This window comes from Cyanistes caeruleus, chromosome 6 (genome assembly GCF_971803275.1).
Source record: "Cyanistes caeruleus chromosome 6, bCyaCae1.hap1.1, whole genome shotgun sequence".
NCBI classification, from domain to species: Eukaryota; Metazoa; Chordata; class Aves; order Passeriformes; family Paridae; genus Cyanistes; species Cyanistes caeruleus.
In genome coordinates this window covers 1,472,032-1,747,476 of record NC_141706.1, presented here as the reverse complement: position 1 = coordinate 1,747,476, position 275,445 = coordinate 1,472,032, and the positions used below count along the sequence as shown (strand labels likewise).

The 275,445-nt window shown below is 40.2% G+C and overlaps 4 protein-coding genes and 1 long non-coding RNA gene across 40 annotated transcripts; 2 read left to right on the top strand and 3 right to left on the bottom strand.

The window, feature by feature from the left end:
* The first annotated feature begins 50,951 nt into the window (after positions 1 to 50,951).
* On the top strand, positions 50,952 to 59,929 carry OLFML1 (olfactomedin like 1). The gene is made up of 3 exons (XM_023929149.2): positions 50,952 to 51,505; positions 53,352 to 53,640; positions 57,535 to 59,929. The coding sequence occupies exons 1-3, from the start codon at positions 51,380 to 51,382 to the stop codon at positions 58,311 to 58,313; spliced, it is 1,194 nt and encodes a 397-aa protein (XP_023784917.2). The 5' UTR covers positions 50,952 to 51,379; the 3' UTR covers positions 58,314 to 59,929.
* A 14,287-nt stretch (positions 59,930 to 74,216) lies between these two features.
* Positions 74,217 to 173,789, top strand: PPFIBP2 (PPFIB scaffold protein 2). Of its 29 annotated transcripts, XM_086893763.1 has the most exons (30): positions 74,230 to 74,535; positions 93,136 to 93,233; positions 107,549 to 107,763; positions 128,948 to 129,037; positions 133,902 to 134,015; positions 141,995 to 142,126; positions 146,527 to 146,706; positions 148,079 to 148,171; positions 151,491 to 151,599; positions 153,749 to 153,781; positions 155,476 to 155,537; positions 156,045 to 156,120; positions 156,757 to 156,854; positions 157,065 to 157,129; positions 157,376 to 157,444; positions 157,881 to 157,941; positions 159,501 to 159,542; positions 161,409 to 161,556; positions 162,846 to 162,878; positions 163,489 to 163,627; positions 164,253 to 164,381; positions 164,860 to 165,010; positions 165,172 to 165,283; positions 166,461 to 166,549; positions 167,208 to 167,330; positions 168,152 to 168,274; positions 169,060 to 169,248; positions 169,642 to 169,812; positions 171,362 to 171,427; positions 172,068 to 173,789. In XM_086893763.1, exons 2-30 carry the CDS (start codon positions 93,167 to 93,169, stop codon positions 172,137 to 172,139), a joined length of 3,051 nt encoding a protein of 1,016 aa, XP_086749889.1. In that variant the 5' UTR covers positions 74,230 to 74,535; positions 93,136 to 93,166; the 3' UTR covers positions 172,140 to 173,789. The 29 variants fall into 29 exon arrangements, with proteins under 29 accessions (XP_086749890.1, XP_086749892.1, XP_086749893.1 ...); XM_086893764.1 differs by lacking the exon at positions 146,527 to 146,706 and having other exon boundaries at positions 74,217 to 74,535; XM_086893762.1 differs by lacking the exon at positions 153,749 to 153,781 and having other exon boundaries at positions 74,411 to 74,535.
* CYB5R2 (cytochrome b5 reductase 2) lies at positions 173,419 to 180,676 on the bottom strand. The gene is made up of 9 exons (XM_086893796.1): positions 180,542 to 180,676; positions 180,280 to 180,426; positions 179,583 to 179,655; positions 178,427 to 178,533; positions 177,298 to 177,427; positions 176,469 to 176,552; positions 175,868 to 175,953; positions 175,208 to 175,307; positions 173,419 to 174,264 (listed from the first exon to the last, which is right to left on the bottom strand). The coding sequence occupies exons 1-9, from the start codon at positions 180,554 to 180,556 to the stop codon at positions 174,092 to 174,094; spliced, it is 915 nt and encodes a 304-aa protein (XP_086749922.1). The 5' UTR covers positions 180,557 to 180,676; the 3' UTR covers positions 173,419 to 174,091.
* A 730-nt stretch (positions 180,677 to 181,406) lies between these two features.
* On the bottom strand, positions 181,407 to 202,226 carry LOC147652362 (uncharacterized). 2 transcript variants are annotated; one of them, XR_015288254.1, is made up of 7 exons: positions 201,802 to 202,226; positions 190,103 to 190,257; positions 188,130 to 188,274; positions 187,171 to 187,379; positions 185,032 to 185,246; positions 184,743 to 184,805; positions 181,407 to 183,001 (listed from the first exon to the last, which is right to left on the bottom strand). It is a non-coding gene; the product is annotated as an uncharacterized LOC147652362 (long non-coding RNA). The 2 variants fall into 2 exon arrangements; XR_015288253.1 differs by having other exon boundaries at positions 181,407 to 182,998.
* A 2,847-nt stretch (positions 202,227 to 205,073) lies between these two features.
* Positions 205,074 to 238,959, bottom strand: FAR1 (fatty acyl-CoA reductase 1). Of its 7 annotated transcripts, none has more exons than XM_086893789.1 (13): positions 238,845 to 238,959; positions 236,475 to 236,657; positions 227,989 to 228,183; positions 224,314 to 224,489; positions 222,806 to 222,985; positions 220,934 to 221,111; positions 220,352 to 220,396; positions 220,128 to 220,246; positions 219,601 to 219,668; positions 217,912 to 218,083; positions 211,340 to 211,469; positions 209,962 to 210,089; positions 205,074 to 208,006 (listed from the first exon to the last, which is right to left on the bottom strand). In XM_086893789.1, the coding sequence occupies exons 3-13, from the start codon at positions 228,175 to 228,177 to the stop codon at positions 207,844 to 207,846; spliced, it is 1,548 nt and encodes a 515-aa protein (XP_086749915.1). In that variant the 5' UTR covers positions 228,178 to 228,183; positions 236,475 to 236,657; positions 238,845 to 238,959; the 3' UTR covers positions 205,074 to 207,843. The 7 variants fall into 7 exon arrangements, with proteins under 7 accessions (XP_086749915.1, XP_086749916.1, XP_086749918.1 ...); XM_086893790.1 differs by having other exon boundaries at positions 236,475 to 236,852; positions 238,845 to 238,941; XM_086893792.1 differs by having other exon boundaries at positions 236,475 to 236,806; positions 238,845 to 238,910.
* Positions 238,960 to 275,445: the final 36,486 nt, after the last annotated feature.

Genomic DNA, 275,445 nt, shown 5'->3' with positions numbered 1-275,445 from the left:
GTATTTTCTCCTCAGGTAACAGCCAGAACTGTAGGGACATAAGGGCTGCCTGCAGAAGGTGAGGACATGATGGAATTAAGTTACCAGTTTTCAATTTAATGATTTAATAGTAATGGCCGGGCCTGAAACACTTTTGAGGAATGCTGCAAAATCCAAGGTGACAGCAAATCACAAAATCAATAGCTACTCATGTCTCCTCCTAAAGACATCAAACATTTGGTGTCTTCAGTGTTTGAATAAGCACCTTAATAAAATGTTTGAGGCCATAACACAGCCTGAGATGTCAGAACATCCTGACACCTGTCTAATGCAATGTTCAGCCACACGGAGAGCAAACAGACAAGGGAGAGAACTGTGTTTATAAAAGGAGTTACCAGAAGATTCAGGGGAGCAGACAAAACTATCCAGCTATCCCAAATAACAACAGTTAATTGAGAAATATCTTCTGGAAGTTTTATTTAAACCAAAGGCACAGCAAACTCTAATGTTGCTGTCATTTAAGTGAAAGGATCTCTAAAGAAAGGAGATTTGCATTTACAGCTCTGTATTAATTCCCTTTCTCCTTTGGCACCTGCTGTGAGCTGTTTCAAGAGGGGTAATTACTTGTGACAAAGAAAAAAGAAAATAATAAAGGAAGCTGTAAATCATTATTTGTTTTGGCTGCTGAGTAAACCCCACATTTCAGGGTTTAAGACAAGTCAGCAGCACTTCAGTGTGCTGTGCTCAGAGTTAAGGACTCCTGGCTCCTCACAGAAGTGAAACTTCTCAGAGTAAGGCATTATCCTGTTCCAAAACTGCCTCCAGTCTCTTACCCACACTCTGCTGTTCCAGGAGTGTTTCCCCCAGAGCTGACAAGCCTCAGTTTCTCTCAGTGGGCTCTGTTTGCTGGCAGATGCAGGGAGCAGCTCCTCTGGGTGCCTGAGCTCCCTCCAGGGCCAAACCTCCAAAGCAGGAAACAATTGTCTAATTGTCTTTTTTTTTTCTGTTTTTTTGGGGTTTTTTTGCGTGCTTCTTTTCCAAATATATAAAATAAATATCCAGTAAACATCCAAATAAAACCTGAACTTGCTGAGGCAGAAGGTTCAACACAAAACATTAAAAAAAAAGAGAATAATTCCACCCAAGGCACTCATGCTCCATGACAGAGACCCCAGATAGAAATTATTGTATCTACATAGAATATCTCCAACACTCTTCCAGCAGTTCATGTGTGATACCACATCACCTCAGTTTAATTCACCTTTCTGCCTCCAGTGTTCCAGCAGTGGTTTTGTGTTTGTTTTGAATTTCCTGGTGAGTACCAAGAGTGTGCTGCAGACTGTGCCCAAAATAGCATCTGGTTTGTAATTACTGTCTGGAACCTAAATTGCAAAAACCTGTTGCTCCATGAAAAGATATAATTATTGAAAGGATCTTTTATGCATGGTTTGTCTGCATGCTCAACCATCAATTAAATCATTACCATCTAATCCTGCTCATAAATAGAATTGCACAGATTCCCAAATTCCTGAACCTACAAAAAATTTGTTTCCAAGTGAAAAATTACCACTTTTATTGAGCAACTAAAGAAAAGCATAATTCCTCTGGAGATTGGAGCTCCAAGCAGAGCCTTTTATCTCTTTTCTTCATGGAGGGCTATACAATCAACAAGTCATTAATTGAGGGGTGAAATCAAGTCTGGTTTATTCACTGCAGGTACGTGGGATAAAAGTTAATTGATCCCAAACCTATTTTGTGGATACCAACCTCCACCTTCCATCACAACTTCAGTCTGGCAGCACAGCCTGTTTGCTCTAGAGTTTTACCCAAACATCCCAATTTTGACTTTCACTAGTATATTATTTTTTTCCTGCAAGCAGAGAAACACATCAGACACTCATAAAACTTCTGAGCTTTCTTCAGCCTGATCTGCTTACCAAAGGAGCAGGACAGTGCAGGGGGTGCATAAACACACATTTTTGTGCTGCCCAGGGCTGTGTGTTAAGCAAAATCAAAGGAGTGGTGTGTATTTCATGGGCTTAAAAAAAAAAAAAATAGAAATGTTTCTTATCCTCTTGATCTCCTTCCACCTCCTGACACAATTCCTGTGCCAAGTGTGACAGAGCCGTGCCAGGGATGCTCTGCAGGGAGTCAGCGAAGAACTCAGCGTTCCCTTTTGGGGATCTGGTGGAAAGAGGAGCAGAGGGAATGCAGGAGGCACTTACCCTTCCCTGATGGATCCTTCCTATTCAGCACTGCCTCCAAGCTGATGGACAAGCTGTGTGAGACCTCGATTTTCCAGTGTTTTCCCTTATGCTGCAGTGCCTTAAGGACAGCTCATGTCTGCCACAAACACTTCCTTTCCTCCAATATAAAGATTTTTTCATCCCTCTGCTGGTGTTACAGGAATTCTGAGTATCATGGATGTAAAGGCCCCATTTCCCCATCCCCAGCAGGGCTTGGGGCTTTGCAGCATTTCCTTTCATCTGTCTGTAACTATAAATCACAGCCTGGGTAATCCTACCAACAAATCCTCCTTAATGTTCTATGTTTTAATTAGGAGAGCCATAAACACGTTTTCCAGCCAAATATGTCATTTCATCCTGGTGTGGTGAGTGGCGGGCATCACTCCCGATTATGCAGAGGATACTGAGCAAACCCAGCCAAGGAAAATGACCTTCTTCTATCATGAATCCTCACATCATTCACTGTGTCTCTGGGAAAAGCCCTGTAGAGGCTTTAGAAAGATAAAGGTTTGGGTTTTACTGAACTGGATGAATGAATTCCAGTATCACTTTAGACAAAAGAATGCAATCTGATATGAGAATTTTGCCTTCAGTCCTTGACATTTCCTTCTGCACTGCCTGCTCTGGGCATTCCTCTTCCATGCCTTGGTTTGTGTTCTGGAAATAAAAGCATTTCCCTTAAGCCAAGGAAATGAAAAACACAGGACATACCCTGGGAAATGCTAAGAAATGTACAGTGTAGATCTATTTCTCATCTCCAAAATAATCTTACTTTATACATCCTCTTAAAAGTAATTTCCTCCTTCCTCTGCCTTCCTGTAGCTCCTTTGGCTGCACTTACATAGAAGGTTTTCCCTGGGTGTTTATATTTTTCATTAGAAGTGTATTTCTCCTTCAGACACATAGAATTTATTCAAAACGTGTCCCTCTAATCATATCTTCTCTAGAAAAAATATATTTTAAAGGATCAGCTACTTATTTCATCTTCTCAGCAAGGAGCATCACTGCCCTAATGCAGCAGGAAATGTCCCCCAGAATGTCACCTTTAGTTGTTATTATTAATTATTTATTTATATTTATTTATTTATATTTTACTTTATTTATTATTATTAGGATGAATTTTGTGTGCAAATGTGAATATTGATATAAATCCACATGGCTGGGTTTGAAGCTCTAAGCCCTGAACATAACCAGGGAAATTAAGATCATGGAGAGATCACTTCCAAGTGGCACAGAGTCTGTTTCTACCCCTTCCTACCCCTGGAACTGGACTTTGGATGCAGTTCAAGACTAAGTTTAGTTCCAGGTCCAAGCCTATCTGTGAAATTTCCTAGGTGTTTGTTCTGCCTCACAGCTGATGGCCAAAACTTCAGCTGGAATCCCATCAGATGGTTTTGTTTCTGCAAAGATGATGAAGAGGACAGGGTGCCTGGAATGGTAAAGAAAGTCTGGAGTATTTGAGTGAGAGTTTATTTTAGGTCTAATTTAAAAAAATGCTATTTTTGCCTTTTTAATCTAAATTACTCTTGAACGTATTCAGAGAAAACAGAGATATTTCCAATAGCCCTTCATTATGTTTTCCCAATTGTAAATAAGCCACTATAAAATGCCAAAAAAAACATGTGAAAATGGAACATTTACATAACATGGTAAACATCATTTAAGAAGTTAGAATCTTCAAAATTTTGTGCAAGTATGATTATCTAAATTACTGACAATGCCAAAGAACAATAATGAAAGAAATCCTTAAAGTACTTGGAAACCTATAAAACTAAATACAATGCTTTTTTTAGAGAATTTGTGTCAATTTATAGTATTTTCTGCATAATTATTCTGTAATTATTTGAGCAAGACCTGCCAGTGCACAGTCAGGAACATCCAGGACTTTTTCCTCTCTCTTTTATTTGCAGCAGACATCTGTTCAGCTGAAGGCCAAGGCTTTTTCTCTCTTTTCTTCATTTTTTATATAAAATATAACTGGGTATCCAGGCCTTCTTCAGACACTGATTTTCCACTGATTCAGTTTTGATAAGTTGATTAAACCCTTGTCTCCTCCCAGATCTAATCCTGTTGCAAATCTCACATAAATATATCAATAGCACTGAAAGACTCAAAACTTTGGATTTGGGCACCTAAATTCCATCCAAAAGCTTTGGTAATGCCTTTAAATGCACTCTGGTTTTTAGTGGCACAAAACATCACATTTTTTTTTGGTCAGTGTTACATCTTCAGAATTTTTTCTTGCAGTCAAGGTGGAACCAAGACACTGGGTGAGCAGGTCAGCTTTCATTTTGTTTCTGAGAAAGCATCTGGGGAATTCAGAATGTTCAGGATGACAGAGTAAGTGAACCCATCCATATTAATTATGTTTAGGCTTCAAGAGATTTTTCATATGGCCTTCATATGATCTATGGTTTTTGAATTTGTGACTTCTAATAAACTTCATCATTTCTTTTATTTATATTTATGATTTCCTGTGGTTTTGGGGGTCTGGTGGAGCTCACCTGGCAGATTCCACAGTGCTCTCAGGCAGTGCTGTAACCTTGGCACAGCCACAGATTTGAAATGGAGACAATTAGAGCCCTTCTTTCAGCTTTAATGTTTGGAGACCTTCTGGCCATCTGCTGAGAAACCACAAAGTGCTGCTGGCTCCATCCAATCCCTGAGGGAAGCTTTCCATTCGGTTTCTGGAAGGCCCCTAGTCCAGACTAACCTGGAGTCTCTATCTTTCCAAGTGCTGCTGCTCCCTCATTGCAGAAAAATTCCTGTAACAGCTTTACATTGTGATTTAAGCAGAGTTTGCATGGCACAGTCCTTCCTTTTGCATATAATCTAACCCAGGAAGGCATTAGTGCAGTCCCTCAGTGACTCATTAAAAATATTTTAATCAAGTTCTAGTGCACTTGCCATGCAAAGAATGACTGCACGATGCTATCTCATTAAAAACAAAACAAAATCAAAAAAATCAACAACAAAATCCCAAATTAGGATAAAAAAAAAAGTTTTAAATAGGGCTCCAAAGTCTTGAAAGAATAATCTATTGTACCCTTATTTAATTCAGGCACCACCAGGTGCTTTCTGGCCTGTTCTTGTGTTTAATAACACTGCTGGGAATATTGCCATTGACTACAATGAGGAAAAATAATACCTGGTTTAATATATGCTTCAGCTTATAAAATAATAACAGGTTGCTCAACATGGTTCTGCTGAACCTGTTCATTTATTTTCATACCTAAAATACAAGGACCAGAACACACAGAAAATTAACAAAAGAGGGCAGTGCTTCTTGTTCAGTATTAAAAAAAATAAATCTCTTTTAAGGATGTTATTAACTTGTGTAAATCATCCTTTTTTGGATGGACATATCACAGTCATGGATGTCAGAAATGTAGAATTGGCTGGGTGGTAGCAAAATGTTCATGATTCCTGTCAGGACCATTATGAACCACGGGGAATTTCTGCCACCTCACAGTTTTAACCTTTCAACATCTCTATTAGAATCAGGGAATCATGTAATTTATAGAATTATAGGATTATAGGATTACAGAATGGTTTTTGTTGGAAGGGGCCTGAAAGATCATCCAGCCCCCCTGCCATGGCTTCTCTGGGCAACCAGGGCCTCCCCACCCTCAGAGGAAAGAATTTCTCCCCAATATCCCATCTCACCCTGCCCTCTGGCAGTTTAAAGCCATTACTGCTGGAGCCCCTCATCCTGACCCTTCTCCATCAGAAGGCCCCAGGTGAGGAGGCTGAATTTCCTCCAGAAGAATTCCTTTCAAAGCAAAATGACCAGGTTTTACTGATCCAGAGAGCCTCTATTTTTGGTGCCTAGCTGGGAATACATCTAGGGGAAGAGACAAATGTAATTTACAGCAGGAGCTTAGAGCAGGTCCCCCTGTGACATCAGAATGTAAACACTCAAGGTTACTCATTACTTCTGGAAATCTTGTCCCATCTAAGTGCAACAAATTCAGGGGCATGATTGCAAACAGCTCCCATTGCTCTAGACACTTGAAATCTATTTATCTGTCTGTCTATATTAGCTATAAACAGCTTTTATTTGATGTATTTCCCAGTTATTCAAGGGATCAGGAGCAAAAGTCAGCGTTGAGCCTCTCCACCATAAATACACCCCCAGCTTTCAGCCTTGTTTATTTTTACAAGTGGTTTATTTTAAATATGAGTTTGTTTTTCTTTTAAGGGATTTTATTTTGTTCCAGTGTATTTTCTCCTCACATCAAATTCAGAGTGGTCTTCCACTTAACTTATCTTTCCTGCGTTGCTGACAGTCCTTCTGAGCTTGAACAACATTATCAGAGAAGTAATCAATGTTCTGCTGGAGCTGAGGGGATTCAGCAGATACTCTGAAACCACATCACTCAGAAGCTCCTGCCTGCCATTTGGGATAAATGTCTGTGTTTGAGGAAAGAATATATCACATAATCCATGCCCATGATTCTTCATCATATGGAGAAAGTTCTACTTCAAATAAAGAATCAGAAAGCAAAGCAGCAAGAGGGCTGTAAAGAAGAAAAAAGTAGACAACAGCAAGAGAGAGGGAGAGGAGAGGGAAAATGTGATGGGAAAAAATGAGACAGGACTGGAATTAAAGGCAATGATGTAGAAAAAAATCCTGACAGCTTTAATGGGTTGTCAAAGAAGATCTGCAAAGGCTCCAAAACAAATGAAACAAAAAAAGCAGAGCCATATACATAGATATAAAAATGAAAATGGAGCAGTGTCTCATCTGTTATTCCAGGATGACAAAATTAAACTACTCTAATAAACTAAAATTGCTGTTTGTGAAATGCTGCTTTAGTTTATGGCATATACAGCCTGTACTTGTTCTAAAGATTAACCTGCATCCAAATCTCCAGTCTGTTTGTCCTGGAAAATTCCCTTAGCTTCCATGGTCTCTGATGCTAAGAAACCATAATGCCATGGTTTCCATTATCCTGGATGCAATCAAATTCATTATTTGCTTGGTTTAACAAGAATACATGCAATTAATGTGTGTGCACGTGAGTGCCTTCCTCCCGGGCTGGTAAACAGGAGGAACAAGTTTTCTTCATATTCCCAGTTTAATCAATATATCTACAACAGCAAAGGAGAACATTTCAGGAGTGAAAAGTGCAAATCATGCAGTGAGGACTCTGCTGTGGCCCCTAAGCCCTGACCTACATCAGGATGTTGTGGCACCTTCAAAGGAATGTGGGATCAATTGGATCTTCTGATTCTCCACTTCATCTCCAGGCACATCAGGAGAAATATGCTTCTTTCTTTACCTGAAAGGGAGAATGGAAAATATCAGCTTTTATGTGTCTCTGTGGTACAGAATAAACAACCCCAGGTAGGTTTAAATTAGCAGATGGTATTTGTGACTAGGGGAAAAAACAATCTTTCTAGAGAAAAGTAGCTTTAAAAAAAAAACATGATTAAATAAAGTTTAAATGGGAATTAATGTATGCATTAAATGACTGATGCCACGCTAAAAATCTTCCACTATTAGCCCTGTATGCATATTTGTATTCACACACATAATATTGAGAAAAAGTGTACTAAGGAAGCTGTTTTTCCAAAGTAATTGTCACCAGTGAAAAGTGCCAAAAATACAGCCACTGCTTTTTGCAATCTGTTTCTCTGAGTTCTGTGTTTCTTTTCCTGCTATTTTTTAAAATGAATGCCTTTTTATGGAAACCAGATTTTTTTTTCATTTATTTTTTTTTCATTTATTTTTTTTTTTCCTTATGAGTTAATCTATTCCTGCAGCTCCCTCGCTGCCTTTGGTTGCAGTCCCTGGAATTTCTGCACCCATGAATGGTGTGGGATAATGGCTGGAATATTGAAGGTCCTCCAGGGGTTCTGTTCCCAAGCTAAGACCCAAATGTTGCCACATAATTACATTTCTTCCATAAACCTCCTCTTAAACCTAACATCAACACATCTCTTCGAGGCTATTTGTCAATTAATGGAAATCATAGAAATTAACTTATCATTTTAGTTCCTGGACAAAAGGGATGGAAAACTAAAAAAGTGCTGGGGAAAAGAAACTGAAACCCTTTGTTCCCCATTTTCTGCATTTTCCTGTCATCATCTTTCACAACCCTCCCACAGTTCCTGCCCCAAAGTTTGGTGCTGTTTCCTTGCAATCCACAGAAGCTTTTGCTTAGGAAAAAAGGTTATATCCCTATTTCTTATAATTCTGATTTGTTCAATATCTCTGACTGGAATCTCTTCATATTTACAATATACAATAATTCATTATTTGCCAATGATCATTCCTTTTTGTACCTTGCATACTTATATTTAAGTTGATATCTCAATTCTTAATTTGAAATCCCTGATCAAATATTTCTCAGGAAAGAGAGATTTCCATCAGCTACTCAACTTCTTTTTGTTTCAGGTTGAGCCTAGAGGGCTCAGCACAGTGTAAGAGCCTTGCTTGAAATAATTGCTGAAATCAACCTTTGTGTTTCTGGGACTGGATTTTCACCAGAGGAGTTAGAATTGCTGCTGGGAGAGGATTATGCATTCTGGAATGCTTCTCATTTTCACTTCTTTTTTAAATTAAAATTTTAATTTTTTTTTTTTTTCAATTTGGAAACATCCTCTATATTACAAGGGACAAGCCCCAGCATTTCTGTAGACGTAGAACCCATTAGGATCACTAAAAATACTAATAATAGTGGATATGACCATTAATTCAGAAAGCAGATTCTCTATTATTATCTTGCACTATTGTTATTTTGCACAGAGGATGCACCAGAAAGCAGCCAGATTTTTCCTTCCAGGATTTCTGCCTGCAGACACAAGTCCTTAGGAGGTGTCAGTATTTACAATTACCCATCAGACAAAGGGTGTGCAACTCCTCTGTTCTCTTTGGGTTTCTTTAGGAGCCCCAAAAGCTCCTACAGCAGATCCTACTTTATTTTTTATTATTTTTGTATATATTTTTATATATTATTTTATATATATATATAAATATATACATATAAACGAAAGCTGAAGCTGAGCTCTGAATGTTTCTGATCCAAAGGAAGACTTCAGATATGGAGATGAAATATAAGAATATATCTAATATATATCTAATATATGAAATATAAGAAATATGAAATAAGAATATATGAAATATAAGAAATGTCTTCTGTAATAAGTCAGGAGTATGAACAAATCACAATTGGATGAAAAAGGTCTGAGAAGTCCCAAGCAAGGATTGTTGCTACATATTTGTAATAATCCTAGAAAGTTATAGCTCATCTCTTTGGCGATGCTGAAGGTTAACATGAAATAAATTCCATCCATGCTGTTGCCATTAGTTTTTGGGAAAAAATGCCATTATGGATGGGATGCAGTCACTGTGCAGCACCTTCTTGCTTATTACAGCTGGTGGGAAAAACAAATCCAAGAAAGAGCACAACAAACTCTCTTCAAGGCACTACTTCTCTCTCCTGCCAGCTGGTACCGAGGAGCTGGTGCTCAGTTTCATGGCAGTGCACAGATTTATGGCTTTTTGTGCAAGTGGAAAACACAAGCAGGGTGTTTACCTGTTTGAATGGAAGCAGCTGAATGCCTGGATCAGCTGGCACACAATTCATGTCTAAATCTGCTTTTTCAGTATTTCCTCTGGAAACTGGAAGTTCTCAGTACGAGCTAGAACTTAGACTGGTTCTTTGTTATTGTACAGATGCCATGGATAAATTAATTGTTACCCTGGCACAGTTGGGGAAAAGGTTTGTTTGTATATTCTCCATTAAAACCAATTCTAAATTCTTTATAGATGTGACCATTACTGGGTGATTATTCTGGACCAGCAATTTATCCTCTCCAAACTGTCTGGGAGCTGCTTTCTCCATGTTAGCTCATTGAAATGTGTTATTTTTGGTCAAGGTCACACAGCACTTTTGCCTTTTCTTGATTTACTGAAGCTTAATTGAAACAATAGGAAATGTTCTTAAAAATGTTCCTCACTGATCCAAACACCACCAGAACAACAGCAGCAGTTTAGTCATCACCATTCTGGGATCTTATTCCTCAAGGAGAGGGGGAGGAACCAGAATGGGACACTGAGAGGGCAGGCTTCAATTCCATCAAGCATCTAAATCAATTCTTGCCTTAAAGCTTGACATTATGTGGAGTTTTATGCACAAAAACTTCAAACTCAAATGTTTGAAGGGAAAAAAAAAAATGTCACTAAAGTAAAAATTTAAAAATAAAATATAATAATAATTTTTTAAAAAATATCCTTATTGAAAAGTACCAGAAAGTTGTAGAAATAGGTTTGGAGGGAACCTCAAGAGGTTAAATAGATGTCTTGTCTGTCCTGGCACAATTCTAGCTTTGAGTTAAAGTACAGGTAGTGACAGCTGCCCTGGAGCTCTCCAGCCTGCTCTGGGTCAAATACAAAGAAATACAATTCTGTAGCCCTGGCAAAAGGCTGGGTTGGCAAAAATGAGCAGGCCAAACTGAACCAGCTGGATAAGTCTCTACAAGAACTGCAGCTACAAGAGCTGTGCAGGTGACTGGAATGGCCACAGAGCCCTGGGATCATCAGTGGAAATAAAAACTGACAAACAAGGACCCAAAATGGCAAAATATTTCCGGAAAGCCGCTGGGTTTGTGTTCAGCAAGAGGCAAAAGCCTTGAGCTGAGCCAATCTCTTTGCCAAAGTGCAGATGTTGCAGTGTTTTGGAAAAACAAATCATTAATGCCACCTCTGGATGCAGGAGCTGAGTTAGAGAGGTAAAATGTTTTTAAATGTAAATGTAAAATTGTTTACATTCATTTTGTGAGTTCATTTGAAAGGCAAATGCAGAGCCAAGGTGTTCATCTCCTGAACACCAGGGACAGCAGGCTCCTACTCACTCCCAGGAACTCCCTTTTCCCTCTGTTAGACCTAATTCTGCACCAGTTTGTAGTTGGTGAAGTAGTTCCTAAACTGTTGGGGTCATAAATGCAAGATATATACCTTTATCTAGCTCTGGCACCCAAGAAAGCTCTGAATTCCACACAGCACCATGGAGACAACTGCTAGAGTTAAGTAGAGAAACTGAAAATGTAAGTGTGTAAATTAGAAAGTTTCTTATGTCACTGGGAGAAAAAGTTGAAGTTTGGAGTTTAAACCAGTTTAGAGAACAGGAGACAAGGTGGAGGATTTAGGCTGTTGTCTCTTGTCCTTCTTCATCTTCTTCATGTTCTTCTCCTGGAGGTTTTTGGGTAGCAATGGGTGATTGGATAGAAAATGTCACAGTGCAGCACTCAGGTGTTGGGTCATTGGGTCACTAAGGAAAATAATTGAGTTGGCATCTGTTAATTGGGTAAATGGACATATAAAAGCCCTTGAAGAGGATCTTTGTTGGCCATTTTACACCTTTCTATCTTAGTGCACTCAGCTCCTTGTACCCTGTATATATGTAATATAGATAAGAGAATAAACAACCAAGTCTGAACAAGAGCAAACTGCCTCTCTCTCATCAGTCTCAGTCCTGGAGGAGAAAGAACCCAGCCACGAGGTCCATATCGAGACAGCCAGGTACTAATCACACTGCATGGATTAAAAAAATGAAAAATGATTTGGTGTTGATGTCAATCCCTGCCACAGCTCTGCTACCTCTGCTAAATTAACATGAAACTTGCACACACAAGCAAGGGCAGCTCCAATCTGCTGAGTTTTCACTGCAATAATGCAAGAAAATGAGCCATCTTTATTTTTTGTCGTTATCAGGTAAGTGTTTAGCAACACAAAACTGAAACTTAATGACCTCTGCGCTAAGAAAACGAAGTTAGGATCAAAAAAACACAACTCTGGCATCCACACTAAGTGAAACACTGGAAAAGGAAAAGCTGCTGATTATTAAAATGCACCAGTGTGACGTTTCCCCCATACCTGGCAATATGTGAAGTATGATGCATAAACACTTTTCTAAATAAAAAAAGTAAGGAGAGGTTGCCATGGAGATGCCACGTGTTCCCTTGGGGCTGGAGGAAACACAATTAGCCCACAGGATGGTTTTCAAACACTTCACTTTGAACCTTTTGGAGTTGCAGCAACGTGGTGATCTGCTGAAATGATTCTTCGTGCTGTCTGCGTGGTTTTTTCCAGCCAACACATATTTCTGTGTGCTCAAAAGTGATTATTATGGAGGAATAGCTCTCATTCTGATATTTAAAATTGAATTTATAGGAGGGAAATTTTCAGCTTTGAATTTTTATCGCTAGATTTAAAAATACCATCAGTTAGTGCAGAAATCTTTTTGTTCTTCTCTTCAAACCGTTCTGATTTTGCCACGATAAAAATTAACTTTTCTTGCACCGTGAATGGGTTTGAATACAGACATTTGCTTTTATTTAAACTTCCAGTGAAGGAAACAGTGCTTTTCCTTGGCCATTATCCCAAGGCAGCTCTCATTAGAAAAGAGTAATCAAGGAGTTGTGGAGAGGAGCGTGTTTCATCGGATAAACACTCTGCCCCTGATTTGACACCGCTCTCTTGATTATACAGCCTGCAGCTGAATTTGGAGTTTCTGAAGCTTTCTGTGCCTCCTGTCTTTGCACCTTGCCTTCCTTATGGGGTGAAGGGGAATAATTCTGACAACTTTTTAACCTCCGTGCCCGTGTTGAGGCGTGGCTCTAATGGCACGTTATTATTAGCGAGGTCTTGGGGAAGAGTTTATGCCTCCAAACAGGAACCTCGAGGGATTAATCACTCAGACTAAAAGCTGCTACGTGCTTTTAACACTCCAGATCAAATGAGCTGTGCCTGATTGTCACATCTACCAAAAGCCTTTGTATTTCTGATAATTTACACCTTCCTTTAATCGTCTGAGCCTGCTTCTCAAAGGAAGCCAATTAGCTTCAATACATCTTCGCCTGTCGTTGCATATAAATAAAATAAACACGAATTTCTTGATAGGTTTTCACTGTAATGGCAACTCTAGCTCATTTTATTTTCTTTAAAACAGGCTAGTAGGTCGTATTGCTCTGATTTGGATACACAAAGAACAAGTTTTCCAGAAATAATTCTAATTAGGACAAACACAGATAAACTTTCTGTTTGCGCTCGGCGAGAAAAACGTCGCGAAACAAAATGTTTTGAGATGCTGTGCAGAAAAACAGCCCTGATTTTACTACAATTAACTGTGAGGTGCAAATAGAACCTCAGAAGATGGTTGGCAATGGCACCAGGCAATTGTTTGTTTAGCAGGAAGGATGGTTAGGAAATCAGAAAATAATTCACCACACACACGAGGATGTGTTATTTAATGACCAAAAAGCCTGTCCTTGCTGCTGTAACCCAATTCTGGTACCCCAAACAGCACTGAAGTGCAGCTTTCAGGGCCAACAATCACAGCCATGCCAACACCTGCAGTTTAAACATTATTCTGCTTCCTGGCAGAAGCTGCAGGAAGTTTCAGTGAGGTATCAAATGGGCAACAAGCAGCTCAGGAAGGCAGAAAAACAGACATTTATGAAAAATTCAGTAAAGAGTAAAAACATACAACGTTATGATCACTACTTTCTTCCTGCCTACCCATATCAGACACATGCAGGAAGTCAGAGACCAAATATTTTCCTCTTTGACAGGAAAGATCTGATCAAAATAAATTTTCTTAATGAAAACCAAGTGCCTGGACACCAGAGCTATAAACCAGGACCTTCACCATCAATAAGGAAATAATATCCCTTGAAATATAACTGGTGGAAGTTATTAAACAGAGCTGTGACTTTAATATTGTGAGCAGCAATTTGGATATTCTCTTTAAGGGATGTGTCATCTCATCTCAACAGACATATGCTCCAAGATAAATTGTATCCAACATTTTAAAACACACATTTTTCATCTCTTAGCAGTCAGGCAAGAGAGCTGTCTTCCACCTCAGTCTATTGAACTTCTTTTGTTTTACTTTATTGGCTAGTTCAATTTTTAAAATGCATCATTAAAATTCTTTTACACCTTTACAATTTGCTTCCATTTCAACATGTTCTTCACAAAACCAGAAAAATTTCTGATAATTTTATAAAGGCAATTTCAAGTCCTTTGTAAAATGTGTCTAATAGGTTTTCAGACCCAGTCATCAATGAAATCAGCAGAGATGAAGAGTGCCAGATAATTTAAAAGTGCATTTAAGGTATTCATATCTTATTTCCATGTGTCTGAGTCTATTAAATCATTGATCCCAAATTTACAGCTGTGAAATTTTGAAAAGACAATTTGTGAGTTCAAACAGAAAATAATATGTAAAAAAATAGTCTGCAAATATATAATATAGAATTATATATAATTAATTTCACGAAACAGCCTCCTGATGGAAGTGAAACAAAATCCAAAACCTGCAAATTCTAGCAGGAATTAATTTTTGAGCACAGCCCAGTCCTTCCAATATGGTATTAGTAACCAAATAAATAACATTCTGCATATGTCATTCTATGACTGCACATCACCTATTGAATGTACTCCTTAGTAATAAATCAAGTACTTCTTGACTTTTTAATGGTTCTGGGATTACTCTTTTGGTAGGACCCTATCAAATTCTGTTAAAAGAACCTAAATTTCAAGGATTTTTGTATCATGAGTGCCAGGAAAACCTGTCTTATGTATAAGCATAAACATAAGCAACCAATAATTTTATCAGAGAGTAGACAGAGTTGAGAGGCAAGAATTCAGTTTTTTCCTCTTCTACAACACTGATCTTGATCACTTGTCTTTATTAAGCAAAATATCACTCAGAATGTCTACCTGTAATTATTTCTGCCATCCCTCTGGCCTCTGGCTACCCTGCCCTGCTGCAGACACAATTTATTCCTTTCCCCCCAAAATTTCACCCCAGGATCTCAGCCTAAAACAGAAACTCTAATAACAGCATGAACAAACTGCAGAACAAGGCTGGGTATGAGCACTTCTTCAGTTTCACTTATTTTCACTTATTTTCAGGCAAGTGAAAACTGAGAAGAGATTTTAGAACAGAACGAGCCGTGGTTTTGAGTGACAGCCTTGAGAATGAGAAATAAAATCTCATTCTCTCAGAAAAGATAGCTGCTTTTCAACTGCCACCAAAGAAAGTTTAAAAACAGAGAAACCTTTTTGCTCTACACTGAAAAAAACAAATGATAAGCCTCCTGTGAAATAACTCTAACCATCTCCAGCCCCTCATTCTTTTTTTTTTTTTTTTACCTGTTTTGGGTTATTTATTTTATGGTCTGAGTTTTGCTGAACATCACAGCAAGGCAGTTTCTTCCAGAGAAATTGCATTCCAATCACTCAAGGGGTGAATTTGCTGTTTGAGCCTTGTGGATTGCCCTGTGAAAGCCTGAAATGATGTGTTAGCCACATGGCAAAATCCTCCTGCAAAAGCACAGGTCAGGAAAAAAAGTGCAACAGGGTAAAAATCCTGTGGTTTTCATATTTCTCTTGAAAAATGTACTGGTGGTGTGGTGATAGCCATCAGAACTCCCCTGAAAAGGGATTCTGGATTCTACAGAGTGAAGACTTCTCAGCCATTGCACCTAAAAGTGATTTGTCAGCTCAGAGCTTTCTGACAATTCTGCTTTTCATGCACAAATTGCAGCTCTAGTAAATACCTTTTTTTATTATTATTATTTCATTTCATTGAGATATCCTGCTTTGAATAAAATTCATTGGAGAAAGTTGTGCTCTAAGCTGCCTCTTTCATGTAATGTCAAGGTATTTGATTTCAGTAATAGAGTGGCTGTCTGCTGAGAAATGTAAACAGGCTTGACTTTATTTTGCTCCTGTTGCATTTTTATATAAAATATTGTAATAATGTATTCAGGAGATTTACTGACTGCAAGAGAACCATGTAATCATCATTAGCTTGCTGTCCTCTAAACAGTGCTACAATATCTGGTACAAAACACAAAATACTTGTATGAGAGAGAACCAGGGACAGCAGAGAGAGAGTTTTGTGCTTTTCCAGGGTGTTTGTTGACTTTAAAGTGATGATAATTGTAGTTCTACACAAGCACTGAAGGAGTCAACCAAGGCACAGGGGGTCAGAGTGAAAAAACTCTCATTTTTCCATCCCACACCTGAATTTTGATGAATCACTGGGGATTTAATCCGCAGCATCCCTCACTGTTTCCAAGACAAACCTTCCTCCCAGCCAGCAGGGCGCACTTTGGCTTGGTGAAAGGTGAAGATATGTGAGTTCAACCCCTCCAGAAAGCTCTCAAAGCTGCTGAGAGATGGGATTCTCCCAGCCCAGAGCAATCCTCAGAGGATACAACCCTGGCAGGGCAAACCTCCCAGCAGCTGCTCCTCACCCTCCCAGAACAGCAAGGATTTAAGAGCAGGGTGAAGGGTTTGGAGCCAAAATCATTTTTTGGAGGCTGGGCTTAAGGATACCTTTAATTCCAGCTTAGGCCAGCCAGGTGCTGCTGCTTTTAGCCCTCAAAAAGAGTTCTGGGCTTGTTGGAGTCTGAGGTACAGAGTGTGTGCCCTTGTTTCCAATACTTAGTTCTAGGATTCAAAGAAACACTGAATTTCACGTAATATGAAATTCATGAGCATGTTTTCATGGTGATACACGAGAACAAATGTTAAAGTTAGATAGGAAAAGTGTAAGTGTGTAGATTAGAAAGTTTCTTGAGTCACTGGGTGAATGGGTTGAGGTTTAGAGTTTAAGGTAGTTTAGAGAACAGGAGACAAGGTGGAGGATTTAGGGTGTTGTCTCTTGGCCTTCTTCTTTCTTCTTCATCTTCTTCTCCTGGAGGTTTTTGGGTAGCAATGAGTGATTGGATAGAAAATGTCACAGTGCAGCACACAGGTGTTGGGTCATTGGGTCACCAAGAAAAATAATTGAGTTGGCATCTGTTAATTGGGTAAATGGACATATAAAAGACCTTGAAGAGGATCTTTGTTATCCATTTTACCCTTTTCTATCTCAGTGCACTCAGCTCCTTGTACCTTGTAATGCTGATAAGAAAAGAATAAACAACTGAGACCGAACAAGAGAAAACTGCCTCCCTCTCGTCAATCTTCAGTTCAAGGGGAAAAAGAACCTAACCCAAAAGTCCATAAAGAGACATGGGCTCTCCTTAGGAAACATAACACAGATAATCTCCAAGCCCTCTCCCAATTCCAGGTTCAGTCCAAGCTGTCTCAGGCTCTGCCACACATTAAATGTTCACAGATACCATTAGGCATTTCTATCTCAACACAAATTTCTTTGTGTTTAATCCCTCCCCCCTGAGTTAAATTGTCATTCTCTCAGTGGGATTGGGCAGAGCCACTGGAATCTGTGCCTCAAAGAGTAATTTAGCCCTGCCTGCCTTTTCACACTGCTAAATTAAAAAGTTTCGGTCCCTCATCTGTGATTTAACCATGTCCATACCATTTAAAACAAGAGGAATTCTGCACCCCTCCTACATCAGTATTTTTTATGTTGTAATCCCTGCTGATATTTTAGAAATTAATCTCTCCTGGGCTGTTGGAATGTGAAAGAAAAGCACAGTTCTCCTCAACTCTCTGTGCAGAAAATATTAACATTATTACCCTCCACACATCCACTTCTCTTTCAAACAAGAGACAGCAAGACTTTATCTTGGTACTGCAACATAATTCATACTCCAGTTATTTGATTCAGTTTAATGTAAAATCATTTTAGATTTGGATTCTGAGGTTCAACATGAAGTTGAATTACCATTTTCTTTAGCTAAAGAGTGAAGCATGGCTGCTTTGAAGCAGAAGCCTTTTTCCATGTCAGGTTCTAGGAGACAAAACATCACTTTCTCCCCTGAAAATGGATTTCCTCACTTAGTTACAAATTGAGGTAAACTGATACATTCTTTATTTATTTTTTTTTCTTAAATCAAATGCCATCTTTCAAAACTAAAGCATATAGAATCTACATCAAATAACTTTTGTACCCCAAAGAACACGAACAAGGTCTTATGAGTAATGAAATGGCCTAAAGCAGCCAGATAAAGGATGCATGAAAAATTCATTGCTTCCCTCAAATATGTTGCAAATTTTATTTGTCTCTACAGCTCTTTCACAGAGCAAATTTATTCCCCACAATGATTTTTTTCTTTTTTTTCCCATCAAAAGTTATCAATTGCATTTTAAGTGCCTCATGTAATGGATATTCCATCATTTTCCATGAGAAGATGCTTCACAGTCTAACAGCTGAAGATCCAGGAAACACATCCAGCTTAAGAATACTTCTCATTTGGTGCCTGCTTGTATAACCCAGTAATTATCAATTATAATTAATTATCCTTTTCCTGAAATTTAATCCTCAAGTGAACTTACATCTGGCCTCAGTCCTGTTAGAGGCTTGAAACAAACCTTAAAAAGGTGACAGGAGATGACAGGCAACATAATTCTTTTCACAGAGAAATATTGTATGAATTATTAATCTGACCCAGAAAAGATCATAATCAAAGCCTGGCAGGGGCCCCTTGAGCACTGTTTGTGCAAAATTCCACCCTCTGAACCTGGGAAGCACAGGGGATTCATATAGGAGGGAGCAGAGCAATAAAGCCAAAGTGTATGTCACTGGTAGAGAGTTTAAAGGAGTCTTGTAACACCTACTGTGGTGTTATTTATATATACAAATGTATTTTAAATTATTCCTCTATTGCCATTTCTCAAATAAAAAAAAAAAGGGGGGGGCTGATACTTAAAAATTGGCTTTTTTCACTGTGATTCAGAGCTGCAGCATCAAAATCTGCAGCACACCAGGAGTGCAACACTCACATGGACACAGCTCTCATTCTCTTCTCCTCATCCCCTTGTCATGAATGGCACCAGAAACCTGCAGAAGACAGGACACATGAACTTTTATCTGTATTATCAATTTACTTGCAAGCTGCCATCAATTTTTTTGTTGTTTTGGTTGCTCAGGAATGCTCTGAGCAAACTCAAGGACTGATCCTGGAAGGTGCTGGCTGATCCTGATCCAACCATCCCAAAAGTGGCAGGATAGGATCTGATCATGCTGAGAACATGGGTTACAAAATTTTTATTTTATTTTATTTTATTTTATTTTATTTTATTTTATTTTATTTTATTTTATGTTATTTTATTTTATGTTATGTTATTTTATGTTATGTTATTTTATGTTATTTATTTTATTTTATTTTATTTTATTTTATTTTATTTTATTTTATTTTGTTTTATTTTATTTTATGTTATGTTATGTTATTTTATGTTATTTATTTTATTTTATTTTATTTTATTTTATTTTATTTTATTTTATTTTATTTTATTTATTTTTTTATTTTGTTTTATTTTATTTTATATTTTATTTTATTATTTTATTTTATTTTATATTATTTCATTTTAGCTGGCACAAAAAAAAAGTTTATCATCTCATAAGACCGATTTTAGTATTTTAATTATTTTGTGATATTTATTTCTGACACAGAAGTCTCTACCTGGCAGAGAAAGCCAGCCTAGATGAGACACCTGAAAATTCCTGGCACAAAGTTCCTGTGAGCACTTCCCCTCCCAGGCCTTCCCCAGCCTCTTTTTCTGATGGCCAGCAGAGTAAAAATCAGTTTGCTCTTTCCAAATGATGAAAATTGCCTTTGGAGTTCCAGTCCCAGACACTGATTTCCCAAATGCAAAGCTTCTGAAAGAGTTTTCTGTAGATCTAAACTCTCAGAGATTTATTCCCCAGGATCTTTCTGACATAAAGGGAATTTATTTTTAAAGGAATCCGTAGCAGATTATGTACAGACACAGCAACAAATGCAAATCAAACATTCAGAGTCATATTCCTGGCAGAGGTTTTGGAATTTTAATAGAACTTTCACTTCTAGCACATTTAGACAGGGACAACAAACAGCAAACTAAAAATCATTGCTATTGATTGCAACAGGTTCAATAGTACTTGTAAAGCTGAATACCCCAGCATCTTTATAGCCTCCAAAAAATATTGAGAGGCCACATGAATTCCAGTGATTACATAAAGCATTCTTTAAATTTGGAATCAAAATCATCTGGGCACTTATGCCTGGAGTATCTGATATAAATCCCAAAAAGAATTCCAGAGGAATTGGCTGTGTTGGCTTCATTATCTAACCACGAGCACTTTTGGAGGGCACTTCATTATTTCAGACAAGACTTTTCTCAGTCACATAAGTCTGGCTGACTTCAGCTCCTCCTGCAGCTCTGCTGGAGCTCAGACCAGGTCTGGGAGAGGTCTGGGAGCTCTGGCAGCCTCAGACCTCAAAGGAGAGTGCTCAACAAAATCCTCAGAGCTCTCTGAAGGTGCCCAGGCTCAAAGTCCCCAGGGGCTGTCTGTGACACCTCCTAATCACAGCTGCCACCTTCCATCTGATCTCAGGAAGGGCTCTAAAAGCCGCTGGTTTTAGCTTTTCTGCAAATACTCCAAAACCACATTGAACCCCAGACCTCGTGTCCTGCACTCAATTCCAAATTCAATTTCCCTTGGCTTTGCCCAGATGGACACCTGAAGAAACAGAGCTGTTCCCAAGCTTTTTCATCCACAGCCTTTGGGAGAAAAAAGGCTCACATTCTCTCACTATCACTTTCAGTCATCAGCTAATTGATTTTTTAGGAGCAATCTGCTCCCAATCTCTCCAGGGCCACTTGAGAAACCCAGCGTGCTGGACAGCCCCATCCTTTAATCACCTGTTTTCTGCAACACAGGAAGCTCAGGCAGAGACAGCCCCACTGCTCTCTTTCCTCTGGCCACCCCCAAAAACAAAACCCTGATCAGTTTTTGAGTGTTTCAGCACCAGACCTGCCCTTGCATCCCTTCCCCCAGAACACCTGAAGAGTTTGCCAGCCACGCCAAGCTCCACGCTGGTCACGTTTTGAGCAGGTTCCTGCTAAGCCAACGTGAAGTTCTCAGCAATTGACATAAAATCTGCCAGCCTGCACCTTCTCCTCGTGAAAAACACGACAACAAACACATCTCAGGGCCAGGGGTGCAGGTGAGTGCTGGGGAAATCAGCTGGAAAAGCAGCTTGGAGGTAAAAACCCATGGAAAGAAGCTCTTCAGCTCCCAGTTTTCATTTCTCTCAACATATTCCTTGTTTCTTTCCCCATTTTCTCAGAGAGCAGCACAGCTGTGCAGGGAAAAGCAAGGAATTAACAGGTCTGGAAATGAAGGTTCTGAAAATTCTGGATCTTGGGGCAGAGTTGCAAAAGATTATTCTGTGATATCTCCATCTTCAGCAAAAACTCATGGCTGAGAAGATATTTACTGATCATCACTGAGACAGAGGATAAAGAATGGGCTAAATCATTGTGGCCACTAAATTTGTATGAAATAAACATTTCTAGCAGATTTTTGGTGAACAAAAGCCAGCCAGGAAAAAAAAAAAAAAGCTAAATAATCTCTGAGTTATCAATACTTTATGAAAATAATCGAGTTATGTAATTGTGTTCTATTGCTTTCAGCTGATGAATTTTTAAATGGGAAATCTTTTCTCGTGTCCCTGCCACAAATGCAGCTACTCTTTCATGCCCAGAGGCAGATTATCTCCAAGGATGTACACAGGCAGAGACTAACTCACACAGGCACATCCTCATTGCTTTTTTCACAAAACCCCTCAATTTTGGCCTCTTTCCTCTGTTGCTCTCATTAAAAGCAGAATGCAGCCTCCAACCATTTCAGTTTTCCCCTTTATGGCAAAGATGAGTTTCCATGTGTACTCTCCAATTCCTTCACTGATCATCTCTGGTATTAAAGTGAGTTGAAGCAAACTCTTCAGTCCGAGCTGTGCAGTTGGGGTTGGGTTTGATGCTGAAAAACAAGGCACAGAAAGAAGCTTTATGGACATATGAACACTGCAAGCTCTGATGGAGCTGTCAGGAGTTTGAGAGATGAAGCTGCTCATCTGTAATTTTTATACAACTTCTCTGACCACACCTTGGCCTTCAAGCTATATTCATTTTGTGCCCCAAAATCTGTGAATTTCCAACTCAAATATTTGGTCAGACTCTGTTTTCACAGCCCCTCTGAAATCCCTGGGACTTTCTGTGCCAGGATTTCTACAGCTAGCAGCCTTTCTGCTACTTAACTTGCATAAACTCCTCTGTCTCATTTTATAATATGCACTTAAAAGACCCAAAAAAATCCCCAATAATTTATGACAGCCTTGAGAACAGCTAGAACAGGAAAATGCTAACAACATTCCTGTTCTCACTGGTGAACAGAACTTAAGACATTTATTCCTGCCTTTGAGAAAAAAGTTGTTAAGAACATCTCTAATTTTTTTAAATTTACATGGATTTCAATTGATTTTATTTCTGATTCTCAGTGCACTTCTTCCTTTTGGTTTTTTTTGTGGCAAAAGTGAACGAACAATAATTCCAGTATTGATGGAAGGCATATTAACTGCAGCTGACACTAGAAATAGTACAGGAAAGCAAAGGCAGTGGCTGAATTATGCCAGATCAAAAAACACAGTGCTTTGGTAATATATCTCAAGATATGTGCCATAGATATATATGTATATATGTATATATGTGTGGTAGCAGTTTATTTATCTCACTGTGTTTTAATTTTCACATTTACATCGTTCAATCTCCCAGTTCAAGTTCAGCAGTTTGATCAGGCACTTGAAATTCCGTGTTGGCAAGAGGAGGAAAAAGTTTTTCCAGATGGTTTAGAAAGCTTCTCTGCAGGGACCAGATGTGCCAGATTGTACCAAATAATCAAACACAGAACCATCTCCCACTGCAGGGATTCTCCTTATGTGGTGCTTCCCTTCAAAATGAGAACAGTCACACCTTTCTTCAGAAAAAAAAAATTAACTAATTTAACACACAGAACCTGCTCAGCAACTACCAAATTATTCTGGGACTTGTTACTGAAATGAAAAAAAATATCAAGGCACTGCTGAACCTCATGATGGTAGCGATGAATCTTTCCAAAGTTAAAAGTAGAGAAAGAGGCAATGAAAAGAAGAATAAGGAGGGGAATGAAGGATGCTCAGTGCTTGCTGACTTGTGTTTTAAACAGTACAAAATGATTTGACTACAGCACAGCACTAACACCAGTGCAGTCTTAAGGGGCATAAATACAGATAATTATATAAATTTGCAATTGCCATAAATTGAAAGGAGAAAAAAAAAAACAAAAACCCCTTGATGCAGGAAGGAATTATAACTTGATTTATCAGGATTAATTTAAATAAAAGTAGGAGTAGAGTTTAATGCTGCTGTGGAGTAGCTCACAGAAAAATCACTCCCTAAAGAGGCTGTGGAGTTTATGTGGGAGGGGAACTGAATCAGGGGAGTCACTTGCAGACTTGCAGGAGAAGACTTGCAGAAGGTTGCTGCACTTCAAAATAAAGATCTCAAAATAAAGATCTCAAAATAAAGATCTCAAAATAAAGATCTCGAATTCCAATTCAGCTTCAGCATCCTCGTGGTTCCAGCGTGCCCTGGGAGCTCTGTAGGATGCTGGAAGCACACGAGGACAGATGTTCAGAGCATCCCCATCTCTGTGGCTTTTTAGAGAAGTCCTGAAAGAGTTCAGATCATTCATCCTGCCTGGATCTCTGCTGATCCAACAGCCACAAAGTTTTTACTGGTTCTGCCCTGAAAAAAACATCAAATTCCTACCAAATTCCTTCCAGTCATTTTTAATGACTTTAATTTTTTAATGATGTGATTTTTAATGATGGAATGATGACACAAATTTCACCACTGCAAAATAGGCCTTATTACAATGACTCAGTTCAAAACCCCCCCAAAAAAGCGAAAATACATGAGCTTTTCATCTAAAAGTGTTTTCAGCTGTTTTGATGGTGGGTTATTTTGCAAGGACTACAATAAATATATGATAATTACAGATATCTAAAAATGCTGCAAGTCCTGCCCACCAACACTGGGCACAGCTTTTTCCAGCAGAGTCAAATGCAAAAAGAAATCTCTGTATTTGAGTCAATGGGAAATCTGAAATCTCAGCCCAGAGCAGGCTACCAGAAATTAATTTTGGGTCATCAGCTTATTTAAAAATCCAGAATGTTCCAATTATTTAATGCTTTACATTGATTTAAAAAAAAAAAAGTCAGTGGGAATCCCTTGCACAAAATTCCAGCTTTATCCAGGAGAGAGTGAAGTGCAAATGCCTGACAGTATTTCACAAAGGATTTGTCAAAAAAAGGGAAAAGCTTTCCTTTTGCTCCAAACAAACCTTTTCTCAAAAGCTGCCAACATGTTCTAATGAAAACAAAATAGAATTTCAAGCACTGCTGTGACAGGACCATAACTCAAGATGATACAGATAAATTGGATAAATCATATGAAATTAGGGATATGACATTCTGTGAAGATAATAAGTGGTTGTGGAGCTGTTAACACTTTGTGCTCCAAAGCTGAGCTAAAATTTCACTCTGCTGAGAATTCCTGTCTCAATATATCATCATTTCACTTGTGAAAAATCAAGACAGAAATATTTTGCTACTCGATTTGATCATTAAAATTCGATTAGATCATTAAAATAAAAGTGCTTCCAAGCTAGAGCTGGTATTATGGAGGGTCAATTGATTTTGCCTTTACAATTTGCATGTTTTAGGCTTATTTGTTGTTTATTTCTGCAACAAGCACTAGTTGGATGAAGCAAGTCACAAACTGCCTAAGCTATTTCTCTTCTTTTCCCCAAAAAATAGCACAAGGCATGGCCTGAGCTGGTTCCCACTCTGCCTAAATACTTGGATTTTTCATCTGTGTTCACTGGTGTCGACCCACAACTCTCTTGCCTTTTCTCAACAGCTTGGAGACCCAGTGGAATCTCAGAAACACTTTAATTGTATTAAATGAGATGCACCACGTAATTCATGGTAATCAAATGCAAAACCAGGTAAAAATTCATCATTTACTCAGCAGTATCTAAAGGGTTTTAGCACTGGTGAGACAGTGAGTGAAACAGACTGAAAGCTTCAGCACATACCAATTTTTCCATTGTGACAAAGGCTTTTTCTGCACCTGATGATGATTCCACATGATATAAAGTCCTTTTCATTTCCCCCATTTAAGTCTCTTTTATTCAACACTACAGAAGGAATTCTTTTCTGCTTGGTTTTCCATCAGCCTGAGGGGTTTTGGAGGATCATAACTAGCGAGATTATTAATCAGACAATGCTATTTACAGACACGAAGCTGCTCCACTGCTGCAGCACAATTACTGGAAATCTGAAACTGGAATTTAATAATCTGAATTACTGGAAATCTGAAACTGGAATTTAATAATCTGAAACTGGAATTTAATAATCTGAATTACTGGAAATCTGAAACTGGAATTTAATAATCTGAATTACTGGCAATCTGAAGCAGTGTGATGGATTTCTATTGCACTGCACAGCCTCTCTCAGTGATGCTTCTATGGAGACTGCTTCTTATCAAAAAATGGTATAAAACTGTGGGTTTCCTCTGTGAAATTGAATAATTGTGCTCCAAAGTCCATACCTAGGGTCAGAAGGAACCCAGCATCATTTTCCTTCATTTGAACTCTCACTCAAGTGTCTAGAATTTTGGATCTTAACCATTCATGTCCTACTTCATTTTCAATGTTTGAAAAGTCAGTTTGAGCTCTGACTTGCTGTTTCTGTCTTGGATGTATTATTTGGGAATATAAATCCAGAGAAAATAAAATTATTCCCTAATATGATGCTCCTTTGCCTTTACATTTCTTCTTCATAATCACTTCAGGCTTCAGAGATGGCAATACCAGAAAGAGGTAATGATTGTTCCAGGTAAGGAATTAGGATCAGGAAGAGAGAAATTCCAAAGAAAGATGGATTTCAAAGCTGTGTGATTGACAGGGAAGCTGGAAAACCTCTTTTCAGGGATGTCAGTGTCCCTTTGGTCCCATCAGCTGCCCTTTACTTTGTGCACAATAATCCCATTATTGGATTATTTTGGAACTTGTGCAAGGGTGATGGTGCCCAGTTTTATTAAAATTGATAACAAGTGTAAGAACAAGCACCAAACTCCTCTCATTATCCTTCAGTGCTCATTTGAATTGTTACTCCTGGAGAAGAGATTGGGCTTGCACAAGCAAGCAGTTCTAATTAATGCCAGCTATTTCACAATTAAAAAGCAATAAAAGCAGTACTTTACATCAGTAGTTTAATAATGCTGAAAACTCTGCTGATCCTATTCTAGATCTGGAGAAATTTAGGTGTGGACACTGGAGGGATTGGGCAGACCTGGATACCAGGAGCTGCATGGAAATCTTGGGCTCTGAATTAACCTGAGGGTCCAGAGTCAAAGCAAAAACTCAGAGGTTGTGGCAATCACCACGAGAACATCACTGGCACAAATAAAGCCTGGAGAGCCCAAAAGCACAAAGATCAGGCCACAGTGTTTATAATGTGTGTGCAGCCCTGACCTGGAGGGACCAAAATAGCTCAGTTCACCTGCAGCTGGCAAAAAATAAAAATAAAAAAGCCAGAATCACTAATTAGGAGAGAGTCACAGAGCATATTTGCAGTAATAACCTGAAAGAGAATGGCCAATATGGATTTCAAAGGGAAATTTTTTCTGCACAAAGATGGTTATAAAAGGTTTTGGAGCTGATTATGGCAGCTCATTCAAACTGTTTGATATTCAAAAGGCATTTGATGGCACATCTCCTGCTGAAAGCCATAGGAAAAATAAATTTGGGTCACATAGAAGGAAATATCCCACGGTGAGGACTAATTGCATTCATCTTTTATTTATGCATGGAAACCTCATAAAACATTCCCTACCCCAGTGACATCCAAAGACTTTCCAGACTGAGCTATATTTAGGGCTCTGCTCTGCTCCCTGGAGAGGGAGGTTCTGCCACGCTCCAGGATCTGGCTCACTAAAGATCCTCAAATCCTAGGAGCAGAGGGACTGTAATAAAAAATGTAAATGAATGGAGTTCCACATTAATAACCCATCACATCTTTCTGTCCACTCTTGCCTGACAGATAATAACATTTTTTGGGGCAGACACGGATTTTTTATCCTTTTTTACCCAAAGCAGGGTTGGGTTTCAGGAGCTGGCTGTGTGCAGGTGCTCCAAGCCATGACTTAGCAGCATCACTCCACATTCCAGCTCCATCCTTGTGCATCCTGAGCACAATTCCAGGCATTCCAATGTCATTCCCCCTCTCAGGCATCCCTTTAACCACGGCTGGCCTCTGCTTCAGTCCTGTTCTTTCATTTTTCTGCTTCCCCCCTGCAACCTGCCTGCTCCTGCACCATCCCTCATCCTGCTGAATTTGGCATTTTCCTAAGGATCAGTGGCACAGAGAATGAGAGGAAAAAATTCCGTCCTTTTTCTTCTTCATTACCACAAATTATGAACGTGAAGGACCGTGGGAGAGAGAAAGCAACTCCACCCTCAGATAGAATTCTGACAGCTAAAACTTCTTCCAGATGAGTTTTTATTTGCAGACAAATGAATTTCTGATTGATTTTATCAAAGAACAAAACAGCTGCTGCGTATTAATGCTGGGACACTTTGAATTTTGGGCATTTTGAAAGGCCTTGACTTTTTTTATTTTTATTTTTTTTTTAATGAAAATTTGAAACTGAATTTCGTAAGAATAAATTTTACAATAAATAAACGAACAAATAAAAAAACCAAATAAATAAGTCAACACATACACACGTAAATAAAATTAATAAAATAAATAAATAAATAAAATTCATTAGATAAATTAAAAAAATAAATAGATAGATAAATAAAATAAAATAAATAAAATAAAATAAATTAAATAAATAAATAAATAAATAAATAAATAAAATTAATTAATTAATTAATTAAATAAATAAATAAATAAATAAATAAATAAATAACATGCATAGATAACTAAATTAAATAAATCAATAAAAGAAATCAATTAATTAAATAAATAAAGTAAATGAAATAAAATAAATAAAACAAATAAAATAAATAAAATAAATAAAATAAATAAAATAAATGAAATAAATAAAGTAAATAAACTTAACCATGAAGTTTGTCTTTGCTATGCTAATAAACAAACGTGCACAAGCCTGCTGGTTGGCCCTCAGGCCACCTGGCATGGGCTGGCTCGTGTCACACTGCTCACGTCCCCTCCCTGCCAAGCCAGGCTGAGTTCAGATGGCAGATTGGGAAGGCTCCTGCCCAGCACTGATTCCTCAATCCTGCCTCCATCCTCTTTGGGAAAGTGTGAGAGAGCTCAGGTCAGAAGGGATCAAAACGGGTGACAAAATAGAAAATAATAACATGATGAACACTGAAGTTCCTGTTGTATATCTATATATATTACATATATATATGTGGAAATATAGTAGAATAGAATAGAATAGAATAGAATAGAATAGAATAGAATAGAATAGAATAGAATAGAATAGAATAGAATAGAATAGAATGATATATAGAATATATAGAATACATATATATATATTTGTACATATATTATGTATGTTACAAATAATATTATATATATTCTATATTATATATTATAGATATAATACATAATCATATACTATAATTATATATTATTAAAATTATAAACATTATATATTATACATATTATATAATATATATTTTATATATTAAAAATAATATTCTGACATATATACATATATATGTAGATATATTATATATGTTGCAAATAATAATAATATATTCTATATTATGTATAATAGATATAATATATAATTGCATATTATAACTGTATTTATTATTATAAGTATTATATTATTATATATTGTGCACTATATTTTATACATTACACATTATATACAATATACAATATATGATATTATATGATATTATATGATATTATATGATATGATATTATATTATATGATATGATATGATATGATATGATATGATATGATATGATATGATATTATATTATATTATATTATATTATATTATATTATATTATATTATATTATTTGTGAGAAAATAATATTCTGATAAACACTGCTTAATTTAGTGAGAATCAACATATCCTGAGTGCTGTTGAACTGAAAAAATGGTTCTTTGTAGATCAATACCAACAGCAGGTATTCTGTACATATCTAAGCACTGCTAATTGGAATAGAGGTTGCACAGGAGCCAATGGATCAGTCAGTTTGGGGCCTAAAAATTTCCTTTTCTTGTGTCACGAGGAAGGCTTGGAAAAGGGCCAGTGCCACACCGCAGTTCTCCTTCTTTGCTTCCTCATCTAAGAGTTTTATGAAGGTAATTCTAAGGAAATGAGGGAACAGTCAGCCAAGAGCACCAAATCTGCTGCACCACTTCTGTTGGTGCAAATTATTGTCTTTTGGCATAAAAGACAAGGCATGAAGCTCTCTTAGCCTAAGAAGGAAGTCCTAAAGTTGAGCCAAGCCTGGTTTTAAACCATAGAAACATTTTCTTGCTCACTGAAGGTCAGGAAAATATTTCAGGCAGCTTTTATCCCTCTGTAAAAGCTGTGAATGCTGCTCGTGCCTGCTCTAAGGGAGAAAAGCTGAATGGGACAGGAAGAGAACAGGATGCTGCTTCTTAATTTTGGCTGCCTACAAACCCAGCCGGGATCCAGCTGTAGACTTTGAACATAAAGCACTGAGCTTTATGAGATATCCTCACGACCACGAAATGCTTCTTCACCTCTGCCTTTGAAACAAGTACCTGTGAGGATCTCCAAACTCTCACACAGCTCTTGGATCTGATTCTATTACAGCCTCTTGCAGCAGCAGATAAAACAGCTCATAACAGGGCTGGAGCAAGAGCATTCAGCACATTTCAGCCCACTGATATTATTTAACTCCCAGATAAATTTTACTCTCAACAATTAAATCTTGCTGTTTGTTTTAATTAAAGGTTCTCATTGCTCATTAAGTGAGGTTAAAGAATTGCTTCATTTAACAGAGCCCAGCAAAGGATTTTTCCCATGCTAACAGCCCTAATCTTCTGTCTCTTTAGAAACTATTTCTGCTGTTCAGTGCTTTCTGTTGAGCTTTTCAAAAGCACTGACTTCAAACCCTTCCCTTCTGCATCCATCTCTCTGCATATATTAAACACTGCACACACACAGAATGATCAGCTCATTCACAAACCCTGAGCATCCTGAAAGCTTTCCCTACCACAACTGGAGCCCCAGGAGCCTGCAGGATAAACTCTGCAATCCCTAAATGAGAAAAAGGATCTCCTGGCTGGAATTGGTGCATCCAGCCTTTGGTGAATGATCCCAAGATCTCATTCAGGAATCAGAAATTATTGCTGCTCTGCGTGGGCTGCAGTGAGGAATTGGGGGATCAGGCATCTCTGGGATTGAGGATTCCTGGGAAAGCTGCCAGCAACCCCTTCCTGCAGGACTGCTCCTTACCCAGCTCTTTCATTCTGACACGTTTTCTAATTGCTGCTCTGTGACCCTGCTCAGTTTGCTGCAACAACTGGGATGGTGATATTAGCCTAACACACCTCTACTAAAGAGACCAATATTCAAATGTTATTTCTTTTGTCTTGTGACACATCACAGGTTATTGCTGCTTCCTTTTCCTGCACTGACAGAATACTGGGAGTGACTTCAAAATTCCCAACTTTCCTGCAAAGTGCCCTTAAAAAGCAGAGCACAGAGGGGGCTCCTGCTCTCTGCTGCACTCATTTACACCAAGGGATGCAAAATAACAAATGGCAGCCAAAAAAATGTTAAAAATTGTTAAAAAATTGTTAAAAAATTGTTAAAAAGGCTAAAAAATTGCTCAAGTTTGCAGATCTCTCCTTCTCCAGAAAAGGAAAGAAAAGAAACTTCATGTAACTAAATCTCATCTCCATTTATACTGAAGTGAGGGTTCCTAAAAGAGCCTTGTAAAATTACCTGGAGAAGGATGGGTGAGGTTCACTGAAAGTGGATTTTTAAATATCAGGAGAGTAGTTTTGTCTTGATCATCTCAATCTTTAATCATAAAACAGATTTTTATTTTTTTTTATGTTTGTGCTGAAATTCACAGAAAACTTTTCTACCAAATTTTTCCTGTATCAGAATTCTTTTGTTTTCTGTAGATTTTTCTGTGTACCCTTCAAATCCACAAATATTTCATATTGCAAGGGTAAGAGGGACAAGCTTAAAATTCTTAATAAGCAAAATTAATTAATTCAACTTGACAGTACAAGAATATGAAGTCAACTGTGTTACTTAAATCATTGTAGTATAAAAACAAGAGAAAAAAAACCCCTCACAGGATCAGGGTGGTATAGCAGATTTAGCATAGAAACAGTATGAAAAAGCAAAATATTCACTTATTAATGATGTTCCTACAACCTTTCATGAAATTTTGGTGCAAGCACGTGACTGAAGGTTTTGCTGCAAACTTGACTGAGTCCAGATTTGATTTTCCCTGTTTTCTTTCTCCTCCCTTTTACCTTTTACCCAGAAAAGAGAAATTTTCACAGTAATTCCTTGATGGCAAGCACTTCAAAGGGATGAATATCTACTGATGATATACTACAAGGAATTTATTTTTTTTTTAATTATAAAAAAAAGTGTAGAATTTTCTGAAAGTGTGAAAATAAAACTACTTAAGCATATGACAACATTGCCCATTTAGCCTGATAAATGTTCTGGAGGAGAACTAACACACTCCAGTGACACAAACTTTAAATTAAAAATATAAAAAATGAAATACCTCAGCATGAAATAATGAACACTGTAGCTCCATCCAATTCGTGTTATCTAAGATTTAACTTCTTCAGAACTCAGCATGCATGACCTTTAAAAGATCAACTTATAAATACTAATTGGGGTAAGCTGTATAGACATGTATGTCTGCTGTGATGAAAATAACCTTCCCAACCAAATCCTGATGCAGTCTTCCCTCATTTCAGACTTTCATACTTTGGGATATGCCCCAATCCTTCTTCAAATGAGGCACTATCATGTTGGTAAGTTTGAGATACAGCAGAAATAGGTGTTAACAAAACCCATCATGAATTAATCTGAACAATTTCATGATCTGCCCTCTCAGCTTTCAGTCTCATACAACAATTCTTTGAGATTCTGTGATTTAAGGGAGAAAAAAATTTATTGTGACTGGAAACCCAAAACCATTAAATAATAAAGAAGATAAGGATACCATGAGCTCTTTCTTCCTAAAAAAAATATGTTGTTTTGTTTTCTTTTTAATCATACCCTAACAAACTACAATAACTCTGCTACAGCCAGGTCACGGTGTGAGTTGGTTCAGGAATATTGATGTTCAGAGTTTTCCTAAGAGATCTAGAGATCTCAGGGAAAAAAAAAAAAGAGGTGCTATAAATAACAACTAAAACTAAATAGTAACTTTTTTTTTTAATGGCAACGTTTGGTCCATGATAATCTATCAATGGAATAAAGATAAACTGTGGGCAGAGAAAGAAAATCTCTTTTCTTAGGCCAATTAGCAGAGTTCAAAAAGCCAGGCTGGGCAGAGATGGATGAGCATTGCTTGTTTACTTCTCCAAATGCACCAGCTTCCCCTGCAAGATTTCCCCCTCGATGAATGGTTTCATTAGCAGTGATGATTTCATCATTTTGGCACCTGTCTGTTCCATGCACTGCCAGCAAAGCCTCTCCAGGCACTAAGGGAAGACTCTGGCCCTGGAGCAACCACTTAAACCAATCTGTCATTTTTTTGTTTCTATGGCAACATGCATCTGGCTGCTTTCCCGAGCTGATGGCTGAGTTACCCTCCCAGTCATGTTCCTCGATTTTATCTCTCTTAACCACTGTAAAGACATCTCACTCTCATGCTCACCTGTTTGGGAGAAATTCTGGTTTGCCTGTCAGTCCTGGCTGCTGTTGGCTCAGCCTTGATGGAGTTTGCAGATCTTTTTTTGGCTGATAGCCCCAGCCCATCACACAAACCCCACACAAGGCAGCTCCTGCCCTCTCATCATCAGCCTGACCAAACCACATCCATTCTGCTGCCTCAGTTTGTCAAAGATCTTCCAGGCACTGAAACTCTGTACTTCTTGATAACTGCAGGCTCTCCATTTTCAGTTTCAAGTGCTGCACATCTTTTTTGGTTAATGAACTTTTTCTCTGCCTCCTCCACTGGCATATTCTCCAACCAATGCCTATCCCAAAAAGCCAGGTTAGTCTGGGGAAACCTCTTGGCATATCAACCAAAATATGTTCCAATACCCAAGGAACCAAATGCATCCATTCAATTCCCAAATTCCAGTCTGAAAATTTACCCCAATATTTCATTGATTTTCCTCATTGCTATAATTGCTAATGTGTCAAAAGAGATATTTTCTTACCATTTCCATGCCTAATGGTAACATCTCTTAAATACACTCTTGGAATCATCTGAGCTAATTCCCATTAATTTATTTCCTGCACGACTGACCACAGCAAGTCCTTGTCCAGGACCTTCCTGCAACAGACCAAGAAAAAAGCTTTCAAATAAAAATCAGCTGACAGACCAGTCCTTGTTACCCCCAGTGCCAAATGAAAGTTGCTATCCTGTTTGTATAAATTTGAAGAACCTCTCATTTTGGTCCTTCTGTGCCCATCATGAGAAAAAAATGAAGAAATCTTCTGCACTTTAAAAATTCTGCCAGTGGCACAGGAACATTTCCTCCATCAGAAAGGGGACAGTGTCCCCCGGAGGGAGCCTTCAAACCATGGATCCTAAATGCTGCTGCACTAAAGGTTAAAAACTGTGAGCATAATCATGATGCAGCTTTTCCTAACTGCACATTCTTTACGTATTTCCTCAAAATTAATACTTTAAACAGCACCCTGGCTTCACCTTCAAAATTCAAAGCAGTTTTCTCCTGTTTCAGCAGAGGGAAAGGTGGGCTTCCCTCGTCTCACCAAAGCTCAGCTCATTGCAGAGGCCCTTGTGACTATGAAGAAAAAAATCTTGATTTCACCACGACTTTAAAACACAAAATCCATCATATTGGCAGCAGGTGAGAGTACAAAATGGGTGTATTGAATAGTTCAGCTCTCCTCTGCAATACTTACAGCTCCTTCCTCTGAAGTCTGTCAGAAAGTGCTTCAGAGCTCCTTAAACAAAACCTTCCTTGGTTTGATTAATTAGGGCAGTCAGAACTCTCTTACAAGTCTAGTATTGTGTCTTAATTAATTGCTTAATGTTTCTTTTGCCTTGGGAAATTTGATTAATGGTCTTCCAATCAAACATCTGGTCATACACAGAAGCAATCACTTACCCCTCTAAAGGAGTGAACAGGTCAGAAAGGCTGGGGATGGTGAAGATAAAGTTGGGCCTGCACTCAGAAAAAAACCCATTTTTTTCAGAAATGAAAACCCATTTTTTTTTCTGAAAATCAGGGATTTTCAGAAAAATTCCTTCCTGGCCTTGCTGAGGAAATCGGTTCTGTCCTTGTTTGCAGGTGTAAATCAGCGTAACATTCAACAAAACATCCCTACACTCAATTTTGCCTTTTCAGGGCTGGTGCTACCTGCTCCCTCTAACCAGGAACAAACAAAAAAATGAAAAACCCCACATTCTTCAAGCTTGGCTGATCCCAACCCTCTCTTAAGGATTTTCTGTCTCTGCCATCCTGATTTCTTTTCCTTCAGCCAGCCTCGCCATTCCTATTATTTTTCTGTGGAGAAAGGGCACCGAGCTCTCACGGCGCTTGAGGAAAAACTCGCTGGCTTTGGGTGCCCACACGGAATTCTCCCCCCTCCCCAAAACCCTGCCAGTGTAGCTCAGACCCCCTCAGGTAGTGAGTTTTACACTTTCAGCCAAGCAGGAGCCATTTCTGCCCAGTTCAGCCCCAAAGTTTCCAGCAGGATCCGTGGCCCGGCGTGGGAACCGCGCGGAAAATCCCGCGGCGAGGTTCCGTGGGATGGGAGAGAACGCCGAGCTTGTGCCATGAAAAGGTCCACAAAGAGCTCACAGTGGCACCAGCCTGCTCAGGACACCTTCCAGAACACCTTCAGTCTCTCAAAAAACACTTTCTACCCTTAAACTGCAGCTCTAATTCCTGTAATTTTGAAGCGTTTCTACGGGGTCGTTAAATGCTCGAGGGTTTTTTTGCCAAGATAGTATAAAAAAATAAATAGAAAACTAAATTGTAGCATTTTGTGGGTTTATTTAAACTTGGGCATCTTGGACAAATCACCTTGAATTAGGAATTTAGTGTTTACATTCTAGTTTATAAAATGGGATTTGAGGGTTAAGTATTGGGCTCTAGTTTGCAAATTAAAAGGGATTTTAATAAATATCCCAGTCACTAAACTTGCTCCTAATACCTCCAGATGCTTGTGGGAAAAAACAAAAGGACCTTCAAACTCAGAGAAAGATGAAATTAAACTGAAATAAATTTTCTTCCCCTACACATGTTATATGACATTGCTCACAACCAATATCCATAAAGTATTTTGAGGTCCCTGGCTATAAAGGCACACGGTGCATTTATGTACAACTTATTGTGGTTATTAAACACCACGTGAGACTCCAAAAAACCAACATTTTCTGGTACAAATTACTCTTGGGAACGTTGTTATGCCTCCAGCTTCTCAAGGAATGGGCTGTGTTTGTACCTAGAGCAGTGAAAAGAATAAAGAGCAGAGATCAGTGCTTGACTCAGCAGCATCACTGCACTCCTGTCTCTTCCAGGCCAGGCACTGAAAAGCACCAATCCCTTAATGGGTGGTTCCACGTGCCCCCCCAGCACAAATATTGAACAATTTATTGAGATGCATTTCCAAAATCCTATTTTAAGCAGCTTTGTGGGAGCTGTTCTGGGTACAGGAAGGCAACTTCGTCTTCTGAGGCTGCAAATCTGAGAAAGTCATCAACAAATGAGAAAGATAAGGTCATTGTTGGGATCAGGACAAAATGAAGAGTAAGAGGTGCTGCCTGAGGTAATGGCTGTTCAGCTATTTAGAGTGCTTTCCATTGACAGTGCCCATTTTTTATCCTCCTGACTCCAAGAAGCCAAATGACAAAATACTCATTTGAGTTAGTCGGTGAGAAATCATGTCTGAAGCACTCAGGACAGAAAATTTCCAGTGTTTATTTTAGCCCAAATTAGTTTGAAGGACATCTGGGAGGTAAACCATCATCAGGATACATCCCATAATGGATCCTCTGATTTATCTGTGGCACTCCCTGAACACTGGCAGAAAAGAGAAAGGAAAAAAGAAAAGAAAAAAGGAAAAAAGAAAAGAGAAAGGAGTTTGGAGATCTGTGGTAACATTTTAAAAAGCTATTCTCCCTGGCTTGCTTCAGCCAGTAAAGAGCTGATCCTATAAATATTGGGATAAATGAATGCAAAGAATTAAATTTTGCCTAATACCTGGGTGGACTTCCATGTTGTTTCACTAAGTAAAATAATACATTGTATGCAATATAAAAATGGAACTGCTGAATGCCTTTTGAATTTCCTGCTGGTAATTTTTATTGTCAAAACTTTGCATAATACAACTTCCACTGAACAGCAGCAGGACGCAGCTTTTAAGTGGAATTGTTGGTTATGTGTTTAGCAAAGGGTGAATTATTCTGCTTATTTATTATTCAGATTAAGTCTTCTAGAAACATTTCCTATTCTATTAATTAATAATTTGAAAGCCACTCAATGCAGAAAGCTGTGAAGAGACAGCTTTTTTAAATTTGATTTAAATTTAAATTCTGATTGTTTCACGTGCAGAATGTAAAACACAATTGCAGAAGAGCACATTTTTTTGCTGAGATATAAACAAGCAACCCTGCTACTCATCACCTCTGCTGTGCAGAGCTATTCCTACTTTGTCCTGGCTAGCAGCTCTTTACAGGATCCAGAATTAAAATAATCTAAACCCTACCATGTAGCGGATCAAATTCCATCCAGATTATTTTATATTTCTCCACAGCCTGGCTGAAGTACACGGGTAAAAGCTGGCAAATTAGCTAACATTGCTGTAGTTACAATAGCCTGAGGATACGAGCCAGGCAGGATTTATTGGGAAACATGATACCTTTTATTACATCAAGGGATGCAGCTGGAAAAAAAAGACCAGCGAGGCTTTCAAAGACACCAAGCTAAATTCCGAATTATCAGCGTGCACATTGGTGGAGAGTTTAGCAGAGTTTAAAAGCCACAGAACACGGCTCTGTGTGCAGATTTAGCCCTTTTTTTTTGTTTTACTGCAGGATTCCTGTATTTCAGAAATCTCTGAGAAGGCAGAGCCACGTCAGATGGATTATAATCAGTTGTGGGAGAAGCGAGGTTCCTCAGCCCCCATGGGCAGTGCTGAGAATTAAAAGCCACAATCTGTCCAGCTCCCTCTGTTCACCACTGGTAATTAAACAGACCCTCACAATCTGTATTTTCTCCACAATATTTTGCATACAATGAAGGCTCTGTTAAAATGAGTTTATCAAGACCTGTTTGCCTTCTATTCATAGTTTCTTTCTTTCAGTACCCAGGAGCTCACGCTGGAGACTGATGTTGGAGGTTACAACAAACTGTTTGAGAATTGTAAACTGGCAGTCATTCCTGACATTAGGACAGATGCACCAGAATTACATTCTCCTCACTATTTTCTGACAGTATAAAAGGTATGCCAACTTATAAATAAAAGATTTAAGCACGCTTGCAATTGCAAAATTTATGACTGCTCCTGCAAGCGTGTGTGGTCCAGTGGAATTCAACTCCCTGAATCAATCTTTTACAAAAACACAATAAACTTCCTTCAGGCAAGAGAGCTGTTTGGTTTTTTGATTTTTTTTTTATTTATGAGCATATAGTTAATATTACAAGCAGCTACGAAAGGGAAGAAAAGGGAAATCAAAACATGTGACATTCCAAAAGAGATAAGCACAAATCTCAAAAAGAGGCTTTTAAAATTCAATTTAAATTGAATTGAGGGCCATTCTGTGTTGGGTACTGCTCAGGAAACTTGCTGTCCTTGGATAACCAGACTTTATGGATAACCATCACAATTACGTAGTTTATAGCCACCAACACTCTCTGCCATTCCATTTCTGGATGCATCACTCCTGAGCCCCTCTTTTGAATACAAAAGCATAATGATAAGTTTAATTTTTTTATTCAAAAATAATAATTTATTTTTGAATAAAAAGTGATGTGGGCAAGTTTTCCCAGGCTCTCTGATTTGGCTCCCAGGACTCTGAAGGGCTGGGGGAGGCTGCAGCAGGGGAGCAGCACAGACATTAAAGCCTCCTGAGCATGCTGCACCACCTCAAAGCCAAAAGGAAACTTTGAACTCCAGCCAAAAGGAAAATAAGCCTGAAAGAGGTGCCAGATGGGAGTGTTTGCCAACTTTTAGGCGGTTCTTTACTTAAAAATACAATTCCATGCAACGACTGCTTACCCTGAGGCTCTAGATCCAGCACAAACTGTCTGCATGCTGTTCTGCATTAAACCACTCTGTGTTCCCTCAAACCAGAGACCCACCACTGTGCACATGAATCCGTGATAAAGGACCCTATTTCCTGAATAACTAATCCCCAATTAACCCCTGAAATCTGCAATGCTGTGCTGAAGCCAGAAGAATCCCACTCTCGTGTCGTGCCTGGCTGTGTCCTCAACTCTGAGGCTACAGGACTTTCCCCCCCTGGCACTCCCATTGAATCCCATCTGATGCAAGCAACAGCAGCACTGCCAGCCCATGTATGTCACAACCTGGGAAAAAAAAAGGGGTTTTACAGCTGTTCTACAGCATCAAGGATGCTGCTGCACAGAACAGAAGTACATCATACTGATGGTTTACTTGTGTGTTTCTCACTGAGCATAAACTGGCACTTGCTACCCAGTGGGATCACCCTAGGTGTTCTGGAGTGGGTTGAAATTCCTTTCCAAGAATTAGCCTGTGCAAAAGTCCTGCTGGGAAAACTGATTTTTTTTCCATGTGCATTTTTCCATTTTGCCTATGTTCTGTTAGATTACAGAGGATGGGGAATTTCTCCTGGGATGGTGTGCATTGAGAAGAGGTAATTGGGATAGCACAGCTTGTGAAGCTTTGGAGCAGTGAGAATAAAGGCAAATGTTCTGTTTGTACCACTAGCACAGTAAAATCTTTACATGGCTTTTAAAGTTTATTAGCCTGGTTGTAGACAGGAAAACTAGCTAATTAGGTAGGTAAAAAAGACTCTCAAGTGTACAATTTTGTTCCAAATAACTACAAGTCCCATTATAGCACTCAGTGGTCTGTGGCATCTCTCATCCAAGGTGTATTTCACCTTCCATGTTTAGGACTGAAGTGCAGTAACTGTGAAAAACACAACTGCTTAGTAATGCCAAGAAACCAGGTAAGGGTTAGAGGGAGAAAGGAAAATGGCTTTCAACTGGATGCCAGCTGCAAGAAGAGAGAAATTATCCAGAGCTCACTTTTCCCAGACCATCCAGCTGGAGCCACATTCCATGTTTTGGAGACACCACAGGATCTGTAATTACCAGAGTCATCCAAGAGCTCTCCCTTGCCATGCCACACCAGCCCCTAATTGTCACAAATGGTTCAGGACAGCCTGTGGGTGTGCATATCCCCACACAAATCAGCTGCAGTTCTCCACATTCCTGGGTTTGGGGCTGTGTTTGCACCCCAAGCCCCAGCCCAGCTGGGCAGGTGCCCTGAATGGGCTCACAGCAGCCTGCTCAGCAGAGAGCCAGCCCCAGAAACACAACACAACTCCAGGTTTCCATGCCAGGGGTGGGTGTCCCGTAATGGGCTTTTGGGTTAGGTTCTTTTTCCCCTTGAACTGAAGATTGACGAGAGGGAGGCAGTTTTCTCTTGTTCGGTCTCAGTTGTTTATTCTTCTCTTATCAGCATTACAAGGTACAAGGAGCTATGTGCACTAAGAAAAGGGTAAAATGGATAACAAAGATCCTCTTCAAGGTCTTTTATACATCCATTTACCCAATTAACAGATGCCAACTCAATTATTTTCCTTAGTGACCCAATGACCCAACACCTGAGTGCTGCACTGTGACATTTTCTATCCAATCACTCATTGCTACCCAAAAACCTCCAGGAGAAGAACATGAAGAAGAAAGAAGAAGGACAAGAGACAACACCCTAAATCCTCCACCTTGTCTCCTGTTCTCTAAACTACCTTAAACTCTAAACCTCAACCCATTCACCCAGTGACTCAAGAAACTTTCTAATCTACACACTTACACTTTTCCTATCTAACTTTAACATTTGTTCTCGTGTATCACCATGAAAACATGCCCATGAATTTCATATTACATGAAATTCAGTGTTTCTTTGAATCCTAGAAGTAAGTATCAGAAACAAGGGCACACACTCTGTATTCCAGACTCCAACAATGGGTTTTAAGAGGCAGGGCTGTCAGTTCCTGTCCCTATGTGCTCTCAGAAACTGCTTCTCTTCCCATTTCAAGTCAGGTTATCTCAATTTGTGGGTGGTTTCGGTCTCTTTTGGTAAATCAGAGCAGAACAGAGGAGAAACAATGAAATCCATGACCTGTGACAAGTGAGAAGCCACAACACCAGAGGCCCAGTGCCTCTTGCCTCCCTCCTGGGACAAGGACCTGTCCATCCTGAACTGGAGCAGCTGCTGGGCCAAAGCTGAGATCTCACAACCAGGGCACACAGGCAGCAGAAACCATCACCAAGAGCTTGATGCCCCTTGGCTGTAAATGCAAGAATTTGCATCAATCCTGTTCAACTGCTGACAGTGCCTGCACCACATTCCTGTTTTTTTTACCACTTGGCAGAGCTCTCTGCGTGCATCACAATACAGAGAGGGCACAGGTTTGGCCATCTGGCCCTAGATGTCAAACTGAGACATTTTCCAGTGGCAGCATCTGGTTGTTCCACAAAAAGCAGTTTGCATTGCTTTCTTATAAGTCACCTTTAAATCTCTATTTTATTTTTATTTTTTTGTTTGTTTGTAAGACTCTGGTGGGGCGTATTTGTTTTGTAAATGTTTAATAAGGAGCCACGTGGAACATAGACTGACAGGAAATGTGTGGTCCTGCATGGGGGCAGGAACAGGCAGGCTGAGAGCTTAATCTATAATTAACAGGCCATGGCACATCCTCAGCTCTGTGACAATGCCCCTTAGGAGGAAAATACATGTGTCAAAAGGTGGCACACAAGGATATCATTCAGAAAAATTACAAATCTATCTGTGCCTTCTAATGCCTGGCACGTGCCAAACACGGAGGAAATTGTGGTATTTCCTTAGGTGGTATTTCCTTAGGAGGCATTTCCAGTAGAGGAAAACACGAAGCCCAGAATTAAAGATTGAGCTCTCCTTCTGTAAAATCTCTGCAGAAAAGCCCTGCAGGATTTCTTCCTGCATCCTGGGCCACTTCATTCGGTGTGACATTAGTAAATGACAGATGTGCTTTAGAGTTTGAAGGACCAGAAACCAGACTGTACTGAAGGCCAGGAAGAAAGTCACAAAAAATAAGCTAGTGGCCAAATCTGATGTGTCACTTCTATGCCATGTGAGGCAGCAACACCTTTTTAAATCTCCTCTCAGGCAGACACACAGAGAGAGTTTTTTCCGAGGATGTAAAAGAATTTACCTTATACCTGTGCATGTATTAGAGTATACCTAGTACCTGTATATGCATTAACACAAACCATAATTCATGTCCTGACACTAACACAGCCCAAAATTCACATTTTCACACTGACACACACACACATTCTCTGCTAACTCTGCCACGAGTGCAGGGATTGCTTGCCCAGGACTATTTTCCAAACCAGCCCAGCTGTGTTCCTGGGCCCAGGACAGTGACAGTGACAATTCCACAGGGACAATTCCAGTCCTTCTGCCAGGGGCAGGAGTGCTCAGGGCAGACAGCGAGGCTGTGGCTGAACCTTTGGGTGAGATGCTCCCATGCCCTGCACAGAAAAAAGGGAATGATATCTCACTCAAGCCTGAAAGATGCAGCAGTGAGCAGGCTCCCAAGTGTCAGGAATAAATTCATCCCACTGGAGGACTAGGCTGATTCAAGTGCAGAAAAGATATCTCCCCCAAGTACAGATGCTGCTTGTCCTCTGCTGCAGAGAATCACAGCAGGAATTTTATGTTTGAACATATGGACGAGTTAGTCATGCCCTATCTACTCAGAGAAACAAACAGAGCCAGGTTGGATAGCTTGCAGGGCAGAACAGCTTTTCCTTTTGAATTTTTATTTTTTTTTCCTCCTTTAACCCAGTAAAAGGCCACAATGGTGGCACTGAATTTCTATTTTAATCAGTTAACAGAAACAGTTTCTGATTGTCTGGCCAACTGAGGGCTAGAGAGATGGAAAATTTTACCATGTGTTATCTATTGCTGAATGGATTCGGTCCTTTCCAGCCTTCCTCCTAAGACAAGGGTGGGTTTTTGCTTTTTTCAGCACTCTGTAAGTTGCATATTTTTATGACAAGACTGGAATGTTTCCAGCAGAAACTCACATTTCAAACCACACAAATTCAGCCCTGCCAGGTCAAAGGGAACAGACCTAATCCACCCAATACAGCACTGGGAAATGTTGTAGACTGTGCACAGAAATGTGTGACCTTTCTCCTGGATGGAGATAATTAATTTTGGAGATATGACAAAGCCTGGGGAATAGTCAGTGCAACAACAGGAGCACTGCTAAACAACAAGCTGACTTCTAAAGAAGAATTAAAGAAATGGTTATCTATTATTCATGACAACTTAACTTGTTTATATCCTTTCCAGGCAGCAGAGTGCATCTGCTTTATTATCCACCATAAGCTGGCACCAGGACTGTTTCATCTGATACACCAACTTTCAAATGTGATAGTGCTAACCTCAGAGAGAGCAAACAGGCCACAAAATCCATCTCCTGCATATATCTCACACCTAGAGTTCACTGCATTTGTCTGGAAGAGGCTCTCTAATCTGGAGTCTTCTGTGAAATTCTTATTTTCTATTCACTTTCAGAGACTGGGTGCAGCAGAACACACTGAATGAAAATATGGCAGTGTCTTGATGTGGTGGGGCTTTGAGAAATGCCAGTTTGAAAATCTGTACATCTGAATGCTCCAGTGGACACACCCTTTCCTGACCTGCAGCTTGTCTGCCAGGAGATTTCCTGAACTCAGATTAATCTGTCTCATAAAAACCATCCTCTCCTCTTATTTACATTTTTTTTTTTTGTGCTTATTAGCTGGCATGCCCCTGCTTTGCACTGTAGTTACTAAGTTTATTTTGCTTAGGTTCTCTGGCATGCATCAAGGATAATTTTGCCAACCAACAAATTGGTTGGCAGAAATAAAAGTTGGAAATAAAAAAGATTGCAATGATGAAATTTATTTTTGGGACCAGATGAGAGAGACGCAGAGATCTATACTTGTAGATCACTGTTTAAAGTCAGATATGTCTCTTTGGCTTCCTGAATGCAATTCTTTATTTTGAATTTGTCCAGAGAAGCTATTCTTAGACAGTGTAAAAATTCAACAAATCTTTCCAGAAGTAGAAATCTCAAGACTCCTGTGTAGAAAATTGAGAAGACAACAGGCCTTGTTAATCTTACCTTCAGACCAGGATCTGGGTGATGGCAAGCAGATATAAACAACAAGAAAAAATACCAGATATTTTCTTTTTTTATCACATTTTGATTTTTCTTTAGAAATTTTTGTTTGTTTTTTTTTAATTTTAAAGTACCCCTTGCTTTTAAGTGTGACTCTGGAGCTCAGGCTTGGCCTGTCTCCCCCTGTAGGACTCTTTTGTACCAGTAATGTGAAAAAAAGCAGCACAATGAATTTCCCCCACCCTCATCAACTCCTGCACGGCCCCTTCAGGGCCTGTTCTGTCCTAGTTCCCCCAGTCCATAAACGTTTTCCTATCTTTTAGGGTTTGGGCAGATTTAATTGGACACTTGCTAGCACAGCTCCATCCCACTCAGCTCGAGTTTCTGGTGCCGCAGCCACTGCCGAAACCTCTGAACGTGTCAGCAGCAAGCACTCAGAAATTCACAGCAGGTCCCTTAACTTTGCTCTTCTTGTTGGCAAAACAAGATTTCAGGAGGACCTGGATGATTTTCTCTCCTTTCTCAAACACTCCTGCAGCCGTGTTCCCCCACACAATGATGCCATCAATGTACTGCAGATGTTCTGGAGCCTCACCCCTTTCCAGGGCAGCCTGGATCAGTCCATGGCAGATGGTGGGGCTGTGCTTCCACCCCTGGGGCAGTTGGTTCCTGTCACCCTGAAAACTCAGCTTCTGAGCTTGCTGACATGGTTTTCTAAGGACTTTCCCAGGACAGTAACTGTAAACATAGATATGTGTACATTCTTTCTGTTCCACGTCTTGTGATGGGCATCTCTCATGGCCAGTGCAGTGAGAAAGTGTTATCCTGACCATCCAATCCCTGGCCATGGTCAGGAGCCTATAAATCCTGTGAGGAAAAATAAACTCTGCTCTTTCTTTCACCACACCTCAACCTGTGTCCCTGTGATCTATTCATCTTCAGCGGTAACAGGGACCAGGTGTACTGCACTCCCCTCCAGGTGAAGGCAAACTGAGGCCTGCATTCTGCTGCCAGGGGAATGGAGAAAAATGCATTAGCAATATCAATTGTGGCGTACCACTTCGCTGCCTTGGACTCCAGCTCGTACTGGAGCTCCAACATATCCGGCACAGCAGCGCTCAGAGGTGGAGTCACTTCATTCAATGCACGATAGTCCACAGTCAATCTCCATTCTCTGTCAGACTTGTGCACAGGCCAGATGGGGCTGTTGAAGGGTGAGTGGGTTTTGCTGACCACCCCTTGGCTCTCCAGCTCTCTGATCATCTTGTGGATGGGGATCACAGCATCTCGATTTGTCCTATACTGCCGGCGGTGCACCGTCGAGGTGGCAATTGGTACTCGCTGTTCTTCCACCTTCAGGAGTCCTACTACAGATGGGTTCTCTGACAGTCCAGCAAGGTGTTCAATTGCTTAATGTCCTCTGCCTCCACAGCAGCTATCCCAAAAGCCCACCTGAGTCCCTTTGGGTCCTTAAAATACCCGCTTTGGAGGTAGTCTGTGCCCAAAATGCATGAGGCCTCGGGGCCTGTCACAATGGGGTGTTGCTGCCACTCATTTCCAGTCAGGCTCACATCAGCTTCCACCAAAGTAAAGTCCTGTGATCCCCCTGTCACACCAGCAACACAAACAGGTTCTGCCCCCACATGTTTTGATGGGATTAATGTGCACTGTGCACCAGTTTTGACCAAAACCTCCTATTTTCATGGTTCTGAGGTGCCAGGCCACCACCGAAATCTCTGAAGGTGTCAGCAGCAACCACACAGAAATTCAGATCAGGAGCAGGGTTTTGGTTTGAAACCAGGAAACCTGAGAGTCCTGAACTCTCTGCTGCAGTCCCAGAGCACATCACCCTGCTACAAACTCTCTCCACACCTGCCACTGACCCACGAGCATTTGCATTATTCATCGTCACTAAACGTGTTCCTTGCACCAGCTGCTGGCATTTAGTCAGCTCAGAGGGAGAGTTACTTGCTAAGTTTTAACATCTTTCCCAGGATTGCACAGAGCCCTGCTTGGTTCTTTGCAACACTTAAGGACAGGTTATGAATTTATTTCTTTGGTGCAACAATAAATGAAACGATGCTACGTGATGAAATGTTACCTTGTCAGTGTTTCCTTCCCTCCTCCCCAAAAAAAACCACAAATAATAAAAAAAAAACCAAAAAAATAACATCCTAGGCATTCAAAGTTCAAAAATCATCTTTTCAGCTTTTCAGAAGTCATGCCTCACACCTCACAAGGCCTGTTTGAAAAACAAACATAACCAAAAAGCCACACCAGGCATTCTCAACTGAAATGAGTTGGGCAAATGTCATAATCATTTCCTGTAAATACTCTGAATTTAAAGCAATGGCATTTTGACTACTGCACTCCTGTGAATAGGTTTAATGAACGTGAACATTCAAGCAAAACGAATTTTAGTGACAATATTCATGAGCGGATTCCACACTGGCAAACAAGCCAAAAGCAGCGAAAATTTTAATATTGGTTTATATTGAATTGAAATTCTAAATTCAAAGTTTATTCAGCTCTGGGGTTGTACAAATTTAAGTTTTAAGCTACTAGGAATTGTCTTTGATAAAGAGAACTGGGATTCTGGGTTTGGCAACAAAAAAACCAAACAGACCATTCAAAGTAACTGCACAGGGTTGATTTTTATGCCAGGCTATTTCATGATCTGTGTCCAGATGAAGTTCCCTGGGTTATTTTAGGAGTTATAGGGGGCTTATAGAGAAGATGGGAACAAGCTTTTCAGTAGGGCCTGGAGCAATGGGACAAGGGACAATGGTTTTAAATTAAAAGAGAGCAGATTCAGAGCAGATACAGGAAATAAATATTCTGCACTGGGGGTGATGAAACTGGCACAGGTTACCCAGAGAAGTGGTGGATGCCCCATCCCTGGAACACTCAAGGCTGGCTTGGAAGGGGCTCTGAGCAGCCTGAGGATATCTCTGCTCATTGCAGGGGGGTTTCACTTGGTGCCTTCAGTTTCAGCTTTCCCATTTCCAGCCCCTGCAGTGCATTGCTGTGTGAGCTGAACTCCACACAAAGTGTTCAAGTTCTCCTCACAGCTCAGGCACACACAACAATCCTTCTCCAGCCCCACAGCCAAGGACACCGTGGCAGCTCCGGGCCCAAAAAGCACAAGCAGCAGGGAATTGAGGAGAGCAATCTGGGAGGATGGGACTGCATCACCTGCAGCTGCAATTGGGCAATTCAGCCCAATGTGGAAATGGACCAGAACCTATCAAAGTGTGAAACTCCTGACCCAGGGCCCAGCTTGGGTCCATCTTGGGTGGATCCTCAGCCAGGCTCTTGCCCTGCCCAAGCTGCATCCTCTGAAACCCTCTTTAATAAATCCCCACTTTATTCCTTTAACTCTGCCCAGCCCCTGTCCCAGGGAGCCTCTCACACCACTGAGCTCTAAAGGTCCTTTCCAACACAAAGTATTCCATAATTCTACCATTTAACTAACCCCAACTACAAATCTACACCAATAAAGCCCAGCTTTATTTACGATTTCATTCATGGAGCAGGTCCTGACGCCACCACTCATTTTTCCTGCAGGTGCTGGGTCCCAGGGAGCTCTGGCATTCCCAGTTTGGGGTGGCACAGACCCCAAACACGGCGTTCCTAAAGCCTGGGAGCAGCTTTCCATACACCCAGCTCATAACACCCTGTTGTGTCTCCTTCCGAGCCTTTGGAATTTTGTGTTCTAGCCGAGTTTTCCTTTCAATTCCCAGAGCTTGGGAGCCGCCTAGTGGAGTCCTCTGATGAGTCCCAAAATTCTGCCAATCCTTATCTCTCTTTTTACATAAGGACCTCTCTTGGGCTTCCTGTGTTTGCCTTTTTTTACAGAAATGGGGCTCGCTTTCTAAGGGATAAAACTGAAGGGAAAACAAACAAACAAACAAAAAAATTAAAAAAGGCAATTAAGTGGTTGATTTCCCTCTGTGACAAAGATCTTTTCTATCCTCCCAGGCCTCAGCATGAGACCAGTAGTAACAAGGAACTTGGTTCTGCAGACCCAAATCCTAGCAAAATTAGAAAATACAGAGGTATAGACCATGACACTCTCTGTATTATTCATCTAAAGCACCAGGCTGATTCACCAGCATCAAAACCTACCAAAACAGGCAGCTGTAAACTAAACCAAATTGCAATCACAAACAAAATCCCACACAAGCACTGGGGTACCACTGATGCATCAGGCTCAGCAGCAATTCTCCTGATGCAGGTGGGCACAAAATCACTAGAAAGCTCTGAATCAGACTCTGATTTTGCCTTTTCATCTATCATTGCTTTGCATGCTGAGGTTAATTAGAGATGAGAAACATAATTAACCTTGTTTTAATCCAGTGTGTAGTTTGGGAGTAGAATCAGGAGTATCTGTGCTCTGCTTGGATCTGAGTGATGGCAGTGGGGATGTCCCTCTTGTTTCCAGGGCTGTAATAACACAGGGCACAGCTTTAGGACAGCATCCATGGCTCAGGAAAAGACAAGGAGAAAGGATGAGAGAGCCTGGGAGTCAGGAGTGCTCAAAAAGAAAAGTTTTGTGCTTCCTGGGAGGAGCTGAGACACCAGAGCAGGACCAGGGGAAAAAAAAACCTCATTTATTGTGGCATTTCTCTAGTTTTGCCACCTGAAATGACAGAAGGAAACTGACATATGAAAAAAAAAAACAACAAAAACAACAAAACACAGAATGCAATCATAGGAGTAAAATAATATCTTAAAGAAATGTCATTTTTCCCCCAAATCAAGTACATGCTCTGAGCTGATTTCAACATTGCTTTTAAAACACATAAAGCTCCATCCAGCCATCTGAAATCAAAACCACAAACACAGATGGAGAGGAAAATGCCTACTTTTCATTTGAAAATATCTAACAGCTGTCAAAACAGACACCAAATGGTAAAAATGTGGAATAAATGCAGCAAAGAAGCAGCACTGACAAGCAAAGAATAACATTTCAGCTGGAGACAGAGCAAGAACAGTGAAAAGGCATATTCACCTACATCTATACACTTATTTCCTTTTAGAGATTTGAGAATTCTTTTTAGAGATTTCCAATTCAAGGGAGCATTGGTCACGAGAAAAAAAGAGTTCCTGGAGTTAAAAGCAAACTTTTTGCTCTGTTAGTGTGTAAATATTCTGTGCACTGAGGCCAATGTCTTGCCAGGCATGCCAAACAATCCTGCTTTTAATCACCATCAGACATGTGTATATTTATTTCTTTGTTTGTTTGCCTGTTATACAGATAATACGTAGCTGGAAAGAAAAAAAAAACCAAAACAAAACAACATTTCTGTATATATCTAGGCTGAACAGAAGGTGAAAACAACAACCAAAGCAAAAGAAATGTAAAAAAAAGTGAAGATTTAAGCAGATGTGTAGCCTGCCTTCCCAGAGCCGTGCATGGGACCTGTTGGAGTCTGAAACACAGAGTGTCTGCCCTTTGTGGCTCACTTTGGCTTTGAAGGCACAAAATGGCCCTGAACTACTCAGTTCTTTCATCTTTACACTTATCCAATTAACAATAGACAGGTAAATTATTTTTCCTAATGACCCATCAGCTGTGAGCTGCACTGTGACATTTTCTATCCAATCACTCATTACTACCCAAAAACCTCCAGAAGAACATGAAGAAGAAAGAAGAAGGAAAAGAAACAACACTCTAAACTCTCCATCTTCTCTTTTCTAAACTATTTTAAACTCCAAACTTTAACTTTTTCACCCAGTGGCTGAAGAGAACTCTCTAATCTACACACTCACACTTTTAGCTTTTCTATCCAACTTTAACAGTTGTTTTCATGTATCACCATGAAAACATGCCCATAAATTTCATGTTCTGTGAAATTCAGTGTTCTCCTGGATCTCAGAGACAAGGGCACACGCTCTGTGTCTCAGACTCCAACAGGGACCTGGACCATCTTTTCCATTTCCCACAAGATCATGGTTTAACAAGCATGGAAATGCCTCAATTGTAGAAATCCTTGGAAATTTCTGGTCTTTCTGTGCTGATTCTAAGCTGTGGGTGATTCTGAGAAATGGTTCTAAGAAATGATTGAGCAGCTCCACAGAATCCAGCCCCATGTGCAGAATGCACCAGCTTATCCAACAGCCTTTTTTACCTTTCATCTTATTTTACCTTTAAGATCATTTTCCCTGTCTTAAGATAAAGGAAAGAAATTATTTCTCTGTATCTTGGCCTCTAACTATGCGTTCTTGAAAGGAAGTTTGGAATTTGAATTCCATAATCCTCGTCTCCCAGTCATTACCTGTGGCAGGCACAGGACTCAGAGAACAACTCTGAAGGATTCCAGGTTCACCTCAGAGGTTAGAAAAAGGATTTTTTTTCCCTATGTTGATCTTCCCCATTGTTGTACCTGATTATTCTGTGGAAAAGAAGACAGAATGTGATGTTCCACAGGACAGAACCAAGGAGAAACAGACTTGCCAAGGTGTCTGCTCTCAGTGTGAGCTCTCTGTCCCCTCGAGCAGGAGCTCTGGAATAATCTCACTGGACTGAAAAATCAAATATTAAACTCTCTGTGCACCACTGACTGTGCCTGTAAGTAGGATCTGGCAAACTGTGTGCCCCTTTTTGTGTAAAACAATACTAAAATACAGAATCTGTGCACTTGGGTGAAATTTGCCTGCAAAGCACACACAGCTACCGTACTAAAATCAAACACAGGGAGGAAAAAATCAGCTGTGACACAGGCACACTCCTGAATTCTGCAATCAGTCACATGCTTGCACACGAGGCAGTCAGAAAGAAAAAGAAAGCTTGGTAAATGTGAGGAGGAAAAAGAAAAAAAAAAAGTAGAAAAAGAAAAACTGGGGAGGGAAAAGGGAAGAGAAGAGGTGGAGAATTCTGAGAAACAGCTTGGCTTCAGATACAAAGGGAGCTTTCTCAGCTCCTGACACGTGGTTTTCCAGCAAATAGAGTGTTAGCATGGCCATGGGTTTTTCCCAACAAGGCATTCAGTCAGGAAAATGATGACATCAAATAATGATGCAATAATGAGGCAAATTGCTTCAAATGCATTAGGCTCATGGAAGTTAATTATAATTAATTTTGAAGTCAGACTAAGCAGAATTATTGTTCCAAAAGAAGGTGTTTGTCATGGACCCCACTAAACAGACACAGAGCTGTGTTAAGGGTATGGATTTAAGCTGGAAAAGCACTGTCAAGGGAAAAAAAAGTAGAAGGAACCTTTTTTTAAAAATAAATTATTTTAAAAATAATTTTACCTCTGTTTTGCAGCCCTGAACAGGCTGAATAGTGGAAGTGAAACCAATTTCTTCAGCTGGTTTTACAGCCTCAGACACTGAGCACCAGAGCTCCCTGTGAAGGGCTGGGAGTCCACTCTGACTTGCACACAGGAAAGCAGATGGGAGGAGAAAGGAGGGGAAAATAAATTACTTTTATTTGTATTTATTAAATTTGGCCTACAGGCTCGATGTGACTCAGTGCTGAACATCTGGGACTGATCACAGGATCACAAACTGAGCAGGAGTCATCTGGCTCCTTAGAAATAAACACATCCAGTCCCTCTGCCACAACATTACTTCCTTATTGATAAAATGCAACAGCCATTTTAAGTCCTTTTAATCTCTCCAGCCACAGTTTTTTTAACTTCTTAGCGGTTTTTAGTATTTTTCTTTCACTTCAGATGATGGCAAATTGCGTTTGACCTCGGACTGGTGGCGTTTGGGATTGCCCACAGGACCGATTCACCGCTTTCCTCCAGAATTCTGTGGCACAATGGTGGCCTTGCAAGTGCATTTTTGGCTGGCTGCATCCCTGGTGAGCAGCGTGGCAGCAGCACAGTCCCTGCTGCAGGATGCAGCCCTGCTGAGCTACATTGACCGGCGTTTTCTGGCTCTGGAGGTACGTGCCTGATGAATCCTTCTGCGGATAAAGAGGTTTGGAAATGTGTGGATGTTCCCAGCCCGGGGCAGTCTGTGCCATGCACCAAATCAGGAGGGTGAATTTCCAGCTTTTTACTCATGAATGAGTAAAAAATCCTTTCTAAAACTTTAACTGCAAAGTTCCCAGCTCACCCCATCGTTTTTTGCAGGATATAATTTCATAATGTTATTTTTCTATTCTGTTATCATTTGTATTTTTTTTTTTTTCTATTAAACTGGTGAATTTAGCTTAAAATGCAAATGTTTATGTAGTACTGTCATAGGCCACCCTAGGGAGCACTACAAACATATTGTCACATATTCAGGTATTTATTAACAAGGAGATGGAAATGTATCAGGTATTTTTCCTATCTGCAGGTATCCCTGCCTGGAAGGGAAGTTTAAGACACTTTCATGCAAACCAGAAGTGTATCTGCACCTTAAATAAACCTTTCATATCTGGGAGACTGAAATGCAGTCCTTTCAATTCCCTGAATTCCTTTCAATTTCTTATATAAATGCCCCACTTCTTGCTTCTTTCTCTGCAGTAAAAAGCTACCAGTACTGCAGAACACACAATATTGGTGTGCTATAATCACATATTGCTGATTTTAAATTATTGACGTGTCCCTGGCTCCTGGCTTGCACTGGCAGACTTAGAGAGGAGCTCAACTTGCCTGATCTCACCTCCCTTTTTGTACAAAGCCCTCATTAGTGTTATCTTCTCAGCACAGAAGGAGCAGAAGGATTAACCTGATATTCTTTTCCCATTGTGTAGACAGAGATTTACATTTCCTTTGCCACTCCAGGAGTAACTTCACCTGGCAACTTCTATTCCACTAAAAAATGGGGGAACCCATTTGGTGCAAGGGCCACAAAAGTAACAGGACAAAGAGTGAGGCAGATGCTGAAGACAGCACCTGGAATAATTTAAAATGAAAGTTTTGTAGAAAGTCATTTAGCAGCTTCCTGGGGATTTATGGCTTTGTGTGAATGGGGCAGAGAGGAAGTGGAAACCACTTGGAAAGCACAGCTCACAGAGCAAACCAAAGATCTGCTCAGATTCCTCATCTTCCCAAAGTGCCACTCTTTTCAGGACACCTCTGAATCAGCTGAGTTGCAACAGAGAAACCACATTATTTACCTTTGAAAACATTGATAATATGAATTTAGGTGTAAAGAAATAGTTCTTTGTCTTCCTTTGTTTGTTTTGTTGCTGTTGTTTGGTTTTGTTGCTGTTGTTTTGCATTTTTGTTTAAACACAGTCAATATTTTTTTAAAAAAAAAAAAAAAAAAGAAACAACACAAAACTGCCTCAAACACAGAATTTCGGTATTTTCATTTTCACCTTTCAGTGGGTGAAAAATTGCCACACTAGATTCTGCCTCTGTCACAAGAGGTGTGTTCATGTGAAGTGTTCATGGCTATAATTTCCTGCTGAAAACCCTTTGAGAGTGCTTCAGCAGTGCTCCCACAGGAGGAGTTCCTGAAAGTTTTTTGGGAAGCAAAAGTCATCACAGATCATGAGCCCTTAATTATCCCTGGCTGCTTCCATCAGAGCACTTTTCTTTAGGCACCAAAACAAAGTATCTGGCTGTCAGCAACCATGTTGAGGTTAAAAATGTGGATTTTTGTCCAGGCTTTAGGATTTTGCAGCAGTTTGAGGTGTTCTGCTGGCACAAACACCCAGCCAGGGCTGGGGTTGGGGTGGGTGGGTGCAGGGGCGCTGGGAGGGAGCAGCACAGGGCTTTAAGGTACCAGTGAGGCTGTGATGTACGCGGAATATCCACGTCTATCCACGTGTTCTTCCCGTGTTCCCACTCAAGAGGAGGCTGGAGAAATGCAACCAAGACCTGCTGGAGCACGTGGAGGAATTCCGAGAGTTTTCCAAGGCGCTGCTGTCCCGCCTGGCAGGGCTGAAGGCTGGCAAGGCTGAGCTCAGGGGACAAGTGGAGACTCTGCTGTCCAGGGTGGAGAGGGCACAGAGGGACATCGATTATTTGGGATCCACCACGGCTTCCAACGCCTGCCTGGAGGTGCACCAGGACCTGCTGGAACAGCAGCTGCTGGAAGAGGCAGAGGAGAAAAAGAGGATCAAACTCATGCTTAATGCAAGTAAGTGTCTTGATGGGACATTTGTGGTTGAGTTCTTTATCCCAGGACTGAGATTGATGAGAGAGAGGCAGTTTGCTCTTGTTCAGACTTGGTTGTTTATTCTTTTATCTATATTACATATATACAGGGTACAAGGAGCTGAGTGCACTGAGATACAAAGGTGTAAAATGGCCAACAAAGATCTTCTTCAAGCTCTTTTATATGTCTATTTATATATATATATATATATTTATATGTCTATATATTTACCCAATTAACAAACACCCAGTAAATTATTTTTATTATTATTTTCTAATTGTGATATATAATAATATATAAAATATTAATATATATCATAATTACTTATATTATATGTACAGTATATAATAATACTAATTATTAATAAATATATTTAAAATATATATTAAATAAATAAATAAATAAATGAATAAATTTAAATATATATTATAAAATATATACATCTATTACTAATTATATTATATATTATATAATAAATATTTATATATAAAATATTATAATATACTTTATTATATATTATACATTATCTATATGATATATGATATATGATATGCTATATATGATATATGATATATGATATATGATATATGATATATGATATATGATATATTGTATATTATATATTATATATTATATATTATGTATTATGTATTATATATTATATATTATATGTTATATGTTATATGTTATATGTTATATATTATGTATTATGTATTATGTATTATATATTATATGTTATATGTTATATGTTATATGTTATATGTTATATATTATATATAATGTAATATGTTAATATATTATTATATTACTAATAATTATTAAGATAATTAATTTCTAATATGAATTCTAGCATTATAATTGATTTTATTATAATATTAATAAAAATAATGTATAATATATATTATCTATTTTTATATATAATAATAATTTCTAATTATTTTCCCAATAACCCAACACCTGTTTGCTGCACTGCAGCACTTTTTATCCAATCACTCATTGCTACCCAAAAACCTCTGGAAGAAGAACATGAAGAAGAAAGAAGAAGGACAAGAGACAACACCATAAATCCTCCATCTTGTCTTCTGTTCTCTAAACTGGTTTAAACTCCAAATTTTAACTTTTTCACCCAGTGACTTAAGAAAACTCTCTAATTTACACACTTACACTTCTAGATTTCTATTTTACTCTTTTTTTCAGGATGTTGTATGAAATTCAGTGGTTTTTTGGATATTAGTGCCAGGTATAGATAAGGGCACACTCTCTGTGCCTCTGACACCAACATAAAATCAGTTTATTTTTATTATCAGTTTTATTTATCAGTTATTATTATTCTGACACAAGGAGAACAGATTTCTGTTACAGATTACTAAAAGGGGTTCTGGGCTGTGTAAATAGACTTATAAAACCCATGTATATGCAAAAAAAATGTATGGGAGAAGGAAGGAGGAAAACACAGTTCAAATATTTACTTTGCAGAAATTCTACTGTGTATCAAATTAATTCTCCAGAAGTTATTTTTTGTTATAAAATAAGGTAAAATCCTCTGAAGGTGTGCTCTTGTAAAGCCCCAGAAAAACCCATTTCTGAGTACTGCAGCTGTACTAAGGAATTAATGGTGGTCTTTGCTTTTTGGACTAGGCAGGGCCAAAAACCTCAACTCAAAAGTAAATTTTTTACTTTTTAATTAATTTTTTAATTAAAAAAATCACTTTAGTTTGAAAATGAGGTGTTATGGTAGCCAGCATGAAGAATATATGCACAATCCAGAGTTTTTATTTTTTAAACAAATGACATTTTGTAATTATCTTCACTTTAAAAGGTTGTGGTACAGGCATATTTAATTATAGGTATTATGGGCATATTTAAAGCAGTCTGTTTTCATAGTAGTAAGAAATGAAGAGCAAACAATAAGAAATACAAACTGTAATTTTTTTAAAGTCAGTGAAAGAACTTCAGCATCATCAATTACACAGTTCCACTGACTTCAGCAGAATTTGGCTGATTTAATTTTACACATAAGTTTCCAATTTCTTCCTCAAACTTCTCAAGGCAGATGCTTACAGAAGCAATCACCTCTTCTGCTCCTGAGCTCTCCTCACACTCCACAATTCAGTGCTCTGAATATCAATAGTTTCTGTTTTCCATTTAGAGAACTTTTGAGCATTTTAGGCATTTTTTTTTCAGAGAGGGAAAAAAAAAACCCTGTGGATTTTTAAATTGACTGTGTGTGGTTAGGGCACTTTGAAAATTGTATCTTTCTGAGACTTTCAGAGGGGAAAAATTACTTTCCACTTTCCTTAGTTGGAAATTATTGCTTTTAACTTTATTGTAGCAGCTCATAGCAACTTTATTTTCAATTTGTTCTCTACTGCCAGCACTAGTCAGATGCTTTTCCCATTGAATTTGATGGCAAAAGTATTCCCTCTGCAGGTTTGTCAGCACTTAGAAAAAGTAGGAAGATCCTCAGCTCCAGAAAATAGAAGCAGCTCTGCTTCTATGCTGTTCATATCTTAACCAGACTCTGTGATTATTTTTGCTGAGCCACTTCACAAATCTAGCAGAAAAGAGTTAAGTCCAGCTTTGTTACTGGGCTTGGATCAAGTTTGCACAGAGAATAACAATCAGACAAAAAATCTGGTTATTTCCCCTGCACAGGAAGATGCTGCTAAGGCTGCCTGGGATTTTTGATTCAGAAGCTTTAATTTCTTTTTTTTTTTAATCTATTTAACCAATAAATGTTAGATTTGAGAAAGCTTTTGTGGCTTGCTCAGGGAAGGCACCTCCAGAGTGAGGACTCCCAGGAAAAAACCCCACTCTGTAGCAACAACATCCAAAAGCTTCGATTAGAGGGTATCAGTGCCCACAAATGATATAAAAATTGCTTTCTACAGGCAGCTGCACTCTTGCCACTGGCTTCAACAGGTTCATATCAGGCCAAATAAGGGGGCTGCTTTTGCTTTCTCCATTTCATCTGCTGCCAGAACTTCCCTCCTCAGAGCTTTGTTTGTCCTGTTTACTGAAATGGCTGCACTCCACTCACAGCAATTCTTCAAATGCTGAGCCTCCTGATTTATGGCTGCCTTTGGTAAACAAGCTGGTTAATATATTTTGCAATAGTTGTTGGGTTTTTGTTTTTGATAAAGATCTCAGAGCCTAAATGCCTGAGTCCTCACAGGCTCGGTGCTTTCTGGTCTGAAACATCCCTGCAGAGTGCACACAAAATGTAAATTATTAAAATTAATTAAGTTATTAGAGCAGCCACTCGCTCTGCTGCCTCATTCCTCAGTGCAGGTGCTGCCAGAGGGAATGGGAAGATAACCCAGTGGTTTTGCTTTCTGTTATTCTGATCTATTTTTATTCCTATTTATACTATAAATGCATAAAAGGGAGGTTACCTGAAGACCAGTCCTGAAACAAAAATATTATATATGTGGATAATGGATTTTAATCTGTATGCCTCCAACAAGAAATGAATCTGATTACTTTACTGTTTGATCTAAACCAGAAGTCAGTTCTCTGAAGTAAAAATTACAGCCCTGTGAAAGGACAGACAAGGATAATCACAAAATCACTAGCTGTGCTCTTGGCCTCTTCTCAGACACAAAAATATCCAAATGTTTTGGATAACACTGGTGTGATAGAACACAACCCAACACTTCATAGGTAGATGAAGACACCACAGCTCTCTGAGCAGCAATATATCAAATAAAACTATTTTCAGCACTATTTACCACAGCCACGCTGCTGACACCTTTACTGACATATTGCCTCTGGCCTTAGAGACGAATTAAAAGGAAACTAAGTAATTGAAATAAACTAGAAAATTCACAGATATTCTAATTATTTTTTTCTTTGTCTTTGGGTATTTCTTTGCAGGTTGTGACCACGTGCTTGCAGGCATTAGGTCCCTAAAGGTGGTTAAGAAGACTGGAGGAAAGCACGGCTCCTGGATGAAAGATCCCGGCAGAAAGCACGCCAAGATTTACCTATTGAGCGGCTCTGTAAATAACGTGGTTTGGGAATTTGCAAACATCATGGCTTTCATGGAAAGCAACCAGACCCTGAAGGCTGGCAGAGTCCCCTTGCCACTGCCCTGGGAAGGAACTGGCCATGTCATCCACCAGGGTTTCCTCTTCTACCACCGGCACGGCTCCTTGAACGAGATCATCAAATTCCACATCCACAGAAGAAGCGTCGCCGACCAGATGCTGCTGCCGGGGGCTGGGAGGATTCCTGCCTACCAGCTCTCTCCACAGACAAAAATAGACCTGGCTGTGGACGAGCAGGGGCTGTGGGCCCTCCACGCAGAGCCAGAGACCGGGGGAAACATCGTCATCACCAAAATCAACCCCGCGGCCATGGCGGTGGAGCACAGCTGGGACTCGCCCTGCAGCAGCCAGGGTGCTGAGGCAGCTTTCATGGCCTGCAACACCCTCCACGTGGTCTACAACTCTCCTTCTGGAGGTTCCTCCCGCATCCAGTGCGTTTATGATGTTCTGGGAGCTCCAGGTGCCCCCCTAAAGCCAGGGCTGCATTTCCCGAAGCGCCAGGGCGGCCACTCCAGCGTGCACTACAATCCCAAGGAAAGGCAGCTCTTTGCTTGGGGTGATGGATCCCAGATCGTTTACAAGCTTCACACCGAGCAAAAAGCTTAGAAATCTTTGAAAAAAAAAAGTTAAAATCTTTAGCAGCTTTTCAAGTAGATCTGAAATCCACCAGTCCCGGGCCAGCACAGCCATTAATGTGTCTTGAAATGACATTATTTCCATCTGTTACAACTTTCATCCATTTTACATAACTTAAGGTTTATGTACCCCAGTAATCTTAATTCCCAATTGAGAATAAGTGAAGATTCCATTAATATAAATACCACACGTGCACAACCCACCTGCCACCCCCCAAGGCACAAATTAAAGTCTAAGGTTAATTTTAAAAAAAAAAATACCCCATTTCCGACAGGTTCTCTTCCTACTGAAAACGTTTTCTGCTTCAACACCATGGATATCAAATCAGAAATCCTTCCTGTCCAAAACACAGTTTGACAACCTTCACAGCTCTGAAGATCACAGAAATCCCTCCGGTGAGCAATATGAAATTAAACACTTCCAGAGACACTAGCTAGGAGTTTTAACAGGAGAGGTTCATTATCCCACAAAATGTAGGAATAGACACCCCCACAAACATGGCTTATATTTAACATAAAACTCAAACTTCTAGAGTTCATGGAAACTCCACATTTCTTATCCACATCCCTGTATCCACTGTGGATATATCCTGCCAGATATTCACTTTTATCAGCTCCAAGTTGCCTCTTCTCAGCATTTTTTGAGCACACCACTGTTAGTGTGTCAGAAGGAATGTTCTAGGTGAGCTGCTCTGTATCACACACTGCTTTTAGAGGCTCTGAATGTCACCCTTAGGTGGTTTTCTCATCAGGTCTCTTTCAGCACCTATTTGTGAGGTATTTTCCCCAATGTTTGAAGTCACTTTTGTTGATTATAGCAGAAATTTTCTCATCCTATCCTCCAGGAAAAGGTGGCTCAGATGAGTGCAATAGGTGAGGGCATGGCACTGCTCACCCCTGGGTTTGTGAGTCACAGATAAACTCCAGGTATTTTTGTCTCAAAAATAATGCAAAATAATATTTTTTAAAAAAAATACTGTGAAATACAGGTATAGACTATTTTTTATATGTTATAATGACAGCTGCATTTGTCTAATAGCAAACAAACAAGGAAACACATCAAAAATATTCCTCCCCCCAAAAAAAAAAACCACAAATAATGGTGCTTAAAAAGCAATCCACAGCTTTTCCTGCATCCTACAGAAAACCCAGTGTGCTCATTACACTGAGAGAGCTGCTGTTCTGCTTAAAAATATCTTCCAGAGAGCAGCCAAACATCAGGGAATGGTTCTGAAAAGGAGTTCCAGAGCACAATTAGGAGTGTACAGAATGCTGGGCTGCACCAGTGCCACTCTGCCTTCAGCAAAAGGAACTTCATCAGTCCAAGCCCTCTAATTAGTGAGTGGAGCTCTGTTTCTGTGTCACTGCAGACACAGGAGGCACAGCCACAGCCATCCTGGGGCTGGGAGGGAGGTGGGCTGCCACTGTGGGACCCTGGGATAAAGGCAATATTTGCCCCTTTTATTCCTCATCTGTAAAATTACAAAATGCAAAACGGCATCAGCCACCTCTGGAATGCTGTGAGAACTTCTACTGGGAAGGATGTGTGACTTTCTTTATTTAGGAAATAAAGCCTCTGGATGTAAATATGGATTGAGTCTGCTTTTTAGGAAAGGGGTTCTTGGGATGTGGGTGTGTGCCACATGATTACAGAGCAGAGAAAGCCCACACAGCTCTTCCAGAGAAAGATTTTACTGTGAAATCCTCAAAAGTTTGGGCAGGGTCATGTCCCTGCATGCTGCTGTGCATGGAGGCCCAGGGGACAGGGCAGGACAGGAGCTGGCATCCTTTGGGCCACTGTGCCAGCACCACCAGGAATCTGTGGGAGGCCACTGAGAAAAGCTCCTCACTCCTGGAGGTGGAGGCAGGGGAGCATTTTCCAGTCTGAGCTTGGCCTTTGCTCTATTTTATAGTTTCAGGATGAACTTTCCAGCTGCTGTGGTTTCTCCCACTCCCCGTGGGTATTTTAGGGTCCCACTCCCGCGCCCATCTGGGAGTTTCACCGCGTACATTTCACCACGGCTGGGGCCAAGACAAAAACCACCTCCTCTCACCTCAGCACTGCTCCCACCCTTGCTGGAGCAGAGCACAGAGCAGGCTGCTGGTCCTGGAGCACTAACAGGCTGGGAAATGGGCTGTGGGTTGGGGCAGCACACGGATTTCCTGGGCTGCAGCGTCTCTGGGCTTGCAGCATCGCTGACACGGCTGAGGGAGTCACGTCTGTGGGCATGGTCTGCTCTGCTGGTCAGGGAACATCCTTGTAAGAAAAGGAGAGCAGGCATTCTCCTCCAGCTTCTTGCTGATGTCTTGAATAGATGTATTCACGATAAATGTATGATTTCATTAATTTTCGTAAGTGACAGCACACAAGCAGATTATTTTTGAGAAAGTCAGAAGAGAACATTTGGTTAACTCCCAGATGACAAAGGGCAAAAAATGAAAGACTGTCTGTTCAGCAGCTGAAAGGGAAGAATGACAAATATCTGAACTGAATAATCTGCTCCAAGACAGCAGTCTCCAAAAGGCGAGGACAAAGGACTGTCAGGAGGCAGGAGACAGCCATGACAAGACTGCATGAAAGAGGGCATTGACTTCCAGTGCAGGTAGATGCTCTGATTGTTACCATGGAAATGGAATTGCTACAAGGGGATGAACACAGAGGAGTCTTCATCAGGAACAAAAAAAAACACAAATGAGTTTATGACCTCTACCTTCACCATCTAGATAGCATCCATTACTCTCCTTGTTATTCAAGTCCTTTTATGCTGCACTTTCTCCATGTGCTCATTTCTCCTCAACCACTGGCTTTTGGCTGCTTCACGTCCTCAGCCTCCTCTAGAGGGGAATTCTACACCCTCTGCTCTGACAGCAGGATCATTACCCTCCCAACAAAAGCAGCCCTCCTCAGAGCTCTGGCTGGGATGGAATCCCTCTCCTCCTCACTGGCACTGCAGTCACCTCATCCTTTTCCTGCACAAAGTCGTGGCTGCCCCTTGCCACGGTGGCCTCCAGTGACAGATGCTCCTCATTCCCCCTGCCCTCCATTCCTTCTGCCAGCTCTTCCACAGAAAGGTGGCTCAGGTCAGGGTAATCTGCAATGTTTGCACCCAGTTTGCACTTGGAGCAGTCAGAGTTACCACAGACAGAAAGGTTTTCTGCTTTCTCCGTTAATTGACACCCATGTGAGGGATTTAAGCTTTCTGACAGCCCTGTGCTTTTTTATTTGGGTTTTGTGGGTACCAAGGACCGCAGAAACTTACCAGAAGAGCAGAGTGATGCTAGGAGCATGCCATTTTAAGTGGCTTTATTTTTACAGTGCCCATCAGAGATAAGCTTGTTTGTCAGAAAATAACCTTCCTGTCTCTTGCTCTTCTTCATTCCCACCTGCCTGGGTCTGGAGGATGAGATGTCCTTTTAGCATTCACCCATATCAGAAAAACACAAACTAAATGCTTGTTACAGGAGAGTTTATCACTAAAACATGCAGCTGCTGTCTGCCTGCTGTCTCCCTGCTCTGTCACCACACGTTTTTCCCCCTGTGCTGTTTCCCAGCCAGCTGCAGGACACGGCTGCAAGAAAGAAGTTACAAAACCAAAACAATTAAAACACAGCTCTCCTAATACTGAAGGAACAGCTCCTCCTGAAGGCAGAAATCAGGACCCGTGGCTTTTCCAGCTGGTTGGAATTTCCTGTGGGTTTGCATATAAGAAGGCAATATTTTATTAGACTTCCACCGTACTTTTTTTCCCAGAAAAAGGAATGTACGGAATCCCAGCATCAGTAAAGCTGGAAAAGATCTCCGAGTCCAAACTTTGACCAGGTGCCACGACACCTGCAGGGATGGAGGCTCCCCCACCTTCCTGGGCAGCCCCTTCCAGTGTCCAAACACCTTTCTGTTGGTGATATCTGGATATTGCTGCCTTCTTCCCTGCTGCTCCTGCTGGCAGCATAAACCATGGATGTCATTTGTCTTGGAATTTGTTATTGTAAAATTTATCAAAAAGCCCTTGTTACTTTAAATCCCCGTTAAAAATAATTGGGAGCAAGTAAAAACTTGATGTGGAAAAGGTTAATAAAAGAACATTTTTGACTGTTCCCTCTGCAAATTTCTTGCAGATAACCATCTGCTTTTCCTTCTTATTTAGGGCTGACTTCTCCATGGGACTGACCCCATCCAGTGAGTCAGTTCCTACTCCATGATTACAGGACTGGGGCTCCTCTTTTGGCTTTTTGAACTGTTACTTAAGAGTAGGAGAACAAAGAGGGGAAAAAAAAATCTGTGGAAAATGTTTTATTTTATAAACCTTTAGAAGTACCTCAAAAAGTAAATACTTCTGAGGTGGCTAATTTTTGAGAGTTGCTAGAGACTCTGACCTGGTTTTTTATTTCCCAAGGCTATCTTCATTCAACTTATCTGAAAAGATACAGAATTTTTGGGAGCAGCTGTAGAAATACCCACTTTAGAATATGTGCAAAGAAAAATCCACCTATGTTAGACCTACACAGTCTGTGTAGGTCATTCTGACCTTGGGTAGGGGGAAAAACATGGTTGGATTTATCTGTAACGCTCATCTGAATTCAAAATAAAACCACAGCCACGTGAAGTGATGCTGTCATTTCTGGCTTTACCAGATCAGTTTTTAGGGTGAAATTTCTCTCAAATTGTGAGCTCAGAGACTTGGTACCCACTGAGGTATTTCCTCTCTCCCTGTCATGAGGAGGGCAGTGACATCGCTAATGAACACAAACACAAGCTCAACTTTTTGCTGCCTTGAGTCCTTGCAGTCACCAAGTCCAATTTCTCAGTAACAACTCAATTTTTGGCCTGCTCATTTCCACCAAAATTAACCTGAAAAACAGACAGAAAAAAAAATAAAAATAAAAGGAAAGGGAGATAACTCAGTGAGGGCAAGAACAAAGAGCTGCACTTAGGCAGGAACGATTTTCACAGCTCCAGAAGAACCCCAAGCTTCCAAACAAATATTGCAATACAGTAAAGCAGAGGAGAAGAGCTGGTTCCCCACCTCACCCATGGACAGAAATAAATCAAACTGCACTCAGGTTGGACCCTGGACAATTGTCTGTCTGCAAGGCCCTGGCACAGACCTGCTGACCCCAGAAATTTCCAGTGACAGAGGACTAACAATTTCCACTGGCTTGAGCAACTTGCATTTTTTCAGGGGATTGATCGTTGCAGACAGGTAGAGATATTATAAAAGGGCCTTATAAAATATGGTTCATATGCTGTTCTAGCTAAAAATCATAAGAATGAAGGCAGTTAACACAACAACCTGTTCTTGGAGAGAAAAATAAGTTGTACCTGTGATAACAAAAGGTCTATCCCAAGAGAATCCACAAAAAAAAAAAAAAAAAAAAATTTAAACATCTATGAATAGAAGAAGTCTTAACACATCCACACCTTTAAGCAATGAAATTTGACAAGGAAACTTCTGGTCAATGGGAGTTAAGCATAAAAAACTGTATAAAAGTGAGTTCTGTGAATAAAGAATTGGTTTTTCTAGAGCAATCTTTCTGTATTTGTACATGGGACACTCTGGCTGTGTGATCTGATGTGGCACTCATTTGCCACTGAAATACGATTGGCATAAAATCATTGAAAAATGGAACATTTTATAGCTCTTATCTGGATCCCCTTTCCTTTATTTGTGATACCTGAGGTTAGAAATTATATTTTCATTAGGACATCCAAGTAAACATCTCTTTAACAGAGGATTATTACACTAACTTGTTCTGTGACCTCAATGTTAGCCATAATTTTCTTATTCTTAATTAGCAGGAAAAGGAAAGACTCCAACATGTGAACACTAATTGCTAATGCAATGAGTTAAATCATGAACTTCTTATATATTTTTCTTTGCTATAATTAATCCTCTATATAGAATTTTTTGGGAGCAGGACTGATCTTGTATTTTGTACTTCTCATGTAATTCCTGAAACTCTTTATAATTATTAACAAATACCCAGGCAGAATTAAGTGCTTTTTTTGGGCTTTTTCAATATAGATTTTTCAGGCCATTCAATTTAAACAACACGTGTGCTTTATCAGAATATTGAATTTAAACAATTCCTATGACTAATGGGTTTTTCTTTTAAAGGCTTTACAGTGCTGTAAAATCACTGTCCATTTTCTTCAGCTGAGGGTTAGGAACTAAAGTTCATCATTTCTTGTGCCCCTTCTGGGTTTGAAACCTGCTCCATGCAGGGGGGGTGGCTCTCCTCAGAAAAGCTACAAAGATTTATTTTGGCTTTATGCTGGCAGGGCGTTTTCCCAAAAATCAATTTTAACGTGTCTGGAAGCAGCATCCTGCTCCAGTGCCAGCCCTGCAGTGCCACGAGTACAGCTGGGAAAAACAGCTTTGGCAGAGGAGGAACAAAACCTGATGTAAAGCCTTAGCTCCTCTTTATACAGATGCCAGAAAATGAGGAAAATCTCTGAAATCTGATATTTCAGTGCCATCCATGGTCAGCTCTGCAGTGTGTGCAGGACTTGTGTCACCGTGCAGAACACAACCTCCTGCAAGCAGCTCTAAAAAGTTCTATTTCAGCTTTCTAGCAAAAAGAGGAATTCTGCTGAGTGCTGTCAATTGCTTGAGTACACCCAGGAAAAATGAATTTCCTATTGGGTTGTTTGGCCATAAAATGCAAATGTAAATTTTCAGGATTAATGACAGCAGCAAAGCCAAAAATTTATTGCTTTAAGTTTAAAGAAGTTGCAAACAAACTGAAACAAGCCCCAGGCTACCCTGAATCCTTTTGTTTTTCCTTGTGGCATTGGTATCATAAGAAAAACAACATTTTCACATTCTGAGTATTTGTTACATTCTGAGTCAGCCCTGTAAACAAATAACTTCTTACTAAATTTCAAAGAAATATTTAAGTTGTGGTTGGTAATTAATGAGAATTATAGAATCATTAAGGCTGGAGAAGACCTCCAAGGTCATCAGCTTTTCACCAAACACTGCTGTGTCAAATAAAACCAGAGCACCAAGTGCTTTTAAATACACACTTTGAATAAATCTTTTCCTCCTCAAGTTTTAACTCAAAACAATGTTTGTTTTATTAACCAACAGCTATGAAGATCATACTTTTTGCCATCCAAACAATTCAAAATATGCTGGCAATGATCATAATGTTTATGTTTTGATGTTTGGAAAACAGAGGAGATCTGATTTTTTTTAATTTGAGTTCTCCCCACCCAACTTCTGCAATATAAAACCTCGATAGATTTATCAGTCAGGGCACAGCACTGACATCCAGCTGGGACAGTGAAGTTGCAACTTTTATATTAGATATGATTTTACTGACTCCCTCTAACAGAGGAAGAGGGCAAGGAAGGTGCTGCTTATCACGTCCACAAGTAAAATTTTTGGTGAAATATTCATATTAACTTTTTCTGACGCGACTCACAACACCAAATTAACTTCAACACCCTAAATGTCAGCAGCCATAAACATTGCTTTTCATTTCAGCCCTGCTTGTGTCCAAAATAAAAGAGTTTTACGGCTTTTTGGTGAGGAAATCCAACCTCACATGACTGACCAGAAAAACAGCAAGGAATGCTCATAAACAAGATGATTTTTATCTCATAAAAAAGATATTTTTTTTTTAAAGGAATGTGCTGTGTACACAGAAAGAGGACCCAGGAGATTTTTTTTTTTAAAAAAAGTGAACTTCTTAAATATTTCAGCTAAAAAAAAAACAACAGAAAAACAATCTTAAGATCTTAAAAGCAGAAAAAAAATAATTTACAACAGCAAAAAGTGTATCAAGAGCAGAGCACTTCTACTGAAATTTCAGAGCCACAATAAAGATGACTGACCATCATTTTTTCCTGTTCAGAGAGGATCTATTGGGAGACAGAACCCCCCAACTAATTAATAATATTACAAGTCAGAGTGCATGAAGAAGCTGCAAGGAATAAAATAAATCATTATGATAACACACAATAACAAATAAATTTAAGATGGGATCTGTGTAAAGAAAATTAAGCTGCAAATTACCTGAAAATTCTGGCTAACAGCCCAAATGTCAACATTTACAGTGCTCATAAATATCTTTTTCTAGGATTAATTGTGTTTTTATTTGCGCTAACAAAGCATGGCAAAGCACAGAAGCAAAGTTTTGATTTTCAAACAGAGACAAGTTTATTTAGAGGTTTATGTAGCTGCAATCAGCATGAAATCACGAGAGGATTCCGAGGGCATGGGCAACAAAACACAGATTTGCTCAGAGTCAACCAGAACTGCGGCTCTGGCACTGAAATTGGGCAAAAAACAACATTTCTGAGAGAGTTTGTGATGGAATTAACCTGGTTCCCCACCAGCTCCAGTCCCAAGGAGGTAAAATGTGAATAAATGTGAATAAATGTGAATAAATGTGAATAAATGTGAATAAATGTGAATAAATGCGAGTAAATGTGAATAAATGCGAGTAAATGTGAATAAATGTGAGTAAATGTGAATAAATGTCAATAAATGTGAATAAATGTGAATAAATGTCAATAAATGTGAATAAATGTGAGTAAATGTGAATAAATGTGAGTAAATGTGAATAAATGTGAGTAAATGTGAGTAAATGTGAGTAAATGTGAATAAATGTGAATAAATGTGAGTAAATGTGAATAAATGTGAATACATGTGAGTAAATGTGAGTAAATGTCAATAAATGTGAGTAAATGTGAATAAATGTGAATAAGTGTGAATAAATGTGAATAAGTGTGAATAAATGTGAGTAAATGTCAATAAATGTGAATAAATGTGAGTAAATGTCAATAAATGTGAATAAATGTGAATAAATGTGAATAAATGTCAATAAATGTGAGTAAATGTCAATAAATGTGAGTAAATGTGAGTAAATGTGAATAAATGTGAATAAATGTGCCTCTATCCCCAAGGTGTAGTCCAGTTTCTAAGCTGGTTAATTTTAAGAAAGTATAAATATATAAATTTTAAGAAAGTATAAATATATAAATAACAAGATATTTTCCTGGTTACTTCTAACTTGTGATGGAATTATAGTGATCAGGATGTGGAAATGTTTAAAAAACATATTTATATACATTTTTTATAATAAAAAACATGTTTACAGCTCAAAGGCAGGGCAGAGGGAAGAGACTCTTTAGGCTTAAAAAAAAAAGAAGAGAAAAAAAAGGAAAAAAGGAACTTTAATAGTGAAGAACTGCTGAAAACCTGCTGGGTAAACAAAACAGGTCTTAGGTGCCAAATCTAATCTTAGAATTATTAATCAGAATGGATATTTTTATTATATATTATTCTATATTATATTTATTATAATATTATATACATTATAATATATATTATATAATAATATAATATCTTATTATTTTTATTATATATATTTTATGGGATTACAGTTACTTTAACATTTGTTTAGTTTCATTAATGGATACTTTTGTTTAGATTTACGGTTTGAATACTTTATTTTCTTAATACTTTTTATGAATCAAGACATTTCCAGTGCATTATTGTTTATTTTCATGGCTTTACTAAAAGAATATTACAGTTTTATTTGGTGTTTTATAATTTTTTCTTTTATTTGAGGCTTGACTTTTTTTTTTTTACTGACTTTGATGTTTTTATGTTGGGATTTTTTGTGTTATTTTGGTTTGTTTTTTCCTTTGGAGAAAGGGACAATTTTTATATATATATATATATAAATTTATATATATTGATAAATATTTATTATTATATTTATATAATTATAAATATATTTATATTATATATTATTTTATTAATATTTATTGTATTTTAAATTACTAATTGTAATATATAATAATTATAATATATAATAATACATTAATTATTTACAATCATTTATAATATTAATTACATAAATTATTACATATAATTAGTTATAATATGTATATATAATATATCTATATATATAATATAGTATATACTATATTATATATAGTATATATAATATTATATTAATATATTATTATCGATAATTTACATAATAAAATAACATATATATATTTTATTTTATATAAATAAATCTATAATGATATGTAAAATTTTATAGAAATATGATATGATTTGATATAATGTAATATAATGTAATATAATATAATATAATGTAATGTAATGTAATGTAATGTAATATATATAATATGATGATATGATATGATATGATATGATATGATATGATATGATATAATATAATATAATATAATATAATATAATATAATATAATATAATGTAATGTAATGTAATGTAATGTAATGTAATGTAATATAATATAATATAATATAATATAATATAATATAATTAATATTTCTTTCTTTATTTTTTAACTTGCCTTCTTCCCAATAAATCAGTTTTCTTGGCTCATTCCCTGGTAACATAAATTCAATAAATTCCTCCCCCAGAGCTCTGGTCACTGCTGTCCTCATCTGGATAAGATAATTTAAGAATGTAGGGGGGTCTCTGACCATCTTTTTCAGTCTTTGGGTTATACCAAAAAATAGTTTTTGCTTTAATACTATGCCATAGCTCAACATAGTATACCAATATTTCTAAGTTTCATCAATAACAGAAATAGAAGGAACTATATTAATACTACAAAGTTTTCTAACCTTATACAAATAACATTTATATAAATTTATGTTATAATTTTATTTATTTAATAACCTTATTAATATTATACATAATAATATAATATTTATTATTATAAATTATTTATTTAATAACCGTTTATTTAATAACCTTATTGATATTCTACATATTAATAATAGAATATGCATTATTATGAATTATTTATTTAATAACCGTTTATTTAATAACCTTATTGATATTATACATAGTAATAGAATATTTATTATTATGAACTATTTATTTAATAACCACTTATTTAATAACCTTATTGATATTATACCTAATAATAGAATATTTATTATTGTAAGTTATTTATTTAATAACCACTTATTTCATAACCTTATTGATATTATACATAATAATAGAATATTTATTATTATGAATTATTTATTTAAAAACCACTTATTTAATAACCTTATACAAATATTTTAATATTTGTGAAAAGCCAATAATATAATATTTATCTATAACAGAGGGAAGCTGAACTCAGAGTTTTCCTGCTGTTATGGCTTCTCCTGATGTTTGAAGGTACAGGATTTTGTGTGTCTTTTTTAAAATAAGAAACACCTTTTTTTAAAAAAAAAAAAACAAAACAAAACAAGAGAAGCTGACTGGGAGGTTTCCTGAAGAGATAATAGATAATATTTCCAGTCAAAAAACAAGTTAACAACACCTTGTGTAGCTGACAGGACTCTCCAGAATGTTTTCTTTCTAAATCCAGGGATTTAGACACGAGGTGGCGCCAAGTCCTTGTGGGAACATCTCCCAAATTTGGGTAATTCCAGCTGTCTCAGGTGAGTCCCAGCTATAGCAAACAGCATTAATGGCTCACTGAAATGCTTTTAAAAATGCTGAGAGAAAGGCACAATATTTTCCTGAAAGGTTTTTTTAAGGACTGCGTGTGTCAATGAAAACTTCTGGAATGAAAAGAGAATGCTGGGGGAAAAAACCACCCAAACTGCTCACTAAGTATGGATCTCTCTGGTAAAACTATCTATATATTAAGGAATATTTTTAAGTGTACCTTATCTGTCCTCTATAAAACCTCTATATCGTGTGTTCTGATAAATGATGACAGAAGAAAAATAAATTTTAAAAGCTCTGTTTTCGTATCAAGTAGCTGTAGCTATCCTGCAAAATCTGAATATTCTATTTTCTAAATGCAGAATTTTTACTTTTATGTAGGGGAAAAACACTTTTACTCAAGCTCTCAACTTGAATGTTCCAGATTAATTCCACCAAACAAAATAAACCAAGGGCATACCTTAACCACTTAAAAAAAGAAGGTTTTCAAAGGGTAAGAGAAGGTTGTGCCAGAGGAAATTGGTAACGTGACTGGCCACAAATCTCTGCTGAAGATAAAGCAGGTCACACTTTCCAGTGAGACATAATGGATTATGGAGTCCAGAGGGAGGGATTCTCCAAAACATTATTTCCTGTTTCCAGCTGATTTATCCCCATTTATGTGAAAGGAAAAGCTTTTCAATGGGTGAGTTTGTGTTTTATTTTTTCAAAACCAAGAGATTAGGCAGCACTGCAGCTTTCAGATCTCTGAATTACAATGTTTATTTGTTGTTTCACAGCCTGCAGTCTGCGAGGACTGTGAAACCACACTGTGACCAACCTTTTGTAGTCCTGGAGTAAAGATTTCATAAAGAAGGACGTGAGATCTTGTGAGAACTCTTGAGCAAACTGATACTAAAAGATCCCAGTGCTCGGGGCTGAATTTAGACTACTTAGTTACAGCTAATTTATCCTCTATTATAAACAGGAAAATTTACAGCTTTATAAAAACCTTTCAGCAAATATAACAGCAATTTGGAACACACTGCAAAGTGAAGTAGAAAAAGATGATTTGTATTTTTTTTCCTGCCTTAGAAACACGAGTTTCTATCTGGGGAGCACGGATGTTCAGAACCTTCATCTCAGAGTCTGGTTTGGCCCTTACCCTTCAGGTTTGGTACCATTTTACCACTTTTTTCACAATCCAGTCACAGGACAAGCAGCACAAGGAAAGAACATCAGCCCAAGCAGCATTCAGGCACAGCTGCAGGATCAGGAACCTGGCCCAAACTAAACCTCAGCATTGTCACAGTGACCCATAACGTGGCTGTGACGAGAGAAGCTCGCTCAGCTCTGCTCAGTAAGTTTCAACAGCATTAAAAATAAACCCTGATGATTAAATCTCAATAGGATAAATTCACAAGTGGGATCTCCCAGGTGGGATCTCACACATAACTCTGCTTTTTGAGATGGCTGGTGAGGCTGTGCTCTGCTTTGGGGCTCCTGACTTGTTTTTCTCACAGGTCTTTTCCGAGAAGGATGACTCTGCTCCCCCTGAATAAACCCCATTGTTACATGAGAGAGGCAAAGGCCTCACACAATGCCAGCTTTGTGGCAGTCATGGCTCTGCACCACTGCAGCAAAGACACAGGGCACTCTCATTGAAGGGACACCTCTGGAATGGGAATTAGCCAGCAGGGCTGAGGGAGCGCTCCTAGAACCCCCAAACAGAGAGAGGTGCAGAGTTAAACCACTCATCACAGCGATATTAAAGGGGATAGACAGCACCAGCAAGCCAGAGCGAGCCCAGAATTAAGATCCTCTCTGCTTTCTGCAGAGCATTACGTCAAGCAATAAAAGCAGCAGGGCTGTAAAACCCCGAGCCATGAACAGACAGAGGCTTGTGCTCCTTGCTCAGCCTTCCCAAGGGAGGGGCAGCAAGTGCAGCCTCCCCATCCCTTCTCCTGCACAGGGACAAGGCTGTGCTCAGCCTCCCTCTGCCAGGAAAACCCTGTGGAACAGCCAATTCCAGGCCAGGAATCACCAGCCCTGCAGCACCCAGCTCCCAGGTGCTGCTCCTGGGCTGTGGAGAGCTGGCCAGACACCTGTCCTAGAGCTCCAGGGAGCTGGCAAAAAGGAGGGGAAACTGGGCTGGTTTCACCTGAGCTGTGTTCAGATCATTCTGAATTCGGACTCTTTCCCAAGTGGTTTGGCAATACCCAACAGTGCTGCCCAGTGATTGTTGGTGCCAGCGTTAGGAAAGACACAAATGTTATCAAGCAGTGTAATTTTCACCACTCCTCTACCTGACCTATTTAAGGGGACTGCCTCAGAGTTGAGAGGAAAGGCGAGAAATGTTCAAAAGCCGAATTAATAACACAGCCCATGGATTCTTGCCAGTTTAAATTATTCTTCAGCGTGTTCAGAGATGTTTCAAAGGCGTTCTGCTTCACCCTCTCTCTCCCACCTTGGGCATGTCTGCTCTGTAGGTGAGGTCCGACCCTTTATCTGGAGTATCTGGAATGTGATTCATAGCCTTGGTGTTTTGGTGTAAGTTTAAAAGCAAAACTGAAATAATATCTAATTCTTCCCAAGGTCAGAGAAGTGGCTCAGGGAACAAGTTTTAACACATGGGAAGATTATCCAAGGCAAAAAGAGATTCTGAAACTGAGGAGAAACCTTGTAAGTAAAAAAAAATTAAATTAAAGCAAGGTGTGTATTAGACATGTTTAAACTATTTAGGTGAAAGACAGAAAACTGCGGTGCCCAAAATACAGCCAGTCCGCACAGAGCGAAAAGTGCGCGTTAATTGCGTTGTTAATGAGGCTAAAATCTCTTTATCTCACTTTCTGCTGAGGAATTCCTTTTCTTCAGGCAGCTCCATGGAGAGCTGACATCCCCAGGAGCGCTCAGCTGTGAAACAGCACAGGTGACTCCTTTAGACAACAAAAATAAAAATAATAATAAAAATCTGATAAAAAATCTGATAAAAAAATGAGATTTTTGCTCCAAGCAGGGAGCTCCCAAATAACCAAAACTCCGTGTTTTTAAGAGTGACCCAGGAACCTCCAGAGACAGAAGAAAAGCCACACTTCATGAGTGTGTTTTTATTTAACATTTGTGTGCTTGCAGCCTCCCTGCACCGGAGATTTTTTCGGTGACAAACAGAGCATTAGAGGGTTAATTTTAAATTTGAAGCAGGGGGTGATATCAGATAGTTATAACAATATAAACCTCACATGCTGTTATTTTACTGAGGGAATTAAAGCAGGAAAGAAGCTCTTTGAGTAGAGGAACCCCTGATTTTGAAATCTTTGGTGTAATCAGCGTTTTTCTCAGTCAATAGCAGGATACCTGGAAAAAGCCCGGTGGGTGGGAAAACGCCCCCCAAAGAACCAGAACAAGCGAAAGAAAGAGGAGAGTTTTGATTCCGGCAGTGAGGATGAGGATGGGGAATGGTGCGCGGAGAATTCCCGGAGAGCAGGAATTCCCTGGAGCACCTGCCCGCACGGGGGGGCCGGAGCGCCGCTGGACCGGGATAAAGGATCAGGGAGAAAGGACCGGGATAAAGGATCAGGGACCGGGATAAGGGACCGGGATAAGGGACCGGGATAAAGGATCAGGGACCGGGATAAAGGATCGGGATAAGGGATCGGGATAAAGGATCGGGATAAAGGATCAGGGACCGGGATAAAGGATCAGGGATAAGGGACCGGGATAAAGGATCGGGATAAAGGATCAGGGACCGGGATAAAGGATCAGGGATAAGGGACCGGGATAAAGGATCGGGATAAAGGATCAGGGACAAGGGATCGGGATAAAGGATCAGGGACCGGGATAAAGGATCGGGATAAGGGACCGGGATAAAGGACCGGGATAGAGGATCAGGGACCGGGATAAAGGATCAGGATAAAGGAGAAAGGGTCAGGGACCGGGATAAGGGACCGGGATAAGGGACCGGGATAAGGGACCGGGATAAGGGACCGGGATAAAGGATCGGGATCAGGGACCGGGATAAGGGATCGGGATAAAGGATCGGGGACCGGGATAAAGGATCAGGGATAAAGGATCGGGATAAAGGATCAGGGATAAGGGATCGGGATAAAGGATCAGGGATCGGGATAAGGGATAAAGGATCGGGGATCGGGATAAGGAGTCTGGATAAGGGATCAGGTATCGGGATAAAGGATCAGGGATCGGGATAAATGATCAGGATAAAGGATCAGGGATCGGGATAAGGGATCGGGGATCGGGATCAGGGATCGGGATAAGGGATTAGGGATCGGGATAAGGGATCGGGATAAGGGATCAGTGATCGGGATAAGGGATCAGGGATCGGGATAAGGGATCAGGGATCGGGATAAGGTATCAGGAGCGGCTGCGGCCGCACGAACCCTCGGTGCGGGAGGCGGCGGAGCGCGGTCCCGGCTGGCCCGGAGGCACCACCAGGAGGAGGATCGGGATCGGGAGGAGGATCGGGATCGGGAGGAGGATCGGGATCGGGAGGAGGATCGGGATCGGGAGGAGGATCGGGATCGGGAGGAGGATCGGGATCGGGAGGAGGATCAGGAGGAGGATCGGGATCAGGAAGAAGATCAGGAGGAGGATCAGGATCGGGAAGAAGATCAGGAGGAGGATCAGGATCAGGTCAGGCAGGGCTCGGCGGCTCCGGGCTGTTGCTGCTCCATCCCGCGGGGCTCCGCAGGGACAGCCAGGGAAATCTGCCCTGTCCTTGCGGCCAGCAGAGCTCCGGAGCCCCAGCGCGGCTGGCAGGTGGGTAAACCAAGCCATTTACTGCCCTGGGGCAGGGGCTCAGCAATGACACCCCTCCGAGTGGGAGCCTCCCCTCCCCGGGCCCTGAAAGTTAACTATGAAATAAATCCTGCGGGGTGGCAGGGGGTGGGAAGGGGACTGATTTGTTAATTAACTATTAAATAAATCCTGCGAGGTGGCAGGGGGTGGGAAAAGGGCTGACTTGTTAATTAACTATGAAATAAATAGTGAGGGGTGGCAGGGGGTGGGAAAAGGGCTGACTTGTTAATTAACTATGAAATAAACAGTGTGGGGTGGCAGGGGGGTGGGAAAGGGGCTGACTTGTTAATTAACTATTAAATAAATAGTGAGGGGTGGGAAGAGGGTTGATTCGTTAATTAACTATGAAATAAATCCTGCGGGGTGGCAGGGGGTGGGAAAGGGGCTGACTTGTTAATTAACTATTAAATAAATAGTGAGGGGTGGCAGGGGGTGGGAAAAGGGCTGACTTGTTAATTAACTATTAAATAAATAGTGAGGGGTGGCAGGGGGTGGGAAGGGGGCTGATTTGTTAATTAACTATTAAATAAATAGTGAGGGGTGGGAAGAGGGTTGATTGGTTAATTAACTATTAAATAATATGTTTGGGGTGGCAGGGGGTGGGAAGAGGGCTGATTTGATATTTAACTATTAAACAGTGTGGGGTGGCAGGGGGTGGGAAGAGGGTTGGTTTGATCATTAACTCATATATAATATGAGTTAATATGTATAAATAAAATAGAATATATAATTAAATGAAGGGGGGTGGGCTGCCTAGCGGGTGTTGAGGACACAGCAGCTGGAAGGTGAGGCTGGCTGCTGGAGCAGTGCAGGGGTGAGGGATGAGGAGATGACCCCCAGTCCCACAGGCACGGCTCTGCTGGGATGAAAACACCTCCTCCAGCATCTGCCAGGAGGATTAGAGAGCTCCTCGGTGTGGGACAGGTCAGAATGTGCGGCCAGGGAGCTTTGCCAGCACCACACTTTGGATTCCCAAGGCCAAAGAGTCGCTGGCAGTCTCAGGGTTTTGATTTTGAGGTTGTGGAAGGAGTGGGGATGGCTGAGGGGAGCTTTTCTGGGCTTGTGCTGTTCCTTTTTTTTAAAAAGGAATGTGTGAACAAGTGTATGGAGGACTTTGTTCTGAGACTTGCATGTAAATGTGGAAAGAACAGGTGGGAAAGAAGGATTCCAGCAGAATTCCAGCTTTCCATGTTTGCTTATGGACTTTCTCTGTGCTCCTGATTTTTCACTTGCAACCTGCTGTATGAACCTGTTTAAAACAAATGAATCTTTATACTTTTCTCCACCTTTCTAATGGAGAAATACTTGGAGTAGAGCTGGGCATATCAGGAAAGTGAAAGGTCAAACCGGGACAAAGAGAAGCAAATGTGTGTGGGTTGTTGTTTTTTAAATGAGATGGGTTTTCCACCCACTTGCTCATGATTGCAGCTGAGAACAATCGTAAAGGCCACTTGAAAGAAGCCCAGTGTAAGATAAAGCAGAGGGAGAACTCAAAAGAATCTCAGCCTTGTCATAAGCACAGGTACCAGAATATGAGAAAAAAAAAAAAACAAATAAACAACAAACATGTGAAAATAATAACAATAAAATTTATAATATATAAAATAATTTCAAGTCCCCAGTAACAAGATTTAAGCTGAGGGATGACTCAAGAGTGCTGAAGTTGTTTTTTTTCTGTTGTAGAGACACATGATTTGTCTGGAACTCTTCTGAGCTAATGTTAGCATCGTTTTTGAAATGCTTTATTTGCCTAAGCCAGGTAGCAATCAAGTGTCTTGACAAAACATCCAGCAGCTTATCTGTCACTCATCGGGGACTCTGCCCTGTGGAAAGCCCAAATTAAAGGGAGGGGGCAGAAACTGCTGGAGCTGTGTGACTGGAACGTGGTAGGAAATGGCTTTGGGAGCGTTGTTCCCTGATCCCAACTTCCCTGGCTGCTTTCATCTCCTGCCCCAGGAGGAGGGGAATAATCCCAGGGCACTGCTGCTCCCATCCTGAGTGCACTCCAGCAGCCCCATCCACACCAGGAGAAGCAGGGAAGACAGGAAGGAGGTAGGGGAGGAACAGGTAAAGATGAGATAATAATCTCATCTCTGTTCCACTCACCCATCCTCTATCTGATCTCACTTCAGCCAGCAGTGTGACAAAGTGCCCAGGTGTGTGTGGAGACACAGGGAGGATGTTTTGGTGTAGGAACAGAGAACAGAACTGCTCAGGGGTGTGTGGAGACACAGGGAGGATGTTTTGGTGCAGGCACAGAAGTGCCCAGGTGTGTGGAGACACAGGGAGGATGTTTTGGTGCAGGCACAGAAGTGCCCAGGTGTGTGGAGACACAGGGAGGATGTTTTGGTGCAGGCACAGAAGTGCCCAGGTGTGTGGAGACACAGGGAGGATGTTTTGGTGTAGGGACAGAGCACAGAACTGCTCAGGTGTGTGTGGAGACACAGGGAGGATGTTTTGGTGCAGGAACAGAAGTGCCCAGGTGTGTGGAGACACAGGGAGGATGTTTTGGTGCAGGCACAGAGCACAGAAGTGCTCAGGTGTGTGGAGACACAGGGAGGATGTTTTGGTGCAGGCACAGAAATGCTCAGGGGTGTGTGGAGACACAGGGAGGATGTTTTGGTGCAGGAACAGAACTGCTCAGGTGTGTGTGGAGACACAGGGAGGATGTTTTGGTGCAGGCACAGAGCACAGAACTGCTCAGGTGTGTGGAGACACAGGGAGGATGTTTTGGTGCAGGCACAGAGCACAGAAGTGCTCAGGTGTGTGTGGAGACACAGGGAGGATGTTTTGGTGCAGGCACAGAGCACAGAAGTGTTTTCAGGGCTCTTGAATCCGTTCTCCCGTTTTCCTGTTGGGATTTCTCCAGACAGACCATGCAGGCTCTGAGGCACCAAAATGTGACTCTGTGTGGCAGAGAGTGTTTGAATGGAGGATGGGAAGAGAACAGATGGACAAGAGGAGAGTGGAGACCTCAATGCTCACCTTCCCTCAGCACTCTGGAAAGGCAGAGGGACAATGTCCTGTGAGCACAAAGTGAAAATGGAGCAGAGAACAGGGGTCAGTGAGCCATCTCTTTGTTATTCTGTGTGCAGCTCTGCTTCCAGCCCTCATTTACCCAACTTGGCTCCTGTTTGCCCCTTCCTGGTCTCTCTCCTCCAAACAAACTCCCACAAAACCCTCCAGGGCACTCATCCCCAGCCACTGCTCTCACTCTCAGCAGCCTGCTCAGAGGCACACCAGGAGCTCAGCTCCTTTTCCCTACAGCCAAGGATTTGTTTGAGCTCAGGCAGCCTTGACCTGGTAGGATTAGCAAAGGTCTGGGCTCACACAGGTAGAGCAGGGCCTCAACAGGGCTCTGCTTCTTAGCAAAAAATCCACCTTCCTCCTGCTCCCTTCCCCAGAAAAGACATTTACAGCAACAGGAGGAAACCTCCTCCTTGCTTTACAAGTCTGTAATGTGATGGTTTAGTTTATCAAAGCAGAGAGTGATGAATAAGGAAATGTGTTTTAGGATAATGATCACTCAGTGCAGGTGCAAGACACTCTTACAAAGAAAGGCTTTTCTGTCTTTTCCAGAGACACCCAGTGGTGTGGAAATAGCGATGCAGCAGAAGGTGGCATTGTTTAGGGCAGTCAGAAGTCACTTTTCTGTCCCTGAAATTGCACCATTAAACTCTGGAGGTGTTTATCATTTGCTGCCTCATCCCCAGAGATCACTTCAACCTCTTTAGGTACAACCTTGAAAACCTCACAAGCTGCCTGTTTAGCAGCAGGGGATGGTTGAATTTCTCCCTGTCACAGCTTTACAACCTTTTCATTCTTCTTTTACATAGATGCACATTAAGCCACAAAAAGTGCTTTTTTTCCTTGTAGCTGGATGCCTCTATGTGTTTTAGTGTGGCATTTTTATCTCAAGCCTCTCTGACCTTGTAACATTACAGTCACCTCTTTTGTTTCCTTCCTCACATGTTTATTTGCTATAAAACCATTTCTCAGCAGCACTTTGCTCTTATCTGGCAATTCACTGTTGCAGAGAACAAAGCAGTTCAATTACAAGGATAATTTCTTTCTGAAACAAGCATTAAAAGGTAAAACCTGGTGGCACTGTTGCCAGTCTAGGTCAATTTGTGTTTATAATCTTGTGCATCTGCCAAGTTCCAATGCAGTGGTTTAGAGGACTCTGATAACCTGTAAAGCAAGATTTTATGGCTCTTGTGTGGTTCACTAGTATTTCTGCAAAACCTCTGACCTGCTGAGGGGGAAGAGCTGTAATTTCCACACTGATCAAAAAGGAAAATTTGGTGTCTTCAAATGCCTAAGACAGGGCATTATTTCTCTGTCAGATCAACAAACACATGGGGAACCACCAGTGGCTCCCTCAACTCTGTGTATGTGACATATAAAATACATTCTGTGTTTCTCTGCTTAGTCAGATTTTCCAGGTTAAATCTGAAGTAACTGAGGCTGAAAGCTGAGGATTGAACCCAGGTTAAAACAGAGGATTTTATAGAGGGGTAGAGATGAGAAACCTGATGTGTGTGTCATTGAAGGGATGGTAAATAATGGATCTGCAGCTATGAACTGGTGGTTGCTTTACCAGCAAGGAAATGGTGATAAACTGATGGTGCTTTCCTGAAAGAGATGTGACTTTGGAGAAAAACAGATCAGCTTATCCTCCTTCAAGGAAACCTTGAGTTTGTTTGGAGGGGTGAAATCAGACTGAATGAAAAAAGCCAGGTCCAAAGGATGCCTCTGACACCAGCCTTGCTCTTTTCATGGGAGCAACACAAAGTGCATGAATATTCACAGGGAATCTGCTGCTTTGCTCCTCACACTCTGTAAAATCAACAGGCTGAGTGCCAGTTAAAGTAATTAGTGAAGATAAATCTAAGCTGTTGCATGTTAATCTGGGTTTCCAGCACTTCCAGTATGGGAACTCCTGTTTTACCTTATCCTCTTCTGGAAACAAGTCTGGCTGGTCTCTGCACTTAGCTGGGGTTGCCTCCTTTCTTTGTGTAATGCTCAGACAAGGGAAAAAAGTAATTTTATTTCCAATTTGCACTATTTTCAACTCAAACTTTATTTCAGAGATCTTATTTGGAAGGGGGAAGTGCCAAGTGCCTCTTGAGTGTGGTGAATGATGTTTTTATTCCTCCCCAGTGCAGATGGTAGCATCTGCCTTAATAAAGCAAAATCAGAACATCTGAGTCTAATGGCATTGCAGGAAGATTTATGGGCGTGTTCCTGGGATGATCAGAAGCTAATGAACATAATCCAGTCAGCTCCCAAACAGAAGAATTCTGATGTTACAGGCCAGACAGAAAAAAACAAAAAATCTCCAGCAAAGACCTTGGATAGGCAGGGAATAAGCACAAAGCACCTACAAAAGTAGAATATGTTATTTTCTGTTCATGACACCTGGAGAGAAGAAAAAGCAAAATTAGTGAAGTCAATATTTTCTTTCCTTGAAGTAATCTTCTGTAAATAAAATAGAAGTATACATACAGTAAGTAAAAGTACACTTACAAAATGTATTAGTACAGATTATATTAAATTTCAGTCACAGGCATTATAAAGAATTAGTTAAATATTTCTTGAATTAAACTATTCTTCAATTTCTGAATGCATGCAAAGTAGAAACTTTACCTGAAACTGTAAAATACAATTTTCAGTCTGCTCTGGCAGGCTTTACATGCATAAAAAGAAAATCATATTAGAACCTTTGTCACTAAAAGAAGGGAAAGTTGTAAAGTTTTTTGTGCAAGGTTTGCTCTGGCCTGTTATGCAGAGCAGTGAAAATACTGCACAACCCTCACTGGTTACTCTGCCCAGTGTCTGCAACATTTCAGAATAATCCTAAATCAGGCTAAGGATTAGAAAACTATTTCAAGAATTGTGGTCCAAATCTGTTTTGCCTTGATTGCCTTCTCCATTTTAATTAAGGAACTTGTTAGCATCTTCAGTTTCCTCTGCAGATTGGGAAGTGCAGCTGGCTCATTTAACAGGAAAAAGGCAGATTTTAGAAAACTGCTTTTCCACTTTCATTTTTTTTCTTTTTTTAGCCTGGGGAGAGGAGTTTGTGTTCAGAGTAAATGGTTTGTTACAAAAGGAATTCATACTCTGAAATTTAGCTGGGATTCACCAGCCATTTGTAGTTTTTATTTAATCAAAGCTTCTGATTATCCAGGACTAATTGCAAATGGGAGCAGCAGCTGCTCACTTCCTTTGGCAACTCTGATTTGGGCACTTAGAGATTCCAAATTAGGAGAGACTGATAAAAGTGCCATGCTAGGCAGAATGCCCAGTTTGCCAGGCAGAACGTTCAGAAATATCACTTCTCTGTAAATATATTTTATTTGCTTTTCTTAACTGAGGAGTAAACAGAACTGTTACATGTACATGTTTACATGAAGCAAAATTTACCCTCAGCAATAAACACTAACAAAGCAAAATATCCCTTATCAATAAATAAAATAATAGAAGGAAAAAAATTCTTCATGACAGAACTATATTTTAGTGTTTGCCAGCATGACCATATCCTTCTTTTCAAGTTGGAACACAGGATCTGTATTATTTTGGAATTAAATGAAACTGTCTCGAATATTTCCACTTGGAGGTTTGAAAACAACTGAAACAAAGGGGACTAAATCTCTCTTTTATAATAGAAAATCAAATTTTCCTTGCAAATTTAATGGAAGAGTACAAAGATGCCACAATTACTGATAAGGGAGCAGACTTTGATCCATTTTCTGGAAAATTAAATAAACTGCAGAAACTGATAGTGAGTTCTGATTCCCTTTTCTCTCCTGAAATAGAAGCAAAAAATAAGGTTATCCAGCAGATGGTCATTTCAATACTTCAGTCTTTTGTCTGCATTTTTGATTACTTTTGTATTATTTTGTATTTTGATTATTTTTTGTATTATTTTGATTTTGATGCAAGTGGCCCCAAATGCAAGAAACTTCTGAGAAACTTTTCATGCAGGCAAATCAGCTGGTGGCTGCTAGGGATTAAAGGACTTTGCAAGTCATTAGCCTGAAATAATTTCATTTTGTGGCTCTAATAATAAACAGGTCAAATAAAGGCCTTGTTATCAAGCATTAAAATCCATGATTAAGTTATTACCTCAGGAAAATCCAGGGGTGTACTCACAGAACAAATATGAGCAGCAGGACTTCCAAATAGTTGTAAAAAGCTGCTCTGAGTCTTAACTCTGGAGCAGGACAGGATGTGTGAAAGCCTGGCAGTCAGAATGTCCCCAGGATTTGACACAGCATTTCTGTCATTTTAGAATTTCTGTCAAATTTTAGGATTTCTGGCCTTGCCATGAGGACATCCAGGCTCTCTAAAGTAATGTGAGACTCCTTTTTTACTATAATATTATTCATAATAATGAATAATTTCATTATAAAACTCATAATAATGTAATTCTCTTTCATTTTTCTGCTGTGTCAGTACAAAGGTGTCTATTTATTTCAGAGGCAGTAAAATGTGACTAAATTTATAACAACATATTGTTTTGTCTGCAGTTATATTCTGGCATCTGTAATTTTGCTATTTATTTCAACCAGAAGAAAGAGTTCTTCTTGGGACTGGAATTAACATGCAGCGCAATTTTAGGTAAATTTTTGGGAAATCCCTTTGTGTCGTTGCTCAAGTAGTTAAATACTTATCAAAACACTTCTGTGGAAAAGAATCCAGAGAAATCCTGTGTATTTTCATTGGAATGGTTGAACTTGTGGGGTTTTTATGCCCTAAAAGTAATGGGAATTCAGAGAACAGAAGGTATCCTTTAAATACACCCCAGTGATGGATTATTCTGGCAGCATCAAATACTTTAGCTGTAAATATGTGAATAAAACCCAGAATATGCATATAAATACATGTATATATATATATATAAATGTATATATATATACAGAATATGTATATAAAACCCAGAATATGTATATAAATGTATGAGTATATATATATAAAAATGTGTATATATATATGTATATACAGAATGTGTATAAAACTGAGATTATGCATATAAGGTCCAGAATATGCATATAAGACCCAGAATATGCATATAAATGTATGTATATAGATTTATAAAAATGTATATATATATATACAGAATATGCACATAAAACCCAGAATATGCATATAAATGTATGTATATATATAACATGTATATGCAGATTATGCATATAAAACCCAGATTATGCATATAAAACCCAGAATATGCATACAAATGTATGTGTGTATATATATAAAAATGCGTGTATATATATATGTATATACAGAATATGCATATAAAATTGAGATTATGCATATAAAACCCAGAACAAGTATATAAAACTGAGATTATGCATATAAAACCCAGAATATGCATATAAAACCCAGAATATGTATATAAATGTATGTGTGTATATATATAAATATATATATGTATATACAGAATATGTGTATAAAACCAAGATTATGCATATAAAACCCAGATTATGCATATAAAACTGAGATTATGCATATAAAACCCAGATTATGCATATAAAACCGAGATTATGCATATAAAACCCAGATTATGCATATAAAACCCAGATTATGCATATAAAACCCAGAATATACATATAAAACCCAGAATATGCATATAAATGTATGTGTGTATATATATAATGTCTGTATATATGTATATACAGAATATGCATATAAAATTGAGATTATGCATATAAAACCCAGATTATGCATATAAAACCCAGAATATGCATATAAAACCCAGATTATGCATATAAAACCCAGATTATGCATATAAAACCCAGAAGAGCACTGAGTTTGTGAATGCATCTGTTCCTAGGTTGAGCTCTTGCATTCAGTTGATTTGCAGAACTTCCAGAATCTTTCTGAATTGGGTGTTTTAGCAAACCTGAGAGCCAAAATGAGTGAGGAATATTCATAATATGAGTGAGGAATATTCACAGACTCCTAAATTCATAAGGCTCTTAAATTGTACTGAGCAATGGAACTGGGGCTTTGATTTTTTTTCTCATCTGTTTCTTGGTCCCTTCTATCATGTATAATAAACAAGGAGAAATTTGCATTGATGTGGCTTACCCTTGATTTGACATGGAAACATATTCATTTTATATTTGTATATTTTACAGATGTATATTTGTATTTTTTAAAAAATTATCTTTTATTATATTTTTTGAATTTTAGGTAAATTTGTGTTTCTGTCAGCAAATCCAGCTCATCAGGGAGGTCTGGGTATCTTGTCTCACACCCATTGTCACCTTCTGATTTCAGGGCCTAATCTCTCTCCAGGCACCTTGATATTCACTTTTCTTCCAGGTTCTACTGGGAAAAAAACAAGGATTTAGGGTTTTGTGACTGTAATAATGTTTGAACCTGTAATAATGCAATAATTCAGCTGGGGGATGCCACGGGTTTCTCTCACCTCTGTGAATTGTAAAAGTGTTAAATGCTGCTCTTGGATGTCCGGTCACTCTTCTGTCTGTCTTGCAGCATTACCCATCTGTATAATGCCTTTTTTTCAGTTTGTTTTATTTTTTACTCATGCTACCCCAGTAAGAATGGAAATCAGTTGTGAGAGGATTTAAAATTCAGCTATGGCACAGGGTTTGATACAGGCAAGCTCTTAGTGCTGGCCAGTTCTGCAGCTCTGAGTAATGGAGGAGCAAAACCAACAAAAGATGTCATTTAAAACCCAGCTGAAGGATCTTTTTGCCTCTTGGTTGTGATGTCCAGCTGTAGGAATGATGAGTTACTTGCAGAATTGTCCTGTTAAAGTTTAGGGCTTGATGTGATCAGTGATCTCAGGGGAGATTTAACAAAGTTAAATCAAAGTAGCTCCTTGAGAAGGATGTGCCAGTGAGAGAGGGCACAAAGAATGCAGAATTTACAGGGCACAGGGATTTGGGGCAGAATTCCCAAGGTAAGGAAGGAAGTAACAAATCCAGAGCATCAACTGGTGCCACTCTGCTCTGTGTTGGTCTCGTGCACACCAGGTGAAATAACCTGTCTGGGAACAACAGCTGAACCTGTCCTTCAGGCAGAAAAAGAGGGAAAACTTGAAGACAGCTCATTCTCCCAAAGATATTTCCAATAATCTTCAGGGAACAATCCATATCAGGAATGTTTTTATTTATAAGCCCAGGCTTTAAACTGGCACAGCTGTTACAATTTATATTTTTGTTGATGTGCTGAGTAATGTGGGACACGGTGCTTTTCCCTAATCCATTTGCTGTTCCCAGTTTAGTGCTTTTAATCCAAGAGGATTCAATTTTGTTGAATTTGCTGTTTTCTAGCAGAAGGATGTTTTTCTTCTCTTTGTTTCCCACAGACACTTTCCTCAAAATAGCTACTGAGGCTTCAATTTATACAGAAGTGCTTGATACTGTCAGTTCCTGTTAGCGTGAATTCAGCACATTTGTACCCACAGATGCAGGTTCTATTAAACCAGCCTAGTGATGTTTCCTGTTATTTATAAATTGCTGCACAGAATGTTTCCAAGGGGGAAAAAAACTCCTATGAAAGTGAATTTTGCAGTCAAAAAAGTTGATTTTTTTTTTTGTGTACATTTTTAGCCTTTACATCTAAAGCTGAGTTTGGGCTTCACAAGAATTTTCATGTCACATTTGTAAAGCTGAGGGAAATTCAGGACAGAGCTTTATAACCAGAGTAACCCAAGAGGAGGTCGTTTTGTAATAATAAATATTCAAAAATATTTTATCTTCATGGTGTCTGTGTTGAGCTGTTCCTCTGTGCAGTCTAACCCAGACCTCAGTTTTTTTCACCTTGGATATCTTGTGGGTGAGAATTGCCCCTTTGGATTGCAGGAACTCACTTTTCTAAGGCATCAGCCTGAGGTTCTGCTGCAGGAAACTCATCTCAGGTACCTCAGCATCCACTGGTGCCCATCCCTCCCCTGCTCCTCGCCCATTCCAGTGCCTGCCCACCTCAGGGAGCATTTCTCTCCACTCCTCACAGCCCCCCAAGGAGAGCTGGGTTTGGAAAGATTGGTGCCTTTTTCTCTGCATGGAAACACTGGAATCACCTCTCGATTCTTTCATGGTGTTTTACCAAAAAAAACCAGAAACACCCTGAGCCTTGGATGAGTCCTGGAGCATCCCAAGGGCTGCAGGGGCTGCAGCAGCTCTGCCTGAGCAGCGTTTATCCCGTGTTGGCAAGGCAGCTGATTGCCACAACCATGCTCTTGGAGCATCAACCAGCCCAGGAACAGGAGAAGATTTGAAAATTGCACCTCCCTGCATTTCTTTGAGATTTAACATCTTCTGGCCCCGTGCTAGCACTGCCTAAATTTTATCTCATTTGTCTGAATTATCAGGAGTTTCACAGAGGCAAGCTTTGAAAATTTTGCTTATCATGATCTACCTAATCTCTGTCCATTTCTATCAAGGGTTTGTCCTCTGCTTTACCCTAGGGCAGAATTAATTTGTGCACGAATTCTTTGCTTGCTTTAGTTATAACTCCTCACCTTCCAATTTACCAGAGCATGAATTTTCTTTCACGTCACAGGGGTGGGGAGAAGGTGTGGTCTGAGCAGTTTCCCAGGCACTGGAGCTGCATTTATGTAACCTCAAAGATCTCATTCAAATGTTGACCTTCGTGGAAGAAAATTCAGAGCTGTGACCTTGAGGCCAGAGAGGTTGGGAAGGAAAATGAAAAAAACACACTTGATTTGAAATGTTGACACTTTGAGGATCTAACTTTTCTTAGCTGTAAAACTCTCTGAACTAGATGTGAGCAGCAATACCAAACCTGGCTTTTGTATGTGTTTATTTTAAGAGCAGAAATGATCATATTTTGGCTCAGAAGCTTTCCTTTAGTGTGTTTTATCAGGTTCAGCTGAAGTTTATATTCAAACCATTCATTGTTTTGCTTATTTATTTTTTTTAATTTTAACTAGCTAGCAGCTGAAACTAGTTAGATGACAGAGAAGTAAACTAAAATTATCATATATATAAGTATATATATATCATAAATACTTTTTGGACTTAATACAGTAACAATTAATACAATTTTGGTTTTAAACTTTGGCAAAATCAAAAGCTACAGTTTTCCTTTATACTGTGCACAACACTGAAAACTTCATATATCTGATAACGATACAACAGTAAATAGATCTGATAAAAATAAAGGATGAAGGGCTTTTTTAAGCTTTTCTGGCCCCAGCTGAAAGCAGCAGTGAGGAATGAAGGGCTTCCTGCAGTTGCTGGAAGTGTTAGAGCTCACTTTGCCATCCTGCCAGCGTCAGCTGTTCTGTGTGAGGACGAGACTTTGTGCAAACATGAGTCAGGAAATTTGCTTGTGGGACGGCAGGAATTGGAACTCGATATGCAGCAGGACCATGGAGGAGTTGCTATGAGGTGATTTGTGTTTAAAAGCATCGAGGATCACTGGGATCTAGCGTTTTTTAAAGGGGGCTTTCTTTTTTCCTTCACCCCCTGTTCCCCCCGAAACTGAAATTCAGACTTGTATTTGCAAACTTAATGGGTTTATTTTTGGAAAGAGATGCTTGTCTTTGACTTTGTCTCTTCATAATGCAGTAAGTTTAACTGTGCTCCGTTCCCTTCACAGTTTAAATCAAATTATTTAGCATCTTCTGTCTAAAAGCACCATTGCTTTATGCTTGTGGCTCTGGCTTTCATCAGGGACACACAAATCTGGTGGTTTTGCAGTGCCAGGGTACTGGGTTTCACTTATCCCCTCAAACAAGGACCCCCAGCAGCATTTTCAACAGAGACTTCAGCAGTTCTGCCACCTACCTGAGATGAATTTGCTGTCAGGTCTTTGCTCAACTCTGGCTAGTCTGTATTTCTCTTTAGAGCTGCCCATTCTGCCTTAGTGTGAGCACTTTATACTTTCCAGCTGAAAATAAACTTGGGCTCTTTTTCTTAAAACCCCTCTGAAATGGCCTTGATTTTATTTATTACAGAATGGGTAAACAATGAAAGAAGGGGGTTTTTACCTTTCTGCCTATTCCAGTGAAGCATGTGGAGAGAAAATAGAGCAAGTAGTGTTTGTCTTAAGCAATAAATGAAATTTATTAGAATTAGTTAATAGAATTAGCTATAACCATGGAATGGTTTGGGTTGGAAAGAACCACAAAAGTCATCTGGTGCCATGGGCAGGGGATGCCTTCCTCTATCCCAGGCTGCTCAGAGCCCCATCCCACCTCACCTTGGACATTTCCAGGGATCCAGGGACAGCCACAGCTTCTCTGGGCAGCCTGTGCCTCCCCATCCTCACAGGGAATAATTTCTTCCCAATTTTGAAAGCAAACCTACCTTCCTTCAGCTTTAGACTCCTACCCCTTGTTGTATCACTCCCACCCTTGGGAAGAGCTCCTCTCCAGCTCTCTTGTAACCCCTGCAAACACTGGAAAACTGCTGGAAGGTCTCCCTGCAGCCTCCTCTGCTCCAGGCTGAGCAGCCCCAGCTCTCTCAGCTGTCAGATTCACAGGATTTGTGGCTGGAGAGCCCTGCAGGATCCCACATGAGGAGCATTCCTCAGGCAGTGCTTCCATCAGGGGTGATTCTGTTCCCTGGCTTGTTAGCTGGGACCGAGGATTACCTTCAATTACAGACTTACTGAAGGGCCAGAATCCAAACATGAGTTTATAGCTTTTGTCACTGGTGGTGCCATGAGATGAGTCAGTGGCTGTGCTCCTGTCTGCATGCTGACAGAAAAGAGAGAGGGTGGAAGTTTGGAACATTTCTGTATTCCAGGGCAGGAGTCATCCTGCAGCTGGAGGAAAGCTTGGAGGACTTTGAGCTTATCCAAAGCACTTCTTATTTCGTTGTGCCTTTAAGCAAAACTCAAATCTGAGTATTTAAATGGTTTGCAAACACGTATTTGTTCACCCTAGGAAAAAAAGGTGGTTAATTATTATGTGTGTCTGCTAAATGTAACAGGAGTTCATGGGCCACAAACAAGATCTGGATTTCTGGAGTTTCTGTCAAAAACCACTCCCCTTGTAATTGATAAAGTTGGGAACCTCGTTATTATGAGCAACCTTGGGAAAACATCTGAGTTGCCTAAAATTCATGTTGTACATATTCTTATCTCTGGGTAGCTGCTGCTTCAAGCCAGCCATGCAAGATTCAAATTTAATTAAGGCTTTTCATAATTCTGAAGGGCATCTTGCTCACAGTGAATATGTCTGTTAAATATTATGTTCCTTTTGGACACAATAAGTCATAGTTTTACATAGAGAATATAGGTTAAGAAATTTGCAATGGACTTTGGCCCTGAGCACAACAGTTCAACCAAGAGATTTTTGCATTTTATTTGAAATGCAAATCTCAGATGAGGACCTAGAGTGTAAAACAAGCTTAGCAAAATAATTTTCAGAAATTCAGACCAGTTTGCTCTGCCTGCACTTCCTGGAAGATCTCATTACTCAGGCAGTTGTAACAAACAGGGTTGCAATATCTCTGTGGGCTGGGCTCTAAATTAGTATGAGCGTGTGGCTTAGAAGAGATGATAATAATTTAGACTTATGTCTGCTTAACAGTAAAACTTTGGCTATTCATTGCAAGGAATTTTCACTGATCAGGCCAAAAAGTAAATTCTTTTCCTCCTAGAGACCTGAAAAGGTGAGTAGCCTGGTTCTTCTATTTTTCTGGCATAGGAATTAATCTAATAAATCCTAAATTTGATGATATTGAAGCTTGTGTTGTAATGTGGGAGGTAGCTTTTGTTCAGTCCTTGCCAAAGCTGAAAAAAACTTGGGGTTTTTTTTTAAATATATATATATTTACATAAGTAAATAAGTCATGGTGTTCTGCATCTGTTGATGTCATTCAGGAATGGAAACTGCAAAAAAGATTTGTGATTAAAATACCAGCAAATAGATGGATCCTCTTTGAGGGACTGTTACAAGTGTCTTCTCATTTAATAATGTTTTAAAAAGAATCCCCAGCTGGAGATATTTCTGTAGAATTAGATCAGCAATGGAAGCTGAAAGCCCAGGAGATCTAACAAGCTCTTTTCAGAAGAGCCAAACTGTGAGAAGGGAGTGTCTGGGAAAGTGAGACTTGCCTGGAGCACAAGCAACAGGTCTGTCTAGAAAAAAAAAGATGTCAAGCAAGTAATATTACATTATCTCTGCACAGCAAAGAACATTGCTTTTATTAATAAATCCTTCTTTGATCAGCAGGTTTTGTGCAGCCTAGTGCAGCCAGGCAGCAAATTCACCGTGGCTGCAGGTGGGAAAAGGGGCTGGCTGTGGAGGCAGGGAGGAGATGGGAGATTTATTCTGGTGGAGGTTTCCAGCAAAACTTTCTGGCTTCTGCCAAGGTTTTGACTGGAGGTTTTTTGACAAGTGAATTTCTGAGTTTGTAATGCAGGGTATCAGTGTTTTCTGTGCCTTTCTCACCACCTCAAGTGACGAGATGACACCTCATCTTCAGATGTTCCCAAGGAATGTGCTCCTGCATTTCTTGTTTGAGCAGCCCACGGAGCAGCAGCTTTCATCACAAAAGAGTGCAACCTAGAAATACAAACTCTGCTCTATATTTAGCACTTTTCACTCCTTTTCTTCCTTCTAACTCTGAGCCAGAAACCTGCTGCCCTGATTTCCCAGCACAGCTGGTGGCCCTGTGTTCCTGGGGGAGATGCTGGTGGCAGCAGGAAGCCTTGGTGGCCCCTCTGGCACCTGTTGGCTGTAGGTGGATTTCCTGTGGCTGAGGTGACTATTCCTCATGGTATGGCTGCTCTGAACCACAGGAAATACTTTTTCCTGTAAGGATTGGGATCATTGCAGCTGAGAGGTCTCTGGTGGCAACAGAAGATGGAATCCTCCCAAAAAACCAACAAGTGGAAGCAGCAGGGTCAGGGGGAGTATGTGGAAAGCTCACGCGTGAAAGGAAGCACTCTGAAATTTTAAGTTTGTATCAGCTGATTAATGATTTTCCAGATTATTCTGAGCACAATTTGCATTATTTCCAGTGCCATTAAATGAAATACTTGGGTGGCACGTACTTTAGTTAAATTTAGCATTGCTTGTAGTTTAAAGATTATTTTGACAAAAAAAAAAAAAAAAAAAAAAAAAACAAACCCAAGGGGCCAAAACCACGCATTCATTTAAATTAATTGTAGCCTTGGGTGGCACTAAAGATGAGGCATTCTCACATTGCTCTTCAGATCAATGTGATCTGAAGTTAAACCCTGCCTTACCCACTGTGACAAGCCATAAATGGCAGAGCTCAGACTGGAGCATTGCAATTTCTGACTCATCCCTGCATCTGTCTCTCTGGATCCTGGGGTTATCTACATTAACTGGAGCTAACAGAGGATGCTGATAACCCAGAGCTTCTTAATAAATCAGCTTTCTCTTGTGTATGTGGAGAAAAGCCCATCATGTCTCAGGATTCTTAGTTTTCAAGGGAAGAAAATAACTTGTCCAAAGTCCAAACTACTTGAATTCTCAGCACAAGTAATCCCATGATAAAGAGGTATTTCAGCAGCACAGGGACAACAGGCCCCACAAACACAGGTTTTTACATTGCCTTTGCAGGCTGAGTTTACTTATTAGGATTATTTGAATTATTTGAAGGATCTCTCTCTCATCAGACAGGTGTCTTTTGTGATAGGCTCAATTTTAACAGCTATTTCAAACCCCAGCTGTTACGAGTTGCTGTGAAAGAAGGCTGAATGCCAAAGGGACGGAATTTCAGCCTTGATGGAACAGAAATCCGAGTTCTGTGTGCCTGTGTGGGCTGTGAGAGCACTGGGGGCTGTGTCAGAGCCCTGAGAGTGGCACGAGCACAGTGCCAATAACACACAACACACAGGAGCTGTCCCTGCTCCTCGCCCTGTGGCACTGCTCTCGTGCCTCAGCCATCAAGTGATGTGCAGAAGGGTTTTATTCCAGAGGGGGTTTTTCCTCTGGCAGTGAAATGGACTGCATAAATTCTTCTCCCCTTCCAAATGTCATCTGTTGGCAGCAGCAGCTGCTGCCTTGAAGAGTCCAGCGGCACCAGCTCACAAGCAGAGACTCATTCTGGAGGATGTTTCTCTTTATTTTGGTTATCCCTAATGTCAGATGGTAACATGAACGCATTTAATCCTGTCTTAAAGTAGCAGCAGCAACTTCAGAGAGCTCATACCCAGGACATTTGGCTGCTGGAACAGAAAGAATTGGATTTTCAGTGTCACAAAAGAGGGGGTGGAAAGATGGAATGGGGATATAGAAAGGAGGAGTAAAAACTATTTTGGAACTTTCTTTGCTCTTAAGGCAAAAAACCAAAAAGCAGAGCTCCTACTTCTATTACTTCTATTACTTCTATTACTTCTATTACTTCTATTACTTCTATTACTTCTATTACTTCTATTACTTCTATTACTTCTATAATATACTTATATTTACTTATATTTACTTATATTTACTTATATATACTTATATAATATACTTATATATACTCATACAATATACATATATTTACTTTTATTACTTATATAATATACTTGTATTTACTTATATATACTCATATAATATACTTATATATACTTATATATATTTATAATTATATATTTACTATTAATATTTATATAATATAAGTATATTTACTTATAATATACTTATATTATACTTATACTTATATAATATATTTACTTATATTTACTTATATATACTTATATAATATACTTATATATACTCATATAATATACTTATATATACTCATATAGTATACTTATATATACTTCTATATACTTATATATTTACTATTAATATTTATAGAATATAAATATATTTACTTATAATATACTTATATTATACTTATATAATATATTTTATATATTATATATATAAAATATATATATTATTTTATATTTACTTATATATACTTATATAATATACTTATATATACTTATATATACTTATAATTATATATTTATTATTAATATTTATATAATATAAGTATATTTACTTATATATACTCATACAATATACTTCTATATACTTATATATACTTATAATTATATATTTACTATTTATTTACTATATATTTACTATTAATATTTAAATAATTTAAATAATATAAATAATTTAAATAATATAAGTATATTTACTTATATTATACTTATAAGATTTCTCCTTATAGGCTAGATGTGTTTTGCCCCATGTCTTCATTCCTTCATTGAACCTCAGCCAATCCTCATTTTTTCCCCACTTAGAAAAAGGATGAAATGCACTGGACTTTGACTCTAGGAAATCCTTGTTGAGGATGAGGGGCAGGAGAATCTCAGGCTTCCAGTACTGGAAATTATTTGGGGTTTTTCTTTTATTTGCATTTGATTGTTTTAGTAAAATCTCTTTGCAGCAATGAATCAGAGCTCCCAAGTCAGCAGTCAAGAATAGGAATTGTTAGTTTTCTATTTACTGGGCTGTATTTTTCTATCTCTAAGCTGCATTACCAAGCTCTAGCATGGATTTTGTTTGTGTAACCTAATGTATAATGTGCACAGTGAAATATATTTTGCCATCAGGCTATTTAGTGTAATAAATATGGTTTCTTCTGTTTTTTTCAGTAGAGGGAGTAAAGACCTGAGGAAATCCCAGATGATGGCTTCTGATGCTAGTCACATGCTGGAGGCAGCTTTGGAGCAGATGGATGACATCATTGCAGGTACAGCAATGCTTCTTTCACACCATCCTACCCTGACATTTAACTAGCTTTGGTTTTTAATAATTATCCTCAATTTATCAAGTTATCTGACATGCACATTTCACTATTCACACTCTGGTTCAGTATGTGAAATATGAATTCAAGCTATGTGGAGAACAAACTGAAATTAAAATAAAGGAAGTAAAATAAACCCTACAATTTCCCCTCAGACAGGTGAGTATTGAAATAAGAGATTTACTTTGCTTTAATACTCTGTGGTAGCTTAAACACATCCTCAGCCACATGGTAACATTACATATTTCATATGTTAGGTTCTTATTTATTATATATATAACATTTCTATATTATAATATATATTATTTTATATTATGTATATTATTTACATATTATTTATATAAATATTAGTATTCATATATATAAAATATATATTTGCAATATATTATTTATATAAATATTAGTATTTATACAAATCTATATTATATTTATAATATATATTATTATATATTATATAATATATAATATTATTTATATAAATATTATATATACATAATATAAATAATTATGTATATTTATTTCTATTTTTATATTATATAAATAAATAATTTTATATTTATTATTTTTATATATATATATTAATAATTTGCTCTTCTTGCTGCATTTGTGCTGCTCCTTGATCCTCCTCCTGCTCCTCCAGGAAAGCTTTCTGTCCAGAGACTGATATGGGGCTCCAAATGCCACCACCAGGCTGGGTCATCATCCAGGGTTTTTAGTTTAAACAATCACTAGGGTTTGTTTTTTGCATCCTCATGTGAGTCTTTGCTTTATTCTAAATGTTCAGGTTTCAGCAGTCTGCTGAGATACACGGAATTGTGAACATGAATGTGGGGATAGAAATAATTGGAATGATTTTCCACACTGATGGAAAAAACTCTAGGCAAATAGGAAAAACCCCACAATTATTTCCTTGTCCTGAATGCAAAACTTATTCTAAAGTTTCCAAGACTGAATCTTATTCCAAGATTTCAAACAACAGAAGTTAACTGGGATTTTATTTTCCCACACCTAACAAAAGACACGGATAGGGAAGCACTGAGCTTCCCTCAGAGGTGTAAGGAGAAAATAAACAAAGCATAATATTTAATAATTCATAAAGCAGGAAAGTGCAACAGTTTTTAGGCACTGCAAGGCCAGGGATGGGATGGAAGCTGTGCTCAGGAATCACCTGTGCACAAATGGAACTCGCTGTCTCCCTTCTGGGGTGATTTATTCTCTGCACACACTGCAGAGCTCATGGGTGCACTGATGGTCCCACCCTTCAAAAAAATCCAGAGAATGAAAAAAGAGCCACTGGATTTAAATTGATTTTCAGATTAAACACTATTTTTTTGTGTGTTTGCTTTTTTCACCCAGGAGCTCTCAGTTGGGAGCCAAGTCCTGGTTTATGACAAGAGGTGTTCAGTGCTGAGTGTTTTTTCATGGTCTGGAAAGGCAGCCTCATAATATGTGGCATAACTGATTAAATAGCAACATACAACAGCCTAAGAAAATCATATTTTTTCCTAACTTTTGTGCCAGAAAAATAATTGAGGCCAGAGGACAGCTTTCATTTTTGTTGGATGATTGCTTTCAATATTCTTCTCCCAGCTCCTTCTTCAGATTGCTTGTGCTGTACCATTTCAGGGTTTAATCTTGATAAATAAGGAATAGAATTAAATTTCTCCAGGTTTTCCACATGGCATCACTTTTACCCCCATCACTTGCCTGTCCTGGCAAGTGATGGGGTTAAAAAAAGGTAAAAAAGGTAAAAAAGTAAAAAACTTTTTGAGTTTTAAAAAAAGTAAAAAAACCTTTTTTTTAAATTCAAAAAGACTCAGGTGTGCCAGTGGAATGTGGAATTTATTTATGGGCAGCCTCTTCAGGAGAGCTGAATTTGTGACTTTGCATTAATTATCTTTCCAGTCTTATGTCCAATGCATAACATGGTAAACAAGCTTGAATAAAGATATCTAATGTGTGAATAAAGATATCTAATGTGTGAATAAAGATATCTAATGGGAGAAGAAACAAAATATTTCCCAGGAAATGCATCTGTGTTCCCTCATCAATGTTAATTAAATGCTTACCATATGATTTCAGAGTTATATCTACCTGTATTAATAAAGAAACATATTGATTTATTCTTTTACTTAGGAAAACAACCTCAGTTCTTTGGAAAGGTTGTTTACCTTATTTCTTTATTATTTTCCTTTAGGAATAGATAAACCTTTTTAAGACAGGTTAAGTCTGTTGTCACTCTCCTCTAGCCAATGTTCTGTGTGTTCCAGGACAATTTCTTTCAATATTCTGGCATGACTGAAGGACCAAGTAGATCTGCTGAATATATTGAATATAGCTGTTATCCCAATTTGTCTGAAACTGAGGAACAGGATGATTATTCAAGTTTGATTCTCCCTAATTCAATCCAGTAAGCTTCTGTATGTAATTTGGGCAGGGACTGGAAAACAGGAATGGCCTCTTGTCCTGTATGGTGAGAGATAAAAAATCAGGTAGAAATCCTCCTTGAAAGGATGACTGTACTGAAACAAACCAGGAATGAGATTCCCTCAAATATGGGAAAAATCATCTCTACAAATGTAGCTGCTCTTAGAGCTGACAGGAAACAGCAAAAAACAAAAATCAGTTGTGAAGAGTTGTGCTATTTCAGTTCACTGTCCCCAGATTCTGGGGACATCTCCAGGATTCAAAGACCCAGGTTAAACTTTGTGGCTGATGTAAACTTAGGCAGCTGATAAAAAAAAAGATGTTTTCTTTTGCAATGAGGCCTGAGTGAGAACTGGGAGAGCCACGTGCTTCTCTTGGCCTCAGAAACCTCATCCTGAGGCACAAAATCAGCATTAATCCCATTTTAGAGGACTGAGGAGTCCAGAGGTGTATATGTGACATTGCTTAACTTTTGGAGCTTGAGTATAAATAAATATATATATATATATATATGCACATGCAAAACCAGCATCCTCTCTCTTTCATCAGCCCTCATTTCTTTGCTTTATTATCATTAAAATATTGGGTTGTGGCCTTGTCCTTTAGGGGAATATAGAACAAGAACTATATGCAAATATATATTACAAGTATTTACAGATTTGCAATATATATAGATGTATGAAAATATATATTACAAGGATTTACAGCTTTGCTATATTTATATTTATATTTATATTTATATTTATATTTATATTTATATTTATATTTATATTTATATTTATATTTATATTTATAGTTATAGTTATAGTTATAGTTATAGTTATAGTTATAGTTATAGTTATATTTATAGTTATAGTTATAGTTATATCTATATTTATATATTTATATATATTTATATATTTATATTTCTATCTATATTTATTTATATATATTATATTATATTATATTATATTATATTATATTATATTATATTATATTATATTATATTATATTATATTATATTATATTATATTATATTATATTATATTATATTATATTATATTATATTATATTATATTATATATTATTATATATTATTATATTAATATATATTTATATTTTTTATACTTTTATATATTTATATATAACATATATAAATTTATATATATATAACATATATAAATATGTTTATATATTTTATGTTTACATTTATACAAATATTTATACAAATATTTATGCAAATATTTATATTTATACAAATATTTATATTTATGAAAATATTTATATTTATGCAAATATTTATACAAATACATATTAGAAATATTTCCAGATTTGCACTTTCATCCATCCAGTCCCAGAAGTGCCAGCCCTTGCTCCAAGAGGTAACATCTCCACTCCTGATTTTGATTTATTCAGCCAAGGAGCCCCCACTGCAGCCTGTGCTCGTTCTCAGTGCAACACAAAACCTATTAGTGCTCAGACTGCATCAGGGGGGAGGATTGGGAGGCAAGATTAACAAATTGAATTTCCCTGATCAAATTTGACAGATAGGTCAGTGTTCCCAAGCCTTTTCTGCCTGGGTACATCTGCACTGATAACCCGCCCTCGTAGCTATAGAAATTAGGCACGCTGAATGATTAGTCTTATTTGACTAAAATAGCAAAAAGGGCTAATGTGATTGTCAATGCACATCACTTATCCATTAGCTGGAGTGGCTTGCACTCCAAACAGAGGCTTCCTCTAAAGAAAGCACCAAATATCAGATCCGTCTCCTCATTCTTCATTTAAGGTGCGTGACTTTGGCATTGGCTCCCTCTGAGCTTTAAACAAATCCTTGCTTCTCCTTTTATTCAGCTTGTACCCTTTATTAAAATGCATTTCTTTATAGAGCATTTTTGGTTATTCTTCTTTGTAATATATCATAACAAAGTAATTAGTTTTCATTTTGCAATTATTTTATATAAAACTGCTTCTCTCCGACATCGATTTTTAAATCCATTATTTCCCTCTGTGATTAGTGACCATTAATTGTAAGGGCTAAAACCTCCCATCACAATAGAGCCTGCTGCAGAATCTCTTCAAATTCACCAAGTCATCAGTGTAATTACTGAGTTCCCTTTTACTCCTGCAATTATTGCTCACTGGAAAAATAATGAGAAAGTTCAAGGTGTTATCACACGGCTCTGTACTAATATTTCAGTATTAGCACAGAAAGATTAAAAGAGGAAATACAATTAAAAAGTTGTCCAAGGGGTGTTGGATGTTTGAATTCCTTTCTGGGCTGGCAGAATGTTGGTGCTCAGTTCATGGCTTTGACTGCTGTGTTAGAAACCCAAGGAAAGGCACCTCCAGAGGAAATTGTTCTTTACAGATAAACAGGCTTTTATTTAAGTTTAATACATTTTCTTCGTGGGATTTACCAGCCAGAATTTGAAGGAGGAGCTGTTTGTGGGGATTATTAAATCACCTCTGCTAAGTGATTAGAACTTGGATTCTAAACAAAAAAACCACGCTGACACTCACTTGAGCTCCTTGGGATGGGCTTTGGGTTGTGTGGAATAAAGTTTGCACTGAGTTCCTGGACACATAAAAAGAAACCACAATATTTCCTGGTGTCCTCATCCCTGGATAGCCACATGTCATCCCAGGACTCACCCAGCCCCACAGCACTTTAGAGAAGAGGATGGACACCTCTTCTGCTTCAGGAGGGATTGGAACTGCCCACAAAGATTGCATTTAATCCTAATTTTTGTGTGTGTTGGGGAGGTCTCTTTTGAAGTCCCTGCTGGGTGACATGCAGCTGCTGGACACAGCTGGGACTGTGCAGAATGGCTGGAAAATATCTTCTATTTTTCCTCTCCACTTTGTACAGCCCCAGACAGTTTGGTACTTTTATCACTTAAATCCTATTCAGGGTTCACAATACTTTCAAATTCAAAGTTTGGTTCCTCCAGCAAAGGTGGACTTTATATTTTATATTTAGATTTTATATTAGATTTTATAATTGTAATAGGACTCTTTGTAGAGTTTCATTTCAGAGCACTGAAGTGGTTGTAGATAAAATAACAATGAGCAAAACAGAACTATTTAAATATCAAGCAATTTCCTTCAGTGTAGATCAGAGAAAATGGACAGCAACATTTGCATTGGTTTTCTTGTATTTCCTAAATAATTCCAATTGTGTTAAAAGGCAGTGCCTCAGTTATGATCAGTGTATTTTCTTTTTATTTTCTGCTGTTTTTCTATCAGTGATTAAGGCTATTATTTTTTCTGAGCAAAAGAAATAATATCTAATAATATCTCATAATATCTAATAATATCTAATATTATCTAATAATATCTAATATCTATTATATAATTTATATTATATAATATATTTTATATAATTTATACTATATACTATATTATATAGCATATAATGTATATATTATATTATATTATATTATATTATATTATATTATATTATATTATATATTACATTATGTTACATTATGTTACATTATATATAATTTATAATATATAAAATATAATATGTAATATATAATATAAATAGAAAAATAATCTAGAGCACTTGTTTCTCTTGTTACTGCTATGCATTAAGCAAGGTGAGCATTTGAGCAGTTATAATATTGTGGCTTTTTTAACCATTAACTACAGTGTGTTTATGCATAGATCTTGAAGGAATAGAGATATGAAAAAGGAAATTGCATAGAAAATTGCTTGAAATGAGGTTTTTGATAGAGGAATACATAACTTCCTCTCATAACAGTTCCAGAAAATTATGTGTCAAGAATGATGAGGGCTTGGGGGGAAGGGACAGATGAAAATTGTGTTTGACCTCTAAGAATCCAGGGTACTAAAGGTAAAAATATAAAAGATTAACAAAATATTTACGGTTTATAATTTGTGGGGTTTTATTTAATAGCACTAAAAATTTGTTTAAGGTGCTGACATTTATCTGCAGATACTTGACTTTTGAAAAGCTGATTATTTAATTCCTCAGATATCAACAATAACCTATTTAGGGCAATTAAAGATATTTTAAACATTTGAAAATAGAGCAGTTGATTGTTCTTCTATTTACTCAACTCCTCATTTTCCATGTCAGCTCTCTGTGGCCTCACTTTAAATTCTGTTAACACTACTTAAAACAAATGTGCAGGCTTGGACAACCATCACAGCCACTTGTTACTACACCCAGCTATTTATTAAGGTTTTTATATGTGTGTAGCCTTTGGGTTAAACCCTTGCAGAAGTTTCCAGGTGCATTTTTGATCTGTGTTTTAGAAGCCTGTGGAAATCAGGGCGTGCTGTGCCCGTGCAGCCCTGGCCCCTGATCCCTTCCCCAGGGTTGCCAGAGCAATCTGACCTTTGGAATTTCCTCAATTTTGAGAGTTTCACTTGGCAGGAGGTCACTCCAGCTGTCCCCAAACACATTTCCCATCCTCACTTTCTCACAATCCCAGCACAGAGACTCAAATCTTGTTTGCAGGACCCTGGGTTCCCTCTGTAAACAGAGCAGCACTGCAAAATTTACACAGCTGGAAGCACTGAGAGCATCTTTCCTACTAATGTCTGATCATCATCTGAAAAATCAGCTGTTTAAAGTTGTTTTCTGTAAGGCAGAGTGGTCCTTTGAAGGTCCAAACTGATTTGCTGATCAATTTGGTATTTTACTCCCCTTGCATGTGTTTCTGCCTTTCCAGCAGACAACAAAATTAGGAGTTTTCTTGAAAATGGGACTTAAAACTAATTCAGAATGGATAAAAAAATACTTACAGTTTAAATATGCAACTTCAAACTCTTTATTTCTGACAAGATATAATTTTTTCTATTTTTTTTTAGTAGAAAAGACCAAAAATAGTGTCCTAGACACCTACACCAGCTTCCCAAACTGCAATAATTCATTGCATTTATACCAAATAAACTCCATGCACCATTTCTGTTTGTACTGAGTTTTGAGGAAGGGCTGAATAGAAACAGGAACATAAATATCTGCAGATACAATGTGTGGCAAAGAAAGGCAGCTAAACCATGATGGCCAAAACCCCAGGACTGAAAATCTGAGACACAGAGGTCCTTTTGTAGTTGGTGTGATGTGATCTGTTCTTCATGAGTCAGTTATCAGTGAGCAGATTTCTAAGATTTAAATTTAAAGGAGTTTGATATCATTAAATTCAAAATCACGTCCTGTTCTGTTCTTATTTTAATCTAATGAAATTGATTTGAGGGTCTTTTTAAAAATGAAAGCAGTGTAATCTCCATGAAATATATAAGTTTCCTTCATTTCCTCACAAACTGAATGCTCTCACTTCTGCTTATTACAAAAAATTAGCAAGATTTTTGTGCTAGAAATACTGTTTTACTTAGGCTGCTGCTTTCACTGGCCCTGAACACACCCTTTTTTATGTGTAATTAAAAAAAAAGAGAAAATCCTTGCAATTATTTTTTAATTATTGAATAATTATATATTTAATAATATTTATTATTATATATTTAATAATATATTCGTTAATAATTAATTATATGTTTATATATAAATATATTATATATTGAAATATATTATATATTGAAAAAAATCATATAATAAATAATTCTTGGTCCTGTTTTTCCTGTTCAATGAAGGCTCAGCCTCAAATTTCCATCACAGCTGCATAATCCACCCTCCTTTTTTTTTTTTTTCCAGCAGGTTGTTTAGCTTGTGTTTCTGACTTCTTTTGTTGTAGCTGTCCCTAAAAGTGCTGCACATCACAGCTCAGGGTCTGGAAGCCTGTAGGAAAGAAGTCTGAGCAATTACACCCACAATTTGCATCAATAATTGTAGAGAGCTCTTGGAAATTGTCTCAAAGATTGCAGGAGTGATTGTAGGCAGAGCTGAGCTGGGTGAAGCTCTCATCTCAGTGTGGCCATCGCTGTTTCTAGGCTTGGAAATTTTTTCCTGCTCATCCAGCTTTAATGGTTGCTTTCCCCTGTAGTTAAAAGATCTAAAAGCAGAGATTTGAGGGGAATAAAAACAAAAATTCAAAACAGGCTGTTGGTGATGTGTTCTGCATCACAGTGGGAGAAGAGAGGCTCGTGTGAGCTCCCTCCTCACTCCTTTTGCAGGAGGCTGAGGAAAGAGGAGGCTGAAATATGGCCTGTCCAGCCCTCACTGCTAGTTTGCATAAATTCACATTTTCAAGGCTGTCTTCCTGAGAAAAAGAAAGCTGTGCTTCAAAGAAAATTACACTTTGTAGTCTTGAAGGAGAGAGGAAGAACTTGGACAACCCATATGCTGACTGAGTAAAAATTCAGGTAAAAATGTGTTCTCTAGCTCTGTAATGATTGACTGGCAGGAAATGTGTGTTTATAACTTTATTCTAACCACTCTTGGTCAGATGTCAGAATTGTTACTCTTCAATAGTCCAGCTTTATAGAAAGTCATCCTCACCCAGCAGAGATGTAGTTTTTGGTGTTTGCTCTGGGTTATTTGTTGTTTTTTTGCTGGTTTCTGATCTAAAGGAACCAGCACTCTTCAGAAAATCGCTTTTTAACCACTGATAGTTGAGTTGTGCATTACCTGGAATTATTTTTCTTCCAAGCTCAGCCAGATTGAGAGTGAAGAAATGAAAAGAATGAATGGAGGTGATCAGAAGTGAAGATGCAAGGGGAAAGTGAGAGATCAGACACTGCTAGGAGAGATGGAAGCTGTGTGATGGATGAATGCAAACAGCTGAGGAGAGGGGATTTTCAATCTGGCTTTTGCCTCTTTCTTTACTTGTGCTTAGTAACTTATTTTTGCAAGCTACTGGCAGTGCTGTTTTCTGAATAGGTTATGTATTTGCCCAAAAGGAAAGTTTCTTTGAAGCCACTCTGCTAATTGCAAGGAACTCTGGAAGAAAAATGTGCTTGTATGGTCAGGGTGTAAGAAATGTGTAACTTAAAAGTTGTTTTGCTTGTTTTATTACTTATTTTATTCTTTCTGCCTACACATAATGTGCAGCTGCCTTTAAACTCCACTTACAGTTTGGGGAGGCCAGGAGTGAGCGACTTGGAATGTCTTAGTTTCAACTCTTCCTTCCTCCTCCTTTCTTTCCTTCTTCTTTCTTTTCTCCTTCTTTCTTTCTTCCTCCTTTCTTTCCTCCTTTCTTCTTCTTCCTTTCTTTCCTTCTTCTTTCCTTCTTCTTTCTTTTCTCCTCCTTTCTTTCCTACTTTCTCCTTTCTTTCCTCCTTCTTTCTTTCCTTCTTTCTCCTTTCTTTCCTCCTTCTTTCTTTCCTTCTTTCTTCTTCCTTCTTTCTTTCCTTCTTCTTTCTTTCCTCCTTCTTTCTTTCCTTCTTCTTTCCTTCTTTTTTCTTTCCTCCTTCTTTCTTTCCTTCTTTTTTCTTTCCTCCTTCTTTCTTTCCTTCTTTTTTCTTTCCTCCTTCTTTCTTTCCTTCTTTCTTTCCTTCTTTCTTTCCTCCTCCTTTCTTTCCTCCTCCTTTATTTCTTCCTTTCCTCCTCCTTTCTTTCCTCCTCCTTTCTTTCCTTCTTCTTCCTTCCCTCCTCCTTTCTTTCCTCCTCCTTTCCTGGTGAATAACTGTGTCCCAGCAGTACCCTGGGAAACCGTGGTGTTGGGTATTTTATAAACATCATCACAAAAGATTCCCCTGTGTCCTGTTTACCCTGGGGGAAAGGAGTGAGGTACAGGAAGACTGTGACTTGCTGAAGAAAAAAACACGAGTTCTTTTGCAAGAGTTCAGACCTGCACTCATTTTTCCTGAGTATTGAGAAAATTCTGATGTTTGAACTGCATTCTTCCCCTCCTCAATTGTCTACAACAAAGCTACAGACATATGAAGAGCTCTTAATGTTAGAGAATTCTGGTAACAAATAATGTGTGGCATCTTTTCTTTTTATTTCCATTAATCTGCAAGGACATCCACATTCTTACTGTCTGCTGCTGAAACTTTGTGTACTTTGCAGCACGATGATGTCAAGGTTTGAAGCAATGCAAAGAAATGCAATTATTTACTCCCACACACTTCTGTTTTCCAGGGTGTGTTCTTGTCCTCCTGGTGAGCAGTGCCATCCTACTTAACATGAAACTACATGGAAAGCAAATAAGAGAAGCAAGCCTGTGATTCATTTGAATTTTAGCAGTAAATCAGGAAGTTTTCTGAATTAAAATGCTGAGTTGGGCTCGGTATTTCTGCATTTTCTAGTACAAAGTGCATTATTTGCTGCATTCAAAGGAGTTCTCCATTTCCCCTTGCAGCCAGGAGAATTTGCATGTTAGCAAACCATTTCTCAGGTTATTCAGCATTTTGGAAAGTGTGAGGATGCAGAGAATTGTGCCAGTCTGAGCTGTCAGTGGGAGATCCTGGGATAACTCAAGGATCCAGATGGAGAATGCCCAGCCTCAAGAAATCACAGAATTCCTGGCTGGCTCTGCCTGTGCTCCAGCACTTCAGAAATTTTATCTTTTAGAGAATTCATTTCTTAAAGGTGTCAGTGCATGTCTGAGATGTTTTCCCTGGTGTTCTGGTAGAGGCAAATCAAATAAAATCAAATAAAGGCAGGATGGAATGTGGGAATGTCACTGGCAGGGAATTTCCTGACCTAATCTGGGATTATTTTCAGTGGAAGGTCGATGTTGTCAGGAATGTTTTGGTGATGATAATGCAGGGATTGAGGCAAGAGAGTCACTTGGACTGGGGAACAAAGATGCTGTCCTGGAGAAAGTTCCAGTGCTGCATTTTATGGAGGTGTATATCTGAATATATCAACTACCTCCAGCAATTACCTGAACTCCTGAACAATTGGTTTAGATTTTATTCATTTATTTAGATTTTATTTAGCTTGCCTTTTATTTCACACCTGGAGTATTGGTAGTGGGCCTGTGAGTTTATGTGGTTTTGTTTGGATAGTGTGGAATTTTGTTTGTTTGGTTTTTCTCTCTTGTCTATAAATAAAAAAAAATATTCATAGGAATAACATGGAAAAAAAATCGATAGCAGAATGCTCCTTTCAGTTTTTCTCCTTCCATAAATATTTTAAATTGCCAGTTCATTGAAGGGGCAGCCACCAGAGCCGATTATGAAATAGCTTTGAATTCTGTCTGATTTTCTAGGGTGAAATGTCCTCACTAAGCAAAAAGAGAATATTGGCAGAGAGTTTTCTGAAAGAAGGAGTGAGGAATGGCACAGTAACCAAGGAATCAATGCTACTTAAGCAGTGTCATATATCAGTTTGTGTGGGCATCTCTCAGAATAAACCCCCGTGGCTGAAGGAAAAGATGTAATTGGTCGTACTCTGCAAATGCAATTTGGAAATCTGCTGTTTTTAGCTTAATAGTTTAGTATTAATCTGCATTAGGAGATAGATAAACAGAAACAAGCTGGCCTGAGGAGCTGAGAGCACAGGAACATGTAAGAAAATATCATTTAGAGCTTGGAGAACACAAGCCCTGCAAGGCAGCCGGTTGATCCTGCCCTCCAAAGGAAACAATTCCGGAAGCCAAGGTTGGTTCACGGGGTGAGGCTGTCTCGTGTGGCAGCCTTTGGAGCACAGGATATTGAAGAAACTTTATCTTGGACCTGGTCTTAGCCAGAAATTAAGATGAGAATCTTGAGCTCCAGGTATTAAAATAAACTCGTAAGCAGCGGAAGTCAGCAGGCTCAAAGGGAATATTCTGGGTCTGGAAAGAGATGAAGGGAGTATGAAATGTTCCAGTGGGGAAAAGGACTGTAGCTTTAGCAAAATAAAGAAATAAAAACACTGCTACAGAGCCTTGCAAAATTTCCAGGGAGGGCTTTTAATTATTTAAAACAGCCAGGGAAAAAAACCCCACATGGATTATGGATATGGATAGAATATATTATTTCTATATCTATACATTTATCTATCTATCTATCTATCTATCATCTATCCATCTATTTATCTATCTATCTATCTATCTATCTATCATCTATCCATCTATTTATCTATTTATCTATCTATTTATCTATCTATCTATCTATCTATCTATCTATCTATCTATCTATCTATCTATCCATCTATTTATCTATTTATCTAATATATCTATGAATATCACAGATATTATAGAATAAAATAGAATACATAATATACATAATATCATATAAGATATTGTATAATATCTATATAATAGCTATAATATCATAGGATATATTATAATATATATATAATATCATATGATATATTATATAATATATATCATCTATTCTATGAATAGAATATATTATGGATATAGATAAATATATTATGGATATGGTAGAATTCAAGCCATACAATTTTTTGCAAAGACATGACAGACTGCTTTGGATCAGGTTTTTGAAGAAAACCTGGTTAATAGAATTGAAATTTTCCCAAAAGCTGTGAGTAAAATTAAAGATTCACTAAATGAGAAAGTATTGTCTTTGTTCAAGAACATGAACATGGGGAATAAAATTAGCATTAAATCATCAATTAGCATTAAATCATCAATTAGCAGTTTGGTTAAAAGCTACTTTAGGTGCAGAAGTCGTTTCTGTGTCCTAGGACCCACAGTGCTGGTGAATTCATGGGATGTGAAATGAAACACTGGCTTCAAACACAGTTTGCAATGCCCAGATCATGGTAGATAAATGACCACAGCAGGCAAACTAACACTGATTAATGGGAGGCAGTGTGAATTCAAGGAGAAAATCTGAATTCCTTGTACATTTGTGCATCACATTAGATACATCTGCTCAGGGGAAAAATAAACCTGGATTATTTTCCAAGATCCAGTGAAGCTTTTTTGCTCCTTTCTTTACTAATGTGCTAAACTGTGTTAAATGCAGGAGTAAAAGGAATAACAGCAAGGAGTTTATTAAATTCCCCTTGTGTACATCAATTTATAGTTTTCTAATGAATGCTAAATGCTGTGTGGAGCCAGTACCATGTGAATGATCAAAAACCTAAGAAAATTTCCTACTCAGTCAAACAGGAAGAATAATTATGATTGTTTATGCCAGAAAGAACATGAATGAAGATGTGTGTACAATCTATTATGTACAGGAGGCAATGAATTGTAAATAAAAACTTTGTAAAGTTGAAGAAATAGAAGTTTTCTACCTGACTGATTCTTAAAGACACAAAGGCAGATTAAATGAAATCAAGATCTGAAATTCAGGACTGAGAAAAGAGAGCTTATTTTAGTGTGAAACACACAGGGTACGAGGACAAGAAGTTTTGGAGATATTAGAGTTTGTATTATTATAATTCTTCCATAAGTGAGTTATGGGGGGTTTTGTGCCTATTGTTGTTGAGATAAATAATATTGGTGTTGGAGGACTGGCAGGAGAGTGACACTGCAATTTTGAGAGCTTTTTGTAATTTCTAGTGCCAGAAAAGTTTGATTTGCCTTTTTTATTGCTAACTTTCATGGTGTTGCTCACCGTGGGATTGTTCTAAACCTGCTCGTGGTCATTTATATTTTTCTAGCTCTGGTAATATAATCTATTTTGATTCCAGCTTCTTGTCCAATGCCATCAGTCATCCTTACATTGCTTATCTGTGTGGGGACTTTGAGTGATGTAGCTGAGAAGTTAGTGACATCTCATGGTAACTGTGGAAAATTACAGCTGATTTGGGACAAACTTTGGGATTTCTGGTTTGGACATTGCAAATGTCATCTAGGTCAAAATTCTTTTTTGATGTGCATGTACTCACCTCTCACATTTCGTTCCCCAGATTTTGTGGTTTCTCTGGAGGCTAATTCAGGTTAAATTAAGGTTTTCAGCCTAGAGTGAAACTTGCCAGTCTGAAGTCCAGCTATTGTAGAGGGTGATGCCTGTTAATTTCCCACTCATGAAGCAATTACATCATTGTCTCTCCTCATTTTGTGTTCTTTCAGGCACAAAGTCAGCCACAGAGTATGCTAATGGTGGTTATGGCATCGTGTCCCCCGCTCCATCCGTGTACCTGGGCACCTTCCAGATCCTGCACCTCCTGGAAGATCTGAAGATGGCCCTGGAGATGCTGGAGGACCCCCAGGAGAAGGAGGCACTGAGGAACCAAATCCCAGGGGCCACAGCAGTGTGTCTGAGGGAGTGGTTTGAGGAGAACCTGGTGAGTTCTTACTCCAGCTTTTCCATTTTGGCTGCAAACAGGGTCGGCTCAAGTGTTTTCATAGTGAAATGATTTTTATAATGGCTGAAATCTGAGTACTCAGGGAGCTGCAGGGGCTGGTGAGCAGAAATAGCTGAGGATGTCACTGCCTTATGTGCTGATTTCTAAAGGAATGCAGATATAGAAGAAGTTGATAAAAGACTTTATTTTGCCCTTTGGGGAAAGAAGAAATAGTAAAAATGAAGTACAAAAAAAGTTACTTTTTCTGTGCATCTTGGTGGTTTTTTTTATTTGCTTTGCTTTGTTTCACTCTTTGCTGGATATCACAAACTTAAAACTCTTGACAGAACTTCTAATTTTCAAACTGTCAGTTTAGAATAGAGCAGCACTGAGTGCTGGAGGGAAGATCCAGCCTGGATGATCCTCCTTTCCTTTTCCTTGCTATCCCAAATCCCCCAGTCCAGCAGGCAGTGGGGCTGAAGGCAGGGATTGATGCTGCAGGGGAGGCATTCCTGCTGGGATGGATGGGGAATAAACACCTGGCTCCACTGGGAAAGACTGAAGCTCACCAGGTGAGGAGCACATCCCGAGGCTGAAGAGCCTCACAGGATGGAAAAGGAAGAGAAACACAACATTCCCCTTCCCCAGACCTGTGCTGTCAGGGACTGGTGGGTTCCCCACCAGTAAAACCTGCTTCCCCAGCTTCAGTTTCCTGGATTAATGCTTTTTCCTTTTCCTTTTCCTTTTCCTTTTCCTTTTCCTTTTCCTTTTCCTTTTCCTTTTCCTTTTCCTTTTCCTTTTCCTTTTCCTTTTCCTTTTCCCTTTTCCTTTTCCTTTTCCTTTTCCTTTTCCTTTTCCTTTTCCTTTTCCTTTTCCTTTTCCTTTTCCTTTTCCTTTTCCTTTTCCTTTTCCTTTTCCTTTTCCTTTTCCTTTTCCTTTTCCTTTTCCTTTTCCTTTTTTTCTTCTTTTTCTTCTGCCTTTGTCAGTGTACATGACTTTCCTGGAGCTTTTCTGGAGCTCAGGTTTGGTGTTTGCACCTGCTGTGGCTCTGTTCACACTCTGCAAGCTTGAAAATCCTCTTTGGGCCTATGTGAGAGAAAGGAGACAGAGTTTGGTACCAGCTTAATTTGGATTTAAATTTAATTTGGATTTAAAGCATTACATTTTGGATTTAGGCATCCTCAGGCCAGCTCTTGGAGAATGCTTGCCTCAGCAGAAATTGTAATGATTTTTCTAATCTCTGTGATAGCTAAGAGATGAGTTTAGTGCATAAAAGACAAATTTTCAGAGCGATTCACAACAAAATTGGGTCTGTATCAAGATCAGTATTGATTTGATAAAGCAATGGGGGAGTCTGGATTCAGAACCAAGAAAACAGGGGAGATGTGGTTTGGAGTATCTCTAGTGCAGCTTGTAGAGATGAGTGGTTTTAAAATATTTCACACTGCTCTGCATGGAGGGAGGGGAGTGTGTTGTTGCTGTGACTGTTATTTGAAAATGAATAGTGATTTTATGTATTTAAAGACCTTTCTTATATTTCTTTAAACATAAGAATTTGAAATATAAATATTTAAACATACTTATATTTAAATGTAAATAATTTACAAGCATTCATATGATTTCTGTGGAAGAACTGTGATAAATTTCAGCTTATCTCAATGAAATGGAATATGTATTTCATGGACTGAAATTTCCTTCTTTCCAGCCCAGAGCTGTGAAATATAACAATGTGTGTTGTGTGTCAGGACAGCTGAGGCAGAGAGTTCTAAAGGATGAGGATTCTGAATCTCAGTGAATCCATTCACACTGGAAGCCTCAAAAGGAGTTTGGGGATGGTTCCTCTGTGAAATTCTGGAGTATCATTAAAAAAAAACCTCCCTGAGGTGTGGCACATTCTCCAGTGGAATGTGTTCCCCTGAGCCTTCTGTCTAAAGTGCAGGCTGATAAGTGATCACAGAGATTTGGAGTTAGTTTGAATTGTACATAACCCAGGGTTTAATATCAGCAGCAGGAATTGAATGGCAGCAAACCTTGTTTGTGAAATTCAGGTGAAAAACAGCAAAAGCTGAACTGATTCCTTTGAGATTTTATTGTTTAGAGCTGTTACAGGCCAAATAACAGCCAGAAATGTTACGTGATTTATATAAGTGACTATATTGAATATATTAAAATATACTATAATATATTATATGTAATCATATATAATATCTATGCATAAATATTTATGTATGAATAAATATTTATATATTTTATATGTTATATATGTAAAATATATATAATATATTGTATTATATATATTATATTATATCTATTATATCTATTACATTATATTATATTATATTATATTATATTATATTATATTATATTATATCTATTATATCTATTATATTATATTATATTATATTATATTATATTATATTTATGTATAGATATTAATATTATATATATTATATATACAAATATATTATATGTTTGATATATATTAAATAATATATATTATATAATATATAGTATATAATATATAAATATATGTATAAATATTCATGTATGTATAACTATTTATATATTAAAGATATTATATATAAATATATATTAAAATTATATCTATAATACATAAACATATGCATAAATATTTATGTATATATAAATATTTATATATAAAATAGATAAATAGATAAAAATATAAAGTATATATTTTATATAAATATATAAAGTATATATTTTATATAAATATATATAAAGTACTTATTTTATATAAATATATAAAATATGTATTATACAACATGTATATAGAAATGTATAATATATAATATATATTATACATAATATTATGATATAGATTATATTATATATTATTGAATTATTAATGTAAATATAAGTGATTTTCTTCTGTGGGTGATTAATTCCACATATGTTTATTTTTGGGGTCCATGCACTTTCCTTTGAAGCTGGAGAGCTGCTCTAGCATTTCACTGGACACGTTCAGAGACTACAGCCATTGCTTTTTTTTCTAATATTTTACTCAGATGGGCCCCAAAAACATTCCTGACTTCCCCTGATTAGGCAGACATTAGAAACTAAAGATACAAAAAGCCATTTCATGGTTTTGAAAGCAGATAATTATGCTTTTTTCAAGAAAAGTGTGTTATTCTCCATCACCTCAGTGTGTGGTTGAAAATTGTATTAAAAATCATTTCAGCTGCCATGGCTAATCAAGAACACAAACAATATATTCTAATGCATTCTCATACATTCATTCTAATGGAATAGAAATGGAAATCTAATGGAAAGGGGCAGGATTTGGGATTGCAGCTCAGAGGAAAGTGGCTGAATCCTCTTTCTGTGCTGTTTTTATTGGAGTTACATCTAGAAACCAGAGATCAGAGAGGAAAATAACCTCTGCAGGAAGCTGTGCCTTGGCCTCACCACTCAGGTAGCTTTGGAGCTTTGGGAATTCCCACTTAATGTGCTGAACTACACCTCAAATAAATGAGTAGAGGCTGTGGAGTTCAGCCAGGGGTTTATCAGTGGTCAGTCAGGAAGTTTCTGTGGTGATTATGGATATTACAGCTGGGCTCACCCTCCTTCAGGCTCATAACACCAAAGCCTGGAATTTATCAGGAGTCAAATATCACCAAGTGGTGCTTCTGATTAATTGGTTTTTTAACCACTTTTAACTTTGATATTCTTTGTTCCATCTGCTCTAGGTATGAATACCAAAGATGTGGGAAAATTTAGACATGGTTGGAATAGGAAAAGTTTAGGAATCGTGTTTTATATCTGATATTACCTTTCCTTTCAACTCCTTTGAGACCAGATGACAAATTCTTTTTCTTTATGGAGCCATTGGTGATTTGGTGCTTCCTCTAAGACAGAGGCATCTGTTGAACTGAAGGTGTTCTTTGTGAAAAGATAAATTTTTTTTGTGTTTTCTGTGGTCTGGGATCTGTGAACAATTCAGGTTCTGGGTTCACAGAAGAGCTGGACAGAGTGACTGTGCTGTCCCTGTTTAGAGACAGATGAAACAGGTTTGACAAAGTGAGCAATGAATTTAAAAAGATTCTGTGCTGCATAGAATGAGGATTTTATAGCTGCTGTAGCTTCACAAACCTTTTGACAAACCTAAAATGGAGGAAAATGTGATTAATTATAGACTTTTAACCATTTAAGGATTGCGTTAAAAACTTTTACCTCAAAGAGAACGTCTGAAGTGTTTTACATGGCTTTATGATTGTAAATTCTTTGGCCTTAAAAACAACACAAAGACCTGGAGATTATCTGGGAGAGTTCATACAAAACAAATTTGTGGAGAGTGTCAGTGTTTCTTGTTAAATATTTCAGTATTGCCAGTGACCACATGAGCTATCACAAAGCAGATAGTAATTTCAGCATTAAAAATTAACTGCTGCAGGGACAATTTGTGAGCTACAAGAGAATGTATTTGGTTACAGTCTCATAACCCTAAATGAATTTCCACGCTGCTCATTCTGGGTTTTATTCTATATCCACCTTTGTGGAATCCTTTTTTGGGTAAAGAGGAACATTTGTGTCCTTAAAATGGACCTAAAGCCTCATTTTCAGGATGGCAAAACATGATTTTCCTCCTAGGGGAACATGTATATTTAAAACAAATCATCATGTAGCTTTACATAATGAGCAATAAAATGCCAGTTCTTGAAAACTCAGTGGTATTTTCCTGATTGCTCAAAGGTTTTTTGGAAGCTTGACTCTGAAAATCTTTCTAAATATTCTCAATCTGAGGAAATGAAAGGAGAGCAGAAGAAATAAAGGAACTTGGGGTAGAGGCAATTTTTAATAGAATGTGATTTGCCTTATGATATGTGCTGGGTTCTGTTTCTTTTGAAGGTCTGTTCTTTAGTGGTAAAACCAGAGACTTTTTAGCAGAAACAGGATCAATTCCTTACAGTCCTGATTGCTATTTGTTCATAATTAACGTTCCTAAAAGATTGTTTCCACTGAGGATTAAAACCAAGGAATATTTTTCCCCAGTATCTTCACAAAGACTTGAATTAAAGCTCAGTTCAGAACTCTGACTTGATGGAGCTTGTGGAGTTTGAAGTCACTTCAAAGTTTTATTTTAAGCATGTGTTAAAGTGCTCTACTGAAACTTAATCACCAGCCTCTCTATTTCACTTTTGTCCAAGATTCATTCCACAGGGCTGTGCTTCCAGAAGAAAGGCAGAAAGTGACTGAGTTCAGGGCACTTCCATGCATTTAAAAACACGCTTTTATGAAAGTATCAATAGCATTTTTCAGCAGCAGCTGAGTGGGAAGGGAATGAGCAGCACCAGATAAAGGCAGGGTATTTGTCTGCTGGTAGATCTGACTGCAGATCTCGGCTGCTGGAGATATTTATAGCTGGATCTCCCCTCTGCCAAGGAATATTAACACGTGTTACATTGAAAAGGGAGCAGCAGAGCCTGCTTGGGACAGCCTAGAGAAACAGTCATTCCATAAGAATTCGTGTTTATTTTTGCCAGCCTGAAACACGAGATGGGTTCTGTTTTCTGGGGAGGACGCAGGGCTGGAAGCTGAATATCCCAGCCCTGGCAGGGCTGCAGTGAGGTGAACTGATGATGCAAGGAAGGCCTGAACTGGAAAATCTGGCTCTCTCAGAGTTCCCCAAGTGTTTCAGAGCAATCCACAGCACCCCAGAGCCAGCAGAGAAATGCCCTTCATGTGTTCAGTCATTTATGAGTGCTAGAGGGAGCCTTGGAGACACTGCTGCTGCACAGAGCTTGCATGGAAATTTTCTAAAGCAACCAACATTCTAAAATGTTTCTAAACATTTTTTCCAATATTCTGGGGCTGCTTTGTCTGGGACCCAGCCCCATCACCTCTGACTGCTCACTGTAGCAGCTCTCAAAAGTAAGAAGGTCTCCTGTACATGAAGAACTATGAGTAGTTTAAAAGAGTTTTGCAGTGGATAGAAGTGACTTAGATCCCTCTCTAAAAATGTCATTTTCTTTCACCCTGGTAACGATCAGTAATGTTTAACAGAGCCACCTTAAAGCACAGTGACCAGAAGTGCTTGAACAGGACTGAGTTATGGCCTGAGGCTGATGGAGCAGAGGTGATATTCCTGGATTTATGTATTTTATGTAAGTTTTCCAAGATTTCAAGGTAGATATGTGAAGTTTGCCCTCAGGTGCAATCCTCAGCTACGTGGCCTATCCACACCTTGATGCTGTCAGTGGAATACTCCATAGGAAGCCGTGATTTTGTACAGAAATTGCACCTTTTCCTTCAAAAACAGGATTTATTCTGTTCCACTTGTACAAGTCTCTTGGCTTCAGCGCCTTCCTTTGCACTGAGTGGCTGAATATCCCATCAGTTCATTTTCCTTTTGTGTCTGAAGATATGCACAGAGCCCCTTTTCCATCCTGATCTCCCACTAGAATCCCCAGCTGCATTCATTTTCACTGATTTAAATGTTGTACACTGTATTCATTTAGCAAACATTAGTGCATAAATGTCTTGTTTGAGTGGAGCTAAAGGAAACCTTGGAAAATGTTTTCCATAAAGTAATTAGCAGAGAGATTGGTAAGAGATAATTGTTTCCTTAAACAATGGTGCTGACAGAGAAGGTGTAGAGGTTGCCTAGAGAAACTGGAGACAAAATTCAGTTTTAAAAGGTCCCTGTGTTGATTTAGAGGCTTTATTTCAATAAATTTTGAAGTATTTCTCTATGTAACCCCTCTTCACATTTCACTACTCTGACCTATTGAAATTTGCTAAATCTTATCTGTTGTGACAAACACAGCAAGATTGTATCCACAACAAAGTTATTTCATTTTCTTTTGGATTAGTATGCTAATAACATGAAACTAAATATTTTTTGAGCCATTTGTGACCATTCAAAAATGGAAAAAATCCCTCTTATTTTGGACATATTGTCTAAATTTTCTAATTGTCTAAATTGTATGTTTGCACCCTATTCTTTTCCAGAAGCTGGAAACAATGTGCTTAACTTTCCTCAGTAATGAAATACTTACCAAAAAAATTAAAATCATTTATATATAATAAAATAATTTTAAATATATATTTATAAATATTTATTATTTCGATTATATTATTAATATTGTATTACTGTATATTACAAATATAAAAATATTTATATACAATGAAATAATTTTGTAATAGAAATAATTGTATATTCCTTATCCAAAATAAGGATTTTTAAATTTTATATTTGTACAATATTTACAAAATCTGTAAATTTTGTGTATCTGCAGTTTATGCTATTTTGGGAGGGGGTTTTTATTATTTTTTCCATCCTGAAATTTAAAAGAGAAAAGTCTGATGCTCATCATAGTGAGGAGAGGCACACTGTTACCTGGTGTGTGTGCAAATATTTGTAAATATCCAGTTCCAAATGTCTCATATTTATTTATTTATTGCAGGTTTAGCAGTTTCAGCAGTGCTTTGAAGCATTTGAGACAGGAAACCAAACCTGACCCATTATAACGTGTTGTGTTGTGGGATGAAAATAAGTATCTTTAATTATTTTCTTTGTGTATCAGTGTACTCTGCACACAACTGGGGAAGTGGTCACAATGATGTTGATGGTCTGTTAAGCAGAAAATATTTTTTAGATTTGATGTGAAAACAGAGAACTCAGTCTTGTTCTCTTCTAAATAAGTTTCACTCAAAAAAAAAAAAAAAAAGAATAAAAAGGCAGAGTTCTTGCAGAACTTGGGCTGGACAAACTATTTCAGCACAGGGTGAGGAATGTGTGAAAGTGCCAAGAACGTGCAGAAGTCTGTGGATGTGTTAACAGACAGCAAGCTCATCCCAGAGCCAGCAGTGCATTCCTTGTGCCAAGGAAAGGGAGCTGCTCATTGCTGGAGCCATGAGCAGAGGGAATTCCCAGTGCTGGGAATGTGGGATATGGGAATGGCTCCAGGCATGGCAGCACCTGCTGCAAGAATTACCAAGGTGGAATAGGGGTGAGGGTTACCAGGGGAACTAACCATCTAAATCTCTTTCAATCCAAGTCAAGTCCAATTCTTGATTTTAATCAAAGAATTAAGGCTTTAGGATTGAGTGCATTTATGCTGGGAAAGCATTATTTGTTTGTGCATCTGCAAAATGTTATTTCTTGCCTGTTTCCCAGGATATTGTGTATTTTTCTTTAATTATCACAAGCAAAGCAAACATGCTCATCTACAGAATGCAGTGTATTTTTTTAACCTTGTTCCAAGAGTTTCTTCTTTCTCTGTCACGTAGGCCTTATCAGTCAGTCAAGCAATTAAGATCCTAAGAGAAATTTTCTTGCTGGAAATATTTCATCTAGATTCCTGAAGCCATTTTTTCCATGAAAAAGGGATTTCTTCCTCCACTGTCTTCTGCACAAATGGCCTGGGTTTCTTTATACACAGATACTCCCATATTTTCTCCCTCTTTTTTCTCTCTGAAGCCCTCACATTTTTCTGCACACGAGAATGACGCATGTGAATTGGCTGAAAATATTTTCCCTTTTAAGATCTGGTCATAATCCTTTTGTTTTCAAAGCAGCCCAGACACCAGGACTGGGGGAGGGAAAAAAAAAAAAGAAAATGCAGAGGAAGAGAGGTAGGAAAAGTTGATAATAATTCTCGGGAATGAGTAAATTTCTGTGGCATGTCCATCCTCCCTGGGCTCCTCTGATGAGGCTGGGAGGATGCAAACCTAAACACTTCATTTTTCTTGGACTAAGAGAGTTCTTGTAGTGTTTTTAGGGGCTGATGGGGTTTGAAACCAGAACAATCTATAAGTTATTGATGAAAAGAAAAACCTGGAGGACTGCTCTGATTCCTCCTGTTCCTTTGCCCTCTCATTTCCCAGGAGATTCAGAGGCAATAGAAGAACACAATTGGCCATTTGCATTTGTGCTGCACCAAAACCTGTATTTTATCACAAATAAAAAGTAAAATTGCTAAATTTGTTAGTGTCCATAGGGCCCTAGCTGGGTGGGAGAAAGAGAGGGAAAAGTGGTGGAAAAGCAAACAGCTCTGTGCTTCTTCAGCTCAGTGTTTGTAGAAGAGGGAAAACACCAGACAGGACCTTCCCCTCCACAGTCCTAAGAGGATTTCTGGATGCTTTCTTGCCTCTTCATAGACAGGAATGGAGGGACATGAGAAGCTTTGCTGCTTTCAGTTTCAAAGCTCTTGCAGCATGTTTACTATTTAAAAGAGGCTTCAAGCCTTGCTTGGAGGGCTTGACATGCTGACTAAAAGTCAGGGCTCATTTATCTGAGTGGGTTTGTGGGTCGTGTATCAGCACAGAAGCTCTTGGCCTGGCACCTCTGGTGTTCTGCAAAGGGAGTTTTTAGTCCAGTCAATTTAGTTTTCTGTGGAAGTATGGAACTGGTGAATAAAGCCTGATGGGCTCTCATGCAGCTTATGGAGTAGATAAACTTTGCTAACGTGAAATATTTTACTGCCCTACGTCGGATTTGTGTTGCCATGATGTGTGTGTGTTCTTCCATTTTTGGAGACAGCACTGGAGAAAACACAATTTGATGGGAGCAAGAGAGCAAAAGCTGGATCAGTCTCACTCTGGGGTAACACTTGAGGCTGGTGGTTCTGCAGTGGAAGCCAGGGGGATGCTTCTTTGTTTTTTAGCTCTCCACTGAACCAGAAACTGGTGCTCAGTGAAGAGCTGCACACAGACATGGATTTCCTGAAAATAAGAAAAAACATACAGCTGATGAAACAATCCTGAGGTTGCAACTCTTTTTCCTTATTTTCACACTGCCCAGAGAAGCTAACCTGTTTCCCAGTGAAAGGGAAGAGCATTCCAAGCAAATCTGGGGCAAGTGATTTACATTCAGCTGGCTTCTGAGAGTTTCAGGCCAAAGCTCAAGCAGGATGTAAAGTTCACATGAAATGTGCAGGTGACAGGCTCCCAGCGAGCATGTGACTGTCTGGAATGTATGCTGTCAACATTCTGGCTGATAAGATGCAGAAAATTCAGACACTCACCTTTTAATCAGGAAGAATGACTAGCAGAAATCAAGACGCCTTTTCATGAACTCCAGCACAAGTGACGAGGCAGAAGTAAGGTATGTTGTCATTTTTAATCCTTTTAAAAGGAGAAATGGACACTGCCCTACGTGCAGATGCCACACTGGGGCACTAGGAAGTTTAGTAACACAGTATTTCTGTGGTTTTTGAAATAAAAACCCACAATCATTGGTTGATAAAGTGTGGTGGAATGTTTTGAGAGAGCTGTTTCCTTCTTCCCTGAATAAGGCTGAGATGGGAGTCTCAGAGCCAGTGCTTTGGAATGGATGAAATGTGGGACTCCAGGCACCACAGTGGTGGTACCATGGGAGATGCAATGCTGAGAGACAGTTTGATGTATTTTCTAGTCTCCATAATTAGATAACAGTTTTTTGGGGGGGAAAAAAATGCTTTATATTGTTGTGCATTCATGTTTAATGTCGAGACAAATCCTATTCAGTCTCCAGCTTCCTCTGCAGAGGCTGTCATGAACTGGGGAATGTACTCTACTAAGTATTAAAATTTATTTTAATGCACTGTTGCTAATGTATTAAGAATTTTTTGCCAGATAGTGTGAGCTGCTCAAGAAATAACTGCTCCCATCCACTTTCAGACAGCACAAGATAAGTATATTCTATGCTCAGGGCAACCCAGGTCAGATCTGTCTCGTAGCATTGCTTTTGGAAATGGACATTTCTATTCTGCTCACATTTACTGGTGATTTTAGGAATCCCAGCACCTTTAGCAAACCTGTAGCACTGCCTTGCCAAAAATTGTCATGTTTTTCTTGTCATGTGACTTTAAGAACAGATAATAAATATGAAGGGAACTGAAAGCTTCGGTTTATATCCTTCCCTCTTACTTTGTGTTGTGGGAGGTTCTCAAAAAGAGCTCCTTCAGTTCAAAAGGACCAAGAGTAGCTGAAATATTAAAAACCCACATCCCCTTGAAGAAATTTTGTCACGTATCTGTGAGTCCCCCAGTCTGGAAGGGGGCAGGTGCCTGAGCGAGGCAGGTCCCTGTAGGAGAGGCTTTTTACAGCTTCAGGCTTTGTGTCCTTTGTGAATAACGTGGGCAGCTTTGACGCTGCCTCTTCCAAACCCTGCTTTGCTGCTCCCTGAGCCCAGGGCAGGATCTGAAGGCAGTGAGGAGATGAGCAAATGTTCTGGGATGAGCATGAAGGTTCCTTGGGGGCGGCTGCCTTTGGGTCCCAAGAGGACAAGAGCCCAAGCTGTCCTTGTGCGTGTAAAAATCGGCTCAACTGCTGTAACAATTCTGCCTCATTCAAGGCCAAAGCCACTTTGAACTAGAGGGAGAAACAGCACTGTAAACTGGAGTTTGTTGGGAAAAATGAGAAGTTATGGATACCTGCTGTGTGGAGGCACTAGAGGACACCGCAATTACAGGCAGCACTTCAAACTCCCCTCCTTGCCAGAGCGTTGCGTTGCACACGCGTTTATCTCGGTGTTGCAAGTTTGAAAAGTTGCCATGCTGTGAGATTTCAGCTTCAGCAGGAGCAGACAAAGATCTTGGAAGGGTATCATCATCCTCTGCTAGGATGGAAAATCGCCTCTTTGGCAATAGCAGCATTTTATGGGATCATTATCTGATTCGCAGGATTGTCCTTGAATTCCTCCCCTTTTATAAAGTCTTTTGAGAGGACAGGCGAGTAATTCAAAGAGCAGAACTTATTTTTAGGTTTAGTCTGAGCCTGAAATAAACTGAGAAGGCTGAGTAGTGTTACGATAAACAGGGAGTAGAACAGAGACAGGAAATAGGGGGTCTTTGGTAATGAGTTCCAGCCACTCCTGAAACAGAAAGCCAGAGAAAGAATTACTTGAGAATAGTTTCTCAGTGACAGCTTAATAATTTTTAGCTTGTTATTCAACATTAAAGGGGAACAGTTCCTGCAGTTTTATGCCGTTCTTGAAAGATCCCTTTTTTAAAGATCATTTAGCAAGTTATCTTTTGGGTGTTTTCAGGGTTGCATTGTTCGTGCTGCTAAGCGCTCTGCTGTTTAAAAAAACCAGATGTTTGGGGGGGAGCCTGAAGTTTATACAGTTCTGTGTTATATATACACATCTGTGAGAAGCCTTTGGGATAAGGCTGTGGGACAGGGGCAGGGGATTCAGCTGAAAATACGAGCAGGCATTGAAGATTTGAGAAGCTGAGGGTTGAAAGGAGAAGAAATCACAGCTACATCCTGTAGAACAAAGCAGAGCGCTTGCTTCCAAAAGTTTCCTTTAACCCTGGGAATGTGACTGCTGAGATGGGCCCAAAGCATGGATGCTGAGATTGATATTTACAAGCACTTCACGTGGCTAAAGAGGGTAAGTGATTTGCTGGGCTTTATTTTCGCTTTCTAAACGCACATTTGGCAAAATCTTGGTGAGGATTCCCTTGTCGTGAGAAAGGAAACTCATTCAGCGCCTCAGACTTTAAATGGTGTGAGTTTCCTCATGAGAAGTGAATTAAAGACGTGCCTCGGTGGAGGAGGAGGAGGAGGAGGCTTAGGGAGGGGGGAAGAAAATCAGCTGTCTTTGTCTTTAAAAATGAAACTCTAGGATCAAACTTGGAGCAAATGGCAATAGATTCTGGCAAGTGCTTGCGCCTTCCGGGGATTGCAGTGCAACAAAACAAATCCCGCATGGTAACGTATAGCAAAAGAAAGGAAAGATCCCCATGCCGTGCTTTAAAGGGAAAGGTTTCCTGCACCAGCTCTTCCCTTAAGAGAATCTTCATCGGGGTAACTCTGGGAGACCTTTCGGGATGCCTTTGTCTCGGGTAAAAATGGTGCTGCTTTTCTTCTGTGCCTGTTATTCTGCTAAAAATATGGGGTTGTTTTTTAAAAAAAGTTCATTTTGTTGATGAGCTGCCCAGACATAGATTAACTGCATGAAGTTGTTTTTGTCTTCCTTTTCTTTTGGTTTTTGTTTGTTTTTTTTTTAGAAGAAAAAGTGGGTTTGTGCAGTTCTCTCATCACTTTGAAAAAAAAAATCACTTTGTTTCTGCTTTTAGGTTTTATATTTTAAGTATTTATTTTTCAGTGTTAGAAAAATCCATGAATGGGGTGTGACTAGATCACTCAGGACAGGCTGGGTTTTAAACTAGAATATGGATTTAATTGTGAGTCACGAAGGAAGCACATTCTCTCTTTACTCTTTTAAAATCTGCTCTAACCTGTGTGTGTTTTTCCTGCAAATTCTGTCTATATGTATACACACATAAATACTTCTATTAATTTCTTTTAGAATGCTCTCTTGGGTTTTTGCTGGCTGTATAAACATAAAATAGCTGTCAATTCTAATGTAAAATGTGATTAGGAATGTTTATTTTGGGTAGTTTCTTGAATAAGTGTAAAATATTAATATTAAAACATTAATGGTGTGTCAGCCTTTAATGAGACTGAGATTTAACGAGAATCCTGAAGTTAATTTACCAAATATTTGCATCAGATTCTGGAAACTTTCACATTTCTGGAGTGTATCTGTGGAGGGGATTAAATGGGAAGTGAGTGGATAGTGAGGAGACAACAGGAAGTAGCTGCTGGTAACTTTATGCTATTAGTTTAACCTGTGCTCTGTGCAGTTAAAGCTAATTACCTCTTTAAAAAAAATATATCTTGAGCTCACATATTAATTTGCTATTTAAATGAGGTTACAGATACGGATTGTCTGCCTCTCCTGCTTTTTTTTTTTTTTACAATGAATTTTTTTTAAATGAAATTTACAGAAATTTCATTTCTGTAAAGACAGATTTGCTAACAAAAAGGTTAATGAGGTCTGCTGCCATCAGCCTGCGGGCTGTGTTCAGAAAGGATGCGCTGTTCAAAGATGGCACAAGCTTTTGCAGGAATTAATAACGCTCCTGCTGCTGTTGTGTGTAATTCCCTTTCTCTCAGGTACATAAAGCAGAATATCAATACTGCTGCTTCTCCTTGCAAGCTCTTTAAAGGGGTGAAGCAGGACTGAAAGGGATCTTGCACTGTTCCCAGGAGAACTTCAGCTGTCTGCTCCCAAATTCCTTGGAGAAGTGATTTAGAAACCAAAAAAGCTGCATCAATCAAAGTTGTTCATTCAATTCTCCCGTCCAAGAGTCCCAGGGTCTGGCCCTGAATGTTACAGCACATAAAGATTCCAGTTCCTGCAAGCATAAACTGTTGCTCTTTGGCTGATAATAAAATTAGGAGTTGCTTTCAGAGTAACACACGGCATTTAACAGAGAAAAACTTCAACAGACTTCCACAAAGCCTTGGCCAAGTATGCCAGAGCTGGCTCGAATTTCAGCATTAGCAGAAATCACTTCAGAGACCCAGATGGGTTCTGATGTTGCAGGGTTTGGCTGGGCTGGCTTTGTGTGGTATCTGTGGCTCAGGCTGGGTTAGGGCAGCAAACAGAAGCAAAAATCACGAGATCCAGGCAGGCAAAACAACAGATACAGCTGCTGGTTTTGGATGCTCAGGACAGAGGGCCTGGTTTTAAGCAGTAATAAAATGTGTCCAGCAGCACCTTGCAGCAGGGGAAAAAGCATTATTTAACTCCAACTGGATAAATCTGCCAAATTTCAGTTCTTGCCATTGCACTTCATTGGTGTCAGCAGGACCTGTGGGCCAAGAATGGCCAGAGGGATGGACAAAGTGGGCAACAAAACCTGAGAGCAGGTGGGCAGAGCCAAGGAAGGAGGATAGGGAAAATTCCTTGTGTATAAACATTGTGCTTCTAAATTCACAGCACAGTCAGAAAGCACTGGTGGGCAGCCTGGGGAAAGTGTTTTGCAGGTAATTAATGCTGGGTTCCTTCACAGGGCCTGAGTGTGGATCTCTGAAAAGTTTCTGTTGCAAACTAAGGGACCTGAGATGGCCCCACTACCTGAAAGTGTCTGGTTTTTAACAAATGTTCTTTTGTTCTCCCAAGGGATTTGGGATTCACGTGCAATTTTGTGTTATCCTGATATTTTATTCTTATCTTCCCACCCTTAATTGGAAGACACCATTCCAAATAAAAACAGCACAACCCACATTTTGGTATGTAGACATGTAGTTGTAGCCCAAAATTATTAATATAAATGTTAATATTCAATGCAAGCAGCGCAGCACAGAGATGATGGCTGGCCTGAAATTTGTGTTATGTTGGTTTCATGCCTTCTTTTTTTCCTGGAGGAGATTCTTAACCTGTACCGGCAAGAGGCTGAGTGATCAAACCCATGATGTAGCCATTAAATTCAAGATATTGAAGGTGAAACTCATGACTTCTGTAAGGATATTTTATTTTAAGACACATAACTGTATAGAGGAATAAAATGAGTATTAATTTTCAGAAAAATTATCTGGATAAAATTCATTTGGTGTAAGGACTACCAAAATTTACCTAGCTCTGTGTTTCCTTAGCTTCAGACTGTGCACTGTCAGCTTTTTCCAAGTGACTGCCACTTTCATTTCACCAACCAGTAACAATGGCAAATAAAAAACCCTGCTGTTGATTTACTAATTGCCTTCAGATGAAAGGCAAGAATTATAGATCCAGAAATCATGTCCCAGCCTTCTCCTCCTCCTCTCAGGTAGCTGAGAATGCCCAGGGGTGTGTATCTGAGATAGCACTAGCATGACAAGGGATTAAATTTGTATTGCATCCATAGTCAGATGCAAATAAAAATGTTTTCTGTGCAAGCTGCTCACTCACCACTCGTTGCAGAACAACTCCTTGTGACTCACAACATCATTCTAGAGCGCAAAAAGAGCACTACAGAGGTGGAAAGACCACGCACTCCTAAATATTGTGACTGAAATAGGCTGGGAAGAGTCTGCAGTGTGAATTTTCCAGCTCTGAGGTGCTGACTGGCTGCATTCTGCTGGCCCTACTCTTTCCTTTCAGCTTCCAAACTTCAGAAAAAGCCACCAAATCAAGCATGTCCCTAATCCTCCCCATTAATACAATGCCACAGGCATCCTATTCAATTATCAGTGGGCTGAGGGTGGTTTATGTGGCTAAGGAAGAGAGGAGGGTTATGATATAATCTGTCTCCTCAAAGAGGCGGGTGACTTGCTGAAAAAGCTCCCAGATCACCACTTTAGCCGACTGCCAGCTTTCTTTTCCCAGCTCCTCCCCAGCCCAGGGTGAGATCCATGGTGTTTGTGACAGATTTCTGAGTCACAGCTTGCTGACCAGCTTCAGAAGTTGGTGGGGTTAGGATTAAAATTGGCTGTGTTGGAGATTCCTGGTGCTGAAAAGGCACACACAAGGAGAACATCAACTGAACAACGTTTCTTGCCATATCCTTTGATGCTTTTACTGATTTATCCCCATTTTATATCAAAGCTATTGAATTGTTCTCCAAAGTCTGATTTTTTTCCTGCGTGTGTGTCACATGAGAAGGAAAATTCAATTCCTTTTCTTGGAAGGGGACTCAGTAATGACTGGACCATGCAAGTGATACTTAGAACTTCCCAGCAACTTTCCAATATTATTTTCATATTAAATCAGGGAGCAGATTCCAAAGAGAGATTTGGAAAATGAAAATGAAAAAGCTAAAGCAGGTGATGGAACACTTTTTGACCAGAAAAAGAAAAATTAAGAGGAAAGAGTTATTTTTCTTTTCTTTTTCTATAACTGGGAGAAAAGGCTGATTTGGAACTGTTCCAGCAAATGTTTCATGTTAATATCTTTTGCCATCTGATTGGCACTAAAGTATAATCAAAATTGTTAAGGAGACTGTAATACAGGTGCTCCAAAAAAAACTGTTTTGCAGCTCCTGGCTTCCTGTGCACTTTTTCAGTGGGTAAATCCTGGCTGGATGTCCTGACAGGGAGGACAGGACACTGTCACCAGTGGTGTTCCCTGGGGATCAGAGTTGGACCCAGCGCTGTTGGGTGTCTTTATTGATGATCTGGATGAGGGGATTGAGTGCACCCACAGCAAGTACCAGGGTAACACCAAGCTGGGTGGGAGAGTTGATCTGCTGGAGGGAGGAAGGCTCTGCAGAGGGATCTGGGCAGGCTGGAGGGAGGAAGGCTCTGCAGAGGGATCTGGGCAGGCTGGAGGGAGGAAGGCTCTGCAGAGGGATCTGGGCAGGCTGGAGGGAGGAAGGCTCTGCAGAGGGATCTGGGCAGGCTGGAGGGAGGAAGGCTCTGCAGAGGGATCTGGGCAGGCTGGAGGGAGGAAGGCTCTGCAGAGGGATCTGGGCAGGCTGGAGGGAGGAAGGCTCTGCAGAGGGATCTGGGCAGGCTGGAGGGATGGGCTGAGGCCAGTGGTGTGAGGTTCAACAAGGCCAAGTTCTGGATGCTGTCCTTGGGCCACAACAACCCCATGGGGCACTACAGGCTGGGGGAGAGTGGCTGGACAGTGGGCAGAGAAAAGGACCCGAGGGTTGAGAGTGACTGAACATGAGCCAGCTGTGCCCAGGTGGCCAAGAAGGCCGATGGCATCAGAAATATTGTCCCCAAAGGACACTGATTGTCCCTCTGTCCTGGGCACTGCTGAGGCCGTGCCTCGAGTGTTACCAGCAGCACCCAGGCCTCAGTGCTGCATTCCAAAATAGATGTACACTGCAGACCCTTCCCAGCCTATTTCAGTCAACAATCTTCAGAAGTGCATGTTCTTTCCACCCCTGTAGTCCTCTTTTTGGTCTAGAATTGTGTTCTGTGTCTGGTTCAGGAGGGCATCGGGGGCCGGAGCGAGTCCAGGGAAGGGCAGCGGAGCTGGGAGGGTCTGGAGGGTGAAAGCCCCGTGAGGAGCAGCTGAGGGAGCTGGGGGTGTTGGGGCTGGAGAAAAGGAGGCTCAGGGGGGACCTTGTCACCCTCTAGAAGGGGCTGACAGGAGCGGGGAGCCAGCTGGGGATCGGCCTCTCCTCCCAGGCACTGGCACAGGGTGACAGGACATGGCCACAAGAGGTTTAAATTTGATGTTGGGGAAAATTCCAGAAAGGGTCGTGAAACACGGGAACAGACTGCCCAGGGAAATGGTGGAGACACCATCCCTGGCAGAGTTCAAAATATATGTAGATGTGGTACTTGAGGATGTGGTTTAATGGCAAAATAGCTGGTGGAGCTGGCTGGACTCGATCTTAAAACTCTTTCCCAGCCCTAAGAATTCTGTGATTCCTGTAGGCAAAGTATTTATGGCATGCAGCTGATTTTTTTTTTATCTGCAGTGGTTCTGCCATCAGCATATTTTTAGGTACCTTGCCTTTCCTTCTACTTTGTTATCATGTGTTATCATAAACATTTTTACACAGTTTGTGCAATCTCTCTCATTCTTTCATTGCAAGAGGCATTGTTAACATATTTGGCTTAGAATTTGTCAAGCTCAGCTAACAATTTTTGGTCTTTCATGCTGGATCTTCTGAAATAGCAGCTTTGCAGGAAGTCCTGCAGGTTCAGGACTTTTGGACCTGTGTAAACACATGACCAGTGTTTATTTGTTGTTTGTGAGTTCGTAGAGCAGCTGGAAATCATCTGTGGCCTCGCGTCTTTTGTGTTGCGGGTCCTGTGTTCAATTGCTGCTGATTTTAATGTGTGTAAAAGATCCATCTTGCTCAGTTCCTCCTCAGTCCTGGCTCTCACAACTGCAGAATGCACTCCAGCCATCCACAGATGGCCTTGCCTCAAGTTACACTGTTTTATCTTGTCTTTATCCACGCCACGAAGAATTACCGAGTCTCAAACAACTGCTGCACGTCAATCAGACACTTTTATTTAGCAGGTCATTTTTCTGTCCTCTGTGCTTATCTGAGGCCTTTCTGGCTGACCTCACACCTGCATATTTAGAGCCATTTCTGTGAGGTCTGGAACCTTAGTTGCGCTTATTATGAACTGGTGAAAAAATTGTGATAAAAGTATATTTTGAGTGGAGTTAACGCGTTCATCTTTTGATGGTGAATGCTGGTAAGTGAGGTGTGGGGTGAGCACCTGCACATTCTGCTTTCAGTGTTCCTGCTGACCCCTAAAACAGGAAAAAAAACCCTGAGATTATTGAATTTAGAGGTGATTCTAGTTAAGGCAGCTACGTTAAAAGATTAAAACATAAGAGCCAAATGTATAGGAAAAGAGTATAAATAATAGCATGCAAGGCAGTGCAGACCTGCTCAAAGTTACACATTTAAGCAGAAACAAAGAGTAAAAGCAGAATGAGGAACAGGCAGGTAGCTAAATAAAAGCATTTTAAAAGGATCTGGAAGTTATGGGGACTAGGCTGAAAATATATGAATTTTACTGTGTGGTTAATATGGAAAGAAATATGGCCTGAGAATCTGTGAAAAGGTTTTATCACTCCAGGCAGTTTCAGCTGGAACACTCTGTCTCCTCCTAGGCACTTAATTTCAAAAGAAGTTGGGAAATAGTTGGTGAAGAGCAACCAAAGGAAAGCAACAAAACAAATCTTGACAAATTAACCTATGAGGAAAAGACAGAAGAACTCAAATTTTCCTTCACAGCATGAAGAGGGACTAATTAGAGATGTAGAGATAATCTTCAAATATACCAAAAATCTCCGAGGTGAACGGAAGGACCTAATTTTTAATTCATGGTGGTGTGTCAACCATGAAGTTGAAGAGATGATTCAGGTTAGGTACGAAGAAAAATGCTCTGATGATGAGTAGGTAAGAGGTAGATGGAGAAGCTGTGAATTCCATCTCTGGAGCTCTTTAGAAGAAGACAAAACAAGAATATTGCAAATAACCATTGGTCCTAGGACAGAATATTTAGCCAGGTGATCTCTTGAGCCATCCTTCAGCCCTCTTTGTTGGTGCCACTGTGATTCTCTCAATTTCTTTCAAAATAATCAGACAAGGCTGTTCAGCTTCTCTCATATTTTATATCTCATATCTAACGTATGTTATTCAGCACTTCATGGCTGGAAAAGTGCCTTTTGATTGGATAAAACATTTATTGATTTAACTAGCACCGTTTTTATTTTCAGCATCTGCTTTAGGGATGGGCTTGTTGGCCCCAGTATAGATCAAAAAATTAATTATTAAAATGTAATTATTATGAATTAATATATATTAAACAATATATTTAATTATTCAATAATATATAATAATTATAATTATAATTATATTTTATATAATATAGTATAGAATTATGTATAATAAATAATATATATATATTAACTAATGATTAAATTAAATAATATTAAAATTAAATTTATTTATTTATTTAATTAATTAATTATTGACTAAAAAATAAAATATCGTTCTCAAATGTTGAGTTGAAAAAGGAAAGGGCAGCTGGGGAGGAGGATTATAATCTTTTAATTTGTATTTTAATTTGAAGGCAGCTCCTTGGGAAGCCAGGCTGGGTGTTGTGCTCCCTGGCAGAAATGCAGCTCCTGCACTGGAGCTGGGACCAAATCAACCTCTGGGGGCTCAGGGTACTTCTGATGCTCTGAGCAAACATTCCCACGTTTTAATGTGCAGGATCAACACAGGAGACTCTTCTAAACTTAAATCTGCAGATGGTTTTTAAATTGTGGTGTTTCTATATGAAATATTGAAATTCATAGGAAATGGGGCATAACAGTTAAGGACAGGCCACGTTTTAAAAGGTTTTGCTCCCTAGAGCCACTTAGAAATCCACCAAGAAGTGATTGGTGATAAGAATTTGATTCTGATAAGAATTTGATCATTTAAGTCAGTTTTTAATTACTAACAAAATCCTTCCAATTTTCTTTCAGTAATTTCCAGGAATAGCACGCCCATAGCAATTTTTACCACTTGAAACTAAATACAAGATGCATTGACTTTAGCAAAAGACTGTGGAGATTTTATATTTCAAATTAAATGGGTTTTGTTTTGGTAAGATGGTATTTTCCATTGAAATTATCATTTTCTACAAAGTATCAGTCTATTCATTTACCACTCTCGAATGCTGGAAACGAGAAATTATTCAAAATACAGCTTAAAAAAGGTACATTCTTAATGTACATTAATTAAATAATTAATTTTAATTACTTAATTAATAATTAATTATTTAATATAATATGTACATTATATTAATGTACATTAAGTACAGGGTTAATACATATGAAATAAACAGTTCTGGTCTATACACATATTTATTTTTTGTTTAGATTTTTAGATTTTTTAGATATTTAGATTTTTTTGTCTTAATATACAGAATTTTATTAACTGTTGCTTGAAACTTTAAGTGTAAAAATTCTCACAGCACTTTGTTTTTTTCTCAGTCACAGGTGAACCATCATCCACCCAATAATGAAACTTATCAGGAAAGGTTGGCACGATTAGAAGGCGATAAAGAGTCTCTCATCCTGCAGGTATGTGCAAAAGAGACAAGAACATTGCAGTGTTGATCTCCAGTGTATAAAAGCTAAAGTGGCAGAGTATTTCCTGGGAAACAAATGCCAAGTGTAACTGATATTTAAGCAGGAATTAATTTGCAATCTGTATAATCCCTTTAAATGATCTCATGGTGGGGTAACCTGTACAGGAGAGGGATGGAGCAGCAGTAAGAGGGGAGAAGGGGATGACAAAGGGGTTAAAAATAACTTTGTCCCAGGCCACTGCTGGGATGGTGGCTCTCATCCCAGGTTTGCCAGGTTGTGTCCCTTTTCTAGCTCTGGTGTGGCACCATTTTTAATGAGCCAGAAGACTTCCAGCAAGACAGAACTGGTATTTTTTCTGTTTATATGCTGCACCAAAATTGTTCTCATCATTGAAAAGCTCAAGGGGGAGGGAAAGAGAGAAAAGTTGACAGTAAAATACATGCCTGAGCTCTTCCAGGTTTCCTGTTTCTCAGTTTACCAAGCCTTTTTCAAAGAGATCCCGTGGAAGTTCTCCTGGAGAAAACACATCTTGCACAACTTAAATCATTATTTTTTTTTTTCTGTGTATTCTAGCCAGTACTAAACTGCACATTCCGTGCTTTTTCAAAACTGAAGATGGAGATTATTTAAATGGTATTTTCATATTTCCCTTCATGCTTTCAAATGCATAAGCAGATATATTTCTATCAAACAAAAGTGCAGGGTGTTGGGTGGGTGCTCTCCCTGCTTTCAGTCCCAGGTTTCTGTAAACTTGTTTTATCCTGTACCTTCTGCTCACACTTGTGTTCATTTACTGAGCAGGAGCCTCACTGCTGTTGTTAAATAAACAATAAATGTTTTGAGACACAAGCCTTGGCTTGGTTGGGGATATATTTTTATTTTTTTCATTACTGTTGAACTAGATTGCTGTTTACCAAATTTAGGAAAAAAAAAAAAAACCCACCTGACTGTGAAACAATCTTCTGGTTGGAATTTTAGTGTGTGCTACAGATTCTCTTTACAGCTGATATTCATTAGAATATCTTTTGTATTTTTATTTTATATTTTTATTTCTATTTAATATTTTTATTTTATATTTATATTTATTATAACATCTTTTATATTTTTATTTTAATTTCATATTTTTATTTAATATTTTTATTTTATATTTATATTTATTATAGCATCTTTTATATTCTTATTTTTCTTTTATAGTTTCATTTTATCTTTGTATTTATTCTAACATATTTTATATTTTTATTTTTATTTAATATTTTTATTTTATATTTATACATATTATAACATCTTTTATATTTTATTTTTATTTAATATTTTTATTTAATATTTTTATTTTATATTTATATTTATTATAGCATCTTTTATATTCTTATTTTTCTTTTATAGTTTCATTTTATCTTTGTATTAATTATAACATATTTTATATTTTTATTTTTATTTTATATTTTTATTTTATATTTATATTTATTATTATATCTTTCATATTTTTATTTTATATTTATACATATTATAACATCTTTTATATTTTTATTTCTATTTCATATTTTTAATTTATATTTATACATATTATAACATCTTTTATATTTTTATTTCTATTTCATATTTTTATTTTATATTTATACTTATGATAACATCTTTTATATTTTTATTTCTATTTCATATTTTTATTTTATATTTATATTTATTATAACATCTTTTACTGACCAGGTGGCTGTTAACACTAAAATCTTGCTTCTATTAGTAACAGCAAGCAAGTTTTCACTCTGTACATTCATGTTTTGAATGCATGAGCAGCTCCTGAGTGCAGAGACAATCAGGAGGGCAAATCCAGCTGTTCCCTCCAGAGGTGAGGGTGGAACTGGAGCTCCCGTGGCTGTGAGGTTCTCCTTCATTCCTGATGTTTGTGTGCAGTGCTGTGACCTGAGCATCAGCCCTGGTGAGCCGAGGAGCCCTGCAGGATGTCCCAGCCCCAGGATGTGCTCTCTCCCTCTCTTCCTCCTGCACATCTCCAGGAATGCAGGAATGATTTGAATTCCTCATCCCTGCAGCCTGTCCCAGCCCCAGGATGTGCTCTCCTTCTCTTCCTCCTGCACATCTCCAGGAATGATTTCCTCATCCCTGCAGCCTGTCCCAGCCTCAGGATGTGCTCTCTCCCTCTTCCTCCTGCACACCTCCAGGAATGATTTCCTCATCCCCACAAACAGGGATGCAGCCAGAAAAATGCACAAAACACAGGAATTTGTGACACGCTTTGGGACCTGCCCAGAGGGGTTTTCTGGAAGGAATAGAGCAAAATCAGAACTGGAAAATGTCCCATCACTTCCACCCCCACCAAACCCAAAGGCTCAGTCAATATTTATGGATTTCCCTCCATGGCTGTGGAGCTGCAGAACACCCCAGGCAAACAGGACAGACCAAAACCTCAGTCTGGAAGATGAGCATCAACAACAGCCAAGATGCCAAGGTGGAGCTGGGCTTAGGACCTGCTTTACACCAGTTCTCCTGTCCAGGCAGCCAAAGCTGAGGGGCACAGACCAGCCCCAAGCTGAGGTTCTGTGGCCTGAGGGACTGTGCTGAGACAAACCTGGCTGACCTTTGGCAGGAGGGATGAGAAAGGAAGGGAACAGAGCTCCTCTGCCCTGTGGCTCATGCTGAGTTGCACCAGCAGCTGCAATCTGGGGGGAAGATGAGGCTGGGAGCGCTCCAGGCTTCCCTCAGACTTACAAACCTTTCTAACACTCGATTTTTAGCTACATGTTCAATGCCTCTCACTTTTGCAGCAAATACATCACCTGCAGGCTGAGCCTGTTGCCCTCCTAAGGCAAGGTGGAATTGCCAGCGTAGCTTAAATTGGGATTTTGTTCTGGGTGCAGCCTCTGGGCTCCTTGAAGAGTCTGGCAGAGGGGAAAATATGAGCTCCAAGTGGCTGATGGAACACCCAACACATGCTTCTAAAGCTCTGTTCTTCATTAAATTCCCTTGCAGGTCACATTTAACATCCACAGTTTTCCCTCCAGGTGTTAATGATATTTAAACCTGAGCTGATGCTCTGAATAAAGCTGTTTTTCTTTCTCTGGAACTTGCATCAAGGAGAGAATTTGGTTTGTTTCTCCGTGCCTTCTGAGGGTTTTTTGTGTCTTATCCCTCATTTAAGGGGAACAAAACAAAGTGGAGAAGCAACAGATTTCCCTGCAGGGAATTCTCCTGCCCCAGCTTGGCTGTGTCCCCCTGCCATGTGCCTCCACCCATTCTCCCTAGCACCTCTCACCCCGAGTTCAGCTGTGCTCTGAGCCAGATACTTCAATAGAGAAAAAAAAATAAGCAGTATTTTCCTTTTCTTTCTTTTTTTCTCTGTGATTCTTTCCCAGGCATGCTTGGCATCGTGTCTGCAGGCAAAAGAAATACAGATCTCTCCTTCTGCAGCTTCCCTGAAGTGAACTCCATTGTCCACTGGGTTTTAAACATGCTTAAAAGTTCCATTTCCCCACACTGCACATTTTTATTATATTTTATTAATAAAGGTGTTGCAGGGTTGGATGTGAGAGCATATATAAGTTTATTTTAGTGCTTTTCATTCAAAATGGAGTTTAAACACCTTAGGCTCCTTTGTTTGTTGGTTTTAGATAATATTTAGATAATATTAGATTTATTATTATCTATAATATATCTAAATATTAGATAATATTTCTGAATCATCAAGGCTTTTATACAAATAAATAGTCAAAATGAATATACAAAGTTTATGTTCTTCCTAGCATAAAAATTATCACTGGGGTTTTTCTTTATATCTTTCTAATGTTTTCCTGGGTGCAATTTTTTCTGTTTTGCAAGATTTGGGTTTGTTTTAGATATTTTTTCTAGAATCATCAAGGTTTTTATATAAATAAATAGTCAAAATGAATATACAGAGTGTTAGTTCTTCTTAACATGAGAATTATCACTGGGGGTTTTCCCATGTCTTTCCAATGTTGTCCTGGGTGCAGCTTCTTCTGCTTTGCAAGACTTGGGTTCAGCTGCTGGGCATTTTTTATTGTATTATATTATATTAAATTTTATATATTTCTATTTCTATTTATTATATTTATTTCTAATTATTTATAATATTTATTTCTAATTATTATATTTATTTATTAGGTTTATTCTGGCACTCCCTTCTCTGTACCACCATTCCCACAGTTCTTTATTGTTTCTTTTCCTGGGATTCATTGTCTGTATCTCCCTGCTTTTGCTGTCATGTTTTGACTTGCCAAAGCCTGGGAATTTTTGCTGGAATAGAACTTCGCCACAGCTAAAATTTGCCTTTTACTCACTGCATTCTTTATAGCTGCAGAACTCTTTATTGATAGGGAAGCCATCAACAGAGTTTTGTTCTTGTAAGAAGTAAATTAATTGGTTGGGTTGGGAATTAGAAGTTTTCCTGCTTATCTGTTTTAGGGAGTGAAATGCCAGCAGAACCCGAAATGGCGATGCCTGCTCCAAAACCACATGAAATATTTCCTGTATCCTCCATTCTTGTTTGCTCCTTTCCAATTTTCCAAACTTTTGCATGAAGGGACCCAAGCTACCAGTGGCAAGCATTCCATCTCCTCTTGAAATGCCCTTTCTTTTTTATATCAAAACAAAACTGTTGCAGGGGAGGGGAGCTGGGAGGGCGGGGTTGGAGCAAAATTGAGGTAAGGCTGCAAAAAACTCTGTCTTGGTAGAGCAGGTTGCTGCAGTGCACCAGAACATTAAAGCACTGAGGGCTTTGGAAGGGAACTTCTTGTCAAAACGTGCATTTGGATGTTATATGCATAAGGTAATTGAAACTTATTTACAGTCAGTTCAGTAGCACTGTGCTTCTCCTCTCCAATTACAGGTGAGTGTTCTCACAGACCAGGTGGAAGCTCAAGGAGAGAAAATCCGGGACTTAGAAATCTGTCTTGAGGGGCATCAGTTGAAGCTGAATGCTACAGAAGAAATGCTCCAACAGGTAAAAATCAGGATTGGAGAGCTTCCTGCACAACCTCCTCCAGCTCTGGGGTGAGCACACACGGTCAGCTCGGCTGCCTGTGTGACAAAAGGATAAAACAGGGAGAAAATTTATAAAAAAAAAGCTTCTTTTATTGTTCTCCTCCTGCTTTGCACTTCCCCCCCCCCACCCCACCACTCCAATAAATGTTTCTTTGTTTTCCTGTTGCAGAAAAGTTTTACTGGCTGGTTGCATAATGCCGTACGTGGCAGCATGTGAAATGAAAGTATTGTGTCTTATTTGAACTGTGCTGATTTGGACATGGCTGAGTAACTGGTTAGACAGGTTAAATGGATCTAATACATGTAGCAGTTCTGGAATTAAGAGGTTTTATTTAAATGCCTTCTGTTTTCCTATGGCTTTGGAGTTGAACAAGCAGCAATTTGAAATGAATTACTGTATCAAGTCATGTTCTATAACCATTTTCGCTTCACTTTGCAGCTTTCCCCTTTGATATAAGAAAAAATTTTTAGTATGTAAGGTCATTTTTTCTTTATTTCAATCAACATTTTCGGGCTGTGTGATTCCATTTTTGCTTTTTGATGTTCTCTGTTGAGGGAGCAGAGCAAATGATAAATTAAATACCTTACAGAACTTGCAGGTCTGTTGATGCCAAAGGTCCTTCCCTTTGTTGTTACAGATGCAGACCATCCACTGTTAATGCACATAGATACCAAAAAGAGATTTGAAACTGTAAATAAGCCTCAAAAATCTATGCCAGAAACTTTTAGGATAGATGCTGCTCTCTATGAGCCTAGCTCTTCTCCCCACACAAATACTTTGTGTTATAAATTTGCTATTTTAGTCCATGTGATATACACAAGCCTTTCTCTGAATTGATCCAAGCTTTAAATTATGATAAGGATCCTTGTGCATACGTATGTAAACAGCAGCAGTTTCTATAAGGTAACATTGCAACCTAAACATTTTAAATGATAATTCTCAGAGGTTCTTGAAGAAAACCTTCCATCTCACACAGTCCAAAATGCTTCCAGCTGGGAAAGGTGGTGTTCTGAGGAGACACCTAAAAATGCAAACAGCGAGTGCCTGTAGTTCTCCAGTGAGGTCTGAAGTGAAACTTGAAGAATAGTGATTATTTAAGTGGTGAAAATCTGTTTTCACACTCCAAAAGCATTCACAACAGAGTGCAGCAGCTTCCTGCTCCAATCTAAAGCTGCCCTGTGACTTCTGCTAAACCCATTTATTCTTCCTCTGACTTAAAGTTTTTTGCCTAGATAGTATTCTGAGGAAGCTGTGAATTTAAAACCTTATTTGCCAGAACACTGAGGCATCTGAAAATAGAATATGATGTTGTATGAACGTTTCCATTTCCGTGAAAATCTTTGCATCTGCTCGTCTGGCACGAACGGCCAACAAAGCTGATCCTGAAGGGATAAAGGTGATAAAGTGAAAAGGCTCTACCAAAGCTAAAGAAGTCAGAGAATCTCCACATATGTCTAAAATAAGCCTCAAATCTGAATTTTGGCGATAATTTCAATCTGAATTTGCTGTAGCTGTTGTTTCTCCCAGCAGACAGTGGGATATGGGAAACCCAAGTCAGACCTCTCGGCAGTCAGAGAAATTGAACTTTTATTGTCTCAGCAGATCCCATTCAACATCATTCATTCTGAAGGTTCTCTTCTCAATTCATCTTGTTGAAAAGATTATCCTCCATGGGGGATGAGCTGAGATTTGGGCAGAAGAGAATGACCTGATCAAGGGGTGATTATGACATTCATGGGAGATATGTGGCCAGGGGACTTTCCTGCAGATAATTTGTCAGAACCAGAGTGAGTGTGTGGCCTCAGGGGCTTAAATAGATGGATCAGTCGGGTTGGGGGGAGAGTTGAGCTCAGATCTCCTCAGCCAGCAGCTGCTGCTGGTGTCCTGCTTTTCAGAATGACTTCTAGAACCCTCTCAGGAGGGGATGTAGTGTAAATTCAGGTTTATTTCATGGCTCTGCTTCCTTATTTACAATATATTGAACTCCACTGATTTTTGTCTTTGTGAACTTAAGTCAGCTGCTCCCTCTAAATGGAAAATGGAACAATAGAGTTAAAAAAAAAAAAAAATTCCTGTCTTTTTAATTTCAAGAACTATAAGAAGAGTGATTCATAATTAATTCTGTGCAAAAAAATAATATGCTTCAATAAAAAAAAAAATCAACTTTAAGATAACCTAATGATGGTATCTGGAAGTTCCACAGCAGAAAGGGTATCTAAGTAGTGCAAAGTAGTTTTTGCTGAATCTGTGCTAGCAGAGACTTGTCAGGGTGGGGTTGCTGGCAAAAAAATCCTTCTGGCTTATGATTTATGCACAGTTGTTTTGAACCCTGCTGCAAAGCAATCATGGAACCACTTCTGAAACAGCACCTGAAATAAAAGTTACACAAATAACATAAAGTGGCTGTTTTGGGTGGGCATCCTGGATGGGGAGCAGCAGCAAGAGAGGAGAAAGCCTCATTCTCCTTTCATCCTTCTCCCTCCTCCTGACCTTGTGGTTTCTGCAAACTGATCTGAGACTCAGCAAAGCTGGGAGAAAAAATCCACTTTAGTTTTTTGGTTGTTTTTTAGTTTTTTGGTGGTGCTCTGGTGATGGCTGAGCCCAGCAGCTCACAGGACACGGTGTGCCAGAAGGGCAGGGGGGAATTGTGCTTTCAGCTCACTGATTATGGAATCCCAGCCAAGAAAAATGGAGCTCAGCAGCCTTTGAGGATCCTGAGGGAGAAATGCCCTGGTGTGCACAGCCACAGGGATGTTCAAAGGCACCAAACACCACATTTCACTTTTGTAAGGACACTTCTTCCACCACAGGTTGTAATGAACAAAAGTGGTTTTCCACCTTGAAGGTGTCTGCGTTTTCTTCCTTCCAAAACACCAAAAGGAAGCAGGCCTTTTCAAAACTCATGAAAGCCAGTGGCCAACCATTCATTTGGTCCTGAAGCATGATTCAGGTTTGGGCCAAGAAACAAGCTCACTCCTCACAGTGTAAGAGAAGATTTTCTGGAATATGGCTGGGAGCAAGACGCAGGTTTAATCTCGTGGAATTACCTTCCAGTGGGGAGTCTGTCCTGCCACTGCTGGCCTGTGTGAGCACCTGCCTTTCCCCTCAGCACATTGTAATGGAGATGTCCAGGAGTAAAATTAAAAAACCTCCTAGAGTTATCCTAGGAAAGCAATTTATGCTGTGACAGTCCATTTCCAGAATAGCAGCTGCTTTAAGCTGTAAAGTTACAGCAAGTTTTAGAGAGCAATGATGTGTGTGTTTGTGTCTTGTTGTAAGTCACTTTGTGGCATTACTAAGAACTTCCCTCCAGCCCATTTTAAGAAATAAATGTATTTTTTGGAGAGGAGAGAGAGCCTTGGGCGGAATCTCCTATCAACATGCTGTAGAATTGGAAAGCAGAAGTCATTTTTGCTCCATGAAGTTGCCTGAACTGTCCCATAGCAGAGAGTACCAGGCATGCCCAACACAGACACATCAGTGCTGTGGAATCCCTGCTGCCAGCTGAAAAGGGAACCTCCTGCACAAGCACCTTCCACCTCCACAGCTCCTTTCCCTGCATTTCTTGGCAATTATCACGAGCAGTTCTAGTTTGTTACCTCTTTGCTACCCCACAGCTGCATTTTATTTATTGAACAGACTGTGGTTTCCATTGAAGCTCTCTGGCATGAGGGACAGCAGTTTGCTGTCCTTGCTGTACCTGACCTGAACCACATCCTAGATGTGCTCTGACCGTGGCTTTGTGCCTTCCAAATAATTTCTGACACAACCTAGGGGACTCTGGATGGTTTTGTTGTGTGAATACCATCATGTCTTCAAGTGAATTCTCTTGAAAGGTACGAAGGGCTTGGTTTTAGGATTCCCTGTGTCCATTAAAAAACCACACATAAAACCTGAAATGTCTGGTGCAAACAGGAGTGGGTCTCTGTTCTCCTGTCATTTTATGGCCCACTTGTGCCTGGGTGAGAGGGCCAGAGGAAGGTGTGCCAGACAGCAGAGAACCTTTTAAACAACCTGATGAAAAGAATGCAGGGAGGAGCTGTGTCAGAGTAGGAATTGGATCCAACACAGTGCAGCGTGTACCTGCCCTGGTTTTGCAGTTGTCTCCAACTTAGAGGAGCCAGAATCCTGTCTTGGTTGCAGGGTATGAATCTGCTGTGTGTCTGTTTGCTCCTCAGGAGCTCTGCTGGCTGGCAAAAACCATTCCTCCAGCTTTCAGTTGCCTGAGTTATCTGATCTTAGACGAATTTCAGCACTTGTTTATAGCACGGGGGAGCTTCTTGCCAGCAGCTGGCTCGGTGTTTCAGATTTTGAAGCGAGCTCTGGTCGAGCTCTGAGGTTTTCAGAGCTCCCAAGCTGTGCAGATTTATCTCTCCAGGTGAGCCTCCCCCTGCTTTGCTCTCTCACAGCTAACGTGGGCAGGAATCTGCTCCTCAGGGCTGCCCAAGTTGGCAGGGCTGTGGCAAAGCTCTGTCCTCAACCATAAAATGGGCAAATGATGGATTGGAGGGCTGTAATTCCCTGCCTGCTGCTGCCTTGCACCGTTTCATGGTGGTTGCACACGTCCATCGCTCTCAGCTGTGTTTCCAGCTAAGCAAATATCTTATTTCTGCCACAGCTGACACACAGCCCTTGAGAAGTGCAGCCCTCATTGGGGCTGCTTCTGCCTGCATTTTGCTTCCCAGGTAGGTGGCTTGGTCTGTCTGTGTCTCTCAAGGCTTTTAATAAGGGGTGAAAAATAAGGAATTTTTCAAATGTTGTATTTTGTACAAGTGCAAAATGGGATCTTTGGGTTTGTTGGGTTTTTTTTTTCTCCCCCTCCTCACTTGACTAAAATCTTACTTATGGTTTCTCAATCAGTGCATGGCGTGATTGTTTCTGTTTTGTGGAGAGTTAAATATCCTGGAATTTTCTGTGCTTACAGCTGAGAGCCCAGAACACTGTACTTGAAATGTCCTCTTTTCAAGCTATTTTTGCCACGTTACATTTCATAAACTGCTTTATAAGAATTATATATTTGCAAGACAACTAAATGTGGGAGTGAGCTATTCAGCATGTGCTACAGCTTCATTGGGAATATTGGAAAAGTTGATTAAGTATCTTAGAAATCTCTACAGTGTGAGTTTTAAAAAGGGTGTTGTGTTTGGAAATAGTTTGCAGTTCTTTGATGTGTCTGGCACACGTATATCATCGCTTCTGCACGCCTCCTCACTTTTTAAAGTTAAAAGCTGAGTTTAGAAAAAGGACTCCAGGAAGGTAAATTACACTTACATAGTAAAGTGTAATTTTAAATTTTAAATTTTGCCATTTTAAAACTAAAAACAAGTGTCTTGTTTGTAAAGAAGAGTCGCTAGGATGTGTTCTTATATCTGTTCTATTTCTCAGCTAAGATCCTCCTAAAGCTGCTACAGCCTAAATTGCCATTTTGCCTGTCTTATATTATCTTCTTTTTTTTGCTTTCAAACCAATAACATAAATTTGTATTTTCCTTTCTTGCAATTGCATATTTATTCTGGCTGAATTCAAGTTGCATCGTACCGCTGAAATACACTATAATTTCTCTGTAACAAAATGGTTCACATTCTTAATGAGCTGTTCACTGTGAGCATCTGCTTGAGGATGAAAATAATTGCTTCCAGATGTTCCTGTTTCAAGAGGAGACATTTACTTTAAAGGGCACTTGCTTTCAAAGCAGAAGTTGGGTCCTGTGGATGAGGGAGGAATTGTCAGCTGTTTTAAATCACTGCAGCTCCATTGAAAACAAACCAGGGCTGCTTCGCTGCTCTGCCTATTTTAAGTCACGAGGTCCATGCCAGTTCACCCCAGCTGAGAATCTGATCCCCCCAGCTTCAGAGCAAATTGTAAAATTTCGTTTGAGCTGATTTAAAAACAAAACAAACCCAGGCAGCTGCCTTGGTGCTGGCTTGTTCCAGGTGCTGGCTCCGTGTTCACACAGAGCTCCTGAGCTCGGGGTGAGAGGAGTGAGTGTGGATTGCTCTCCACTGCATAACTGAGGGTAATTTAGGGGTCTGGAGGAAAAATAAGGAGTAAAGCCAGATGGTGCACTCAAAGGGTAGATCTTTTGTTTAAAATCCCTAGAGGGATGCTGTGGCTCCTTGCCTTATTAAGAAATCTTCCCCCCATATCATGGAATACCATGTCAGTGTCCAAAAAAAATCCTAAATGTTGTTTTAGCTCAAGAGTGAATAGAGTCTGTCCATGGGGCCAGAGCTGCCTCATCCTGCCTGTCTTTCTGGTGCTCTGTGGCCTTATTTCATATCAAAGCTCCCATTTTTAACTCTGCCTTAACCTGCAGCAGTCTCCTATCTCAAGAGCTGTGCAGAGCCTGTTCCAGTCTGGACTGGGATGTGCCTCTGAAACCCCTGAAAATTAACTTTTTTCTGGAAGACAGAGGAGTTATTTGTAATTATAATTGTAATTTATAATCACCTGTGTAGAAAGCAGCTCCTCCTGGGGTTTCATTAAGCGGTTGCCTCTTAGAGTTTCTCAATCAGAAAAGTCAGTGCAATACCTTTCCCTGATGAGTGCTTGGTTTATTTCATTGGGAGAAGAAAAAGAGAGGAAAAAAAGCCCAAACCATGAAGTTCCATTTCTGTTCATTTTCCCATCCATCCCCAAATATCATTGCCAATGTCAGCAGGAATGGGCAGGGCACTGGGAATAGTGGGTGGTTTAGATAATTGGTGTTGCAATACAGATGCAAGTTTAGTACTATTTTTAATTTGTGCAATATTGCCCACCAGACTAAAATAACTTACATGTGAAGCAGATTTTGAAATAAACTTTAACTCTGTAATCTTTGAAATAACCTTTGTGGTTTGCCCAAGCTGTGGTGTACAATGTACTCTACAGTTTGGGGCAGAGGAGATGAGAAAAGGGTGCAGGACATGGTGATTTCTGATCCCTCAGTAAAACACCAGATCCAGATTCAACTTCAGCTTAATCACTCCATGTGATTCTGCTTTGATTGTGGGATTCATATGATCAGCACACTAGTGGGATTTATGAAGTATCATAAAACCTTTTAACCATTTGGAAGCCTGCATTCTCCTGTTAAAAATCGATTTGCCACTTGGAAAATTAAGTGTGAATTTTTCAGGAAGGCTCAAACTCCCCATGGGGCTTTTTTCTTTTTGAAAACAGGGGTGACAGAGGCATTTGATATATGTAATGTACTCTGTTAAATTTTGGATGGTTTCCTGCCTTGGCTTTCCTGAAAAATGAACAATTCAGTGAAGGTGTGAATGTTGATGCTGATATGACTCCACCCAAAGCATATCTGCTCTGCAATCTGGAAAACAAACCTGGGGCACACAAGCAAAAGCCACTAGCAGCTGTTTTTCCTTTGGAGTGTTTCTTAGTTTAGACATTGCCTTCTGGGCTCCTGTTAGGAGATTTCACCCACTGCAGTTCCCTCCAGCAAAAGCCAGCAGGTACTACAGGGTGTAAGTTACTATTTGTTGGTGCTGCTTGCTTTTGCTGCTCAGTTTGGGTTCAGGTGCTCATCCTGCAATACATCCTTTATTGGAAGGATTAACAGTCCTAAATTATTATTAAATATTAAGGATTAACAATGTGAAGGTTTGCAAGGTAACCCTAAACCATCCCTTGGGCTGATGAGTGTTTTAGGAAGACGCCAGCTCTTTTGTAATGTGCCATTATTTAGGTTTGGGTCTGTTCAGCCTTGGTATTGTTTTTGATTTCATGTCTAGCCCAGGGATTAACTTTGCCACACATTTGCCTTGAAATCAGGAGTGGGACACGGTGGTTTGGTGATTAACACAGAACATTTAGATGAAAACAACTTGCAGCACTTGAGAAAGACGCTGAGGGTTCAAGCTGAGGGTTTAATGTGAAAGAAATACATGGCAGTGCTCACATAAATAACTGGGGAAAATGTTGTGTTGTGCTCTCAGGAGCTGCTGAGTCGCACGTCTCTCGAGACCCAGAAGTTAGACCTGATGGCTGAAGTTTCAGACCTGAAGATTAAGCTGGTTGGAATGGAAAAGGAGCAGAGTGAATATGAGGAGAAACAGAACAAAGCTGAGGTGAGTTTTTTTCCACTGGCTTGTTTTAACTCTTTTCCATCGCGTGTCCGTGGTGCTCTGCCCCACACCTGAGCTTTTGGGCTGAAATCAGCAGGGAACAGGATTTTCCTGTCAATTCAGGGAGGAGTGCCACGGTGCATTTCTGCAGAAAACACTGCCAGGGGTGCCACAAGCACTGAGGTCGGGGATTTTGATGTCTTTGTGTCACTTGGGAGGGCATTTGCCTCAAGTGTCTCTTTCCCCTTGTGGCTACATAATAAATAGTGCCAAAAAACATCATGGGCTGGAGGCAATTCCAGCCCTTGGTCCCTTTCAGATGTGGGAGAATTTTGGACATCAAAGGAGCTTTGGGTCTTGCTGTATTGGTTAAAAAAGAGAGTATGGAACAGAGAATTCATCTGAGCAACATCCATATCGTGGTGCTGAGCAGCAGGAGGGGAGGAAAGAGAGAAATTCATACAAATTGCCATGTGCTGTCCTACTCAGTGGTGCTGTAAGGGGACCAGCTAGCAGGAGAGGACTGCCTGGAAAGGAAGGATTACTGGGTCTGGGATCTATACATTGCTGACTAAACAAAACAAAAAAAACAAAACAAAAAAAACCCAAAAACAAACAAAAAAATACAGAAAAACCCCCAACCAAACTCTGTTCCATGTTGATTTAGGAGAATTTGCAATCCAGGCAGCACCAGGAACTGTTTGCTCTCCACAGCTCTGCCAGTGGAATAGGTGATAAGTGTGCATCAGTACATAGCTCATTTGGGGTGTGTTTGCTTCCAGCTTATTTATCCTCTGAAGTTTTCTTTAGAGATTCAAAGATAACATGAAGAGAGCGATCTCTGGCAGAACCTGCAAGCCAGAGAGGCACCAGCTGCTGGTTTTTACCACCTGTGGCCCTTCTTGTGCTCTTTCAGGTGTAATTTTCACCTGAAAAATTGTGAAAAAATTTTTTCACAGTTGAAAAATTGCATCAATTTTTCGATTTGTGTACCTCGTGTACCCTGAGAACTCTCAAGCTTCCCAAAAATCTGCACAGGTCTGAGCAGCACCTGCTGGCTCCAGCCTGCTCCCAGTGTGGAATTCAGGAATGGTTTGGGCAATCCTTGCAGGCACAGCCTGGCTCCTGGACAGCAGTGCAGATTTTGGGGGGTGTTTTTATGGACAGCACTTTGGGGGTGCCTGGGAGCTGTGGAATTCTGCAAGTGAGGTGTGTGTGCCCCCTCAGGTGGAAAAGCTGAGCTCTGAACAGCCTGGGTGGCATTGCCAAGGCACAGGGACAGGTTCCTGATGAGATGGAAAAGGATCCTGATCTGATGGAAAAGCTGAGAATCCTCGTGTGGAGCCTGCTCTGAATTATTAACCAGCCCGAGGTGGGGTCGGGTTTCTGGAGTGCTGAAAGTGGCACAGCTTTGCCAGGGGAAAAATGGGTGTTCTAAGGAAAGCTGTGGGAAACAAAACCAGTTTTTGGTTTGCTTGCTGAGTTATTTGTGTATTTATTTCAGATTCCCCTCAACAAGCATTAATCTCATTTATCAGGAGTTGCTTTCAATCAGATTGGAAGTTTAGTTGCATTCTAATGCTTTAACCCTGTTTCTGCTCCTTTTCCTGTAAATTACACTGATTTTTTAATACAGACACAACTTCAAACATAAGGATGGAATTTATGAATTAATTAATTTTCTTTCTTAGACTACATCTTTGACAAAACCAGTCTGCCTGTAGTTTGCTCTTGGTTTTTGCATCCAGCAGTTAAACCATTTTAAACAGCTCATTCATGATACTTCATGGCTGACCCTGCAATTTCTAAGAATGAATATAAGAATGGAGCTTAAAAAGTTTAAAATTCAGTGTGGCATTGCAGGATCATTCAGCTCAGCCATGTTTTCTCTGTGCTCTAATTTTGTGTCAGCTTATTTCAGAGCAGCTGTTTGCAGTCACTTAGAACTCATCTGCAGAATTGTTTTTCTGCTTGGGCTGGGAGGAAAGGGAGCAAATTAAAGCATCCTTCTGAATATGAGCAAGTTTTAATGTGCAAGATTGGTTTCACTCTATCTGGTGCAGCTGTCATTTAGGTTTGGTTTTAGCTGGCAGCAAAGAGTTTATCAAGCATCTCGAACCTCCTCTCAAAGGTATTGATTTCACACTGAATGCCACTTGTCTCTGGCTCTTCAAAAGCACATGCTAAATATAAAGTGCCTTTTATTTATATATATTACAGAGGGGCCAGGAGAATAGCTGCTTGTTCATGGCCTATGTCACTCCTGGCTTTGTCATTTTCATTCCTTTTCTGGGGAATAATGTCCTACTTTTGACAAAATAATGCCATGAAATCTTCTGGAGCTTCACCTGAGGGGGTTGTGTAGCTTTCCTCTTACCCTAGAAGCCTCAGCAATTTTTAAAATGTGTTTTTCTTAATGTAGCAAGGTATGAGGAAGCAGCATTGTCAAAAGATTTACGGCTGTCCAGATGTCTGCTCTACCTGAACGTGGACAAAAGAGACTTTCTGTCTGTCCTGCTTCTTCCTTTTGTGCCATGGCATAGGTCTGTGGGCTTGGCTGTAAGCTGCTGGCAGGTATTTTGTGGCTCTTGTAACTTCTGAATTAAATATCTAGTGCAGAGCTACTTGCAATTCCAAAGAAACCTGAGCCACAGACTTGCTCTGGGGAGTCTGCTGCGCTGTCCCACCCGAACCAGGGCGCTGCAGTTATTGTTAATAAGGGTTTGTGCTGTGGAGGAACCTCAAAAAGGCCTTTTCTGCCTCAAAACTGGAAAGAACTGTGGAGGCAGGAGCTGGAGCTCAGCTGGGATGGGGATTTCTGCCATTCCTGTACTCCCTGTGGGCAGTCTGTGGATGCAGAGTGCTTCCCTCTCCCCTTCTCTAATGGCACAGGGGAGAATTGCAAGGTGGCAGCAGAAGAGTTTCTGGTTCCCCCCTGCCCCCACAAGCAGAGCCAGAAATCCCTGTTGGATTCTGGATCCCTGCCCTTCTCCACATCCCCGTGGGGGTTAACAGAGCTCATGCCAAAGAGCAGCACAGACCAAACCTTGGTGCTCAAAAGAAAAAGAGATGGGAGTGTGTGTGTCCTGCCCCTTCCAACCCCAGCTGCTCTGGGAGGATGGCAAAAAAACCCAAAGCTAACCCTCATTTATGTCCATTAAAGCTTTGTTGGGTGAAGGAGGATGAGCATCAGATGCTGTGATCCTGACTGAGCACAAATGTATAAAGTAAAATGTATGTAATGGCTTTTCTGAATTTCATCTTAAGCACAGTGAGCTGGAAAATCTCACTTTGGTGAAACTCTTCTGTATGAGTTAGGTAAATCTTTGTGGGTGCTGTTCCTGCCCTTGCTGTTCCCCAGCTCTAAGACTCCTGATTTTACTGCAGAATTGAGGTAACAGGAGGATTGTTGGCAGCTCTAATGAAGAAAATAATAAATAAAATTATTTGTCACATCATCTGTTGTTCCGTCCACTGAAATCTTCTTCTTTCCTTTGGAAGATGGATTAAACTCCTCAGATTTGCTCCACTTGAGATTGAAAAACCACAAAATTTATGTTATTGATGTGCATGGAAGCTAAGAGCAAGGCACTTCAAATTTGTGAGAGCTGTAAAAATACTCAGTGCTCTTTGCTACAGAGTTGGGGAATTTAGGTGAAATACCATCTAGATTTTCATACTTTGCTTTGCTTTCTAAACTGGATTTTTCGTGTGTGTGTGTGTGTACCACTGATACACACAAATCCAAGAAGCTGGCCAGCAAAACAATGCACTTTAAAATAATTATTTTATCTTCTGTGTTATCCTCCTGATTTCTCCTGCATCTATTGTTTAACTCCTCCTCCACGTCAAGATCCTGCCCAGATAGAGAGAAGAAATGGAGTTATTTTTATGCCCCCTGCTAGGCCTGGAAACAGAATTACTTTGCTTATAAATTCTGAAAGAGAAGGCTGCAGCCCCAGCTGAGCACTTTGCAGTTTCTTCCCACTGGATGCTTTGGAAGTGCAAATGAATGCAATCAAGCCCCACTTCAGCAAAAGCTTACCTCTGAGCCAGCATATTAAAATCTGTGCCAAATCATCCCTCACGTGACTGTAAAACTTTCTAAAAACAGTTTCTGATCTTAACTTCAGAGTCAGAATCATGAATTAGGCTGGAATGTGGATTCAGCTCCATGTAAACTGTGCCTTTGTGCAGTGTTCCAGGTTTATACTCATTCACATCTACTTTATCAGAAAGGAAACACATAATCTGTCCATTTTTAATTTGCCTTTGATGTGCTTCACGTAGTTCTTTGTGCTTCAACTGTAGAAATATATTTTTTTTTTTTTGCCTGATTTTTTTCTCACCTGTCTATTTTTTTGTCTTTTTTTTTTTTTCCCCCTTTCCTCCCGTGTTTTCAGTCAGTTGTGAACCTGATCAGTGACCTGCAGGAGCAGATGTGTAGACTGCAGCTGGAAATTAATAGTAGGATCCAAGAGAGGAAGTCTCAAGATAGGAAAGCAGAGCTGACCCCCAGTGTTTCTCCCTCTGGTGCAGGAGCAGTAGAGCCTCTGGGCCAGAAGAATTGCTCTCGGTGTGAAGTACGAGAAGCACCCTTGGCAGAACCCCCTGCATTGCCTCTTCCCTCTCTTGCACAGACTAAATTCCACTAACCACAGCTGCCCTGGGAATGTTTTGGCATTAATCTTCGTGGCTTCCATTAGCAAAGAGTGAGAGTGCCATAAAAAAAATGACCCCAAAAAAAAAAAATAACCTCCCACCCCAGACTCTCCACCCCAATTCCTGGGACAAATTTGGTCACTGTTGATGGCCCTCTCCCAAAGCACAGAAATCTGTAAAACCCAATCACCCCTTTCAGCTTTTTCACTGTTTCCATTTCACTTGTAAGTCTGCAGTGCTGGTGTGGGGTTTTTTTGGGGGATTTGTCTGATGTGCAGCATGCTGGCATGGTTTGGTAGTTTGCTACTTTTCCTCATGATGATGCCACCCCAGCTGTGCTTAAACACAAATTATTGATTCCTGCAGATCTTAAAAGCTTAACACAGGTATAAAACAATTTCAGCTAAGACTCTCTGACGTTTACCCTTTCTTTTTCTATCGAAAGGAGCCACAGTAAAAATAATCTGCTTGTACTTTTAAAATAGCAGATCCAACACAGTTTTGTTTATTCCCTGACATTAGCAGCTGCCAGAATTTACATAACAGAACCTGATCAAAAATGTGTCACATAAATGGTTTCATTTCACTGAAGGTGGAATGATACTGGTATGCCAAGAAAAAAAACCTTTTAATATTTTACTTCAAATCAGGTTGTTACCACATCTCTTTGGTGAAATCTGCATGCCCAGAACTCATAAATAATCTGCTTGTATTGTGGGGGATTTTTTTCAGTAATTCCTCTCATAGGTTTATATTTTAAAAATAACTATTCTGCATTTTACACCTATTTTGAAAACAGTGCTGTTGTTTCTGGACTTGTGTTCGTGCAGAGCTGCTCAATGGACTATTAGAACTACAAGCTGTAGGCTGGAGAAATAATCTGAGAGTCAAATCTAGGAGTCATTCCAAATAAATCTTACTGAAATCCAAGATGCAAGCGTGGTGCTCAATGTGTGTGCTGTGCAGGAGTCCAAAATTGGGATTCTCCCCCAAACTTTTCCTTTCTTTGGTTCATTTTGAGACGTTTTGTCTTGTCAGAGCTCCATGGAGGTTTTAATAATATTGTCCTTTAGAAAGGACAAGATGCAGTTCTGTCAAGGTGTGGGAGAAGGGATATTTAAGGGAAAGCTTCTTTGAGTAGGTCACAATTTTTAGTGTGAAGGTTCCAGTGTTGAGCACCGTGTGGTTCATGCATGAGCTGTAATTCAGAACTGTCAAAAATTAATATCTGCCAGAAAAAAAAAACCAAAACCCAAAAAAACCCTTACCTTTAATTTCCTTCTTCCTCTGCAGGGTTTGTTACAGGAGCTCAGACACCTGAAAATTAAAGTGGAAGAACTGGAAAACGAAAGAAACCAGTATGAGTGGAAATTGAAAGCGACTAAAGTAAGCAGAGTCCTTGGCATTTTCTAACTGCAGGCTCCTATCAGCTGGGAAGGGATGTGCTCCCCTTCTCATCAATATTTACTTTTCTGGCATTTACCTTGTGGCAGGGTAGCTGCGAAGTCAAGAATTCTTTAACCAGGTTTGGGATGAATCCCTTGGTTTGAAGGTGCTGTGGTTTCCTTCGTGCCCTTTGCTCCCTCCGTGCACTTTTCAGTCGGGTGCTCCTTGCAATTCTTATTTTAGGAAACCACAAAAAGGCATTTTGACTTGCAAAGAGCTGCTCAGAGTAAAGGATTCTTTGAAGGCTGGATTTGTGTAATGGTGACAAGCCTCTGTGGGATTCACTTTCCAGCCTGGAGGGACATGCAAAGTTTGTTGGGTGTTTGCTTACTATGGAATTTGTTTTCATAGACATTTATCCCAAAATACACCATGAGATCACCTGCTTTGTGTATATCAACTCCTGTTGACCTTAAATCCTGCAAAGCTGTTGGATCATAATCTGGACAAACCTGACATGTTGAATACTTAATCATTTTCCCCAGTAATTAATTTTTCTAGTGGAACATTCTCTCTGCTATTCCAAGTTTGAATTTTTAGCCCTTTTCCACTAGATTAAAAAGCACCACACGATTTTTCCTTCTTGTGCTGTAATCACAACTCTTTTCTTTTGTGTAACAATCCCTGTTTATATCAATGACTGACTCTTGAGTTGTGGCTGAATCTTGGAGAAACATTTCAAATTATTAAACTGAATTTTCTATTTAATGCTTGACAGCTTGATCCAGACATGACAAACAGCTATTATTTGTATTAGCATTTCTTTCTTTTGAGAATTCTTGGATGAATAACAGAATGTTGCTGTCATGTCTTTTTTTTTTTCTCATAATAGTTCTTCAATCCATGGAAATGTTTTCTCTGACGTGGTGGAGATGAACAGTCTTTGGGAAAATATTTTCTCAAGCAGTGTGTGGCTGGCTGCCAAGACAGATAGAAATTATGGAAAAATGTAGGAGCAGAAGGAAAATGAGAAAGAAGAAACATAAAATTCACTGAGGGAGAGAAGATACAGGACTGGAAAGGAAGAAAAGTACAAGGAACGAGAGAGGAAGAAGAAAAATAATCAAAGAATTAGATTTTAAGGGAAAAGAGAGCTTTTAAAAGAGCTTTGAGATTGAATAGACCAGGGGAGGCAAACCCAGATCTGGTATGAAGAGGTCTTCAAGCTTTTATCTTCCTGTTGTTCCAGCTTCTTAGATGAGAAACTGGAATATATCCACAGCTGGATCTAAAGAGCATATTAGTCAGTGGGAAGTGTAGGAGCCCTTCAGAGGTGCAGCAAGGCAGATTCCTCTATTCCACGTGGAATTTTAGGCAGAGCAGTGACGTTATCCTGCAGTCCAACCCCTTCCTTCATGGTCAAAATGAGTTTGTGTGTTAATTAATCTGTGTTTGTCCCTATTTGGGTAATGTTGTCTGGTGTTTTGCATTTTTCCTGCTTTATTTTAGTATTTTGGGAAACTGGCCACATTCATGATTTTTTTTTTTTGTTATGTCCTTGTTCATTGGTTTCTTTCCTCCTTTATTCCCCCATTTTTTTTGTTTGTTTCTTTTTTTATCCTCTATCTGCAAGGAGGTTTTGTGTCCTTTTACAGGCCAAAAGCAGAACTTTGACTCCCAGAGGTTTTGAGACTTCTGAAGAAAATCTTACCAAACTGACTTAGCAAAATATGCTGGTAGCAGTTTTTCACATCAATACAAAAACCAGACCAGAATCACTGAGTTTCAAGCTGAACAATCACAGAATTCTTCTCCCTCTGTCTTACTGAGCTCTTTCATGTGGGATTTTCTATCCAAATCCAGGGGCAGCCCTAAATTTCCAGAAAATATAAATGAACACTGGGATTTTGTTGTATGTCTGTTGTTGCTTTCCAGGCTGTGCTTTCCTGCTATCCTCTTTGGTGTTTTGAGGAAAAAGAGTTTTGTTATCTTGCTGAAAAGGCTCAGCATTAATAGATTCTCAGTTGTTGTTGTTGTTATTATTATTATTATTATTATTATTATTATTATTATTATTGTTGTTGTTGCTGTTGTTATTGTTATTATTATTAAGAATAACAATAATCAGAATAATAAATAATAATGTTTATTGATAGTAATATTGATATTAATATTTATATTAATTATAATATTAATTTATTAATATTACTATTGTTATTATTAATAATATTTTATTAATATTAATAATATTGTATCCATATTTATATATATATACACTTATTAGTATAAGTAGTAACTAGGATTAAAATAACCACTATTTTAGTTTAAAAATCCTTTGATATCTTATAGAGGTCTTCATGCAGAGTTTGAGTTCCCTATAATAGCTATTATTAATATTATTATTAGTATTATTATTGATATTATTGATATTATTGGTATTATTAATTATATTGTTTATATTATTTATATTCTTTATATTAATAGTATTGTTGTTGATAATATTAGTAGTATTTTTATTAATATTAATAATATTATATCTATATATTTATATATATACACACTTATTAGTATAAGTAGTAACTAGGATTAAAAATAACCACTATCTGTTTAAAAATCCTTTGATATCTTTCAGAGGTCTTCATGGAGAGTTTGAGTTCCCTATAATAGTTATTATTATTATTATTATTATTATTATTATTATTATTATTATTATTGTTTCTATTATTTATAATATGTATGTTATTTATATTAATAGTATTGTTGTTGATATTATTAATAATATTTTTATTAATATTAATAATAGTATATCTATATATTTTTATATATACACAATTATTAGTATAAGTAGTAACTAGGATTAAAAATAACCACTATGTTTAAAAATCCTTTGATATCTTTTAGAGGTCTTCATGCAGAGTTTGAGTTCCCTATAATAGTTGTTGTTGTTATTATTATTATTAATAATAATAGTAATAATAATAGTAATAGTAATAATAATAATAATAATAATAATAATAATAACAATATACCAACTTTGTAGCATTGAGAGCTTTCCAGAGTTTCCTTACCTGCATAAATCCCTGGGAATTTTACCTTTCTCTGTACCTGTCTCCTCCAAGAACTGATTGCATGGGGAAAAATGAAATTCTCTAGTAGCAATAGCAGCATAAATAAATATGTCCAGCTGTTTGTGAAATATCCTGAGTTGGTAACTGGCCTCAACCACAGGTGTATGCTCTGAAATCTTCTCATTCCAGGGACAGAATCCCAGAAACTGAGGGTGGGGAAGTTATTCTGACTTTTCTGGGCTCTTTTTCAGGCTGAGATTGCGCAGCTCCAGGAGCAGCTGGCTCTCAAGGATGCAGAGATAGAGCGCTTGCAAAGTCAGCTCTCCAGGACCTCCTCCTACACAGAAGTGGCAGAAAGAGGTAAGAGGAAAAGAACCAAAATTAAGAATTCAGAACCCTACTTGGGCTTTGCTTTGGTGGCAGCTTGGCTCAGGATTGCAAAGGGATACAAAGAAATGCAAGAATGGACTTAAAATTAATTAAATTAATTCTGTGTTCTGGTAGAGGCCTTCAATGTGTGAAATTCTATTCCAGTCTAGAGGCAGCACAAATTGAAATAAGCACAAGGCCCTGAAACTTCTTCTGCAAGTGTTTCATTTATTGTTGTAAAGACTCATTGTGGTTCAATGGGAATTCATTTTTCAGGTATACCTTGAAAATGTCTTTGAAAAATTTTTAGAGTTTCTGTTTTTTAAGGGTAAAAGCCTAATGTTTCACCCTAAAATGTAAAAAAAGTGAGTATTTACTTCCTTTCTTCATGGCTGTGTCTCATTCACTCCCTGTCCCATGAAAGTTTGCACCAGCTGGATTTTCAGTGTCCCTGCCAGCCCAGGCTGGTTTAGGGCTCTCTGACATTGCAGGTTTCTGGTTAAAGCCTGCACTGTTGACACAGGCCAGTGGCAAATAAACCAGTTTGTTTGGCCTTTGGTCTCAAGCAGCAGTGCCACAGCTCTCTGAAATATCCACTGAAAACTATTCACTGAAAACTGTCCACGATTCTCTGAAATATCCACTGAAAACTGTCCACTGAAAACTGTCCACTGAAAACTGTCCACAATTCTCTGATATATTCACTGAAAGCTATTCACTGAAAACTGTCCACAATTCTCTGAAATATCCATTGAAACCTGTCCACTGAAAACTGTCCACAATTCTCTGATATATTCACTGAAAGCTATCCACAGCTCTCTGAAATAGTCACTAAAAACTATTCACTTAAAACTATTTACTGAAATCTATCCACAGTTCTCTGAAATATTCACTAAAAACTATCCACAGCTCTCTGAAGTATTCCCTAAAATCTATCCACAGCTCTCTGAAATACTGTAAACTATTCACTGAAATTTATCCACAGTTCTCTGAAATAGTCACTGTAAACTATTCACTAAAATCTATCCACAGCTCTCTGAAATACTCACTGAAATCTATCCACAGCTCTCTGAAATATTCACTGAAAACTATTCACTGTAAACTATCCACTGAAATTTATCCACAGTTCTCTGAAATACTCACTGAAATCTATTCACAATTCTCTGAAATATTCACTGAAACCTGTCCACTGAACACTATCCACAATTCTCTGAAATATTCACTAAAAACTATTCACTGTAAACTATTTACTGAAATCTATCCACAGTTCTCTGAAATACTCACTGAAAGCTATCCACAGCTCTGAAATATTCTCTAAAAACTATTCACTGTAAACTATTTACTGAAATCTATCCACAGTTCTCCAAAACACTCACTGAAATCTATCCACAGCTCTGAAATATTCCCTCCCTGGGGCTCCTGCCAGCTGCTGGGCCAGGAGAAAATGGAATTAGGGATCTTTTTCCTCCCCATGCAGGAGTGTCTGTGTGCAGTTTGGCACCAGCTCTGCTGCTCTAACAGCTCCTGTGGCTCTTCCCTGAGCTTTCCCAGCCCTGCCCTGGCTGGGATGTGAATTTCCATCTGCTCCTCCCTCCCAGGGCATCCCAGGAGCCTCCTGAGGTTCATTCCAGCCAAGTGATGTGCTGACCTCACTCAGCTTGTGCATGTGGAGAGCTGCATGTCTAACCCAAAAATGAGTTTGTCTAACAGCAGTGCTCGGTAGAGGAACCCTTCTGCTATTGGCATTTTGTATTTTCTGGGAGATTCCCAAAGAATTGGTGGTGTTTCAAAGGAAAGATAGAGGTATGACAGTAAATCTAGAGCTCAGCAGCGTTCAGCTCCCAGAAGTGTGGTGAAACTTGATTCCAGTGGCAAAAGAATCAAACCCTCTACAAAACCTGTGGGCTTCATTCAAGGAAAACACTTAAGACTGTATTTGAATGGAAACAGTAACAATCCTTTTAAAAAAAAAAAAAATTAAAATACTGATTTATCAGAATTTTAGGTCTTCTCAAAGTTGAAAAATTATGTCGATGTCCTTGTAGCATGCTAGAGTGCATATCCTAATTAAATTGCAAAATTAATCTAATATGTGCTTTTTCTACATACTTTATTTGACTCTCACCACTCACCACCGTAGAGGAAGTTTATAGGAGAAGGCTAAAAGAAAAACGTAAGCCTTGCAATTCCCTTCTGGCTTTATCTCACTGCTCCTTTCACACCAGTGTTAACCCAGATGCAGCAATAATTCTGTGTTTGTTAAATTTGGCTGTCTAATTGTAACCCACACCAGCTCCCACTGCCTGCAGCAAGCAGACAGCTCCTTGTTCAGCGAGGTTTTATTGCAGAAATCAAGGCCAGAGGTTCACAAATCAAATTGTTGGGCTTCAAAGGGACGTTGTCAAGGTTAGCAGAGCCAAAACTTAACATTTACACCCTTTTATTTATATTTCCCATTTAATATCAGGAAAGACAGATTTAATTGAAAGCCTCTCTCTTTGAAGGGGACGATTTAGGCTTTGTTGTTGTGGTTTGGTTTTTTTTCAAATCACTGCATTAAATTTAAATTAAATAAATATATTTAAATTAAATAAAAATAGTCTGAATAAATGTGCCCATACTTGATGACATTAATGAATATTGTAAGTAAAATCTGCTCTAGTGTGCTTAAATCTACCTTGACACCAGTCCTTTTTGAAGTTTAATATTTATCAAAAGAAATTCGTAGGACTGTGATTTTTGTAAGAAAATCCTCCCAGTTACTTTCCCACTGCCTGCTGCCTTTAGTTTTTGATTTGGTTGTGCCTGTGCATGTCCTGTGTCTCTTCTTTGAGAAAATTCCTGTGAGGTTCATTTACATGTTTTAAAACTTAATCATTGCAAGGTGTGCGCTTTCCAGAATCCCTGCAATAAAAACTAATTACAGCTTTCTCAAATAGTTTAGCTGTGACTTTGTGTGTTCAACATGAAATTGTAAAACCCTTTTTCACAGATGCTCTTTGGCAGTGTTGATTTTCTTTCCCCTCTCTCTCTCCATGCCTGCTGCCATATCTGTGTTGATGGTTTATTTGGGATCAGTTGTAATTGGTTTAATGCCAATTAATAGCTTGAGAGGTAATTACAACAGAGGAACTATTTCAGCTCCTGCCTCCATCACACTTGGTTCAGTCAGGAGGATTTGCTGGGGTTATTGTGCAGAGAAAAAGGAGAGGTTTGGTTCAGCAAAGTTGGGGTGTGATAAACAACCTCACACATCTTCAGAGAGGGTGTTTTAACTGGCTTGACATCACTAAATGGTGCAGGAGGAAATTCTCCACTCGCTCCTGACGTAGATTTTAACCGAGTTGCTCACACTGAAACATTTAGGTAAATAAATTTTTACAGAATTTTCACTGTATCAGACCAGTTTTTTGGTTATTTTTCATTCCCAGGTTCATGGATGTACTTTACTTCTCAGATGGAATGTATTTTCAATCCTACTTAAAATTATTTCCTTAAGTATGACAGCAAACACACACTCATCTTTTGCAAAATGAGCTTCAGTGTTTCTTTTCTTTTCCATTGCTTGACTTCCACAGTTTAAAACAGTGTTCTGTAGTCTTTTGTGAGCAAAACCAGGATGTTTGTGTTGTGCAATGCTCTTAAGAAACCAGCTTCTGAAAAAAATCTACATTTAATTCAGTTTAGTTGTGCACTGGCCATGCCACAGACATGGTTTTGGTTGTTAGTAAGAACATGGGGAGAATATCACAAAACATCTATTTGCAGTAAAGATAGCAAGTCCTATTTCTCTTACAACATTTAAATCTTATTTCTCTTACAACATTTTAATCTTATTTCTCTTACAACATTTTAAAACGTTTTTAGACCAAGAGGTTCAGCGGTTGAAGATAGGAATGGAGACGTTATTGGCTGCAAATGAGGAAAAGGTGAGAAGATAATCCTTGTTGTACATATTAAGAATGAAATTATGGGTTTGAGTCTCTGAAATGTTCCAAATAACACATTTTTTGTGCAAGGACTAAATGAGAAAAGGGATTCATTCTTCAGGAGGCTGTAGCTCTTGTGGTAGTAAATCCAGCCATGGGATTTTCCTGGATGGTAGCACACTCATATATGATCACAGACAATGATATGCATCCCTAAAAACTTCCTTTTAGTCAGTGAGGAATCCAGCATTCATTCTGGAGAACATCAGTGTGGCTCATAACATTGATTTCTCAAAAAAGCTCGAATGTCAAACTCCTCTGGTTTCTTTCCATCTCTGATTTCACATTGTCCAGCAAATATTGTGCAAAAAGGCAGATAATATTCCTTACAAGCATGTGGAAGACTGAGCCTGTTTTCATGAAAATCACAGGGATGTCACTCAGTTTTTCTGCAGTTAAAAGTGAAGGGGTTTAAATGGAATTTTATTTATTTCATGTTTTCTACAGGACCGTCGGATAGAGGAGCTGACACTTCTGCTAAGCCAGTACAGGAGGGTCAAGGACATAATGATTGCAGCTCATGGTAAAATGTCTTGTGAATGATTTCCTGGCTTTATTTTGAGTTTATGTGGTGTTTCCTGTGACCATCAGCAATGTTTTACAGTATAAAATGGTAGCAGGAGAACTCATTTCCCTTTCTTACAGATGACGAGACAAGCCTTGTTTGGAAGGAACAACTGAAAACCCACATTGCTTTGCTGCACACAATTCTGTGTATTTAACTTCAAAATCTGGGAGGGAAAAAAAAAAATCTTTGTCCCTTTTCTCATTTACACTGTAGGAAGTGGAGTGGGTTTTAGGACAATCTCATTTTAAGTTGTCACCAATTTCAGCACTGAATTTTACCTGGGGAAACTTGAACTTCTGAAGGGACAGTTCTGTTCCACACACACCATCACATTAACAAGACATAACAACATTTTTAGGCCTTGAATGGCAGAATGGAAACTTGTGTTTAGCACACAAAAATACAGAATGAGAGTAAATGTGTTTAATGCACAAAATGGGGAATGAGAGTAAACCTCTCTTTGAATGTTCATTAAGCAAATAAACAAAAGAAACAAGGAGCAAGCCATGATGCTCTGGGTTATTGAGCTGATACTGCAGAGAGCAAACTTTGCCTTTTTCTCTCTCTTTTTCTACTCTCTAATGCTTTCAGGCTCTTCTGTCTCTGGTGCCAGTGAAGAGGAACTTGAGGCAACTTTAAGGAAGTGGAATCTTTTGAATAATTCTCCAGGAGAATTCCTGAAAGCAGAGGTACAGAGATGTTCTAGAAGCAGGTTCTGCTGTACGTAGATGTATATATATATATATATATATATATATATATATCTATCTATATATGATTTTTTGCTGTTGGTTTCTCTGTGTTAATGTAGAAGAGGGTTCAGCCCTGGCTGAATTTCTGTACTTCTTGCTATGAGCACAGTAGATTCAGCAGGTTTGAAACTCTTGTATCTTCCCCAGGCCTCTGCAGGAGAATTGTCCCCAGCTGTGCTCCCTCCAGTGCCACACAAAGCCATGGAAATCAGGCAAGACCTTCCTTTCTCGTGTTTCATGTGGGTGATGCTAAATTGGATTATTTAGACTGTTTAAATGCTGGAACCTTGTCTTGAGTGTTCTTGGCTTTGGGCACTTGTGAAAGCTCTGCTTGTTGTGGAGGTTTGCAATGCTCAGATGCTTGAGGTTTTATTTATAGGAATAAATCAGCATTTTTTTATATCAGCAGATATATGCACTGTAATCCTTAAAACCATAAAATTTATTTCTATTTAAAGTGGAAGCATTCCAGCACCTTCAAGCAGTTTAACCTCTCAACAGGAAGAATCTTTGGAAATCACAAATAGGTAAGAAAGAGTAACTTTCATTGAAATGTAAAACCGTTTTCCTCTCTAAAATCCCTAAATGTTGCACATTGCTCACAGAGAGCTATTGTTATTAAATTATAATATTCTTACATTTTATTATTATTATTAAATTAATATTGCTGTGCTTGCTAAGAGCTTCTAAAATCATCTACAGATCCAAGGCTAAAGCTGCCCACTGGGCCTGGCTGCCTTTCAGTGCTGCTCAGAGGATGCCTTGTTGCTGTTTCTGCCTTCATCTCTCTCAGTTCTCCAATTTTCAGACCAAAAACACAAAAAAATAAATTAATCTCTTAACTCTGAGCTGTGTTTCATGCAGGCATTATGTGATTTACACAGCTCTTTTGTGTGACACACTCAAAAAAAAAACCCATGTTGTATTAACTGCTGGTTTTTTTTACCTGTCCCTTTCTTCAAGGGTTCCTCAGAAAAAAAAGTCAAGTAGTTTAGAAGACTTGCAGAGCGAATCCTTGGAAAAGGTTGGTTTATTTGGCATCACAGCTCCTGGTGTTTAATGTCATAGCTCAAAAATCAAGTATAAATATTCTTTTTGTTATTCATTTAGTAACTTTAACCACCACTAACTCTGTATGCGGGGAGAGAGCCCTAAAACAGCTCAGGTTCTTTTTCCACCCCCAATTCCAAACTGGTTGACACACCCGTGTGGACACACCTTCAAATTCAGTTTTTGCCCTGAGAGAAACAAAAATATTTAAGTGAAAGACGAGCAATAATGAGGAGTCATTTTGTTAAAGTGCAATATAATTTTCTTTATGAGTGTTCTTAAAAGATATATATATATAGATATATAGAGAGAGATATTTATTTGTTTGTTTGTTTGTTTATATTTGTTTTTTACTTAAAAATGACCAAAAATATTAAGGCAGCTAATCCTGAAAGTAGCTAAAAGTTGGGACTGGGTATTTGGCCATAGGATTCCTTTTTGGGTGTTTGCATGGAGCTGTGTTTTCCCTTAACTCTCTGATGCAAATGCCATTCCTGAAGATGGCAGTGATGCTGCCTTAGCTCAAGCAGCAGGAGCTGCTTTCATTCCATTCCAGAATAAAACTTCCCAATTTCCTTTGTTACACTCTGGTGCACAGTCCTGTTTTGTCATTATGTACACTGACATTTCTCTACACTTCTGTAATTCTGCTTTGTGACATTGTTGTTGTCTTCTGTACTCAAATCAGGCTTAATACCAGGTTACCTACACCCAGCAAGGCCACTTAAACCAGATACCACTCATATCTTAAATTGTTAAAAAATTTTCTTAAATATTTCAATATTTTTCCTTAATTGCTGGAGATAATTGTGACTGAGTGTGTGAAATTTGTGCTGTCTTAATTAGATTGTGGTCACACACATCACAAATCAGAACTAGCATTTCATTCCGTGAGGAATCGATGTTTTCTCCTCTTAACTTTCAGTTATTTTCTTGTCTTAAACCAAAAAATCTGGATTTGTCTCTGTGATATGCTGTGATAAGGCTGGACCTACATATTTATGCTGGAGTTATTCTGCCCTGCTCAAAACTCAAATTTCCATTGCTTCCAGCTATAATAATAATAAAACAATAAACCACATCGGTGTCCCTGACCTAACCATGGTGGAATTTTTATCACTTGGTTTCTAGCAGAGCTCTTTATGGTTTCAGCTGGACCCATCCAGGATTGTGTGTGTTATTTTATGCCAGTTGTTTTCATTTTGGTCTCTATTAAACAGCTCTTACGTTCCCAGCTCAAAGTCAGTCTAAAGGGACCACCCAGAAACCTGAAAATAACAAAAATTCCTTTGATCACGACAGAACTCAAACAGGAATTGTGCAGAGGGGAGAATGAACAAACACAGTCTGTATTAAATATTGCATTGAGACAAAATTAAGAGGTAACAGCCCTTGTAATATGTTGTCCATACATTAAGCACCATCTCTATAGCAGTAAGATTTGATGTTCCATGTATGTATGTTAATACTAACATTTGTCTGTTGCTTTTTTTTCCATAAAACCTTGAAATTGCCCTCCCCGAAACTCCATAGTATGTAGATGGAAAACCAGCACAGCCTGTTGTAGAACAAGAGGTATATTATTAACTGCAACCTTCCCTAACAATTCTCTGGTGTGATGTGGTGTGCTGTGATGGTATGGCTGGTTTGTGTTTTATATTCATCTTCTCTCCAAAATGTTTGCATAGTTCCAGTGCTGACAAAACAGAGGGTAAAGGTTTGAAGGGGAAATCTTTGGCTTTCTTCCTTTTATATCTAAAAATTTGCTACATGAAGCTGAGGTCAGTCAGTCTCGGAATACACACTGTAAGACACAATTTCTCTACTCTTACATAATTTTGGTATTTGTACTCCTGCAGTTGCCAAAAAAAAGGAGCAGGAGTTGAGGAATCTGGCCTGCAGTTGCAGTGTCCAAAGAATCCTCTAGGCCTTGGAACAAGAACAGATGAAGCAGTGGATATCTCATTGAATATTCAGTGTATCCTCCTGTCACAGCCAACGTTCTGAGACAATTTTGTTGGAATGGGGTTCTGAGGCGGAGCACGCTGTACCTTCCTCCACAATAAATATGATTTGTGTGTTTCCAGTGCAAATTTCTCCTCTGGAACCTTCATTCTGATACTGAAACATTTACCAGTACGAGTTTATTCCAAAACACGTGTTGTACACCGTTCCCCCTAATAACATCAGCTGGAGCTGCAGGTCCAGTGCATGTCTCAAAAATCATCTCTGTCCTACAACTTTGCCCCAGGGCTGGCTTGTCCATCTTTTCATCTGGATTCAGTGCTGGACAAATGCCAGCAAGCCATTTCCAAAATTGCAATCAAAAGTACCTCTGTGAAACATGTGTTTTGCCTGGAAAAGGAACTGATTAGGCTCAAAACTATTTATGGGAACATTTCATCTACCCTTGTAAAGGGAACATGGTACCCAAGTAGATAGCAAGGAAAATTAGGTTCTGTAATAGAACTGGCAATTCTACTATTATTATTATTATTATTATTATTATTATTATTATTATTATTATTATTATTATTATTATTATTATTATTATTATTATTATTATCGTTGTTATTATCATTATTATCATTTACATTATTATTATTTACATTATTATTTACATTATTATTTGCATTATTATTTACATTATTATTTACATTATTATTTACATTATTTATTACATTCTTATTTATTACATTATTATTAGTTACATTATTATAATTTATATTTATAGTTGCTATTATTAATGGCTGCAATTATTTAAAAAAAAAAACAACAAAAAAAAATTCACATTTACAATTCTGTCTATGCAAAGAGATTTTTTGGTCCTTAGAAAAATTAAGTTTCTGTATCTTGTCTTTGGTCTTGATTCTTTTACTGTTATTAATGGTGGTGGGAAATATGTCTGAGGAAATCTGAGGTGTACAAACGTTTTTGGGTTAAATTCCAGCGAGATATAAAAGTGAGGCAGAAACAGAGAAAGTCTGGTGGGAAAACAGGAGGAAAGAAATGATCTGAAAAGTAACTAAACACATTTTTGGCGCTATCAGAGTTGACCTTGGAAAGTTCAAACCATTAAATAGTGCCAGGGTCCTGGAGGAGAGGGAGACAGCCAGAAAAATTCTTATGGCAAGACCAGGTGATATTTAACACATATTTCAAAGCAAAGCAGAGAGGATGGAGTGGCAAGAGCAGAAGAGGGAAAGCAAAGCTGTGGGTTTTTTTGCTGGGAAGCTGGCAGCTGGTGGACGGGTTTAAATTGAGTTAACTTAATTTAAATTAATTTTTAAAAATTTAAAAAAATTAATTAAAGCAGAACGTGCAGGGAGTGGAGCATTTTGAGCCACGCTTTTTTCCCCAGCCGTAAGGAGTCGCGTAGCGCGTTGCGGATTCCGCGGGCGACTCGATCCCGGATTTATTTTCTCTTCCCCTCTTTTGCAGCAGAGTAAGGCAGTGGGGAAGGGCAGCAAGTACCAAACGCTGCCAGGAAAGCTGCCCCGAGCGCTGCAGAACGGAGAGCAGGGGATGTATGGCTCCCCAGAGGGATGTGGCGCGAGTGACAACGGTGACAGCGGCGTCCCCAGCCTGAGTATGTACCTGTGCCTCTCCCAGAGGGAAAATCCAGGCTGCTCCAGGGCTTGGGATGGGATCTGCTGTTCCAGAACAATGCACGTGGGTCACTTGGGGAATGCCTTACCACTTTTTTATAATTTATTTTTTTTAACATAGATACCAGAAATATTCCCATGTTCCCATAGCTCAAGGCAGAGTGAAGGATGAGTTTAATTTAGAGATTTGGGGTTTTTTTCTGTTGCACCTGACAATACCATTTGAAACTTTACAGTACAAAACTGTGAACATTTTGGGTAAAAGTCCCTCTATCAGCACTGCCTGTTGCTTAGCTGTGGGGGACCCACTAGTGAAAATTCAGCTTACTACAAGCAGAAAAACATCTGTGGATGTTGGAACTTCAAATATATTTCCATGCCACAGCCCTGTGGAGGCCTGTATTAATATCTTTTCAGTGGCACCTTAAGCACAGATTTGTTGACAAAAAGGTGCCAAGAGTGAGGCACAGGACCAGGTATTTTTTTAGGACTGAAGAGCTTGGGAGCTCAGGCACAGGAGCATCCCTTGTGATTCTGAAGTCTTTGCACTCTAAAAGTTACAGTGTGGGATTTTTTGTTGTTTGTTTGGCTGTAATTGGGTTTTTTTTTTTCCCCTTTGGTGGGGGTTGGTTTATTTTAAGGCCTCGTGGTCCCTAAAGCTGCTAGCACACCAAAGTTTCAAGGTTGCGATAGATTTTGGTTGTTTAGAGGTTTTGAAAGAGCTTTTTTGTGATTGATTTCTTTGTAGACAATGCATGAGTGTCTTTAACTGCAGGACTATCCAAGGGTGGGTGAGCTTGTAAAGGAAAATGTTCTTTTCCTACAAACAAGCAATAGCTTCTTAAACACACTGAGTTAAGAGAATTTTGTTCTGCAGCTTGCTTTGTTTCTTGCATTAAATTCATTCCACCTCCAATTCTGTATTTTGGAGCAATTTGATGTAATCTCAGCCATTGCTTCATTTCAGATCCGCTTCAGGCTTCGTAGACCTCTTTGCTTAAAGAGCTAAAACTTTCCAAAAATAGTTAGGAAAGCCCAAACAGATCCATTTTCATCCCTTCGTGTTTAAGATGATCCGTGCAGAGTTCTCGGGGCTCGTGCACACCGATGCAGATTCACTTCCACGTCGAGCATAACTGCTTCATTTTCTTTTAGTTCCTGCTTTTAATGCTTAGCTTAACTACTTTGCCCTTCTTTAACTTTATTTTGCTGGTGTTTTGTATCTTCTTTGCTTCTCCATCTGGCTTTCTGCCTCTTGGGATGACTGAAGATCGCGTCAGGAGTGTCAGTGCGCCCGTGCTAGGTACTGTATCCAACAAGACGCAACTTTAACGCTCATTTCGCTGCTTCCTTCCTTCCTCTCCTTTCCCCCTCCTTTTCCCTGTGGAATACTAATCCCAGCTGAGCTCCTTAGGTGCAGTACTGAAATGAAGAAATAGCTCCTGCTGTGTGCCATTCACGTGGGGTTTCTTTTTGTGACACTTGTTCCTGGTTTCATTCTGTTTTCACTGAATTTAGAAAAACTCCCACGGATTTTGGTGGAGGAGTTGCGGTATTAAGAGCAGGCAAGAAGACTTTAAACGAATTCAGATAGTGTAGTTAAATAGAAAATACTCAAATAACAAAATTATTTTACCCAATATTGTATTATTTTATTTTTTTAAAATTAGATGTCCAGCTGTTTTTTCACCTTCTGAGCTCATTTTTGGTTTTCTTTTTAAGTACAAGAACAATTTTATAGGTATCTGTACTTCTGTAAATTTAAACATCAGCCTCCCAGACAGCAACTTTATCAATAATTGGTATAAAATTGTTGATATAAATATGTGTATATTTATATACATTATTATATATTGATATAAATATTGGTATAATTGGTATAAAATGTGACTGTAATACTGTTCTTAACCCAGGAGAAACAGAGAACATGGATGGTACAGGGGTCTCAGATGACCTTTCACCCCTCTCTTCGGGAACGGACTCAGGTTCACAGTCTCCATGGTCGCCAGAAAACAGAAAGAGTCCAAAAGGGATCAAGAAAATCTGGGGAAAGTAAGGTCATTTTTTTTCATTTTGTTCACTGTCAAAGCATTTCAGCTGAGAATGAAGCCAACTTCCAGCAAAATCTCCAGTTATCTGCAGCAAGAATTACCTAAAATCTGGGGAGAGAAAGCAGCCCTGGGGTTGCACAGGTGTGTCCCTGTGTACACAGGGGATGGAAAAATTGGTGGGAGCATTCACAGCGTCATCCTGGTGAAAGAAATAAGGCACTGCTGTCACCTTAATGCTGTTAATTTAGTTTTATTAGCCATGAAAAATTAAATTGTAGCAAGCTGCTCATTGCAAAAGACACCAGGTGAAAAAACGAGGGAAAGCAGACGGAACAGAAAGCAGGGCAGAGTTGCACTGTGTCCACTCCATCTGCTTCAGCAGCAGCAGCTACTCCCAAGTCTGGATTATTAATTGGATCAAAGAGTTATGGCTGCTCTGCAGAGCTTTTCTTTAGAGTTAGGTCCAGGCTGAATTTCCTAGAACTCCTTCAGCTGCCTCTGGAATTTGGCATTTGCGGTTCCCAGGGAGATGAACGGAGCTGTTAGTTGTCGCTGTAGTTTCCATGCAGAGCAAATCCCCTCTGTCACCAGCTAACAGTCCTGTCGTGGCACTCTTGTCTTGCAAGAATACGAAGAACTCAGTCAGGTAACTTCCCTGCAGACGACCTGGGCCTGGCAGAGTTTCGGAGGGGAGGTCTCCGCGCCACGGCTGGACCTCGCTTATCCCGATCCAAGGACACCAAAGGCCAGAAGAGGTAACGGCTCCTCCTGTCCCTGGCACAGCCTGCTGCTGCCAAATGTGCCCCACAGCCAAACCCTCCTCTTGGGGAGCTTGCCCAGCATCCCACCTGGAATTCCACAACAGCTGGAAAGAATTTCCCTGGTAGCAAAAGCCATCCCAAGGATCTCCCCTGCCTGCACTCCTCCAGCTGCAAGCTGCAGCAGCCTCAGAAATTTCACTTTCTTAAAGAGGGAGGAGAATAATTATCTCCTCATCTGCATAGCTGTGAGGGTTCAGCAATTGCCTTTTCCCTCTTTTCAAACAGAAACCAGGAAATTCTTCAGGTTGTGAATTCACAGGTTGTGGCTGGGCTGCCAAATTCCCAGGAGACCCCAGCACAGGGCACACCGACAGATTTGCTGTGGTGCTGCCCCTGGCACACGAGGAGCTTCCCACTCTGGACATTCATTCTTTCCTTTTAAGAATTTCCCAATGTTTCTTGTGCTTTCCAGCGACCACAATGCCCCGTTTGCTCAGTGGAGCACTGAGAGAGTTTGTAACTGGCTTGAGGACTTTGGCCTGGGTCAGTACGTGATTTTTGCCCGGCAGTGGGTGACATCAGGCCACACGCTGCTGACAGCCACACCTCAGGACATGGAAAAGGTAAATCACTGCTCCTCAATGCCTGCTGATTCTGTCCAACCCCCTCCAAAACACTGGCTCTCCCTTTCTGGAGCCCACACTGCCAATTTTCATAGGTTACCTCACGTGAGGAAAGGAGCCAGAGGCAGGGCAAACTCTTTGCTAATGGCTTTTTGTTGCAGGAAATGGGAATAAAGCACCCACTGCACAGGAAGAAGTTGGTTTTGGCCGTTAAAGCCATAAATGCGAAACAAGATGAGAAGTCTGCACAACTTGATCACATCTGGGTGACACGTAAGTGTTTGGGCTCTCACAGAATTGTTTGGGAAGGAATTTCTCCCACCCCTCTCAAAGAGCAGCCCAATTCACATTTAAGCAGTTACCAAACACCTTTTAAAAAGCACCAAGTTTCACCACGGGAGAGATGAGGATTTTTTGGTGCTGTTCTTGACACCCAAACACACAGCTCGTGGTATGCTCTTTGTAACTTTTCTCTAGTTTCTCTCAGCCTCCTTTGGGCTGAATTCCCCTGGGATCCTCCCTCGTGGGGAGTCCCATTTATCTCAGTCTTTATGATTCAAAGAAAACTCTTGGGCTCATTAGATTCTGCTTTCTGGTGTTTATCAAAGGATCCTTACAGAAACCTGGCAGGTCTATCCAGACTGGCTGCACAAGCCTAAATCACCACAGCCTGGCTCATTTCCTTCTGATGATACAGAATGGCCCCAAACCACGCAGTCTTTTCACCTTTATACCAATTTTTACCCCATTGACTACAGACACATGTATTGTTATTATATCTCAACAAATAGGTTTTCTGTATCTACCCATGTAATTAAAAGTGTGACTGACTCTAAACCAATCATTCTTTGTGCTTCTAAAAACTGCAGAAGCATGGAGAAGAAGGAAGCAGAAGGATTAAAAACTACACCTTTTTTCCCCCATCTTTACTCCACGTGTGAAACCCTCTTAAAATCTGTATTTTCCCCTCAGTGATAAATTAAACATTTCTCTACTTTCTGTTTAATTTCTTACAAATTTTGGCTCGCTCAGGGATATTTGGAAGCCTTTCTGTCAATATTATGTACGACTGATGTATTTTTTAAAGAATTGAATAGACAGAGAGATGTCTCTGCATTTCTGGGCTCCTACAATGGGGAACTCTGTCAGACAGCAGGGCACTAAATGTGTGGGCTCAGTCTGGGAAAGCTCCTTTATGCTGCAGAAGGTGTTGAAGGCTCCTTCATCATCCTTCATCCTGCAGCTCCATCACGTGCTGCCTGCCAAATACCACAGGGCTGGCTGCAAGAAGCTGCTGGGTGGGAATTGCTCCCAGGCTGCTGGCAAGAGGCTGTCCTCAGGAAAGGGGAAAAGGTAGAAGGAGCCACCTGAACACCTCAAAAGAGGCCAGGCAAGAGGGGAAGAAGGGCTTCACACTCTCTGATCTGGGTTTGGTTCCCCAAATCTGCAGGGTGGCTTGATGACATTGGCTTACCTCAATATAAAGACCAGTTTCATGAATCCAGGGTAGATGGGAGGATGTTGCAGTACTTAACCGTGGTAAGTACAATCCTTTTATCTCGGTTTTATCAATTTTAACTTCAGAATAAGGAAAAACTTACAAAATTTTCCTTTGAGCATGGGCAGTTAAAGAATTTTTGCAAGACAAATAGTGCCAGTAACAACTCCTTTGTGCACAGAATCCACAAAATAAGTCAGATGCTAAGGCTAACTTCTGCAAAGTCCTTCTTTAAATATCATGCAGTACACTGGGACTAAAAGTAAATTTTTTTGTTTTATGTGGAACCTCTGGAGCTCTGCACACCAAGGTAGAAACAATATTCAGCAAAGTAAGAGCAGGAAATGCAGTGATTTGTACAGCTCTGCCCACATCCACAGCACACCATGAACCACACACAGCCACCGTGTTTTCTCCCCATTCTCCTGCCCAACTCTGGATAGTTAAGACCTGGATTTACCTTAACAGGCTACAATCCTGCCTTCATTTTTTTAGCCAGGTCTTGCTATGATGCAATGTTTAAAAAAAAAAACAATAAGTCAATGACAGAACCCCCAAAACCTCCACCCTAATAAAACCCAAACCCTCTTTAAAGTATAAAACTTACATCTTTCCTAAGCCACAGTTACTGTAGTGTTACATGAAACTACACAGCAAATTTAAACTCTTTCAAAACTAAAATCTCTCTCTCCTTCACAGAATGACCTTCTCTTCCTGAAAGTCACCAGTCAGCTGCATCACCTGAGCATTAAATGTGCCATTCATGTGCTGCATGTCAACAGCTTCAACCCCAACTGTCTACGCAGGAGGCCAGTTGAGGAGGTAAAAGAATGTTGAAATAAATGAATTTAATCAAGAACAAATCACTTGGTCCCAGCCAAAGGGGACAGAAAGTCAGCAGTGTTACAACAGAGTCATTGCTCCTAGGGACCTGCACCTAAAGCAGCAGTTATGCCACTAATGAAATCTCGTGCATTTCTCCTCAGAAGTCATTTGCATAGTGGGGATAAAAAGTTATTTCATCTTCCAAGAGAATAATTTGGAAAGATTTGTCTTTGCCTGACCTCATTTTTAAAATCTGTGAGGTTTTTGTCTCTACCTGACTAGCATAGTTTTGTCATTAACCCTGTTGTCAGAACATTCCCTTTTGTGCTGGTATTGTCTCTACGTTATCAGTTAGGAAAAAAAAAAAAAGGTTAAGCAGGAGAAAGAAAAGTGTTCTGCAAATTTTATCCCAATGCTTCTTATTCTTGTAATCATGTTTATACCTTTTAAGTTTTAAACCTGTTTTGCCCTTCTCCTATCTCACAGAAAAAAATAAACGTGTGCCCTGGTGATTTTAGCCAGTGCTAAAACCCAGCACAATATTTAGTGCTTTAACCAAAAAACACAAACTAGCAAAATGGATTGACATTTTTATCCCTGTAATCTCTGCTGCTGTTGCACTTCTTGGTGCAACACACTGGGCCAGGTCTGCCATCTCATCAGAGACTGCTTGAGAGGGACCTTGAGGAGAAACAATCCCCCAGACAGGGAGGAAGAGGAAGAGGAGGGAGGCTGTTTAGATCTGCACTGAGCCAGGAGCTGTGCACACTCTGACAGGGCTGGCAGTGGTGTCACCACCTGCTGTGGTTCCCCCACAGAACATCTCTCCTTCTGACGTGGTGCAGTGGTCCAACCACAGGGTGATGGAGTGGCTGCGGTCGGTGGATCTGGCGGAGTACGCGCCCAACCTTCGAGGCAGCGGAGTGCACGGGGGCCTGATCGTAAGGATTTACCTTTTCACCATGAAAAATTGACACATAGAAACCATCTCTTATCTGATGTCCATCAAGCAGAAAGAGACAAGCACATCTGCAATATGGCAGTGTGGTCAGGCCTTTGAAGGAGCCTCTTTATCTGATCCACACATCTTTATTCTGCAAAGGAAACCTAAAATAAGAAAGAAATAGCTAAAACACTTTCTGTAATCAAAGCTGGGCTGTGCACAAGTGTGTGACAGCAGCACTTAAAGGGAAACCTGAACTGTGCTGTGCAGAAGTTGCTTTTTGATAAGGCATCTCTGAGTGTTTCTTTGAGTGATTTACCAGAGCTCTGAGCCACGCTAAATAACCACCCTGAAACCACAGCAGTCAGAAATTACATTTTTTTTAACTCAAAACATTCAGAACTATTTGCAGCTCTGTAATGTCAGGGTTCTGAAATACCACGATCCTACTGCTGTGGAATTTTTGCAAAAATGCAGTGGTGGAAATTGTACTAAGATTAATTTCATACTCTGAGTAGAGCAGAAAATTCTGAAGGGAAACTTGTTAAACCCAAACAAACATATGATTTGGTGACAAATATCAACACGTATTTGCCTGATCGCACTCAGCATTTTTTCTTGGCTCTATTCAGGTATTTCCCATTCAAACCCCAGTATCACGAGTGAGCTATGAAAGGTCTAATGTGAGCAGGGGCTTAGTGAGAAACCCTCTGCTAAGCACTGCAGTTAGTTTATTATTGCAAATATTTATATTAAAAAGAAACATCCTGTCCTTTTTCCCAGATCCTCGAGCCTCGCTTCAACGGCGACACGCTGGCCATGCTCCTGAATATCCCTCCCCAAAAGACCCTCCTGCGCCGCCACCTCACCACTAATTTTAACGTGTTAATTGGGCCAGAGGCACAGCAAGAGAAGAGGGAAATCATGGAGTCAGCAGCATACACGCCTCTGACCACCACTGCCAAAGTTCGGGTAGGTGCTGCTGCCAAAAAGGAGAACTGTTGGTGTCAGGCTCCTCCACTCTGAATTACAGAGAAAATAAGGGACAAACGGGCAGGGAGAGGTGAATTCTAGGAGTGCTGCATTTCCTTTAATTCTAGAGACAGCACCTTTCACTCTGTAGCTGTTTCATCAGGTCCTGGAAACAAGCATGCAATCTGTTCTGCCTTTTCTTAGAAGGAAAGTGGTGTAAACACATTACCACTCACTGTAACCCCAATTTGAGAAGAAATGCAGTTAATTCAGAATCCACATACTTCAATGACCAGAGTATAGCCATAAGTGGAAAAGGGGAGGATTTTGAATGTTTAAAGAACAACCTTACTTGTCTTACTCAGAACTACTTGTGCTGACTCCTTATTTCAGCCAAAGAAACTTGGATTTTCGCATTTTGGAAACTTAAGGAAAAAGAAGTTTGACGAATCAACAGACTACGTTTGTCCTATGGATACAAGCCCAGCTGCTACCAATGGCACCTCGAAAAACTATGGTGGCTACAAAGGCCTCAGTCCTTTCAGTGACAGGGAACTGGATCAGGTGGGACAGACAGACTGATGCCATGCTCATCTCATCCTCTCCATGCATTCCAAAGCTTGCAAATAACCAAATGTTCCCCTGTAACAAACTCTTTGCTACATCCGCATGAACTCACTGAGAAAAGCCTTGGCTGTGGACGCTGGAAACCAGAGTTCCAGACTGAGAATGTTGGGTTGTTTTGTTTTTTTTTTATAATCAACATCTCATAGTAAACTCATCCATCCTCAGGCCCTTTTTCAGGACTATGGCACCTTTACACTCTGAAGATGGAGGTATTTTGTCAGTCAAGGGCATGGTTGCAGTAAACACAAGACTTTTGTACTTATAGCTTTCATAATTTTAGTACAGCACACGATTTTTTTTTGTTATCTTTATGGGAGGTTTTAATATGTACTAAATTCATATGGACAAACTTGTGCTATCAAGTTATATTAAAGTACAACTGGATTGTATTTTTTAACAGTAATCAGAGAATCCAACTGAATTTTTCTTTCATGGTGTACAGCGGGGAGTAGTTCTGCTTAGACAATATATGTGAAGAAAATGCATCAGCAATGAACAAATTATTAATAAACTGAGAGTTAATTCACTTTTGTAATGTAGTAGTGAAGTTGTGAATGAAACTATCTAGATGGCATCCAAAGAAATGCTGAAGACTAAAAACTATCGAATTTTATTTCGACTTTGCTGTTGTGTGTAAAGGGATGTAAACCCTGAAAAACGGAGCGCTCCTGGAGCCTTGTGTGAGCTGTGGCAACACACAAGAGCCACACAGAGGCAGCTGGAGCAAACTGGCCTTTCTCCAGAGACATAAAAACAATTTAAGACCGATAAGAGAATGGTCACAACATTGAAAAGACTAACTGTGAAGGTAATTTTTTTCACTTGCATGGTTTAGAGCATCTAACATCTCATTTATGTCCCTTGGCTAACCTTGGTCTTTTTCAATGTGCTCCTAAACAGGGAGAGTACCAAACCCTGACTGTGTGTGTGGATGTCCACTTGCTCAGCTAAGGGATGTGAGGGAATGCATTAACCTTCAGCCAAGAACTGTGCAGTTGTTGAAGCATGACAGAAAGACTGGGTTTTTCTCTAGGAGCATGGTCTGTCTATTAAGCATGACATCTGAGCATGTGGCCCATTGCAGGAAATCACAGTGCCCTAGATTGTGACATTTTTATGTAAAAAGAGTTAGGACTGTATCAGAGACTTCTCACCTGTGAAACAATCCCACCAGAAATATAAGTGGTTTCAGAGATTTGGAAAACCCTATTTTTCATTGAAAATATAAGTTAATCTTTCTTTTTTTTTCTGTGAATTGGAGACCAAGTTTCACAGAATTAATGTCTCTTAATCAGGGTCCACTCTTCCTATCTATCATTAAATGCATTTTCACATACCTTGTAGCACGGAGGCATTTTTGTTAAGGAGCTGCAAAACTTACCCCAACTTCATTTGTCCAGGCACAGATCCCTCCCAAAGCTGCATGTAGAGTGAATAAAATTGCACATGCTGTCTGATTTGAACTAGTTGCTGACTGCTTTTACAGATGGAACACTCAGAAGGCACAGTAATGCAAATAGGGGCTCTTTCCCAAGGCATAACCCACCTCACGGTACGTACTCATTCCTCTCTGCTTCCAAAGTCTGCCAAAATTCACTGAAATTGGTCATTGCTGGTGGTAATGAAGAGTAAGTGGGTCTCTGGTCTTGTTAAGTATCTCTTTATAGCTTGGTGGGACATGCAGTCAAAAAAAAAAACACTGCTTTTAAATTGCTATGGAAATTAAGCTTTACCCAGGCCTAAGTTTCCATGAACTCTGCTGTCTCTTTGACAAAATGACAGCTATTCCCCACTTAAATAAAAACAATTCTTCAAAGACTTTGCAGGTAACCACCAGCTCAGTCACAGCAAAGGCTAGGAATGAGGCACAGACTTTTGAAAATTTACATGAGCTGAAACTCTGTGGAAAACATAAAACATCTGACTTTTGCTTCTTCGTTCCACAGAAGCTAATTTATTAAACAATAAAATAAGTGTCTGGAAGACATAATGAAGAATTATAAAATATAGCTGAGTTGCATGCCAGACACAAAATCTCTAAGAATTTCCTCAAGCAAAAAAAAGCTTATTTAAAACTGAAGAAATTCCCTTTGGCTGTGTGTGGCTTTCACCCCCTGTGTTGTGAGGCTGGGTCTCTGGGAGCACAGGCCCCTCACCAAACACCCTCAGTCCTTCCCAAACTGCTCTTTCAGACGCTGCTGAGCCAGGATGAGATGCTGAATGACAGCAGGTTTCTAACACCGACCTTTGAAGACTGGAGATGATGCCCCAGCACGACGGAGAGCGCGACCCGAACCTCACGCCTGCAGGAGCGGCCAGGAGCAGCTGGAGGCCGTGCAGGAGGAGAGCTTTCCCTCTTTTCTGCCTCTGCCACCTCCCATGTAGCATTTCCTCACACACTGCAGCCCCACCTTGCAGGTAACTCTCCTCTGTGCTGTTTTCCCACCTCATGTAATGGCAAACAGGGGCTGGGAGAGGAGTGGGACTCTTATCCAGAGTCTGGAAAGCCAAGACCGGCAATGTTTTGTCCTTTTATTCACTTGTCATGTGCTATGTTGATGTACTGTTACACGAAAAACCTTCTGTCATTTTTTATTTTATAATTAACCTGGAGTGCAGGAATCATTAATACATAATTGTACCTTGGGGGCAGATCAGAGGTACCTGGAATTCAGCTGGGTGCTGGTGAGAGCAGCAGCAATGGCTCACCCACCACTCCTGTGGCCTTGCCAGACTGGTCCCCAGAAAGGATTTCCATCTCCCCTCCCTTTCACTGTCCTGCCCTCTTTTTATCCAAGCCAGGGCACTGTAGGGTGGGAAGAATGGAACATAATACTGTCCATCAAGCCCTTGTTTTTATTAGGATGACAAGCTGCCACATTCACAAATCCTTACCTAAGGCAAGAACAACTGCAGCAGGAAATTGTAACCAGGAAAGTACCAGAATAAAAGATGTACTTCTGTAAAACACCTGACAAAATAAATCTGCTGCTGTTGTACTGGGCTAGACAGGAGTGCATCAGAGAGAAGTATTGAGGGGCTGAGGTTGAAGCTGCCACCTTGACAGCAGCAGTTATTTGTGGCATCTGTTTACATGTACATACTAATGAGCTATTAACAAGCTCTCTCAGTAAACAGATAAATGCCAGAAAAAAGTCTCCTTAATTGTAAGGAAAAGTACTTTGTACAGTGCTGGTTTGCATTACTCTCTCCTTGCTGGCTGCAAGTGTTCTTTAGATTTTAATATAGCCTCAGGGCAGGTCACTGCCAGCCACAACCCTCCCAGATTAAGAGGGAAATTGCAGGGCTGGCCACAGGATGCTGCAAGGGCTCTTTGAGAACTACCTGGGGTGTTTTTTACAGGTGATCTATCCTGGTCCTCACTTCACCAGTGTCTCCTGACAGACCTTGCACTGTATGGTCAGGTGTAAGAAGATAAACACATGACTTGATTGTCCACAGTGGTAAAATCAAGGCAAGCTCTTTTCAGTCACTGCAAAGTGCAAAAAGGGAAAATTCAGAAGGATGAGAAATGAGCCTATGCATGAGCAAACCACTAATGTTTAATGTTTGATCAAAGGTGTTAAATGTTCCAGTCTGGCAATGCAGTCAGTGCTAGTGACCAGCTCAGATACCACGGGCATTTGGAATATTTCATTAGGTCAATTAGCCAACAAACTTAGTACAGCACTGCAAATGGGATTGCTGCTCCAGCAGCCCTGGGATATCCCAAACACACTATTTCCTATTTCTTTCAATGCTGTATTTACAACTCAGTGTGTTGTTGTGGATAGCCAATCCACAAAACTGATTCTTCTTTTAAATATACATAGTAAGAAATCCTAATTAGCATAACACTGGTATAAATGCTTATTTTTTGACTGTTATGAATAAATTGTGAATGTTCCCCTCTCTTGCTGACCATGGAATGATTTAACACAAATTCATGTGGATGATCTCTCATCTTAATTTTCTTTTCCCCACAGAAATGTTTTATAGTAATTTCAGAGGTCAGACTAAGTAACTCCCACACAATCCAAGAGGATTTCTCAACTTAGTATTAAAACACACATGGTAATAATGAAGTTATAAACCACAGAAATTACATCAAGGGGTTAAAACACACACACACACAAATGCTGCACAGCTGCACATCATCTGTTCCTGTAGAAAAATATGCAGTACTTCCAAAAAAAGGTATCAGGTGCCATCGATGTTAATAAGCAAATGTACTGCTCTTGGGATAGCCAAGCTTGTCCAGGTTGGGCTGACAGGCAAACTGAATCATTGGTGGTGGCCCACACATGAGAATGAGGGTCTCGCTGCCAGGGGGAGGCAGGTGGGCTTCCAGCATCTCTGCAGTGACAAAGCCAGAGCTGTACTTCCAGTCTGCAACAAAGAAATTCATTCAGTTACTTGGAATCCCTCTACAGGCTGAAGCCTTTTAAACCACATTAAAATAGCTGAAGAATCAAGTTATGGCACCATCACTGCAAGCCAGGAGAGGGTGAAATCCTCACTCAGCACAAACCTAGTGATCCCCTTCCACAGGGACAACAAGCATGTAGATAACAAGGATCTGGCTGGCTGGAGGTCTTAAAACAATAAATTATAAAATGTAAAAGAAATGAGCAGGTAGGAATAAAAAGGCAGAGTGAATCAGCTTTTCCAGTGAAGAAGGGTCACCCAGTGGCAGGGAGAGGTATTGAGACCTGTACTCTGTTTTTTTGAGATGGGTGTGGTGAGGTGACAAGAGTTTGGTGAAAACAAAAGCTCTGCCATGTAGTTTAGTGATAAGAGAGAACAAGTTAAAAGAGGAAAGAAATGCTAAACTATTTCAAGCAGCAGGATTATTGAATGCATCTGCCACTTGAAGTGAGAAAAATGATGCCTAAATCCATACACATGGCAGCTGTTTCACCAGAATTTCATCTGGAGATGCTGCAAAACAAAGAAGTGCACATAATATTTATAGGTATTAAACAATTATATTAAACAATTTCATGCCAACAACATGCTAATATAACCTGATTTGGGAGATAGCCCAAAACAGAGCTGAACTTTTGATGAAAACTCCCAAAAACTGAAATACATGAGAAGATGCACTGAGTGACACGTCTGACCCAAATGAGGTACATTATGAGCTCCCACTTTTTAAGGCTCAGCTGGCTTAGATCCCTCTTTAAAACAGGGTGTGGGGTAAGATTTGTTTCTGAGGAGTTTAAAAGTGTAAGACAAGAACACCTGACATTGCTCTGATGTCCCCTTGAGCAAGAGTGAAGCTCTGACTGTTTGCACAGGGATGAGCAGAGGCATTTCCATGTGTCCCTACCTTTTGGAGGTCTGTCCAGTGTGTACCACAGCACAAACTGCTCAGGGTGCCTCTTGGCAATGTCTTCTAGCTCAGCTCTCAGCAATATATCATTTTCTGTCTGCAAAATGAGAGTTCTGTTTAGCTCCAAACCATCCCAGGAGCCCTCTGACAGAAGCTCATCTGCCATTTACAACAAATGCAATAAAAATTATGCAGATCAATAAAGTAATTTGGTATTTTTCCCCTTCCATTGTAGCTGTCATCATTACAGGCTTCTGTAAATTGAGGTTAAGAACAACAAATTGTGAGACTTAGCAGCCATCTAAACACAGTCCTGAAGATGGCAATTAGAACAACTTTTTAATCCAGGCTAAAATCACGAGCTGGATTTGGCCCTGGCCCTGGCAAATGGCCCTGGACTAGCATGGTGAAGGTTAACTTTAGAGATTAGTGGAAATAAATCTTGTTCCCTTGAAATCAGTGAAGGACTAAGATGAGCAGAGGGATCAGGAGCTGGTCACAGTGTTTATTCCCCAATTCTAGGGAATTCAGTGAAACTATGAGGAGATTCCCAAGTGTGAAAGAGTCTGAAACACGTGCCATCAGTTTAAAAAGCTCAGAGGCCCAAAAACAAGTGGGCTGTTAAAGAAGAACAAACAGATGGGTCAGAGTCCTCACCTGATTAGCAAAAAGAAGGTAACATTTTGTGGAGTCCTTGGGGTCGCTTGTGATCTGACGGATCAGCTGCAACATAGGAGTTATTCCTGTTAAAAACCAGAATGGTTATAAAGTGGGTGTTCCTTTCCATGGCTCCAGCTTCAGTATTAATGCTGCCTCCCCTCAGTCTTCAATGGCATCTCAGTTTGCACTGGGCTACACATCCCTGGATTTCTAATCCACATGGAGTGCAGAGACTGGGGGGTTTCTGTTATGACAAACAGTTCCAAAACAAAAACACAATTCTTGTATGCAGGGTTTTTCTCTTCAAGATTCTCTAGCACGTCATTTTACCCTCGAGACATTCTCTTAAAATACTTTTTGTCACTGATGGAGTTCTCTGAGGTCACAAGGTAAATTAGGACTCAAACCCTCAGGTTGCTACTCCCCAGAACTGAGCTCAAACCATTGGAATGCCTCGGTGTTACCACCATGAAAATAAATGAATGGAAAGAAATGCAGGTGTAAGTACTCTGCTGCTGAAGTACAGTGATAGTCCTCACAAACACCCACAAAGACATTTTCACTCTCTAGACGCTTGATATGATGGGGTTAGTTTTACCTGTTCCTCCAGCTATCATCCCAAGGTGCTTTGCAAACTTCTTCTCTGCCTCAGACTTCTTATTAGGCTTGATCAGAAAGGTACCTAGAAGAAATATTCCAAACCTATAGGTACATTAACTTCCAAACAAACATGGATACACATTCCTTGGGAAGAAATGACTACAGATGACCAATTAATAAAGACAAATCTTCTGGAAATCCCTCCCTTCTGCCGAGAGAGGTTCATCAGGAGATTGCTGATCACAGGAGGTCAGCACCCAGAGAGAAATGCTGAGCACTCTGAGGTGAGACTCAAGTGCACAGCTCCTCTCAGTCGAGATCAGTGCAAAATCTTTCACTTGCATCCTACAAGAGGATTACTTCCCTGAGCTTATTTCCTCACTGTCAACCCAGGCCTGGTTTGATTATGAAATGGAGCTGGCTCTCAGTCAGCTGCTTTTTCAGTAACAGCACTGAGATTCTCAGAGGGCATTTGAAGCCACAATCTCACTTGCTTAGGAAGCATCTGGAGCATCTCCCTCCATATGTATAGCTGTGGTATTTTATTTCCAGTGCACACTTCTTAGTCATGTAATGCAATAGCAATTTTTTCAGATTTACGGGCCCAGGAGTGAGACACTCATCAGTTATTCCTTACACAGAGTACTCTTTCCCATCATATCAACTCTGACAGGCTCTCAGTCAAGTCTAGAAAAGGTGGCTTTTCCTCTTTTCCACTTTAAAAAAAAAAAAAAAAAAGAGATTCTCTACAGTTGTCAAGTTTTATAAAACACTTCTGAAAATAACTAATACCTCCCTTTTGCTCTCCCACCTTTGTGTCACAGTACCTGTCCCCTTATAGACCAGGAGTCCATTTGGCCCTCTGAAATCAATGGTATCTCCAATCTTCATGTTATCCAGATACTGGGACATCTTCCCACCTTCTGGAAATTTGGGGTTCACATTTTTGTGGTAGACCTGTAAGAACAATCATTTGCACCTTATCAACCACTAACCTTCCTGCAGACATTATCACAAACTGTAAAACACAATCCTGCAGGCCTGAAATTCGGCACCTGAGAAAGAAATCGAGGGAATTCTTTGCTCTCAGTTATCTCTTGAGGAGGAAGCAGCCAAAATAAGTCAAATGTGCTGCTGGGCACATGTCCCTCAGCTCCCTGCAAACAGCCAGGATAACAGGGATGGGTGGAAGGCAGATTATGTGCTGCTGCTGCCCTCATTTCACTCTTGCCTCACGTCACCCCATTTTTGTAGCTGCTCCTTCTGGAAACAGCACTGCTGCATCTTTTCCTTCTAAAACTTTCCCACACAGACCCACAACAGCTTTCTAAGAAAAAAGCATTAGTAGTTCATAGCAGTTCATAAATTAAGAAGCATCAAGCAGTTCATAACCATTAACCACCCATGTGACATGAAGAACAGAGCATAAAAAAAAAAAAAAAAAAAGCCTGGGTTTTTGCCTAAGGATAAATTCTATCACAGAAAAGGATTAGGAAATCCAGAAGTCCTGGGATCAGATAATCCTGCATCCCTTGGCTTATAGGATTTCCCTTGTTTGACTTGCTTAGAGCTGTTTGCAGTAAGCACCAGCAGCAGCACAGGCATCTGGAGGGAGAGAGATCAGTATCCATGCACTGCCAAATTAAAGACATCAGGGAAATTCCTAAAGAGTTGCCAAGGAAGTGATTCCCTCCTCCCTCTGCTCTTCCTCTGCCATCCCTCAGTGCCACATAGCAGACAGGATGCAACTTACAACTCAAGGGCAGTGTGAAATTAATTGTTTGCCATGCAGTCACACTACTTGAAAGAGATGAGATCCGATGACAGTGAAATTTAATGAAATTTGAATGAAAGACGATGAAATTTGATGACAAAATCAAACCATTGCACTAAAATGAAGTACTTGCCCTCCTTCCAGTTACCAACTCATCTATATTAAATGAAAACAAAATTTACCTTTATAATTAAATCAACATAACCTTTTGTCTTGTCAGTGGAAACTGGGGTATAGGCTCGGATCACCAGATTCCCATCAATTTTTGCAGAAAGGTAAACATGTTGGCCTGGGGAGAAAGAATTATAATCTGATTTTTTTTTTTTTTTTCATCCCTGGAGGACAAGAGGGAAAAGCAGGCACTGTAACCTGCTATGCATGCAATCACAGAGAAAATCTTTGCCATACAAATGCTGTATGAAACATTCAGTTTCTTCTCTTTTTTCAACCCAGAGCAGGAATCTCCCAGGAAGTAATAAAGTTTCAGGATCTTATTCCTAAGAATGAATCTGGATAAACACAAGCACTGCAGAGCACATCTCAGTTGGTTTACCATTTGTCTAGTAAATTCCATTACTCCCATACAAGGCAGAAGAGAGTTTGGAGAAGAACAAGCAGCATGCAAGGACATGCTCACAGCATGGAATGGGATGACCCTGACACCTGCCATACAGCACAGGGAGGTGCCAAACAGTGCAGAACAAACAGAGCCACATCTGAGATCAGAGAGAGAGAGAGACTTTCCCCTGCACAGATAATCACTGATCCAAGGTCCAAGGTTCAGTGCTGTAAGTGTACCAGGGTACAGGAAAGAAGGCAAATCATAGGCTGAAATTAGTGCTACACAACTCCAGATAAAGTTGCATGGACATGTGTGTGATCCAAAGGTAAGTACATGCACAGAAAAGGCTCTGAATATTTCAGCATCTTCCCAGGCAGCAGACTTGTCCCCTTTCTCCTTTACAAGTGTGACTGCATTTGCCAAAACCATGAGGGCGATTGCCAACAGACTGAGGGGACCAGATGGAAGTAGAATGCAAATAAGCAATACGAAAAAGCTTTGACAGATATCACTCTGGCTTATATCCTGACTGGTGATGAGTTCCATCAGGCTCAGTTCAGTTTCACTGCTCCATTTCTAAACTACACCACACAAGTGGACAAAGCACTCACAAAAGATCAGAAACACAACCCTCTGGGAAACCTGACATTTCTCCCTGAGACAGCAGCATTCAGATGCAGCTTTCAACTCCTTGCTTTTCTGAGCCTTAAATTCACAGTTAGAAGTCCAAGAACTGTGAGAAACCAGAAATACAAGTAATTGTTTGCAGTACTTACCTACAGGCAATCCTAATGTATGATTTGTTGAGGGTAGCCCAAATCTGAATTTCTTAGTATCATGACTGATTTCCTAGAAAACCAAAGTTAGAACGAGGTCAGCATCACCACTGCTTTGAATTTCAAACTCAACACAATATGCTTTAGCAAGCCTCCTCCTTCTTAGCATGCAAGCCAAATGCTGGGAAAGGACACAGAAAAGGGCTTTGAAAAAGAAAGCTGAAATAACCAGGGGTTTCAGAAGCAGTTTTCTCTTCCTTACTTCCACAAGGAGTGACTTTTGCCTGCCTGCGCAATCCCTACAGCACTTTTGCACAGATAAAATCAGGAAAGCCGGTGCCCAAGGCCAGTGAGCACATTCCATGCTTGCGGCCAAGGATCGGGCAACTCAGGGCGTGCAGAAGCTGCTGGGCTTGCTTCTCACGGTGTACCCAGGCCAGCAACCGAGGGACGAACACAGCCGGCACTTAAACACGCCGAGCATCGGGAAACAACACTCCGCAGCGTGGCAGAAACGCTTTTACACGCCCTGCTCTACACTGGGAGCATGGCAGGGCGGCTGCGGGGCTCACAGCCTTGGAGGGCTCTGTGCCCTGCTCTGGGGATTCCATCCCTGGGGTGGCCAAGAGCCCCTCGGGCCAGCGGACCTACCGCCCTCGGAGCCCCGCTGCCCCACGTCCCCAGCGCCCCCGGGCACCTCCTTGTCCAGCAGCCGCAGCGGGTACTTGGCGAGCGGGTCCTGCAGGGTGACGGGGCCGCTCGGCCTCCGCGCCGTCCCGCGGAGCAGCAGCAGCAGCAGCGCGGACGCGGCCACCACGGCCACGGCCACGGCCACAGGCGCTCCCTGTCAGGAGGAGAAGGGCAGGCGGTGAGGGCATGGCCGGTCCCGGTCCCGGTCTCGGCCTCGGCCCCGGCCCCGGCCCCCGGTCCCGGCCCCCGGCCCCAGCCCGGTCCCTCACCGCAAGCGCCTCCATGGCGGCCTCTCCCCCGCAGCTGCCGCCGCGCCGGGCCCGCTCAGCCCCGGCTCCTCCCGGTTCCTCCTCGGGTCCCTCCTCCCGGTTCCTCCTCCCGGTTCCTCCTCGGGTCCCTCCTCCCGGTTCCTCCTCCCGGTTCCTCCTCGGGTCCCTCCTCCCGGTTCCTCCTCCCGCGTCCCTCACGCCACCGGAGCCCCGCTCCGCCCTCAGGTCGCCCCTAGAGCCACATTCTTCATTTCACCGGTTGTGTGAGGTTGGAGAAGCCACATTCTTCATTTCACCGGTTGTGTGAGGTTGGAGAAGCCAAATTCTTCATTTCACCGGTTGTGTGAGGTTGGAGATGGCTCTGGGGTCGCTGAGGACAGGCTGTGACCGGACAGCCCCGTGTTAACCAGCACTGAGTGCTGTGTCCAGGCTTTCCTTGAACGCCTCCGGGGACAGGGCATCATCGCCTCCCCGGGCATTCCCTTCCACTGCTTAAAGCTTCTTTCCGCAGGGATAAATTAAAGGAAGAGAGCAAAGTCGGAGTAATCACTTCAGATGAAGAAGTGGCAGTGTTTCTGTGCACCCAAGGCACGGCGATAAATGGGTTCCTAAATGAGAAATAAACCTGCCCTCGTGGCCGCTTCTGGAAGAGTGCAAGGGAAACAAAGCGAGGGTAAAAGGAAACAGGGAAGATGAGAGTGGGGATGTCGTGTCCTTTTGGGCAGAGCCACAGCGGGAGGAGGGTCAGGAATGGGTTATCTCCACAGGCAGAGGAGCTCAGAGATACCGGGACACCATTCCAGGACAAGCTACGGTCACAGATCCTCGCCTCAAAATTAAAATACAAACCCATTACATGAACCCCTTTGAAAATATATATATATATTTTTTCCAGTTCTTGTTTTTTTTTTAGTTGTTTTTAAATCAAGATTTCATTTGCATCAGAAAACAGCTCACATTGTTGCTGAAAGGTACCAGCAACTAGCAAGAGACTAAAAAGATACTACAAACAAACACAAAACTAGGCTCCTCATAAAATCATATTAGGAGAAACACAAAAGGCCAACATCAAGCAGCCAAGCAAAAAGTTAATGCTGTACCAATCAAATCAAAACCAGACATTTTAAGACAGAATTTAAGACAGGAATTTTCATAAGAGATATCAATTTATCATTATATAACCACTGCATTCAATATCATCACAGCTGATAACACCTGTAGTTCTCCCCACACGAGTTTTGCTGTTTTGAACACATCCACTTGAAATCCTTGTCTTAAATTAATAAACAGATAAAAGTCACTGTGTTCCTGTTAAGCCAAACAGGATAGCAGAGATAATACACATCTGCTCCCAGCATAAACTGATACAGTCCACCATAACCAAACATTAACAGGCTTCTATAATAAAAATTTACAAAGGGTATTTTCCCCCCATTTCTCTCTGAAGATCTCTTCAGAAAGTTTAGCAAAGATAGAACACACATTCTTTATCAATAATGTAACACAGGTGTTAATCTGAATCGCTGAATCTCAGTTCGCCCCTAATCCTTCCACTTAAATATTTTCATAGCTTCACAAAAAAACTCGTGCTCAGTGTCAAACTTTACACTGAAGAGAAGAAAATGGTCAAATATCTTTACCTTATTCATTGGAAAATAAAGCCAGTGAGATTATTGTTTCCTCAGCTACAGAATAAAATTAAAAGTTAAAAAAAAAAACAAAACTCAAAGAACCAAAGTTCAAAACTAACATAATAAAAAAGGAGGGTTACTGGCACCAAATGCTTGTATGGGAAAAAACTCTCTAAATATTTTTGCCATTCATATCAACAAAAACTGAGATACCTTACCTTCTGGTTATTATCTGCAGGAGGATTATTCTTGTGCTACCTGTTGTACTATCCTACTAATCCAGTTTTAAACTCTGAAGCTGGGAGCTGGAAGAGTCTGCAAAGCTAACTGGTGCCTGTCACCACAGATTTCTTTATAAGCAGCTTTTTGGACATTAAACAAATTTCTAGTTACAAGTTAATGCATGGATTAATTAGGATCGCTATCCGTTCTTGCATGGTCCCTTGGCCTGTAACACCTGTCTTTTCAAACACTTTTGTTCAAACACCACACAGTTTGTAAAACCAGAAACTGGATTAAAAATATCCTGCAATGTTTTTATACTCTCCAGCATTACATTCAAGGACATGCTTAGCTCATGTGGCTTCTTTTCCCTCCTTTCCCTTCTAAAATGGATAACAGAGCGTCAGGAGCCTGCAGGTAACTTGTGACTGCTCCAACACAGGTGTAAAGCCAAAGTCTCAGTTCAGGTAAATCAGCAGGAAATTCCCCAGGGTAAGTATCAGCTACTCTGAATCTTCATCAGTCAAAAACACGCTCCCACCAAATTTTGTTTTCAATGATATTTGTGCTTTGGGAGTGTTTTACAATGGGATCCATCAGAACTCTTCTTTTGACAGTCACACGATAAAAACAGGGAGAAAAAAAAAAAAAAAAAAGGAAGAATAAAACAGGGTAAATGTTGAAAAGATAATCAGTAAAGACAGGCTGTAAACTTGTCAAAGTGGGCTCAGCTGCCACCTTGTGTCAGTTCATGCTCCTCCCAACCCCGAGAAATGAAGCTGCAAAGCCACAGCAAGGAAAACATTCATCCACACTACAGATGTGTTCGAGAATGGAATAATAATAATAATACAACTGGAAGAAATAAGATTTTCAGAAGTTACGGCTGATTTAAGTTTGTTTCTTTTCTGGGCATTCAGCTAGGGATATTTTAAACAGCCAAGATCTCAAGGAGAGCTGGACACCCAAATATAAAAATGGCACCCTGGAAAAGACCTCAGATTAACCATCTAACAATAATAAAAGGATTAATTTAATTATCTTTTTGGGTTTTTTTTTTTCATACATACCACTACTATTAATATTCTTCTTGATCCAGTCAACAAAAAAACCAACATTGGTGTAAACTACTGAGTAACTCTTCTTTCCATATCCCAAAGCCCAGCTAATAATTCCATGGAGGGTGTAAATCCCCGAGTTGTCCCACACAGATCATCCCCTGGGTCACTTTACTGGCATTATTATTTTACACAATTATTATTATTATTATTGTGTAATAGCCCTGACATCTGTCAGGTGCCAGGATGGGGACTTCCAGCTGCTGCAGTTTTTTCCTCTTTTCCCTGTCTTGAATTAAAACACATCATGCAGTAGAGGCATGAATTAGTGGTTCCAGAAGGAAGCTTTACTCCTTTCCTTTTCAAATGGTCTCCATCTAAATTATCTGATTTCTCTCCTCCCACCCGTGTTTCTTCACAGCTAGCTGAGCTTACACAAGTGAAAACTCTTCAGCATGTCTGTTCTCCAAAACCCAATGTATAGACAGAAGGAGCACAGGATGTGCTATTTAAAACACAGGTACAACACTCCCAAGCAGCATCATTGCTTCAGGTGCACCCCACCTGTGAGCACACACATCCCCGAGGGCTGCAGCATCTCCTCCTCGGCAGGGAGGCACACTGGGAGCACCGAGGGGCTGAATTCCTGTTACAAATTCCATGGGCTCAGCCAGTTGGAGCAGGGCAATGTCAGAGTCCAGAGTCATTAAAACTTGAGTGTATAAAATACTGCTTGACTGAGCCTTTCTACAAGACCAAAGACATCAACATTTCCTGAAAGTCTTGGGAATGTGAGGCTTTAAGCAACCTTGGTGTTATCAATTTCCAAGATGCCTTATGAAGAGAACACATTTAAAGGCAGCTCCAGAAACCACCAGCTTTCTGATATTAACAAGTCAAGATTGTGCGTCTGTGACATGGAACAGGGAACATGCAGAAAACTCCATCCAGCAGCAAGGCTAGGAAGAGAGTCTTGGGAAAACATTTATCCAGTGTGAATAATGTGGCAACTCATGCCCTAATTGATTCTGTCTTGGTGACAGTCAGCAGTGAGTACAGAGACAATGCACCTCTCACTCCCACATCCTCCAGGACACTGAGCTTTAGGGCTCAGTGAAGGCACAGACCTGTGCTGACAGCCACACAGAAGCTGTTGTGTAAATGCAGATTAGGATCAGTGTGCAGGCTGTTGGATTGCAGCACCACAGGACAATTTGGGAATCACATTTACATTAAAAGCTATTTTGCAAGATTGATTTGTATTTCAGTACTAAGCGGAACACACAGTACCTGTCTTGCTCTGCAAGATCATGAAGTCCTGTTACCACCATCCATCAGTCTCTGTATGCTTCCCTAAGGGAAAATAAAAAGTTCATTGTCAGGCTGATACAACAGCAGGTTTGAAACCCGTGAATCTTAAAACCTGCAGTTTTCCAGCACACATGTGTGGAGCAGAGGAATCCAGAGGCAGTGTAAGCTGCAGCCAGCCCTGTGGCACTCTGGATGGAGCCAGCAGGCTGCAGGGACACACCTGCAGTCACAGACATCCCCAGGGAAGGGCTCATCCCAGTGCACTCACCTGGAATGAAAGCAGTGGGCAGCTGGGACGAGCCACTCTTGGGCAAGGACAGCTCCTCTGCAGGTGTGCTCATCTGCCAAGGCCACCAGCCAGGCACAGCTTCTTCACCTCCACTTACCCTACTGAACAGGAGCCTGGGCTGATTTGAAGGCAGTCCACAAACATCCTCTGGAACAGGAAGCACTGATGTTCCAAGAAGCCTTTAGAGGTTAAGACTGGGAGAAATAAAGAATATTCCAGTTAAGGGCAACCCCACAGCTTCTCAAGCTCCACCTCCCCCTTTTATGCTAAATCTTCCAACTTGCCTCATTAAAAAGTATTCAAATGTTTACACCACTGTGAGGAGATGATCTTAGCTAAAACAGAGCTTCACCAAGATGGAAGTTACCAATTACCTTCAAAAGTTTTAGCCTCAAAACTACAATGAACAGGGGCTCACCCCATTTTCCATAGAGTACTAGAGGGGAAAAGGGCAGCTCTAAAATGCTGGTTATTGTTTTCAATTGCTCTGCATTTGCAATTTGCAATTGCAATTTGCAATTGTTTTCAGCAAAGGAAGTAGGTGTAGGAAGGAGGTGCAAACTGATATATAAGCTGAAATGTTACTGAATTGCTGTACATGACTTAACAAGATGAAAGAAACAAGAAAAAATACATTCTGCTAAAGCCAAAGCATGTAAATGTCACTGTGCATATTTTTATTTCCTCAAAATACCTTATTTAAAAAATCTGGACCAACTGCGACCATTAGGCATTTTGAGAATTTGTAAATTCAATTATAAATTTATAAATCAGTTACTGTGGTTTCATATTCACAATTTTGTTATTTGCAATTTTGTACAGCTGGCAGTGAGGCAAATCCCAGCGATTTTCAGGGACACAAGGCCTACAATAAACTAGGGTTAGAATCAAAATAAAAATTGCAATGCTGATGTTGGAATAAACAGTTCTGGAGTTGCCCCTAACAGAATGAGCCATCCTTTGGCTGGCCACTGTTCAGTCTGAGCAGCACTTTTTCACAAGCTAAATGCTTTTCATTTTTCTCTGACCCTTTATGGGGGTTCCTTCTTCGAATCACCAATTGAAGATGGTTTTTAATAGGAAATTTTATTTTTCCCCTCACGGTTTTTTTTCTTCTCATTGACTAAATCTCATAAATAACCCTCCCCCAGTGTTTCAGTTCTCTGTGTAAGTTTTAACACAGTATCCAAAACCCTTTAATGAAATTGACCCACACTAGAAGAAAATATCAGTTGCGTTTCTTGTTGCTCTCAGTGAAGTTCACCCCTGCCATTCATATTTCCAGCTCTGTGACTTTGGCAGTGGTGCCTGATGGTCACACAGAGTTCCCAGCACAGAGGGAATCCATGGCTTCTTAGGCTGAGTGAACAAAATCACTTCTGAGCATGACTTGTCCCCCTGTCCTCAGATGTCTGAGCCTAGAAAAATGACTCAGAAAAGAGCACATGGAATCTCTGATACTTTCAACTGGTGAATTTCCCCTAAAAAAAAAAGGAAGAAATTCCAATTAACATGCCAACTGGCTAGCTGCTTAATAGGATCATTCTTTAAAAAAAAAATAAACAAGTCCAAGTAGGAGGCAAGGTGGAAGAGAAGCAAACATTTACGATGCTCTCAGTTTGGTTTTGACAAGTGCCACACACTTGGAGGGATTGTGAAGTGCTGCAGTGCTTTGACAGCAAATCATATTAGTGCTGTATCCTAAAAAATGATAAAATTCAATCAAATGTTCTGAGATAGAGGATTTGTCACAAGGGAGGGTTTTTAGGGTGTTTAGTCAGGACTGTCAAGGAGGGGAGGGACAATTCTCTCATGGGCGCATCCCTGACGTGCTTGAGCACGTTAAAAAGGAGTGAGGAACAATCACTCAACCTTTATCCCACTTCCTTTCCTTCCTGTAATCCCATTCTTTCGACTTTCACCCTCAGGATCTTTCCAACATGAATAAATTTATCAAGTGCTCTGAAGCTAGAAAGCCCTGAGCATTATTTCACTGGGCTACATTGCAAAACTGCTGTCAGGAACCTGTCCTACAACCCATACAACAATTAAAATGGAATCATGTCATTAAGAGCATTGCCCCACAGGGAACTTTTGAAAGAATTAATCCATCCAAACCTCCCGGTTTACGGTGAATTTGTTTGCTTTGGCACACAGGGTTCCTGAGAAGCACTGCTAGGCAGGCAGGGCAGGAATCTCTTCCTCCCTCTGGAAATTCAGCACACGTGGTGGGTCACCTTGGATGGGTCTGTAGGGCTGACAGAGCTCTGAACACTCCCTGCTGCTCAGGACTGGGGCTTCATGCAACACCTGAGGGAGCAGTCCCTCTGAAAAAACAGACCAAAGTTCAGGAGGAAAGCTGAAAAACTTAATGTCACTCTTAACACGCCACAAAAATGGGCTGGCAACTTGCTCCAAGTCATGTTGTGGTTACAAGCAAGTTCTGGCAAACATCCAGCAGATCATTTTACTTGAAAAAAATTCCAGAATGTTTCAGAACTCAAATGCAGGTCTAGATTTTGTGATTACCCGTTTCTGAAGTAATTCACAGGCAGGCATATGAGCGAAATCCCATTTTGGGATGACATTTCTTAAGGCCAGTTGAAGGCCACTTTTGCTCTGGCTCTGACCTGTGCAATCAAGCTCTTAATTTCAGAAAATAAATAAAAATGTGAGTGGTTTACTTTCATTTAAACAGCCCCAGCCACAAACAGTGCAGATATATCCTGCTTCAAACTTTTCACTTTTTCAGGCTGAGGAAGACATGCTGGCAAAACTGATGGACATGAATTTTATTGGCAAGCATTTGAAAGAGCAATCACAAAAAGCTTCCTTTGTAAGTGCTGGAGGGTTTTTTAACAAAAAGAAAAATGTAGTTATTCTTGTGGAAGCTGTAAAATTAATCTCGTACCGACAATAAAGGATGCATGTGAAGAAAAATCACTTTTTCTTCCTGGAGAATAAAAGCACAGCTAACTCTGGCCTTATTGAAGTTGAAGGTGTCATCCAGCTGCTCTGGGCAGCCTGTGCTTCACAGTAAAGAACTTTTTTCTCATAAATATCCAATCTAAACCTACTCTCTTTCAGCTTGAAGCCATCCCTCTGGTCCTGTGCTCCGTGCTCTGGTAAGAATTCCTCCCCAGCTCTCCTGCAGGCTCTCTCCAGGTCCTGGAAGGTTGCAAGGAGCTCACCCCACAGCCTTCTCCTCTCCAGGGCTTTGTTCTGCAGGTAAAACCACATTTGCTTCTGCAAGCTGCTAAAGATGTGAGCCCTGCTTTGCCTGGCTGCCCCCAACAATCCGAGTGAAAAGGACAAAATAACTCCAAGGGCTGCTCTCTTGCACCTTCTGTCCACACTCAGGGCTTGAGGGGGAAAAGGAGGAAGAGAAGGAAGGATTCAGTCTGGATTCAAGTTTTATTTCTGTTTTGCTAGCACAGAATTGGAAGGCATGGCCTGGTGCAAAATTCAGTTTTTCTGCCATGGCTGGAAACAGATCTTATAATTCCCAGTACCAACTGCCCAGGTTAAAGCTAAACTGGGCTAAGGAAAATGTGCAGATATTCTCTTTCAAGCAAGTTTTGGAATTATTTTGGAACTAAATCACTGTTTCATTATCAATTTCTTAAATCCCTTTACACCCAGCATTTGTACTGAAAATACTTGTGATGAACAGAGTCAAAATGCACAATACACAGTAAACCTTGATGACCAGCAAGAGTGGCTGGAATAATCCAGAATAAATATGCCAGATTTACCCCTTAAATCACTGTTCTCATCACCTACCATGGCTGAGTGTAGCTGCTAATCTTTATGTGTTTCTAAAGGAGAATATTTATAGAAACCATTATCTGCAGTGATAATTAGTCATTTGGTTGTCTTTTAAGAAAAACAGAATCAAAGCAGCCAGTTCTGCCCAGCAGCAAATTATAAAAGAGGAATTCTTTGTGGTACACTTCTCAAAGCCAGCAGTGGTCACAAGTTTATTTTTTTTTTATTTCCTTAAAGAGGAAAAGTTCAATGAAAACACACCTCTAATAGATTTTACTACAAATTCTGTTAAACTCCACTGTGAAAAATTTGCAGCCACAATCACGGAGCATTTTGTTGTTCAGAGGATGAAAATCAACCTTGTACAAATTGTCTGGGAAATGTGGGATTCTCCAAACTGCCAAGTGAATCCAACACCTCCAATAAAAATTGTTTGCTGTCACCTCAGGATTATCATGGGCTGATGCAGTGACACAATGCTGTTCACACCAGCTTTTAAATTAAAAAAAAAAAAAAATAAAAAAAGCTTTCTATAGAAATGAACCAGTTCATTTGTCTGATTTCTTCCATCCTTCCCCAATTATCATTCCACACACCTTTTTCCCCTTGTGCAAAGACACAAGGATGAGGGAAAGAGGAAACAGACAGATTTTTTTTTTAAAAAAAATATTATGTGTTGCCATAAGAAAATTGGTATTTGGGTACTTGGCCCCATATTTATATGGGAATAAATAAATAACTAAATAAATGAGAAAATCAGATTCACAAAAATAATTTTTTTTCTTTCTTTCAGCACTGAATAATTTTATCGTCCTATGCAAAGTTAGTTTAAAAGTGATAAGTTTGGTTTTTTTTTATTGATGTTATACGAAACTCTTATTTTCTGTGCTTTGACAAACACTAAAAGCCCCTATGCTTTGCAATTTTTAATCCCAGGAGATTCCTGACTGCTTTACAGGCTGCTTCTTTCCATTCTTGTTTGCTATAAATTAATAAATTTTCATGAATGAAGCAGGAACAATTGCTACCATTAATTGTTGCAAAAAAGGAATACTCTGGATTTTAAGCTCTAAGACAAGGGAAAGGAGGACCCTCTGTGTTCTGTTTGTACCCCATGGGTATCAACATAAATCATGACCTCGCTCCAAATTTGAAAATATTTCACTTTATTTATTTAATCATAAATCAGGCCTAACATTATTTGTTTTGAACCATCAAGGAATCAGGCATAAGTTTTGTAAGAATTACCCAAGGACAGAAAACTTTCATACAAATCACTCACCTCCACTAATGAGTTCTCCAGATTTAACAGAGTGTGGTTCTTCTGCACACCAGCCCTGAAGTCTTTGCTGTAAAATGCTGAAATCCTGTCTGAAAGTGGCTTTTCTTGGAGGCAAAATGAATTTACCACGTCATTCAACACTTACTCAGGCAGATCTACACATGGAAATGGAACTCACATGAGGAGGAGAATAGCAGTTGCTATTTGCCCCAACAATTTGCTTTATGTTCCCTGCAGACTTTATATTATTATTATTATTATTATAATTGTCTATTTATATAGACCTGAGAAACACACCAAAAGTTTATAATGTTGAGCAGCATGCTCAGTGTTTTATAGATTATTTATTGATATTTACTAGTAGCAGAAGTAGCATCAGTACTATTATTATTATAATTTTGTTTATTATTTTGTTTACTATTATTATTATTATTTAGGTTATTTATATAGTCCTGAGAAACACACCACAAGTTCATAATGTTGAGCAGCATGCTCAGTGTTTTATAGATTATTTATTGATATTTACTAGTAGCAGAAGTAGCATCAGTACTATTATTATTATAATTTTGTTTATTATTTTGTTTACTATTATTATTATTATTTAGGTCTATTTATATAGTCCTGAGAAACACACCACAAGTTTATAATGTTGAGCAGCATGCTCAGTGTTTTATAGATTATTTATTGATATTTACTAGTAGCAGTAGTAGCATCAGTACTATTATTATTATAATTTCGTTTATTATTTTGTTGTTTATTATTATTATTATTATTTAGGTCTATTTATATAGACCTGAGAAACACACCACAAGTTTATAATGTTGAGCAGCATGCTCAGTGTTTTATAGATTATTTATTGATATTTAGTAGTAGTAGTAGTATTTCCAGTAATATTATTATTATTGTTTCATTTATTGTTTTGTTTATTATTATTTTGTTTATTATTTAGTTTATCTTATTATTATTATATTATATTATTATATGTTTTATGTTTCATGTTCCATATTTCATGTTTTATATTTCATGTTTTATATTTCATGTTTTATATTTCATGTTTTATATGTTTTATATTCATGCTTTATGTTTTATATGTTTTATGTTTTATGTTTCATGTTTTATTTTTTATGTTTCATATTTCATGTTTTACTTTTCATGTTTCATGTTTTATGTTTCATGTTCCATATTTCATGTTTTATGTTGCTGGATTCAAAGCTTTTAACCAAGAACTGATTGCCAGTGCTGATGCAAAGGAACAAAAAGCAATTTTTGTTATTTCACATGTAGCCCCCACTCAAAATTGAAAGCATCAAAATCCTTCATGAAACTTCAGCCAGGCTGTTTCAGATGTCCTGAGAGCAGATCCAGGAGCTTCAGTTCTGTTCCAAGCTCCTGCCCAGCCCAGGTGAACAAACAGGTCTCAGCCAAGTCCTCTGAAATGTTCAGGTATCACCTCTCACACTGCAGGGAGGATGAAATAAATCCCTTTTCTCCAGAGGTGAAGATCCCTGGAAGGGCAGAGCACACAGAACAAAGTGCACAATGGGAAAAGTCTTCAAAGGAGCACTTGGGGCAATAAAAACCCAAAGAAACCTCACAAGAAGCTGTTTCCCAGAACATTTGGTCTTTAATTCAGGATTTTGGATGTGCATCAAGATCTGAGTCTCCTGTGTAAAAAATAAAAGGAGCTCAATTTTAATGGAAAACTCACTGAGCTCTTTTTCCCCCTGCAATGCTCAATAATTGATGCAGTGGCTAAAAGTGACTGGGAACCAAGAAATAAAAGAAATTAATTAAATTAAAAGAAATTAATTAAATTAAAACTTTAAATTGATTTCAATTAAATTTAAATTAATTTTAATTTAAATTAAATGAATAAAATTAATTTAAATTAAATGAATAAAATTAATTTAAATTAAATTAAAAGAAATTAAAAGAAACAGCAGAAACAGTGGCCTTTGCCCACTTCTCACTGCAGCTCCATTTTTCCATTTCCAGTACATGAGAATGACAGATACTCATATATAGATATAAGTTACTCACATCTGTGATGGGCAATTTTCCTTTTTGCAGCAAAGTCTTCTCCCAGACAGAGCTTTTGCCTTTCAAAGCAAACAAGACCAAAACCAAACAAGGTGAAGAAGTCAACAAATGCAGAGAGAACAATGAGATACCAGCCAAGGCTTCCCTTGGATGGAGTCCAGCCTTAAAATGATTAATTGGGAAAGGACAAACGAAGGAAGAGACAGGGAACAAAATTGTGCTTAGCTGAAATATTTGACCTGAATGTCCCAAAATGCTCTGTAAGGACAGATCAATAGTAATGATTTTCAGCTAAGATTTGGCATATGGATTAAACAAATCAGCAACACTCAGAGGCAAGCTGGTCACTTAACTCCCAGCTTCTTCCCCTTGGGAATGTTTTGTGAGATGCAAAGTTTTAACAGCACAGTGGCAGCTCCTGAAGGTAAATAGAAATAAAAGACAATAAATCCAGGATGTCACCTGATTTTTGGAGAGCACAGTGAACACATTTCAATGCCTGCTTTTACCAGAGTTACTGCATTACAGTGCTTACAGAATACACTCAAAATACATAAAATACATAAATACTCTATCTCAGCAGCAATCCTTGCAGATTTTTTTCAGAAACAAAATAAAAATACGTGCCAGCAGCCTGGCTGTGCTCAGTCGTGTCTGCACTTCACATCTCAGCAAGAAAGGAGAGAATTCCAGGTGGCTCCAGGTATCCCAGCACAGCTGTGGGACATGGAGCTGGAAGAAGAGATGAATGACCTGTCAAACCAGCTTAGAACTCCAGGAGAAGGAGCTCCAGGGGCAATCCATGGTTTTGCTCTTGATCAGCCAAGGGAGAGCAGCTTCCCCTCTCACAGGAAACTGGCCCAGGGTCTGTTTGCTCTCTTCCAGCCTCGGTCTCCAAGGTTAAATCACTTTATGCAAGGCTAAATCACTTATTTTCAGGACCCACAATCAAATCAAGAGCAGGCTCAGCTGCTGGGAGATGAAGCCAGAAAGGAGGAGAGAGCAGTGGAGAAGCAGCATGCTGATAAAGATATTTATGTTGTGCCAAAACTGTAGAGAGGTGGATTTAAAACTCTTTAAATTTTTTATTTCCAGGCTGATATGGAGGGAGTGGGTTTGGGTTTGTAGAAGACTTCGAGGTTCCCACTTGTAAAGGTGGAAATGGAGACACAGAGAGAGGGGGAACTGCAGAAAAGTTGAAACCAGAGCTTTGTCTTCTGCTCCTGATGCTCCCCATGAGAGTGTGGGAATCACGAGCCGAGCACCAGGAGCAGGGAGATGGGGACAGCCAGGATCCATGAGCAAGGATGGGATATTCCCTTCATTTAAAACAACTCAATTACAATTGAAACACAGGCAGCAGCAGGATGCCCTTAGGGATCCTTAGTGTTTGTATCCCACAGAATGCCTCCAGCAGCATCAATGGGGTTAGGGTTGGGTTAGGGTTTGCATCCCTTGTGGGATACAGCCCCTCTGGAAAAGGCAGGACCAGGACAGGAGTGCTGTTCTGTTCCAGCTCTGCCATCAGATGGCAGAGCAGCACCAGCTCTGCTGGAGATGGGTACAAACACCCCGTGATTGTTTTATCCATGGTTTATGGACAGTCAGTAAAAATCAGCACAAAGTCATTTCCCTTTGGACTGCGAGGCAAAGCTCGTTCCAGCACAGTGAGGAGTGTGAAGGCACATCAAAAGCTTTGCTTCACCATCCTCTCAAGGCTCTGTGCAAATCCATTCCAGGCTGTTCTCACAGAAAACGGAGAAATCTGCAAAGTTCTCTGGCCATAATGAGGAGCCAGATGATGAACATCAGTGCCACAGCCAGCACAGATCTTCCTGCAGGGATTTTGTCTGGTTTTGTCCTTTTTGTGTCATTCCCAGCTCTGAGGGTACAAAGGACAGGGATTTGCAAACCCTTTGTGCCCCACAGAGCAGGATTCACCCTGGTGACACAAAGTCACCTGGGCTCCAGCTGTGGAGAGCTTCAAATTCTCCAGCTGGATCCATATTCCCCATAAATAAAAATATGGCTATAAATTTAATTTAATATATATTTAATATATAATAGTTATATATTTAATATACGTATTAAATATATATAATATGTATATATAATATATAATAAATAGAAATATATTTAATTATATATAAATATATAAAATATATTGTACTTGTATAATATTATACACTTACATAAATAAACTTCTATAATATAATACTTACATATTATATAATAAGATAAATCTATATATTTATACTTATATATATTATTTATACTTATATATATTATACTTATTATATAATATATTATACTTATATATAAAATATAATATATTATACTTATATAATATACTTATATAATATACATATATAATATATATTATATATAATATAAAATATAGAAATATAGAAATACAATATAATATCTATAATATAAATAATATATATAATATAATAAATATAATATATAGTTAAATATATAAAATTATATTTAAATATATATTTATAATATATATTATATTTATTATTTCTTTATTATATCCAATATATTTAATTCTATTTAATATATATTTAATATATCTTAAATATGTTTAATATATTTAATATGTAGTTTATATATATTTAATATATCTTAATATGTATTTAATATATATTTAATACGTATTTAATAGATATTGAATATGTATTTAATATATTTTAATATGTATTTAATATATTTTAATATGTATTTAATATATATTTAATACGTATTTAATAGATATTGAATATGTATTTAATATATTTTAATATGTATTTAATATATATTTAATACGTATTTAATAGATATTTAATATGTATTTAATATATTTTAATATATATTTAATATGTATTTAATATATATTTAATATATAAAAATATTCTGTATTTTTTTCACTTTCAAAACCAGACTCTGCAGCACCTGCTCAGTGTCACCAGCAATAAAATTCTGCTTCTTCCATCCAGGAGCAGACACTGAGCTAAAATAAATAGCACAGCAGGACAAGGGGAAGTGGAGAACTCTTGTGTTGAAACCAAGGGGATTCCCTGTCTCTGCAAGGGTTGGTGTAGCTATAAATAATGAGGAGGAAATCAGAACCCTGCGTAAAAAATATTCTGTACTTTGAATGTGCAAACACGACTGAAGCCTTTGAAAAAATAATTGGGAAGAGGCAAAAAGAGTGAAAACAAAAAAAAGCTAAATAGCAGAGCTACAAGAAAAATAACCCTAAAAAACCCCTTTGTTTGTTTGCAATGTGATCATTCAAGCTGTGAAGCTGTCGTGGAGGTACAGCCACCCCAGCAGAGGAGGGTTAAAAGCTCAAGAAAATGCATTTGAGGGAGTTGCAGGGCTGATGTGGAGCTGCAGTGGGTGGAAAACGGAGCTGTGCCACTGAGGTCGAGCCTTGAGCAACTCAGCCAAGGGCTGGAGGCTCTGGGGACATCACAGAAACCACAGCAGGCTCAGACACACCAAAGGCTTTGCCTGCCATCAGCAGATGGGAGATGCTCACCCCAGCAGCTGAAAACACTGAATTCTTTACAGACCCACTGCACTGGAGCCAAGATTTAATGGCAGCCCTCATTTCTGACAGGGTGGCACAAGGAGATTGGCCACCACGTTCACTCCTGGCTGCAAGACACGTGAACTCAAGCAGGGCAGACACATTAATTTAAACTGGACGAGCTTTGCTCTCAGTTTGATGTAAACAGGAGACAGAACTGAGCCACCTACAAATTCTGTGTGTGCCCAAGACTCGGTGGCCCTGGGGGCCACGAGCTGTGAGCTGCACTCTGCTGATCCTGCAAGAGCTTTGGCCAGCTCTGAAAAAATGAAAAAGCTGAAAAACCAGCCAGACAACAAAGTAGACAGCAAATACCAACTCCTGCAGAAAAAAACCCAGCTGAAAGACAGTGCCTAGCAGCGTTTGTGTCAAAATTCTGTGCACAATGCAGCCCTTTCCATGGAGGAAAGTGCCAGGTCAAGCCCACAGCTCACAGATCCTGCAGAATTCTCTTGTTTTGTGCCATTCTGTGCCACCCTGTGCCCACAGCTCACAGATCCTGCAGAATTCTCTTGTTTTGTGCCACCCTGTGCCATGTCAAGCTCCCCAGCTCCCAGCTGGGGAGAGCTTAGAATTCTCCAGCTGGATCCATATCCCCCATAAATAAAAATATGCATATAAATTTAACTTAATATATAATTAATATATAATAGTTATGTATTTAATATATGTATTAAATAGATATCATATGTATATATATAATATATAATAAATAGAAATATATTTAATTAGATTTAAATATATAAAATATACTTAGATAATATTATACTTATATACTTATATAAATATACTTCTATAATATAATACTTACATATTATATAATATACTTATAACTTATATATATTATTATACAATATATTATAATTATATATAAAATATAATATATTATACTAATATAATATACTTATATAATATATATTATATAAAATATATAAATATATAAATAAAATATAATATCTATCTATTGTTTTGTGCCACCCTGTGCCATGTCAAGCCCACAGGTGACACAGATCCTGCAGAATTCTCTTGTTTTGTGCCACCCTGTGCTGGTTTGTATCGAGTTAGCACACACCTCTTTCTGCTCTGCTCCTTGCCCTAATGCAATATGGATGGGGTTCCATCACTAATTCATGGATTAGGAACTCTCTGCTTTCTCTAGAGCAAGGGGCAGGGGTAAAATGTGGTTTTTGGTGTCTTTAAAAGAAAAAAAAAAAGCCTCAGCACAGAAAGCTTGAGCTGGTGTGTTTGTTTGGGCAGCTGGAGGAGTGGAAATAGGGGTAGGGAAACAGCAGAGCAAACTTGAGTGAGGCACATCCAGAGGGAAAGGGAAGGGAAGGGAAGGGAAAGGGAAAAGGAAGGAGAAAGAAAGGAAAATGAAAAGAGAAAGAAAAGAAGAGAAAGAAAAGAAGAGAAAGAAAAGAAGAGAAAGAAAAGAAGAGAAAGAAAAGAAGAGAAAGAAGAGAAAGAAAAGAAGAGAAAGAAAAGAAGAGAAAGAAAAGAAGAGAAAGAAAAGAAGAGAAAGAAAAGAAGAGAAAGAAAAGAAGAGAAAGAAAAGAAGAGAAAGAAAAGAAGAGAAAGAAAAGAAGAGAAAGAAGAGAAAGAAAAGAGAAAGAACAAAAGAAAGAGATAAAGAAAGAAAAGAAAGAGAAAGGAAAAGAAAAAAAATAAACAAATTCCCCAAAGAAACAAACAAACCACACCCCAACATTTCCACCTGCAATGTCAGATGTCCTCTGTGGCCTTGGTGGAGCATTTGGCAACCTGAACTGCTTGAGGCAGCAGGAAAGCAAAGGGAAATGTTGCTGCAGGCTCTGGAAGGATGCTGTGATGGGTTATCATCCAAGTGTCAGTGTTACAGGAGAGGAGGGCTTGTGCCCAGGGGTGCCCAGGGGTGCACAGGGGTGCTCAGGGGTGCCCAGGGGTGCTCAGGTGTGCTCAGGTGTGCCCAGGGGTGCTCAGGGGTGCCCAGGGGTGCTCAGGGGTGCCCAGGGGTGCTCAGAGGTGCCCAGGGGTGCCCAGGGGTGCTCAGGTGTGCCCGGGTGTGCCCAGGGGTGCCCAGGAGTGCTCAGGAGTGCCCAGGTGTGCTCAGGGGTGCTCAGGGGTGCTCAGGAGTGCTCAGGGGTGCCCAGGGGTGCTCAGGTCTGCCCAGGTGTGCCCAGGTGTGCTCAGGTGTGCCCAGGGGTGCTCAGGGGTGCCCAGAGGTGCTCAGGGGTGCCCAGAGGTGCTCAGGGGTGCTCAGGGGTGCTCAGGTGTGCTCAGGGGTGCTCAGGTGTGCTCAGGGGTGCTCAGGGGTGCCCAGGGGTGCTCAGGTCTGCCCAGGTGTGCCCAGGTGTGCTCAGGTGTGCCCAGGGGTGCTCAGGGGTGCCCAGGAGTGCTCAGGGGTGCCCACGGGTGCCCAGGGGTGCTCAGGTGTGCCCAGGGGTGCTCAGGGGTGTTCAGGGGTGCCCAGGCGTGCTCAGGTGTGCCCAGGGGTGCTCAGGTGTGCCCAGGGGTGCCCAGGGGTGTTCAGGGGTGCCCAGTGGTGCCCAGGGGTGCCCAGGGGTGCCCAGGAGTGCTCAGGGGTGCTCAGGGGTGCCCAGGGGTGCTCAGGTGTGCCCAGGGGTGTTCAGGGGTGCTCAGGTGTGCCCAGGGGTGTTCAGGGGTGCTCAGGGGTGCCCAGGGGTGCTCAGGGGTGCCCAGGGGTGCCCAGGGGTGCTCAGGGGTGCTCAGGCACTTTCCAAGCAGCACAGCAGAGTCAGAGGCTGCAGCCCCCAAAGCCTCTCCCAGGGGCCAGGATTCACCACGAGGAACAAGAAAATTCAGCTGCAGCCAGATTTCCTGGGCTCTCACAGCTCCTGTCACCTCTGAGCTGCCTCCAGCCAAGGTTCTGCAGCCCAGATTGAGTTAAATGTAAAATTGACACACACAGAGCAACTGCCCAGACTTAATAAAAGTGGGAAAACCTCGTCAAAACAATTTGGCTGCACTTTGGCTTAAAACTTAAACTTGAAATTTTATTTTTTTTTTTTTTTAGCTATACTCATTCATTCCTCACTCTGACACCCATGGTACAAGATTGTATTATTAAATGAAACAATTGAATAAACAAAATTAGGATTTTGTATCAATTAGTGCTGTATGAGTGGCCACTGCAAAGGTTGGAGAAAGGCTGAAATAATTTAAAACAAGAGAAGCAAACAAAAAAAATCAGTTCAGCAGCTCTGAGATGCCACTCTTCTGTTGCATATTTTACACATATTTTTGACCATCTGGACACCCAAATACTTCAGTATGTTCAACTCCAGCTGAGGAGCTACAGAGGAGTTACAGAGGAGTTGTGAGAAGTCCAGCTGAGGTTTAATGATCAAATCAAATGAGACCAGAGGAAGCTCCATTTTGCCATCATTTGATTGCTGTTGGCACCCAAACATCCCAGCAAGCACTGCAGACTTCACTCATGTGAAGGTCTCTCCTATAGGGAGCTCATGATTCTTGAACCAAAAAGTGCTGCTTTTAGAATTAAAGTTTAAATTTAATCATCTGCTGCTGGGCAGCTTTAATTGGCCAACCTGGAATGGCCCCCGAGCTGGGTGGTTTGCCACTTTTTTGTCTCTTTCCAGGAAATTTCTCTTTAATCAGAGCACTCCTCTTACCCAGGAAAATGGGGAATGTTGCAGAGCCCAGGATGGTTTGGAGCTCAGGGGTGGAAAGGAGCACTGGAAATCCTCTTTTCCACCTGGCACTGCATTTAAGCTTTTGCTACAAAGAAGGACATTGGAAAGCCACTCATACATTTGTGTGTATTTATATTTATGTGGGTGTGTTTGTGTCTGTGCTTGCAGAACTTACACCTAAAAAAAGAGAAAATAATGTAATTTAGAGGGGATGTTTTTTATTTGGAAGCTGGCACTAGCATTTTAATCTGCTTTTTAATAATGAGATAGAAAATGTTTAATTTTAATACAGTTCAGCCTGGCTAAATATCACAACCTAAGCCTGTAGTCTGCAAAGTGCTAAACTCGAGTGAATTGGAAAAGTATTGCCTGTGTAGATTATTTACTCAAGTACTTTTAAAGCACAAGGTTAAAGGAAGCACTTACAAACAGTCCCCCGAGGCAAGGCTCTGCTTAAGAAGTTAATTACCAGGTAAGAGTGACCTGGGCTCTGGTTCTCAGCTCCCAACACACAACTAATCCTCAGTCACTGCTCTCCAAAGAAAAAGAGGTGAAAGAAGAGCAGTGTCAGAAAATCTGCTCTGATAATGTTGCAGCCTGAGTGCATGGCAAGGGTAATTGCAGGTCACTTCTTCAGAATATTGAATATTGTTTTTCTGCTAAGCTTAATGGCACACACAGCTCTAAATGTCACTGCAGTTAAACCCAAGCAGAGCCGACCAATTCACAGTGAATTCAAATTATTTCAGCCCAAAGACATCCCAGACAGTGGCCAGGAGTCTGTTGTTCAAAACCTGCAATACAATCAAATTTCACTTACAGCCTTTGGAGCTTTTATCTTCCCTCATTTTGGCAGAACAGAATTCAACAACCTGAGACATCACCCTGCAGCTATTTTAGAGTGAACTAAGAGCAATTCCCGCAGGAGCAGAAATCACTGTTTGTAATTTGGTAGGTTTACTTCCCAAACACGATCTCTAAGGCAGTTACAATTCCCACCCTAAAGGAAAGGACAGCAGTAAAAAGATTTGAAGTGGTGATTCACCATCTCCCTTCCTTTTTAACCTTCATTTTCCACTCTTCTTTCAGCCAGGTGCAAACACTACCAACAAGCTCTGCAGGTTCCACTTAATCCAGTTGTACAACATCTAGAAAGATATTTTTTTACCACTTTCCCACTCTTTAAAGCACGAGTATTTCTTGCTGTTATTAGCAGGGCAGAAGGCTTTAGCAGTAATTTCTGCAGAAAGGCTGAAATGTTCCCCCCATCTCCTGCCTGCATGCTGTGTGTGACTGCTGAGGGATGCTGTGACACTGCTGAGGGGACCAGCAGCACTTGGCAGAGGGGTGAGGGGTGATGCAGCAGCTCCCAGAGCCCAGGGATGGAACAGCAGACACCCTCAGCTCCAAGTTTTTCTTCCAGCACCTCTGGAGGCACAGCTGAACTCGTTCTGCCCCAGGCAGTCACTGTGCAACACCTCTGGCAGCACCACACACCAATAATCACCTGCCCCAAACTCTCCCACCTGCCTTGCTAAAAATAACCCTTAAAGCTGATCCACCAGCTGCTGGGGCAGAGGTGGGGAGAGGAATTTAGATGACCTGGATGAAGATTTCACACTCTCGAGATTATAATCATCCCTCATGATGCAAGGCATCCTCTTGGCTTGTCATGTTTTAATAGCTTTATGACAGCAAACGCCAAGAACGTTTCAGTGTGGTGACAACAGCCTCTCAGGATTATGGAGGCTGTTACTGAGAGTGTGCAGGTGACACTGCCTTTCCACTTTCTGTTTTTCCTGGCTCCCAAGTGCCTGAGGAAATGGCTCTTTCAGGCAAGTTGTCACCACGTATGCCACCACACACCCAGCTTAACCCCAAAAAACTCCTGCCATTAAAAGGTTCATGGCTCAACCTGCATGCCAAGCACCCAGAAAGATCCCACAAGTGAAAGGAGCATCCAAATTGTTCCTTCAGCTCCCAGGACAGTGACACTGGTCACTGCTGGCTCCCAGGAAAATCACATTTCAGCAAGAATGGAAGCAAAAACCCCAAGTTTCCACCAGAATGACTCAAGTGACAGGACTGCACTAAAACAAAGGAAAAAAGAAGTGCCAAGAAGAACTGGCAGATGTTTTTGCACTTGGTTTAAAAAGTTAATTTCTAATTAGAAGCAAAGTTATTTGACAAGGTGTTAGGACAACCTTCAAAGAGAAAAGCACTGTTTCCATATTCTGAGTTTTCAGAGCATTTTTCTTTTTACCAAGCCATATTAAAAGTATTTTAGCTCATTAATTCAGACATAATTTAGCATTTTCTACACAGTTTAACACCTGTCTGCACTTTCCCTGCAGTCATGGCAGAGGCTGATAAAACAGGGAGATCACTTAACATCTGAAAACATGGAACTGTTCTCTGTCTCTTACCAGAGCACTGCTCTAATAAAACAACTTCACAGAAGACATTTGGAGGAGAAATCCCTACAGTATCTTCATCTAAGGTCCCAAGGAATTTCCAGTTGCATTTCCTGCTCTTGGAGCTCCTGTGCAGGTGCAGGAAGCAGCAGCTGATGTGTCCCAAAGGTGACTTACTGGGCTAAGAGCAGCACATTGCTATTAAAAATGGATAGACTTGGTTTTCAATTGGAGCCACAGAGTGGGAGTTACCTGGCATGCTTTTCTTTCCAAATCAAATATTTATCAGAGGAAAACCACAGGTGTCACTGACAAGGAGAGATTAGCTGTGACTTAAAACCACACACCTGGATTGAAAAGTGGTGAGACATGCTCTGCTTACCAAGCAGCCTCAGAAGTGCATGTGCTAGCCCAGGCAAATTAAAAACCTTTCACTTGTTCCCAAGAAGTAGAACTTGAATTTAAACTCCAGAGTGGTGTTTTCCTACAGTGCCTGGCATTAAGCAAGTGTTTACAGCTGAGAACATCAAATCTTTTTGTCTCTTCTCAGCTGAGTGGGTGGCAAGAGCAGAGGCACCAATGGCAGCATCCGGGGTGGGGAAGGAAAATTGAGTTTGGTTTGCTCAGTGCAATCTAACACTCCCTAAGATAATCCAGCACCAGAATTTACTGAGGCATTTTTAAATCCAGAGCTTGGCTCTTCCTTTTTAAAAAGCTTCTTCAGTAAGGGGACATGGAAGCCAAGAGCTGAAGGTGGAATCTGCCTGCTGGGCTGTCACCACTGCAGTGACACAGAGGAAAAAAAAAGGTGATTATTGGGAGTCCTACGTTAGGTCTGGCCTCAAGTTCACTTGAATCCTTCCCCCAGCTCACCAGGCTCAGGATTCTGAATCTGTGCTGTGTGCATCATGTAACAAATAGCAGGTTTCTGATCTAAATTGGGAGAGCCTTTATGAAACTGGGAAGGCAAGATGGGTTTGAAAGCAAACAAAAACCAACCAGTAAAAAAAGGTGGTTTCACACAGTTGGAGAACACATAAGAACAAATATTAGCCATATTCAGCCTCCTTCTCCCTTAATTCAACCATTTCCTTTTGTTTCCACAGGTCTCTCTCTCCCCCACCCCACAATGTGACTGCTTTTGCAAAGTCTCTGCTTATTTTAAGCATTTGCCTTATGATTCTGAATCATACCAAGAAAGCTGAATACTAGAGGAAGTCAGGTCTCCTAGCTTTAGATTCTTGAATTCCACCCAAGTAGGTGCCTAAAACAGCAAGCAGAACTATTTGTGTCCTGGACATCCAGTTCTGGGATCATTTCATCAGGAATGAAGCAAGAAAGGGTGAGCAACTGAGTTCCATAAGGATAAAAATAATTCAATTATGTTATGCCATCTTGACTGTGGATGAAGGCTGACATACAAACGTTAATAGTGCCCAAGTACTGAATCATTTTCACTGAGGTGACAAATCAGATGTTTTATTGATGAAAACAAGAATTGCACAGCCCCTTTCTGGACTGGACTGGAAAAGGGCACAGCAGAAACTCCTGCCATAAGGGGCAAGGGCAATTAAAAATTTAACGCTCATTCTACACCCCAGAACATTCTAAGTGGTGGTTTTCATTTTTCCATTTCTCCAAAAGTGAGAGCAGCTCCAGAATCCCAATCCCCTCAAAGGCACAACAGTTCAATTAGAATGACATTAAAGGCTTATGGTAACAATCCCAACACTCGAGGTTGATGCCTGTAACTGAATCAAGAATTTAAAAAGTCCCATTCACCCCACCTAGGGCCATTCCAGTGCATTAATGTGTGGGAACTCGTGCTCTCACCAATTAGGCACAGCTCCTCCTGCTCACCCCAGGGAGAATAAAAGCTGCTCAGAGCTGTCATCGTTCCCTATTCCAGAAGAGACTGTTGCATAATTACTAATTACCCATCGGTGAGTCACAATAGCTGTGGAGCAGGGAAAGCCAAAGCTCCTGCACTGAAGAAAAGCACTGAGATAACAAGAAGGAGAAAAGCATTTATAAATATCTGGGAAGTGGAAGCGGGGTTAAATTTAGTTTGAGATGGCAGAGCAGCAGCTCGGTTACACAACCCTGAACTGGAAGTGCTCTGCAGCAGAAAGGAGGCCAGAGCTGCCTGAGGGGCTGAGCAATCTCCACCAGAGGAAGGAAACCTGGAACTGAAAGTGCAAAGTGAGACCTCTCAACCTGCACCTCTCAATTTAATGGTAGGCACATCTTGATAAGAAGAGCTGGTAATTCCCATCAGCTCCGCTGTTTCTAGAGATTTACTCCAACACACAGAGAATGTCTCCAGCACACTTAAATACATTTCTCCAGTGCAGGGGTTCTTTGGTGGCTTTTCTTCATTTCTGTTTTCAAATCTGCTCAGCAGGCTGGGAAATTGTAATGTACAAACGTTACGGGAAGTTTTTGGCTCCCAGCTCGGTGCTGGGCACTTCTCAACCCAAGTTACCTTTACAAACCTGTCCTTTGCTTCTCAACAACACAGGATTTAACTCTGTGCTGTGGAGAAAGGGCAAAGTGTTCAACAGCACAAGGCAGAGGGGACAGCATCTTTAAACCTTCCTGCTCTTTGTTCCCAAGTCTGAATTTGGGATCAACAAAAACCATCTCGGTTTGGTTTGTTAGTCTTAAAGGAAAGGTTGAGCTTAAAGCTGGCAGACCCCAAACCTCAAAGCTTTCACATCTTTAGGATTGAATTCTTGACAAAAAAAGGAGGAAACTGAAAACTGAATATTCCAAGAAATGAAGGTTAAAAACCAAAAACCCACAGGATTTTGTTAAATTAATGCTACCTTTCCCTCCTTCACCACGAAATGTAGATGCCATAAATAACTGGAGTTGCTTGAGATGTTAATCCTAAATCTTCTGCAGAACCACAGTACCTTTTTTAAACCAGTGGTGCAAATGCAGATGGGTTCATAGTATTTACATAAATTTGAAACTAATAGTAGAAATGAACAAGCAATGCCAGCGAGGGGACAAGAGGCTGACACATAAAAAAGTCCCCGTGACCAGGGACACCTCACCCTGTGCTCTGGTATCAGCTCATGAAGGTTTAGGTTCTGGAGGTTTGGTGGGTTTTCTGGGGTTTATGTTTTGCTTTTTTTAAAATTCACATTAGTCAGTAATTTAATTTTCAGTTTCTCACAAGGGGAAAGAACGTGTGCAAGTACATTTACATTATCCAGGTGTTTTCCACAAATAAGACAGAACAACATAAGAAGATACAATGAACACTCTAACACCACTTTCAAGGGATTTGTTTATTTTTGGTTTACAAACAAAGGCACCCAATATTTCTGTTTATGTCTTAGAAAAGCTCACAGATTTAGCATTTGTTTCCAAACATCTGTTCTACAGCAGAGAAAAATATTACAGGAAAATGTCATTTTTTTCCTGGTCCCCAATTTAAATACCAGTAACAGTTCAGTGATAATGTTGTTTCAGTCTGTTCCAGCTGATAGCCCTCCTAGTCAAAACACTGAGTCTGCCTTCCTAGACCAAAATCTAGTTCCAGTCTATTTCTGCACAGTCTATTTCTTCATGTGCAATCACTGGTGTGAAGAACTGCAGGAGGACAGGGCTCCCTATGGAAAAACCCAGTAGCTCCAGGTAGAATTTCACAGACTGACCATGGGAAGTGACAAAACCAGCAGAATAAAGGTGACACTGAATCTACTGTCAGCTCAACAGGACGACTGATGAATTGGTGTAAAATACCAACAGGGCACAGAACAGTCTCCAAGGAGGGGAAAAAAATGGGTTTCTAAATTGGCAAATGTTTAGTGTAGAGGTTAAATAAGCTTAGGCTTAAAGTAATCCCTCTCTTTGTTGTTTATCCAAGACTAAATTTCTAAGCAGTGTCTTGGGCCAGCAGTAATCAGTTCATTGGCTTCATAGTTGATTTCAGTATTAAGAGATCACCGTTAGCAGTATCACGTTAGAATGTTCATTTATTATGTGTACAGTTAGAAACAACCAAGATCCCTACGTGGATTGTTTCTCAGAGTAACTTTCAGAGTATGATGAACTCATCTCTGCAAACTTCAGCCACGTGCCAAGGTGGGACAAGGGGTGTCACTGGACAGGAGCCCTCGGAATAAAGTCTCTAATTCAGGAATGCTTAAGCATACTTTCAAGGTCTAGTGAGATACTTGGGGAGGCAGCTAAAAATACACCTACTGTATCTGTAAAAGTGTAACATCTCCAAGCACAGAAGCCTTAATTGATTTCAGCCACACTCAGAGGTCTCTCACACGAGGTGTGGTCCTAGACCATTCAGGCTTTTCATTGCTAGCTTTATATATACACCAGTAATTTTAAAAAGGAATTACAGCTTTACTACTTACTACAGAATATTTAGCTTCAACAAGGAAGCCATTATCTTTTCAAAATGAGATATACACCTGCAGGAAAGGTGTTCTCTTTAAAGTAAGAGGTTTTAGAAGAATAGCAAAATAAGTTCTTTACAAATTTAATTCAATAGGACAAAAAAACTAGCAAGGGCAAGTATAATGTAGTTCTTGTGTAATTAAGTCATTATTTGCCTTTGCAGGCAGATTCAAGAACAAATTCATCAGTACAAACTGATTTGTATGAACAAAACACTGGGCAAGGGTGCTGGTCAGTGCATGACTTAGAGGAACACCAAAGTGTTCTCAAATTTAAAGGGACTTTCACATATTGCCTTGGATTGAAGAAACAAGGATTCGACCTTTTCTTACAACTTGCCATTTTTACAAATGTCTTCCCTACTGAAACAAAGTAAAATGCAAAAAAAAAAAAAAAAAAAACCCTCCCCAGATTTCCTCAGGTTTAAACCTAATAATTTAAGTTAAAAGACAGATGGAAGAACTGTTACTATCTATTGATTTTGGAGCAAGGTGCATCTTACTCTGCTTGCCCAGTGAAATGAGGTTTTACCAGGGCAGGGATGAGAAAGTGTTCTTGTGCATTGGTGTTGCCCATGCTCAGAGATTTTGAAAAAAATGATTAATTCTTGAAATATTTGCTAACATTGCTTACAACTGGAAAACAGGTGTATCTCTTAATGAATGTCTACAGCTTGTCCAGCTACCATTACCAGCAATATGAACAGCAACCAAGCATAATAAATTCCTTTTCATTACATTTACCCTTTGAAGTCAGAAGAAGTGCTGGCTCTGTGTTCTCAACATCAAAAAAAATGCCATTAAAAAGAAGACAGTCAATGACTTTATTTACCCTTCTCTGGGCAACACTTGCTTTTATCTGCTCAATGCAAGGATCAGTTCTGCTCTCAGAGTAGCAAATTGTTCATGTTCAGCACACAAATGCAAGTTGGACACAGCCAGGTTCAAGCACAGAACCGAATCACAAAGTGCATTCTGAAGCCCAGATATACAAAAGGCCTTTCAGTAAATAAGGAAGGTTGGTTCATTTTTTTAATTTCTTTTTTTCCTTTTAAAGCAAAGGAGGCACCATTGTTGCATCCCTACTTTGAGGGGAAGGGAAGAAGTGGCAAAACCTAAAGACAAATTACAAAAGTTCTCAATTATTTTATTTCAGGAGATCCAGAGTCATTTGCACACTTTTGCGACTCACAAAACCCTTTGTAATTTAGAAGAATTTCAAATAAATAGGTCTACAGCAACTAGTATCTACTATGCCAATATTTATCTTGCTCAATGTGGAGTAAAACTTAAAAGAAAAAAAAAAAAATCATGTTAAGGCAGATTCCAATCAAACAAGTTCCAAATTGCACAGTTATGTTGGTCAGTGGTCTAATATGTCTTCCCCAGGTCAAAGAGTTAAAGTTATCTAAATGCTTTTTTAAGCCAATTCAGTGTGGCACTTGCCCTTTTTATTTGCTCTGTTTCCAGAAGATACACAGCTAACGTTACAGATACCATAGAGGTTATTTCTCACTCCAATTCAAAATGAAATTATGCCTGACGAAATGTGAGATGACTACATGGGACAGGGTTTGTGCAGTTAGACCACCATATGCATAGATGTCCTAATGCTAAATTCTCCTCCTCAGTATCTCATGGTGCTGGAGGCTCTGAAGTAGGAGAGGAACTTGTAGCACAGACTGACCACAAAGTACCAGATGTTCCTTGCCATCTGCGACCTCGCGATGAAGATACGCCAGATCAGGATCACCAGGATCGTGTTGAAGCCGTAGCGAATGTTCCTCAACCTGGGCAGAAACAAAAGTGATGCCTGAGGGCACAGGTACAAAGACTCTGAGGGAAAAAGGGCACTCTAAAAATTAACTTGTGCTGTAGAATGCAATTTGTTTTTCTATTCATCTCAAGATATGTTATGAGTAATGACAAAAGTGAGTAACAAACAGAGGTTTCTCACTGCTGAAATGCGGAATGAAAATCCAAGGAGCAGAGTCTGTTGCTCACATGGACTTCTGCTCAATGGAAACCTCCTAAAGCCAACATCACAGTGGTAACTATAGAACAGAAAACAAATTTTTTCACCAGCAAAAAAATATTTAACACTCTTAACTTCCCCTTCTCCCCACCACATACTTAAAACTTCTTAAATATGTGGAAGTAACTGTGACTGTCGCTGATGACAATAACAAGAAACAAAACCAAACCACCTCACCCCATCATAAGAACTCATCAGATTTTCCAGACATTTCCAGCCAAGGAACCCAGCCTCTTCACTGCAATTTTAAACTCCTTCCTCCTCAAGGAACTCTATTTAAAGTGTAGGATAAACTAAGTGACCTTTTAGAGCAACTGTGCTTTTTAGCAATCTTCTCACACACAGAGATGGAAGCTTCAAGAAAAACAGCAACCAGAATTTGCTCAGATTTCTTCGAAACACAACAATCTCTTTGGCTCAGTAGGTCATGACAATTTATATTTTAAAGGCAGCTCATTTTAGGGAAATACTGCCTTTATCTTGTTTACAGGTAAGGCTGGGCTCCTTTACAGATCTTATTTGCTGAGAAAAGCAGGTTAAATGTGTTACAAAAACAACACTGTTCCACTTGAGGAACAAATCTACCCAGCCCTGGAGAAAAATGTCCCCTGGGCTGCCAAATCTGGTTAATGCTGTGGCACTGGACTCCAAATTCAGATTAGAGTTAAGAACTAGATGGTAACAAGAGAGACAAAATTAATACCTCAGAGTAAATGTAAGTCAGAATCTAAACCTCTTGCTAAACAATCCACTTACAAACTTCAGAGCTGGGGACAACCAGAGGCTGCTCCAATACAAGATTATTTCTTGTGTTATTTTCACAATGCTCCTTTGGCACAAAGAATAAGTATGTGATCATTTCTGTGCACTTTTTAATGGCATCTAAATAGGAATGTTAAAAAAAACACCCAAACAAAATAACCCAGAAGGGACACTCATTTAGCTATGTCCACAATTATCACAGAAGCTATCTTTCCAAAATGTATTTGTCCTTTTAACATACACCAAACCCCTCCACAGCTGCAAATCCTTGTCTTTAGAGTGACAACACAAGTCATGACCTGGACAGTTTCTCTTTGTGCTGTCAGGATTGCACACGTGATGCAGCATTGCACAACAAGATGGTTTTTATTTCACTCTTCAAAGAGACAAGTCAAAGTCTACAGCTTGATGAACCAGCCAAGAACAAAACAAGGGCAACTGTGCTAATAAAGTTTTGGACAGTACCAATCCATCCAAATGGCAGGAATTAAACCACAGGAAAAAGGCTAAAGGAGCTCATCCTAGAGCACCAACATTGAAATGTCCTGCTCTGAAGTGCAGAGTCCCTGCCTGTTTCCTCAAAAACTCACAATCCCAGAGCAGCTATTTCTCCATGAAACCTCCCAAAGCAGCCATTCTCACCTGTGGAGCCATCTACCTTCGACCTTCCAAAAGATCCTTGGGGAAAATCAAAAACCTGGATTACAGCATCCACACCACTGATCCCAAACTGATACTGTAACTATGAATTCTGGCAGCAACTCAGGAGCTACAAATTTGCTTCAGAAAATGCTCCAGACCAAGGGACTGGAACAGAAGAATTGTGGAAAGCCTGAACAGTTGTTACTAACAATTAAATCATTACATAGAAAAGCAAACCTGGATAAATGCAGGGCACAGAAAATAGAAAAGTATACCTAAAATAAAAAAAATTAAGATTATACTCACTTATTTAAGTGTTTCCTAGCTGCAGGGAGGCCTGACATTTCTTCATTCAGCACGTATTTCTTGGTTCCCAGGCAATAATTTTCCATATATTCTGCCCAGTGTAGTTGTCGAACGTCAAAATTAAATGTCTGCATGAGAGAAAAGCTTTCACTGTGAGCTGCCTAAAAATTCACCTCTATATAATTTATATGAAAATAAATGTCTTCATCCCAGATAAATTCAATTTGCCCATCCTTAATCCTACAAACAGCCCAGATTTAGGCTCCATTTCTGATTCAACCACCAGCTTCTGACAACATCTCTTCCAAATTTCAATCACTTCATGCCTTATTTTCCCTCCTCTCTTCTCTCCACTTCCCAGTTTTCCTATTTCATCTGTCTGTAAGGAATCCCGATCCAAAAATAACTATCTTCTAGTATGTTATTTATTTTTAAGCAACTAAATAATTCTAATATGCTCTGAAATAAACACTGCTCTGTGCCAAGTTCACTGCTTGGTAAGTGCAGGGCTCTGGTCTGGTAGCTGTGCTTGGAGTTGTACAGTAATATTTGAAATAAAACCATCTGAGTGCCTTCTGCAGGAGAGCAGACCACTATGATGAATTTGATACATAAGTTTTTTTTAATGATGTATTGATTCCCTCATCTCAAGATTCTACAGTGCCAGTGTTCAAATCCCAACAAAATGAAGCAATTTAAAAATACTGAAAGTCTGAAGCTCTGGTGTCTGGCATTTTGTTTTTCAGATTTTTCCTGAACTCAAGTTGCTAGGAGGAAGCAAGAGGACAGGAAGGGGTGCAAATACCATCCACACCAAAAATCACCAAAAGCTGTTTTATTTCCTACTTTTAGACAGCTTATTTAGAAACTTGGCAGCTTTTCTGCAATGTAACTACTGAACTGATTCTGGAAAACATTTCAGTAGCAAAGGCATCTTCAGAGTGACAAAACTGTTCCAAGGGTTTTAGAGTATGAATGTACTCCTTTGTATGAGAACATTCAAACTCTAAATCTGAGCTTTTTAGAGCTACAGCTGGTGATTTTTATTCTGCTGAATATTAACCAAAGTCATAGCAGAAGGGAAGTTTAAATTCAACTGGGGCACCTGAGCCAGTGCTGGTGGAGGAGGTAGGGAAAATTGGGAGCAGAGTTAAACCTGGGAAGAAACAACTTTTCCTTCTCCCTCAACAAACTATCATCCTTCTTTCACTTCCCCCTGGCCTTGCTCATCTCCTCATGGCACTGGTGCAGCTTTTCCCACAGCCCTGGCCCATCTGAAAGGATCTCCAGGAAGCTGCAGTGCTGAGTTCCTGCTGGGTTAGGTCAGTTTATTCCATCTGGAGCTGCTGCCCCCCTCAGCCTCACAGCCACTTCTTGCCTTTTTGTCCTCGGGGGTGAGCTGGTTCATCAGCATAGTCACGTTCTCAGTGCTCCAGGTCCAAGAATTGCTTGTAAAGTACTCTAAAAACATCATGGACTTATGGAGACGTGTTATTGTCTTCATCATCCTGCAGCCCGAGGCACGGAATGGACAGGTTACAGGAGTGAAGATTAGTTCAAACAAGTGAAATAGAAAACAAGGGGTTTTACCCTCCAACCCCCTGCCCCCATCCCAAAAAATCCCACCTTGCTCTGCTTCTAAAGCATATTATATTACATCTATAGGATATTTCTGCATAGTATTGAAGTGAACTTTGGCTGTCCAGTCTCTGATAGAAGCAGAATTTATCACAGCCCTTTTTTTCCTAATCCTACTTCCCAGTGCAATTGTAAATTACCACCACTTCTTTTTTATTAGAGGCAACAAAACGCTGTCTTGTGCTGGTAACTCAGTTTGGGACAGGGAGATGGAACCCTTTTCCCTTCAGCACCCTGGAATATTTAGCTGTACTCAAGAGTCTGTCTCCAATTGCAGAGGGCAGAATGTCTGTGCAACACCTCCCCCTCAAACAAGGGAGGAAGTTGCCCTGACCTTCCTGCACACTGTGCAAGACCACATCTCCAACAGAACAGAGGTTTGCATTATGGTTACTGAGACATCAAGGCTTCAAACCACTGGCAGGAAAATATTTAAGGGCACAGACAGATCACAGCAGATCGTGTTCTACGCTACTTCAAAATATGCAGAAATACCTTCCATCATCCCTTATTATTATGCAGAGGAAGAAACTATAAAATCATCACTTGGAATACAGAGAAATTATGTTATAAGGATCAATTTGGACAAGTTTCTCTTTGATCATACCATAAAAAGTGGCCCAAAGAAAAAAAAGTATGAGTCATCCAGCCTCTCAGATGCAAAGTTTCCACATTTATGACAAGAACATTGTTTCAAGTGTCTCAGTTTTAGTATTAACCAAATAACCACATGGCCTAATGCTATTAAATTTCTGCTTTGGGTGCTCGAGGTGTTTCCATCTCACAGAAATGGAAAACTGTTTCCAATTTGATCCTTATAGCAGGACACTGATCATTTCAAGCACAATGGAAGGGGAAGGCAAAGAAAGCAGAACCCAGTACTAACAGGAAATGGTTTTCTGAAGGTAAATTTCACCAACAAAGATCATAGAAGCAATAAAAACAAACTTCTTTTTCACATTGTCCCAGAAACTCTTCTAAAGAAGTATTTTGCATTGCATCAGTGTCTCTTACTGTCACTAGCAGCTGGCAGCTCAGTATCTAAAACATTAAAATTTCCTCTTTTTCTTCTCACAGAACAGAGCAAGACAAACCACAGAGACCACTGAGAAATGTAACCTCTAAAGCACAAGAAGCGTAAATACTGTTTTAAACCTCAGAGGAACGTATCTACTAATTCAGAACTGACTTCAAATGTTAGACCAGCAGCTGATTTTATTACTGAGCATCTCTAGGAGCTTTCAGACACCTGCTTAGAGTTTCACCATCTGGGCAAGGTGGCACCAGTGGGGGCTGAGTTGAAATGAAGCTTCTGTGATGCAGAAATAATTGGGAATATAGACTCTGCATCCAAAACATATCCTGTGCAACCAAGACTAAACTGAACCAAAAAAAAAAGGGATGCTAGTTATGTCAAAAAATTAGGAAAGTACCTCAAAATGTGGAAAGCAAAGATCTCACTGGGCAGATAAGCCAAAAAGACCTCAGAGCTAAAAAGCCTGGATAAAATTAGTGCCAAACAGCATTTAAGCCTTTTTGCAGAGCTCTGTCCACTGACAGTCTGAAGATTATTTAACCTGACTTGCCCTTTTGAACCTTCTCAGTCTGTGTCCTTATGCTAAGCTGGACAAGCAGCTGCATTTTAGAGTGCTTTGACTGCTACAGTTTAAAAACCTTGTGCCTCTGCAAAATACTAACTGAGCAAATGAAGATCTGCTTAGATAAGTAATTATTTTTAACTTGTTTCTGGACACTGACATTGGCTTTCATTCTTTTCTAATAAAAAAAACAAAAACCAAACTGAATTTAAACTAATGCAAAGACTCTGCTGGGATTCTTTTTGTCTCTGCTCATGGATATGATTTTAGAGCTTAGCTAAGCTGATTAATAATAATAAAAAATAAAAAAAAAGAAAAGCTTAAAAGGTTTATTTCCCTCCCTCCAACCCAAATTGGATTTAGCGACTGACCACAGAACCAGCTGATTCAACTCATCAAGGAAAAAATTGTTTTTCTTTGTAGGGTTAGGTTCTTTCTCCACCAGCCCAAAGAATCTAGTTCCCCACACTATCTCCATCAATGCTCCATCAATGACAGAGCTGGCAGGAGCAGAACAAGTTTCTCTGTGACTCTTTGCTGGTTTGCACTGAATCAACAGGAAGCTCCATTTCTCTTTGGGAGGAGGAAAAAGCAGCCTGGTGACATTGAGAGATGTCTCTAGTGGACACTTGTGTAGCTCTGGCACATTAAACTTTAATTGCAATGGCACCATATTCCTGCTGGGAATGGCAACAGGCACGACTCAAAACCCAGCACCAAGTCACACAACGTGAAGTTCTGAAGGGTTGTTATTCCAAAGCCACGAATCACAAATATCAACAGCAAATATAAGCAGTCAGTACAAGATCAAGCATTGCATCACACCTTCTTCATCAGCTGAAGACAGAAAAAGCCAGCCCTGCTCACAGAGCTGAGCATTAGTGGCAGGCAGCCAGTCTGGGTGACTTTCACCCACATCCAAGGTAGAATTTTGCCTCCTGCTTCTGCAGTCCTTACTGCCATCAGAACAAGCACATGACAACAGTTCAAAGAGCCCATCACAGGAATTCAAGTTTAAGCAAGTTCATTTAATTAGCCATAAGTTAAGTGGGCTTGTTTCTCTACCAGGCAATTTAAAGTGACCTGGCTTAAGGCTATAACTGCAATTTGCAGAATTGAGGTTACACATAACCTATTGTCTCCAGGTTAAAAACAGTCCTGATGCCAAATACTGATCCCTCAGTGGATCTACAGGCTGCCAGTCTGCAGAAACACCACAGATAATTACTTGGGTTTTTTTAAAGACTCCTCTAAAAAACATAGAACAAGCTTTTAGATTTGTCTTTGTTCAGATTTCACCTGGCTGTAAATATTGACCTGTAAGACCCACTACTGAATTCTTATCTTTGCAGCAGCTCTGTGGTTGCTTTAAGCACACAATTTAAGCACTGTGAAGAGATAAAAATGCATTGATCTATTTAACATGATTATGCTCCTAACTCATTTCTACTTTGTAAGACAGTAACTACATGAAAGGTGCTTCCAGTTTTAAGAAGCTTTAAATTGAAATGAGAGATGTACAGGACATCATTTCACACCTCCCTCCATACATCAGCCAAACCTTTCCTTTAGCTTTCCAAGAAGCAGTAACAGAAGAATTGCTGCAGAAACCTCTTTAAATATTTCATGTCACATGCTGTTTTCTCAGAGCAACTGGGGAGATCTGCTTGGTGTGCATTTTCAAAGGCTTTAGCATTTCAAATATACCAAACTGCTTTTAAGTGACACACAGCTCTGTCGTGCTAAGCACTAAGCAAAGTTACAGGAGCAAACTATGCCTTACATTAAAAATAATTAGACAACTAATAAGCTTTGCTATGCAACTAAGTATACATGGCAAGCTACCAACAACACTACCTTTAAATTTTAATGCTAAGGTTTATCACCACTATTTACATAATTGCACAATGCCAGAGCATTACTTAGTATAAAATATTAATTCTTCATTATGCCAGTCCTTTTTGTACACGTTCTTTCTATACAATTTTGGAAGAAATATGATATAGGTTATTTCTTCCTTCCCTTTCCTTACCTTTTAATATTATCAGAGAATCATTAAATTCAAGAACCTTCAACTAGATGCAAAAACAGCAAAAACATTTCCATTTCATCAAAAACATTGCTTCCACAAGTGAGGTGCAAAAAAATGACTTCCCATTGCAGAAAGATCATAACAGATAAGTGCTTTGAAACTAGGATGATTTTTGGTTTTAATTTTTATTATTATTAACATAATCCTTTAGTTCTGAAGGATCGTAGACCTGATCTATTTCTTGTTTCTTCCTTTTCTTCTACTTGATACAAGTTTTCATTCAACTGCAGTACAATATCCTGATGGTGTGACAAGAACAGTGATTTCCTGCCTTATTTTTCTTGCATTGAACAGAGATTTCAGTGTCCTCAGCACAGAGAGGGCAACCACCCACATAAAGGCAGGTTAGCAGAGTATTTGTATTTTCTTGTGCTGATTTTATTACATTTTTACTATACTGCTGCTCTGCTAAATCACAGTGGGAAAGGTCACACTTTCAATTAAGCCAGCCCTTCTTCACTCAGAACAGCATTATTTTGAGTTGAAGAATATCCAGTGGTATTTCCAAGTCTTTAGGAGCTTCTGAGTACATGCTACCTGGTAATTAATACCACTCCATCAGCTGACAGAATGACCACAGCAGTACAACCCTCCAGCCCACCAGCTGAAGCAGCTTTAAAGCACTAGAAAAAAGTGCAAGAGTAAAGATCTGCCTCAAAATTCTTGTATTATTAAACAACACAAGCCTGTTCCATTAGGATTTAACACTGCACATCTTCCTTGCACCGAGGTATTAATTTGCTTTTACTGCTTCTATTGCAGGTTCCCATTTTTAAATGCTTTTAGAGAAGAGTGGTGTCTAATGAAAGCTGCATTCCTGAAAGTGGGCTGTGCAGCCAACTTAAAAGCTGTGACTGAACAGTAGCTCAGGGTTTAGCTCAATCTGCCATCTTTTCTCCTAACTGCAGTCTTGTGCATCACAGGAAACTCACCCAATCACTGCTATAAGCAAGCTAAGTAGGACTATTCATATCAGTAAAAATTTATTTTCTATTCTGCAAAGTCTTAATGTCACCAACTGTACAGCAGTGATCAAAGTCCTAAATTCCATCTTTAGATATCAACGAAGAAAAGCAAAAACAAGATTCAACACTCGATGTTAGAATATAAAACTAAGCTATATTCTAAATATTCTAAACAGCATGATTATTCACAGCCTCATTTTACTCCCACTGGTCAAATCCTCAGCAGACCAGCTGCCTTTCAAAGCCTGACAAGATTCTGGCAGCACTCCTTCCCAGCCATGCAGAACACAGGACGTTGGCATTTATAGCATAACTGTTTTAGTGAGAGATGAACTTTTCTATCTGTCAGGGAATTTCTATCCATTTTTATTAAAAATGACTCAAAAAAATGCAAGAGAATCTAAAAGCTAGGATTTTTTATGTACAATACCTTCTTCAGAGTTGAAAATCTTAAAGCTTTATCATGTGGGAATATTATTATACAGGCACAGGCGACTGCCACTGAGAGATTTTCCCCTACAAACCATTTACACAGCTCCTTTCTACTCATCCAGTGCTGTGTTACAGAGCTTCTACCCTCCTTGTAAGGCAGCCCTAATCTACAGGACAACAAATGAATACTCACTTGTTAATACTCTGTCACCACAGTGGAGGTTTTATAGCCTGAAGGCAAATGCTTGTGAAAATGTAATATAAGCAATGTAATATGACTTGGCAAATCTGAAACAAACTGAAGGGGTACCTTACATTCCTTCTATAAGATCTTGTTATTACTTCCACCACTTTAGTTAGCCAAATACTAACATAAATATTATAAACTGAACGGAATGCTGAGATGATACAAACCAATGTACCGGGTCAAACTGTATCATCTCCAGGAATAATCTGCAATTAAAAGCTCACTCCCCCATTCCGGTTCCAGTTTATAAAAGCAACAACAATCTTAACAAGCCACTTCTTAGAGTTTAATGACTGACTAGGATTCTGATCCAAGACATCCCATGGACAGCATCGTTAGGCCAGTCATTAAACTCTTCAAAATGCAGCCACTAGATTCTTATTGCTTAGTTAGTAAACCTGGATAGTGCCCAGGCCATGTCTTCTTCACAAGTCTCCACCACCCTATGGGAAGATATCTGTAGCCCTGTCCCTCTTACCGTGGTTTCTGACCTGCCAATATGAGCAAAACATCATAGGAAAAAACCACTATAAAGCTCTGTGCCCACCGACACTGATGAAAGAAGGGGTTGGAGGAGAACTTAAAATTAGGTACTGCTGTTATATTGTCTAATGGATTCCGCTTGTAATTGTTAACCATGTAGTATTCTGTAGGAAAAAAATAAGGGTCAACATATTTTTAGTATTTATTATCCAAGAACAAACATCACTTCTTCTGTATCTTCTAATTCTCTTTACCTCGACTACTCAAACCCTCAAACAATCCAACAAAAAACATTCTCATTTTTGTTAGAAAGTTCAAAGTCACTTTGAATTCCAGCACCTGTTCTCAGGGAAAAAAGGTTGAGTTTTAGTCACAAAACATTCAGGGAAAGAAAAAACACCAAAAAAAAAAATTAAAATCAACATACATCACAGTGGAAGCACAGCTTGGTTTGAAAGTCAGAGGAACAAACAAGGCAGAGCCAGTTACAATTACCTTGGGCTTCTTCCAGTAATCCTGAGGTAGGTATCATACAGGAATGCTGGGGCCTTATGGCTTACAGCAATCCAGTAATGATATAAAAGGTGATTGGAAGTTAGATTTACATTGGGCCGTCTGAAGGCCTGTTCGAGAGGATTCCTCTTGAAAGTGGAAATTACATGGTATTCTGAGAAAGAGAAGTTGCACAACAGCTTCGATAGGCACCATGGAAAATGTAATTCTTTTCAAAGTACATTCCAGGGTACATCAACAGCAGTGGCTTTGTTAAATAACCACTCCAACTCTGCCACAATGCACAACTAAAACACTTCTAAGCTTTCAACTGGAAATACTGTTGAACTGGTTCTTACTATAATGAAGAGGTGGTTTATGCCATCATCTTCAGATTCCTATTTTATTGTAGCTTCTCTCTTTCTGTTCTTGTTCCCTACCTTAGAAGCTGATGGTTTCAAACACTGACAGCAATTTTGCTTTATAAAGCATGTAAAGCTATTTAAATAGTCATCTACATTTCATGAAGAGGGTTATTCTGATCACTTGTGTGAAGAATTTTAAAACAGATTGAGGACTCTGCAGTCATCTGAAGCGATTCTAAATGACATTTTCAAGCAATTTATCCAAATTTAGGCATTAAGAAAAAAGCAGTTAGGGTGGGACTCCATGAGAATTTCTTGATAACACCTGTAAATTCAGTATGTAACAGGTACTGCAGGATCAGGGTCTTTAAACATTATGTGGAAATTCATCTCTCCTTTTAATCTTCTCTTATCACTTTATGCTACTGCTATAGACAGCACTTAAATACCTTGACTCAAACAAGTGAAGTCAGCAATTTTCCAAGTTTAGTTGAAGCAATAATATTCATATCCATGTAAACTGGGAAAAAGCAAGTAAAATAGATTTAAATACTGAGGTTAACAGAAAGAAAAAAAAATAATCTGAGCTTCAGGAGTCAATTTCTAAAAAAACCTGAAAATAAATGGTTTTATTATGCCAAACAGCTTATATTGTTCTTTGTAACATAAAGCATTACAAAGCTGTTGGCCTGGGGGTTACATCCTAGTCAGGATATCTTAGAGTTGTAAACAGGTAGTGATATTTCCTTAAAGGCTACTTTTCCCTGTACATGAGCTGTTGAAGTGTCATGCAATAATCTGAGCATTAAAAAAGCCACCTCAACCAACAATCAACTAAACACAAAGAGCTACACAAGGGCAAAACTGTTACCAGACCTCTCAATTATGCAGATGTAAAAAACATTTAATTGTGTTAAGTTTGTTCATATGTTTTTTCATATGTTTTTACTGATGTTGGCACTAGAGCCAGCATCACTACTGCTCCCCTGAGAGACACTTCTCTCCACACACTGCCTGCACTCTGTGGATCAGGTCATGGCAGCAGCAAACACAAAAATCACTTCTCCCATAGTTCAATCATAATGGAGTAAGAGTAACAAAAAAAAAAAACCCAGTAAGAACCAAACTAAATGGAGGTAATGCTGCAGGGGGAGCAGGGGGAGAGAATAAACAGTGGAAGCTAATGAGAAAGCACAATTACTGCAAAATTGAGAGGTATGGCTAAAACCAGTTTCAAAACTAAAAATGCATTACGGTTTACTGATTATAACCTGTTTGATTTATTTTTTTTTATTAAGGCTAATGAGAAAAAAGAAACATGGCATACCAACTTCGCTCCAGTGGAAAGGATTGGTGCCACCTGTTGTACAGTTATACACCATGACTTTTCTTGGTCTGGGGCAAAAGAAGATAAAAGAGCAAGTTAGAGGAAAAACAACCTTTTAAAAACAAACAGAAGAGATGCCCAAAGTCATCCTTTCCCTCAACAGCATCATTTATATAAAGCAAAAAGCATCAGTTTCATGGTCCAATCTTTGCTTTAACATATTTCAGTATTTTTCTCCTTCTCTAATTATCCTATTTCTTTTATTTCAGAGAAAGCATCTGCAGGTTGTATTGATTACAAACAAGACCCAGGAAGGAATTTTCAGACATAGCTTCATAATATCAGTGTGTGTTGTCCTCCTCTGGCACAAGCAAGTTACGCTTTGAGAGACAAACACTGTCAGAACCTGATTCCTTTGTCCTGGGGGAACAGCAGGACACTGATGAGGATTTCAATACAAGACTGGTTTACTAAATACACACTATCATTTCCAAATATTCAGTACTCTCTTTTGCCACCATTTATACCTGTTGATTGCAGAATACCAGGCTGCAGCCAGTGTAGTATTGACAACAACATCTATTGGGACGAGATCTGCTAATGCATCGTTGGAAGCTCTCATTGTTCGAAGAATTCCTTTTCCTGCCTTGAAGAACAAAACAAAGAGAGACAGAAGACCCAGCAGTAAAACATATGAAGCTTTTCTGCCTTCCAAAAGGAGGGGGGAAAATTAAGTATATTCGTTACTTACAGCAATGAAGATACCACTAGGTCCATTGAAGTTATCAATCCAGCCCTATTAGGAAGGGGAGAGGGAAAGGATTTGGTTAGACTATACTCAAGTCAGCAGCTTCAAGTGAAAATCTGAGTAGTTTCTACATCTGTAAGGGGTGGAGGAAAAGGAGACCAAAGAGGAGAAAGATTTCTAATTCCATGTCGCTAAATAAAGCTCTTCCACAGCAAACTCTGGTGATGTAACAAGTTCCTATGACTCAGACAAGAGCTCTATGTGTAGGACACCACAGTCCTTCAGAGAGAGCTGCTTATTTATTTCTTAGTGAATGAACTGCAATTGTCCATAAGAACATGTTTAAGTTCAAAGGATTCCAGTTTACAATAGATCAGCAACTCAGGTGTTTTTAATTTTTCAACCAAAACACGTTCTTGCTCAGCTCTGATGAGGGTATTTAGGCACTATATACTGTTATCAGTCATCCAGAATCAACCCAGACACGACTGCACAGTCCAAGAGATTTCCCTCTGTGAAGATTACTGGATGAAGAGGTTCCCAGTGTGTACTGCAAGATGGCCAGGTGACAAGTCAGGGACTTACAGGAAAAGGCTCCTTCCAGCTGGCACCGATGATGGACGGCCTTACGATGGCAATGTTCAGCTCTGCACCTTCCTGCTGCACCACGGATTCAGCCAAGGCTTTCGTGTACGTGTACGTATTGGGTCTTTTGCCTAACAGTTTAGGAGTAATATCATTCACTAGGTCATCATCCATCCACCTGAAGAAACAAAACAAGAAACAAGTGGAAATTACTGCGTGCTGCTTCGCTGGGGAGGTGGGGTGGGAAATGCTGAAGTTACCGTGACTATTTTTTTCTCATTTAAAGAAAAAGAAACTCACACCTAAATAAAAACGAGTTTCTCAGGAAACCAGAGGATTGCACATTCAGTGTCCATCAAAAGAAGCATTGGCTTTTTTTTCTTGCCCTGGTAATTCATTTATAACACACCAACTATAGAGCAAGCAGTACATTTAAAATAACCCAAATTGTGCCAATCAATTCTCAAAGATGGAGTGCACACACAGCAAATCAGTCTTTGGATCACAGGCTCACTGCATTATGATCTACAAAGTGATACCACTGCATTACCAGCATTCCCCCCACCTCTGAGCAATCACACACCACCCCTGAAGCAAGCTGGTCACAGTGTTTCTCCCTTTAAATTAGTTAAATCTTGCAATTTCGTCTTCCTTCCTAATTAGTATTAAAAATGTAATAATTTTCAGTCACAGCACACAAGTAAGAAAGATGTGCCTCTGCAACTATTGCTACTTTGGTGTCCTTCACTGCAAAACAGGACTTGAATTTCATCTGCCTTGGTCTCTTAGTCACAGAAATGGAATTTACTGGTTTTCACCACTCTCACGTTACCAAATGGACACACATGGGACTCCTTTCGTGATATGAACAAGGTGAGAAAAGGGGTAGTGAAGGCTGGAGATCACAATTTTATAACTTTACAAAAGCCTCCCCTCAGGAGTTCTAAAGTACACACAGCTGTGCCAGCCCACACCAAACAGTTTAAGTTACATTTGTCTCTTCACAGGTCAGATAGTCAAAAATATGACTGTTTTGCAATCTCTCATTTTCAAATGTGTTTCAACATGATAAAAAAAGGCTCGCTCAATGTGCATTCTGTGTGGCAGCTCATTTGGTTTTAATGTGAGCACTCTTCCACCTAAAATAACAAGTTAAAGTAGGTATTTTACTTCTTAATTAGTTTTTTTCAGTTTTGTACTTCTTTTCCAAGAGGTGATATTTTGTACAACAGGTAAGACAGAAGAGACTGATGTAGAGTTACATTACACTTACCCCACATCACCACCTGTTTCACAGTTAGACAGCTACTAAAACCTCAGGACAGTTAATATATACACAGAAAATAAAATACCAAATTAGTTGTTTTTCCTACCTGTAATACCCAAGACTTAAAGCTACAGAAAACAGATTTTTAATGGCTGGGCTCTCAGGATACTTAACAGAACCACTTCTCCAATAAGTAATATTATCTGAGCATCTCAGTCTCATCTTGCAATGGAATTTAGGTGGATGTAGTAGAGGCAGCTGTTGAAGGTAACTTAGTTTTATCCTTTCCTTCATAATTATCAGTTATCAGAATCTCCTGACTCAGGCAATCATACAGCTGCACTCTCAGCACAGAGGAGGCATCATGAGCTGACATGAGCACCCCTCTCCTTCAGTACCCCTCCACACCCAGCTCAGCTTGAAGGAACCACAAACTTTAACCCATCTCACTTTCAGCAAAGGGGAGTGTCAGCCACGCTGTCAGACCTATGGGACAGCATAAGACAACTCTATCTTTACAGCTCCTAGCTGGTTTTGGGTACTTCAACAGCAGGAAGAAAAAGGAGACAGGTTACCCAAGTAAATTCATAAAACATAGCACATACTCAAGGGAATCTATCAGTTTCTTGGGATCCACAGGAGGTGGGTACACGACTTCCTCAATCTGTTTCCGATTGCAATATGCATAGGCGGTGGAAACGTGCATGAACACCTCCAGATTCTTCATTCTCCGTGCCAAGGAGAGGAGCTGTTGTGTGGCAACCACATTTAACTGCACAGCATCTCTATTGATTAAACAGAAACATCATTAGTGGAAAGCAAGACAAAAATAAGCAAAAAGAAATTCATTCCTAAATGCCTCAGTGCTGGGTATATAAAGTGTTCCTGAATTCTCCACCCTATCCCAAAAAAGCAGCATGGAGGCTGCCCTAATTTTCTGCTTAGAATAATATACCACACTCCTAATCTAGAACAATGTGCAGGACAATTCTTCTTGTACCCTTTTCTTACCAGCACCCTTTGATCTCCCCAACCTAAATCCCAATCGTACGTTTTCCGTAAAACACGAAGGCAATAATCCAACACAACACCAAGCTTCCAGAAGATGCACCTCTGAACTTCCAAATTCAAGCTGAGTTAGGCCAACAACCTGGAAGGCTTTGTGGGCCACTAAGGTGGAGCCTGGCATCTTCTTGTAGGATGGCAAAAGGCTCCATAAGGGAGGGAAGGAAGGGGGGAGAACCACACCTGCACTCCAGCTTCAGCACTGCTCATTCCTGTGTTTCAGGACACCACAGCAGGGTATCTCCACAGCTCCCAGCAGATACCAGCTGGCTGACCAAGCCCTATGGTTATTTTATAGTTTAGATCTTCTCTCCAGCCTACAGACTTGCTGTGGGCACCAGGTTCCTTGGAAATGTTTTACTACCCAGTTTCAAGAGTACACCAAAGCAACACTTCATCAAAGCCTTTGCAATAAGTGTTACATTAGCAGCAACAACAAAATCCGTATCCCCAAACAATCACTAAGTTCCAGACTGCTTTATCTCACATTATTAGTGGGGGACAGGAAAGGGGAGCATTATCCCAAAGCAATTAACATCAATGCTAACTAATTAGTTTGCTACCTCTTTCAACAAGTCAAAGGGAGCTCATAATCCCAGCTGTGTGCACGACTTTTTCCACTTCTTGTTTTCATCTCTCTCCCTGTGCATCTACATCCCCACAGTTCTTCCAATGCAAACCTCCATTATTAATAAAGGACTTTTAAAAGGCGAGAAGAAAGGCTGAGCTGTACTTCATCTCCTTTTTTTCTTATCAGGTAAGAGAGCAAGCACCAAAACCTCCCCACACACAACTTTTCTCACAAAAATCTATCCTCTGAAAATACACATTCCCATTCTAACAAGGCAGGCCAAAGGAATAGCTTGTGCTGCCTTTTATACACCAGGAGAAAAACTAACATTACTAGGAGCACAGTACATGTAGCTACAGCTCATTTGTAGCCTTTCTACCCATATTTGCAATGTTGGGCAGACACCTGATTCAGCCCCTGCTTTTCAGCACCATTGGTTTGCCAGACCAGAATTTTTAAACTGATTTTTAGACTCACCTTAGTGTCTCATTGAATCTGACTGTAGCAGCACAGTGAAATATAATATTAATGCATTCTATAAGTTCTTCCTTGATTGGTTTACTAAGATCCAGTTCAGGCTGTGTAAGTTCACTCACAACTACTATTATTTTTTCTTTGAAGTCTGGTTGTTCTTCTCTCAACCTGTCAAAGAGCTGTCAAAAATAACAGGACTATGAACTCGGTGGAGGTAAGAGAAACATTTCACTTCAGTGAAGAAAATACCCACATCCTTTGTCTACACCTCCTAACTTCTCAAGATCATCAGGAAGCTAGAACAGTGCACTAGCAATATCATAAGAACAGTTTACAGACTTCTCATGAAGTAAACTTCATTTTTAATAGATAATATAAACTATATTTTTTTATATATAAACTATATTTTTTCCAACATAAGTTGTGGGAACAGTCTACCCACTTCCCAAGCTTGATAACAGCTATTCAAATTCTTATAAAAGTCATGCTGGATTTTAGGTTTAGAAATCTTACATTAAGATTTACACATTTCCAGTGATTTAAGAAATACTATCCTCAAATTATGTCAGTCTTGGAGAACTTCCAGATTACTAATTAAAATAAAAAAAAAAAAAAAAAATCAAGAAGTTGTTTCTCTGGCTGGTTTAAAGAAAAAAGGCGTAACACATTAGAACATCTGATTTAGTTTTATCCAATTGGTGTTCAACAATGCCCCCTGAAAAAAATCTCACCAAAATTATATTTCATCAAGAAATCTTCTCATAAATGACTGGGTTCTAACCAGGTGGCTTAAAACACAGATCAAAATTCTAGCCTCATCTTATTTACACTCATTAGCATGCAAGTTTTCCTGAGCCACACAGTTCTGTGGGAATAAAAGACCCTTGAAAGCTGCAGAAGAGCAGACCCTTCCTTCCTGTCCAGGGGCCAATACCTCACAACTGCTTCAACACCAGCCAATTGTATTAAAATCACAGCAGTACTTTCCTTTTCCCCCCAAGCATGCAGTTACACCAAATACAAACAGGCAAAATACATTTCCTTAAAGAATGATGTTAATTTTAAACTATAAATTAAGTCACCTAAACGTGCAGTTTCACACCATTTCAGGCAATGAATGTTTATATTTCTACCACAGAGACTGGTCTTTCTCCTAATTTCTTTATTTCTGTTGCTTCTCTCACACTGGCAAGAGCAAGAAGCCCCAGGGCTGTGTGAGCAGCAGCATTTTTTTTTTGAGAGAGATGTATTTTTTTCAGCCCAAGCATGAGCTAATGCAGCTCACTGTGGCCACCTGAAGTAGCAATGCTAATTCCACAGTGAGAACACAGGACACCTCCACTTTTCCAGGCCTCAGCTGGACTTGGCTAACATGAAGTTTCACTTTATAGGACAAAGCTGCCAAGACAGCATTTAAAGCCTCTGCAACTCTTCTGGGTACAGCAAACAGTTCTCACCTAAGGGCAGAAACTTTGTGTCATTTTAAAAAATAAACCTGATATGCTTTTGGTTGGAATGATGCCACCTTCCTCCAGGGAGCTGAAGCAACTGCCTGTTAACCATATTAATGTGTGATATTGCATTAGAACAGAAAAGCAGTACCATGGATGAGCTCTTAAAGAACCAGTTTTTATTTTTCCTATGTCCATCACACCTGCTATACCCTTTTCACATCCCTATCATGCACCACACACCTCTCACTAGCACTGACACCTGTACTGAGGAGGACAAATACCTGGACTGCATGCAATACATATGGCAAATCAGCAGAGGAATTAGATGTGTGGAGTCCAAAGAAAGTAGAAACCTCAACACTGTTTTGTTACTTGTAGCTCAGTTTATTTCACATTTATTTATTTATTACCTATTCACCCATCTGGATTTCAAACTCTCCAACGAGTCCATCTAAATTGTGAAGAATTACTGGCAGTGTCCTTGCAACTGGACAGCTTAAGACAACAGATCTTATTAAAATTTTCATAGACTTTTAGAAGTATCTTGATGACACTAAAGCCATTTAAATGATGGACTTTCATCATTTGATGAAGACAGAACAAACATCTGGCCCTATTCTACATCTCTGCAGAGATGAGCAACTCCATCCCTGCATGTTCCTGCCTCAAGCAGTAACTCTGCTTATCAGGGCTTCTGCTGTGAACCTGCTCCAGCAGTAAGTGCTCACCAAGCCTCAAATCACATCAGATTTTTATCTCAGTGGGAGCTGGTACAGACTATAAGCAGCCTTTGACTCAAATTTAAAAGCCTTTTACAACAGGTTTCCTAAAAGCCACACTGAGCCTTACAGCTTACCAAAGTTGAAGTCAGTCCACATCAGTGCTGCGTCTCTCTCTGCCCAAACTCCCTACTTTTCCTTGACTAATAGTGTATACAAAAAGTGGATTGAGAGGTTTTTCCTTTTTCATCTCAGAGCTTAGTGTGCAGATATTTTCCTTGTTTCAGGGTAGTGATAACTGAGGGTTTTATACAGAGAGAACTTGCAACTGAATTTTAAGATAGAACTCCACTGTAACTCATTCTGTTGTGTTTTATGACACTGCACAAGACTGCAGGAAGAAGCTTTTGAAAAAATGAGCTAGTTTTGACTGGTTACAGAAAATAATTAACTAGGGAACAGCCACCCTCATATCTGCTATAATCCCAGCTAGTCAGAGTCATAGAAATCCACTGCCTTACTTTAAACAACTTACCCCTATGTGCACTCATAGTTCCTTATTGATTCCCCTTCAGCACCTCCTAAAAACACATTTTGTACAGACTACACTGCATCTCAATGAAAAAATTAAACTGCTGACACCTGTGCTTCATAAGAGAAAGGCCTAGATAGAATAAACAACTCTGCTTTAGCAAAGTTCATGCTAGAAATCTCTCTTCATCCTTTTCATCCTTCCCACTGTGGACAGGATACTCTCTAAGGAGAAAGAGAGGGCAGAGAGATGGGTGATTCTACACTTAGTAAGAATGGCCAGACACCAGAATATCAAGGTAATGAGTTTTCAGGAGCAGAGTATTTGACCCAGCATGCACAGAGCATTGTTTAGAGAGCCACTTTGATAATTCCACAGCACAGACCTTCAGTGCCTTTCTAGCTGTCACAGGCTGACCAACAGAAATCTGTAACAATCTGCAAAGCCAAGCACTTCTGCTCCACTTACAAATATGAATTCCTGCTGACACATTCTTATTTACTGCTAGATCCAGTAGCACATTCCAGAAAAAAACAGAAGGCACAGGGTGAAAAAGGGACTTGCTTGAGATCTTAAAAAGTCTCAATCCATCTTACAACTCCCAGTCCTCTACCTCTTGTACCTGATTTTATATTCTCTTAACAAGCTCTAACACAGCTTTTTACTTCTCACTTCTGCATTACAGCTGAATATCCTACTCCTGAATTAAACACAGGATAATTTTCAACCACTGGCTTTGCTAGAGACTAACAGCTTGAAGAAGTTAGAGAAGCATTGCCAGGTCTTAAATATTGTATTTCTGTTAGAACAGGAAAAAAAAAACCAACAAAACAACAAAACCACAACCAAAAAGAAAAGAAACCCAAACTTTTCCAGAAGATTTTGCTTTAGACAAACTGAAGCTGTTCTCAAAATTAAATGGGACCATCATCTTGAAAGACAAAAATGAACTTTGTGAGCACATGACACATACCTTACAGCTGGTAATTTCTTCTATTCGTTCTTCAGCTGTCTGACTTGCTTTTTTTCTTACCAGCACATAAACTGCTTTCACTTTAGGACAGGATCTGAGCAGCTTTTCCAAAAGCACTTTTCCCACAAAGCCTGTAGCTCCTGTCAGGAGGATCTTTTTCCCTTCATAGTATTCAGGAATGGAAACCATTGTGACCTTTACAAAAGATAAAAACAAAACGGACATTAAAGAACTTACAGAGTTCTGATTTGTAGAAGATTGAATAATTGTATCTGTGCTGTTTATACCTGAAAGAAATGCTCAACAGATTTTTTTACCTAAAACCAGTACTTGAAGCTGTCTTTTTTCACAACATTCTGAAAGACTCCCACAGGGTCACTAGAGTCATTCCAGATCTTGTAAACTGCCCCTGTTAACAGTGTTTTAAGGACTGAGACACCCACTCAGCCAGGAAAATAGCTCAGCTTCACTCTGGTTTTGCTTCTGTGTGCACAGTCCTTCACCACTCCAAGGGGCTCTCCATGTAAACTAGAGGTCAGATCATTAAAATGTAATCACAAGTGGATTCTGAAAGTCCACTTGTGATTACATTTTATTATGTAAAATCCACTTCTAAACCCACTGACAGAAGACAGGGAGCCAAGCATCCCAGTTGCAGGCCCTGGAATTTTGACTGTGCCAGCAGAGCCCCTGTCAGTGTTAGGATGAGCCCCCCTGACAATTAAATTAAACCAGAGATAAGGTTGTGTTAGATGTTTGGAATGGGATCTGATGGTTTTCCATTAGTTACAAAAACCCCATACAGATCCACAGATAAAGAGTTTTCCAGCTTCTTCATTCATTAAGTCATCTGCGAGGGAAAAAACCCAAACAACAAAGTTGGTAGAATTCTCAACAAACTAAGATTTGAGTTAGCCACAAATACACCTCCTAAGCAAATGAAGGGTAAGGGATTATTACTCAAATTCAGCACAAAGCTAGAAAGTATTTTAGGTTTTGCTGCAGTTAGTAAGATAGCCTTGAGAATCATGATTATTTCCCCTCCCTTCATCAACCTCCTGGAAATGATGCCATTCTTGCTAAGAGAAACTGAAACACTTTTTAAGGACAAATATGGTCTGTCTCACAATAAAGTGGGAACTTGACCTTTAGGATCTCTAGGACTCAATCACAGTGCAGCATCCAGAGCTGCCATTCTTTAAATCAGATATAACAACATCTTTACTGTGACCCTTAACCAGCTTACTTTCATTAGATAAGGATGTGGCATTATGGATACATTTCCACCACATTTTACCAATATTTCTGATTAGAATCCTAAAACTCTTGAGCTGATGTAGTGAATGTCTAATTATAGTCCTCTACAGCAGTTCCACACAAACTGTTATGACCAAAACACTCCCAAAAGGGACCACAGGGAGTCACAGAATGTTCTGAGTTGGAAGGGACCCACAAGGATCACCCAGCTCTCAAGTGAATGGCCCATAAAGGGATTGACCCCACAACCTCGGTGTTATCATGCTCTGACCAACTGAGCTCATCTCAGGTATAAATTCCATAAAGCCATGGTACCAAAAAAAACCCAAAAACAAGCATACAAAAAAACCAACAAAACTGAGAATCTTTAGACACAGATGGAACGTTTCTTAGGCAAATAAGGATTACAACACTGAATACCTTAACAAGGTGAGAACCTTTCTTCACCTGCCACCCAAGAATAAAGGTGTGACTTCTAAATACACTCAGTTCTTTCAAGACAGCAAGATACTGCAAGCAGGGGCTTACCAGGAATGCACAGAATCTATGTTAGAACAGCTAATTTGTCCTTTTTGCCTGAAAAGTAAGTAAATATTTTTGGAACACCTATTTGTCAGGTACCCACCATATCAAAGCAATTGTGCTCTCTTTTTCATGTGCTCATATCTCAACAGTCTCTGAAGAAGTTCCAAATGATTGCTAGAAATGAGTTACTGCCTGCACATGTCCTGGTTTCACAAGTCTGGGTACCAAGTGCTATGTCAGATACTCCAAATCCTTATTTTGACTCCCTTCTCTGAGAAGTGAAGCATCAAACTGATAGTAGGATACAGCAGCGAGTTTAGAGCACTACTGTTTCCACTGACCCCAGTATCCAGAATTATTTCTTTGAAGGTCAAAAGAAAAAGCTATTTACATTAAACCACTTTTAGCACACAGTTAAGGGACTCTGAAAGCACACTCCTGCCATGAAGCATGGAGTGCAAGACACAGCATGCCTATGAATCATTTCTCCCTGTTCAATTAAGATACACGCCTGCTGTCTTCAGCATGGCTCAAAGTCACAGTTCATGCTCTCCAGGTATGTCTTCCCCATAACTTTTGTTTTCCTGGTCTCTGTGCACACCATTCAACTCCCTCCTGAAGATCTGCAAGGTCACCCCCACATACAGGACAGGATTTCAGTTCCTCAAAGAGGGAGGTGGAAACTCACGCAATCGTTACCGCAGCAATTTTGTCACTAAGATTCAGGTTTGTCATGGATCCTACATAACCTTCTTACTCATTTACCTAAACTAGCCATCATTTCTATTTGTTTGAGACTCTAGGAGAGTATCTAACACTAAACATTAACCTGTCCTTCCTTAAAGAAAGGTTGAATTGTGCTTCTGACACAATGCCACAACCTCAGCCTGCAAACCTGCTCCCACAGGCAGAGTCTTTGGCTGCGTCCACACAGGAACCTTGGACAACACCCAGGACCTGGCTATGGTCCAACATCTGTTTCTGAAAGCCAAAGCAAGGAAAAGTTTTGCTGCCAGTGGAAATACCTGTGTTGCTGTAGCCCAGCTTTTTAAGTGACTGCAAAATCTGACAATACTTAGGCTCATGTGATGTAAAGAAAACTGGAACAAAACAGATCAAAGTTTCCTGCCTCAGTCATTTCTGATCATATTCCCTTGTGAAACAGACTGAAATCAGAATACCAGACCAGCAAAACATCGACATCCAGAGCTACAATGAATCAGAATGATGAAATGGGTTCAGTTAAAAAGCCAGGAACTTCCATAAACACTCATATTCACACCTGGGAGGCAGCAACACTTCTATGTTTGCAGGCTAATATTTTATCCCTTTATTTTAAGGATTGAGCAATGCTTCCTTTAAGAAACTTTCAATCCCATTTCTCTTTACCCTGTTCTCCAACAACCAGACTTTGGTAGATCTTATTCATAGCAACTTTCCACACTGAGATTGTCTTCTACTTCCACTACTCTGGAAGATTCCAGCTAGAAAACATAATTGATGTCATTTTTCAGAAGTACACATTGCTGTCATCATTACAGCAACAAACACAGGGATTGTGAGGGAACTGCCTAAAAGCACCAAAATGGATTTAAAGGATAAAAACCATGTCTGGAATCTAGGTGTGAATGACCCAAGTCTGAAACCAGCAGCCTATGCTTTGCTCTGTTAGAAAGAAAAGTTATCTCAAGCACAGGGAAAGAATGTTCCCATTCTCCACCTACCTTTCCCTGCCTTCTCCAAGAATGCATCTCCACATGCCAGCTAGCACAGCACTGCTGGCAACTCCTCATCTCAAACTCAGAAAGATCTTACCTCGCTGCTATATTACTTTAAAAAGTTCTTTGTGGCAGCAAATTACTGAAGAATCACAGAATCACGTGACTGTTAGGATTGGAAGAATTATTTTATATATATTTATATTTTTATATTTATATATATTTATTTTTATATTTATACTATATATATATTTATATTTATATATTTATAATTCTGGTTTAAATAAAACAGTTAAGAAATACACATAGTTCCTATCAGAAATATAGTTTGGTCTCTAACAACTAACAAGCTGGTGCAAAACAAAAATATCTACCTTGCAAGACACCACAGCAAAACCAAATTTAACATTTTAAGGTTGTTAAGTGTCAGCAATCACTTTATCTATCTGTTTTAGAGTACATTTTGTATGTTAACCAGCAATACATATTGTCACCAGCTATCCACTCCTCTGTTAACAGCTACCTCTTCAAACACACACAGAGAACTCCCACCAAACACAGAACTGCCTAATGCCCACTCTGGAATATCTAAAACCCTGTATCACAGACACTTTCTTCAGCTAATAAGCAATAAAGAAATCTGACAGTTGAAAGGCTTAATAAGAGTTCTGTAAAGAATTCTCACTCTGGAACAGAAATGATCAAAATTCCCACATTACCCACAGGTATAAACAGCTTTTGCTAGAGGAATCTTATGTGAAACTGGCACAGAGCAACTGCTGCTGGGATCCTTCTGAATTCACAGCTTCAGGGCTAAGCCCACGGTGACACTTTGTAGATATGCTTGTGTGAAGGGTCCTCTGATAAATCAAGAGTTCATAAACACCTCAGGAAAAAGAAAAAGAAAATCCACCACCAAACCAACACTCCAGGATCCCAGCCAACATTCCCCATCTTGTAAAAAATTCTCGTGTCCAAGGCTGAGCAAGTGCTATTATGGAGCAAACAACAGCAGCTCTGTTTGCCTCCAGAGCTACTGCAGCAATATTTAACTCACAGCTTCAGAGGGCTCTGACTCCCAAAACAAGGACAATTCTGTTCTTAACAGGAAAATGATCAGTTCCCAGATTTGTCCAAACACAGATCAAGACGCTTAAAGATGTGCTTTCCAAGTGCCAGGAAAGCCTGCTGCAGTTCCACTGAATGTTTAAATGCTAAATCCAGCAACTACAGAGTGTGCATGTGTGTCCTTGCCAGAGATTAAATGCTCTGTCTTCTAGTTTTATCACTGACAAACATTAGGTCAACAGCATGCCCCCTCCAAATTCAATCCTATCAAGATTATCGCTCACAGGAAATAGAAAATGTGCATTTCCCAACCTCTCAGACATCAGCAACAAGCCACAAAGTTCTGCAAAAACACAGCCCAACAAATCAATTTTCTCTTTCCCTCTGGCAGCTGGAACCCAGCAGCAGCAGGAGTAAAAAGCAGAAAAAGTAAGGCGCTAGGAGCATTTTGTTTATGTATATTCAGGAGATGAAATTCATCCAGACATCAAATCTGAGAGCATCAAGTATGTTTAAATACCACACACACCTCCCACTGCATCCACACCAGACAAAAATCATTACAGAAGTCCCTCATACAGAGCTCCAATTGCCACATTGCAAGGACATCATCTCAAGCCAAAAAAAATAAATCTCTGGGAACTGGAGAGATTGGAGAGAGACTCAGGCAACAAAGGAAATAATATTTAACTCATCTAAACAAGGTGACTGCCAGGAAGACAAGTCTGGGTCATGTCATATCATATCATCATGTCTCATTTCCACTGGGCCTTGTTTCCACAAAAGTAAATCAATGAATGCTATCAGCAGAATGCCCACATTTTCAAGCACCACAAGGGCCACTGACCTGCCCTCCGTGGCCAATACCCAGCCAGCGTATCTCCAAAGGATACAGTCTGTTTGTCTTTGTGGTCCAAGGTTATACCCATTGGGAAACCTTATCTGTGAAAGATACTGCTTGAAAAGATGAGTAGAGACTGTAAACTGCTTTGGGTGCAAGTTAACCTTAAAGCATACCTATTCCAAACTTCCCAATCACGTGGAAGACTTGGGATTCCTCCCTCAACTGGCAGAAAGACAGGATTATCCATGTTTCAGCATTCTTATCTACTCTCTGCAAGTGCATTTTCTATACTAGCTGTAAACCAGGGACCAAGAAAATGTAACACACCTCCAGGAGCTGGAAAACACACTGGCAGGCTTGGAAACAAATTAAAACAACTAAGTTTTGAAGAATTATCAAAACGGGCCCAGTAATCCAACATCAGCTAGCCAGTCTTTGGCTTGGCCCTGGTAACGTGCCAGACCTCAAGTGTCTCACCACACACTTTCCACACAATAATGGGGATGGATTCAGGGGAATATTGTGTTCTCTACACCTGAAATACAACTTTAAATCTATCTGAAGGACCAGGCCCAAGTCACAACTACAGCATGGATAAATGCCACCAGAAAACCCAAAACTCTGTGGCAAAGCACACGGCAAACTCGTGGCTGACACTCAGTGAATTAAGAGAAATTCTGAAAAATAACAAGGCATTTCAAATTAGTTGAACATCTTCAGGGCTGAAGACTACAAAGAAACTTCCCGACTACCAATGAAGAGATTTGTCCTCTTTAAATCATTTATCTAATGAAACACAATACCAGTTCGAGTAACCAATCTAGTTAGGTTAAAGTTTACATAGCTGAGTGTATAGCTCTATGTACAAAAATAAAGCAGACTTGCTTTTCAAACAGTTCTCCTCACTATTCCTAAGCACTGAAAGCTTGCCCTAGAGTGTGTGCCCCTCAAGCTACATTCCTCCTGGATATATTACCACCTCTGGCAGCACATGCATTCAAGGTAAGGAGCATTATTCAATGTTTTACTGCATATGTTCCATTTAACAGCACATAAATATCAAACTCCAGATTGATACCAGACATGGAAGTAGTCCTGCCACTTTCTTTTAGATGGCAGTGACAAAACCCAAGTACACTCAATTGCTTTGGGAAGAATTGGGACCAAAGAACCCACAGCCACCCAATCACTTGTTAGCAGAATTCAGCCCAACTCACCGACTGCTTCACCCACTTATTTCACCCTTGTGAAATAAAAGACTCTGAAGTGAGGGCTGTGCCCACAATCATGGAGCATTTAAACTCTTTTAATCCTTTAGTCTTACAGAGCAGAGCCTGATTCCAGTGTGGGCAATGCTGAGTTGATCTCAGTAGAACTCTGGCATCAGAGACATTCAGTGCATGTGGTTACACAGACATTTCTCAAATATGTGCTCACACACCTTCCTTCAGCCAAAGTTCTGATTTTACTACAGAGTTCCACTTACTTGTGCTTCTCCTCAGAGGGATTCTTGCCAGATGACTTTGTAATTACTTCTCAGAAAGTAATCTGTTCACAAAGTACGTACTAGGGAAGTCCCTTGCATTTCTGGAACTATGTTTCTCTTACAGACACTCCCTCCTCTGATAATTAATTAAAATGAAGTAAAAGGTTTTTACTATCCCTTTATAATCACATAAAGTTGACGTTTTTTCTAAATTGTTTCCTGTTTGAGCTTAGTCATCAAGTGCACATTGAAGAAAAAAAAAAGAAAAAAGAAAAAAAAAAAGGCTCTTTTGTTATAGTTAAACTCATTCCTCAGAACTGCACAGAAGGCACAGATCAGGTCAAAAAATAAACTATTCCAGGAAAGCATATCCCACATGAGAACATTTACTGTACTCCATCTCCAGTTCACATGAAAACATGTTCAACACATATATAGGGAGATTTTAAACAAGTTCCAGGAAATCAAGAGGCAGGCAGACTCAAGATTTGTTGTACAAAAGCAGAGTTCCAAATAATTTTATCTAATTTAACTGGAAATCTGCATTAGAAATCTCACTTGCACTTATGGTTATGAAAGGATTACAAGATAAAGCCTCACTGTTTATCAGTGTAGTTGCATAAATCATGACTCTTACTTTGCATAAATCATTGCTGTTAACCCTGAGAGGAGAACAGAACCTGTCTGAAGGACACATGTACAACACAATGAGCAGATCAGCACTCACAGCTGACTCTCCATCACTCAGCTGTTATTCACTGCCTTAGGAGAACAGGCCAAAGGCATCACCTCGGTGGGAGCCTGCTGATATCCTGGTTATCACCAGGGAAAGCCTTAGCAGCAGCAGCAGGATTATTGCTCCAGTGGCTACTGTGATACTGTCATTTTGCTGGGAGGGGAAAGCCAAAAATCAAGGAAATGGAAGGGGGTGGAGGAACACACAACATTCAAGTGCTCAGCAGTTTGTCAAGTTTCAGTGATAAGAGATGTTCAGTCTTTAAATTTCACGTTTAACTCCTTAATCTTGGTAATTAAAACTCAGGTTTTCCTTTTTCATATTGATCAGACAAGACAAGGATAACTACCCAAAAACTGCACCTGCAATTATGTTCTGTTCAAACTTCTTACTCACAAAGCAATTACAATTGGAATACTTAATCAAGAACAAAAAGCCCAGCTCTTATTCTTCTCATGTTTTAAATTACATAGAAGGCTTGAATCACATTTTACAATAGACATTACATGATGAATTTGAAGTCCTAGGAATCAACACTCCCAGACTCCTTCCATACTCTCTCAAATCTCTTACAGTTAAAAACGCTATTTTCTCTTCTATTATGCTCCTGCAGGAATTCACAATAATTCTTTTGAAACCTAAGAATTATTCATTTATCTGACAACTGCTCTCCCAAGTTTGAAACATAATCACCTTCTAAAGAAAAACCCACACTGGTTTACCTTTCCTTTCTTCCAATATGTGTGGAACAAACTACCACAAAAAAAAAAAAAGCCCTTTTCCACAATTTTCTTATCTTTAAAAGTGACTTATAGAGATACTCAAAGCAAGCTGTACCAAGAGATTGCCTACCTGTCTTCCAAACAGGATGCTGGCAGCCTCCCTCCTCCTCCTCCTGCTCAGAAGAAGAGCTATTTACTCGGCAGGATGGCAGATACTGATCGTGTAGACGCCAAGAGCTCCAATCTTAATTCCTACTTATGCTAATGGATGTCTTCTTCGGATCTATCAATTACGCCTCTTGCACAAGGAGCTCTACAAATTTACAAACATCACGCTGAACAATGGCAGGGAAAGGCGTGAGGTGATGTGCACACACAGATACCAGCACCTCCTGAAAGCACAGCTTTTGTCACCACACCAAGGGGAGAGGGTGACAGGTTACACCCCTGGGGTCCTCACTGCTGGGGAAAGCTCAACAGAAGAACAGCGCTCACCACAAATCCTGCGCTGGAGATGCTCAGAAGAACAAAAAAAAATAAATCAATAAAATAAAAATGGGAATACCTGGTTTATTCAGATAGACAGGATTTGTTACTACAGTTTGCAGCTTCTGAACTGTGCAAGTGTCGAGGTTAAACAAAGCAGGACCAGAAGATTTATTGCTGCAAGGCTTGGAAGCAGCAGCAGGGAGAAACACCATGATGTGTGTGATGGTACTAACCCTGCCCAGACACCAAATGTTTACATAATGCAAGTCCTCCACACAACCCACCAAACTAGCCAAGCACAAGCTTTTTGCTGATATTGGCTCCTTTTCAGAATTTTTAGCTTGCCACTCAGCAGCTCTGCTTCCTGCAGAGATGTGACAATCAAACTACACTGAACATCCTCAAACACTGAATATTTTGCGACAAATAAACTAACACACACAATTCCTGGCTGAAGAAGCCAACCAAGCCTGCTGTCACCGCAACAATTCATGTCTTCAACAACATCCAGGACCTTCTCAGGCACTCACTTAAACCTTCCAAAGGGCTGTATAATCATTGTTTGTTGCGCATCCCCTTCCAAGCACCGGAAACAACAACCCTTGCGAGGGAACTGGGAGCTCCTCCAAGAGCTAGAACTCAGAAACAGGATGAGGACAGAGAAGGAGATTCAGTTTGCTCTTTCAGGAGCTAAGAGAGGTGGGATGGATGGTTACAGTTTTGCTTCCATGTTAAATTTTATCGACAAGCATCAGCTGCTATAGATGACTAAGATGTGGACAGGCTGGGTTATTCTGGAACTGTAAGGAGAAAAACATTTATCATGTCCAAAATCTATGGCCACACTTAATTTAGAACAACTCCCCCAATGTGCTTTCATTGTTAAAATTGTGTCTAGTAAAGCTTCACTATACCTACAGTTCAGCAATAAAGACCAAATACCCGCAGTAAAAAGTTAAGAGATCTAGATTTGTGATTACTTTATGGCTCTTTATTACCACTTTATCTAGAGGTAAAAAAAAACCCCATAAAATCAATCTTTCCTATCCATCTATAGGTTTATGTTGGGGAAATGGTTTAATTTTAAGGCATCTATAGGTGAGTGGAGGGTGAAAAACAGGGTAGAGAAGCTGAAAGGTGAAGATCCTAGATATCTACCCTGGAACCTAGTATTTAAGTTCCAAATCGCTGAAATAATGGTATCTCAGTTAAGAAGCACAGACATGATACATTAAATGGGGAAGTTGGGCATCAAGAAATTCTGCTGCCGTACAGATGGATGTCACAGATAGTAAAACTCCTACACGCTCCACTTCTTAATTATTACCCAGTTATTAAATATAAAGGAAAAAAAAAAAAAAAAAGTTTAGTTGCTAAAGCCTTGAAATAGGTTAAATGAAATGAAAGGTTTCTATTTCCATGGGATTCAAGCTGGCTTCGATTACAAGCTCGCTCCCAACCGCCGTAGCCCCGCAGCCCGCCACGCTTTCCACTTCACCGGGGCAGCCTTTGGGAGCACCGAGCTCCGTGTCCGCGGGGCACGGGCGGAGGAAGGGCTCTCCCGCTCCTGAGCTCGGAGCCGCGGCGCGGGGCAGTGCCCACGGCCCATCCCGGCTCTCCCCGCACCCTCCCGCTGCCCCGAGCGCCCCCGGGACGCGCGGCCGCCTGTGCGAGCCCGCTCGGGGCTGCCCGCGGGGAGCGGCCGGGCGCTGCCGGCGGGGCCGCGGGGCGCCCAGGGCCGGGCCGCCGCTCGCCGCAGGCCCGCCCGGCGCCGAGGGGATGGCGGGACCCGGGCCCGGGCCCCGCGCCGGCCGGACCGGGGGCTTGCGGCCTCGCTGAGCCCCGCTGAGCATCGACCGCGGCCGCCGCGCTCCGCCGGCCCGGCCGCCCCCGCGACGCGCCCCGGAGCCCTCCATCCTTCCCTCCCGGAAAGGCGCGGCCGCCCCCTCCCCCGAGCACCCCCCCGGCACGTTCCCATCCCCGGGCGCGGCCGGGCGCGGGGTGCCGGTACCTGCTGCGGGCCCCGGCTGTGCCCGCCCGGCGCTCGCCGCCCCGAGGGTCCCGCACGGCGGCCCCGCACGGCCGCTCCCGTTGGCCGCCGCGCGCGCGCTCCCCGCGCGCCCATTGGCCGCTCGCGCCGCCGCTCGCGGGACGGGGGCGGCGCCCATTGGCGGGAGCCCCGGAGGCCCCGCCCACCAGCCCCCCCCACACACCGGCGGCGCGCGGGGGGGCGCGCGCACCCCCCCCGACACACACAAACACTATATATACACATATATATATATATATACACACATATATACACATATACACATATATACACAGAGAGAGAGACAAACACAATATATACACATATATATATACACATATACACACAGAGAGACAAACACAATATATACACATATATACACACATATATACATATATACACATATATACACAGAGAGAGAGACAAACACAATATATACACATATATATATATACACATATACACACAGAGAGACAAACACAATATATACACATATATATACGTGTATACACGTATATACACATATATACAGAGACAAACACAATATATACACATATATACACAGAGAGAGAGACAAACACAATATATACACATATATATACGTGTATACACGTATATACACATATATACAGAGACAAACACAATATATACACATATATATATACACACATACACACAGAGAGACAAACACAATATATACACACATATATATATACATATATACACATATATACACATATATACACATATATACACAGAGAGAGACAAACACAATATATACACATATATATACATGTATACACGTATATACACATATATACAGAGACAAACACAATATATACATATATATGTATACATATATACACAGATATACACACAGAGACAAACAGAATATATACATATATATACACATATATACATATATACAAAGAGAGAGAGACAAACACAATATATACAGATATATATATACAGATATATACAGATATACATATATATACACAGAGACAAACACAATATATATATACACAGATATATACATATATATACATATATACACAGAGACAAACAATATATAGATATACATACACACATACATACATATATACAGCACACACACAAACACAATATATATACAGATATACACATATATACACATATATGCACATATATACAGAGACAAACAATATATACAGATATACATACACACATACATACATATACACATCCACACACACAGAGACAAACACAATATATACATATATATACACACATATATATACATATATACACAGAGACAAACCCAGTACATAGATATATACATATATACACATATATACAGGTATACACACATATACACATATACACACACACACAGAGGCAAACACAATTGATATATATATGCACACATATACACATATACATATGCACACACAACATATACATATATGGATACACACATACATACATATATACATGCATATATACATCTACACACACATATATATGTATGTATACATAAATACACACACAGACACACACATACATACATACACACACATATATACATACATATACACACTCACACTCACACACTGCCTCCCTCACTGTGCAGCCTGTGAGGGGAAGAGTCCCCACAGTGTTCACCTGTTCCCCCGAGTGTCCCTGCAGTGTCCCTGGGTGTCCCAGAGTGTCCCTGAATGTCCCTAAGTATCCCTGAGTGTCCCCCGGGTGTCCCTGCAGTGTCTTTGAGTGTTCCCAGGTGTTCTTGGGTGGCCCAGAGTGTGTCCATGTCCCCAGCAATGGATGCTGCCATCACAGTGTCCCAAAGTGTGTCCATGTCCCCTGGATGTCCCTGGGTGTCCCAGAGTGTGTCCATGTCCCCTGTGTGTCCCAGAGTGTCCCCAGGTGTCCCTGGATGTCCCCAGGTGTCCCAGAGTGTGTCTGTGTCCCCAGCACTGGATGCTGCCATCACAGTGTCCCAGAGCGTCCCCAGGTGTCCCAGGATGTGTCCATGTCCCCTGGGTGTCCCACAGTGTCCCTGAGTGTCCCTGGATGTCCCCAGGTGTCCTAGAGTGTGTCCATGTCCCCTGGGTGTCCCAGAGTGTCCCCAGATGTCCCAGAGTATGTCCATGTCCCCAGCACTGGATGCTGCCAACACAGTGTCCCTGGGTGTCCCAGAGTGTCCCCAGGTGTCCCTGAGTGTCCCTGGGTGTCCCTGAGTGTCCCAGAGTGTGTCCATGTCTCCTGGATGTCCCTTGGTGTCCCAGAGTGTCCCTGAGTATGTCTGTGTCCCCAGCACTGGATGCTGCCATCACAGTGTCCCAGAGTGTCCCAGAGTGTCCCCAGGTGTCCCAGGATGTGTCCATGTCCCCTGGATGTCCCAGAGTGTCCATGAGTGTCCCCTGGATGTCCCCAGGTGTCCCAGAGTGTGTCCATGTCCCCTGGGTGTCCCAGAGTGTCCCAGAGTGTCCTCAGGTGTCCCAGGATGTGTCCATGTCCCCTGGATGTCCCCAGGTGTCTCAAAGTGTGTCCATGTCCCTTGGGTGTCCCAGAGTGTCCCAGAGTGTCCCTGGATGTCCCCAGGTGTCCCTGGATGTCCCCAGGTGTCCCAAAGTGTGTCCATGTCCCCTGGATGTCCCTGGGTGTCCCAGAGTGTGTCCATGTCCCCTGAGTGTCCCAGAGTGTCCCAGAGTGCCTCCTGGATGTCCCTGGGTGTCCCAGAGTGTCCCTGGATGTCCCCAGGTGTCCCAGAGTGTGTCCATGTCCCCTGGATGTCCCTAAGTGTCCCCTGGATGTCCCCTGGACGTCCCCAGGTGCCCATGTCCCCAGCACTGGATGCTGCCATCACAGTGTCCCTGGATGTCCCCTGGATGTCCCCAGGTGTCCCAGAGTGTCCCTGGATGTCCCCAGGTGTCCATGTCCCCAGCACTGGATGCTGCCATCACAGTGTCCCAGAGTGTCCCAGAGTGTCCCTGGATGTCCCCAGGTGTCCATGTCCCCAGCACTGGATGCTGCCATCACAGTGTCCCAGAGTGTCCCCTGGATGTCCCCTGGATGTCCCCAGGTGCCCATGTCCCCAGCACTGGATGCTGCCACCACAAACCAGTTCTGCTCCAGCCCATCTCCAGCGCTCCAAGCTCTGGCCCAAGCCCCCGAGCACGGAGCCGCGGGGCCACGGCAGCAGCAAACACTCCTTTGATTCTCTGGAAGAGCCCCCAAGGCTGGCAGAGCCCTTTGAGACGGCCAGGGCCCACCGTGGCCCCGGTCTGGGGACAGTGGGATGGCACAGACACCGTGTTCCCGTGCCAAAATCACCGCTTTGCCTCACCCCTGTTACCAAACCGAGCAACGTGATGGCCTCTGCTGCAGGGCCCCGATGCCACCGTGTGCCATCGCTTTCACAACCGCAAATTGCACAGCTGGACGTGCAGCAGCTGAACAAAAAAAAAAGAGGAGAGGCATTTAAAAGTTAGGAAACACCCTATATAAACTGGTGCAACCTGTACTATCCAGATGGCTGTACAAATAAGGAATTATATGGGAATTGTTGTAAGCACGCTCTTGGCTTGTGCAAGGGCAGGTTGGTTTTTCAGAGTGGTTTGTGCTCAGGCCATGAGAATGGGAGCTCTGCTCAGATCCTCCACAGCAGCTCAACCATTATTTTATTTTTAGGTGTGTGTTCCCATGATTTATTCACTCCATAGTGGTTACACCTGGTACCCAGGTGCCCCTCAACAGAGTGTTGGAATAATTCTATTAGTTTATTATTATTAATATTAGTTATTTAATACTTATTTTATTAGTTTATTGTTATTAATATTAGTTATTTAATACTTATTTTATTAGTTTATTGTTATTAATATTAGTTATTTAATAATTATTTGATTAGTTTATTATTAGTTGGCATTATTTTATTAATAATCAGTTATTGACATAACTGTAAATTCCTCATCATCACTGTCTAGAGGACAGCTTTCACAGGCTGTCCCTTGGAAAACAGCTGCTCACTGAAGCCAGGACATCATCCAATCATTCATATAGCAAAACCAACCCAGGCACGCAAAGATTTGAGTGCCAATCTCCCACCCTCCTACTGAAAAGTTTTAACATTTTATTTTTTTACCAAGGGTTCCTTTTCTGTTGCACTGAAACCCTCACATGTGGTAGGCAGCCCTGCAGACTGTGGGACGAGGCTTTTCCATTCCACATTCCCAGGAAAAGAAGAGTCTGCTGCAGCACAGACACAGAATTGTAGCCAGCACACACGAACTCACAAGAAAAAATTACATTTTTAAAAATCCCTAGCTGGTGTATGCAAATTGAAACTTCTCAGATGACTACAGCAGTTAAATTTAGGTACATTTTTCAGAAGTGGCTCAGTAAAATGTGTCTGTGACACCAAACAGAAGCCATGGGGAATATCCCAGCAATATTTTAGTGTGGGAAAAACAGCGTCATTTGGCCAGTCTGGTTTTTGGAAACAGCTAAAAAATGTTTTTAGTTTTAAAAACTTAAAGCTTGTCTCTAATAAATATCATATCCTCTGAGCATTGTAGTCCATTAAAGATAAATTATAGTGCACTGACAGTGGATTAACTGATGTTCTCAGTATAAATGGTCAATAATAATAATAATAATAAAGAAAAAAAATATATTTTTTTTTCAGGATTACTCTTTTAAAGTCACAATTAATTTATCCCTCCTAAATTATTTACCACCAGGAAAACTTCATGGCGACATAGTATTGTGATGCATTTGCATTTTAATGCAGTAACATACGGTTACTTCTCAAAGAACCCACCAAACTGGGTATCCAAGGCAGCATGGTGAATTTTTCATTGCAGGAACGAGAAGATATCAACACCAGCGTGGCCTAGTCTGGGAATGCTGAATAAATTATTAAAAAAAACCAAACCCAACCCAACCCCATCTGAAACTCTATTACCCAGCACAGAGATAGCGTGACACGAGGTTGTGGGAATCTAAGGGTAAAGAACTGCGAGTGCTTGCCAGGCAAAACCTTGGTTTGTTCCCCGTGAGGGTGAGAGAAACACCTGAATGCTCACTATCAGGGGGAAAATAAAAGAGATTCGGATCCTACCTTTACATTGATCCACTTCTCTAAGCAATACTTAATTAACTGACTTCATTCACAGGAACCTTTTAGAGCTTTCCACACTGCTTGGTTCCGTCTCTAATTTGAAGCAAGGCCAACAGCTGTAACAATTTTGTGTCCTTTATTGACCAGCTGGTGGAAAAGTTGAATTTTTCACCGCCTGCCTGGACAAGGTTCCCCAATGTTCTTGTTTTGGGGACTGAGAGAGGTGTCAGCAGTGGGCAGAAGTGTGAGAGGAGGACTCAAGCCACCAGGAACCAGCAGGAGCTACAGCCGTGCTGCAGGAGCAAACCTTGTGCATCACTGTCTCATTTAGGACTTTTGGGTTAGGTCCTTTTTCCCCTTGAACTGAAGATTGACGAGAGGGAGGCAGTTTTCTCTTGTTCGGTCTCAGTTGTTTATTCTTCTCTTATCAGCATTACAGGGTACAAGGAGCTGAGTGCACTAAGATAGAAAAGGGTAAAATGGATAACAAAGATCCTCTTCAAGGTCTTTTATATGTCCATTTACCCAATTAACAGATGCCAACTCAATTATTTTTCTTAATGACCCAATGACCCAACACCTGAGTGCTGCACTGTGGCATTTTCTATCCAATCACTCATTGCTACCCAAAAACCTCCAGGAGAAGAAGATGAAGAAGAAAGAAGAAGGACAAGAGACAACACCCTAAATCCTCCACCTTGTCTCCTGTTCTCTAAACTACCTTAAACTCTAAACCTCAACCCATTCACCCAGTGACTCAAGAAACTTTCTAATCTACACACTTACACTTTTCCTATCTAACTCTAACATTTGTTCTCATGTATCACCATGAAAACATGCCCATGAATTTCATATTACATGAAATTCAGTGTTTCTTTGAATCCTAGAACTAAGCATTAGAAACAAGGGCACACACTCTGTATCCCAGACTCCAACACATCACTTTTTACAAGCACATCCACAGTGTACCCCCACATACACCCGCTGTACACCTCAGGAACACAGCTGGCTCTGTGCAAAGTGTGTTTCTAGCCCTGTTTCTCTGTTTCTGTCACCTGTGGGCACGCCACCGCGCCTTTTGCGCAAACCAAGGCGCGCGTTTAGCGCCCTAAACCGCCGTGAGGGCCGGAGGGATGCTGGCTGCAATCCCTCGCTAAATGCAGCCTGTTTCATTGAAAGATTAGCCAGGAGAAATGTCCCTTTCTGCCAGAAGAGAGGGCTCAGGCAGGTTCTGCTCAGCTAGATTAGGCTCGTGTAATATTCCATTTGTGCTGGTGCTGGAAGGGGCTGGCAGCCACACGGAAAGAAGGATATTTATGCTTTATAAAGGATGAATTTGTGATGTAATGAGCACTAACACTTGTCCTCAAGCTGCAGTGCATCCCAGGCACGGTGATGTAGGCTGGAATTTGCAAATTTAAGCTCTGTACAGGATGCAGTGAGAAGGAAAGTGCTCAGAACCTGCCTCACACGAGCAGCAGCCAGCACAGTTAAGCCTTGTTTGCTTTCTAATTTGAGGTACTATGGTTCAAAGATAAGGGTCTGACCAAAACTAGTTAAACCAGTTTAGGAGAAGCTCAGGAACTTATTTATAGCTCTGGATTAAAGCTAGTTGGTGCATTTAAAGATATCTTTGGATTCAAAACAGGGCAAACAGCTCCTGAGAGGAAAATTTGTGATTTTACTCTCCAAAGAGTCGGTACAGTTTTCTGCCAAGTGCCTCTTCAGTCTTTTACTGATGAATTAACATATAGAGGCTACTTATTTAATAATCTGAATGGGTTTTAAATCCAACCCTGAATATCCTGCTCGTTAGATATCAGCTTACAAACAGGATGGGCAACAAATAAATTGTTTGCAGTGGAACCCATTCTGCTACTTTTGTAATGTGCTAATTCCTTGGGCTTTGGGAGGAGCTGTTAGGGTGACAATGAACATTCAGCAAGGATCACTGTGTGCATTGCCTGGTCCACCCTCCCTGCCCAAAGCAGGTTCACCAGGGCTGTGCCCAGCTGGGCACTGAGCATCCAAGGCCAGGAACTCTGCACCCACTCTGGGCACCCGTGCCAGTGTTTGACCTCCTTTGCAATAATAAAAAAAAAGGGTTTTTTTTTTTCCTTTTGTTTTGACGGAAATCCCATGTTTCTCTTAGTAGCCCATCCTATCTCTGGGCACTGCTGAGCAGTGTTTATCCACTTTATCAACTCCCAGTCAGAGTGCTGGCCCCTGCATCCCCACCAAGCTGCTTTCCACCCACCTCATCCCCAGCCTGTACTGCTGCTTTGGGGTTCTCCTCCCCACAGCAGGGCTTTGCATTTCCCTCCTTCAACTTTACAAGTTTCCTGTTGGCTGATTGTTATCTTTCCCTGCATGACTAAACACAAACGTTCTGCTTTTGCCTCCTTGCCACGTCACTTAAAAGGGGCAGAGATACCCGCCACGAGATCCGGACGTGAAACTTCATTCCATAATTCTTATTTCGAAAAAAACCTAATTAAATCACCTCTTAACTGTACTGGCCACTGTGGCAAGCCCTGCTAGCTGAATATTCATGGTATTTCTATTACCATACTATTAAATATAATTTGATATTTCCTCTCTTCTTCATTGCCTTTTGGCATGTCAATACACTTAGCCATAGTTTAGTACACTGAGTATATTGATAAGTGTGTGGGTGATGGAAACAGTTGCTAGGAAAGGCTGACATCCACCAGGAATGCTGCAGGGGGAAGGGATCCTTCAGAGCAATGATGGAGGTTTCATTATAACTTCATCATCTCAGGCTTGGCTCATCACTTCATTTAAATACGAGGCTGGCTGGGTCATATGACTAAAATAAAACCCTTTATACACAGCAAATGTTTGCACAGGATAGGCTTCTTGAAAGAGCCTTCAAAGGTATTGAAGCTGTGAAAGTTGCTGCTCAATTAGAAACAGCACACTGGCTAGAAAAAAAAATAAAATATGACACACCCATCTTTGCATGTTTTTAGGGTTAAATTCGTAATTTTATACAATATTCCAGAGAGTTTCACTGAGCTCTTACATGGCAAAAATATTTTCGTACCTCTACTGAAATCAGATCTCTTGATGGCAGCTTGGGCTTATATTTGTTTTTGGCATAGCTACCTCATGTCAGCAGTTCATAAAAAGTGTGATTTTGAGGAGTGTATTTTGGGTTCCTCTTCTGTCATGTCAAGCTGAGGTTCTAGCTTATAGTGGTGCTATTTGTTGCAAAGCACAAAACTACACATTTGTATATAAATAAAATTCCTTCTCATTTCTAGCAGCCTAGGCTATAGGCTTTTTTAGTATTAATTCTAATTGTTAGCCATTAATTATTTGTGTTAATAGTGTTCCTTCACTTCATCAGTGAATTCTCATTATCATGTATCCACCATGAGCATTACTTGTAGCTATTTTCTTTTATGTCAGCTCATTTCACACTTCACTTTTCCTTTATTCTATTTATTAGTTTTCCACATCAAAACGTTGGAATCTGCTTCTTTCTTTTGCTCAGTAACTACACCATGCACCCCGAGCTGTAACACTTGAATTCATGGCCAGTTCTCCATTCTAATTCTGTTTTGGTTTCCCTTTTCTTGCATAAGCTGTGTCATTTGTCCTCGAGCACTGATGACACACAGTCACATCTGGCTCCCAAAAACAAGGGTGATCATTTATCCCTCTGGGTAACTTCATAAACTTTACAGGTTTGTTATTGCTCACGGTGATTGCTTCACAATTTCTCCTGTTGGTCAATTAAACAGTCTAATAATATACTTTCATATAAGCAGAACATCCTGCCTCAGTGGTGTTTTCTCCAATGAATTTCTCTTGAACTGATTTCGTAGGTTCAGATTTATTTGTGTATTTCTCACGTTTGCTCTGTTCAAAGGAAGGCATTTTGTGCTTTCAGCTATGAAATAATCCATTCCTCAGACATAACCAGAGTTCCAAAAGTCTGCTGTTTGTCCTTTTGGTAATGCTGCACTGCATTCATTGCAGCTTGTGGATGCCTCTGGCTGGCCAGTCCAGAACCCAGAGACACCAGCAAAGGACAGAGAGAGTGGAGAACTGGGAACACTCATTTTTCCTGGCCTGCACTGAAAGAAAAGTGGGTGAAGAAAAGCTCCTGCTTGTTCAGCTGAGCCCAGGGATGGACTGGAGAGGACTTTGAGTGCAGAGCAGGTGTGCTGTGAGTTCTGGCCACCATCCTGCTGCTGCCTGTGCAAACCCTGCCTGCTGGGACAGCCCAGAGAGCCTGATCAGGAACTCTGCTTCTCCACAGCCCTGAATTAATTGATTAATTGCTGTTTCTAATTGCCCCCTGCTTTCCACCCTAGAGTCATTTCAAACGGTGTTACGCTTACTTTGGTTTTACTCAGCTGATACAAGGAGCTGCTGGTCCTGGTTGTGGTGAGGAGAAAGTTGAAGGCAAATCTCTTTCAGAGTTTTCTGTGGTTTTTCTGCTTTGTGAGCTTGGAAAGCCAGCTCGACATGGCAAAAGCAAGTAGATAAAGAGCCAGGAAAGAAAAGTAATTAAAGAAAGAGAAGGGGAAAGGCAACAGAAACTAGGGCAGGGAAGGATTTCAGACACAAAGACGTGTAGGTGGATGAGGAGGAGCTGAAGACTGGCCATCAACAGGAAATGGAGTTGTAAAAATGACACTTGACTCTTGAATTAATTTGAGATGTGCCTTTGACATTTTTGTCAAAATGGAGATGGAGAAGGTGTTTAGAAAACCCACCAGGCATGGAAACACAGAATCATGCAAGCTTTCCTTTATTTTGAGTGTGAATCCTTGAATGGATGAGGAAAAAATGCATCTTCTCTCCTAGCTGCACTGACAGCACTCAGTTGATGCAATCTACAGGACAAAGTTTTGTTATTCCTCATCAAGGTTTCCAGCACAAACAGCCTGTGAGGAGCAGCCTCAGGCTCGTGGCAAATTACAGCTGCAGATCCCTGCTGAGGATACCTGGTTGTAACACATGTGGGGGTATGGAAAAATGCAAGCCCTGCCTTGGGAAACCACGTCATGATAAAACAAATGTCGTGCTGAAGTGACTCCTGTCGCCCCTGTGAAGGGGTTACTCTGCCAGCATCTCTGGCCAGAGCCTGGAAACTGTCCCTAAAAATCTGCAGCACAAAGGAGAAAGGATCAGCCTGGTGTATGCTCACCTTCTGGCTCTTAGGCACAGCCCCAGCACCCATTCTGAGAGTTATTTTTACTTTATTTATTTTATTATCTAAAATCTCATGTGAGCCATTGAGTCATATAGCCTGGGACGTGATTTCACATTTGAAATTAGTAAAATCCTTGTAGCATTAGGAGAAAGACCACACTCAGAAATTGGGGAACTTCATCTGAGTAATTAATTTACTGAAAGAGTCAAGTCAGCAAGGGCAAAGCAAGATGGTGAAGGCCCACAAACAGGATTAGGATCTGTAATTAACCCCTCTGTGGCATGTTCTTTTGTCTGCATTTTGCTTTGTGACATTGGTTGTACACAGCAGGGACCACACATGGTTTGAGATGCTACTGCAGCTCCAATAAACATTTGGCATTGATTTAGAGCCACCAACCTTAGTGCCATTTGCAGTTTCCAGATAATTTATAGATGATACATGAGTAGCACTGGAAAAGAGAAGTCGAGTGTCAAGGAGAACAACATCCTGCCTTTGTTTCTTACACTCTTGCTTCTTTAATCATCTGCTATTGGCCACACTTAGGGTAGCATTGAGAAAGGAAAATATTGGCTCATTTGGCAGTCATTACCTTCACTTCTATCACTGAGCAGATTTACAAAGGTTGAGCAACACTCTGTTTATGGGAGATGGTTGCAAGATGCCACTGATGTTGAGACAGCCCTGATAAGATTAATATCTCATCAGCTGATGAGCTACATGAATTCCAACCCTGAAAAATCCTTTCTCCAATTAGGTTACACTCAGCTGAGCCACTATTAGAAATCTGCTTAAATTCACCTTAGCATTCTCCCTATTAGAACAGAAATCAGTATTCTTGGCCACACAGTGAACTTAAACTCGGCCAAGTGCACTGTTGTAACACTCAGTGCCATGAAATGACATTTTTAAGACACTCAAATTTACAGTCTGTGATTTAATTGCAGCTGTAAGAGCACCACAATATTGCTGCAACCTGCAACGGGGCTTGACACCTGAGGCAGAGCAATCAGGCCTGTGGGGTCCCAGGGATACAGCCTTTTGGGGCTGAATTTAAAGGACATATTGGACCCCTGCCCAGGGTTCCTGGTGCCAGCATTCAGCCCTAAGCAGAGAGCAGGGTGTTCAGAAGCCCCAGAGGCTGCACCAAACCCCCAGCAGCTGTGGCACTGCCCAGGAGGGTCACATCTAACCTGCTTTTACCACAGCCACTGCCTACAAGTGCACAGCAAACCCAGCAAACCCCACTGCTTGGGGTGGAAAAAGCTCCTGGGCTGCCTGTGAGGAACACATGGAGGCTGTCTGCTGCAGCAGACCGGCATCCAGAGATCCTTCCCCCAAAATTGTCAGCCTAAATGCAGCAGTCCCTGGTCCAGCAGGACCCAGCAGTAACTCTGAGCTGTGAGCTCATTTTGAAACAGGTTAAATATGCAGTAATCTGGAGATTAAGGCACTGACAGCGGCGTTGACAGGCCTGATTTCAGTCCTCAGTCAGGTTGAGGAGTGGCTTTGGTGTTAAATCTGTGTCTCCTTGTCTGTGAGAGTGACCTTGGCTGCCGTGCACCCCGAGTGCCAATCTTGTGGCACCTCTTTTTCACTGCTGGGCTCTGTGTGATGGGCTCTTCAGAGCAGGGATGTGGCTGAGAGACAGAATGGGGATGGGAAAACCCTTCTCTGCTTCTAACCAGGATCCCCCTACAGGAGAAAACCAGCCCCAATCTATAAGGGGAGAAGCACCTCTGCTCTTTGGGGTGTCATTTATCACATTTCTCTCTGCTCTTGGCTGCTGGGATTGAAGTGGAATGCACTGCTTGGAGAGACAGGGCTTGCCACCAGGACCTGGGCCAGCCAGACACCTGAGAGCCAGCACCTTTGTCAGCCTTATTCAGGTCCATTTGGTGAGCTCTGAGGCTCTGCAGGAGGAGAAATCAAACTGGGCATTTCTCCTGTAAAACACTTTAATAGCAGGACCTCTGACCTTTGGCCATATTGGAATTTAACTTTGTTTCTTCTTTTGCTTTATTGCTGCTTAACTCAGGAAAGGGGTTTTTTTCCAAAACTATTATGCCATAAAATATTATTTTGTACTTGAGGTTTTTTCTGTCAAATCCTGGTTCCTGTGACACGATATCAGCTGGATTTAGTTTAAATATTTCCATTAGTTAAACACCTTCATATTTCTTGGTGTTTCACAGAAAGGAAAGCTGTAGCACTTGGATTCACTAACTTTACCTGAAGGGCAGCAGTCCACTTTGTAGATAGAATGCAAAATAAATCAAGTTTCCATATTGTCTTCAAAAGGCTGAAGGTTTCCTTTCATTTCCTCCATGTCCCATTCATATTTGTTCATTCCCTTATCTTCTCTTTCTCTTATTAAACTGGGTGCTACAATCTCCTGGAATCCTTTAAAATCACAGAAAATTTGTTCATTCCCTTATCTTCTCTTTCTCTTACTAAACTGGGTGCTACAATCTCCTGGAATCCTTTAAAATCACAGAAAATTTGTTCATTCCCTTATCTTCTCTTTCTCTTACTAAACTGGGTGCTACAATCTCCTGGAATCCTTTAAAATCACAGAAAATTTGTTCATTCCCTTATCTTCTCTTTCTCTTACTAAACTGGGTGCTACAATCTCCTGGAATCCTTTAAAATCACAGAAAATTTGTTCATTCCCTTATCTTCTCTTTCTCCTACTAAACTGGGTGCTACAATCTCTTGGAATCTTTTAAAATCACACAAAAAAATTTGGTTGGAAGGGACCTGTCTGGTCTGATCTCCCCACTGAAAGAGGAGGCAACCCCAAGGCTTGACCGACTTCAAAAAATCTGTTTTCTCTGGCTGCTTCTCTGCTGCTCTGATTTCCACTGATCCCATCCATTGTTTCTGTGAATGCTAATGCAAGATGAAGGAGCTGTAGCTGTTTTGGCATTAACTAGACCTGCTGTAAGCACAGAGCCTGGGTGTTTAGTTTTGCTCTGTGCCTCGGTGTGTAGGTGGTGGGTCCTGAGGAGCTTCTGGGAGCACAGACTCGTGTCCAGCCCCACCACTGTGGACAAAACACACCGTGGAGATACTGAAACTCATACTCAACCCAAGCATTACAAAACAAGACAGCTCAGAAAAATGGAGAAACAAACCATGTCAGGACAGAGCAATGCAGCTCTGGCTGTCAGTGGTGACACCATGGGAGTGGCAGTGAAGACACTTCAGGGTCTGTGATCTCTGGCTGGGTTTGATGGTGCAGCACAAAATGCCTCTGTCTGTGTGATGGGAGGAAGATAAGGACACAGACAGCTCTCAAAGCACGGCAGCAGCACTGACCTGGTGGCTTTTTTGCCAGGGTCAGATGCTTGTCAGAGTCAGGAGCTGGCCAGCCAGCTGTGTGGGGAGCCAGAGGCAGAGCAGAGCTGCAGCACAAACCATCAAGGGTTGCACTCCCAAACGCCTGTGCTCTGCACAAAGTGGTGTTTTCTCTCCAGTGTGACAGAATCTCGGGGGAAAACAATCAGGAAGCAAGAGTTCAGTCACAGTGGAGCTAAGAAACAGTGCAAGGCTTTCGCCACAGATCAAACTGCTGGAGATGCAGGGGGTTTGGCTGATGCTCAGTATTCCTGTCCAGGTGTAGATTTCCAAAGGCTGGGGATGCCTTTGGGCTCACAGGTACAGCTGTGAGCCTGCAGCACCCAGCAGCTTCTCTGCCTGTGCCCTCCTGGGCAGGAGCTCTGAGCTCCACCACGGTGCATCCCTTCCAGGCTTCTGGAACAATCTCCTTGGCTTTCCCCTCATGTGCTTTTTAACAATTTTCTTCCTATATGTCAGTTCTTTCTAAATTTTTTTGGCTAATTTTGTTGTCCAGAACAGTTGTGAAAGCCTATTTCTAGTCCCATGTACCCAAGATTGTAGAAAGATATAAAGAGAAAACATTCATTCTTCTTCCCTTATTTAAACACGTGAGATCTTTTCAACATGACAGAACTTTTTTTTTAACCCTGCTCTGATGCAAAAGACTTTGAGTTTCTGTTAGATGACTTCAGCTTCATCAGGCTAAAAAATGTTTGTGTGTTGATTAGGGTTTATTTTTATTTTTCATTTTGGCTTTCACCTATGATATGCAACACAGAGTTTTACCCATCTTCTCTTACCTGGAGCTCTTTAATCTCCTTTGGGGACAGCTTGCAGCTGCCCTTTATCCCAGACATCACAGTATTTCTTCATGAGTGCTCTGCATTGCCATCCAGTCCAAGGTGCTATTGCTGCTGCTGGTTTTATGCTATTTTTAGGCAGGCTAATCTTGCTTATAATTTATATTTGGGACCACAACTTATTTCTTCATCAAATGCTTTTGGTTTGGAAGCTCTGCAAGGCCTTACTGTCACTGGGCACTCCTTTTGGAAGGGCTGCTTTGCTGAGCCCAGCTGTAATAACATTTTTGTGCTGGGAGTTTTTACACTGCAGGCTGCTGTGATTGATGAATGCAGCCTTGCCCTGCCTCACCTGGCAGCGCTCACCAGGCTGCCCAAATGACCAGCTTCATTTACTCACAACTTCATTTACTCCAGCTGATGCCTCAAGGTTTAGCTTTCAGGTTTTTCAGCTGCTGAGCTGCCCAGCTGTGGAGTTTGGAGCTTCATGTTCAGTGTCACTGAGCTCTCTTCACACAGCAGCCACACAAAACAATTCCTTCTCCAGCTTGGGACCAAGGACAATCACTACAAGTTTCAGGCCCAAGAGCAGAGACAACGCTGGGCTGGAGAGAGAAAACAAGGATGGGACTCCATATTCCTTAATTAACTTCCTTAATTAATTCCTTAATTAATTCACTTCCATAACCTGAAGCTGTAATTGGACAATGAGCCCCGATATGCAGATGGACCAAAACTTATAAAAATGTGAGACCTTGTGAGCAGTTGTGCATTTTGTGACCATTTTTGGTCCATCCTGGGTGCAGCCCAGGTTCCTTTACTGCCCAAGGTGTGTCCTTTGAGGCCTTTCAATAAATCCCTGCTTTATTCTTAGCCCTGTCCAGCCTCTGCTCCAGGCATCCCAGTCTCTGGAATAATCCCACCACACCCATCAGCATCCTCTGTCCTTTCCTGAGCTTCTATCCTCACTTTCTCTGGGATGTTAGGTTATTTCAGAGCTGTGTCAGTCTGAATTTCAGCCATTCTTACATATGGAGGCTGATTATTCCAGAGCTTTCTCCACAGTGCTGTATTGTTCATAAACCCACTTCATTTGCAGGTCCTGAACCCTTTCTGATTATGATTTCCTCATGATGGTGCTTCTGGGTTTCAGGCTCTGCCCTTCTCACCCCCTCCTTCTACTGCCCAGGCAGTGGTGGATGACTTGTTTTCAGATACAATCTGAAGTTACATAATCTCTATAATAAATAAAGTTATATAATTATTATATAACTATATAAATAATAAAGTTATATATAAGTTAAAATAAAGAGTTCATATTTCAAGTAATAAAATATTTGTTTGCTTCCACTGACATTTTAAAACACATTAAAGATGTGATACTGATAGATAAAGATACTGATGCCCCCATTTGTTAAAACTGGTGTTTAGAAAACTCCCATCTGGATCATCTTTACTCTGATGGCTTCTGTTCAAACTCTGAGAGTGATGGCTCACCTGTGTGAAGTGAAAATCCTGTGTTTTGAAACAGATTGTGACAGTGAAAATTTGATTTGAAAGCATAAAATTGTTGTTGGAATACTCCAGATGGCTGCTGATGTTAAATAAAGCACTACTGCCCTGAAACAGAGAGTCTTGCTCTTTGAGGGTGACAGATGCCTCAGAAAGTTGTTACTTGGCACACTTTGGTAAATATTAAAGAGATAATCTTGGGTGAAACCAGGAATTTTGTTGATAGAAATATCTCACAAAGTACAGAAGAAAATTCATCACTGCAGAGTGGAGTTCTCTAGAAGGAAAACACTTCTTTAGGAATTCTTAACCAACAAAAGAAAAAGCTCATTAAAACAGCTGGCCTAACTTCCTTGTAAAATCCAGGGAGACTTTAGGAAGAATGTATTTTCTTGCTGATGTTTGGGTGGTGGATTCAGCACTGTCCACTCTGAGGGAAACACAGACAAGTTGCTTGCAGGTGTGAGGAAGAAAATTGGGAATTCTCAGAGTTGCCAAGTACAAATGTAACTTTGCCACAGAGCGCCCTGGGGAGAACAATTGGTGCAGGAAGCTCTAAACAGTAACAGAGCCCACAAGGTTGCTGGAACTTGTTATTTTTTGAGGTATTTCAAGTTGTTCAATGAGTATAAGGAAGTTTTTGGTTCCCAGGATGTTTCCTCTGTGTTGAAGCCCTTCTGTGAGGTAAGAAGTGACAATGTCAGGGAGGACTCAGAGCCTTGTTTTCCTGGCAGGCTTGAAATGTTAGAAAATACGAGTAAGCTGACTACTTCTGCCAGGAAGAAGAAGATAAATATCAAACCTGAATCAGAAAGGATCCTCTATGGCACATCCAAAGCCACATTGCAGAGTTGAACCGAAGGCAACCCAAGAGCACACTTGGAACCTCACTAAGGTTGGCTGGCAGTGAGCCAGAGCTCAGCTTTTGGCTTTCTGATGTCTGCAAGCCCATTCTCTTGTTAAGAGCTGCAGAAATAACTGCCTAACTTGGAGGATGATGGTGGCTTTTAGGTCCCCAAGAGACAGAAGGTGAAAGCAGGCTCAGAATGAAGTTTTCCTGCACAGATCCCTTTCCGTGGCTGACACAAAGGAGGCCACAGGCACAGATGTGAGTGTGGCTCCCTGTTCATGTCCAGCCCCACTGCCATCTCTGAGAGAGTGAATATACCAGGAAACAAGTGGAAAAGCACAAAATCCCTTTTCTGAGAGTGCTGGAATGGGCTGTGCTCCTCAAGGCTGAGACAGGATCACAGGTTGAGGAGAGTGTATTTCATTCCAGTGGCCAGAAAATACCTGCTTGCAAATGTTGATCCTTCCCACTAGATTTGGTTCTTTGCACTCAACAGCATGAGGTTCATATTTCAGTTTTACCTGTAGTGAAGCTGAGCTACAGAAAATTTCACAGCTGAAGGCTAAGCAGCCTGGGAAGAATAAGATTCAGGCTCTAAACCCACAGTTGCTGCTCTTCTTTCTAAGCCAAACTGAATCTGACTTTGTCCTACATACATATTAAAATATTATAGCATTAGGTTTATCTAAAGACTTCAGCAAATGCAGCCATGGATCCTGAAAAGCTGAAATGGAAAAATGAGTGGAAAGGCTGCAGCTGAAAGTCCTACAGCCTTGGAGAGAAGTTGCATTTAGAAGAAGGAAATATGTGTGGCATATTTATTCAAGAACTGCAGTAGTTTAAGGACCCTTTTGTAGAGATGGAGGGGCATTTGAGTTGGTTCTGCTCTGTGGGATCAAGTGACTTTGTGTCCTCTCTCACAAGACATGCATGTTTTGTTTGCCTCAGTCTGAAAGGTGACACTTTTTGAGAACATTCACCACCTCCCAGCTGGGCAGGTTTTGTCCAGAGAGCAGAAAAGCAGCTGAAATGTCACTTTTCTTTAATAGTTCATTTTTCTCCATCCAATTTATTGTGGACAAGAAGTTGTAGACTCAATAAAGCCATCCACAGGAGGGAATATCGTGTCATATTCACGATGAGCAGAGCAAAGTGCGAGTGTGGGATTGTTACTGACGAAAAACTCAGTTTTAATGACAAGAAATGATGCTCTGTACTGACCCCAGAAAACAGAATCCACTGGGATGGATACACAAATACTTGTGTGAGTCATGCTGAACGAAGGTTCTGCCTCTCAGGGAAACAATGAAGCACATTCTTAGAAAGGAGGAAAGAAATGTCTTTCAATTGACAAAGCTGACTCAGGCAATAACTGTGCATTAAAGCACGTTCATCCAACGTGCCACTGGTGTCTGCCACCTCAGCTCTGCAGGGAGATGTTGGAGCCCAGAAATGCAGAGACATCTCTCTGTCTACTCAATTCTTTAAAAAATACATCAGTTGTACATAATATTGACAGAAAGGCTTCCAAATATCCCTGAGCGAGCCAAAATTTGTAAGAAATTAAATAGAAAGTAGAGAAATGTTTAATTTATCGCTGAGGTGAAAATACAGATTTTAAGAGGGCTTCACACGTGGAGTAAAGATGGGGGAAAAAAGGTGTAGTTTTTAATCCTTCTGCTTCCTTCTTCTCCATGCTTCTGCAGTTTTTAGAAGCACAAAGAATGATTGGTTTAGAGTCAGTCACACTTTTAATTACATGAGTAGATACAGAAAACCTATTTGTTGAGATATAATAACAATACACGTGTCTGTAGTCAATGGGGTAAAAATTGGTATAAAGGTGAAAAGACTGCGTGGTTTGGGGCCATTCTGTATCATCAGAAGGAAATGAGCCAGGCTGTGGTGATTTAGGCTTGTGCAGCCAGTCTGGATAGACCTGCCAGGTTTCTGTAAGGATCCTTTGATAAACACCAGAAAGCAGAATCTAATGAGCCCAAGAGTTTTCTTTGAATCATAAAGACTGAGATAAATGGGACTCCCCACGAGGGAGGATCCCAGGGGAATTCAGCCCAAAGGAGGCTGAGAGAAACTAGAGAAAAGTTACAGGGAGAGAGAGCTGCTGAGCCATTTCTGAAAGATTAATAACATTTCTGCTATGGAGGATGCTGCAATGCATCTCACCCTGAAGACATTCCTGCTAGGAAAAAAATAAATAAAATCTATTCTGTACCCCTTATTCCTAGTGAAGCTTTATAAAAAAATACTTCTTGGTTAATGATGTCTAATTCTACAGATAAGACTACATGAGGAGTGGAAATGTTTCAATAGACTTGTACCTTTCATTTAATTTTCCTTTCCAAACAAAGAATTCGGGGTAGTAGCTGCTCCAACATCAAAGTCACTACTTTACTGCTTTACTTCCTGAATATTAATATTACAGCATGGATTTTCACAATTCTGCTTGCACTGATTTCCTGGCAGGTTTGAGTTCTGAAATATGAAAAAGAATTGGTGTGTTGATTTCAGGAGATAGCTTTTCTGTTTGTAAGAAGCACAGAGTTTTTCTTGCACCAGAACTTGGTCTGGGGCTTTGATTTTACAATTCTATTATGTTGAGGTGGTTTAATGTTTTGTTCAAGTTCAGAGATTGAACTTGATGACCTTGATCCAGCTCAGAATATGCTACGATGCTGCCATGATTTTGTTTTGAAAAGTGGCTAGTGGAGTAGATCCTAGAGAGCAGAAGTGAAATTATTCCTGATTTAAGGTCACACAGGAAAACAATTCAATCCCAGAGCCATAGGGAACAAATATTCTTGAGCATTCTCTCTGCACAGCTTCAATCACCAGCAGTGTCATGCTGAGCGAGAGGAGCAGCTCCTGAGCCTGGGTTTCTGTCAGGAAACATCACTTCACACAGAATTTTCTGCAATCCTTCCTGTTCTGCAATCTCCAAGTTTCAGTTTTCTTTTCTCTATTGACTGGAGTCTCTGCTGCTTTTTGTTCATTGCATTTGTGTGTTAAAGGTAAAGCTGGCAAGGTAAAAGCCAGCTTTGTGTCGCTCACAGATCTGATCTTGTGCTGCCTGAAAACAAACAGGATCTTTGTGTGTGGGAACAGCCACATCCTGATCTTCACCATGAGCAACTGAGTGTTCCATTTTACCTAGAGCTGGAGCAGCTGGGGTGAACAGGAGGAGGCAAAGGAATAAAGAATGGAGGGTCTCAATAGGGCTAACGTGAGCCTAGAAGGAAAGGAACAGGGGAACCCTGCAAGGGAAGGAAAAGGTGAACCCTGCAAGGAAAGGAACAGGGGAACCCTGCAAGGAAAGGAACAGGGGAACCCTGCAAGGAAAGGAAAGGAACAGGGGAACCCTGCAAGGAAAGGAACCAGGGGAACCCTGCAAGGAAAGGAACAGGGGAACCCTGCAAGGAAAGGAAAGGAACAGGGGAACCCTGCAAGGAAAGGAACCAGGGGAACCCTGCAAGGAAAGGAAAGGAAAAGGTGAACCCTGCAAGGAAAGGAAAGGAACAGGTGAGCCCTGCAAGGAAATGAACAGGGGAACCCTGCAAGGAAAGGAAAGGAACAGGTGAGCCCTGCAAGGAAAGGAACAGGGGAACCCTGCAAGGAAAGGAACAGGTGAACCCTGCAAGGAAAGGAACAGGGGAACCCTGCAAGGAAAGGAAAAGGTGAGCCCTGCAAGGAAAGGAAAGGAACAGGGGAACCCTGCAAGGAAAGGAACAGGGGAACCCTGCAAGGAAAGGAACAGGGGAACCCTGCAAGGAAAGGAAAGGAACAGGGGAACCCTGCAAGGAAAGGAACCAGGTGAGCCCTGCAAGGAAAGGAACAGGGGAACCCTGCAAGGAAAGGAACAGGTGAACCCTGAAAGGAAAGGAACAGGGGAACCCTGCAAGGGAAGGAACCAGGGGAACCCTGCAAGGAAAGGAACAGGTGAACCCTGCAAGGAAAGGAACAGGTGAACCCTGCAAGGAAAGGAACAGGTGAACCCTGCAAGGAAAGGAACAGGTGAACCCTGCAAGGAAAGGAACAGGGGAACCCTGCAAGGAAAGGAAAGGAACAGGGGAACCCTGCAAGGAAAGGAACAGGGGAACCCTGCAAGGGAAGGAACCAGGGGAACCCTGCAAGGAAAGGAACAGGTGAACCCTGCAAGGAAAGGAACAGGTGAGCCCTGCAAGGAAAGGAAAAGGTGAACCCTGCAAGGAAAGGAACCAGGGGAACCCTGCAAGGAAAGGAAAAGGGGAACCCTGCAAGGAAAGGAAAGGAACAGGGGAACCCTGCAAGGAAAGGAACAGGGGAACCCTGCAAGGAAAGGAAAGGAACAGGGGAACCCTGCAAGGAAAGGAACCAGGGGAACCCTGCAAGGAAAGGAACAGGTGAACCCTGCAAGGAAAGGAACCAGGGGAACCCTGCAAGGAAAGGAACCAGGTGAACCCTAATTGTCTCTACAAGGCTGAGAGGGAGGGGAAAAAAAAAGTTTAGGATGGATGTTAAGTAGGTGCAAAAAGTTTGCAAAAATTCTCACACACTGAGAGTCAATTTAAATTTCGGACTTGTCAGCAAGAGGGGGCTGGCATCCAAAATCTTTCATTGCTAACCTGAGGGCTCCTGTGTGTGCCACAGCCACAGGGGGCAGAGGAATCAGGGAGCAAATGGTGGGAGCCAGGGGAGCTCTCCCTGGAAAGGAAAGTGCAAGAGGAAGCTGCCTTGCTTCTTGGAAATAGGATTCACAAAATCTGCTCCAAAACAATGGACATGGTGAGAAATGTCTGAGGCACACAGATCACCTCACACGAATCTCCCTTCTGGCAATACTTGTGAAGGAGGATGGTGAGCAGAAACACGCACAGACCACAGGGAACAGCGGGGTTTGTTCTTGAAATAAATCCCTCTGCCTTGGTTTTCCAGTTTGTCATGCTGGATGATCACCCTTTTGGAATGAAGTTATTTGATCATAAAGGTTATTATTCTAAAAATGTTTTAAATTTTTCTGGAATTTTTACCTTTTGATGAAGCATTGTGGCTCTAGTGCTGATTTTCCTAGAATTAGAATCCCTTCCTTAAGCCACCTGGGGGACATCAGTTATCTGAAACTTCCATATGGCACACTGCATTCTGCATTCCAGAAAGTTCCTTCCCCTTGCTCTTCTGAAAATGTTGACAATTTTGACTTTGAGAGAAATGCTCAGCTATTACTCATCAATTTTGAGACTTGTGATAAAAAGCTGATGGGATGGTTTGATCTCAACCTGAGAGCACCATCTAGAGGCAAATAACATCAGCTGTAGCATAAACCCACAATCCCCCAAATAATGACATTTTCTTTCAGAATAAATATTGCATTAAACATAAATACACCAAATTAAAAAACACTCTCAGACAATTACAATGCTGTTTGAGGTTTACAATTAGCCAACTACCTACACTTATCCAGCCCAGAGGAAAGGTCATTTCAGCCTGGTCCTAGGTCCATCCACACCAGCTGTAAATGACTGCTTCAAGCCACACTGGCATCAATAAGAACATCTGCAGAGAGCTTTTCTCTTTTTTTTTGGCTCGTGTCACCAGGCCTTCATCATGCCTCTTTTATTAAGAATTGCTTTTATTAAGCAGCTGGATTATTTAATTAGGCTTTAATTGCTTTTGCAGCTTCACCTAGCTCTGCAGAGATGTCTTAGACAAACATTTTATGGCATTACAGTCTGCTTTATAAATTCAGTGTATTCCCACTGATACTGATCCAGCAATTCTCAGTGGTTATGAAGATTCCTCTAAACCAAGGGGATGAATTATTGAGCCTCTTGTTTCCATTCTCTGCAGTGTCAGTACCTCCTTTTCTGCCATCACAAAGTAATGTTGCAATCCTAAGGTAGGAAAGGTCTTAACTTGATTATTAAAGTGCTTTTTACACTTTGTACTTCTGGAGCTTCCTAAGTGTTTGTTAAGGAGGAAAAGATCTAAATGGTCATGGATTTCTTTTCCTTTTAGGTTTTATGCCTGGAAATCGTGTGAGCTGCCCACAGCACCTGCAGAGGATTGAAGATGTAGCTCAATGTGTGGCTCAGCTGGGTTTAACTTCCCATGCTAGGAAATCACCTGACAAAACATCACAAAATGCACTTTTGCCTGCCCCTTGTACCTCCAGCAGAGAACAAAACCACCTTTGAATGTTGCAGGGGATTTAAGGCTTTTTCCAGGACGGCAGATGAAATTTCCTTGAAGGATAATTCCAGGTTTGAAGGGTAATTTCAGGTCTAATGGTACCAGGAGATCACTGAAACCAAGGACTTCCAGCCCCCGAGGGGAGCCCAGGTTGTCCTGTTTCTGTAGGGACAGAACAGGGGGAATGGCTTCAAACTGAAAGAGAGTAGTTTAGATTAGATATTAGAAAGAAATTCCTTCCTGTGAGGGTGGGGATGCCCTGGCACAGTTGCCCAGAGATGTTTCCCCATCCCTGGAAATGTTCCAGGCCAGGCTGGATGTGGCTCTGAACAAACTGCTCTGGTGGAAAGCATCCCTGCCCATGGGGGTGGAACTGGATGGTTTTTAAGGTCCCTGCCAACCCAGGACATTCTATGGTTTTTCTAATATCCTTGAGGATATATGTGGCTCTCCACAGGGAAATCAACATAAAAGTTTGGTGTGGTTTAACCCCAAGCAGCAACCCAGCCCCACAGAGCTCCTTCCTCACCAGTGGGATCAGAGGGGGGAAAAATCAGGAGGGTAAAAGTTACAAAACTCATGGGCTGAGATAAAGACAGTGTAATGGGGAAAGAAAAAGCCACAGGCACAGAAGGAAAGGAAGAAATGGAATTAATTCCATTAATTCCCAAGGGCAGGCAGGAGCTCAGCCTTCTCCAGGAGAGCAGGGCCCCATCACAGGTGAGGTTTGGGAAGACAAACACCACCACCCCAAATGTCCCCCTTTTCCTCCTCCTTCCCCACAGTTTCTGTGACATCCCCTGCTCTGGAATGTCCCTTTGGTCACTTGGGGTCACCTGTCCTGGCTGTGTCCCCTCCCACCCTCCCAGGCACCCCCAGCTCCCTCTCCAGAGTGGCTTTACCAAAAGCAGAGAAGGCCTTGGCTCTGTGCAACAACAAAAACATCTCTGTGTTATCAACCCTGTGTCCAGCACAAACCCAAACACAGCCCCACTGCAAAGAAAATTAACCCAAATTTAAAATTATCCCAGCCCAAGCCAGCACAAAGACATGCAACTAAAATTGTGTTCTCGTGCCTTGGGTTTTAGGGGATGGTTTTTATACTGGAACCAAGGAGGAACTAAGCAGAAGGTGAGAAAATTACTTTATCACAGATCAGTGCCTCCCAAGCCTTCTACATTGGATCAAATGATGTAACTCAAGTCCTAAGAAAGCAAAAGGAAAACATTTTCAAAAGCTTGTTAATTGTGTGCTTTAAAAGCATTGGGAGTTATATTTTCACAGAAACCAGGTGAATTAGGAACAGTTTGGCACAGTTTGTTTTCAGACTGGACAGATGTTTGGAGAAAGCTGATTTCTGAGGTTAAGACTTTATTACTGCATCAGGATACTGATATAAGTGCTATTGTGTAAGGTACTGTGTGAGTCACTACCGCTACTTCGTGCTTCTTACATCTGATTTCTCTCAAATACTTACATTTCTTTTTCCATATAAGCCCAGTTTCTGCTGGGTTTTTCTGTCCAGGAATCTGTCAGTCTTTGCAGCTGATTAGAAATACTCACCTGCCCTGTTCATGCAGCTCAGTATTTGTGGTAGTGACCTAGCTGGGAGGAGAAGTCAACAGGAAGGTGGGAACATCCTAAAGCATTCTTTCCAAATCTGTAGGAGTTCACCTGCCAACCCTTCAATTGAACAAGAAATTAGCAATATCACAGTGCAGATCGAGCCTTTGTGCAAGCACAGCTCGTTGAGTTCCTCAGGATTGCAGCAGTGACCTCAGCCCAGTTTCTCTTCGTTGTCACAGCCCCTGTGGAAAGGTTCTGTCACACCTGGGCTGCACCAAAAGCAGCGTGGGCAGCTCTTGTGAGCGAGGTGATGCTGCTCTGGTGACAGCCCAGCTGCCCTGGAGGGACATGGACTGCTGCAGCCAGCCCAGACAGAGGTGATCAGAGAGATGGAGCACCTCTCCTGCTGGGAAAGGCTGAGAGAACTGGGGGTGTTCAGCCTGGAGAAGGCTTTGGGGTGATGTCCTCCCAGCCTGCCAGCCCCTGAAGGGAGCTGGTACAAAGGTGGAGAAAGACTATTTACAGGAGGACACGGGGGAATGGCTTCAGAGTGGAAAAGGGCAGGTTTAGATTGGATGTTAGGAAGGAATTCCTTCCTGGGAGGGTGGGCAGAGAAGCTGAGGCTGTCCCTGGATCCCTGGCAGTGTCCATGGTCAGGCTGGATGGGGCTCTGAGCAACCTGGGACAGTGGAAAGTGTCACTGTCCTTGGCTGGGCTCTTGGATTAGAGACCTTTAAAAGCCCCTTCTGACCCAATCCACACTATGATTCTGTAATCCTGTATTCTGAATTATTTAAATAGAAAATTGTTCCATTATTTATGTTTTATTTCCTTAGGAAGAGGCGTTTTGGCTGTTTTCTGCTCACAAATGTGAGAGATTTGTCTCTCAATGACATGGATGAGGAATGCAGTATTAATTACTGGTTTCAGCAGCAGAAGCAAACCCATTCACTGCCGGTCCCCTGTGCCCAGGAGAGGGCAGCAGCAACAGAAAAAGATCTTTCTAATATATTCAAGAACTGAAGAATATCCGTGTAAAGCTGATGAGCAATTTCCCCTTGAGTTTCTTACCATTCTTTCACATTTCCCCACCAAGTAAACCCCTATCCTTGCTGGCAGTACGTGGGACTCTTGTAGTTTTTATTGTGGATGTCATCAAAAGAAACAATCATAGAAAAGAAGGTCCTCAGGCCAAACATCAGTTAAACCCTAAGTTCCAGAACTTATCCCTGTAAGAGTTAGAGGAAGTCTCTCAGAAAATGGCCTCTCCAAAATGTCACCAGCTCTTCAGGGACACAGTTTACAGACCTTTTTTTAAATTTAAACTTGCGTGGTTTTGAACAGAAGGGGAGCCTGTTGATGCCATCAATACACTCCCATATCAGGATACCAGGACTGCAGGATTTCATACAGAACTTCCCCTGCCCAGGCTGTGCATCCCTGCCTCTACAGCATTTAAAAAGCTGTCTTTGCCTGCCTGCCTCTCAGGACAGAAAGCTGGGAATTTGTTCTGGAGGCCAGATTCTCCTTCTGAGGTCACTGGCACAGAGAACATTTCCCAGCAAGAACTGCTTGTGGGAGCAGTGCTCTCCCAGGAACCTCACACCAGAGCCTGGGCTTCTGAAGCTGTGCCAATAAAAAGCACCCCAACACCCTGGCAGTCTGCTTTCCAGGAGCACCCAGGAAAATTTGCTCCAAGGAATTTACACCAAAGGGAGACACTGAGCTCTTGGAAGTGTTGTCACAGCTGTTTTGGGTCAGCAAACTGAATTATTCAGCATTTTGTATGCTTTGTGCACAGACTGAGCAAGGAGAGGCATTTTAAAGGGCTGCTTCTCCTTGTTGCGTGTGCAATTTGGTGTGACAAACTCAAACAACGCCTCCTCCCGCATAATCTTTGGTACTTTGGCTTTGTTTTTCTGCTTCTGAGACGGATATCTGGAGAAATCAATTAGATGTACAGATGTAATGATAAGATGAGGCAAGAAAAGTGCATGTTAGGCAAAAAATGACCTTTGTGATACCTCCATCTCAGCAGATCCGCCCTTGATTGCAGATATTCACAACTAATGGCATCATTTTAATTATAATGGGACACTTGTTGTTGAGATGCTGCAAATGCATCAGATTTTCAAAAGCTTTTGTATCTGAATGTTTTGCCAGTGCCTGCTGAAACTCCTTGAGCTGCAATAATTTTCTGTGAAACTTGCCAAAGCCAACTTACAGCCAAAGTAATGTATGATAAAAACTCTAAATGAGGTGAAACACATTGATGGAAAAGCTGTTTAAATGCACGAGTGTTCCTTGCATAAATACTTTCACATAAATATTTTTTTTCCATGTCTGGATTCCTTTTCTGATGAAAAGAGAAAGTCAGGGGCCAAAATCCTTGTGGGAAACTCATGCACTGGTGGATGATATCTCTTGACATGTGATATTCCTAGGAACACAGAATTTCTGTATCAGGTCATCCTCAAGATCCATCTTCTCTATCTGCCACTTTTTAGCATGTTCAAATAATTCTGAGAGATGAGTGAGGCAGGAACTTCTTTTTTTATGTTGGTTATTCTTCCAGTGGTTTCCATTTTAATTATTCAGGCAACCAATGTACCTAAATAAATCTTAGTGTTGTATAATATAATAGATTGTGTTGTATAATATATTAGATCAGCCTTTTTCAAAGAGTGACACAACCTGCTCACTGTCCCCTGGAACAGAGGTTATTTCTAGCCAATGTTCTGCTTAGTATAAACAAAACTAAATATTGAAGATCCTCTACCTACCTTACATAACTTGTTTCTTTCTCTGGTTACTGCATCACTTGGCTTATAATTAAGAGGTATTTGAAATGCCTAGTTCAGTTTCCTTTGCACAGCTAGAACTTGATTATTTTCAATCAACCTTTTCATCTTTAAGCATGATGATTGCTTTATTTCCCCCCTTGCTTTTTATTTTTCACTGGAAGCTGCTGTGTAACAACCTCAGCCTGGAATCCTTTAAAAAACCAACAATTGCTTCAGAGACACGATGGAGACTGATCTGAGTTGTTTGCAAACATTTCACATGTTTGTTTTTTTCCCTTTGCTTCAAGAAGGATGAGCCTAGAAATGGCAGGTCAAAGATTTTCAGTGTTCCTGTGCAATCACAGCTTGAGCTGTGTGAGATAATTCACCTTGCAGCAGCAGTGGCTGGGCAAGGAGTGGCAAGAAAGAGCTCTGCTGCTTGAAGTTTGGGAGATTCTGACTAAGGGAAAAAGAAAAAAACGTTTCCCTCAAAGGTCACTAAACAGGTTGCCCAGAGAGCTTCCAGGATTTTTCTCTTTGCAGATTTTTAAGACCCAGCTGAATGAAGCATGCTGGGTCTGAATTAATTGTCGAGCCTGCTTTGAGCAGGCACTTGTGCTCCAGGACATCTGAGTATTTAAGTGTTTCTGTGAAACTTGAGATAGCTGAGAGCCTCCTCTTGTAAAGATGTTACATGGTCTCTTCTGAACACTGATGGATTTGAAATGCCCTTTGCATTTTCTTATGGTCTGTACTCAGGGAAAAAAAAAAGAAAAATGTGAGGTATTTCTGTGGAAATGCAAAATATTGATGTGATGTCATCACCTAGTTAGTCTAATGCTATTTACAATGCAGGCACAGAAGCTGAGCTAACACCTGTGTCTCACCATCACAGGAGGAGCAGGATGTGAGCAAATGCCTGTGACAAAGTATTTATCATACTTGTGCAGTGAGATAGCACAGAGAAGTGTTTTATTACATGGAGGTGGGATTGGCACCAGAAATAACAGCTGTCAGTGTGAGACTCTCCAGAAATCCAAAAAATGACAATCATTCCAATCAGTGTTCAGAGTTTTGCAAGGAGCTTTTACATCATGCTTCAAAGGAGCAGAGTTTTAAAAGAAGCAGGACGATATTCATGTTTCTTCAGAAGTTTGGGATGTAGTGTGCCATAGGGCTGATTATAAATCAGGAATAAAAATCCCAGAGAGAACCTCTATTTTATCCAGAGGTGGATAAAATAGTGAAGGCTGATGGGAAGAACATCAGTGTGTCTGGAGAGCACAAAACATAGACACACATGAAGTGAAAGCCTAGAAACATCCAAGAAGATTAAAAATCCAGCCTGCAAATTTGGTGTAACTCCTGTGTGAGGATCAGCACAGGGAAGATGAGATGAGGTTGCAGCCCTGGCACAGAGGGAAATCTGTGCCTCTGGCAGGGTCAGACCCCTTGTACCCAGAGCAGAGCAGCTTTTCCTGCTGGTGTTTGATGAGAATTCCCACCAGCAGGAGCTCTGCTGTGGCATTAGTGCTAGCACAGCTGTAGGACACCCTTCCCAGAAGGATTCCAAGTTCTTTAAGTGTTCCCTCAGTGTGATGAGGTTGTATTTGAGCATATCCACAGATCTGTCCATTCCAATGCACTCTTTACATTAATTGTAAATTAATTTTTGTCAACTCCGAGCAGGAGTTTGGAGTTTTGTCATCTCCTCTCTTTACATTAATCAGGGTGCTGGGCCACTGCTCAGCCTGAGGAGGCAGAAACTGGACAAACATTTGCAGGCATTAAGGACTCCTGGGATATTCTCCTTGCAAGTACTTCCAACACACAGCTCCACTGTAGAAGGCCCTACGAGATTTAGAGAGTTAGAATTTGATCCAAGAGCAGCTTTTTCACTCAGCATACTCCAGCTCCAGTGCCTCCTTTAAGGACAGATTTCAGAGCTCCAGAATGAAATCTTCCTTTTAAGTATATGATAAATATACTTAAGTATATTTTATATACTTATATGATATATATGCTTTTAAGTATATTGCTAAACACTAAGGGTTTCCAGAGGAAAAAAAAACCCACTTCTCTGGCTTCTCTTGCAACCTTCAGTTCAAGGCCAGCCTTGCAAATGTGCACAATTCTGTTTGAATATTTGCTCCCCCTCATAGAACTCAACCATCCTAGTGCATCAAAAATATGTCTTTTGACCCTACCCAGCTGCACTTTAGAGTCACTCTGATATTTCAGACCTGCTGCTCTTTCTAAATGTTCTTCCATCAATATCTGCAGCCGAGGCCCAAACCCTCAGGTGCTGAAAATCAGCATTTGCTCCTTTGAGCTGGTGTCAAGGCAACAGCTGCTCCAGCAAGTTCTGAGTGTAAACCAGAGGGATGCACTAATTTTAAAGTGGTGTGCAAAGAACCCAATTTGCAGAGTGAATGAGGATGTTTAGAGAACAGAGTTATGTAATTCATCTATTTTGGGGATTAGCCATCCCCGAAGTTCTGAAAAAGGTAACTGGGTTGGGCTATTTATAGAGTCTGTTCCTGTTACAGTACAGATGCCAGCACAGAGCAGCTTTCAGCTCAAGCCACCTCCTCTGTGCTCCAGGTGAATTTATACACCACAAATGTCTCCAGATCTCTGAGATCCAGCGAGATTCAGGGCTCCAGGATGCTCCACCTCAGCATCTGTTGGCACATTAGGATGCCCTGTTTCCCACCAGCTTCTGACCATGCCTTGGGTTTTCAGGACATTTGTATAAGAGATGTACACAGAGATTCCTTTTAGGATTCCTGATGTAGGAAAGAGGAGAAGGGGCGCTAATCTTGGGAAAACTAATGCAGCAATTGCCTAATTTCAGTTATCCTGCTCTGTAATTTCACAAGGCTGTAGGGAAGATGGCTTGGGATCCTTCCTTCCCACCATTCTCTGTTTCTAAGATGCATTTGTGGGATCACTGTAAAAACACGAAGCCCATTGTTACTGCTACAGGATGATAATTGTGCAGAATTAACGAAAAACCACAATCTGTACTCAGAGTTCTCAGTCTTGAAGTCAAAACTGTGCAGCTTGCAGGAAGAGTAAGAACAGTTTGTGTGAGGATTGTATAGGCTTGGACTGCTTCTTATGGATTCTGCTTTTTAGATAGAAATAATTGTGTATATACAGTAATTGTTATCATTTCTTAAATGTTGAGAACCAGCCATTTGTTTGGGTAGTGGGCAGTGAGAAGAGGGCAGAGGAGATAATAGGAGGAAAGTTATCTGGGCAATGGTGAATGATCTGTTCCTAAGAGAGGTTTACACACAAAAAACTAATTTAAGGACTGGATTCTACAGGGTTGTCCATTTTTATATTGACTAGGGAGCATGGAAAATGAAGTGATTGCATGGGCAGAATTGGTTAATTCTTCCTCTCACTAATCTATCCCATGAGACAGGGAGATCACAGTGTGGAAAAAAGAGTAACAGAAAATGAGAAATACATCCTCAATTTCTCATCATTCCAGTTGTCATTCATGCCCAGTACAAGCTAAGAAAATTTTGATTTTTTACCTAGTCCAAACTACAGAGATTAAAATGACAATGTGCAGTGCATGCAAGAGGTGATCTAGGCTTTTATAAAAAGCAGAGAAAATGAAGAGCCTGAATCTTGTATGGAAGGAGACTATGAATAGATTTCAGTGGAGGCTAAGCAAAGAAAAACCAGTTAAAGATTAAAAATATTAAATTGAGAAAGTCTGTATAGCATTCATATAAGGTGCTACTTGTTGAACTAGATTGTGAGAATTACTATTAAATTTTCATGTTAGTTCTGATATTTCAGGAGATGTTAGGAGAAAAAATTAGTTTTGAGAAAATTTCTGACCAACACAAAGATTTAAAAAGTATATATATAATTAAAACAATATGCATGGATTTGAAATGAGGAAACTGGTTAGTTCAAGAATTTCATTTTGACAAATATTAACAGTCCAGCCAATAATTTAATGAGAAGGTTGTATTAAATGAAGCAGGGAAAGTACAGAAAAAGTGCTATCCCTCTAGAAAATAATATAAATATATGTAAAAATACATTAGCAGATTATAGTGAAGACACTTCAGGTCAAAATATATATCTATGGAGTTAATCTTTGATAAGCATTTACCTAGAAATTTTCATTTAAAGAGGTTTATTTCTGAGACAAAGTCCTTAATACATAACATAAATCATTTTATTTGCTGTAGTTTATAGCTTCAAATAATGAAAAGCTTTTTATTGAATACAATGTATTTTTCATTCTTAGTGTCACCATTATTAGAGGGTTTACACAGCACACAGCAGGGGATTTTCTTTCAAAACCCAAACTGATTTATGCCAGTTCTGTATGTTTGTGAGTCTTTCAGCAGACTGTGGGCTAAGATTTTTTTCAGGATAGTCGCTGGATTGCAGGAAAGGTCTGCAATGTCACTGTTCTTTTGTGAATTGCACTCCTCATTCCCATGAGATTTCATCAGGCTCCAGACTTGCTTGGCTGCTATCTGCTCATCTGCAGTGGCTGCAAAAAATGTGGGAATATGAACTTGAGGTATCTTTTCAGGAGAAAGGACAGAAAAATACGTGGCTACCTGCATAAAACCTGCAGTCCTTCCCTGTTTTGTCCTGTGTCATCCTGGGTCTCCGTGGTTCTTTTATGCAGAGCTGGCACAATCATTCTTACACTGGTTTTGGTAGGTCAAACCTGACACTTGCAGCTATCTGCTGTTCCTAATATTTAACTACTCAAACCTTTTTTTAAGCAGATGTCCTAAACGCTTTTAAAATGTTGATTTCATAGAATGTGCATGTATGTGATTGTGTGTGCAGATTTGTACTGGAGAGAAGCTCCTGAATCCCCCAGTCCTGAGTGCAGTGGTTGAGACTGGCCAAGCATGGGGGTGAATTTTAGACTCTCCCCTGTTTCAATATTAGATGCATTTCCCTCTGGGGTTACTTGTGCTGCAGGAACTGATGTCCTTGTGTGGCTCATCAGGGATGCCACCGTGGTTTCAGGAGTGACACCAAAGAACCTGAGCCCTGGTTAGAGCTCCAAGTGCCCTGCATGGCACTGGAGGGGAGCAAAGCACTCAGAGCCACCAAGGGCCTGGAAATATTCTGTTCCATTCATGACTGTAGTGTGAGTATGCATATGCATAATCCACTTTGGTATTATCCCTCAAATCCAATGATCCAACAGCAGTTTGAGTTTTGAGTTTCCTATCTACTGGAAAAGGTCATAAAGCACTGTATTGTTCATTATAGCATTGAATTCAGCAGAGCATTGGCAGCGTGGTGTTTCAGTGTCATGAGGGATAATATTTATTAATTACTGACTGTAAAACAACTTACCAGAACTTTAAAATCCAAACTAAAACCGAGGCTTCCACTCACAATTCTATGGATACTTACATATTTAGTGTACAACCCACTGACAGAACTTTAGAAGTGTGCTTGTTGAAACAAGTGCATAAAAGCTTGAAAATTAACCATGGCTTTTTCTATTGTTCAGGATGCACAACAGCATTTTTGTTACTGACCAGTGAAATATGTGGAGACTCAGAGGTAGCTCTCCCTCATGACTTCCCTTGACAGCCATTTTAGCATTCCTCCAGGCTGCTCTGGGCTGTTTCACCAAGCTTCAGATTCTTCTCATGAGAGAGAGATGAGGTAAGCAGGAGGCTCCATGTGGCCTTCAGAAGAGCCCTGAAATGCTGGGTGACATTCTCAGCAGCCATCACACAGGGTGGCATGCAGAGAGCGAGCACCCGTGCATTCCTGATCCCATCAGCAAGGCCTGCCATGCCCATCATAGGTCAACAGGGAAATTCTGGGATAAGCTGGGCATGGCTGAGTTGCACTGAGGGCAAAAGGAAGTGTCCATTGATTGTGTGTGTTCCATTTAATTATTTAACTCTAGAAATAACCTGGAATGCAATTATCATGGCAGTGTTCAGTCCATCTCCCCAGGTAAGCAGGTGAACTTAAAGTCAGGTGAGTGGGACTAGAATCTACCAGCTTCTGCTCTGCCTCTGATCCTTCTCTCACTGATGTTTGCATTTAATCCATCTTTGCCTAAATGTCCACAGCCCAGAAAAAAGCATCATCTGATGATACTTTCCTTGGAAAGACAGCAGGGAGATTCAGCAATACTGTGATTCTCAAGTGGAAGATTTTGTGTAACTGGGGAAAAGATATACTGGGAAGCAATTATGCCCAAATGCACAGTTGCCAGTAGCTGCTAAAACCAAATTGTATGAAGCACACTGGACACAAACTGGAAGTGTCACAGGTGATCTGAGAAATCCTCGTGTTGTTTCTTATCCATTTGGGAGCTGTCTTCGGGTTGAAGCTTCATCTGGCTGCATGAACCCAAAACCTGCCTGAAGATACCCAACATTGCTTACATCAGTTACCAAACATGCCGCTGTGCTATTTGAAAAGCCACAAATCTTGTCAATCAAATGAAGTTCTAAAGAGTTTACTGACTGTCACTTTGGCTCTTCATCGTGTCAAGACAGAAACATTCCTTGGACACATTTAGAAAGTTGCCTCACCGATCATCCAGTGTGTGTCATCAATTACTTTGTTCCCTTTCTCAATGACCTACTGATGTTCTTTAAGCCATGGCTGCAGTTAGAAAGCATTTTATCTGGAGCTACCCTCTGGAAAAAGCAATGTGGGAACAGCCTGCTGTTGGAAATAGCACTGCAGGAATCTGACTGCAGCATTGAAGCTTTAAATCTAGAGAATGGAGAGTTCTGTAGGACTATTAACACACCAGATAACATCATTCATTTTTGAAAATGTGCTTTAGTCACTAAACAGTACAATTCTAGAAAGTTCTGTGTCCTCTAACCATATTCCTGTGATGTACCTTAGGATGTGTTTAATTTCAAGATGTGGTATAATATTTTCCTTTGAGATATGCAAAAAAAAAATAGTTTAAAAACAAATTAGGATTTTGGCAACATGGTCATCGTTCACCTACCTGGCTGTAAAAAATCTGTCTCATTGCTTTCCCCTTGTTTTCAGCCCTGGAGTCTGATTACATCCAGTGGCACAAATTGGACGTCAGTGGCACAGTGGCTGCAAACAAAGCAACAGGGATTTCTTCATGCCCAATTGGTTCAGGTATCTGTACAATCTATATGGGAAGGTCAGGCAAGGGGAGGCTGCTGGCTGATCAAGAAAAACTCTTGTCAGAGAAAAACTCTTTGGTTTTTCAGTCCTCTCCTTCATCCTCAGAAGTGCCTGGTGTCTGCAATGCACAGAGAAGCCTTCCCTGTAATAAACTTTTGAGACTATATCATCATATTTCCATGGAGCATCCTGGGAGTTTAGGTGAAGGTAAAACACCCTAGTCAAGCTTAGATCCAGCCTGAGAAAGTTTGCTGTTGTGCATGAAGAGATAGTCCCACATTTGAGCTAAAATTTTCTAAATGTTGTTGTATTTCAGCCTAAAAAGGTGCCCATGCTCCATCTTCCAGAGGGGAAGAAATGTCAGTATTGCTACTGCAACATTGGCACCAAGAGTTTGGCACCAGTTTCTGAATCAGCTGCCTTTGTCTGGCAGGTACCTGGGACATTTAATGGATCATATTCTCCTGACTGCTCTGTTCACTTGTACCCACTGATTCCTGCACTTCCACAATGTGGAAACTCAGAATCCCTGGGAATTTCCTCTTCTTATTCCAAGAGGAGTAAAAATTGTCTTCCACAGGTCAGGTCTCATTTGAGACATAAAAAATTCCCTAAGAAGCTGCAGATCTTTTTCATCCATACTTTGTTTTTATGGGCCCAGTCTTATACTTACAAAATTTCATGAAATGCCTTTCAATAGAAGAGACAATATTTAGTTTTTCAATCTGTTGTTTCTTTTTTCTGGCAGTGTCTATAAATTTGGGTATTTTTAAGCCTCTTAAAACAGCAGTTCAGCAGATGTTAGCCCTGGTTTCCTGGGATTGGTTCAGCAGTGCCCAAAAGAGATCTGAATTTTTAAAAGGATGCTTAAGACAGGGGGAAAAATGAATCTGAACATAATTCATCCTCTGACTGAAACACTGAAAGAGCTCAATACCATTTTCATCTCCTCATTAAACACTGGATATACTGTGTCCAAAGAAAAATGTAAACAATTAGAGTATGTAGTAAAAAAACCTACATTCACTTGGTCCATTTTCTGTCATGCCCACGTTTGATTTGCCAAGTTTAGCAAACAGGGATGACATTGGATAACTTATTAGCAGCTGTATTTTCAAATAACATAATTTCTGGATATGAGGGAGAATAATCCAAATCAAGCAAGTTATTTTTTCTGCATATAAAGCCATGACAATTTTGAGCTGCCATGCAAAAATTCTTTAATTACCATCACAGACTCTATTTGTTTACAAATAATGGGCACACATTAATTATTTTTAATTTTTATGTCTTCGCTATCCTGAAATAAACTACATCTTTTTCAAGGTATCAAGTTAAGCCATCTTTGTTTGAAATTTTAGGTACAACCCATCAATACCTTAGAATAAAAGTGATGCTTCATTTTCTAACACTTGTCCTTTACTTCAGCCTTTGCTGTCACTTGATAAAGGTTCCATATGAATGTCAGGCCTCTGTAAAAAAATTACCTTGGGAGTTTCATTAAAGGTTTTGCATATGTTACAGTAAAATCTAAAAAAAAAAAGGGAGTTTTCCATGACCAACTGTGTGGAGACTTTAAAATCGTCTCCTGTTATGCCATTGCACTGTACATTTTTAGTCACATTATAGCTAGGGATATCCTTTAATAACAGCTTAGTCTTGTTTTAGCCTTCAGGATAATGTCCTGCTGCTTCCAGGAGATCCAAAATCTCCTAATAAAACATATTCCCATGAACCCAGTATGCTGCATTTAGGGGGAAGGACATTGCCAGCTTGACATTTATTGACAGTATCATGCTGGAAGCTGTCTTTACTCTGTGTTCCCTGAACTTGTTCAAGTGAATCACTTCATCACCTCTCACTTTACTCACTAATCTCTAGACTGAGGGAACCATGAGATCTCTAGAGCTTTCTGGAGTTTCTGGTTCTTCCCTCCCTTTCCCTACATCATTTTATGAAATGCAACAGGAATATAACATAAGCCAAAGCATCCATGGTAAAAGCAATAATACCTTACAAATTCTGGCTTACAGTGTGCAGATGCAAACTGTTTTTTGTTTGTGGATGTTTGCTATGGATTTTTTGGGCACAAATACACTG

Bases quoted from the DNA above. Each gene is read 5' to 3' on its own strand.
- OLFML1 (XM_023929149.2), top strand. From the start codon at position 51,380: ATGGTGGCCTTGCAAGTGCATTTTTGGCTGGCTGCATCCCTGGTGAGC. The intron at 51,506-53,351 runs GTACGTGCCTGA...TTCCCACTCAAG, and splicing joins GGCGTTTTCTGGCTCTGGAG to AGGAGGCTGGAGAAATGCAA. The intron at 53,641-57,534 runs GTAAGTGTCTTG...ATTTCTTTGCAG, and splicing joins CAAACTCATGCTTAATGCAA to GTTGTGACCACGTGCTTGCA.
- PPFIBP2 (XM_086893763.1), top strand. From the start codon at position 93,167: ATGATGGCTTCTGATGCTAGTCACATGCTGGAGGCAGCTTTGGAGCAG. The intron at 157,942-159,500 runs GTTGGTTTATTT...GAAACTCCATAG, and splicing joins AGAGCGAATCCTTGGAAAAG to TATGTAGATGGAAAACCAGC. The intron at 161,557-162,845 runs GTATGTACCTGT...GGATGACTGAAG, and splicing joins CAGCGGCGTCCCCAGCCTGA to ATCGCGTCAGGAGTGTCAGT.
- CYB5R2 (XM_086893796.1), bottom strand. The intron at 179,656-180,279 runs GTGCCCGGGGGC...TTGGTTTTCTAG, and splicing joins TGCGGCTGCTGGACAAGGAG to GAAATCAGTCATGATACTAA. The intron at 176,553-177,297 runs GTACTGTGACAC...TATTTCTTCTAG, and splicing joins CCTGGTCTATAAGGGGACAG to GTACCTTTCTGATCAAGCCT.
- FAR1 (XM_086893789.1), bottom strand. From the start codon at position 228,177: ATGGTTTCCATTCCTGAATACTATGAAGGGAAAAAGATCCTCCTGACA. The intron at 222,986-224,313 runs GTGAGTCTAAAA...TTTAATCAATAG, and splicing joins AGATTCAATGAGACACTAAG to AGATGCTGTGCAGTTAAATG. The intron at 208,007-209,961 runs GTGAGTATAATC...GTTTCTGCCCAG, and splicing joins GCTAGGAAACACTTAAATAA to GTTGAGGAACATTCGCTACG.